Below are 243,793 nucleotides of genomic sequence, written 5' to 3'. Positions count from 1 at the left end.
TATTGGGAGCTCCAACATTAGGCGGGTGATGGAGCCCCTTAGGGAAATAGCGGAAAGGTCGGGGAAGAAGGCCAGTGTTCACTCTGTCTGCTTGCCGGGGGGTCTCATCCGAGATGTGGAGGAGGCCCTGCCGGCGGCGATAGAGAGCACTGGGTGCACCCGACTGCAAATTTTTGCTCATGTCAGCACCAATGACTCCTGCCGTCTGGGTTCAGAGGTCATCCTCACTTCGTACAGGCGGTTGGCGGAATTGGTGAAGGCGGAAAGCCTCGCTCGCGGGGTGGAGTCAGAGCCAACTATTTGTAGTAACGTTCCCAGAACCGATCACGGTCCTCTGGTTTGGCGCCGAGTGGAAGGCTTAATCCGGAGGCTCAGACGATTCTGCAGAGATCTGGGGTGCAAATTTCTCGACCTCCGCTATCGGGTGGAGAAATGTAGGGTCCCCCTGAATAGGTCAGGCGTGCACTATATGCGGGAAGCGGCTACAAGGGTAGCGGAGTACATGAGGAGTGCACATGGGGGTTTTTTAGGTTAGAGAATTCCCTCCCTAGGCCCGACAAGACGCCTCCTGAGATGTGGCAAGGTAGGAGTAGGCAAAATGCAACAGGGAATAACAATATTAATGTGCTAATAGTAAACTGCAGGGGCGTCTATAGAAAGGTCCCAGGACTGCTCTCATTAATAAACGGTCACATCGCCCATATAGTACTAGGGACAGAAAGTTGGCTGAAACCAGACGTAAACAGTAATGAAATCCTAAACTCAGATTGGAATGTATACCGCAGAGACAGACTGGACAGTGAAGGGGGAAGCGTGTTTATAGCGATAAGAAGTGCAATAGTATCGAAGGAAATTGACAGAGATCCGAAATGTGAAATAATTTGGGTGAAGTTCACTGTTAAAGCAGGCTCAGACATGGTAATTGGATGTCTCTATAGGCCCCCTGGCTCAGCAGCTGTTGTGGCTGAACACCTGAAGGATAATTTAGAAAATATTTCGAGTAGATTTCCCCACCAGTGGAAGACTCTGCAGGAGAGACGCTCAGTAGCTCAGTATGGGCTTTTGTTAAAGTTTCGAGAACATACCTTCACCGAAGAGTCAAGCAGTATATTGCTCCCTCCTACGTATATACCGCGAAGAGACCATGAGGATAAAATCAAGAGAGATTAGAGCCCACACAGAAGCATACCGACAATCCTTCTTTCCACAAACAATATGAGACTGGAATAGAAGGGAGAACCCATAGAGGTACTCAGGGTACCCTCCGCCACACACCGTCAGGTGGCTTGCGGAGTATGGATGTAGATGTAGACATGCAGAGCACAACGGATGCAGGCTGGTGGGAGCAGTGTTATGTTATGGGAGGCATTCACCTGAGATTCCATGGTAATAAACAAAGGCACTCTGACAGCTGTAGATTACAAGAATATTATTAGGGACTATCTGTTACTCCTTATATTTGATGTTCTCCCCAACAGTGATGGCATCTTCCAGCAGGATAGCTGTCCATGTCACAAGGCCAGAATTGTGCAGTAATGGTTTGAGGAGTGTGATAGTGAACTCGCATGATACCTTGGCCAGAAAATTCAGCTTATCTGAATCCGATTAAACCCATTTTGATCGGTATCAGGTGCCAGCTCTGCACCCACAAACCAACTGCCTGTAAATTACAGGAAGTGTGTGACCTGTGCATAGGCGTCTGGTGCTACATACCTCTGGAAACCTATAAAGAACTTGTCGAATTCATGACACTTAGAATCACTGCTGAACTGCGTTTGAGACGTGTACCAACATGCTTTTAAGTAAGGTGGTAATAATGTTTTAGCTGATCAGTGTATAGTCTTCGAGTTGCTTTCCTTTATATAGCCCTTCTACATTCTCCTTCTGCCTTATAGCCTTCCCTGATTGGATAACAGACTAGGCATCTAAGCTCATGGTGTTCATACAGCTGCTTCTCTTTTCTCCAACAGAGTCTTTAATATTTTAACATGCAGCATCTATGTTCCCTATAATCATTCATGCTTCTACAGATCTGTATTTCTTTTCTAGAAGTTCTTGCTTTGACATTTTATACCTTTTGTCAGCCTCATTTTCTATGTGTCTGCATGCCTTTCACCTTATTCAGTTGCTCTGTTTCTGTATTTTCTGCTTTCATCATTTTTAAATTTAGTATTTCATATGTTATCCATGGATTTCTACCCCAAGTCTTTACTTTTATTCAAAGAGTCCCTCTGCTGCCTTTACTATTTTATCTATCAAGCCTACCCATTCATCATCTAATGTATTCATTTCTTCCACTTCAGTGAGCTGTTGCTTAATGCTCTCTCCAAAACTTTCAATGATTTCTGCTTGTTTCCACTTATCCAGATTGCATCTCTTAACTGCTCTACTTTCTGCAATTTCCTCATCTTCTGTCTACACTTTACAACTGAAAATGTTTTGCAGTTTCAAATCTGTCTTCTGAATCTAAGTCTTACCAATATACAGGGCGAACCGAATCCACTGACAAACTTTCAGAAGTTGTTCTGGATACTACCAGAGTATTTTGATATTAGGTTTCCAGTGGCTTGTTACAGAGTTATTGCATCTTGTTTGGTTTCTTGCCCCCATTACCTTGTTATCTGTATTGCATCAAAAGCAGTGCACAACAATGAAAATGTCAATGATATGTGCTGTGTGCATTGTTTTCACTCACTCATGGTACTGGCTGTTGACAACCGTAGTACCCATTTTACTCTTCACCTTCATGCTTACATTCAGTACTGCTCGACTCTGTCTTGGGTTTGTTTTTACAACAGTGTTAGCTGTACATTAACAGTGATACAAAGTTGTATGGATAGCTGACGAAGCATTGGATAATATGGAGGATTTTGAGGAGAGAGCACTTGAATCAGCAGCCCTCAAACCAACTGTTTTTTGGAGGTACGTGGATGATACTTTCGTAGTGTGGCCTCATGGAGAAGACAAATTAATGGAGTTTTTACATCACCTCAACTCCATTCATGAGAACATTCGGTTTACCATGGAATTAGAGAAAAAGGGTTGCCTCCCTTTCTTGGATGTGCTCGTTGGACAGAAGAGTGATGGCTCTCTGGGGCATTCAGTTTATCAGAAGCCCACACATATTGATTTGTATTTAAATTCGTCCAGCTGCCATCACCCATTGCAAACAATGAGTGTACTTAAAACACTTGTACACAGAGCTCATGTAGTGTCAGAAGCAGATAGTTCGCCTGAAGAGCTTGCCCACCTGAAGAGGGTATTCAAAGAGAATGGATATTCTACATGGCAAACTAGCAAGACACTTGCAATTAAGCCTAAGATTCACGGAGCAGAGAAAGAAGAGAGCACGTCTACTAAATCTTTATGTTTTCTTACCTTTGTTGGCAACATTTCCTTCAAAATTGCAAGAATCCTCCATGGTTTCGAAGTGAAAGCGATTTTCTGTCCACCATCGAAGACTTCCGACTTGCTGGGATCAGTGAAAGACTATCTGGTATTGCGGAAGGCGGGAATTTATAAAATACCTTGTCAGTGTGGCATGTCATATATAGGACAAACATTGTGAACAGTGGAACAACATTGCGCTGAACATCAACGCTGTACTCACCTTTTGCAACCTAGCAAGTCTGCAATTGCTGAGCATTGCATTTCCACTGGACACTCAATGGAGTATGACAAGACAACAATTTTGGCCACAGCAACATCCTTTTGGGACTCTGCCATAAAAGAATCAGTGGAAATTCGCATGACAGACAATCTTATGAACCGTGACAATGGCTATCAGGTAGATAATGTGTGGAACCCTGTCATCTCTAAGATCTGCTCCAGACAAAGACGTCAGAGTACTCCAATGGCCACGGCAATTGACAACACCGAAGACAGCTGAGTTCTGCAGTTCCACCAGCGAGGGCGCTGCCGGCGGGTGGTGTGTCAATATGATTTTGATGCATGCGCTGATTACTCGCTGCACGCTATATATATTGCGGAACGGAGGGTGTCTTCGTCAGTCTTCGATGGCTCATCTGTGGATGGCTGGCAGTTGTCCAGTCGAAATATCGTGGATGGAAGCTAACGATGACCGGCTGCAAGCCCAAAATCTTTTTGAATACAAACATCATTTCCATCCTCCTTAATGCTCATGAAACCACACACCACACATTACATGTTGTACCACCATACAGTGAGACCTTCAGAGGTGGTGGCACTGTTAGTCCAGACTGTCCCATTCCTCAACAGTGATTAGGTGCTGATCCCTCAGAGCAGTTGGTAGGTCATGTTGTCCATAAACAGCCCTTTTCAATCTATGCCAGGCATGTTCAATAGGGTTCATGTCTGAAGAACATGCTAGCCACTCTAGTTGAGCGATGTTGTTATCCTGAAGGAAGTCATTCACATTATGTGCATGATGGGGGTGCGAATTTTCATGGATGAAAACAAATGCCTTGCGAATATGCTGCTGATATGATTGCACTATCGGTTGGAGGATGGCATTCACGCACCATACAGCCATTACGGCTCCTTCCATGACCACCAGCGGGATACGTCGGCCCCACATAATGCCACCCCAAAACAGCAGCGAACCTCCGCCTTGCTGCACACTCTGGACAGTATGTCTAAGGCGTTCAGCTTAGCTGGGTTGCCTACAAACACGTCTCCGACGATTGTCTGGCTGAAGGCATATGCGACACTCATCGGTGGAGAGAACGTGAGGCCAATCCTGAGCAGTCCATTCGGAATGTTGTTGAGCCCATCTGTAGTGCGCTGCATGGTGTCGTGGTTGCAAAGATGGACTTCGCCATGGACTTCAGGCGTTAAGTTGCGCACCATGCAACCTATTGCTCACAGTCTGAGTCGTAACATGATGTGCTGTGGCTGCACAAAAACCATTATTCAACATGGTAGCACTGCTGTCAGGGTTCCTCCGAGCCATAATCCGTAGGTAGCAGTCATCCACTGCAGTAGCAGCCCTTGGGTGGCCTGAGTGAGGCATGTCATCGACAGTTCCTGTCTCTCTATATCTTCTCCATGTTTGATCATCATCATCATCACTTTGGTTCACCCAGTGATGCCTGGACACTTCTCTAGTTGAGAGCCCTTCCTGGCACAAAGTAACAATGCGGACATGATTGAACCATGGTATTGACCGTATAGGCATAGTTGAACTACAGACAACATGAGCCGTGTATCTCCTTCCTGGTGGAATGACTGGAACTGATCAGCTGTTGGAGCCCTTCCGTCTAATAGTAGGCTCTGCTTGTGCATGGTTGTTTACATCTTTGCGCACGTTTAGTGACATCTCTGAACAGGTAACAGGTAACACAGGTAAGCTGGTCGAAGGCTTCCATCCAGTCATTCACTGATCAGTCTGGCCTGGCAACGGAAGACAGCAAAACGAAAGATGAAATTTTAAATTTAGCATTTGAGAAATCTATCACACAGGAGGATCGTACAAACAAACCGCCGTTTGAGTCTCGTACAGATTATCGTATGGAGGACATAGTGATAAGACATCCCTGGGGTTGTGAAGCAGCTGAATGGGTTGAAAATAAATAAATTGCCAGGTCCTGATGGGATTCCAATTCGGTTTTACAAAGAGTACTCTACTGCATTGGCTCCTTACTTAGCTTGCATTTATCGCGAATCTCTTGCCTAATGTAAAGTCCCGAGTGACTGGAAAAAAGCGCAGGTGATGCCTGTATATAAGAAGGGTATAAGCACGGATCCTCAAAATTACAGACCAATATCCTTAACATCGGTTCGTTGCAGGATTCTCGAACATATTCTCAGTTCGAATATAATGAATTTCCTTGAGAGAGAGAAGTTGCTGTCCATGCATCAGCACGGCTTTAGAAAGCATTGCTCCTGTGACACACAACTCACCCTTTTTTCACATGATATCTTGCCAACCATGGATGAAGGGTATTAGACAGATGCCATATTCCTTGACTTCCGGAAAGCGTTTGACTCGGTGCCCCACTGCAGACTCCTAACTGAGGTACGAGCATATGGGATTGGTTCCCAAATATGTGAGTGGCTCGAAGACTTCTTAAGTAATAGAACCCAGTACATTGTACTCGATGGTGAGTGTCCATCGGAGGTGAGGGTTTCATCTAGAGTGCCCCAGGGAAGTGTGGTAGGTCCGCTGTTGTTTTCTATCTACATAAATGATCTTTTGGATAGGGTGGATAGCAATGTGTGGCTGTTTGCTGATGATGCTGTGGTGTACAGGAAGGTGTCGTCGTTGAGTGACTGTAGGAGGATACAAGATGACTTGGACAGGATTTGTGATTGGTGTAAATAATGGCAGCTAACTAAATGTAGATAATGTAAATTAATGCAGATGAATAGGAAAAAGAATCCTGTAATGTTTGAATACTCCATTAGTAGTGTAGCGCTTGACACAGTCACGTCGATTAAATATTTGGGAGTAACACTGCAGAGTGATATGAAATGGGACAAGCATGTAATGGCAGTTGTGGGGAAGGCGGATAGTGGTCTTCGGTTCATTGGTAGAATTTTGGGAAGATGTGGTTCATCTGTAAAGGAGGCCGCTTATAAAACACTAATACGACTTATTCTTGAGTACTACTCGAGCACTTGGGATCCCTATCAGGTCCGATTGAGGGAGGAGGGCATAGAAGCAATTCGGAGGCGGGCTGCTAGATTTGCTACTGGTAGGTTTGATCATCACGCGAGTGTTACGGAAATGCTTCAGGAACTCGGGTGGGAGTCTCTAGAGGAAAGGAGGCGTTCTTTTCATGAATCGCTACTGAGGAAATTTAGAGAACCAGCATTTGGGGCTGACTGCAGTACAATTTTACTGCCACCAACTTATATTTTGCAGAAAGGCCACAAAGATAAGATAAGAAAGATTAGGGCTCGTACAGAGGCATATAGGCAGTCATTTTTCCCTCGTTCTGTTTGGGAGTGGAAAAGGGAGAGAAGATGCTAGTTGTGATACGAGGTACCCTCCGCCACGCACCGTATGGTGGATTGCGGAATATGTATGTAGTTGCAGATGTAATATATGTCTTGTAATTATGTTGTATACTTCATTATGTCAGGATGCAATATGTGCATGTCCTTGAGTCGCTGTGGTGTGCTACAATCTGTTATGCCCACAGTCCAGAAGGGTTACAGCCTATCGTCATAGCTGGCTGCCAGCCGATGCCCCTCAGCAACAATTTTTAAATTGTTAAAAGGTATAGTGGCACTGTACATTTATTAAAATTTAGTGGTTCCGACTCTTTTATATGTATTAGATATGCAGTACTGTTTTGAGCGAATCAGTATTCAGTTTGTGTCATGAAGGGAATAGTCTTGGGTTCGCTAGCTGTCGGGAGCGAACCAACATTGCTGTGAGTCATAAATACAACAGACCACTGGATATATGTGTTTTCAAGTTTCCTGCCATGATGAATTTCAGTAGTACCTGGTTCGCTGGTTTTGTGGTTGACAAGTTAAGATTTGCTTAACAGTCCATGTTATGCTGGGAGATCTTCCCCAGGATATTCCTAAAGACAGGCTCTGAATATTGAAGGAACCATTATGAAAAGACAATATGCTGCAAATCTATTGCTTATTACCAACTGTGCTGATTGACTATTTCACCCAGGGATTTTAGTGGGACACGTGATGCCATAACCTGAAGAAGTTGTGAACTTTGTTCAAAATGTTTAATTGTGTGTATTAAAGTGGTGGTAGTATCTAGGTTGTTGATTTCTTTTTTGTTATTGACGCCTGTTAATGGGAATTCAAGTTTTTGCTGGCACTTTTACACCTAAAGCAAATTGGCTGTACTGATTCTGAAATAAAAGAAAAAAAATAATAAAGCCATGGAAGTTAAAAAGGAAAAATTAGTTTCAGACCAATAAATTCACACAAATAACCCTTCTATGATCTGTATTTAAAACAAAGTCAAACAAAGTGCTAAGAAAATAACAACCTGATAAAGTCCTATCCAGTGAAACAAAGATATTGAAAACTTGCTAGCTGGAAAGATAATAATAATAATAATAATAATAATTATTATTATTAAATATATATAATTATTATTATTAAATAATAATAATAATTATTATTATTATTAAATAATAATAATAATTATTATTATTATTATGAAAAGAAATTAACCAAAAAGCACAGCTCAAACATCTTATTCAAATTATTAATATTACAAACAGTTTAAGGCAAAAATATAAAAAGCTGAGAAAATTAGATTTTATTTTCTGAAAAGCAAAATAAAATAAAGCCATTACAGGTAGCAAATAATATTGCTGACCTGGCTTGTAACTTAGCCTCTGTTACTGTTTCAAACTGACAAAAGAAAAGAGTAATTTTCACTGGATTTAATTTATGATAAGTAAAAGTTTCCGTAAGTAGTTTTGCTAATGAATTTAACATGCTACTACAGAGTGAATGGTTTTATTTTCAGTATACATTTGGCTTTATTTTCAATATGGGATTAGCCAGGATGCGACAGACAACTTGTGCAGTGTGATCAGCAGTCATTTAAGTTTTACAGTCACTGAAGTTTTATACTTCAATACAATAAATTATATCAAAGAAGAGACTATATTATCAAACTAATAAAGGCATTTTTTTGTAAAACACCAGCTGTGTAAGATTAGTTCTGTACACTAGTACCCTTAATCTTCAAATTCACGAATACGTATGAGCATTTCCTTAAGAACTAGGGAATCTTTTTGATAATGTAGTAAGGCAGACGTATTTTAACAATAGACAGTATTTATACATGCAACATCACATTTGTGCTGCAGAACCTATATTCAGGTATGTGGTTGCACAGGGTTATACAAGACACAATGTAAATTTTGCTTCATGAGTAAAGTGACACAGAGCACTTTCCCACAAATGACATTCATGACCAAAAACTGCCATCTGAAACATGCATATATAACTTCCGTAATAACAGCTTCATATAAGGTAGCACGGATTCACCAAACAGCCTGCTTGGCATTGACTGACCACACACACCATTTGGGTAAGGCTGATTGATGTCACCAGAATGATTTCAACATCTGATTCTTCAATTTCTCCTGGCACATTTGTTGATCGAATAGTCTCTGTTCGTAGTGGCCAACAGGCACAATATTTCAGCAATCAGACTTGTCAGTCACCGTTACCAGGTGTGCTGACGAACTCTGCTCTTGGGGGCACATAAACTAGTTATATCACTCCCACTGCAAGCCATTCCCTCCACCGTCCATGCCTGAAGGCACAAGTTGGAGCCACAGAGGCAACTGCATCAGCATCTGTCATAGCATTTTTGTAGTTGCTCTGTTTGCCTTGGCTGCCAGAGCAGTTTGTTTGTAGTATGACTTATGATCGTTTCTCTAACAACAAGGTCCCAGTTTTTCAAAGCTTGGGCTAAAATCCTGGTACATTCTTACTCCATCGCATGACTGTCTGAGAAACAGTGCTCTGCGACAGCCGATTTTTTGGGATTCATTAGTCGATTGAGCTGCTGGTATTCTCGGCATCAGTCTTCTACAGAGTGCACAGTTTGTCCAATACACATTTTGCTACACTGACACGGAATCTGATATACCCTGGCCTTCCACAAACCAAAGCCACCTTCGAGACTCCCCAATGATACCTGTGCTTTATTTGGCATACAAAAGACAGTTATTACTTGATGCTTTAACATATGTGCCCAACTTTCACAGAGAGCATGCAGGTGGACAGTATAAAGGCAGTGGCTACCTCTTCTTACATGACTTCAGGTTGTACTGTAGCTGTGGGGTGAGTAATGTACTTAATCTGCCTATCTGAGTAACCATTCTTTCATAACACAACTTTGAGGTGGTCCAGTCCCTGGGGCAGACACTCTGCGTCTGAGATGGTGCACATTCTGTGTACTAGTATTTTTAATACTTCATTCTTCTGCACAGGATGGTGGCAGCTGACTGTGTGCAAATACAGATAAGAGTGTATTTTCTTCTGATACACACTGTGGCCCGGCATGCCATCAGCTTCTCTCTTGCCCATTACATCTAGGATTGGTTGTCTACTTTCTTTTCAGGTCTTCATAATAAATTTTATGTTGGACTGTGTGGAGTTCAGATGTGCAAGGAAGACAAGGAATCAGTCTTTTCTGTGGGGACAGGTGATGACTGTGTCGTCATTGCTGCATACTAAACTCCTTTCCCAGACAATAACTGCTTTAAAAATTGGTAATGAAGGTCATTTTTACTCCTATGGTTGTAGGTATGGACATGACTAATATTCTCAAATTGTGACAGATTATTCATGACAAATTTTGTTACAGAATATATATACTGTGATGGAGCAGTTAAAACGCCTAACTCCTTGAAGACGTACCAACAAGATGGATGAACACTAAACACTGAACATGACATATTATTCTTACTGCTTGCTTTTCTGCAATAAATACAATAATCCAACTGAGGAGCTACTCCAGATAATTATTCCAGAAGACATTGTTGCATGGAAATACATAAAATATGTTAGGAGGTTGATTTGTTTGTTCCCAAGATTAGCAATTATACCAATATCAATAGTGGCTGAACTTAATTGTTTGTGCAGCTCAGCATCGCGCTTCTTCCAGTTCAGGTTCTCTTAAAAATGTATACCCAAAAGTCCAGAGAAATCTACCCTGTTTCCGTGACTCCTGTTCATGTGCTACATCAACTGCTCGTATAGCACTATCTGTTGTGCATAAGTGAACACAAAGCGTTTTCTCAAATTTTAGGGTAGTTCATTTTCAGATAACCATTTGCTAATTCTTTGAAAAACATCATTATCAATCTCTTCTGCTGCTTTCTCTCTAATGTGATTTATTGTAACACTGGTATCACCTGCAAAAAGTGCCTATTCTGCTAAATGAATGTTAAGTGAAGACGATTCACATATACAGAGTGAGCAAAATGAAACTGCCCTGAAAAATATTTACAAACATTCTTAATGAATATCACAGAAGATAATGGAAATGGCTACCACTGACATCGATGCAGCACTGTGCTCAACTTATCAAACTGTGAGACACGCATAGCAACTCTGCCTGAAGGATGGCGGCAATAGCATTTTCAATGTTCTGCTACAGCTCTTCCAGTGTGTAACAATTATTTGAGTACATATGACCCTACAATGTGCCCCAAAGATAAAAATCACAGGGAGAGAGATAAGGCAGTTGAGACAACCAAGAGATTGCACTACCTCTGCTGACTTTGATCTCCTCAGCAAATACCTTATGCACTCATGACAAGGTTGTCCCGAGAGTGTATCTGTTGCTCCACCTTGCTGAAAATATCCATACAGTTATTCTTCTGTGAGTTGATTCATGTAAGATTAAACAGTTTTTGGACATATCAGTTTGGTGAAAGAGTCACGTTATGATGTGGACACCAGACATTGCATACCAAGCACCAACCTTGAGATTTTGCAACAGTTTTCCAAAGGACTGAATTATTTAATCCTATTTTTGCTGCTACATTTCATAGGTAACTGTTAAAAATACTAGCAACTCGTGAATTATTGGTCACAACATTTGTCACTTACGATGGTTGCCCAGAAAGTATGCACAATTCTTTATTGAACATAATGAGAATTACACACAAAGAAGAATGGTGTTTTACTTACACATACTATTTTTTCATGTAATCTCTATACCATTCTATGGCCTTCCTCCAGTGTGAAACAAGGTGGCGGAGTCGTGAAACAAGGTGGCAGAGTCAGTGCTTCACTGTGTGAATCACCTCCTCATCATCCTCAAAATGTATTCCATGAATGGCATTTTTTAATCTGTCCTCGCAAATGACAACAGCAACTCGCTGCAACATGTCAGATGTGACAGCTGTGGATGGTCTCTGACTGCTGCAAATCGTGGATCTCTCCCAAACTGCCTTCTGATGACCTCACTCTCTGTGCCCAGCGACTAACTGTACTTCTGTTGACATCAGGTGCTCCATAGATTTCACACAATTTTGTGATTATTCCCCACAATTTCGTTCTCTGCAGTGAGAAATTCAATGAAACAAATTGCTTGTAATGGACATCACCTACAGACACCATTTTGAATCTGTCCTGCAGCTACGCTATCGTTTTGTCATGACATGCTCATTTCTCAACATTTTAATGACTTTCCTTAAAATAGATTTTTTTTGTAGAATGCCAACAATGTTGGATATTTAAATGTTACACATTTATAAAACTTTCCCATTTACAAGAGATTTTAATCCTATTAGTTAGCCAAGGCTTCTAGATTTTTGAATGGATTTTCTGAATAACTCTTTAGAGTGCTACTTTTGAATACTGAAAGAAATTTAGTATAGTATATATTTAATTTCACATTAGCATCTCTTTCTGTACGTACTACAATAATAAGGAAAGTATAAATTGCTATTCACTACATAAAGGACATGTTGAGTTGGAGACAGACACAACAAAAAAATACGATTACTGTTTTTCAATGTGCCTGCTACAGCTTAACACGTCCACATGGGGAGTAGCAAACTATTATTTCCATATTGCTGTTATTCCAACATGAACTTTCCACTGCTCAATTTTATCCCATGCAACATTTAACTTATTCTTGAAACACTGCATCTTGGCCTCATTAAAAAAAGCCTCATTGCTTTGTATGAATATGCCTCAGAGCTGTAAGTGTTAAATTCCTTCTTTCCATTATGTCTGCATCATCATAAGATGGTCCATAACAATTGCGTACACACTATTTCAGCCAGAAGACCGTGTATAAAAATGTTATCAGTTAGTGTCCTGCTATCTTGCTGTAAAAGAGTTAGAAAATTCATTACTGAAATCAGATTAAAATAGCCAAATAAAGATTACAGTTCATTTTTCCTGTCAGAATCTTTCAATAAATCTGCACTGAAAGCTCCATAAACTACAAATAGTTTCTTCTTGTCTGACAGGTCACTCAATAATGCATCTAGACTTCATAGCTGAAAGTTTCCTAGAGGGAACTGCAGATTGTTACGAGTACAAGGTAAGTATTCTGCAGTAACATTTCACAAGCTCATGTCTCTAGGTTCAGATCTATACAATAACTGCTTGTTTCAAAATTTTTCACTTTGTTTCCCTTCTCTTTTATGTTAACTATGCAGGAAAATAAAGCCAGTCTGTAATCCCTGACATCTGACTTTTCTATCTCTGTGTCACACGGTGACCAAAGAAGCACAGATCATGTATCACTTCAGACTTTTACACATTCCCAGCACATCCTCTAGAATCTTCTACGCCTAAAAGCAAGAAAGTTATAATTTTTCAAATGGAGTGGCTGCAGACTTTCACCCCTGAAAGTGAGGATTCAGGACTGTCTGTACCTTATAATAGTTCATGTCATAATTACAAAGAAGAAAATTTGTACAGCTGCATTATACAAGATGTGTGAGAAAAGTAACGACACTGATTTTTTTATCTACCAAAGTGGTTATTTGTTTTGAGACAACACTATTTTCCATTCAAAGTTAGTTCCCTTTAGCAGCAATACACTGGCAGAATGTTCCCAGTCTTGGCAGCAGTGCTGACAGGCTTCAATGTTCTACATCTACATCTACATCCATACTCTGCAAGCCACTTGACGTTGTGTGGCGGAGGGTACCTTGAGTACCTCTATCGGTTCTCCCTTCTATTCCAGTCTCGTATTGTTCGTGGAAAGAAGGATTGTCGGTATGCCTCTGTGTGGGCTCTAATCTCTCTGATTTTATCCTCATGGTCTCTTCGCGAGATATACGTAAGAGGGAGCAATATACTGCTTGACTCTTCGGTGAAGGTATGTTCTCGAAACTTCAACAAAAGCCCGTACCGAGCTACTGAGCGTCTCTCCTACAGAGTCTTCCACTGGAGTTTATCTATCATCTCCGTAACGCTTTCGCGATTACTAAATGATCCTGTAACGGAGCGCGCTGCTCTCCGTTGGATCTTCTCTATCTCTTCTATCTACCCTATCTGGTACAGATCCCACACTGTTGAGCAGTATTCAAGCAGCAGGCGAACAAGCGTACTGTAACCTACTTCCTTTGTTGATGACATTCTTTTAAGACCTTTTTTTTCGATTTCAAGAAAATAAAAAATTCACAAGGACTCAGATCAGGTCAATTAGGAGGGGAGGGAAGGGGGTGGAATGCACAAATGCCTTTTCAGATAAAAAAATTCCATGAAAGAAGTGGCCGTATGACATGGAGCATTATCGTGATGCAGCATCCACTTGTCTAAAATGTTCGGTCTCACTTGATTCACCCCTTTCCATAGCCTTTCAAGGACATCTTTGTAAAACAGTTTGTTTACAGTTTGTCCTGGAGGAACAATCTCACAAGTGCACACATGCATTTGACATTTTTGTTGGATTCTTAAGTCGAAGGTCTTCCTGAATGAGATTCTTCTTCAACATATTTTCGGCCTTCCAAAAATGATGTGTGCAAGTGAAAAACTTGTGATCTTGATAAGGAATGCCTATAGGCTTGTTTCAACTTTCCAAAGGTGACATTTGCAGATTACCCATGTATAGCACAAAACTTGATGATATAACATTACTACAAATTATGCTGTTTCACTATCGAAACACACAACAATAAATGCCCACTCTCTCATGTTACAAGTTGAATTATATGTTGCTAGCACATTACGATTCCTCGCAATCTGACAAATTCAGAAGTTTCCTAAGAAGTTGTAAAAGAAAGAGTGGTTTTTAGACAACTTGAAAGATCTCCCATCCCCATGTTGGGCACATCCTTTAACTTAAAGGCGTGATGTAGAATGTATGATAAACAAAAGACAACCATTTACAGTACTCTATAGCACACTACTTCAAGTGAAATATTTAAAGGAAAACAATGTGCTTTGAAAACTGATAACCAAGACATAACACTGAAGTATCCCATGTCATAATATCAGATATGTCAAATAGGAAGAAATAACAGCTGTACTGTATACTTGCCTTATGTTGATCCAAAGTTTTGCAAATGGTTGCTTCAGTAATGACTGGTATCTTTTTAACAATTGAGTCCTCCATATAACTTACATGTAAGGCTGTAAAGCAAATTTATGTCACATGCTTGTTGATACAATGAAAAAACAATTTCATAAAATTTGCTCATATAACTAGAAATAAATGAATGATGTTAAAAATGAGACATGAATGGACCATATTTCCCAATAAAAATAAATTGAGCACTTAAATAAAATTCACGTGTGTGTGTGTGTGTGTGTGTGTGTTTCACAGTGCAAAATACCTGAACAGTTTCTACCACTATTGGAGGTGGGTTTAAAGAGTGTCTATGACATAAATCTGAACTAGAGCCTGTAAAACTCATAACTACACTTTTTCTCTAGCCCTTAGTATCAACTAACAAGCCGACTTTTGTTGTGACTGAATAACGAGCAGGGTGTCTTGCAGATTCATTCATTTGCCACATTCTGTAAATACCATCTTGGAGGAGAGGCTCAGGGATGTGAAACGAGTCGAGTCATACATAAACTGGTAAAAACACTGTTCGCTATCTCTGTGAAGTATACTACAAATAAATTCTGACAAATGGTAATCTACTAACACTGCTAATTATGGGAATTACTTCTTGATTAAATATGTATATTAGGACAGCAACAGCTACTTTGGAAAAGTGATTGCTCCTTCTCTTATACAAACATCAAAAAAAAGTTTTGTGTCAACCCGGTTCAACTCCTGAATACAGATGTTGACTGTGGTATTCTATCGCAGACACAGCCCCAATGACTGTTCAGAGATGTCACTAAACCCACCCAAAGATGTAAACAACCATGCATGAGCAGCACCTATTAGACAGACAGGGTCCAACAGCCGATCAGTTCCAGTCATTCCACCAGGACGGAGGTACACGACTCGTGTTGTCTGTGGTTGAACCATGCCTAGACAGTCAATACCACGGTTCATTCGTGTCTGAATTGTTACCTTGTGCCAGGAAGGGCTCTCAATTAGAAAAGTGCCCAGAAGTCTCGGAATGAACCAAAGCGATGTATGGACATAGAGGAGATACAGAGAGACAGGAGCTGTCGATGACATGCCTCACAGGCTGCCCAAGGGCTTCTGCTGCAGTGGATGAGTGCTACCTATGGCTTATGGCTTGGAGGAACCCTGACAGCAATGCCACAATATTGAATAATGCTTTTCGTTCAACCACAGGACATTGTGTTATGACTCAAACTGTGCGCAATAGGTTGCATGATGCGCAACTTCAGTCCCAAAGTCCATCTTTGCGACCATGGCACCATGCTGCAAGGTACAGATAAACCCAACAACATGCCAAATGGACCGCTCAGGATTGGCATCACGTTCTCTTCACTGATGAGTGTCGCGTATGCCCTCAAACCAGACAATCGTCAGAGACGTGTTTGGAGGCAACACGTTCAGGCTGAACGCCTTAGACACACTGTCCAGCCGGTGCAGCAAGGTGGAGGTTCCCTGCTGTTTTGGGGCTGGCATTATGTGGGGTCGATGTATGCCGCTGGTGGTCATTGCAGGCACCGTATCGGCTGTAGGATGCGTGAATGCCACCCTCAGACCGATACTGCAACCATATTGGCAGCATACTGGCAAGGCATTCGTATTCATCGATGAAAAGTCACACACCCATTGTGCACATCTTGTGAATGACTTCCTTCAGGATAATGACATTGCTCGACTAGAGTGGTCAGTATGTTCTCCAAACATGAACCCTATTGAATTTGCCTGGGATAGATTGAAAAGGGCTGTTTATGGACAACGTGACCCATCAACCCCTCTGAGGGATCTACACCAAATCGCTGTTGAGGAATGGGACAATCTGGACCAACAGTGCCTTGATAAACTTGTGGATAGTATGCCACGATGAATACAGGCATGCATCAATGCAGGAGGACGTGCTACTGGATATTAGAGGCATCGGTGTGTACAGCATTCTGGACCACCACGTCTGCAGGTCTCGCTGTATGGTGGTACAACATGCAATGTGTGGTTTTCATGAGCAATAAGAGGGGTGTAAATGATGTTTATGTTGATCTGTATCCAATCTCCTGTACAGGTTCTGAAGCTCTCAGAACTGACATGATGCAAAACTTTTTTGGATGTGTGTATTATCATGTTGCTATTTTCATCTCCTTTACATAGACCATTATCAGCTATGTACGCACTGCCAAAGGTAAAATCTGTTTAATACAACATTAGAGTAACATGGAATTAATGTATCTGAATCCAAATATTCTAATAAACCGAAGAAAGAATGGCTAAATGAGATACTCTTACTTCATTACTGAATCCCATAGCTGAGGAATTTTCATTTTCTGTTATAAATTTTTGATTTCAGCCTGAGCCTGAATCAAAGAATGCCCACAATACAGTGTTAGAAAATAAGTGCAGAACAGGCAGAAATAAGTTTGTTAGTTGACTTTTATTCCATGTCCTGATACCATTTCAGTTTATTAACCATCTGGGTGTATATGCACGTTAATCTCTGATTCAGGTACCTGTAAGTCATTTCTATTTGTTTGTAAGTGCAAAGTATTAGTGGTTCTAAGATGAAGATTGTAAACATTTGCTGTGAACTAGATGAGGGTACAATCAATACCTCAGTCTTTACAGCCAATAATAAAATGTCCACTAGAAACTACAGAATTTTGAAGGCTGAACTCTTGGAATGCAATCTCCCCCCCCCCCCCCCCCAAACACACACAAAAATAAAGACTTGAGTCACTAAGTGATGGAGAAGTGACTAACACTATGACACATTACTAAACTAGACATCGATATGTCAGCCACTCTGCAGAACACAAAAATCTGCGACCTAAAATGCTAGAGTCTTAACAATTCATAACTTTTAAAATATATACCCACAGTACCTCGCCGTCAACTAAAACGGAGGATTGGTCACCATTCAAATCCACTACTGCCCTCTAATTCCAAAATAAAACACACACTTCTTTGAAATTACAATTATTGCACTGTTCTTGCGGTCTGTGGTATCACTGTTCTACAAGTGTTCTAAAAGTGGGACAAAAGTGTATGATTCTGCATAAATTTTTAATGATAAATTCACATCTGAAATCAGAATTTCACTATCACAGATAGTTGTCCACTAATTTGAACATTCATATAATACGAAAGCCATTATTTACAGAAGCAACATAGAGCAAAATTTTGTAAATAATAGCTGGCAATATTAATCTCTGTATTTATGGCAACTGCTCTAGTATTCAGATGTTGGTTAATTCCATCCCGAATCCATACCTCCCCATAGTCACTCTAAACAAATCAGCAAATCTCAAGTGTTAACGCATGCTGAAGTGATTTTTATTTTTTTACTGTATAAGAGATACAAATTATGTAAGTTGGTAGGGAGGAACAGAGTAAATGTGAATGTCTTTTTTTTAATACTCATTACAATCTTGTTACATTTGTAGGATATTCCATCTGCAAGAAATAGAAAGAGGTTTCACACTTTGTAGAAAGACTTATAAACATGATTTCGTAATGGATGTTTGAGACCAGCATAAAGAATGGCACCACATATATGTTGCGCAACTTGCTATTGTAGGTTAATTAAACATTGGAAAGAAATAAAAAAATTCTATGTTACTTGCTGGACTTGCGGCAAGGAGAGAATCAAAACACCACATCTCAGACTTTTATTTTTGTGTGAAGAATATTTGGGTATTTACGAAAAAGAAATCAAAGAATCACACTATTTACCCAGACCTACTTTCTGCATGAGACCCAGAGCCACACTCTGAAAGTCTTCCAGTTCCTTCAAGGCAAATAGATGCAGAAATCGACAGTTACTGTGAAATGGATGGCAATAAAGGTAGAATTCAACGCCACACTTATTAACACAGCTAGATTTAAATTATTTAGTATGTATGCAAGACTGAGTAAACATAAGGTAGAACTGCTTGGTTTGAAGTTACATGAATATAATTTATTCCACCAAAGTACTAACACCAACAAATTTAGAGACATATTTTTTTTCCTACTTCGCAAGAGAGGGTGCTTTGACATTGCTGGCTTAATGAAAGCCCTCGACTTCAAATACAATTCATGGAGTGGAGACCTTTTAATGATCCATCAAAAGTAGGTCTCAAGAAAGTTTTGCTCCACAATGGAAATAAAGTGCTCTGCCCCTATTGCATATGCCAGTATGGTTAAAGAAAGTTATAAAATTGTAGAAAAAATTCTCAAATGGTTTTTGGGCAAGCAACATGACTACCTTTATTGCCATCCATTTCACAGTCACTGTCAATTTCTTGTGCAACTGGGATACTTGTAATAGAAAATCCACCTACATAAAAGAGAAACCGGTCTGAAAGAAACTGGAAAGTGGATGCAAATAATGCCGAAGTCTGGTAGCTCATGAAGATATCCTTCTTCCACTTCTTCACTACAAACTTGTTTCAATTACACAATTTGTAAAAGTGATGGATCAAACCTATAGAGAATTTGCATATCTTGCTGAAAAATTTACTAGTCTATCAGCTGCAAAAATGAAAGGCATATTTTTATGGGCCCTCAGGTCTGTGAACTTCAGCTGGATCAAAATTACGAAACATGCTTGACTCTTGTAGAAGCACAAGCATGCCAATGTTTCAACAAAGTATCAGAAACCTTTTTTGGATGATGATGGAGGAGGAGGAGGAGGAAGAGAGATGCAAATTATGAGATGCATCCAGAAAGTAAGTTCTGATCATATTTAGAGATAGCAGAAGCAGTCGGACAGGAACATGCAAGCGCAGGAGTGCAGAGGAGGTATGTCGGAAAATGCGATGCAGCTTCATTCTTGTGATGGCTGTGATTACTGCATAATGTTACAATGAAATGGCTGGTGTGATATTGTCTCCTGCCAACTGCGAGGTTCCTGCAGTTATTCAATTTTTGCATGTTCAGAAGCAATCTCCAGCAGTGATACATTTCCAACTGTGCTAAATGTATGTAAATGATATCAGATGCTAGAACAGGTAATTCACTGACAAACGAACCAATGTTCATGATGAAGACCATAGTGGCCAACTGTCCCTGTTAACACCAGAACTAATGGAAAGAGTTTGACAAGCAACATTTCAGGACTGGCAGATCCAATTTCAGACCTCTCTAGTCAGTTCCCAGAGATGTCTTGCTTGCTGTTGCAGAACAGTCTCCCAGCAGCTTGGTTTTCATGAAGTATGTGCAAGATGGGTGCCATGGCAACTGACAGATGAATACAAAATCAAATGTCTGACTGCAGCACCGAAATTCCTACAGCAGTACACAGAGAAAGGTGATGAGTTTCTCAACCATGTTGTCAGTGGGGATGAAACAGGGATGTAATGTGTCACACCAGAAATAAAACAACTATCCGTGCACTGGCAGCACAGAGTTACACCTATGAAGATCGAAGTTAAGCAGACAGCCTCTGTCAAAAAATCATGGGCACTGTCTTCTGGGATCAATGCAGTGTCCTGATGAGTTTCTACCATGAAGGGAAACTGTGACCGCCAAACGGTATTGTCAGCCATTGACAAATCTAAGGAGGGCAATAAAGAGCAAAGACAAGGGATGTCGACAAGAGACATTATAATTGTGCACGACAATGCAGGATGCAATACAGCCAACACCACACAAAATATGTTGAATCAGCTTGAATGGGAGCATTCAAACATATTTTGTGTGGTGTTGGCTGTATCTTCAATCATCTGTCCCACAGCCGACCTCATCTCAAGTGACTTTCACCCCTTTCGTCCCATGAAGTTTCCTGGCAGAAAAACATTTCCACAACGATTCTGAGGTACACACTGCAGTGACTTTGTGACTCTGGACATTGGTGGCAGGCTCCTATGACATGGGTATACAATGATGACACACCGTTATGATAAATGGTGGTGAATTTGTTGATAAATAACTAATGAATCTATATAAATATTCCATTAAATATTTCTGACTTAGTGAAGCTTTTGTTTCTCTATTGGTCATTCGACCTTTCTGAATGCACCTGGTACAAGGAAACAGTGACTTAAAATGATCAAAAATTACGAAGATTTTGGCTGCAAAATGTCTTTGAAAGGCTCTCACATTGACTTCTTACCAGAGTGTTTCAGTGGAGGATTGGACTGACAGAGAGAAAGATTCCATAATACATATCTACCAAGGAAAAACAATAAGAAGGGAAGTTGAAACCTACAATGTTGGGTGACTATTATTGGAGCATCATTTCAGACAAGAAATCCAGCCATACCGTGGATACTCCAGCTACCCCTGCCATATACTTCCCTTTCCACACTGCTGTGTTCTGTGTTGCTGGCCATGTCTGCAATGCATTGAGCAAGTGGCAGTCTGACACATGCTCAACAGAGGTCACCCCCTGGCGGAGGAGATACTTTTGCCCAACTGCTGCATGGACCACTCTGAGACTACGATGACATGATTCGATCAGGAAAGCAAATACGTGACGGGCTCCCTATCTCCAATAGTGGTGGCCAATCATGTGACTCCGCTGTATTCATCCACACGGTATTACAACCTGTGACTGAGACCTGTAGAGAGAATCTCAGCAGCATCTTATCACAGAGTCAAAATCCTGGAACTGTATCATGGAATTGTGACCAGCAATTCTTTGATCATTGTAGATAATTCAGATGGCCCATACTGCAGTCTATTACAGTAGTGACAGACTTGTTATTGTAACCAGCACAGTCTACATGGATTTAACCTAAGGTAGATATTGTGCTACTGGAAGTATTATATACTTGTGTTCAGAGTTCTCATTGCAGTATTTGAGAGTTATAATAAATTGATGTTTATTTTGTAGTGGTTGTACCACACTACACTGACATAACAATATTATGAAAAGGAAAGTTGCTAATCACCATATTGCGGAGACACTGAGTCACAGATAGATACAACAAAAAGACTGTCACAAAGCTTTCAGTAAGGCCTTCATCAACAATAGATGACACACACACACACACACACACACACACACACACACACACACACACACATGGGCACAGGCAACTCACACACACAACCACAGTCTCAAGCAACTGAAACCACACTGCGAGCAGCAGCATCAGTGCATGACAGGAGTGGCGACAGGGTGGGGGTAAGGAGGAGGCTGGGAGGGGAGGAGGAAGTATAGTACAGTGGGGGTAGCGGACAGTGAAGTACTGCAGGTTAGACGGTGGGCAGGGGAGAAAGTAACAGAAAAGGAGAGAAGTAAAAAGACTAGTGTGATGGTGGGAAGACGGCTGTTTAGTGCAGGAATGGGAACAGGGAAGGGGCTGGACGGGTGAGGACAGTAACTAATGAAGACTGAGACCAGGAGGGTTATGGGAACATAGGATGTACTGCAGAGAAAGTTCCCACATGTGCAATTCAGAAAAGCTGGTGTTGGTGGGAGCGATCCATATGGCACAGGCTGTGAAGCAGTCATTGAAATAAAGGATGTCATGTTTGGCAGCGTGCTCAGCAAAAGGGTGGTTCACTTGTTTCTTGGCCGCAGTTTGTCGGTGGCCATTCATGCAGACAGACAGCTTGTTGGTTGTCATCCCCACATAGAATGCAGCACAGTGATTGCAGCTTAGCTTGTAGATCACATGACTGATTTCAAAGGTAGCCCTGCCTTCGATGTTTGTGACCAGACTGGAGTAGGTGGTGGTGGTGGTGGTGGTGGTGGTGGGAGGATGTATGGGACATGTATTGCATCTATGTCTATTATAGGGGTGTGGCTTCGAGCCACCGCCTGCATCATCCACACTTTCGAAACTCAGACGAAACATCTAGTGATTAACTTAAATTATGAGAAAGTCCCCTCATCTTTCTCTCTGCTTACGGAAGTTCCTTCCACCACAATCTGTCAGTAGTAGAAAACCAGCACGGGTGCCCGATGCAAACTCTCCAGACCCGGTCCACAGATCACCACCAGGACACAGCAGGACTTACTGACTTCAGGTATGGGAAACAGCAGCTCACCATCGGGGCCATGGCCATCAAGAGGGGGGGACTTTGCTCGGACATTACAACAAGACACACTGACCTCCTGTCACCATGCTCTGAATGCAGTACCCAGTTATGTCTGCTTGCCAGTCCTGTACGTCTTTTCCGATTGCAGGTTCCACACACTTCTTTTTGCATGTTGGAAGGGAGGGATTTCATAATGATGACCTACCATCACAGATGCCATCACATGACTGATGCTGCCAAGAGCAGATTCCTGCGGCATCAGCAGGGAGACCATGACACAGTTAGACATTGTTCACAACTACAGGTTGCGGCCGTCGAAGACGAGGCTTAGGCCCACCCTCCTGTATGGGAGAGGGGTGTTGGATACTCCCGTTACTCTTGCCGAATATATCCCTTTCCACATTGTTGTGTTCCCAGTTGCTGGCCATGCCTCCAATGCAGTGATCTATGCCAATCCGATGATTGCTCAGCAGAGGTCACCTTTGGCGGATAAACTACTTTTGCCACACCTCCCGTAGGCACCAATCCAGGATTATGATGACATCATCCAGTCAGGAAAGCAGCCCGCAAGAAGCTTGCTAACTCTGATAACAGCAGCCAATCACTTGACTCTCCTGTATTCATCCACATTCACCAACCTGTGACAGGGAGACTCTCATCAAAGAAACAAATCCTGGAATTGTATCACAAGATCCTGAGCAGTAGTTCTTTGGTCCTCATTGGTTAATTTGAATGCCGTATGGAATATGTTGTAACAGTGACTGATATGTAATTGTAACCAGCACAGTCAAATATTATACTGCTATCTGGAATTAGCCTCAAGCAGAGACTGTATTATTGGAAGTTTTGTATATTTGTGTTCAGAGTTCTCATCATCAAGATATTTGAGACTTCCAATAAAAAAGAGTTGGCCTAATTTATTGCGTTAGCAGTTTCGGAACACTACATTGGAGCAATCAAGCATAGTGACATATCCCACCAACACTTACAGCACTTCACACTAGTGGAAAAAAATGAGAAATGTATTTTTTTTTGCTGTCACAGATTTGCCATTTTCTATTATTCTGTATATCTTCCTTTAAAATACTTGCTACAAAGTGAATGCTTTTGTGAATACCGCTTGGACATCGTCTTCCCAGGCATTCATAGTATGGTTGACTTAAGTTACTTTACTGAAATATTTGATCTTATTATTTCTCGAATTCAAAAATATAAATTAACATATATACAGTAATATACACACATGAAAAAAAGTTTTGCATCACCCAGGTTCCTAGAACTCCTGCACAAAGACGTTGACTGTGAATATTGTATCACACAGTCCCTTTTACTGTTCAGAGATGTCACTAAACCCGCCCAAAGATGTAAACAACCATACATGAGCAGCGCCTATTAGACGGAGGGGATCTGATACCCGATCAGGAGGAACGAGGCTCGTGTTGTCTGTAGTTCAACCATGCCTAGATGGTCAATGCCGCAGTTTGATCACATCTGCATTGTTACTTTGTCCCAGGAAGGGCTCTCACCAAGGAAGTGTCCAGGCATCTCAGAGTGAACCAAAGCGACGTTGTTCGGACATAGAGGAGATACAGAGAGACAGGAACTGTCGATGATGCCTCGCTCAGGCCACCCAAAGGCTACTACTGCAGTGGATGACCGCTACCTATGGATTATGGATCGGAGGGACCCTGACAGCAACGCCACCATGTTGAATAATGTTTTTCGTGCAGCCACAGGACACTGTATTATGACTCAAACTGTGCACGATTGGCTGCATGATGTGCAATTTCACTCCCGATGTCCGTGGCGAGGTCCAACTTTGACACCATGCAGTGCGGTACAGATGGGCCCAACAACATGTTGAATGGACTACTCAGGATTGGCATCACATTCTCTTCACCAATGAGTGTAGCTTATGGCTTCAGCCAGACAACCGTCGCAGATGTGTTTGGAGCAGCCCGTTTAGGCTGAACACCTTAGACACACTGTCCAGCGAGTGCAGCGAGATAGAGGTTCCCTGCTGTTTCGGAGTGGCATTTTGTGGGGCCGATGTACACCGCCGGTGGTCCTTGAAGGTGCCTAACAGCTGTACGATACGTGAATGCCATCCTACGACTGACAGTGCAACCATATTGGCAGTCTTATGATATGTTGTGTCCTCAAGTAAGTTGTACACTTCCTCCATGTAGACATTTCTCAGCAGCTAAACTGTGGTATTACCCTTGTCTCCTGGAAGAATTACCATATGGGAATTGTTCTGGAGGTTGCGAGGTGCAGTTCTTTCAGACAAAGATATGTTGCTTCTTAACTCCTTATTCCTTCAGCTGCATAATCAGGTGTTTTTCTAATGGCTTCTTCAGTTCACAAAAGATATGGCAAGGGTTTTAGTGTACGAGCAAAAATCAAGCTCTTTCCTAAAGCAACCATCGCTGAATTGTCTACATATTTACTCATTACATCTTCTGAGATCTGTGAAGGATACTTTTATGAAAGGTGGTATACAGGGTCTCCCATTTATCTTGACCACCCTAAATAACTGTTTGACCAGATGCAAATAACAAAATGTTTCAAGCAAATGTTCTTTAGCCGTCAGAAGTTGTCTATCACGATATTCAACAACTCCAGAGGACATGCAGGAACATATCATGCTTGCTTGTAATTCTCTTTAGCAGGCAACACTGGAAGCAGTAAATAATTCTTTCATTCAACGAGTGCACCAGTGTATCGGTGTCCAGAGTCACCACTCTGAGCACCTTTGAATGTTCTACTCCTGGACAATGGTACAGGAGAGTCAAAGTTGATTTTGTGTTACGATTTTACTTGGTTTTCATTTGTTTTCTGACAACTCAGCAAGTGGATGAGTTTGTGATCCTGGGCTCAAAGTCAATATTGTGTTATGTAATTAATAGCATTGTGTTTCAGTGAATGATTCACTGTGATACATTTTTAATAGGTCTTTAGGAGAGGAAATGAATTACCAAATAAAAAATACAGGGTGCCATTTAATAAAGTCATAATGCTGTTCATATCTTTGTAAAAAACAAAGCTACAACAAAGGCGATCATGCTGATTGATGTACCCCTGACAGTTGAAGAACATTTGCTTGAAACATTTTGTAATTTGCATCTGGACAAACAGTTATTTGGGGTAGTCAATATAAATGTGACACCCTGTATACAAAACTCCTTATGAATTAAAAGATAAACAGGACAAGTTATATATCTTGTAAAAGAATGATGCATTTTACACCAGCAATACACTCACCTACGATGGACCAACAAGTTTCCAGTGGCCGAATATTGTATTTCCACTGGCCATATCATCGAGTACAGGAATGTCAAGATACTGGCCATAGCGTAATCCTACTGGGATTCAGGGGTCAAGGAAGCTGTGGAAATACAGTTAGCAGACAAACTGCTCAACCGAAACCCCCTCGTTTCATGTCTGTGCTCTCGTAGGAAATATTGTTCTAGGTCCAACATATGCCATCCATAACAATCAGCCAAACACTTCATAAGCACTGTGGATTCACTGACTCTGGCTCAATGTTGGATTGCTTGGGAATGATAGGGCAGACATCCTCATCAGTCACTCACTCCTCACCACCAAAAGGGAGGACTGCTGTATTGTGCACTATGCATATTGTAATCCCTTCACATCTGCCTCTGGTCCCCGTAAACAAGTGATGAACTCACTTCAGCATTCTATGTCGTCCCATCCCATTGGTCAGAGACTAGCAGTGGCCAGTTTAGGTGATCACTGTCCCGTGGGAAGGCTGCCATTAACATCACAATGCAAATGTCATTTTTGGAAGGGTGTTCTGACTATGAAGGACGGAATGCTGGTGAATGACATTGCATTGCGTTCAGTGAAAAATCTTGATTCTGTACTACCCAGGATGACTATTGTCGGTGAATACAGAGGCAACCTGAGGATAGATTCCATTCTTCTAGCACTTTTTGAAAGACAGAAGAGAGCCACTCCTGGTGTTGTGGTGTGGTGTGGGTATGAGTTCAGGTCACAAATGGTAGTGATTGAGGGAACTCTGATGGCAGGCTAATGGTATGTCACAGATATCCTACATCCTTATATGTTGCCTCCCATGTGGCAGTATCATGGTGCCATTGTTCAACAGGATAGTGCTCGTTCACACACAGCACATGCTTCCAAGTACTATGTGTGTGATGCTGAGGTACTGCTGTGGCCAGCAAGATCCTGAGATCTGAGACCGATACAACAAATGTGAGACCAGCTTGGACTGCAACTCTGTCCCAGGATATTAAGGACCAGTTACAACAACTGTGCACCAGCTAGCCTCACGAGAGGATACAAGGCTGGAATGCTAGTGAATGACATTGCATTGCGTTCAGTGAAAAATCGTGATTCTGTACTACCCAGGATGACCACTGTTGGCGAGTACAGAGGCAACATGAGGATAGATTCCATTCTTCTAGCACTTTTTGAGAGACAGAAGAGAGTCACTCTTGGCGTTGTGGTGTGGTGTGATATATAAAACATAATATTACATACTCTCTCATCCTGTGAAGTTTAATTTAGTATCCTCCTTGCTTCTGGCCACTTTACTTTTCTCGTCAGGCTGTGTCATTTTATCCCTGAAGAATGTTTATAATTGGTCATCATGAAATAAAGTTACATGATCACAAAGAAAACAAACAGTATGAATTATAGAGGAAATAAGTCTGTAAAATTAAATGGGGATGAAAATTTTGTAAGCTGTATAGCAATCACGAAACTTTTATGAATGGACTCCCACCTGAATTGTTATCAGCATTAATTCCTTAGTTAAGGAATCATTCTGTATGACCCATTTATAAAACATGAACATACTCTTCAAGCTACAGAATAAGGACATGAGAATAATAAATAAAAATACTAACTGAATTCCCTGTAAAGATCTGTTCCAACAACTGGGGTTTTAACAGCATTATCTGTGTACACACACCTTTCTATTCAGCACATGAAGAACAACATCAGCAATTCTCTCTCAAACAGCAGCATTCATGATCAAGGAATAAGACTCAGATCAAATTTACATCTAAAAAAATAGAAAACAGCATTCTAAACAAAGGAATAAAAATCACACAATAAACTGCCCTGAAACAAAAATATTTAAAACCTTGGTTAAAGCATGTTGTTGTGATTTTCAGTCCAGAACAGTAGTGAATATAGAAAAACTTCAAGGAGGGGATGTTACCTTTACTTTTACTGTAATAAAAAATAATCAAGTCACATGTAAAGCTTAAGAAAGTTTTATTTCAACAGAGTGAACACTTATACATGACAATGCCATCTTATGATACAAAAAAAGTTACAGTTGTGTTTCTCTTCCTTAAATTATGAATTCTATGTGCCTATTCTTCCTGGCAAATTGGTTAATTACATCGTCAATAGGACAATCAATGTCAGGGTGGGTGTCCAACAGAGCTAAGACATTAAGTCGATCCTCCTCCATTGTTGACTTCAGCCATGTCTTTGTATGCCGCAATGTTGAAACCTTCTTTCTACTGCAGCAACAGATGCAAGTAGACAAGCAAATATTTTGTACAGTGTGCAAAGTAGGATAGTAAGATCTAGGACAAACAGACAACGCTTGCACAACAGAATCATGATCATTAAGGGCGTTTATGCTCTTTTGCTTGTATTGAAGAATCTCTCCCATTAGTCCCTTTTTTAACAACAATACACTAGAATATTTGCGACTTTTCTCAAACAAATCCAAGACAGAATAATGTATCGAGACCACTAGAATGGCCACGGCTTTTCTCGTAGGTATGTGTTTGCTACCTATGTGCCAGACAGAAATGTATAAAATACAATGACGCGGACGCACATCTTACATAGGAAAGTACAACTACTTGATAACTCGATTCAGTCGAGCCAACTGATGAAAGAAACAAACAAATAGCATACAAGCTGACTGGTGGGGGTGGCAATGCGGGCGGCTCCACAGGGGGAGGGGGGTGGGGGAGTGCACCCCCATATGTGTCCGCCACTGGTACAAAAACTGGTTTTATGCAACTCTCCATGCTACTCTATACTGTGTACGCTTCTTCAGCTCCGAGTAACTATGGTAACCTTCATACTTCTGAATCTGTTTAGTGTATTCATGCCTTGGTCTCCCTCTATGATTTTTACCCTCTGTGCTTCCCTCCAATTCTAAATTGATGATCCCTTGAAGCCTCAAAACATGACCTACCAACTGATCTCTTCTTCTAGTCAAGTTGTGCCACAAATTCCTCTTCTCCCCAATTCTATTCAGTACCTCCTCATTACTTACATGATCAACCCATCCAATCTCCAGCATTATTCTGTAGCACACATTTCAAAAGCTTCTATTCTCTTCTTGTCTAAAGTACTTATCGTCCATGTTTCACTTCCATACATGGCTATACTCCATACAAATACTTGCAGAAAAGACTTACTCAATCTTTACTACTCAATGTTAACAAATTTCTCTTCTTCAGAAATGCTTGCCTTGCCATTGTCAGTCTACATTTTATATCCTCCCTACTTCGACAATCGTCAGTTATTTTGCCCCCCAAATGGCAAAATTCATCTACTACTTCACATGTCTCATTTCCTAATCTAATTCCCTCAGCGCCACCTGATTTAATTTGACTACATTCGATTATCCTTGTTTTGCTTTTGTTGATGTTCATATTATATCCTCCTTTCAAGACACTGTCCATTCTGTTCAACTGCTCTTCCAGGTCCTTTGCTGTCTTTCACAAAGTTACAAAGCCGCTGGCAAACCTCTATATTTTTATTTCTTCTCCATGGATTTTAATTCCTACTTCAAATTTTTCTTTTGTTTCCTTTATTGCTTACTCAATATACAGATTGAATACCATTGGAGATAGGTAACAACCCTGTCTCACTCCCTTCCCAACCACTGCTTCCCTTTCATGCCCTTCGATTCTTATAACTGCCATCTGGTTTTTGTACAAACTGCAAATAGCCGTTCGCTCCCTGCATTTGACCCCTGTCACGTTAAGAATTTTACAGACAATATTCCATCAACATTTTCAAAACTTTTCTCTAAGTCTACAAGTGCTAAAAATGTAGGTTTGCCTTTCCTTAATCTATCTTCTAAGATTGGGTCAGTATGCCTCACGAGTTCCAACATTTCTACGGAATCCAAACTGATCTTCCCCGAGGTTGGTTTCTACTAGTTTTTCCATTCGCCTGTACATAATTTGTGTTAGTATTTTGAAGCCGTGACTTATTAAACTGATAGTTTGGTAATTTTCACACCTGTCAACACTAGCTTCCAATGGTATTGGAATTATTATATTCTTCTTGAAGTCTGAGGGTATTTCACCTGTCTCATACATCTTGCTCACCAGATGGTAGATTTCTACATCTACATCTACATCCATACTCCTCTATCGGTTCTCCCTTCTATTATAGTCTTGTATTGTTCATGGAAAGAAGGATTGTCGGTATGCCTCTGTGTGGGCTCTAATCTCTCTGATTTTATCCTCATGGTCTCTTCGCGAGATATACGTAGGAGGGAGCAATATACTGCTTGACTCTTCAGTGAAGGTATGTTCTCGAAACTTTAACAAAAGCCCGTACCGAGCTACAGAGCGTCTCTCCTGCAGAGTCTTCCACTGGAGTTTATCTATCATCTCTGTAACGCTTTCGCGATTACTAAATGATCCTGTAACAAAGTGCGCTGCTCTCCGTTGGATCTTCTCTATCTCTTCTATCAACCCTATCTGGTACGGATCCCACGCTGCTGAGCAGTATTCAAGCAGTGGGCGAACAAGCGCACTGTAACCTACTTCCTTTGTTTTCGGATTGCATTTCCTTAGGATTCTTCCAATGAATCTCAGTCTGGCATCTGCTTTACCAACGATCAACTTTATATGATCATTCCATTTTAAATCACTCCTAATGCGTACTCCCAGATAATTTATGTAAGTAACTGCTTCCAGTTACTTTTACTACTGTGGTAGGCATGGGCTTCGTGTGTCTCTTTGTTACAATAATGCATTCACCATGCTGTTTGTAGTAGTTTACAGGGGCTCCTATTTTTTATTCATTATTAAACCTACTCCTACATTGCCCCTATTCGATTTTGTATTTATAACCCTGTATTCACCTGACCAGAAGTCTTGTTCCTCCTGCCACTGAACTTCACCAGTTCCTACTATATCTAGCTATAACCTATCCATTTCCTTTTTTAAATTTTCTAACCTACCTGCCTGATTAGGGGATCTGACATTCCATGCTCCGATCTGTAGAATCCCAGTTTTCTTTCTCCTGATAACGATGTCCTCCTGAGTAGTCTCACTCAGAGATCTGAATGGGGGACTATTTTACCTCAAAAATATTTTACCCAAGAGGACATCATCATCATTTAACCATACAGTAAAGCTGCATGCGTTTGAGAAAAATTATGGCTGTAGTTTCCCCTCGCTTTCAGCTGTTTGCAGTACCAGTACAGAAGGCCATTTTGGTTAATGTTACAAGGCCAGATCATATATATATATATATATATATATATATATATATATATAAAAAATAGAGGGAAACATTCCACGTTTGAAACTCTTTGCCTCTGTATATGTCTGCTTGTGTCTGTATATATGTGTGTGTGTGTGTGTGTGTGTGTGTGTGTGTGTGTGTGGTGGGCGCGCGCGAGTGTATACCCGTCCTTTTTTCCCCCTAAGGTAAGTCTTTCCGCTCCCGGGATTGGAATGACTCCTTACCCTCTCCCTTAAAACCCAAATCCTTTCGTCTTTCCCTCTCCTTCCCTCTTTCCTGACGAGGCAACCGTTGGTTGCAAAAGCTAGAATTTTGTGTGTATGTTTGTGTTTGTTTGTGTGTCTATCGACCTGCCAGTGCTTTTGTTTGGTAAGTCTCATCATCTTTGTTTTTAGATATATATATATAAACGGGGACAGGTGAAAATGTGTGCCCCGACTGGGACTCGAACCTGGGATCTCCTCATTATATGGCAGATGCTCTATCCATCTGAGCCACTGAGGGCACAGAGGATAGTGCGATTGCAGGGACTATCTCGCGCACGCCTCCCACGAGACCCACTTCTCACCTTTATGTCCACATACTACATTCGTAGTGTCCCACCCAACACACTCATTAATCATGGAAGACATTCTTACCAAGTCCCGTAAGAGTTCGGGAAATATGTCTGAAAGAACAGACACCATATCCATATAAGTATATTGTTCTGGCAATACCGGCCATGACCTCCTCCTGTACGGATGCACACACATTTCCCTGAAATCTTACGGGACTTGGTAACAATGTCTTCCACGAATAATGAGTGTGTTAGGGTGGGACACTACGAATGTAGTGTGTGGACATACAAGGTGAGAATGTGGGTATCGCGAGAGGCATGCGTGAGATAGTCCCTGCAGTCACGCTATCCTCTGTGCCCTTGGTGGCTCAGATGGATAGGACATCTGCCATGTAAACAGAAGATCCCAGGTTCGAGTCCTGGTTGCGGCACACATTTTCACCTGTCCCCGCTGATATATATCAATGCCCGTCAACAGCTGAAGGTATTAATATAATTCTAATTTCGATCCAGACTGTTGTCCCTGCAACTACTTAAAAGGCTGCTGCCCCTCTTCAGGAACAACACGTTTGTCTGGCTTCTCAACAGATACTCGACCATTGTACTTGCAGCTACTGTACGGCTATCTGTATCGCTGAGGCAAACAAGCCTCCGCACCAACATCAAGGTCCATGGTTCATGGGAGGAGGAGTTAAAGCGTATCTCTTTAATAATTTATACTATAAAATCAACGATTATTTAGGTAACATAGAGCAGGGAATGGTAAAAATTACCATAATTGAATAATTAACAACTGACATTGTACTGTAAACTGTCTTGATGCGGTCCCATACGCCGAGGAGTGTATGGAACCATGCAAGAGACCCGTACTGGCGACTAAGCATGGTCTTAGTGGCGCTGGTTTGCCATTGCCTTCCTCTGACTGTAACAGGGATTAATGATGATGATGAAGACAACAACAACAACACCCAGTCATCTCGAGGCAGGGAGAATCCGTGACCCCATCAGGAATTGAACCTAGGACCCCGTGCGCAAGAAGTGAGAATGCTACCGCAAGACCACGAGCTGTGTAGTATAACTGTAAAATTCCTATGCCCAGGATCTGCGATGATAATTATAACCACATGCAGTGCTGTGTAGTGTTTGTGTGTAATTTGGGCAGAGACCAACCATCTTATGCAAATTAAAAGTGTATAAGTATTTCTTTTAAAGTAAAAGCAAACTTGTTACTTTGGGGTGGCGGGTAAATAATCTTCGTCATTAACAAGAGCCAGAAAACTATTTCTGCGGTTAGCCAGAAAGCAATGGAGAACATACTGATCATAATTTCAAATCCCCAAGTCCACATTACTCATTGTGCTCTCTGAAAGAAAATGTTCCTACTGGCAATTTACTCACTGGGATCAGGAACAATGACTATAAGTAATAGTTTTGAGTTTAAACTGACTGATATATTCAGTGAAAGTTCATACACACACACACACACACACACACACACACACACACACACACACACACACATCATAACGTTCCTATCCATGGAGAAGACGTAAAAACTTTGAGGTTCGCCGATGACATTGTAATTCTGTCAGAAACAGTAAAGGACTTGGAAGAGCTGTTGAACGGAATGGACAGTGTCTTGAAAGGAGGGTATAAGATGAACATCAACACAAGCAAAATAAGGATAATAGAATGTAGTCGAATTAAGACAGGTGATGCTGAAGGAATTAGATTAGGAAATGAGACACTTAAAGTAGTAAATGAGTTTTGCTATTTGGGGAGCAAAATAACTCATGATGGTCGAAGTAGAGAGGATATAAAATGTAGACTGGCAATGGCAAGGAAAGTGTTTCTGAAGAAGAGAAATTTGTTAACATCGAGTATAGATTTAAGTGTCAGGAAGTCGTTTCTGAAAGTATTTGCATGGAGTGAAACATGCACAGTAAATAGTTTAGACAAGAAGAGAATAGAAGCTTTTGAAATGTGGTGCTACACAAGAATGCTGAAGATTAGATGGGTAGATCACATAACTAATGAGGAGGTATTGAATAGAATTGGGGAGAAGAGGAGTTTGTGGCACAACTTGGCTAGAAGAAGGGATTGGTTGGTAGGACATGTTCTGAGGCATCAAGGGATCACCAATTTAGTACTGGTGGGCAGCGTGGAGGGTAAAAATCGTAGGGGGAGACCAAGAGATGAGTACACTAGTCAGATTCAGAAGGATGTAAGCTGCAGTAGGTACTGGGAGATGAAGAAGCTTGCACAGGATAGAGTAGCATGGAGAGCTGCATCAAACCAGTCTCAGGACTGAAGACCACAACAACAAAAACAATGTTCCTATCTGAACAGCACTATTAACAATTTGCCGGTGACCTGTAAGGAAAGGTCCATGTAAAATGGTCTATCGCCCTGACTTCTAATCACCAAAATGTAATTGCTCACCTTAAATGTGGAAAATCATCTTGCCAATTACCATGCAGTTTTGTCAACATTACAGGTGTACAGTCCTCAGAGTTCACGTCCTATTTTTACCGAAAATGCTTTTGGTAGCTATCTGGCCATGATGTCATCAGAGGCAGCGCGTATGCAGCCTTTTGACTGACACAGATGTTGAACTTGGGTTCTGGAGAAATATAGGAAGGCACAAAGCAATATTGACCCTTTGACTTATCTTGGAAGATAGGCAGAAGTAAGGCAAACCTATATTTATATCATTTGTAGACGGAGAGAAAGTTTTCTGCACTGTGGGCTAGAACGCATTGTTTGTAATTTTTCATGTAGCAGGAATAAAATACAGGGAGTGAAAGGTTATTTAAAACTTGTACAGAACGCAGATGGAAGTTATAAGAGATGATAGAAATGAAACGGAAGTTATAGTTACGAAGCAGGTAAGACAGGGTTGTAGCCTTATCTTCAATGTTATTCAATATGTACACCTAGCAAGCACAGAAGAAAATCCAGGAGGAATTTGGTAAGGGAATTCAAGTTTAAGGAGAAGAAGAAAAAGAAACAGAATTACAGGTTTGCCAATGACACTGTAATTTTGTCACAGACAGCTAAGGGCAAAGTGCAGTTGAATGGAGTGGATAATGTCCTGAAAAAGAGGTTGTAAGATGAACATTAATAAAAGTGAAGCAAGGGTAATGCTAAGGTAATTAGACTAGATGAAGAGACAAAACGTTAAAAGAAATAAAAAATTTTGCTATAAGGGCAGCACAATAACTGACAATGGCTAAGGTATGGATGATATAAAGTGCAGGCTTGCCATAGAGAGAGAGAGAGGGGAAAAAAAAAAAAAAAAAAAAAAAAAAAAAAAAAAAAAAAAAAAAAAAAAAAGAAGAAGAAGAAGAAGAAGAAGAAGAAGAAGATTCCCAAAAAAGAGGAATTTGTTGAGATCTAACATATATTTAATCGTTAGGAAGTCTTTTATGAAGATATTTGTCTGGAGTGCAGCCTTGTATGAAAGTGAAATGTGCTGACAATAGGTAGGAAATCAATCTCTTAAAGAGGTGTCGGAAACCTAAATCTGAATGAATGGAAGGAGATTTGAAACGCAGTTTTCCCAAATACTAGGCCAATATTTTAACCACTGCTTCATCTCTCTTTGCAGATGTGTAACAACAACAAAAAGCTAAATAATAATGATTTAAGGACAGCATCATTCATAATATCACTGTTTTTCATAATTTTCTCAAACTGCTTGATCAGTTTAACAATTACATAATAAAGTGAAACTGTCTTTTCATAACATTATTGGTTAGTACAAAATCATAAAAATTCAACATAAATTATCAGTTTTGAATGTCATCAACCGTCTGTAAATTATACCAAAAAAGCAGATCATTTATGAAACAACACTGAGAAAACACACTGTTAAAGGAAGTGTTTGTGGAACATCATGGATATAAAGGTTAAATACCTGTGAAATGCTATTTCTAAGCATTATATCGAGTACTCTGCTATCCTTCACTTATAAAACTCCATTTTCTGATGTTGGTTCTAATTAGTGTAACATTTAAAATTAAAAACACTCTTCTTGTTTACCTGCACTGTTCAATGTGCTTTCGTGCTGAATTTTCTTTGCACAACGTAGGACAGACTGGGTGCTGCTGTTACACGTTGTCTCAAAACCTAGAAAAAGTTGTCATCTTTATTCATTTTTTTCATAATGGTTATTTAAACAAAAAATATTGTTCCTATAACACTCCATATAATTACCTGTGTTGTTCATTGTGCTCATCTGCCGGATTTTCTTTGTAAGATGTAGGACGGAATGGGCACTGCTGTTAAACGATGTTTCAAAACCTTGAAAAAATTGCCATGTTAATTGATTTTTTAATAATGGTTATTCTCCAGGAGAATCAATTTCTATAAACTTTTTATCATTATGTAAACAACAATTTTGTTGTAGATACTAAATTATTGCCCTTCAAAACTCTTTGAAACACATGGTGTACATTATTCTCAAACAAAATGGAAATTGCATAATATCCTCATATGGGATGGGGGATGACATTAACAAAAGTTTGACAGATAACGTCACAACCCATGACTATGCTTCCTAGAAACACAGCAACAATTGTGTCATTTATGAGCAATCAATAAAAGTTCAACTCACTTAAGTTATCAGTGTTTGAGTGCATACAGTACTAGAAGGTGAGCACTTCTATGCAACTACCCTGACCATGGGACAGTATTTCTGTCTTCCTTGAAATTTATCGTGAAGACACAGAGAAGAGTGCACATATGGCTAATTAGTAATGAAGGGAAGTGTAGCCACTGCAGAGAAAATGGTTTGAGAAAAAACAAGTACATCATTTGAGGATATCAAGGTGACATAACTGAGTTCTTTGTTATCTATATCTAAAACACTGCATTATTTGCTTTGTGAAGTCAAGAAAGTTTCATTCTCCTTCAACATTTAGAGACCCAAGCTTGAGCTCATCTTGGGTGCCAGTAAAGCTGTGAGCATCCCACACCTGAGCTATGCTCGTTTTCATACGTCAATCTTTCTCCATTGCAAACAAGGTTTTTACTTGTTTTCGACATCTTACAATTGGTCTCCGTATTGTAATGTGATCATGTGGATGTCTCTAAAACTATCTCAGCATTCTAGAACAACAACTCTGACTTCTTTGAAGTAACTACACCAACTAGTGCCACTGCAGATGTGAAGTGTTTCTAGTTATGCTTACAGTGGATTTTACAAAAAATATATCACAGTGATTATTTTTTGGCTGAGAAACAAGTTTGAAAACAGCATTACTCAGTATTATGTAATATAAGGGAAAAGGTTGGTGCATTGAGTAAAGAAACACATTGAGGAAAATATTTAATCCTAGCTTTCCAGCTCTTGTTCTCTTTCTAGTACAAGTACACACATTCACATATATGCAACCCACTCAGAACACAGTAACTGTAGGATTGATTACTGAACATTAATTATTGAAAGCAGTTTCCTGAGCAGATGGAGGTGGGAAGAATGTATAGAACGATGCACAAGACAGGGAAGCAGTAGCAGGGAAGTGTCAGGCAGATCCTTAACCAGACTGTTTAGGGGATGCACAACAAGATGAAAGGAATTTGGAGGGTAGAACATATAAGGGGTAGAGAGAGGTAGGGTTGGGGGAGGTGTGGTGGTGGTGAAGATGGAGATGGGGAGGGGAGCAAGTAATTCCCACCTGTGTTTTTCAGAGAAACTTGTGCTGTTTGAAGGGAGTATCTAAATGCCCATGTAGTGAAGCAGCTGTTGAGGTCATTAGTGTTTTGGTGTGGCCATTTATGTCAGTGGACAATTTGTTATTTGTCATGCTCACACAGAATGCTGTACACAATTGCAGCACACACGACATGTCACACACCTGTTTCTGTACATGGTGCTGTCTTTTATTGGATAGGAAATTCCTGTGACTGAACTGTGGTAAGAGATGGTTGGCGGATGTATGTGACAGACTCTGAGCACTATGGGACTTAACTTCTGAGACTATCAGTCCCCTAGAACTTAGAACTACTTAAACCTAACTAACCTAAGGACATCACACACACACATGCCCGAGGCAGGATTCGAACCTGCGACCGTAGCGGTCGCACGGTTCCAGACTAGTGCCTAGAACCGCTCGGCAACACCAGCCAGCTGTATGTGACAGGTCTTGCACTTGTGTTGACCTCAAGAGAATAACTCTTGGAGAGCACGATTGTGAGCAGGCTTGGAGTACGGATGGACAAAGATATTCTGTAGGATGGGTTGGTGGCTGAACAGTGGATTATGTGGATGGGATATTCCTCATCTCAGGGCGTGGCAATAGGTAGTCAAAGCCCTGGTAATACTGGGTTTACAGCAGTGCTGGTCAGTGACTGATTAACAGGGTTACTAGTGTTAGAGGAGAAGATGGCACGGGAAGTGTGTTTATCGATGAGCTGGATTGGATATTGTTTGTCAATAAAGGCTCTGGTAAGGTTATTGGTGTATTCTGACACCTCCTGTTTTCTACAGCAGATGCGGTGTCCACAGGTGGTGAGGCTGTATGGAAGAGACATTTTGACAAGGAACAGGTGACAGCATCAAAGTGGAGGTAGTGTAGGTGGTTGGTGCACTTGGTGTGAACAGGCGTATTTATGGAGCCTTCTGAGAGGTGGAGATAAACATCTAGGAAGGTGAAGTGGATTTGGGAATGGATGTTAAGGCTAAGGAGGAAGGAGTACAAGTTGTCCTTGTCCTGAGATCATGAAAAATGTCATTTAAGAATCTAAACCAGGCAATGGTTTTAGATGTTGACTGGAAAGGAAACATTTCTTCAGATGGCCCATCAATAAGTTGGCATAGCAAGGTGCCATAAGAGTACCCATAGCATTACCACAATTTCTTTATAGACTTGGCCTTTGAAAGAGAAATAATTGTGGGACAGAAAGACAACGAGAAAGTTTGTGTTCCATAGCTTCAAGGCCTTGGGCATGAGGAATGTTGGTGTATAAGGATGTAAAATCCACAGTGACCAACAAGAAGTTTGGCAATAATGGGACAGGAAATGGAAATATGGTGAAGGAAGTGAGCAGTATGGGCCATGGTTTGTAGGTGTTGGTCAACAAAAGCAGAGGTTTGTTCAGTGGGAGAATTGTATCCAACCACAATTGGACACCAATGGGGAGACCTGTGTAGTTGGGTTTGTGGAGTTTTGCGAGTAGTTAGAAGGTAGGAATGTGGTGGGGTGGGGGTTTGCTGCTGTGAGGAGGGAGATTATTTTTGGAATGGGCCAAGGGCCTTAAGAAGTTGCTGGAGATCCTTTTGAATTTCCGGGATGGGATCATGGTCACAAGGTTTATAAGCAGAGGTGTTGGAAATTTGGCAGCAGAGAGCCTTGACCACATAGTAACTGTGATTCATGACCACAGTGTTAGAGCCTTTGTCTGCGGGAAGATTGACAAGGTCTGGATTGGTTTTCAGGTTATGGATAGCTGTGTGTTCCATAAGAGTCATGTTGGCCTCACTAGGGAAAAATTTAAGAAAGGAAGGCGAGAGCACGTAAGAAATGAGGAATTCCTAAAAGACAACCTGGAGATAATTGGGTGGAAGAGGAGAAGGATCACGGTTGGAGGAAAGTTGGAACTGTTTTAAACAAGGCTCTATGTGAAGTTTTGGTTCTCTCTCATCAGTGGGATGAGTAGCAAGGAAAAGTTTCCACTGCAGAGGATGGGTAAAGGAAAGAAGGTCTTTTATCCAGCTTGGCTGAATTTGGATTTTGGAATAAAGGTGAGGCCTTTATAAAGTACTGAGACTTATGCTGGGGTACAAACTTTCGGCAGAAAGGTTGACAACGGTGATATATGATGGGTATTTAGGAACAGTCCATTTCATGGAAGGTGGAGGAAGTTTTTGGGGATATGGAAGGTGGAGTAAGTCAGCAAAACACCTCCTTCCTCATCGACCAAGCTAACCATACCTTGATCCACAATTATTTCACTTCCAAAGGCCAAACCTACACACAAATTGCAGTACTGCCATGGATACTCTCATGACACCTTGCTATGCCAACTTATTGACGGGCCATCTGGAGGTTGGTTGGATTAAAAGAGGGGGAAAGGGACAAACTACGGGGTCATCAGTCCTTTGTTCTTAATAAAACAATGCCACAAGTGTTAGAATAAAACAAATGAGATGACAACTCAAAACAGAACGAAAGGAAAAATCACAAGAATGATGAAGGGCAACAACCATGCAAATGGACAAAAGGGGACAAGAAAACTACAAAAATGCAAGAAACAGGATGAAGAGATTAAAACAACGACAGATTACCATGGCTGGCTGACCATGAGAATAAAATAGGAGAAGCCAGCCACTCTGCAACACATTAAAACCTCCAAACTAGAAGCACTAGGGTGGAGGGCACAGAGGCACAAAGAACGTGCACTAAAACTTAGATCAAGTGATAAAACTCATCCTCACGAACAAAACGTAAAACTAAAATCAGCCATGAGATGTTGTCGGATGAAATTAGCGGCAATGAGTCCGGTAACCCAAGATTTCATCGCTGGGTAGTCAAAGTCAACCAGGCGCCACACTGACACTCAGGCAAGTCCACATAGCGCAGGAGGTAAACGTGAATGCCCAAGCATGGCCAATGCGGAGCCGGCAGAGGACAACTGATTCCCTGTGAGAGGCCTGCATGAAAGTCTTCCACACACTCATAGTCTCCTTAATTACACTCAGCTTGTTGTATGTACTGTTATGCCATTCTGTCTCCCAAAGCTGAAAAACTCTACGGCATAAATAAGAACGCAGGTCAGGTTCAAAGGTGCCCATCTCCAGAAGCAGTTTCCACATAGCCTGTCGGCAAGATCGTTGCCTGGGATGCTGATGTGTCTTGGGATCCATACAAAAACCACTGAACGATGGGACCGGTCCAGGGCATAGGTGGAATCCTGGATGAATGCTACCAAAGGATTGCAAGGGTAGCACTGGTCGATAACTTTTAGGCTCAAGCCACTACGAAATGTGTGGCGGCCCCTGTATTTAAACGGCAGAGGTTGAGTTGTGACAGTAAATTTTCGACATCTCTGCCTCGACCAGTAAGCATGGTGCCACCTCACAAGGGGTTACGGGCGTTAAAATCTCCCAAAAGCAGGAAAGTTTTAGGGAGTTGACCAATCAGTGCAGCTAATACATTCAGGGGTACTGCACCATTTGGAGGAAAATATACATTGCAGACAGTTGTTTCCTGTGTCATCCATATTCTGACAGCCACAGCTTCAATTGGGGTTTGAAGGGCCACAGTTTCACTATAGACTGAGTTTAGGAGATAAACACAAACTCCACCTGATACTCGATTATAATCACTATGGTTCCTGTAATATCCCTTATAGCCGTGGAGGGCAGAGGTTCGCATTGCTGGGAACCAGATTTCCTGGAGGGCAATGCAGAAAGCAGGTGTAAAGCTTAACAGTTGCAGTGGTTCAGCCAGGCAGTAGAAAAAATTGCCACAATTCCACTGAGTGGAAGATTACATCATCGGGAGACTGGAAAAGCATGGAACATTCAGTGAGGCAGTTTACGCCTCAGGGTCACCTGCTGCCACCGACTTTTTGCCTGATCAGTCTATATCATTTGTGTCTGAGGGTCCGGCGAGATCTATGTCCTCGGGACGCCAGAATCTCCACCCCATCCACAGACACAAAGCTTGTAAGTGACGTGGGTGCCACCAGAAGTTACTTGTTCTTGGGGTCTCCTTTTTCGATTTCTCATGCTGTTCCTTGGGTTTCCCTGGCTAGGAGGACTCCACTGAATCAGTCTCTGACACTGAGGATGAGTGTGACCCCCTATGACCAGCTGCTTTTGGGCTCTTCAGCTGCTGGCAGGTGTCATCTGTCCCACTAGCAGAAACCTGAGAAGGGAGTGACCAAGGGACCCCTTTCTAGTGAGAGGAGCTGAAGAATACGTACGCTTCTCCACCTGAGAAGTGAGGGCTGACGTCCTCGATGGTTGAGGAGGTGTTGCTCCTTAAGTAGGTGGTGCAGGAGCAACAGCGAGGGAAGTGTTCCCCACCATCAAGGGGGCAGATGTAATCTTCCGGTTCTGCGAGGTGACAGTAATTCAAGGAACTGATGAGGTGACAACTGTTCTCGTAGCGGCGGCTTATGAGGTGGTCACAGCCACATGATATAGGCACTCAAATTTCCTCTTAGCCTCAGTGTAGGTCTGTTGGTTCAGGATCTTATATTCCATGATTTTCCTCTCTTTCTGTACAGTTGACACAGATGGGAAGCAGTGCACATGGAGTATTGGGATGCAATAGATGCCCACAATCTCGACAGGTGGGGCTGGAAGTACAGCAGGAAGACATATGGCCAAACTTCCAGCATTCAAAGCAGCGCATTGGGGAAGGGATATATGGCTTGACGTCACAGCGGTAGACCATCACCTTGACCTTCTTGGCCAATCTGGCACCCCGAAGGCACTGGTGGCTACCTGGTTATCCCTCGGACCCCAATGGACGCATCGGACAAAATGAACACCTCGCTGCTCTAAACTGGTGCATAGCTCGTCGTTAGACTGCAAAAGAAGGTCCCTGTGGAACATAATACCTTGGACTATTTTTAAGCTCTTATGAGCCGTGATGGTGACAGAAACATCCCCCAACTTGCCCAAAGTGAGTAATGACCATGACTGGACAGAGGATGCTGTTATTATCAAAAACACAAAGAGCGCATTTTGGACATGCCCTCTACCTCCCAAACTCCTCGTCCTAATGCTCCACAGAAAACTGAGGCTTCATAGACATGAAAGATTTCCCATCAAATCTCGTACATACGAGGTACTGGGGTGAATAAGCTTCACTGCCTCCTTAGCCTGGCCTTCCTGCCATGGTATGGCCAAGGAGGGAAACAACTTGGGGTCATATTTCTTGGCACTGATGCTAGACTTTGCCCGCTTAGAGACTGCTGGCGGCAGACCACCAGTAAGAGATGACGCACTATGCTTCATCTACGAGGGTTGTTTTTTAAGTAACGGCCGTTCGCGCGTATAGTTCCGTAGTTCACGCGGACGCCGCAACAGGCCACCGCGCCACTTGCCGGCATCCTTCCCGTTCACACTGATGCAAGTTGCAGCTCTGTAGCTGATGTGTACGCATCGCTGTGCTACTTTATAATGTTTACGATTATTGAATCGCCCGCCGCGTGTGAGATACGGTCAGTGATATGTTTTTTGACCGCGAGAAGCCTATCAGCTGCAGAAATTCATCGTCAGTTAACAGAAGTTTATGGCTTGAACTCAATGAGTGAAGGTAAAGTGCGTCAATGGGTTAGAGAGTTTAAAAATGGCCGTCAAAACGTCCATGACGAAGAATGCTCAGGCCGGCCCTCTGTGATCACTGATGATTTGGTGGCTGCAGTCGAAACAAAGATTCGTGAGGACAGAAGATTCACAATTTCCACTCTTTCTTTGGAATTTCCACAAGTTTCAAGATCGGTTTTGTACAAAATTGTGTCTGAAAACCGAAACTTTAAGAAACTGTGTTCTCGGTGGGTACCCAGACTCTTCACAGAGGACCGCAAAGGGAAGAGATTTGCCATTCATTGGACTTTTTGATTCGTTACAAGGAAGAAGGGGATGACATGTTGAGTCAAATTGTCACTGGAGATGAAACATGGGTATCCCATATCACTCCTGAAAGCAAGTGACAATCGATGGAATGGCGACACACAACCTCACTCGTCAAGGTCAAAGCCAAACAGACGCTGTCAAAGCGCAAGATTATGACAACTGTGTTCTGGGACCGGCGCCGTGTTTTGCTAGTGGACTTTATGCCACAAGGAACGACAATCAACTCAGATGCCTACTGTGCAGCTCTAAAGAAGCCCCACAGAGCGATTCAAAACAAAAGGCGCGGCATGCTGACAAAAGGAGTTTTGCTCCTGCACGATAATGCTAGGCCTCACACCTCTCAAAAGACTCGGGATTTGATTGATTCTTTTGGCTGGGAAGTTTTGGACCATGCACCATACAGCCCCGACCTTTCTCCTAGCGATTTTCACCTTTTCCGATACCTGAAACACCATCTTGGCGGGCAGCACTTCAATGACGACGATGAAGTGAAAGCGGCCGTGAACTCTGGGCTGTCGGAGCAGGCAGCCGAAGTCTTTGAAGAGGGAAATAAAAACTTAGTTGTACGGTATGACACGTGCTTAAATAAACAAGGCAACTATGTAGAAAAATAGGTAAAAGTGTGTAGAATCAGAAAATAAAAGTTTTTTTTACAAAAGTATTTGTATCTTTTTTTAAAAATAAAAACGGCCCTTACTTAAAAAACAACCCTCGTATGTGTCATCCGCTCTGATGCCACCCACTCCGACCAGGGGCTCTCCCCACAAGCGCAACCCAGCCGCAGCATAGGCCATTTCCAGGGAGTACCGATGCCCCAGGGTGATGGGCATCTACTACTTGTCATACGTGGGGAGTTAATGGCGCAGGCATCAGCATAGTGATCCCTGTGTTGTCAGGGTGGCTACAACCAACAGGGTACATGGCGGCCCCACCACAACAGACTGGCTACTGTACTGGATATGAGGTGCAAGGAAATCCATGGTCATCGTTGGCACAGAAAGTGACACTGCATAGGCAAGGTGGAATGCAATGACGAGAAAGTGCGCTAAAGATCTCAATGCATGATGGATACGATGCACCATGTAAGGCGTCCTTCCCCAATTAGCTCACTCTTCGGGAAAATTTTGGAAAATGGAGGTCAAACCCTACAGGGGACCATCAGATAAAGACTGAAACGTGTGAGACTCCTTTTAGTTGCCTCTTATGACAGGCAGTAATACCTCAGGCCTATTCTATCGATGATGATGATGATGATGTTTGGTTTGTGGGGCGCTCAACTGCGCGGTTATCAGCGCCCGTACAATTACCCAATCTTTGCTCAGTCCAAATTTGCCACTTTCCTGGATGATGATGAAATGATGAGGACAACACAAACACCCAGTCATCTCGAGGCAGGTGAAAATCCCTGACCCCGCCGGGAATCGAACCCGGGACCCCGTGCTCGGGAAGCGAGAACGCTACCGCGAGACCACGAGCGGCGGACGCCTATTCTATCCCCCGGGCCCGCAGGGTAGCCGTTTGGGGGAATCCTTCCTTCCCAGTCAACACCTGAAGCCCTTTGACTGGTTCAGATTCAATGACGACATTTTCATGATCTCGACTCATGGAAAGGACAACCTGTGCTCCTTCCTCCACATCTTAACACCCATTTCCAAATAAACTTCATCTGGTCCTTCTCAACTCAAAAGGTGGCTCACCTTTATAGACATTGATCTCCACCTCTCAGACGGCTCCACAAATATGTCCGTTCATACTAAGTGCACCAACCACCAATGCTAACTCCATTTTGTTGCTGTCACCTGTTCCGTGTTAAAAAGTTTGCTCCATACAGCCTCACCACCCATGGACACTGCATCTGCAGCAGAAAGCATGAGTTTTTGAAAAATACTGGTAACTGTGCCACAGTCTTTATTGACCGACAATATCCTACCCAGCTCATCCATAAACACACACACTGTGTCATCTCCTCCTCTGACAACAGAAACTCTATTAACTACTCTAATCACCCAGTGCCACCCTGGCCTTGAAAAGCTCGATTACTTCCTTCACTAGTGCTTTGACTACCTCTCATCATGCCTCAAGATGAGGGATATCGTATCTACATCACCCAAAGTAGTGTTCCACTGCTGACCCAACCTACAGAATATCCTTGTCCACACCTACTCCAACCACGCTAACAATTCTGCACTTCATGGCTCATTCTCTTGTGGTCAACACAGGGTCAAGAACTGTCTCATACATCCACCAACCACCTCTTACCACAATCCAGTCACTGAAATCTCTTACCAGTAAAAGGTAAGACCACACATGGAAACAGCCATGTAACAGATATGCTACAATTGCTGTACAGCATTCCATGTGGGCAAGACAAGTAACCAATTGTCCATTCACAAGAATGGCCATGCCAAACTGTGGTGAACAGCAAACTTGATCACTCAGTTGCTTAAAATGCTGCACACCACCAGACCAATGACTTAAAAGCTGTTTCACTACAATGGCCACTTGGATACTCCCTTCCAAAACATGTTTCTGAACTACGCAGGTGGGAATTCTCTCTTCTGCACATCCCACTCTCTCATAATTCCCTCAGCCTAAACCTCTGCTAACTTGTTTTCTGCTGCCTCATCAAATCTTTTCCCTTCTCTCCTATGTCCAAACCACTCCTTCCCCATCCAGATCATGTGTTGCCTTCTCTCACCACACTTATTCCATCTACATGCTGGCTCTCTCCCCATCCCCTCTTTTCCACCCCTCTCCCTTACTCTCTTTCCTCTCCTTTTCTTCCCACCCCCTCTCCCACTCTTGATCACTTATATGCTCTACCCTCTGAACACCTTCCATCTTAATGTGCAGTCACTGTGCCAGCTGACAAAAGAATGCCCTCACACCACTCTCCTATCCCCTCTCTACCTAATGCGTCTTTCCATAGCCCCACCCGCATCTACCCCGACAACTATTTTTGATATTTGATAATCAGTCTCACTGCTACCACATGAGTGGGTGTCCGAGTGGTTTGTGTGTGTGTGTGAGCGTGTGCAAGAGCTCAAAAGTTAGTGTTAACTGTTTTCTATAATGTGTTTCTGAACGCCACACACCAATCCTCTATAGAAGTGGTTCCCAATCTTGGGATGATTATCCCTGAGGGGTAAAAAGAAAAGGGTTCAATTCTGTTTTGTTCGTGAAACTAAATTATTTTTTAAAGATTGTTGGGGCCTCTCTCTCTCTCTCTCTCTCTCTCTCTCTGTGTGTGTGTGTGTGTGTGTGTGTGTGTGTGTGTGTGTGTGATCAACTTTCCGATTGCTTTGATGCAGCCTGCCACCAACTCCTCTTCTGTGGAAACCTTTCATCTCAAGAGTAACAGTTCCTACGTCCTTAATTATTTGCTAGATGTATCCCCATCTCTATCTTCCTCTAGAGTTTCTGTCCTCTACAGCTTCCTCTGGTAATATGAACATGACTCCTAGATGTCTTAACACATTTCCTATCATCCTGTCCCTTCTTCTTGTCAGTATTTTCCACACATCCCTTTCCTTGCCGATTCTGTGAAGAAACTCCTCATTCCTTACTTTATCACTGCACCTAATTTCAACATTCTTCTGCAATACCACATCTCAAATGTTCCTGTTTTCTCACAGCCTATGTTCCACTATCATACAATGCTGTGCTCCAAATGTACATTCTCATAAATTTCTTCCTCAAATTAAGGCCTATGTGTGATACTAGTAGACTTTTCTTGCCCAGGAACACCCTTTTTGCCAGTGCTATTATGTCTTTTATATTCTCCTTGCTCTGTCCATCATAGAGTTATTTTGCTGTCTAGGTAGCAGAATTCATTAACATCATCTACTTCGTGATTCCTAATTCTGATAAGTTTCTCACTGTTCTCATTTCTGCTGCTTCTCATTATTCTCATCTTTCTTCAATTTATTCTCAGTCCATATTCTGTACTCATTAGATTGTTCATTCCCTTCAACAAATCTTTTAAATCTTCTTCACTTTCACTGAGGATAGTAATGTCATCACTGATATCTTTCCACTTTGAAGTTTAATCCCACTCTTGAACTTTTCTTTTATTTCCATCATTGCTTCTTCTTTGTACAGATTGAAATCATGTGTGAAAGACTGTATCCCTCTCTTACGCCCTTTTAAATCTGAGCACTGCTTCTTGGTCTTCCAATATTTTTGTTCCTACTTGGCTCTTGTACATACTGTACTGTATGTTGCCCATCTTTCCCTGTAGCTTACCACTATATTTTTGTTAGAATTTCGAACCTCTTGCACAATTAGACATTGTTGAACACTATTTTCAGGTCGACAAATCCAATGAATGTCTCTTATTAATTCTTTAGTCTTGCTTCAATTGTCAACCACAACCTTAGAGCTGTTCTCTGGTGCATTTACCTTTCCTACAGCCAAACTGATATTCTTCTAACAGATCCTCAATTGTCTTTTTCATTCTTCTGTATATTATTTTTCTCTGAAACTTGGATGCATGAGCTGTTAAGCAGATCGTGCAATAATCCTCACACCTGTCAGTTCTTGCAATTTTGGCAGTTGTGTGGCTGATGTTTTTCTGAAATTCTGCTGGTACTTCGAAGTCTTCCAAAAATTCAGAATCTAATACTGCATCCACTAGCTCTTCACTATTAACTCCTGTTTCTTCTCCTATCTTGGCATCAGACAAGACCTTCCCCTCACAGATGCCTTCAAAGTACTTTTTCCACCTATCTGCTCTGTCCTCTGCATTCAACAGTGGAATTCCCTCTGCACTCTTTAATGTTCCACCCTTGATTTTAATTTCACTGAAGGCTGTTTTGACTTTTCTAAGTGCTACAAGTCTGTCCTAACAATCATTTCTTTTTTGATTTCTTCAGATTTCTCACATAGCCATTTTAGCCATGGATTCCCTGTATTTCCTTGAAGCATTAATATGTGCAAAATGTTGTTGGGGTTACAGCTTGTGAAACGTATGTATGAACATCTTATTCACATAATCCACCTACTTGAACCATACGTTGACATCTTCTTCACATAATCCACCTACTTGAACCATATGTTGTACATTTTGCATGCATCTATGACAGTAAAGTTGATACACGGTTAGAAAATTGGCAATTGATTGTAAATAATGAAAAGTGTGATTTCATCCACATGAGTGCTAAAAGGAATTCATTAAACTTCACTTATGCAATAAAATCAATCAAATCTAAAGACCATACATTTAACTAAAGACCATACATTTAACTAAAGACCATACATTTAACTAAAGACCATACATTTAACTAAAGACCATACATTTAACTAAAGACCATACATTTAACTAAAGACCATACATTTAACTAAAGACCATACATTTAACTAAATACCTAGGAATTACAATTACAAACAACTTAAATTGGAAAGAATGCACAGAAAATGTTGTGGGAAAGGTGAACCAAAGACTGTGATTTATTGGCAGAACACTTAGAAGTTGCAACGGATCCATTAAAGAGGCTACCTACAGAACACTTGTCCGTCCTCTTTTGGAGTACTGCTGCATGGTGTGGGATCCTCACCAAATAGGATTAATGGAGTACATCGAGGAAGTTCAAGGAAGAGAAGCACAGTTTGCATCATCGAGAAATAGGGGTGAGAGTGTCATGGGCATAATACAGGATTTGGGGTGGATATCATTAGAATGAAGTTGTTTCTCATTGCAGCAGGAACTTCTCACAAAATTTCAATGACAAACTTTCTCCTGAATGTGAAAATATTTTGTTTACACTGACCTAAATAGGGAGGAATGATCATGATAATAAAATGAGGGAAATCAGAGCTCCCAGGGAAAGATACAGGTCTTTGTTTTTTCCGTGTACTGTTTTGAGAGGGGAATAATGGAGGATTATCGTGAAGGTGTATCGATGAACCCTCTGCCAGGCACTTAAGTATCATTTGCAGGGTATCCATGTAGATGTAGACATTACATGTCCTTAATCATCTCACAAAAATGTATTCTCTGAGTTTCAGATTGTTGCCACAACAGACCAGAAATTGCTTCATAATTCACATTGCAACAATAAACGAACTAACTTACAGCACAACAGTATGTAACAGCTACTGCAGTGCTGTAAAACCTTTACTGTATAATAATAATAATAATAATAATAATAATAATAGCAAAAATAATACACCAACAACTTGCCATACAACATAAACTAATAAAACAACACGTTCCCACATACAAGTATGCACCACAAAATGTAGTGGAGAATGCCGAGTACAAATTATACTGGAACAGAACCATTATAACAGATAAAACACCACCACATTACAAACCAGACATCATACTCACCAATAAAAAGAAGAAATTAACACAACTAATCGAAATGTCCATACCCGATACAACAAATATACAGAAGAAAACAGGAGAAAAAAATTGAAAAATACATCCAACTGGCTGAGGAAGTCAAGGACACGTGGCATCAGGATAAAGTTGACATTATACCAATTATACTATCAACTACACGAGTCATACCACACAATATCCACCAGTACATCAACGCAATACAGCTACATCCAAATGTATATATACAACTACAGAAATCTGTAATTATTGATACATGTTGAATCACCCAAAAGTTCCTAAATGCAATGTAACACATACTGTACAGTTAAAAGGAAGTCACCAGACGTAACATCTGAGAAAGGAAAGAATAATAATAATAATATTTTGCCATCTTTCTATTGGAAGTGGAAACAAAAAACGAACTGTGTTTGCTGCGTAATATCGAAAAAATTTCATTTCTATGTATTGGTGAAAACACCTTTGAAATTATGAAACAGTCATAAAAAGTACTACCAGTAATGTACAAATGTGTAAGTACAGTATCTTGAACAGTTTCTGTATGCTGGGTGCAGATCCTATGAGAGTCTTAACGCGATTTTGTAAACATCTCTATGACAACACCTCATTGTAGCCCTATGGACAGCTATTGTTTTTGCCTACAGCTATTTGTGATATAAACTTGAAAGCTGTCAAATGCTCTGCCACGTGTCAGGAGTTTTGCTTAAGTTGACTTGACTATAGGAGTATTAGTAGCAAAAAAATGTGTGTTAAAACTTCATGCATTATGGGGCATTTCTTCATGCATCTCAGTGCTTATGATATCATTATCATACCTAATGAAATATGTGTCATACAATGACATTTTTGTGTAGGTCCATCCAGGAGAATATGTGGATACTGTCTGCAAAATGTGTTGCGAACAGAGTTAGTTGCACAGAACTAATGAATTTAAAACTCGTGGACAATGCAGCAGCTCTTCACACATGTAAGTGTTTATGACGTCATATCTCCTGAATTGTGTGTGATACCATGATATAGTTTTGCAGGTGCATTTAGCGGTGTATGTGGATACTGTCTGCGGAATATACTGCGAATGAGGTGGTAGCACAGAAGTAATAAATTTGAATGTCTTGCGTGACAAATCAGTTTTTCATCCATCTTTCTTACTTATGGCATCATAACGCATGAACTATGGTATGTAGGTGGTTCTTACCCCCATAGCAGTTGGTGCATGACAGTAAGGAATATGTGTACCAAGTTTTATTATTATTATTATTATTATTATTATTATTAGTCTTCCAATTCATGCCAGTTCAGAAGTAAGGAATCCAGAAATCACGTCCTTAACAAACAGTAGGCTAAATATAGTGCACACAATTTAATTTTGTTAATTTAAATTGTGATGCAGGGTGTAGGTGAAGGAAGTGTATTAGGGAGAGGCACAATGCAAAGGAAGTATGTTTTGTACTAAGTATACAGAAAGATTGCTTCGATATTTTTTTGTTTTTTATTTATTTAACAAAGACAATGTAGTTACATGAAAAACTTTATTGGCAACAGGTACAGCAATCTTCAAGCTATTTTTCAACATATACCCATCCTCTGACATGCTTTATATACCCTCCACTGCTAAGTGCTGACGTTTCTGTCTGTGAGTGACTACTCTGCACATTGACTTTGAACATAAGTGGTGGTCACATTAATGTAACTGGACTGTGCTTATTCAAAGGAAGCCATTGTCGATTAAATTGGACGGTAATTAATGTCAATGCCAGCAACAAAATGCACCATTCCATTTGTGCATGGCTTGAAAGGAAATATAATTGACCATATGCCTCTGAATACACACTATATCTCCTATGTTTTTCTCATGATTCATATTTGATACACACAATGGTTGTGGTAGAACTATTACTGTTAACCTCAGATATTACTACTTCAAATTTTCCCAACAGGGTTTCAAAAGAACAAGGCTTCCTTTCATCTGTTGTAACACAAATAATTTACTTGGCACCACTGGTTAAATCTGAGACACCGCCCACATCTAATGCAAGTGCCTTGTGGTAGCAGCTCACTTTGGGCTGGCTAGGTGACGTTACATCAGGGACTACCTGCTGATATGGCAACAAGTGGATCCAAGATGGCGAGACAGCTACCACATGCTACAGATAAGCAGAGGGACCAGAAATATAATAGCACTGACTCAGCAGAAAGACAAGAGTTGCTGTAGTGTGGATGACCTGGTTAGTGAATGACTGAGCCATGGCTCTGTTGTTGCTTACATGTTAGAAATTTATCTTTCAACAAGCGAAGTTTAAACAAACACTCCTCCCTCCTGCCAGTCCCCAGCTCCAAGGAGGGAGCTATGGCCTGTGAGTCTACATGGATCAACAAGTCAGACCCTCTGGACTCTGTTACTGTCAGCTGCAGTCTAGGTGTCTGTGCCGAGTTCAAAGCTCTGAACTTAGCACTGGTGGGCCACATGGTGGCCTACAGCTGGAGCCTGGAGCTATGAAACTGCTCAGCTGTCATCGCTTGTGGGGGCAAAATCCTTGCTGCCTTACTGCTGCTGTCAGCTGCCTCATTCAAAATAAGTCTACAGTGTGATTCTCCTTGCCTCACCACATCCCATCCTGTGCAACAAGGCATCCTCTAGTCTGGCTTCTCCGGGTAATGTCACAAACGTTGTAGATTTCTGAGCAATAAATGAATGTTTTAATAATGATGTTTTCATGAAAATATCAAATGACTACCAGGCAGTCCTCACCACACCACTGCAGCCTTGCCCAGACTGGGGAACTACTGGCCTCCTGACCTCTGCCAACCTCATTCCACCACCTACCATAGAGACTTACCATGCGGCCTCTACTGTAAGTGGTATCAGAAGTTGTCACTGTTGTCTGCAGCTGGATTAGGTTGCAATGTACAGTTCAGCAGGAAGTTTTAATGAGCGAAATTTTTATTTTTGTTGTCTTTTTGTTTTGTACATGGCTATGGTGGACAGACTGATGTGCGTAGGAACTTTGGGGTAAAATTTGTGAAACTGATGGACCTGTTGATTTTTCACAATTTACAATAAACTGTAGGGAGTACTATTTAGAGCCAGTGTGGTGCCAGTATTATAATTTGGCAGATCACAAATTAACATGTATGCCAGCAGCACCAGCTAAGTGTTGTACTTGCATACGTTATGGGCTTGAAGAACATCAATGCTCAGATTCTTCATGGGCTATGTTTGTGGTAGCTATTCTTGCTTAGTTAATGTGTGATGTGCTTTAGATATATTATATTTTGGTAGACATCGGTTGTACAGATGCCACGAACACGAGGAATTAAAACATAGGAAGCAGCTGAATCTCTGGTGAAGCGGATGTCCAGATTATTGGAGGGTAATATCACGTTACAAAGGCAGGTGGACATGTTAATGGCAGAAGTGGACATGTTAATGGCAGAACACATGCGTAGACAGGGTGAACCAGCTGCGATTAAACTGTAAACAAGACACATGTCATATATCATGACAAGTCAAGTAAGGTACACATGTTTGAACAACTCAAGCAAAGACTCCATCAGAACTACTGCAAGCAGTATAATGCTAGATTTTTTAGGGAGCATAATAACGGAATGTCTAAGAAGCGAAATGATTCAGTGGAGACATTCTCAGATTCAATTAGGAAAATCAGTGTTCAAAAGTGTGAGTTTATGTTGAATGAGAAGGCAGATAACATTACTTATGTAATTGTCTGTTCCTTCAGACATGTTCAAAAGAAAAGGAACCACGTTTGTCCTGCAACCACTATGAATCAAGACACAAAGGAATTAAAGACCTCAGTTGCCAGTGGGCATTGACATATATCAATGAGGCATGTTGAAAATTTGTGGTGGAATCAGTTTCGAACCCGGATCTCCTGTTTACTAGGCAGATGCCCTAATCACTGTGCAATATAGACACAGTGGTCACCACAACTGTACGGACTACCCTAGCACACCTCCTGTCAGACCCACATTCTCGACGTACACTATACACTACCGGTGTAATGCCCCTGCTCATTAGCCTCATTACTTGAAGCATCTTGTCGATTCCCATAAGAGTTTGAGCTTGGTGTGCATTTGCACCGAAGGGATCACTGGCCGCTATTGGCTTAATTATATATGTAGTGTCCATTCTTTCGCACTCTTATGGGAATGGCGAATGTTTGCAAGTAATGAGGCTAACAAGTAGGGACACTATGTCATTAGTGTGTGATATAAGTAGTGAATATGGGTCTGACGGGAGGTGTGCTAGGGCAGCCCGTGTGGTTGTGGTGACCACTGCAGCCAGATGGTGTAGTGGTGAGCACATCTGCCTAGTAAGCAGGAGACTCGAGTTTGAATCCTAGACCAGAGCATATTTTCAACTTGCTCCATTGATATACATCAATGCATACTGGCAGCTAATGTCTTTAATTACTTTGTAAGCAGATAAAATTAATCTGCAAGAGGCAGAAAACAGAGCAGTAGATATGTTTTATAGGACTTCCACTCTATATGTAGAAGAAGGTATGGATGAATAATCCAAAGGGTTTGGCTGCTGCCAGGTTGCCAAGTAACAAGAGGAAGTAGTCAAGAATACTTGGCTGCAATATGAATGGAGCACTTTTTCCTTATAAGTAAAGTGCTACAGATGAGGACATTTGGATCTTATTCAGAAACAATGCCAGCAATCCAAAGTTATGAGTGTGGAGCGGTGGGGATTCTGCGCAGGATTGTCAAAGTAGATCTACAACTACACTGATGCTCCGCAATCAACTTTATGGTGGGTGATAGGGGGTAACAGATACCACTATAAGTCATTGCCTTTCCTGTTCCACTCACAAATAGAATGAGGGAAAGGTGACTGTCTACATGCCTTATTATGAGCCCTAATTTCTCATATATTATCTTTGTGGTCCTTAAACGAAATGTATTTTGGCAGCAGTAGGATAGTTCTGCAGTCAGCTTCAAATGTTGATTCTCTAAGGTTTTCTCAATAGTGTTACTCAAAAAGAATGTTGACTTCCTTCCAGGGATTCCCATTTGAGTTCTCAAAGCACCTCCCTAACACTAGTGTTTTGTTTGAACTTAATAGTAACAAATCTAGCAGCCCGCTTCTGAATTGCTTACCAGTCTTCCTTTAACTGAACCTGGTACGGATGCCAAACACTCGAGCAGCACTCAAGAATAGGTCACGCTAGTGTCGTATGTGCAATTTTCTTTACACATGAACAACATTTTCCTATATTCTCCCAATAAACTCAATGTGAATGTTCACCTTTCCTACCACAATCCTCACATGCTCATTCCATTTCACGCTTTGCATTGTTATGCCCAGACATTTAAATGACTTGACTGTGTGAAGCTGGACACTGCTAATGCTGTATCCGGGCGTTAAGGGATTGTTTTTCCTACCTATCCGCATTAACTTAACGTTTTTCTACATTTAGAGCTAGCTGCCATTCGTCACACCAACTAGAAATTTTGTCTAAGTCATCTTATATTCTCCTACAGTCACTCAACTTTGATACCTTACCGTAAACCACAGCTTCATCAGCAATCAACTGCAAATTCTTGCCTACTCTGTCCACTAGATCATTCATGTATATACAGGATACCAGTGGTCCTATCACACTTTCTTGGGCACTCATGACAATACCTTTGTCTCTGATGAACATTTGCTGTTGAGGACGACATATTGGGTTCTATTACTTAAGAGGTCTTCAAGCCACTTGCATATCTGTAAACCTATTCTATACGCTTGTACCTACTTCAGCATCCTGCAGTGAGGCACCATGTCAAACACATTCCAGAAATCTGGAAATATGAAATCTGCCTGTTGGCCTTTATCCACAGTGCGCAGTCTACCATTTGAGGAACAGGCAAGCCCTGTTTCACATGGGTGATGCTTTCTAAAACAATTATGATCATAGACATAAGCTTCATAGTCCCAAGAAAATTTTAGGTTTGAACGGAGAATACGCTCAAGGATTCTGCACCAAACCAATTTTAGTCTGTAACTTTGTGGGTCTGTTCTTTTGTCTTTCTTATACATAGGAGTCACATGTGATTTTTTTCCAGTCGCTTGGGACTTCGCAGGGGGCTAGAAATTCACGATCAAAGCAAGGTAAGTAAGGGCCTAATGCTATGGAGTTCTCTTTGAAAAACCGAACTGGGATTCCATATTGACTGACTTCTTTTCAACTCCTTCAGTTGTTTCTCTAAGCCAGGGACATTTATTACCATGTCGTCCATACAAGTCTGTCTGCTGTTATGTGGTACGTTTGCATGATTCTCCAGCATGAACGATTTCTCGAACACGAAATTTAAAACTTTGGCTTTCATTCTGCTATCTTCAACTGCCACATGAGACAGGTCAACAAGTGACAGGATGGAATCCGCAGATCCACTCACTGATTTTACATAGGATCAGAATTTTCTTGGCTTTTCTGGCAGATATTTTGCTATGGTATGATGGTGGTAGTATCTGTAGGCATGGCCTGCCCGGTTGGCCGTGTGGTCTAACACACAGTTTTCCGGGCGGTTAGGAGCGCCGATCCCCGGCACGAATCTGCCTGGCGGATTTGTGTCGAGGTCTGGTGAGCCGGCCAGTCTGTGGATGGTATTTAGGCGGTTTTCCATCTGCTTTGGCAAATGCGGGCTGGTTCCCCTTATTCTGTCTCAGCTACACTATGTTGGCGATTGCTGTGCAAACAAGTTCTCCATGTACGCGTACGCCACCATTACTCTACCACGCAAACCTAGGGGTTACACTCGTCTGGTGCGAGACGTTCCCTGGGGGGAGGGGGGGGGGTCCAATGGAGCGCCGAACCACACAATAACCCTGGGTACAGTGTGGGGCGGCAGAGGGGTGAAGTGGACTGCGGTAGTCGTCATGGGGTTGTAGACCACTGCGGCTGCAGTGGGGACGGAGCCTCTCCGTCGTTTCTAGGTCCCTGGTTAACATAACATAACATCTGTGGGCATCACACTTAGATCTTTTCACAAATGCACGAATTTATAGCAACCTTTGTTTGTCATCATTTGCGCATTCTCTTTTCCACTGAGAGAGCAACAGCCTCCACTTACTCAGCAATTTCTGAATCTCGTTATTAAAACATGAAGGGTCTTTTGCCTTCTTAATCCACTTCCTAGGCACGTAATTCTCCAGATCATGACTTACAGTCTGCTATAACTTTGCCCATACTCCTTCTACGTCCATCTTACTGGAACTACTGCTTATCTGCTCTTTCTAGCACAAACACTCTCATAGCCTTCTCAGCCAATTTTGTAACCATAGTTGTTTAATAATATCATGATCGCTAATCCCTGATTTCATGCTGACGTTTCTGATAGGGTCCGGCCTATCTGCAGCTACAAGGTCTCAGGATATTTCCATTGCATGTCCAATGTTGAACTAGGTGCTCAAGACAAGTTTTCTGAAAACGGTATTCGAAATTACTCCGCCCAACTGTTTGTCTATATCCCTGCAATGAATTCATAGACATCCCAGTAGGTTAAAGTTGTCTCCAACTAATAATGCATGATCTGGGTTTCTACAAGCTACTGACCATAAACTTTGAATGACTAGAACTATCACAGCAGAATCGAGTGGGCAGTATAAACATTCAACCATTAGCTTGATTTCACCTAGACCTGTTATACGTGACTAGATAACTTCACTGTCACACTCAACTTTGACCTCAATAGAGACAATATTTATGTCAACTGCAATGAACACTTCCCATCCTATGGCCTCTAATCTGTCTTTCCGATATATGTTCCACAACTTGCTAAATATCTCGGAGCTTTCCACTCTGGGTTCCAGCCAGCTCTTGGTCCCGAGAATAATTTGAGTGTGAGAACCTCCATGGAGGACAGTAAATTTGCGATCTTTTTTTTACAGATACTTTGATTACTGATAAATTTTTGACAGTCAAAAGTATCTTAACTCTGAAGGCTGTCTGATATTCCTTGCTTTGTATCAACTGGCGAGTGTTCATCAGAGTACCTCAAACTACGGCCTAGCCCAAAAAAACCTCTTGTGCACTTCACAAGTACTCTGCAACCCGAGCAGCTGCCTCCTTTGCGTAGTGCACCCCTGACCTGTCAAGCGAAGTCTTACAAAACTACAACCTTTAACACAGGTCTAGAAATAAGCAGCCAATACCATCACAGAGTCGACAAAACTTTTGGTGGAGACCCTCCAAAAAAACTGGAACAATACTGCATATTGCAAGCTCTGCTTGCGCCCCTTGTGTAAGGCCAGAAGCTTTCATCAGTTCTGCCAGCCATCTGTGTGAACTAGGATAGCTTTAGAACCCATGTGACAGGTTCTGTTGGTGCTGACTTGAGCCACAACTTGCAAACAACTGTACCCTGCACACTCGATAGCCGCACGAAAGACCATTTACACATCCCTGATGAGACATCCTGGCAGACAATCTGAGTGCAAACACTGGAGGTCCTGATTACTAGTTCGGACACTGCTGAAGAAGCGGCCACCTGTCCACCCACAGGGTGAAGGGGCGATGCCAGATGACCAGTCTCCACACTGGCTGTCCGCCTTGAGTGACACAAACTTATTATCACCTGCCACTCACTCTGCTGTGAGAGCATATCCACTGCGTAGGGCACACAAGGAGGTGCCTAAGTAGCAGGGCCTGTGCACGAAACAAGTGGCACCTGAGGTGCCCCATACGATGTGCCAGATTCTCCACCACTGCTACCATCAGTGGCAGAGACCTGAACGTGACTGACTGAAGCCAAAAGTGCATTCAGCTGTTCATGAAATGCACCCAGCTCTTCCTTTGTCTGCACACAGCATGCACACTCTCCTATTCAGCCTAGCAAGACTAACTAAAGAAGTAAACTATAAAAGCAGACAGAATCTTAGACATGCAACTTGTACCCTTGTGATGTGTCACCTAAGGACTGTACGCTGATGCCTCAATGAGCTACGTACCTGGCTGTTAGAAGAAATGAAAACTGTGCTACACACTGCCCAAATTTAAATTTACAAAATGCGAGCTTATACCTCTTAAAGAGAGACATGCATGAAATTTAATAAATATACTATGAGGAAAAGGAAGGAAAAGATAAACACTTAACTTGCCACTCTGTAGATCTGTATCAGCTGGGAGCTGGAGCCTTACTGACCGAATCACTAAACAAGCAGATGCTTGTCTTCAAAACTAAACAAATGAGCAAATACTGCACTACAGACTGAATGAATTTACACTTAGAAAATTGTGAGATTAAACCTCTTAAACATAAAAACACCCATGAAAAAAAGAAAAGAGGATGCCTTCACGTTATGGGTTCGTTAAATGTCAGCAGGAATTCCTAGACCACCAGAAGGCACTCTCAGTAAAGCACAGTGATACAAAGATGTATGCGGAAGCAGACTGTTGCTTTGTGGATGTGGTAAATGGAACCCAAGTTTTTAGTGGACACAGGGGTCAATGTGTTGGTGACTAGTCTGGACCACTTGGGCAAAATAGACTGAATTCTTCAAGATATAGATTATGTGTAGGAGAGGACAATGATGTGGCTTCATTGGGGGTAACATACTGGAGCAATAAATTTTCAGGAATAAGTGGAAGTATTGCCCCATTTTGGTGAGTGGTGACGCGCAATTCTAGGGCTCAATTTTCTGAATAAGCAGCATGCAAAAACTGATCATCTGCAGCACACTATCGAACTCACTCGAACATTGTTTTGGCAGAGAACGACCACTCACAAATAAGGATACAGGGTTGTAAGGTTCAGCGATAATGAAGATGGAACTGAATAAGTTGCACACATGTTCAATGAGCAATTTGCATGGTAAGTTACCAACAGGCATGGGAAAATTACTTCATGTGAGTGTGTTACTGACCTACCAGACATTATGTTGTGTGTTATAGAGCTGTTGAAACCCAATGATGAACTGAATATTTCAGATTGTTTTGTATGTAGAGAGATAGCATTAGTGCAAAAAATAAATGGAGATTACACAGTTCTGGTAATAATTTTAGCTCTAGATCTGCTGAAAGTATTACTGACTGCTGATTTGGACATCTTAGATGAGGACAATTTAGACAGGCTGAGTGGAGAATGTCGCTGCAAGCAAACTATCAATGCATGCATTATGAAAAAAATTTACAGCATTTGGAAAAGGGAAAGATAGATCAGCTACAGAAACACTTTATTAATGCAATTCCACGGATCTGATCGATCCTAGTTGACCACTACCAGCAACACCCGTGACACAGAATAAAACCCCAACAGCATATAACTCTCCTGTATATAAGAAATCAGAGAGAACATCTCAACACTTGTAACAGATAATGGATGACTTTATCAATCAACAGCTGAAGGATGGCATTACTGAGGAGAGTGGTAGTGCATGGGGAGCATCAGTTGTCATCATGGTGGTGGTGGTGGTGGTGGTGGTGGTGGTGGTGGGGGGGGGGGAGGGGGTGGAAGTTGCATATCCTATACCAAATATGATGGAAAAGTTAGACACCCTGGCTCAAAGAAAATATTTCTTCATGGTGGATTTAAAGAGTGGGTATGATCACTTAAAACCGGTTCCAAAAGACTGGTCGAAGACCATATTTACCATTCCGTGGGGACACTACCAGTATCGGCAGACTCTGCTTGGGCTTAAGAATGTTCCTGCCACATTCCAGGGGTTATTAGATGGAGCACTAAGACGGATTAAAATCGCGTCAGTGTATGATCTATTTAGACAATATTATTGTGTTTCTAAAGATCCAGAGGACATATACAACAACTGGATGAATTGTTTATGGAGGTAGCATTTGGAATGTTTAACCTGAAGTACTGAAAAGTGTCACTTTGTGTACATGGAGGTAAACTATCTAATGTCATGCGATTAGCAAATATAGCGTGAAGACTGATCCAAGACTGATATGTGCTGCCTGTGATTTCTTACTGCCACAAAATGTGAATCAACTTCATTTTTAGGCTAAGGAAGTTATTACAGAAATTTCCTGAAATTGCTAGATCACTAACTCGTTTGTTAAAAAAAGGGTTCAAAATTCCAATGGATAACCAACTGCCAAGCCATATTTGAGAAACTGAAAGAGGTGCTAACAACCAGTCAGGTATCAGTATTCCTGAATTACAAGAAAGAATTATACTGTCCTGTGATGCAAGTAACCAGGTCATAAGGTGTACTCTAAGTCAGGATATGAATGGCAAAGGATATGAATGGCAAGGTACACCCAGTAGCCTGTCCATAAATGCAGGTGAATGAAGCCAAACAGAATTGCTCAACCACACAGAAGATGCTGAGTGTCATATACAGTATTACACATTTCTTCTGTCACCTGTATGGTAGGAAGTTCAAAGTTACAACAGATCATAAGACATTAAAATGGTTATTAAAGGTGAAAAATCCTTTGAGCAGATTAAACTCATCTGGCATTAAAGTTAAGTGAATTCGATTAATAGGTAGTCACAAACCTAGCAGGAAGCACAGCAATGCCAATGGCTCATGTAGAAAGATTGGGGCCGCACAACTGCTTGGCAGAGGTCTTTTAAAGTGGCAGACCGCTGATGCAGACCGCCAAATATTCAGGACACAGCCACAGTTCACTATGCACGATGGGCTGTTGTGTGGGATAATGGGGTATAGGCCTCAATTTGTGGTACCTGAAGTGTTGAGTGATGAAGTGTTGAAAGAATTACCCCATCATGTATCAGCAAAGAAGTTTTTGGAGAAACGTGTAACGAAAGGAAAGCGTTTGAGCAGCAAGAACAAATAGTATAACCCATTATTAAACTATCTGAGCATAAAATCAGTCAAGTGGCTTATAATGGCAAATCCTGACACACAAAAGAGTAAAACAAAAAAATTCCTTATGTGATACGATGGGCTAAACCAAATCAGAAATGACATCACCAATGATTTACAGTTACCGATAAGAACTTCCATTGTTCCTGCAGGACACATTAAGCCTTTTAAGTGTACTTTAGGCACTTTACTGTGAGTGTTAGTGTTGTTATCTGCAGGTAAAGTTAAAACTGAGAATGGACGGAAGGAACGGAAATTGATGAGCAGAACGTATGCGGAATGCCTTACAGTCATATCATGTCAACAGATATTGACTTATTAGGGAAATATAAATGGTTTTATGATGAAAAATGTAATTGTTACGTCAATGTCTTATTGTAGTGGGTTAGTTGTGATTTAGGGAGTTATGTTGCACTGTTGTTAAGTTTTGTTATAGATAGTTTGAAAGTGAATGGGAGTATGCTATGGTGACATGGAGCCTGATGTAGTAATTAACCATGTATGACCAGCCTTGCAATAGGGGAAGAAAGGTGATGTGAATTTCATTCCCAGGTGAAATTTCCGAGAACTCCAGAATGGGTGCAATAATTCTGACGACACTGCACCTCTTTAGTAAAGATGTAATGGTTGTACTACAGAACCAATGGACCAGAGTTTGTCATCATTTTATCATATGGCAACCACAAGATTAATACCAATAGAGCTTTGCTTTGTGCATTAGCTTGGTTCCCAGTGGCAAATTTGGATGTGCATTACCAGTGTCCATGATCCACATCTACATGGTGAAATGGGAGACCAGGGACAAATTTGTGAAGGTCAAAATGCAGGAGGCAATGCTAATCACCAAGGAGAGGGCTATCTATATACTGATGTCAATGAATAAGCTTCATTTCTCTCTCTCTCTCACACACACACATCTCTCTCTCTCTCTCTCTCTCTCTCTCTCTCTCTCTCACACACACACACACACACACACACACAGAGAGAGAGAGAGAGAGAGAGAGAGAAAGAGAGAGACAGCCATGGTGAACTGTTATGAACAGCTTATAACCAAGGTAATGACGAGGCTTGTATTACAAAATAGTGGAATATTAGTCAATGATCTGACCCTGCAATATAGTGTGTATGGCATTCTGTCTCCCAGTTACCATCACTGGAGAAACCATAGTGAAGCTGACACAATGCTCACGAAATTGACCAGAAAAACCATTAGATGTGTTGACAACCCAGAACCGGACCTATTTAATGTCGCCCTAAAACCAGACCTAATTCATTCACTGAATGAACTTATAACTTCACAGAAGGGCCAAATTACCACTGAGCGAGCATTACACAACATGTAAGGCAGTATTGTGATAAGCAGCAAAATAACATTATGATCAAGAGTATCTCAGCAGCTAATGGATTGGATTTAATTGTAATTTCATTCTTTGAGAGCTGCAAGATCACCAATGGCATTTGTTCTTTCGGACATGTCCAAACGAACAGATAACATATTCATATAGAAAGGCTTACCAGCCAATGACCTTCTTCAGTGCAGATACACCAACAGTGCTCAAGCTCTTACGGGAATCGGTAGACTGACTGCCGTGAATAATGAGTATAGTGGGCAGGGGCACCACATATGTAGTGTGTGGGCAGTATATGTAGTGTGTGGACAGTAAGTTGGCAATGTGTATCTCAAGGGGAGCGTGCGAGAGATAAGTCTCTGCAGTCGCACTATCATCTATGTCCTCGATAGCTCAGTCAGATAGAACTTCTGCTATGTAAGCAGGAGATCCTGGGTTTGAGAACCTGGTCAGGGCACACATTTTCATCTTTCCTAGTTGATATGAGTTTCAGAGAGAGCTTAAGGGAACAATTGACAGGAATGGGGGAAAGAAATACAGTAGAAGAAGAATGGATAGCTCTGATGGATGAAGTAGTGAAGGCAGCAGAGGATCAAGTAGGTAAAAAGACGAGGGCTAGTAGAAATCCTTGGGTAACAGAAGAAATATTGAATTTAATTGATGAAAGGAGAAAATATAAAAATGCAGTAAATGAAGCAGGCAAAAAGGAATACAAACGTCTCAAAAATGAGATTGACAGGAAGTGCAAAATGGCTAAGCAGGGATGGCTAGGGGAAAAATGTAAGGATGTAGAGGCCTATCTCATTAGGGGTAAGATAGATACTGCCTACAGAAAAATTAAAGAGACCTTTGGAGAAAAGAGAACCACTTGCAAGAATATCAAGAGCTCAGATGGAAACCCAGTTCTAAGCAAAGAAGGGAAAGCAGAAAGGTGGAAGGAGTATATAGAGGGTCTATACAGGGGCGATGTTCTTGAGGACAATATCATGGAAATGGAAGAGGATGAAGATGAAATGGGAGATATGATACTGTGTGAAGAGTTTGACAGAGCACTGAAAAACCCAAGTCAAAACAAGGCCCCGGGAGTAGACAACATTCCATTAGAACTACTGACGGCCTTGGGAGAGCCAGTCCTGACAAAACTCTACCATCTGGTGAGCAAGATGTATGAGACAGGTGAAATACCCTCAGACTTCAAGAAGAATATAATAATTCCAATGCCAAAGAAAGCAGGTGTTGACAGATGTGAAAATTACCGAACTATCAGTTTAATAAGACATCGCTGCAAAATACTAACGCTAATTCTTAACAGACGAATGGAAAAACTGGTAGAAGCCAACCTCGGGGAACATCAGTTTGGATTCCGTGGAAATGTTGGAACATGTGAGGCAATCCTGACCTTACGACCTATCTTAGAAGAAAGAATAAGGAAAGACAAACCTATGTTTCTAGCATTTGTAGACTTAGAGAAAGCTTTTGACAATGTTGACTGGAATACTCTCTTTCAAATTCTGAAGGTGGCAGGGATAAAATACACGGAGCGAAAGGCTATTTACAATTTGTACAGAAACCAGATTGCAGTTATAAGAGGCGAGGGACATGAAAGGGAAGCAGTGGTTGGGAAGGGAGTGAGACAGGGTTGTAGCCTCTGCCTGATGTTATTCTATCTGTATATTGAGCAAGCAGTAAAGGAAACAAAAGAAAAATTCGGAGTAGGTATTAAAATCCCTGGAGAAGAAATAAAAACTTTGAGGTTTGCCGATGACATTGTAATTCTGTCAGAGACAGCAAAGGACTTGGAGGAGCAGCTGAACGGAATGGATAGTGTCTTGAAAGAAGGATATAAGATAAACATCAACAAAAGCAAAACGAGGATAATGGAATGTACTCCAATTAAATCGGGTGATGCTCAGGGAATTAGATTAGGAAATGAGACACTTGAAGTAGTAAAGGAGGTTTGCTATTTAGGGAGTAAAATAACTGATGATGGTCGAAGTAGAGAGGATATAAAATGTAGACTGGCAATGGCAAGGAAAGTGTTTCTGAAGAAGAGAAATTTGTTAACATCGAGTATAGATTTAAGTGTCAGGAAGTCGTCTCTGAAAGTATTTGTATGGAATGTAGCCATGTATGGATGTGAAACATGGACGATAAATAGTTTGGACAAGAAGAGAATAGAAGCTTTCGATGGGTATATCACATAACTACTGAAGAGGTATTGAATTAAATTGGGGAGAGGAGGAGTTTGTGGCACAACTTGACAAGAAGAAGGGACCGGTTGGTAGGACATGTTCTGAGGCACCAAGAGATCACAAATTTAGCATTGGAGGGGAGCATGGAGGGTAAAAATCGTAGAGGGAGACCAAGAGATGAATACACTAAGCAGATTCAGAAGGATGTAGGTTGCAGTAAGTACTGGGAGATGAAGAAGCTTGCACAGGATAGAGTAGCATGGAGAGCTTCATCAAACCAGTCTCAGGACTGAAGACCACAACAACAACAACAACAACAACAACAACAACAACAGTTGATTTTTGTCAATGCCTGTAAGCAGCTAACGGTCTGGATTTCATTGTAATTTCATGAGTCTCATGTTGTGTACTTACCACCCTCCAACCAGCGGACCAAATGGTGGCGTTCAGTTCAAGCCTCAGGTTATGCAGCAGCTCACCTACCTTCATTTGTGTGGGACTTGCTGCCCACCTCTGCATTTGTGGGCAAACACCACTGCCCCCCATTGCTGCTACTGCTGCAATCCATCTCATCCCTGCTGGGTTCACAGTGTGACTCTGTGTCCCTTGGCACACCCCGTCCCAGTCAGCCAGGAATCATCTAGCCTGCATTGTGGTTCACCACCCATTGCTGTGGTCGGCATTTTTGCCAGTTTGCTGCCATCATCACTACAATGGCTATGTGATGCTGCAAGGTGCCGGGCCACCTGATGCCAGCCGCACCTCTTCAGAGGATGCCTTCAGCTTCTGTCCGGCCGTGTTGGCTTCTCCAAGTATCATCACGACTTTTGGAGTTTTGCGAGCAACAAATGTGTGTTTTAACAAAGATGTTTTCAAGACAGTATGTTGAACAATTACCACACATCCCCTCACTGCACCACTCTTACCCCACTCAGGGTGGTGAAGCACTGCCCTTCTGGCATCTGTCATCCGTTCCCTCTAACCACCACAGAGGTCTGTCAGCCTGGTCTCTATACTTCCAAATTAGTTCCTGTAGCATATCAGCCTGTCCCTAAGAAGCTTTAATTTCTTCTGTAATGATTAACTGATAAGAACCCCATACAATATAGCAATATTATACAACAGGCAACACCAATTTCCTAGACGGGTGCACTGGCTTTTCAAAATCTCGCACCAAACTAATATTTCATTTGTCTTTCATGTGTGGCTTGATAGACATGCGGATACGTGACTGGCTACAAATCCACTCAATCTTTTAATCTATGGCAATGCAGTGTATTTTGGAAAAATGCCAAACTGAAGAATAGTTCAGACTCAATGTTAAACTTTAGGTGCCTTCCACCCCGTCCCCATTACAAGTGGCCTCTTAAGTCTGGAGAAAAGATGAGGTCTTGTAACACACTTCAGTGTGAGCACTTGCCTTTTTGATTACCAATCTGATGCGCTCATTCTGTTTCGTGTCACTTTGGAATGTTATGCCTAGGTACTTAATGTGATTGTGTCAAGCAGCAGATTATTATTGTTGTAATTGAACACAACAGGATTGTTTTTCCTATCCATCCATGTTAATTTATATTCATCTACGTTTAAAGCTAGCTCCCATTCTTCTTTTGAAGTTATCGAGCATCCTCTGTCAGTCAATGACGAGACCTTTGCATACACCACAGTATCATCAGCAAAAAGCCGTAAATTGCTATTCACCTGGTCTGCCAGATCATTTATGTATTTAGAGGATAACAGTGGCCCCACCATACCTCCCTGGGGCACTCCTGATGATACCCTTGTCCCTGATGAACACTCACCATCGAGGACAATGTACTGTTTTCTATTAATTACAAAGTCTTCAAGCCACCGACATATCTGGAAAGCTAATCCGTATGCTCGAACCTTCATCAAGGCCTTTAGTGGGGCACCATGTTAACCATTCTCTGGAAATCTAGGTGTGGTGTCACCGCCAGACACCACACTTGCTAGGTGGTAGCTTTTAAATCGGCCGCGGTCCGCTAGTATACGACGGACCTGCGTGTCGCCACTGTCAGTGATGGCAGACCGAGCGCCGCCACACGGTAGGTCTAGAGGGACATACTAGCACTCGCCCCAGTTATTCAGCCGACTTTGCAAGGAACGGTTCACTGACAACTACGCTCTCATTTGTCGAGACGATAGTTAGCATAGCCTTCAGCTACTTTTGCTACGACCTAGCAAGGCGCCGTATTCAATTGATATTGAGATTCTATTAATGTATCATCAAGAGCGATGTTCTACAAATGTGGATTAAAGTTAAGTATTCCAGAAGCTACGTACTTTTCTTTATAGCATTCATTACGTATCCTGTTTCAGACCTCACGCCAGCCTGCGTGAGTTTAAGCGCGTGCCTTTCAGCTCCCTCTCACTGTGTCTAGGCTGTCTTGTCTAGACACAACACTAGGTATATAGAACGTGCCTGTTGTACTTCATCCGTGGCTTGTAGGATATCATGTGACAAAAGACCAAGCTTATTTTCGCAGGAGTGATGCTTTCTAAATGTGTGCTGATTTGTGAACAGAAACTTTTCTGTCTCAATGAAATTTATTACATTCAACCTCAGAATGTAGTCAAGAATTCTGCAGCAAACCGATGTTAAGGATATTGGTCTGCAAATTATGTGGGTCCGGTATTTTACCTTTCTTATATATGGCAATCGCCTGCACTTTTTCCAGTCGCTTGGGACTTTGTGCTGGGCAAGAGATTAATGACGAAAGCAAAATAAGTATGGGGCCAATGCCACAGGGTACACTGCATAAAACCTCTTTGGGGTTCCATCTGGACTTGGCGACTTATTTATTTTCAATTCTTTCAGTTGCTTCTCTATGCAAGCATGTCCAGCATGTGAAAGTATGTGCAACAGTCAAACAACCATATGTTTGGGCAATCCTGTGCTAATGATTTCTTAAATTCATAAATTAAAATTTCAGCTTTCCTTTTGCTGTTTCCTATTGCCACACACGACTAGCTAGTGAGTAACTAGAAAGAGGCCTTCAGTCCACTTAGTGATTTTACATATGACCAGATTTTTCTTAGGTTCTCAGCAAGATCTTTCGCTAAGGTATGATGATGGAAATTTTGATATGGTTTATGCATTGACCTTCTTATGGGTGAACAAATTCCTATTAACTTTTGCTAGTTGATGTTTGCGCATTCTTTTTTGCACTGAGAGCAGAACAAACTCTGTTTCCTCAGCATTTTCAGAATGTGATTATTAAACCTTGGAGAATCTTTCCCAATCTTAATTCACTTATCTTGCACACACATCTCCATAGTGTATTAACAATCTGTTTAAACGTCACCCATAATTCCTCAAAGTCCATTGTATTGGAACTAAATGATGTCCATTCACTGATAGTGTGAGCTTTTTTTTAGCATTAATGCTCTCCTGGCCTTGCAGATACTTTTATTAACTTCAGTAACTATCTCACTATGATCATTATCCCTTATCCCTGTCTCTGTACTGAAACAGTCAATACGGTCACGCCTGTTTGTAGCTTAAAGGTCTGAAATATTTCCTTATTGTGTGGGTTGTCTAACTAATTGTTCAAGGCAGTTTATGGAAAATGTGTTCAAGAATACATCACGGCACCGACTGACTGTACCATCTACAATGAATCCATATACACCCTAGTCTTTACTCAGTAAGTTAAAGTTGCCTCCAGCTAATACTGCATGACCTGGATATTTATGCAGTGAACTTTCTTTGAATAATTCTACAACTATTATGGCAGAATAAGGGGGATGATCAAAACAACAGATAATTAACGTGACTTCACCTAGGCCTACTAGTCGTGTCCAGATAAATTGATAGTTAGACTCAATTTCAACCTCAATAGCCATAATATTTTTTTTGACTGCAAGGAACGCTCTCCCTCCTATGGCATCTATTCTGTGTTTTCGATATATGTTCCATGCCATACAGAAAATTGGAATAGAGATCAACACAAACATCATTTCCGCAATTTTACTGCTCATGAAAACCACACATTGCATGTTGTACCACCTTCAGAGGTGGTGGTCCAGATTTTTGTACACACTGGTACCTCTAATACCAAGTAGCACATCCTCTTGAACTGATGCATGCCTGTACTCGTGGTGGCATACTATACACAAGTTCATCAAGGCACTGTTGGTCCAGATTGTCCCACTCTTCATCAGCGATTCAGCTTAAATCCCTCAGAGGGTCACATCGTCCATAAACAGCCCTTTTCAGTCTATCCCAGGCATGTTCAATTGGGTTCATATTTGGAGAACATGCTGGCCACTCTAGTCGAGTGATGTTACCCTGAAAGAAGTCATTCACAAAACGTGCACAATGGGGGCATGAACTGTTGTCCATGAGGTTGAATGCTTTGCCAATATGCTGCTGATATGGTTGCACTATCGGTCGGAGGATGGCATTCACATATTGTACAGCCATTACGGTGCCTTCGACGACCACCAGCGGCATACGTTGGCCCCACATAATGCCACCCCAAAACAGCAGAGAACCTCTAACTTGCTGCACTCGCTGGACACTGTGTCTAAGGCATTCAGCCTGACCGGGTTGCCTCCAAACACGTCCCGACGATTGTCTGCTTGAAGGCATATGCGACACTCATTGGTGATGAGAACGTGATGCAGTCCATTCGCAATGTTGCTGGGACCATCTGTACCGCACTGCATTGTGTTGTGTTTGCAAAGGTGGACCTCGCCATGGACGTCGGGAATGAAGTTGCACATCACGCAACCTATCACGCACAGTTTTAGTTGTAACACAACGTCCTGTGGCTGCACAAAAAGCATTATTCAACATGGTGGCATTGCTGTCAGGGTTCCTCCGAGCCATAATCCTTAGGTAGCGACCATCCACTGCAGTATTAGCCCTTGGGTGGCCTGAGCGATGCATGTCATTAACAGTTCCAGGAACTCCTCAATGTCCGAACAATGTTGCTTTGGTTCACTCCGAGACGCCTGGACACTTACCTTGTTGAGAGACCTAACTGGCACAAAGTAACAATGCAGACACAATCAAACTGTGGTATTGACTGTCTAGGCATGGTTGAACTACAGGCAACATGATCCGTATATCCCCTTCCTGGTGGAATGACTGGAACTGATCAGCTGTTGGACCCCCTCTGTCTAATAGGAGCTGCACATGCACGATTTTTTACATCTTTGGGCAAGTTTAGTGGCATCTCTGGACAGTCAAAGGGACTGTGTCTGTGATACAATATCCACAATCAACACCTGTCTTCAGGCGTTCTGGGAACCGGGGTGATGCAAAACTTTTTTTGACGTATTTTGAGCTTTCTACTTCATGTTTCAGCCAGCTCATGGTTCCAAGGATAATTTGAGAGTGACAACTTTCCTGGTGGCCACCAAGTTCAAGAACTTGGTTACAAATACTTTGACAATTTACTGTTAAAATTTTAACAGCCAAATTATGTCTACTTTGTATGTGATCTGATTTTGCTCTCTGTACATTGATTAGTGAGTGTTCATCAGAAGTCTTAAAACTACCGCTTAGCCTGTAGAACTCTCATGTGCACACAACGACCACTCTGCTACCCAAGTAGGTGCTTTCTTTGTGTAGTGCACCCCACACCTATCAACGGGAGTCCTATAATTCTTCATCCATAATGTAGGTCTACAAATTTGCAGCCAAGACTGACACAGAATTGACAAAGCCTTTGTTTGAGACCCTCCAATTGGCTCCACACCAAGAACCCCTATCAATTTTAGGAATGATGCAGCAAATTATGAGCTGTGCTTGCAGCCTGCACCAGCAGTCTTCACCACTTCCGCCACCCACCTGTAAGAACTGAGGATGACCTTAGAACCCAAGCAACAGACGTCACTGGTGCCCACATGAGCAACAACTTACAGATGACTGTATCTTGTAAGTTCAATAGCTGCAGGCAGGGCTGCCTCCTCACCTCAGATGAGGGCCCTCGGTAGACATACAAAGTCCATATTGAGTTTCTATTCAGTCCTGGACACTTTTTCTCTAAGGGACTATTTAACATATCTAGCATTGGAGCTCCCACTAACTAGTAAAATTCTCCCCCATGTGTTTGCTTGGACTCTGTTGAAGAGCAGCTACCTTTCTAGATGGCTCATCCTCAAACTGTTAAGTTTTGAATGAGAGTCAAATGATCTATGATTTAAGATATTCATTGCACATTCTCTCATGTAATGTAATTCATCCTCCGCAGCAGGAAATTTATTGTTGAAGTAAAGTTTCTAAAACCAGCATTCAGAATATTTTCCCGTGGTATGTTAAGAACCCACACATGAACAATGGATCACAGTGATCCGTCAAATGCTATACTGCTTGTAATCTGAAACGTTGACACCCCACACACAAGTGATTTGTCAAGCAGTTTCAATCAGTATTATAGATGCCACCCTATCAAGACGTTCTGCTAAGGAAAATGAATTACTACTTTTAGCAGCAGTTGTAGCTGATTTCTGTATCCCCAGGAATACATCCAAATCATAAATTTAAAATAAATGAAAATTATAATTTATTAAATTTGCTATGAAACATTTATCTTGGGAACTATAGGTTACTTCGCATAATATATTACATTTCCCACTGATGCCAAATGGGTTGTGGACATCTTTCCGGTGTGTCAACACAATTCATTTCATGTTTATTTGTCTTCAGTTCCTTTTTATTAATTTGTGTTATAATTTAACTGCAAGTATTTACATAATTTACTCAATGTTTCTATAGGGATGATGTCAATTGCAGCATTACTGGCACCCACAATCCTTGTTGTGAATTGTGTGAAGCAGAGTTACACTTCATGACAAGGGATTTGAGTATAACTGTATAATAGATATGCCCCAAACATTGAAATTAAAATGTTCTCTTAACATTACAGTACGTACGCATGTGATTCTGTTTAGAAGTTAAGAACCTTAATAACGTGTATAATTATTTCATAAACAAATCAAAATTTTAAGAGAGAACCCATTGGGCCATGACTATGAACATCCCATCATTTCTACTTCAACAGAGTGATTAAAAAAAAAAGTTTACAAACTGACATGGGACATCGAGCATACAAGGATCACTAATCACATATAAACACGGAAACCTGGGCCTAAAAATGCCCTGAGAGGGCATTACAGTCACGAGAGGGCTGGTATCATCAGAGATTGTTCAATTGGACCACACATACTCCCGGACCAACTTGATGGTCGCATGTATCTTGTATTTCTGTTAAGAGTTTCAGCCAGACATGCTGAATGATGTTGCCACACTTATTCGTTGCTGCATTCGATTTCAGCATGATGGAACCCCCGCACATTTCAGCATACAAGTTAGGGAACATCTGCACACAACCTTCCCTGGAAACGGGATTGGTTGCGGTGGACTAGTCGCATGACCACCATTATTATAAAGCCTGTCCAACTGATTTTTTCATGTCAGGGTCTCTGAAGGGCCTTGTGTAAGAAACACATTGCCGGAGGACCTAGCGAGCAGGATTGGTGCAGCAACAGGATGTCTTCAAGATACACCAGGCATCTTTGATGCAGTGCCAGTGACAGGTGGGTGTCGACGCATCTGGACAAAACAATGAGCATCTCCTGCAGTGGGTGTCCATTTGTAGCATGTGACTAAATAACTGCGCCTTTGGATAGTCTTTGACCCCCCGAGTAAAAGATTCATGTTCTCCGCAAGGATTTTACTTGCCTCCCATTGCGTACTGAAATGAGTAATATCCTCCCACAGTGATATTCTGCTGCCTACACAATATCCTTGTCTGTTCCTATTATAAACGTGCACCATGGCTTGTATCTCCATACAAGATCTACATGCAAAATTTGTCCCATATATACTGCCATTACCGCATATGCCACTCCTTGCATAAGCATTTTATGCCTTATCAAAGGCAGGACCAATTGCGAAATCAGTCGTATGGTGTACCAACTTAGCTGCAACCACTGAGCAACATTTTATGCGAGTGTGACTACAAACAAGCTATCTGTCTTCATGAATGGCCATGACCAAACAGTGGCCAAGAGACAGCCAGACCATCCAGTGGTAGAGCATGCCACACAATATAGTGTGCTTGACTTCAATGAGTGCTTCACAGCCCAGGCTATCAGGATTCTTCACAATAAAACCAGCTCTCCTGAATGGGGTAGGTGAGAACCCTCCCCATTACTCATTCAGTCCAAAACTGCTGCTCACCGATGCCTGGTATCAGTGCCCACAGATGACAAGGCCAAGTGTGTGTGAGATGAGCATGTGTTATCCTAAATCTGAAGGAGAACTTCGTCCAATAGCGTAGTCTGCTTTTAAATGTTCCTGCCTGTTGTTAAATGCATCATCCAGTTGGCGAGTAGCAATTTATTCTAATTTATAATGATGTCATCTGTCCTGGATATTCCACGGTTTGATTCATACTCAAAGACAGATTTGCGCGGGAGGGGGGGGGGGGGGGGGTTAAAAAAAGAAATTGTAGTTATAAGGTAGTGCTGTTTGTGTGAAGAATGACTCCAACATTGTCAGTGAACTTGACAAAAAGAAAATGCATAGAAATTAAGAAAAATCAAAAACACTCAGGATATGGCCCAAGGTAGAAACAGCAGAACAGGATAAAAAGTGAAATCAACATTGAAAAACCAGCAACATTTCAGTCTTGACCTCCTTTGTTGTATCTACCCTGCTATGCAATACTAGAAGATTGCCTTTCTCAGTTTCTGAGGAAATCCCTTTCTGCTTTTCTGCAAGTAAAAGGAAACGTCGGATATCAAACATAATCTTTTATATGTGTATTTCTTTGGCATCCTTTAAGAATACACTTTTCCAAATTAATGTATTGTGTTATCATTTTCAGATCTTTTACTTTACAAATACATTTGTAACTTTATTGCACAACACAATGCCTTGTTGGGACAGGCATTTAATGTAAACTTGTGATTTCTTTTGCTTAAATACTGGCTAATTTAGTTGCTGTAAACTTTCAAAATATGGAAAAAACACTAACCTGTTTTACTTAATTCTGACAGTAAAAATATTGATGAGTGCTCTTGAAGTTCTTTCTCCTGTAAAACAAAAAGTAAAAACATGTACAATTAAAACAATTAAATTTGTGAGGAAGAGAAAATATTTAACTTGTTGGACACTTGTCCCAAATAGAGAAAGCTGTGTGTGTGTGTGTGTGTGTGTGTGTGTGTGTGTGTGTGTGTGAGCGCGCGCGCGCCCAAATGCATGCGTGTGCACGTAAGCTTTCACCCACAAGGCACCTTCTTCTGAGGTAGAGAACACACACATTCATGCACACACAACTCACACACATTTGACCACCATCTCTGGCTGCTGAAGCCAGACCATTTTCAGCAAGAGCTGCTCGTTACTACACAAGTGACAGCCATGGGTGGCTAAACTGTATGGAACGGACATCTCAGTGAGAGCCTTGGTATATTTCAAGGGGGATTTCTCGTCACTACAGATGTGAGGGCCACAGGTGACTATGCTGTATGGAAGGGACTGCTTGATATGCAATGGTTAGTAGCTATCAAAGTGGAGGTATTGCTGGTGGTTGGTAGGTTTGATATGGACAAAGGTACTGATGTAGTCACCTTTGAGGTGGAGGTCAACATCGAGCAAGATGGCTTGTTGGATTCAGCAGGACCAGGTGAAGCGAATAGGGGAGGAGGTGTTGAGGTTTGAGAAATGTGGATAGGGTGCCCTCACCCTCGATCCAAATCATGAAGGTGTCATCAATGAATCCAAACCAGATCAGGGGTTTTGGATTGTGGGTGTCCAGGAAGAATTCTTCTAGATGGTCCACGAATAAGTTGGCTTGGGATGATGGCATGTAGGTATCCACTGTCATACCACAGACTATTTTGTAGGTGATTCTTTCATAGGCAAAGTAATTGTAGGTGAGGATATAGTTGATAATGGTGACCAGGAAGGAGGTTGTATATTTGAAATCAGTCAGGCGTTGGGAAAGGAAATGTCAATAGCTGCACAGCCACAAGCATTAGGGATGTTAATGTAAAAGGAAGTGGCATCAATTATGATGAGCAGGCCACAGTGTGGTAAAGGAAGAGGATACGTGAAGAGTCAATGGATGACATCAGCTGGTGTCTTTCATATAGGAAGGCAGGGTGTGGGTAATAGGCTTGTGAGTTTTCACTCTAATTTATATATGTGGCCCAAAGAGTCAGCCTACAGGAATTGTGAAACGAACCCTGTTGTTCAGGATCGTGTGCCACAAAGGGCACAGATTCACCGTGAGATGGGGAAACTCACAGGCATCTATTCTCTATTGAGGCCTAAGCACTGTAGTGTGCGAGTGAGACAGACGAGAACCTATGTCATAGGGAAACCCAGTAGAAAGTGTTTGTGGCCGAGGAGACATTGCAACGTTAAATATGGCGGACCTAAGATCGGCTATAAAGGGGAACATTTATGAAAACTATTTAATTCTGTAGTAATGCAGGGAATCAAGCCACAGTAATTTTAATCTGCCATCCTCCATAAATTTTCATGGTGATCCCAATAAAACTTGGATACTGATCATATCTACAACAGTTGAGTATTTACTGTTAAAGTGAAATTAACAAGTTTTGAAACCAAGAGCTGAATGCTAAAATCTGAACGCTTTGTAGAAGCGCATCACTAAAATGACAAACATTGTGCATATCAACTCTGTAACTTCACTTGCTTAAAAGATATAGTGAATTTAAATTATCAGTATTTTCAGTGAAGCATCAGATCATTTCCTCCACACAAAACACATTGAACAATGACAGCATGACAACCTATTGAATCATTAAGTAACAGAATATTTGTTGCAAAACTAGTGCATAATACTTTTGTTCTTTAGTTGTTTATTTAGCAGAAAGCACATGGGTGCAAGGCTACTGGCCGTGGCATTCGAAGCTAAGAAGGAAATTGTATTAGTTTTATGTAAAAGAATTTAACATTTATTATGTAATGGATATTATTGTTACTTTATTTAGAATGTGAAAGTTGTCAAGCTTTGATTATTTAAATATGTTAAAATGTAAAATAATGTAGAATAATCAGTAGCCAATCAGATGGACAGCTTCAGAAAGGGAACTGCGCTAGTCAGCTGAGTGAGGATGTTTGGCAGGCAGGAAACGCGGCCAGGGATGGGTAGAGAAACAGTGCGAATGAAGACACAAAAGCAGACGGTCGATCTTTAAGTAGCTAGGAAGTGAAACAACTTAGAAATTTTGCATTGTGTGGTATAGCAGGAATTAGTCACTGAGTGGTAAGCAGCTGCGCGCCTGATGTGAACTCTAACTTTCCATATAGATAACTTGTATTGCGCAATGAGATTCTGAATGATCGAACTGTGTCAAACTGAAATGTTCTCGGGTGTAACAGTAACTCTAAATACGACAACTTTTGCTATTAGTTTGCTTTCTGAATAAATATTCTAACCAAATCGCAACTGTGTGGCCTACATCATTTACGAGTCGTTGATTTAGTTCCCGATATTATTACTGTTATTATATGTTATGTTAACTTTGTATTTCGTAAACTTATCATCAGCCAGACAATTTAACCAAAGGGTCACAAGGGTCTAATTTCGGGTGTGTAATGCGACACATGCGGTCATCAACCCATAGTTGAGTTTGAGCCAAGACATTTCAATGAAGAGGAACCGCATGTGAGCCCAAACATGTTTGTCTACAAGAGCAGAGATTCTCTCACTGGGGATGCAGTGACTGGCCACAAGGAGTGTCCTGGGTGGTTGAGTTTTTGGACTTTAGGATGCATGTAGAAGGTAGAAGTGCGGGGAGTGGTAGAGTTGAGGAGGACAGAGAGAGATTCGGGAAAGGTTCTGGAATGGGCCTAAGGATTTGAGGAGAGACTGGAGACCCTGGAGACCCTGCTGGATTTCCAGAATGGGGTGTGGCAGGGTTTGTAGATGGATGAATCTGACAGCTGGTGGAGTCCTTCTGCCAGGTAATCCTTGTAATTGAAAACCATAGTGGTGGAGCATACGATTGTAAGGTTGGAATCAGTTTTTAAATAGTGGATTGTGGTTCTTTCTGTGGATGTAAGGTTAGCTTGCATGTTAAGGGATTTGGGGGATGATGGTGAGGCAAGGTTCCAGGTTAAGACTTTCTGAAAAGTTTACAGGGGATAATTAGGGGGCAGTGGGGCTGGATCATGACTGGTTGGAGAAATGAACCGAGTCAGGCAGGGTTGAAAACTGGTTTAGCCTGATTAGTGGAGCTGGTGATCAAAAAGTGTTTCCACTGTAGGGAAAGGGAAAAAGAGAGAAAGTCTCTAACAAGTGCAGCAGGACTGAATTTTGGAGTGGAACAAACTGTAAGGCCCTTGGAAAGGACTAATGCTTCTACGGAACTACGGCATTTGGAGGAAAGGTTTGGGTGGTAAATGTAGGTGGTCTGCAACGCAGGGTTTGTCAACTCTGAGAAGATGTGGGTGAGGTTTAGAGGCTGTTCTAGAGGTGGTGGATATGGTAGTCCAAGGTGGGAGTAGGAGGTGAACACATTGAAGAGTTTTTTGAGTTGGTGTCCTGTTCTAGTACCTGGAGGGCAAGAGTTTCAACGTGATAGATGGGATGCGGGAATCTGAAACTGCAGAGCAACCGAATTTTAAGGATGGAGAGGAGATATTGCATGCAAGGTCTGGCCGTGGCAGCCAGAGACTGTGGTCATGTGTGTGAGAGATGTGTTTATTTGAATGTGTGTTATCTACTTCAGAAAAAGACCTTTTGGCTGAAAACTCTCTTGTTTAGCAGTCTTTTTGTTGTGCTTGTCTGTGTCTCAGCATCTCCAGTATATGGTGAATAGCAATGTCATTAATCCATCCTGGATTTTCCATGCCCTTTAATGACAAGGCTAGTTTCTTTTTAAAATGCACATGATACCTATAATATTCTTGAGTGTCAGACTGTAAGCTATGAAAACTTTTAACATTTTCATTTTTAACTGTAAGGAATCTCAGTTCCATTTGAACTCCTACTGCTACTGCACTGGCCTATCATCTGGTCAATGTTTCTGTGGTTTGCATCTCAAGCCTTAGAAAATTATGCAACCACCATTTACCTGTGCAAGTAAATCAAAATGTTATATAAATACAAGTCAGTTTCATAATAGCATCCACTGAAAAATTAACCTCACGATAATAAACCAAACAAATATTATACTCTTGTAAGGATAATAGGTTTCAAAGTTCAGCGTGCACAACAATATAAAATAGCTATATGTGAAAATTTTGTTATTGTTTCCACATTTATAAACACATTCAACAATTTTTTTTATTTCCTCTAGGCCAAAATAGAACTTAAAGGTACGGTTATACCTCTTCATGCAAGTACAATCACATTACCCAGTAGGAGGAGGAGGAGGGAGAGGGAGATTAGTGTTCAATGTCCTGTCAACAATGAGGTATTAGAGATGGAGCACTAGCTCGGATTAAGGAACAATAGGGAACGGAATCAGTCATGCCCTTCTAAAGGAACCATCCCAGCATTTGCCCAAAGCGATTTAGGGAAATCGCAGAAAATCTACATCTCAACGGCTCTATGTGGGTTTGAACCGTTGTATTCCCGAATGCGATTTCAGTGTGCTAACAAATGCAGCACCTCACTCGGCCAAATTACTCAGTCTCTTCTAATCTTGAAATACAATTCATTGATTCTTCAGACAACAAAAAGCACTCGTCAACATTTCTTTCTACACTACTGGCCATTAAAATTGCTACTCCAAGAAGAAATGCAGATGATAAACGGGTATTCATTGACCAAATATATTACACTAGAACTGACATGTGATTACATTTTCACACAATTTGGGTGCATAGATCCTGAGAAGTCAGTACCCAGAACAACCACCTCTGGCCGTAATAACGGCCTTGATACGCCTGGGCATTGAGTGAAACAGAGCTTGGATGGAGTGTACAGGTACAGCTGCCCATGCAGCTTCAACACAATACCACAGTTCATCAAGAGTAGCGACTGGCATATTGTGACGAGCCAGTTGCTCGGCCACCACTGACCAAACATTTTCAATTGGTGAGAGATCGGGAGAATGTGCTGGCCAAGGCACCAGTCGAACGTTTTCTGTATCCAGAAAGGCCTGTACAGGACCTGCAACATGCGGTCATGCATTATCCTGCTGAAATGTAGGGTTTCGTAGGGATCGAATGAAGGGTAGAGCCACGGGTCGTAACACATCTCAAATCTAACGTCCACTGACGGCAGGTGATAAGCCAGTGTGGCGATGACGAATACATGCTTCCAATGTGCGTTCACCACGATGTCGCCAAACACGGATGCGACCAGCATGATGCTGTAAACAGAACCTGGATTCATCCAAAAAAATTACGTTTTGCCATTCGTACAGCCAGGTTCATACTGAGTACACCATCGCAGGCGCTCCTGTCTGTTATGCAGCATCAAGGGTAGCCGCAGCCATTGTCTCCGAGCTGATAGTCCATGCAGCTGCAAACATCGTCGAACTATTCGTGCAGATGGTTGTTGTCTTGCAAACGTCCCCATCTGTTGACTCAGGGATCGAGACATGGCTGCATGACCCATTACAGCCATGCAGATAAGATGCGTGTCATCTCGACTGCTAGCGATATGAGGCCATTGGGATCCAGCACGGCGTTCCGTATTACCCTCCTGAACCCACCGATTCCATATTCTGCTAACAGTCATTGGATCTTGACCAACACGAGCAGCAATGTCACGATACGATAAACCGCAATCGGGATAGGCTACAATCCAACCTTTATCAAAGTCGGAAACGTGATGGTACGCATTTCTCCTCCTAACATGAGGCATCACAACAATGTTTCACCAGGCAACGCCGGTCAACTGCTGTTTGTGTATGAGAAACTGGTTGGAAACTTTCCTCATGTCAGCACGCTGTAGGTGTTGCCACCGGTGCCAACCTCGTGTGAATGCTCTGAAAAGGTAATCATTTGCATATCACAGCATCTTCTTCCTGTTGGTTAAATTTCGCATCTGTAGAATGTCATCTTCGTGGTGTAGCAATTTTAAAGGCCAGTTGCTATGCACCATATTGCGGAGATGCTGAGTTGCACAACAAAAACACTGTCGGAAAGTTGAACATTCGGCCAACATTGCCTTTGTCAAAAATAACACACACACACACACACACACACACACACACACACACACAAACGTGACCAGTCTGGCAGCTGACGCCAGGCTCTGAGCAGGAGTGCATGATGGGAGAGGCGAACAGGTGGTGGGGGTGGGAGGAGGCTGGCGCAGAGAAGGGTAGGATAGCAGGGTACGGGTGGGCAGACGGTAAAGTGGAAGCTCCGACATGCAGCACCTTACCGTCCCCATCCCTACTCTGCTACCCCTCCCCCTCTCTGCACCAGCCTACTCCCACCTGCACCACCCGGTTGCCTCTCCCACCATGCACTGCGGCTCACAGTTTGGCTTTAGCTGCCAGAGACTGTGGTGGTGGTGGTTTTGTGTGTGTGTGTGTGTGTGTGTGTGTGTGTGTGTGTGTGTGTGTGTGTGTGTGCGCGCGCGCGCGTGTGTGTGTTATATTTTTGACGAAGCCCTTGTTGGCCAGAAACTGACTTTGCCTACCTGTGACGCAGCATCTCCGCTATACAATGAATAGTAACTACACTTTTCATAATATTGTTATGTTCCATCCTGGATTTTCCATTGTTTGAATTTTCTTTTATTACACTTTTCAAATTTTGAAGATTTTAAATGTTCACCAGTTTGGGTCTAGGCTGTTGTAACCATGTATAAATACTGGCGCACAATTTCATAGCTATTACAGATATTTCCAATTATTCCTGGATGATTGAACATCATTTGAAAAAGGTTACACTATTGGTAGGTAGTCAACTTCTTGCAGGTGTACTGAGATCAAGCTGGCGAATACAATGGTAAAAACAGCAGTACTGGTATCTAACACATCAAATGGTAATAAAAAGAAAGAAAAATTCAGAACTACTATCCAGATATATGACATGAGATATGAGCAGTCACATTACTAAGAGTGGCAATATATGCAAAAGCACATGTACTTACATATTTACCAAACAATACAAGCCATTTGATCATACAAAATATCTGATAAGGGTTTGAAAGAGTTCAACCACATGCCAAGCACAATGAATATTATCATTTTTATTGTTTATTGCCACATCTTAATCATCACCAAACATTACTGTGAAGACTGTAAAACTTACAGTACAAATAAATATGAAAGTTCTGGTAGAATGTAAACAATTTTGGAGTAATGGAGAGCACTCACCGAATAGTAGAATGTTGAGTCATTGACATTAACACACAAAAGAGAAAGAAAACTAATGAGCTTTCAGAATAAATCCTTTACGCGGGCAATTTCACCACCCTTGTAACACTGGAATGTATCTACGAGAATGGTGGGCAGATCCCCATCAAGACTGAGGGCTGCCCTAATATCAGTATACAGGACACATATTGCCATATTATCCTGAACTGAAAGTGGCATGCCACAACTTCACAGAGTGGCGGATCCTCCCCCAGAGGAGGAACCATGTGTTAAAGGGGTATGTCCAATGTGCAGTCTGGTAGGCACAACCTCCTTCCAGTGGTGAGGCTGACATGAAGTCCACCATATCTTTGTGGTCGATTTGAGTGACCACAGTTTGTTTTCTGCCACCTGCAACCATTCAGTCTTCCACCGGTCCATGATGAATCTGTCAGAAAATGAGGCTGATGGTGTGCAATAGGAGGGGACATTGATGGACGACACCCTCCTAACACGATACCTTGGCAACTTCGTCAGCCACATTGTAGCCCTGCATGCTGATGAGGCCAGGTACCCAGCAAACGATCACCTCCTTGCCACGGTGTTGGAACCGCTGTCAGGAAGCGAGTCTGAACGAACAATAAATCTTATACCGTAATATCTGTGAACCCTCTCCAGTGCCATCAAAATTCCGCATTGTAATTTGTAAACTGTTTCGGAAGATGCACTTTAAGAACCCTATTGGGGAAAACAACAGAACCACTGAGGACATTATTTTGCTGTGATCCTTCTGTATAAACAACAATAAAATTGTGGTAGGTAATTAAAATGGATGAAAACAACATTGTAAAAACATAATCTGGAGTACACAAGTTTTCGTGCACTGTGTCAAGCTTAAAATCACTTTGTGCCTCTGAAGACAGCAAGGAAGCAATGCGTTCCATGTCTGGCTGTGTATTTTGATGCCTGATGGATCCAGATTTTTGAGACAGTCTGTAGCATGTATCCCATATGACTTGCACGCATGGAGCTTATTCCTGAACAGCCGTTCATAGGTGGGTTGGACTACTAAACTAAATGTCAATGATGGAGGTGATGCTGATTTTTCTGCACCTGTTGAGCCAAAAAGATACTTTCTGAATGCAGGGAGGTGGTTCATTGGCCTCTGCACACACTCAACCAAGTTGTGTCCAAAATGCTCCTGCCGATGTCCGAATGCCCTCATCGTGTACAGCATCTAACATATTGAGGTAGGAAGGATGGGCTGATCAATTGACCATGTTGACATAATGTAAATGTGATTGAACAAATGCCCTATAAAACTACAGGAGGAAGCAACTGTCGACTCCCCATGTTTTTCACTATGGCATTTCAAAATATTCAGTGACTGGAAGCGCTTTGTTCCTAGGTCTTTCAAGTGTGAGAGCCAAGTTAATTTAAAGTCAAACCCAAAAAGCACACAGTTTCTTGAAAACACAAATCCCCCACCCCCCCCGCCCCAACTGTCTGCATTGGTTAGTTACAACTTTGACGAACTCAGTTAAAATTGACACATGTAGTCTTTTTGGGTGACAACTGAAAACCAGTTGTCCTGGCCACGGTTTCTAGCCTCCTAATGGTCAGCTATAGCTGCCTCGTCATCACTATAAGATCAGAGGAAGAGTAGAAGGTTGCAAAGTCATCCACAAACAAAGGGCATTTGATAGGGCTCCTGATTGTGGAGGAAATACCATTGATAGCGATGGCAAACAATGTGACACTGCCTTGGGGGACCCCATTCTCTTGAACATAGCAGTCAGACAAGGCATCACCAATGTGATATTGAAAACGCCAGTCCTTGAAAGATGATTGGATAAGTAGTGGCAGGCATCTATGTAGTCCCCATTCATGAACTTGGCAAAGGATGTTGTGCCTCCAAGTAGTGTCACATGATTTTTCGAGGTCAAAAAACACACAAACCAAATGGTTCTGGCATAAGGAGGACTCCTATATCTTCATCTCCAGCAGAATTATGTTGTCAAGGGTGGAATGGTAGAACCTGAAACCGCACTGGGAGTGGCTCAGGTGACCCCAGGATTAAAGCAGCCAGATGAGGCAGTGGTTGACTGTGCATTCAGGAGTCTTATCCATACAACTGGTAAGGGCTGCACTATGGTGATTGTTAGGGGTGCTATGGTACTTGCCTGGTTTCCAGAATGGAATTAATGTTGCCTCCTTTTAAGTTGCAGGGTACTGTTCATCGAACCAGATTTGACTGAAACAAGAGAGGAGCTGTCCTTTCAATTCATGGCACATATGATGAAGCATGGGGTAATGGATCTCATTAGGTACTGGAGCAGTGTCTCTGGCTGCAGACACAACTGATTCCAGATTCCACATGGAGAACGGAAGATTGTACACTTCCTCATTATGTGAGAAGAAATTGAGCTTCCTCATCTCTGCAATCCTATGAAACATCTGAAAAGCAGGAGCTTGTCTGGATGACATAGTAACAGTAAAGAAGTGTTCAGCTAAAACCTGAGCCATGTCTTCTGGCATGTCCACCATGACCCCATTACTTAACAAGGCCATAAGGGGAACGACCCTTGCTTGAAATCCGTCTTACTGATTCTGTAACTTGGGCAGTGGAAGTGGACTGTGTAATGGAAGTCACGAATTCCATCCAGGCTGCCCTCTTCCATTCTCTTATCACTTGTCTCACATGAGCTCTCATCCATCTGAAGGCATGAAGGTTTTCTGTAGTTTCACAGTGTTTGAAGTTTCGCAGAGCTGTTCATCTGACCATGACTGCCTATCCACAGTCGTCATTCCAACATGGTACAGACTGTCTTCTGAGGTGGTTACTAGACCGGGGAATAGACTCTGCGGCAACCCGTTGACTGTTTGAGTCAGGCGTCTCAGTACAGGGAAGCCTCTGAAAAAGGACTTTTACGTAAATGGTTCAATTAATTGCTCAGAGGTGCCATGAAGTAGAAACTTCTCTCTGAGTACAATTTTATCATTAAAAATGATATCTGAAGATAAGTGGAGAGAAGTCATGACAGAGGTTTACTTTACTATCCATTTATTGTTATGTTAATAGTTCCCCAGAGGCCATTTACAAGGCCGGCCGCAGTGGCCATGCGGTTCTAGGCGCTACAGTCTGTAACCGCGTGACCGCTACCGTCGCAGGATCGAATCCTGCCTCGGGCATGGATGTGTGTGATGTCCTTAGGTTAGTTAGGTTACTTAGTTCTAAGTTCTAGGGGACTGATGACCAAAGAAATTAAGTCCCATAGTGCTCAGAGCCATTTGAACCATTTTTTTAGCCTTTTACAAAAGGAACTACCAACTCTCAATCAAAACCAAAGTCGGTCACAGAATCAAGTATAGGTCTCATAGGTTCAGATTGAATGTTCCTTTGCCATAAGAAAGGCTGAGAATATGAAAATATCAGATCACATCATCGAATTTGTGAGCGACTTTGGTGGAGTCCTGAAATTCTTTGAAATAGTTCAAATACCTTCAACAACAGAACATTTTGTTTTATTTTATAAAGTACCATACTCAGAATACATTTCACATTGGCGTGGATTTGCAAAATGATATAAAGTTTTCGTATTTTTCCAATCAGGTAAAAAACATGGTGAAAGAGGAACATACAAGCCACTAAGAAGAAATTCTTTCACCAGATTCCAGAAAAACTCTACTGCCAATGAAAGTAAAGGAATTTGCTTTGCGGGCAGATGTCGATGATAGCCTTATTCCAATAGATGGGTTTGACAAATACTTAAACCAAACTGGGAAAATGTAACATAATGGGGCTTCTTACTGGAAAATGAGTGGGCAGAATTTTCTGACTCCTCAGAAGATAGTCAGAAAAATATCGTGTACGAGGGTGGTTTGAAAAGTTCTTGGGAGTCACCACGAGAGGTCAGCGCTAGCCCAACGAGTTGTTCATGTGATAATTCATTGGTCTGTTGCCTGTAAACACGTGCCTCCTCATTGCTCTTGGAAGACAGCTGTGGCAGTGATGTGGTTCTGTTCCCGCATAATGATTTGCGAAGATGAATTGGGGGGGGGGGGGGGGGGGGGGGGGAGATTCGCCTGATACGGCTCTGTCAGACTTCCATCTCCTCTTAAAACTGAAAATTTTTCTTGGTGGACGAAGGTTGACTCCAAATGAAGAATTGATAGCCGGAGTTGACAAGTATTTTGCGGGCCTGGAGGAAACTCATTTTTGAGACGCGATCAAGAAATTGGAACATCATTGGACCAAGTGCATTAATCTACAAGGAGACTACATTGAAAAATAAAAAAAAAGTTACAGTGATGTAAGTACTTTTTTTCTATTCCGTGTCTACAAGCATCTAGCTCTGCTTCCCAAATAACTTTCAGTTCTGGCGGTTTCATTTCCATCGCAAGATGGTCAGCTTTTTACACCAAGACAATGCTGATGCTCTTCTTTTTATTCATAATAACTCTTTTGGAGACAAATGAGTGAAAAGTATACTCAGACACTTTTTGGACATCAAGTTTCGTTTTCTGTTGTTAGTAGTGGTGGAAAAGTTCTCATTTATCACACATTTTGTTGTGTATGTTTGATTTATGTACACTGTTTTTCAAATTAATTTTCATTTTTTTAAATGAAGTAAAACTGAGTTTATTTCAAAATTATTATTTAGCAGCAAGGACAATAATGGCAGCTTTATTTCAGCCTCAGCTCATCAAATTTTCAAGTTACTATTTAGAAAGATATATAATTTGATTCACGATTGCCTTGATCCCAAATGATATACATACCAGGTCTGTCGAGAAAATTCCGGAACAATTGTAATTTCTCACCAATGGTGTATTGGAGCGAAATGCTGTTTGCATCCCTACACACACCTGAGTTTGACGTGTAACTGCTGGAAGTTTCATTTTTGAATGTGTGTTAGTCACTGTTCATTGCTGTATTGTGTAGAGCATGTGTCATATAGTTCGCAAATTTTGAGATGGTAAAGTTAGAGGAACAATGCGTCTGCATTAAATTTTGCGAGAATCTCAAGAAAAGCTTCACAGAGACACACCAAATGATGCATGAAGCCTATGGTGATGAGTGCTTTAAGTCGTACTCAGTGCTATGAACAGTTCATACAGTTTAAAAATGGTTGGACATACAGTTTAAAACTGGCTGGAGGAAGTTACAAATGACCCTTGTTCAGGATACCCTTCAATGTCTACCAATGATGCTCATATCAGGATTGTCAGCAAAATCGTATGTGTCAATCTAAGACTGACTGTCCATGAGATTGCAGAAGAATGTAATACTTCAGTTGAATGGTGTGATGAAATCCTGACACAGCATCTTGGAATGCATTACGTTGCCGCCAAGTTCTTCCCAAGGCTCATGAGTCAAGACCAGAAAGACCCTCATCTCAAAATCCGAGGAGAGCTTTTGGATCATGCAAATGAGAACAAGACCTTCCTTGAATAAATCAAAAGTGATGTTGAGACCGAGATTCAATCTTCACAATAGGTTGGGAAAGGTTGTGCATGACAAAAATAGGCTCATCGTGTCAGATCAAGTGTCAAAGCAATGCTGATAGTTTTCCTTGACCTCAAAGGACTAGTTCATCATTAATTACTGCAATTAGTGCCACAGGGACAAACTGTTAATCGATGGTATTATCGGGACATGTTGCGACACCTGCGAGAAAATGTGAGAAGGAAACAGGCTGAAATTTCGTGAGACAATTCATGGCTCTAGCATCACACATTCATCGCGGTTGGCGCATTAGTACCACACAAAAAATGAAATCATTGTGCTGCCTCATCCTCTATACTCCCCAGGCCTGGGCCCCTTTGGACTTTTATTTCCGAAGTTGAAAACCTCATTGAAAGGACAAAGATTTGCAGTGACAGATGAGATAAAAGAAAATTCGCAGATGGTGCTTCAAACGATCCAGGAAGTGGCGTACCAAGACTACTTCAGAAAGTAGAAATAGCGATGGTAGCAGTGTGTATCAATTATGGAGGAGAGTATTTCAAAACACACCATGCACAATAAATAAAAGGTAAGCATAAAAAAATTTTGTGGATAAAGCTCTGGAATTTTTTGGACAGACTTCATATATTACTGTTAACCATCATATATCACTGTTAACCAGTGTTGAGCATAATTAGTTATCATCTAAACTAAAAATCCAGTATCTTGTTATGAAAGTAACACCCAAAGTCATTATCAGGCACTCACTGTGGTCATTTAAAACATACCTAACAAATGCAAGAAAGACATCTGTGAATAAAAATTTCTTGCACTGAGAGCAGGTGATAGTAGTAGTGGTGGTGGTGGTGGTGGTGGTGATGGTGGTGGTGGTGGTGGTTTGATTTGGGGGAGGAGACCAAACTGTGAGGTCATCGGTCTCATCGGATTAGGGAAGGAAGTCGGCCATGCCCTTTCAAAGGAAACATCTTGGCATTTGCCTGAAGCGTTTTAGAGAAATCACGGAAAACCTAAATCAGGATGGCAGGAAGCAGGATTGAACTGCCGTCCTCCCAAATGCGAGTCCAGTGTGCTAACCACTGTGTCACCTTGCTCAGTGATGATAGTGGTTTGACAGGCAGCTGTATTGAATGCAGTGAGCCTGGCCAGAAAAATCCATGGGCTCAGAGTGCTACATGGTGCAATACTCTGCCCCCTCCCCCCATCACCCAATATCACACTGGACTGGAACCAACGAACCATATCTTTTACCAGGTCTCTGATCATCTATCATCACGTCCATAAGTGGTAGACATCCAACTCACGATTCTTCCCACCCCTCCTAAAGTGGTATCGCATCGTCCACAGAATCTATGAGGGTTGAATGAAAAGTACCACCTTTATCAATTGGATTTGGATGGGAATATTTTAATAAATCAATCACAAAAATAATCCTTAGAATGTGATCTTTAATTACCAATATTAACTTTCCACAAATCACCAGCCAATTGGATACATTTATGCCAATGATGAACAAGTTTTCTGGAGCTGTCACGAAAGAAGTCGACACTCTGTTTCCGCAACCACAGTCTCACAGTTCTCTCAATGTCTTCATCAAAACCATAATGATGTCCCCACAGATCGATTTTCATTATCAGGAACAGATGGAAGTCAGATGGTGTTAAATCTGAACTGTGAGGATGATTCAGTCTCTGAAGTTCTGTTGTGGTTGCATGTGAAATGTGTGGTTTGGCACTATCATGCTGCAGAAAACCTTTCCCTTTTCATTTCAGACCTTTATTGGCTGTTGTTTCAGAGTTCTCAGCATTGTGATGTAACATTCTGAATCTATTGTTGTTCCACGATCAAGGAAATCAACAAGGATAACACCATCTTCATCCCAGAACACTGTGGCCATGATTTTTCCAGCTGAGGCTGGGCCTTGAATTTCTTTTTCTGGGGTGAGTCTTTGTAGCGATATTCCATAGACTGACATTTCGTCTCTGGATTGTAACGGTCTACCCATGTTTCGTCTCCTGTCACAATTTAATGGAGAAAGGCATCACCTTCATTCTCGTAATGTGAGAGGAGTTCCTGGCAAATTTCAAGTATTTGCATTTTCGTTTCCGGAGTCAGCATCCGGGGTACCCATCGTGCACAGATCTTCCAATAGCCAAGAAAAGCAATAATGTGACCCTCGCGTTCTTGTGAAATGCTGACTGTGCTTGTAATTTCTCTCCGAGTGATATGACGATCGTCCTGAATGAAACTGTCAACATTTAGCTAGTGAAACTCGGTGGTTGCTGTGACAGGACATCCAACTCTTTGTGTGTCACGCAGGTCAGATGTTCCTGCCTCAACATCTTTAAACTTATTCGCTCAATGATGCACCTTTGGGGTGACACCTTCTGCTGTCAAGATTCAGTGACAGCACGTTGCTTAAATCGCATTGACCAACCGTCTGTGCAATGTTTCATACTCTACACTGTAGCATCACAACCGTTCAATGCTAAGGCTTCCCGCCAACTGGAGCTATAGAGAAGAGGCTACGGAACAAGCTAGTACCTGCCGCATACCAATGCTGCCAACTGTTGAATAGTTATGAAAGTGAGGCATTGCTTTTCAGTCAGCCCTCGTACACAACTTCCTCCTCCACCCCTATGCCACTCCCGATCCCAATTTCTCGCAAAGGAATTATATCCATGTGGAAGACGCAGCTGCACAACCTGTCCAATCCAACCACTCAGCATTTCCTACTCCAGTACTGTCACAGGATTATCCTACATCATCATAGATAGGGCCACCTGTGAAAGCAGCTATATCATAGACCAACTCTGCTGAAATCACTGCACAGCTTTTTATGCTGGCAAACTACGGCCAAGAGCAAAAATGGCCACCCACTGGCACAACATACAGCTGAACACAACATGCTCAATTGCAACGGCTGCTTCACAACCGAGTCCTTTCGGATTCTTCCCTCCTGCACCAGCTTTTCTGAACTATACAGATGAAAGTCATCCTTGCAACACATACTTCACTACCGTAACCCTCCTGTCTTGAGTATCTATTAACACAGCCTCCCCACACCTTCCACCCAACAGTTTCCACTTCCTCTGTCCTGTTGCTCCCTCTCAAACCAGCCCTGGTACCTGTGCATGATATGTCTTGGCTGTGAATCTGTAACCCCACCCTCCAGCATTCTTAGCCAGAAAACCTGTTGATTTGATCTGAGCCACTAGCTACACACCCCAACCCCTCCTCTTTCTGCCTCCCGTCTCTCTCCTCCTGTAGGCAGCCCATCCGACAACTCCCACCCTACCCTATGCACATGTACCCTATGCACCTGCTGAAGTGCAATTCCAGCCTTGGTATTTAGTACTTTTGCTGAAAGTGGTAGGTATTAACATTAAGAAATATTTCAGGAGTCATAATTTAACAGCATTATCTGGTTTGATTTATGTGCTATCTAATCCAAATTTCCATTCTGGAACTTCAGTTTAAAAACATTCATCAACTGAATGCAAAGGCTGTAGTTTCAGTGTACTATGAATTTTCCAGTGGTCATGACTGCAGGGTGATTCAGAATTAACAGGACAAAAAGAAAGTATTGCTGTGACTACAGTAATGACTTTATTTCAGAAACACACAGAGAGATTGAAAGGTTATCTCTCACAGTTTAGGCTGTCAATAATGAAGTAATGGAAAATTGCCACTGTTGTTCATCGCTGACAGCTACAACAGAAAATGTGTATTGCGTCAGAATATGCAAAAAAACATCCCAACTGTATTTCAAAGACATTTTCTTACCACATTTTAGTGGTACCACACCGTCACAACACTGCTAGATGCGCAAAGCAATTCTAGGAGACAGAATGCGGAAGCAAGAAGAAAAACAAATGACAGCCATCCATTAAGAATGAAGTGGTGGCAAATATTCGTACAAGCTACAAAACAAGCACCCTGCATTGTTCATTGTGCTAGAAAACACGTGATTGTGTCCCAGCCAACAGTGTGGTGTGTGCTGCACAAGTGTCTGCAGTTCAAAGCTTACAGAATTCAAATGTCGCAGGTGCTAAAACTAGATGATAAACTAAAACAGACAATTATGCATTGATTTTGAGGCACAGATGGAGGTGGATGGTTCCACAGGCAGACTTGTGTTCTCACATTTCACTTTTGCATGCCTCCTCGAGACATAATCATTACAGGCATAACCCATATTGATATGACTTCTCTCTGGTTGTTGCCTCAGTTGACAAAAGAGGTATCCGACTTAATTTTGCAGCAGGACAGAGCCCTGCCAAATAGGCATAACCTCGTACATAAGTCACCCGCCCTCATGGCTTTACTTTTCCAGTCCCTTATACCTTATGTTCCAAACTTCACAGAAGTTTTCCTGAATACTTTGAGCGACTAGCACTTCTAGAAGTAAAGATATTGTGGAGACATGGCTTAGCCACAGCTTGGAGGATTGTTTGCAGAGCGCATTTTCACCAGCATCTCTCTCCTGTGAGAGCAGTCAGTAGAGCACTTGCCAGAGAAAGGCAAAGGTCTCAGCTTCGAACCCCAGTCTGGCACACAGTTTTAATCTGTTGGACGTTTGAAATCATCCCACACTGCCTTACAGAGTGAAAATCCATTCTTAGAAACAATCCCCTAGCTGTGGCTAGGAGTACCTCCTCCATATCCTTTCTTCCAGGACTGGTAATTCCAAGAGGTATATTGAGGAACTACTCTGAAGTTTGGAGGGTAGGAGATGAGGTACTGGCTGTGAGGGCCAATTGTGAGTTTGTGCTTGGAGAACTCAGTTGATAGATAACTTACCATGAATGTCAAAGGCCCCACATTTGACTCCCAGTCCAGTACAAAGTTTTGGTTTGTTTTTTTCTTTTTTTGTCAGCTTTGTGCTCCCTGAACATACTTCACCTACTATAGATTTATCGTTACTTCTCCCCTTCATTACACCCATTTTCTGCCATACACCACGAGGCTTTAGCAAAAAATCATCATTCCAGGTCAGTCTGTTTGCTAGAAGTTTATTCCAGCCTCACGAGACTACTCTTCATTCCCAATGCAATCCCCCAATAATTACACTTCTACCCTTCCTTCCAACAGGTTCCCACTATCTGACAATGTTTCAACTCTAATGTCACTTCATTCCCCACTTCAAAACCTCTAAGTGCCTACTAAACCTAACTTTCCACCTCTGTAAGTGCTGAGATGTACCCCATTGACATTATCAAAGTAAGTATGTTGGCATGCATATGATGCATCCACTAAAATTAATACACTACACCCATAATCCCTCTGAATATGTGATAACCACTAAGAAAAACTTCCATGTTCCTGATATCCTGTTATCCAGAAATCTACACCTATTTTAAGACCATGCACAGTTTCTTCATTAATGTACTGAATTCTCTTTCTTTCCTGACAATAATCCTGCAGTTTACCATGAGACATCTCAGTACCCTCCTAGATAATCTTTCAATTATCTTATATTCTGACTCATCAAATTCTACTCCTGGTTGACAACACACATTTTAATTTTCACTCCCTCACTAAACATCATTTTTCCTTATTATTTTATAATTTACATACATCGGTAAAACTTTTTCTACAAGCTCTCAAAATTTCACAAATGTATGTAAATTTTATAGGTTTTTACACAGACATTGTACATGTCCAAGACATTCCTGAAATGACAGATGTCCTCTGAGTGGTGTTAAACAACAGTTATTTCAAGGAAAATATCTAAAGTCGAGAAACAGAGACAGCTAGATAATCTCAAAGATCTCCTGGCTAAAATGAATTTGTCACAAGACACCTCACAAGGTTCTTCTCAGGATCATCCAGCTATAAACCTTGGACCTGTTTTCAAGATCTATCAAATCAATATGGAAGGCATAAGTAAATCAAAGTGTCAAGTCTTACAGGAGATTTTATCAAAATATAACATCCGCACTGTCGCTGTTCAGGAAACTGATACCATCCTGAAAATGAAGATCATATAAATCAAGAAAGGAAAAATTCCTGGTTTTGACTTACTAGGAGTAATGTAACATCATGTTTATGGAGTGGCAACATACATATGAATGGCAATCATGAATGCACATCTATGCTCTGTATCTGACCTCAATGACATCCACAAAATTACAGTAAAAACTGGAGAACTAACAGTAATTAATATGTAGAAACCTCCAGCTATCTCTTGGCATCCCCCATATATCCCAGTATTGCCTTGCCATATATCTCAGAGATTTTAACTGTTGTCATACTCAACGGAAGAGTAAGGAAAATTATGAAATGGACTGGTAATTTTCTTATAAATTGGGCAGAAGACAAGAATTTATGTCTGGTGTTTGATACAGAGGATAAAGAAACATTTTATCAGCTGCATGGAGATAGGAGTATAATCCTAATCTATGTTTGTAACAACTAAAGAGAATAATTACTTCTCCAATGTTCCCAGTTTGTAGTAAAAAAACTTCCCATACAACCAACATCATCCAATCTTGACTAAAAGTGGGACAAGTATCCCACTCTAATCATCCTCACCATGACCTAGATGGAACTTAAGAAAAGTAAAGTGGGATGCATTTGTAAAAATTCTAACAAATGTGCTGGATAGATTCTCCTAAAAGCAAATAACTATGAGAAGCATGTAAGATCTACGATAACTGTAGCAAACGAGGAAAACCCTACTACTGCGATTAATATATTCCACGCTGGAATACTAACAAGAAACAGTATGATGAACTTCTAAAAAGTAGTGATCTGGAAATAATGGATAATCCATTTTATAGCCTAAATATAGACAGATGTAGCAGGTGGACAGAGATCGTTGAGTCACTTTATTTTCAAACATCAAGTAGAGAAGCATTGTCATTACTAAGGAAATTGGATGGAAACAACATAAAAGCACAGGAGAACACTCATATAACAGCTAACAGGACTGGGTGACATATACTGTCCAGTCTCCAGCAAGAAGGTGTGAGATTCGTGCATGATACATCAGGTGAAAACTTGCATAGCTCAAAAAGAAAACTAATGAACAATCTGATTTCTCAAGAACTTCCTCTGCATCCGAAATCTTTGCCGTTCTTAAAACTCTAAAACCAGGAATCCATCCCAAACTACTACTGCGCAGTGGGAAATTTGTTGAAAGATGGCTGGCAGATTTCTTCTCTGGTATTATGAAATCTGGTTCAGTCTCACAAAATATGAATCAATCAAATATCATAGCAATACTCAAACCAGCAAAAGAACTATCACACTGTAAGTTCCTTGAAAGACTTCTACAAAATCATATTAGTCCAGTGATCTTTCAGAACCTTCCTGCTGAGGAAGCTGGACTCCAACCAGGACGGAGCAGTGCTGACCAAGTCTTATCATTATCAACATTCACTGAAGCAGGATACCAAATGAAGCAAAAAACATCATCAGTTGCCTTGGTTGATCTAAGAGCAGCATATGACACAGTTTGCAGGCATGGGTTGCTTTATAAGTTATTACCACTTGCTCCATGCACCCAGACAACAAAACTAATTGACAATATGTTACCAAGGACATTTACTATAACTACAAGAAAAGACACTAGCTGTCCAAAAGTATTCAATAACACCTTACAACAGGAATCTGTCCTTGCTCCTCTCTCGTTTAATTTATGGGTTTAGTGTTGTAGGATTGCTGGATCGAATGATCTACACTATACCACATGTAATAAGCACTATTTTATTACTCCCAAGCACACATATACAGTTATATACATTCTTGATTCTCGGTGCACGTGTATAGTTGTGTACTGCTTCATGCATGGCCACAGACTGCTCGCAAAGAGCTTGCCACAACAAAGATATTATACGTGACTTTGTTAATAGTTGCCACAAATTTATATATATATCTGACATTCCTCCAACATTCCAGAAAGTTTGGTGATGGGGACAACTGGGCAATAGCTAGCGAACACAAAACCTTTGAAATAACTGAAGAAATCCTGATCTAGACAATTTAAGCCAATATTTCCATAAATGATGGTTACAACTCAAATCAAACAGATGTTCCACATTTTCATCTGTCCAACAGATTGACGCAGATAACACTTCATGTCTATTTTAAGGGAGACAAACTTCAATACTCACTGAGTATCAGCACTCTGATTGTTATACTCAACAACACAGCACTGTGCACCTGTCTAGCTTAATAGTCCATATGCAAAAATAAAATTCATAAAATCTAACTAAGCCACTCACATTGTTAATGGATCAATATGATCCACTCCCACATACTAGTTACCTATCTTGAGCCACATTCCAACTACTGATATCAGATGGAAGAGTGTGCTATTCTGTGAGTACCAGAAGATTGCTGATAACCCTGATCTTAAAATATTGAATAATTTATTCTGTACAGAGTAAAAAAAGATTAAGATCAAGGCACTCCACTCTTCACAGCTAGAACTCTTAAGAAAATTGAATACAATGTCATTGATGAATGGAAACACTGCTGGCAAGAAAATAGTTCTTCAAAATGTCTGAAACTGCCCTGCATCCAAGAGAAACCCTCTGGATTTGACCAGCCTACGACAATTTGGACTACCCTGAACTGCATCCAAATGGGTCATGCAAGATGTGCGGACACTCTCCCCAAGCAGGGCATATCTTCAACACCATCTCGTGACTGTGGTGCAGAGTGAAAGACAGTTGTTCATGTTGTATCAATATGTCCCGCATGTGCCTAGAAGGTTTCTTCTAAAGAATTCCTACTACACTAAAAACCTTGCCACTCATCTTTAGTTGTTGTCGTTTGGGTTATATTATGCTGGAGAGCTGTGTGAAATGTTGACACGTAGTAGTTTAGTAATCTTTTTATATACAAGAGTTGTAACTTAAATAGTGGCTTCACAACCGATACAAAAAAGTTACATGTTTGCATCTGTTATTGTCCTTCAAAGTAGTCACCAATGTTGTGTAGAACCCACTGCCCAGCAATGTGGAAGGCATAGTATACCATTAGCAGAGAATGTTCTGTTGACGGTGCAAATGGAGTAGTCTAAAGTTGTGGTGATTCTCGTGTACAACTGTGATGGTGTTATCCTAACGCATTACGTTCTTCCATGGCAGACCGTCAATGCGCAGTAGTACTGTTTGTTTTTGGAGCACCACTGTGACCAGCTTTACGAAAGAATTGGCGACACTTTCTGCATAACCCACTAATCATTTTGTATGACAATGTGTGGGCGCATACAGCGCAAGCTGTGGCTGCTCTGTTCGGTCGATGGGACTGGGAAGTACTGGACCATCCACCATATTCCCTGGACTTAAGTCCTTGTAATTTTGATTTGATTCTGAAGATGAAGGAGGCACTTAGTGGCATTCACTTCAGAACTGTTCCAGAGATTCAACAGGCAGTAGACCGCTCCATTCGCACCATCAACAGAACAGGCTCTGCTAACGGTATACTACACCTTTCAAATCGTTGGCAACGGGTTCTACACAATGCTAGTGACTACTCTGAAGGGCAGTAACAGGTGCAAACATGTAACTCTTTTGTATCAATTGTGAATAAATAGTTGCTACTGTTTAAGTTCCAACCCTTTCCTATTGAGCAATTCTTGTGATATGACAAGAAAATAAAATCAAGTTTTAAAGCCCAATCAGTTCAAGTGCAGACTATCCTCTGATATGCAGTTATCTACTTAACTTATTTAACTCTAAAAAAACTGCACCAAAGTGTCACAATGATCTTGAATGCAATCAACAAGCCACTGAGCAGGGACCATGGAGGTTGCTTTGTACCAATTTTATCAATTTTCCAGCCTCCTACATTTGGATACAAAACATGTTAAAGCATTCATCTATATATCTCAGTACACTGCCTATCCTTAAGATCCCTATGTGAAATGTAAATTGGATGTACCATAAGGTCATACAATCTTCCTACAAATTTCAATTACCTAAACTTATTCAAGATTGTTCCAGAAAAATAACATCACCCTTTTTTCAAGAATTCCTATTTAAGTGCCTTAACCATTTATGTTACTTCTTTGCCTCCCTTTCTCCTCATTTAAGATAGGTCTAACTTAACCTCATTTCTGAGTGACTATGCACTACAATTATTTTTCCTTCCCGCTTATGAAGAATGAACCTGCAATTCTGAAATTTAGACATACTGGCGAGTCCACTTGCGTCCTTGTGAATAAACTGTTTAATGTTTTAATAATTCAAGAAGCTATGCAACAAATTGGAACAGGAGAGAAATTTAATGAACAGACCCAAAGCTCAGTAATCTAATACTGTGGAATATATAAAATGATTTATACGTACCATAGTCTTTAAAACAAAATGTGAAATCAGCGTAATTTTTACTCAACAGTCTACATAACAAAGCAAGTGAGACATGTACTCACACAATGAGAAGTTGAAGTTGATTGTTCTTGAAGACCCTTTACCTTCCACTCTTGCTCAGTCACTACACACTGATATTGTTCTGTTGGTAGCCACTTAACTTCTTTTGTTACGGTGTCCTGAAATGTTTGCATTAGAATTTCTTGGCTAAGCTCTGCTGACAATCCTAGGGCTTGTTTTGTGAAAGACTGCTGAAATCTTTCCACTGGCAACTCTTGTGCTCGTTCCACAGCTGGTTGCTGACAATCCTCACTTTCAGCTAGCCCCTTGATTTCTTCGATTACTGACTGCTGGGGTTGTTCCCCTGTAGGATGTTGGCCTTGTTCCCCTTGTAGTTGCTCGTCTTGTTTCACTGTTTCCTGTTGCTGCCCTTGATTTAGTGTTGGTTGTCCTCGTTCATATCTCGGGATGAGTTCTGACATTTTCTTTACAGTGATTTGCTGTATATGCTCCCCAGCAAACGGCCTTGCTTGTTCTGTGTTAGGAACCAGCCCCTCTTGTTTGTTGAACTGTTTCCTTCTTTTTGCTTTCAGCTTTAGTTCTTTGTCACAACTAACTTGATTTATTTGTCTTGTCAATTTCTGATTTTTGTTTCCCACGTCTGGTTGCAGTTTATTAGATACAGAAGATTGTTGTTGACCAGACACAATCTGAGGCTGTTGATAATTTGCGGTGTACAGTCCTTGATTAACAATCGTTCCCTGCTCTTTACCAGTCCTTAACTTGTGATGTTGGTGTGCTGTAAATGGTTGGTCTATTTTTATCAATTGCTCCTTTTGTTCTGCACAGTGTGACTGCTCTTTTCCCAATACTACTTGTTGTTTTTTTATTGGTGTAAGAGAGGATACTTTCTCCATTGCAGATTGTCGAACAGCTTCACCGCTCAGTTGGTAACGAGTGAGATGCCACCCCTGTACTGTAATGAGCTGTTGATTTTGCTCAACAGTGGGCTGCTGCAGATCTTTCGCAGAACCAAAAGGATGTGGGTGATTATTTCGGTGTTGGGCTTCTATTGAAACAAGCTGTTGTCCTTTTACATTGTATTCCTGCCCTTGTTTTTCACTCAACTGCTTTATGATATGTTGCTCCCCACATCTGAGTCTATTTACCATAGGAGGTTCTTTGATTTCTGGAAAAAGCTGCAGTTCACTTTCTGCCGACTGTTTTTTTCCTTCATTCTGGTAGAGTTTTTCGCCTTTCCCAAATGACAGAGCTGCATGCAGTGTTGCAGGAAGCAAGTGGCATAATTTAACAGGAAGCTGCTGGCGTATTCCAACAGAAGTCTCTTGATTTATTGTATTTTGTCCTTCAACTCTTTCGACAGAATGCAGTTCATCATTTATTGAAGGGAGATATTCTCCTGACTTTCCCTTATCTCCTCGTTTTTCTTCTTCAATTGACTGTAGTGGCCTTTGGACATTAACTTGCAATCTATTTTCTATAGGGAATAGTTGTTCTCTATCAGATGAAAATGGACAATCTACATCATTAGTGAACTGCCGTTCATTAATGGTCACAGATTTGGGACTATTGTGTGTGCTCAAGTGGCCCCCATTATTCATTGGAAGGTGCTTCCTTTGCTCCATAGTGTGTGTCTGCTGCTCTGTCCCTCTGATGTGTTCTATGAAGAAATGATTCTCTTGTTTATTTCTTAGTGGCTCCTCTTTGTTTACAGTAGGCTTCATTCCTTGGTTCAGTGCATCTTGCCGGCCTTGATCCTCTGCTAGCTGTCTTGCTTGATCAGTTATGATTTTACCTTTAACATCTGTGAAACTTGGTTTTTGTGCTGTCAAGAATTTCTCTCTCTGTACAACTCTGTTTAGGTGCTCATGTTCTGTTTGCAGCTTTCCCCGTAGACCTGCACGCTGCTGCTTGGCACATTCACAGTATTGTGTTCTACTAGCTGACTCCAATGACTGGTGACCTTTATCTTCTGGTATTTGCTGTTCTAATACCTGTTGTTCAGTTTCCTTAACATTAATTGTTCTTTGATTGTGTGCTTTGCAATCCTTTTCTTGGCAGAAATGATCTGATACTGAGTCTTGTTGGACTTTGATCAATGGTTGTTGTGGTTCATTTTCTTTGTACAGCTGACTTGCTTTGAGAAGAAAATCACATTTTGGTGGATAACAGTTCTGTGAAACAGTTTTCTGAAGCTGAAGTAACTGATCTTCTGGAAGGTTCAGTTTTAAATCTTTTCCACAACTACAATACTTTAATCTATCATTTCCACCACTCAAATTGAGACAGATTCCTTGGTGCTCTTGTAATTCGTTTGATAATCTCGATTTCTGCATTGCTTCATTCACTAGCACTTCCTCTTTTTCTACATTTTGTAATTGTTTTTCTTCTGTCAATGAACATGCCTTATCCCGCTGTGAAAGATGACCAAAGCCTACCAGTTGATCATGTTGATGTACTTCTTTTGACTGGAATTCTGTATTGTCTTTTGGATGGTGAAGATGATGTTCCCCAATCTTTTCTGAAATATATTTTCGTGTCTGGTTATGCTTTGATGATAGCTGCAAAACAGGACTGACAGATGTATTTTGCAACTGACTCTGTTGTATATGTTGCTGCTGCTGTTCCTGCTCTTGCTGCTGCTGCTCTTCCTTCCTCACTAACTCATTGTTTTCATCCTTCAACAATCGCTCTGGTTCAGCTTCTGCAAGAGACGAAGATAAGTTAGGTACAGATAATAGGAAAAAAGTACTGTGTACCAGAATCGTAAACAATGTCTTCATCACTGTATTTAGAAAGAAATTATGGGATGGATGCTAGGGAGAAATTTATAAATCAGACAATACTGATGGAAAAGTTTACATTTTCTTAACCCAATTCCTGTACCACTTTAAGTGATGTTTACTGCCAAAATGAATATGATCAAAATTGAACAGAAGCAAGGATAAACGGTGGATAACTCCAGCAACTGAAGTATCTTGTGGTAGAAGAGAGAACTCGACATATTTCAAAGAAGAAGCAGCAATGAAGATCTGAAACTTAATTATCACCAGTACTGTCAAATCCTCCACACTGTCTTTAAGAAAAGAAAGTTCATGTTCCACCGTTCAAAAATTAAAACACTTCAAGAATAATACAAAAACTATTTTTGATTATATTAAACAAGAAACAAACATAACTATTGATGAAAATGAAACTGACCCCCAAAAATACCTCTTGCAGAAAACTGTGAATGCACCAGCAACATGTATTAGTTTCAAAAATAAACCATAAATACAGAAATCATCAGATCACTAACAAGGGAAACTCCCCATCGCAGGCCCCACAGATTTAGCGGTAAATTGGCCCATTGGATAGTCCATCAAAAACTGAACACAGATCAAGCATAAAAACAGGAAGAAGGTGTACTGAACTGTGGAAAAAGGAAGAAAATAGACAGTGTGAATGGTCTGAACTCTAAGTGTGCAGTATCGAGCAATGCCAATGGCTGTCATGTCGTGGTTATGTGGTCACGGTGTTGAACTGTGACGGAGAAGTTCTGGGTTCAAATCACACTCGGTTCCTTTTTCTTTTTTTTTCCTCCATAAAATTACAAACTTTCTGTCCAGGCATCAATGCGTCTGTTCGCTGTATTCAAATTTGTGTATGTGTTGTGGCGTAATGTTACTTGCAACAGTGACGTGTATTGAAGGGGCCTCCAGATGTAACTCATCTTTATTCTATACAGATACCACATCTTATGCCTCCTGCTTCCGTTTTGGAAGTTTTGACTCTTCAATTTCCTTCGTTTTAACATAGTTCACACCTGTTTATTTATTGTTTTCATTTCTGTGTGGCATCTTGCCTGCTCTCACTATTCATTACAAAATATTAGGCATGTGGTCAGAATATATTACTGTTGCATGTAAATGTGATGAATAGTGAAAGCAGGAATTGTAAAACTTACCAGAGTACAGTAATCTCATATTTTAATGTGTCTTACTGGATCATCTGTTTAATAAGTCTTTTTACAGAAAATGGAAAAACTGGTGGAGCCTGACCTTGGGTTTTGGAGCAATGTAGGAAGACACAAGCCAATACTAATCCTATGACTTATCTTGGAAGAAAGGTTGAAGTAAATCAAACTTACATTTATAGCATTTACAAATTTAGAGAAAGTTCTTGACAATGTGGACTGGAACCTGCTCTTTGAAAATTTGAAGATATCCGGTATAAAATACAGGGAGCAAAAGGTTATTTAAAACTTGTACTGAAAGCATACAGAAGTTGTAAGAGTCAACGGACATGAAAGGGAAGATACAGTTAAGAAATAAGTGAGACAGGGTTGTCACCTGTACACTATGTTATTCCATACATATATTGAGGAACACAGAAGGAAATCAAGGAGGAATTTACTAAAGGAATTAAAGCTCACGAAGAAGTAAAAAACTTAGACATTTGCCAATGACATTGTAATTTTTTTTTTAAATTTTTTTTTAATTTTTTATTTTTTTTACAGAGCGCGAAGAGCAGGGGAAACGAATGGACAGTGTCCTGTACAGAGTTTATAAGATAAACAACAACAAAACTAAAACAAGAGTCATGGAATAGAGTTATATTAAATCAAGCAATGCCGAGTTAATTACACTAGAGAAAGAGACACTAAAGAAGTAGACAAGGTTTGCTATTTGTGCAACACAATAATTGATTATGGCCAGGTACGGAAGGAATCAAATGCAAGCTTGCAATAGGCGGGGGGGGGGGGGGGGGGGGGGGGGGGGGGCGAAGACAGGCAGCAAGAGGATAAGGGAGGAATCTAAGACTCCCTGCTCCCTGGATAAGCGAGTCCAGAAAAAACCGAGGCAAGAAAAGTAGGGAAACAGACCTATAGTACTGCAGTCTCGGTTTTTAAGATGGCAGTTATCCAGGAAGGCTCTCCACTGGTGGTCATCAGCTCGCAGCAGGAGTAATCTGTAGAGATGGCATCTTTGAAAAGATTGGGGGAGGGGACGTTGATCCAGGACCCAACTTCAGGAGGATCTATCTAGATCATGGTGCCCTCATTTTTGTCTGTGAAGGGGTGCACATGGTGGAATGGCTTAAGGACAAGGTGCCCATGATATCCACGTGGAAAGAGCAAAGATGCTGGTCAAGATGGCAGTGGAACTTCTTAAGACCGCAAAGGTATCAGCATGGGTACCAAAGATCCTTAAGGATGCCTCTCCTTAGACTCTGTTCAAGAAAATAGAGGCCCAGAACCCAAAATCTCCACAGAAGACTGGAGAGTGATCAACCAGAAGGTTTTACCGGAAGGACGAACCCTGGTGGTGGAGGTCGCAGAGAAGTCCCTGAAGGTGATGCGAGAGCAGGACCTTTAATTGTTTTTAGGGTTCTCGGAGGTCACTGTCAGGGTTCTCAAAGACCTCAAAGGCAATGATGGCAGCAAGACAGAGACTGGAGCACAGTAAAGGGGCCTCTGCTGCTCTAAGCTGGTGAATTAAAGCCATATGCAGAAAATCAAACTTTGCAAGTAGCAACTTTGCCTCCATACAGAAAAGCTATTGACACCAAGTGGGTCTTTAAGACAAAAAGAGATATGGGCAAATAGTTCACCATAACACTCATATGGTAATCAAGAAATGAGCAAATTCAAGAGGTTTAGACTATGAAGAAACGTATACACATGTGCGAGATGTTACAGGTCACTCAGACATTTATTTAATCTAGCTGCTAAATGGATCATTGGACATTGATCACTGTGATTTACTGACAGCTCTTTGCAGCATGACTTTAAAGTCAGGTAATGAGGTACCTTGAACATGATGACCACCTCCATGCCTACAAGCATGGATTCCGATAATATTGACAATGTGAAACGCAACCCACACTTTTCTCACATGACGCACTGAAAGCTGTGGATCAAGGCAGTAGGGTGGATGCAGTATTACTTGATTTCCAAAAAGCGTTTGACTCAGTAGCATATCTACACTTATTGCCAAAAGTACTGTCGCATGGGGTATCAAGGGAAATTTGGTGAGGATTTTTTAGTAGGAAGGACACAGCATGTTATCTTGGATGGAGAGTTATCAGCAGATGTAAAAGTGGCTCTAAGTGTGCCCCGTGGGTGTGTATTGGAACCTTTGGTGTTCATGCTGTACATTAATGACCTTGCAGACAAAATTAATAGCAACCTCAGACTTTTCACAGATGATGCAGTAATCTATAATTAAGTATTACCTGAAAGAAGCTACACAAATATTCAGTTAAGTCTTTATTAAGATTTCAAAGTAGTGCAATGATTGGCAATTTGCTTTAAATCTTCAGAAATGTAATATCATGAATCCACAAAATGAACAAATTAGTTTCCTATTATGACTAATTTAAATGAGTCACAACTGGAATTAGTCAACTTTCACAAATACCTGGATGTAACACTATGTAGGGATATGAAATGGAATAATCACATACACTTAATAGTGAGTAAACCAAATTGCAGACTTGGATTTATTGGTAGAATACTATGGAAATGCGATCAATATACAAAGATGAGTTGTAAGCAATCACTCATGTGACCTATCCTACAGTACCACTCACTCAAGTGCATGGAACCCATACCAGAGAAGACTAATATGGGATACTGAGCAAACACAGAGAAAGGTGTCACAAGAGTCACAAGTTTGTCTGAGCCATGGGAAAGTGTCATGCAGATGATGCAGAAACTGAACTGGTAGACTCTAGAAGATCAACATAAAATAACCAAGTAAGTCTAGTTTCAAAATTTCAAGAAGCAGTTTTAAATGATGACTCTAGGAACATGCTACAAATTCCTATGTGTCACTCTCAATACAGATCATGCAGACAATATTATATTAATTACAGTGTGCACAGTGACATTTAAACAATTATTCTTCCTGTGCTGCAAATGTGAATGGAATATCAAAAACCACAATAACTGGTACAATATGATGTTCTCTTTGCTGTGCACATTACAGTGATTTGCAAAGTATAGATGTAGATACAGACATAGAAAGGAGAAATTTTTATTTAAAATACCCATGGTTTACTATATGATAAAAACATTAAAAGGCAAAGGCATTACAAGGCTTAAGAAAGCAGCCTACAGACAGGGAAATTTGCAGAGTGTAGATGTAGATACAGACATAGAAAGGAGAAATTTTTATTTAAAATACCCATTGTTTACTATATGATAAAAATATTAAAAGGCAAAGGCATTACAAGACTTAAGAAAGCAGCCTACAGACAGGGAATTCACTTTTGGGACATCAAACTGGATAAAGCTCAACTAAGTTTAAATTTCAGCTGGTCCACAGCTGACCCCTGCTTTTACCACAAAAATCTTGGAAGTGTTATTTTCATTTCATCGGTTTACGTGTATGATATCATGATGACTTTCACACACACTACATTCATGTAAGAGAAACTAAAGCAACAATTTAAACTAAAAGAACTTTGAGAAGTATCCAGTTGCTTAGGGATCATATAAGTTGTATATATGGACAAGGAAAAAAAAATTCCAGGATTTTCCTGTATTTCCTGGTTAAAAATAAACTTTTTCTCACATGAAAATAAACCTCTTCCATGGAGTAAAATACACTTTTTCCGTAACAAGTGATAGTATACTTTCCCTTGGGGCTGTAAAAATATCAATCCTTTGAATGGTAAAGGTTTTATACACCAGCGTAGAACTTCAGAGAACGAAATAACTCGGGGAAATAAGTTTTAAAGATCTATGATCTGCAGCATAATTTACACTGTATATTTTTGTATTATGATATGCTGCAAATTTTTGTATTCATATTATAAAAGAATAGATTCAAAATGACACTTTAGTTTCCACAACATTGAAATCGAGATTGAAATGCGCTTTTGTAGGCCAATCATAGCTGATGTCATGTGATCTCGCCAGCCAATGACAGCAGATATTCAGACCACACTGAACGTAATGTAGTCAGCTAATAGAAACATCTCTAAAAATAAAAATTAAGCCTTAGGAACACACAAAAATGGAAAGTTAATCATTTAAATTAATGTACATAGTGTAGCTACAAGAAAAGCTAAGCTTTCACATATAATATTGATCTTTTTTGAGTGTGTTACACTTTAACATGCATCACACAATAGCGTCAGTAAAATTTTACATAATGACATTAATGCCTGGTCTTCTGGGCTTAAAATTCTTCTAAGTGGCTAGTCCTCAATGTGTTAAGTTTTAAATGAGAGTCAAACGCTCTGGGATTTAAGAAATTCATTGGACATTTGCACACGGAACATACAAAAATGAATAATTCGGCTTAAAGTGCACATTCATATGTCCAGATTCACAATGAATTAGGCCCCAACCTGACACTAAGCTTTTCGGTGTGGTTTTCGAGATGCAAATTTTCTTCAAGTACCAGTACTGTATTATCTCATGTTTGATTCTTTATTATGGCATAATGCAATACGTGCCAGAAGCTGAAAATGTGCACTTGAAATTAGTGAACAGTTAAAACTAGCCAATAGTGCGGAATGAAACACTTCGTTCCTAATAAACTGACTGCCTCTGGGGAAAAGATTAATACGAGTCACATTTATTTAGCAAACCGACAAAAATAACTTCATTGACCTGCAAGGCAACTGACTGCCAAAAACATGTAAATAAAATAATATCAGAAAACTGAAACTAACAACAATGTTAGCCTTCCATTATTATGTGAATGTATTTTAATTCACTTGATAGTTCCCACCCACAGAAATCCATTATGTTTTCACTTGACCATGAACGAAGATGAAACAGCATGAGCCCGCGGGCACCTGCTCAAACGAACTTAATGTAAACAGCTGTGACGTCGCACTCATCATCAGAAGTTTATTGTTTTGAAGTATTCCATAGTATTCCTCTTAAAGCCTTGGATAAACTTATTTGTTTATCAGTTCTTACCAGTCAAAACTACAAAAATTTAATTGAAGACCAAAACAGTGAAAAATTCTCATAATTCTAAAAAATTCCCAGGTTTTTCCCGGAGTATATACACCCTGTCATAGGCATGGGCCTTTATGGATGGGCCAGCTCAATTACACAAATCAGATTTTACAAAAATGTAACATGATAGACTGCCATCTAGTATCCACACAGGTAAAAAACAACTAAGTATTAACTCATGAAATGAGCCCAAAGACAGTGGGAGAAAGAGAAAGAGCTGACATGAAGAATCTTCCATAGGGAGAAGCAATAGGTAGCCTAATGGATGCACATCTAGATACTAGACAGAATCTAGCATTTGCAATTGGAGTAGTATTTCTAATAAGAAACTAGGAATAACTCACTTTCAAGCTACAGAAAGAATCCTACACCACATAAAGGAAACTAAACATTTCAAACTACAACTTGCTTCGACAAGGACGATGACATCACAGTTTACACTGGCACTGACTGGTCTGTACACTCTGGAGATAGAAAATCGACAACCAGTTTCCTTTTATGTCACAAGTTCCACAAATTTCATGGAACAGCAAAAAACAACCAGCAATATATCTCAAGATGAGTGAAAATAAGTATATAGCATAAATTCTGCTTATCAGGAAACACTTGGCTGCAAAAGTGCCCCAAAACAAGGCATGGTTAAATTGTTGCGTGACAATAGTAAAATGACTTTTCAAAGACAAGTGGATACAAAGGTCACACTATACATACTGATACAACACAGTTACATTAGGGAGAAAACTAATTCAGGAGAAATAACAGTGGAGCAAATTTCACCAAATGGAATACTTGCAAATATGATAAGAAAGTCATTGCTAAAACTGAGACATCATCTACAAACATAAAAATTTGGACTACAAGGATGAACTACTGAGAGTAATTGCCTCTAGATAGGTTGCTGGAAGTTGTCATTTACAATCCATGCCTCTACTAAACAATGTGGTTGACTGGTTTAAAAGAGGGGGGAAGGGGCCAAACTATCAGATCATCGGTCCCTTGTTCCTAATAAAACAATGCCACAAGTGTGAGAATAAAACAGACGAGACATATAACACAAAACGGAAAGAAAGGAAAAACCATAAGAACGAAGGAAAGGCAACGAACACTAAAAGGAACAAAAGAGGACAATAAAACAACAGAGAGATGCTAGAAACAGAAGAGAGTCAAACAAGAAAGCAGATTACAGTGGTTGGCCGACCACGAGAATAGAAAAGAAAGCCAGCCACTCTGCAACACATTAAAACCTCCTCCTACAAGCACTAGGGTGGAGGACACAGAGGGAAAAAGGACATGCGCTAAAACTTAAAACAAATGATAAAACCACCCTCATGAATAAAACGTGAAACTAAATCAGCCAATAAGGCGTTGTCAGATAAAATGAGTGGCAACGAGTCCGGTAAGCCAAGATTTCGTCGTTGGGCAGTCAAAGTGGGACAGTGCACCAGAATATGGGTCAGTCAACCGGATGCCGCACCAACAAAGAGGCAGGTCTTCACAGCGCAAGAGGAAACCGTAGGTCACCCAAGCGTGGCCAATGGGGAGCCAGCAGAGGCCAACCGATTCCCTGCAAGAGGCCCGCATGGAAGACTTCCACACTTTCATAGTCTCTTTAATGACACACAGTTTGTTGCGCGTACTGTTATGCCATTCCATCTCCCAAAGCCGAAAAATCCTGCGGTATAAGCCAGAACACAGGTCAGGTTCAGAGATGCCCATCTCCAGAAGCGGTTTCCGCGTAGCCTGTTTGGCCAGCCTTTTGGCAAGTTCATTGCCTGAGATGCTGACATGACACCACTGAACGACGGGACCGGTCCAGGGCATAGGTGGACTCCTGGATGGACACCACCTAAGGATGACGAGGGTAGTACTGGTCAATAGCTTGTAGGCTGCTCAAGGAGTCAGTACACAGAAGAAAGGAGTCCTCGGGGCATGAACAGTTATACTGAAGCGCATGAGATATGGCCACCAGCTATGCAGTGAATACGCTGGAGCCATCGGGTACGAAATGCTGTTCAATACGGCCTCTAGTGGAAAAGGCGAAGCCAACATTACCAGCAGCCATCAAGCCGTCGGTGTAAACCACTCCAGAGCCCCAGAACACTTCAAGAATCGAGAAGTGACAGCGGAGAGCCACAGGGTTAATGGAGTCCTTAGAGCCATGCGAAAGTTCCAGGCGAAGCTTCGGCCTAAAGCTACATCACAGAGGTTTACATGAATGGACCTTTAGGAGAGGTGATGAAGGGAAGGATTACAGTTAAGACAGAAGCGATCGAACATGTCGTTAGCCCTGACCTGTGCCGCCTATGTGGGAGATGGACCGCCATGGTTGGGAAAAGAAGATGTTAATTACGATGTTCAGGAGAGCTATGAATGTCTGCAACATAACTGGCAAGCAGTTGTGCACGTCTGATCTTCAATGGAGTGACTCCAGCCTCCACCAGTACGCTTGTCACCGGACTCATCCTAAAAGCTCCTGTTGCTAGTCGAACTCCACAATTGTGCAATGGGTCGAGAAAATGCAATGCTGAGGGCACTGCCGAAGCATAAATCACACTCCCATAGTCAAGGCAGGGTTGAACAAGGACTCTTAAGAGTTGCAGCATCGTGGAGTGATCTGCACCCCTGATGGTGTTACTCAGGCAGCAGAGGGCGTTGAGGTGCTGCCAACACTTCCGTTTAAGCTGACAAAGATGAGGAAGCCAAGCCAAACAAGCGTCGAAAACCAGACCTAATAATCAATATGTCTCCCCTACAGTGAGTGGTTCGTCATTACAACAAAGTGCTGGTTATGGATGAATGGTACAACGCCGACAGAAACGCATGACACACGTCTTCATGGCAGAAAACGGGAAGCCATGGGCTAGAGCCTATGCCTGCACCCTGTGGATGGCTCCCTGTAGGCGACACTCAGCAACACCAGTACTGGAGCAGAGGTACGAAATGCAGAAGTCATCTGCATACAGAGAAGGTGAGACGAAAGGCCCGACAGCTGCTGCTAGAACGTTAACGGCCACTAAAAATAGAGACACTCAATACAGAGCCCAGCAGCACTTCATTCTCCTGGATATAAAAGAAACTATGGGAGACACCAACTTAGACAAAGGAAGTATAGCGCAACAGGAAGTTTTGGATAAAAATCGGGAGCGGGCTCCAGAGATCCCACTCATACAATGTGGCAAGGATATGATGTTGCCAGGTCGTGTCGCATGCTTTACGTCTGTCAAAAAAGACGTAAACAAGGTGTTGTCATCAAGAAAAGGCTGTTCGGATGGCAGACTCGAGGGACAGAAGATTATCATTGGTAGAGCGACCCTGGCAGAAGCTGCCCTGACATGGAGCCAGTAGGCTACGTGACTCCAGGATCCAACCCAATGCCGACACACCAAATGTTCCAGCAGCTTACAAAGAACATTGGTGAGGCTGATGGGCCGATAGCTATCCACATCAAGCAGGTTTGTAACGGGTTTGAGCATCGGAATGATGGTGCTCTCCCGCCATTGTGATGGAAAGACGCCATCACACCCGATCCCATTGAAGATGACGAGGAGATGGCGCTTGTAGTCAGATAAGAGGTGTTTAATCACTTGGCTTTGGATTCGATCAGCCCCAGGAGCTATGTCGGGGCAATGTGCAAGAGCACTGAGGAGCTCTCACTCTGTAAATGGGACATTGTAGGATTACTATGGCATGTACTGAATGAGAGGACCCTTCCTTCCAGCCGCCATTTCAGGGTGCGATAGGCTGGAGGGAAATTCTCAGACACAGAGGCTCGAGCGAAGTGCTCGGCAATCACAGTTGCGTCGGTAGATAACACACCATTTATGGTAACACCTGTTTGGGTCTGGTACCCGGAAAGACCTTCAGTCTTTGCCCAGACTTGTGAAGGTGATGTATGGCACCCAATGGTTGAGACGTATCACTCCCAACACTCCTGCTTCTGTCATTTGATAAGTTGGCAAACGCAAGCATGGAGCTGTTTAAAGGCTATGAGGTGCTCCAGGTAAGGGTGCCGCTTGTGCCGATGTAGAGCTCGCTGATACTCCTTAATTGCTTCAGCGACTTCCAGCAACCACCAACGGACTGCCCTATGCCAGGGGCACCCTAAAGAGCAAGGGATCGTGTTTCCTGCCGCAGAAACAATTGTTGTAGTCACCTGCTCAACCATCACATTGATGTTACCATGTGGGGGAGATTCAATGGTGACAGCAGAGGTGAAAGTTCACAGTCCATCTTGTTTAAAGCCCATCTGGGCAGGTGTCTGTGGGCCTGACACTAGGACAGTGACATGAAGATGGGGAAGTGGTCATTCCCACACAGGTTGTCATGGGAGAAGTCCTGGGCTGCAAATTGATAAACCAATGGCCGAGTAACTACCATGAGCCACATTGATACTGCCTCAGCCAGTAAGCACGGTGCCACCCCACAAGGGGTTATGGGCGTTAAAATCATCCAAAAGTAGGAAAGGTTTAAGGAATTGATCAATCAGTATATTTAATACATTCAGGAGTTCTGCACCATCTGGAGGAAGATATACATTGCAGACAGTTAATTCATGTGCCGTTCTTATTCTGACAGCCACAGCTCCTTGAGGGGTTTGTAGGGGCACAATGTCACTACAGTCTGAGTTTAGGAGATAAACGCAAACTCCACCTGACACCCTATTATAGTCACTACAATTGCTGTAATATCCCTTATAGCTGCGGAGGGCAGGGGTCCGCATTGCTGTAATATCCCTTATAGCTGCAGAGGGCAGGGGTCCGCACTGCTGGGAACCAGGTTTCCTGGAGGGCAATGCAGATAGCAGGTGTAAAGCTTAACAGTTGCTGTAGCTCAGCCAGGCGGCGGAAAAAGCAGCCTCAATTCCACTGGAGGATAAGGTCATCGTGAGACTGGGAAGGCATGGAACATTCAATGAGACAGTTTACGCTGCAAAGGCACCTGCTGCCACCGAGTTACTGCATGAGCAGTCAATATCCATTGTGTCTGAGGGTCTCGCGAGACCTAGGTCCTCAGTGGACGCCAGAATCTCCACTCCATCCTCAGACACAGAGCTTGTAGGTAGCGGTGGTATGGGTGCCACCGAAAGTTCCTTGGTCTTAGGGGTCTTTTTTTTTTTTTTTTTTTTTTTAATTTTCTCGCTGCTCCTTGGGTTTCCCTGGCTGGGAGGACTTCACTGGCTCAGTCTCTGGAACTGAGGATGAGTGTGAATCCCTACGACCAGCTGCTTTTGGGCTCTTCAGCCACTGGCGGTTGTCATCTTTCCCACTAGCAGAAACCTGGGAAGTGAGTGACCCGAGGGACCCCTTCCTAGCAAGAGAAGCCGAAGAAGACTTATGCTTCTCCAGCTTAGAAGTGGGGACAGACATCCCTGACGGTTGGGGGGGGGGGGGGGGGTGGTGTTGCTCCCGAAGTAGGTGGTGCGGGAGCAACAGGGAGGGAAATTCCCCCTACCATCAAGGGAGCAGGTGTAGTCTTTCGGCTCTGAGAGGTGACTGGGGTTGGCAGAGCTGATGGTCCCAGTAATGTTGTTGTGGCGGCGTAAAACGATGTCAAATGTACAGGATGCAGGTTGGTTGGTTGGTTGGTTGGTTTAAAGACTAAAGGAACTAAACTGCAAAGGTCATCGGTCCCTTGTTTCAGAAACACACAGAGCACAGTGAAACCATCCATTAGTCATTCGAAGAACTAAAAGAAAAATTACGGGGGAAGAAAAGCCCCAAGGTGAATAATAAAGCAACATGGAAAATGGAGCACAGCAACAAAAACAATATAAGAGAAGAAAGGCAGAAAGAATTAAAACTGTACAGCAGGGGATCGTGGCCGGCTGATCACGAAAATAAAAGGATGAGCCAGCCACTCTGCAACACGTTAAAACCTCCAGCCTAAAAGATTAGGGTGGAGTCGAATTACAACACAAAACTAATTAAAAGATGCAGCTCAAAAGAGGGTGATGTAATAAAATTAAATGGACCTATAAAAGCTGCTTGAGCGAATAAAACTTAAAACCCGATCTGCCATAGAGACATTATCACCTAAAAGAGATGATAAATCACCCCGGAGATTAAAAGTTCGCCCGAGAGCGGTTAAAAGAGGACATTCCAACAACATATGGGCACCGTCACGTTTGCATCACAGCGACAATGAGGGGTGTCCTCTCGACGCAGCAGATGACCATGCGTCAGCCAAGAGTGACCAATGCGGAGCCTACAGAGAACAACAGAATCCCTGCGAGAGGCCCGCATGGAAGAACCCCAAACAGTAGTGATCTCCTTTACTCGCCGCAGCTTGTTGGGTGCAGACAGAGTGCGCCAGTCATCTCCCCACATCCCAAAGACCCGACGGCACAACACCGATTGGAGATCAGTTGCCGGGAGGCCAATCTCCATCGTCAGTTTGCAGGTAGCTTCCTTGGCTAACTTGTCGGCGAGTTTGTTTCCCGCTATCCCAATGTGTCCTGGGGTCCATATGAACACCACTGAACGTCCACGCTGTTCAAGACCATGAATGGACTCCTGGATGGCAACAACAATGGGATGGCGTGGGTAGCACTGGTCAAGGGCCTGTAGACTACTGAGAGACTAACTGCAAATGACAAAGGACTCTCCAGTGCTGGTAGGAATATGCTCAAGGGAAAAATGGCTGTTAGTTATGCGGTGTAAACACTGCAGCATTCCGGCAAGGAGCGCTGGTCTACATAGTCCTCATGAGCATAAGCGTACCCCACACGGCCATCAACCATCGAGCCATCTGTATAGATAACCTCAGAGTCACGGGATGCGTCGAGGAGAGCAAGAAATTGGCGGCGCAAGACTGCAGGAGAAACTGAATCTTTCTGCCATCGTGAGGGCGAACAACAGACATGGGCAGCATAGTTGGTTAAGAGTTGCTGACGCCGAACGCGAAGTGGAGGAACCCCAGCCTCAGCAAGTAGGCTATTAACAGGGCTGGTGCAGAATGCTCCTGTCGCCTGTCGAACCCCACAGTGGTGAACGGGGTCCAGCAGTTGCAACACTGAGCCATACGCCACACTCCCATAATCCAGTCGGGACAGCACGAGGGCTTTGTAGAGCTGCAGCAGCGTATTACGATCTGCACCCCAAACTGTGTTGCTGAGGCAGCGGAGGGCACTCAGATGTTGCCAGCACTGACGCTTGAGCTGACGAATACATGGAAGCCAAGTAAGCCGGGCATCGAACAGCAATCCCAGAAAATGGTAAGTGTCAAGAACCCTGAGCATGGCATCCTGAAGATAGAGCTCAGGGTGGGGATGGACAGTTCGACACCGACAAAAGTGCATAACACAAGTCTTCGCAGGAGAAAAGTGAAACCCATGGGCTAGAGCCCACGCCTGCACCTTGCGTATGGCTCCCTGCAACCTACGCTCTGCAACACTAATGGTGGAGGAGCTGAAAAAGATGCAGAAATCATCAGCATATAATGTGGCTGAGACAGACATTAATGGCCACAAGGAAAAGTGGCATGCTCAATACAGTGCCCTGTGGAACAATGTTCTCTTGGACATGGAGTGAACTATGGGATGTTCCAAGTAAAACGCGAAATGTCCAAACAGATAAAAAATTCTTAATAAAAATGGGTAGAGAGCCCCGGAGACCCCACCCGTGCAACGTGGCGAGAATATGGTGCTGCCATGTCGTGTCATATGCTCAAGAGAGGTCGAAAAAGATGGAGATGAGGTGTTGGCGCCTGGAAAAAGCAGTGTGGATTGCAGACTCAAGGAAGACCAAAGTATCGGCGGTGGAACGGCCCTGACAGAAGCCACTCTGGCATGGAGCCAGAAGACCCCGAGACTCGAGCAGCCAACACAGCCGTCGACTCACCATACGTTCCAGTAGCTTGCACAGAGTGTTTGTTAAGCTGATGGGCCGATAGCTATCCAAATTAAGCGGGTCCTTACCAGGCTTCAGCACCAGAATGATGGTACTTTCCCGCCACTGCGACGGAAAGACACCATCGCCCCATATGCGGTTGAAGATGGCAAGAACACATTGCTGACAATCTGGGGACAGGTGTTTGAGCATCTGATTGTGGATGCCCTCTGGCCCAGAGGCCATCTTGGGGCACTGTGCCAGGGCGCGTTGGAGTTCCCACGAACTAAATGGGGCGTTATACGCCTCTGGGTGGCGAGAATCAAAAGAAAGTCGTTTGCCTTCCTCCCGACGTTTTAGCGCACGAAACGCAGGCGGGTAATTCCCTGACACAGAGGCCCAAACAAAGTGCTGAGCGAAATGCTCAGCAATCGAATCGGTATCAGTGCATAGCGCCCCGTTGATGGAAAGCCCTGGGACACCTTTAGAGTGCTGCAATCCAAAGATGCACCGAATCTTCATCCACACGTGGGAGGGTGAAGTACGGGAACCAATGGTGGAAACGTACCCTCTCTCCCCCAGCACTCCTGTTTCCGCCTTTTGATGAGCCGCCTGACCTGAGCACGGAGACGTTTGAATAAAATTAGGTTCTCCAAAGATGGGTGCCGCTTATGCCGCTGAAGAGCCCGCCGACACTCTTTAATGGCTTCAGCGACCTCCGGCGGCCACCAAGTCACGGACTTTCGCCGGGGGCACCCTAACCAACGAGGAACAGTACGTTCTGCAGCGGAAACAATCGCTGCAGTCAGTGTCTCAACCGCCACATCAATGGTACTGTGGGGGAGAGATTCAACAGTGGAAGCAGAGGAGAATACTTCCCAGTTGGTCTTGCTAAATACCCATCTGGGCAAGCGTTCAGGGGAGCGACGCTGGGGTAGTGAAATGAAGATGGGAAAATGGTCACTACCACACAAGTCATCACGAATTCTCCAGTGGACTGATACTACAAGCCCTGGGCTGCACAACGACAGATCTATGGCCGAGAACGTGCCATGCGCCACACTGAAATGTGTGGCAGCGCCAGTGTTTAAGAGGCAGAGGTCGAGTTGGGAGATGAGATTCTCAACAGCTCTGCCTCGGCCAGTAACCTTCGTTCCACCCCACAGGGGATTGTGGGCGTTAAAATCCCCCAGGAGAAGAAAAGGTGTGGGGAAATGAGTGACAAGTGCAGCCAATTCAGTCAGGGGGACTGTACCACCTGGAGGGAGATAGATACTGCAGACGGTTATGTCCTGGGTAGTCCTTACTCTGACAGCCACAGCTTCCAATGATGTTTGAAGGGGCACAGGAGCACTAATACAGAGGTAAGGACATACACGCAGGCTCCACCTGACACACTACTGTAAACACTATGGTTACAGCAATAGCCCCTGTAACCACGAAGGACAGGGGTCCGCATTGCCGGGAACCAGGTTCCCTGGAGGGCAATGCAGAAAGCAGGTGTCATGCTTAGAAGCTGTCGTACCTCAGGGAGATGGCTAAAATAACCGCCACAATTCCACTGGAGGATTGTACAAAGCGTGTCCTGTAGGGGCATGAACGCAGTGACAAAGCAAATTACTTCACAGAGTCACATGCTGCCACCAACTTAGTGACTGACGTCGCAACTTCCATCGTTTCTGAGGAGACGGCAAGATCCAGATCATCAGGGGACGCAAAGAGCTCGACCCCATCCTCAGAGGCTGAGCTGACAGGAAGTGGAGGCGTGGGAACCACTGGGTCCTTATTCTTCTTAGAGAGCTTCCTCTTCTCTCTCGTCTTTGGGAGGAGGGTTCGCATGCTGGGAGGGCTTTCCTGGCATATTGTCAGGAACAGAGGAAGAGCGTGAAGCCCTTCGACCAGCAGCTGGTGGCTTCTTCAGCCACCAGCAGTGTCTTGTGAGACACTGGTAAAGTCCTTGGAAGGGACTCCCCCAAGGGACCCCTTCCGAACGAGTGAGGCCGGAGGAGACTGTTGCTTCTCTGGCTGAGAGGTGGGGATGGATGTCCCCAGTTGTTCGGGGCCCACTGCTCCCAAACCAGGTGTTTTGGAAGTAGTGGAAGAGAGAGTGGCCCCTACCAGCGGTGGGGCAGGCGTAACTTGACTGTTCTGTGGGCCAACTGAGAAGGGAGTCTTTGCAGGAACTGGTGGCGGCAGAGTTACAGCAGCATAACTCCTCAACATAGGTGTGGGGTTGAGCCGTTCTAGCTTCTTCCTTGCCTCTTGGTAAGTTAAACGGTCCAGGGTCTTAATTTATTGTATCTTCCGCTCTCGTTGGTAGACTGCACAGTCTGACGAGCAGGGAGAATGATGCTCCCCACAGTTAACGCAGGTGGGAGGCAGAGCACATGGAGCACTAGGATGTGAAGGTCATCCACAATCACGACACGTGGGGCTGGCAGTGCATCTGGAGGACATATGTCCAAACTTCCAGCACTGGAAGCATCGCATAGGGGGCGGGACATAAGGCTTGACATCGCACCGGTAGATCATGACCTTGACCTTCTCGGGCAAGTAGTCACCCTCAAAGGCCAGGATGAAAGCACCGGTAGCGACCCTAAAGACACGACGGACAAAGTGTACACCTCGTCGCGCCAGGTTCTCCCTTAGCTCATCAGACTGTAGCAGAAGATCTTTATGAAAGATAATCCCCTGGACCAAATTTAAGGACTTATGGGGAGTGATGTTAACAGGAATGTCACCAAGCTTGTCACAGGCGAGTAATGCCCGTGACTGTGCAGATGAAGCTGCTTGTTATCAGAATGGCCTCGTTCCTCATTTTGGAAAGAGACACTTCCCCAAACGTATCTTCAAGATTGTGAACAAAGAAGAGAGGCTTACTCTTCAAAAACAAATCCCCATCGGTTCTGCTGCAGACAAGGTATCGCGGTGAATACGGCTCCTGTCTGTCCGCAGCCCTACGTTCCTCCCATGGTGTGGCTAGGGAAGGGAACGATTTGGGGTTATATGTCACAGCATTAAATTCTATCTTACCGCGCTTAGAGATGTTGGTGGTCGTGCGACCACTGGATTGAGACTTCACCAGCTTCATTGCGGGGCATCCGCCCCGATGCCACCCACTCCGACCAGGGGCTCTCGTCACGGGCGCCACCCAGCCACAGCAAAGGCCACCTGGCAGGATGGCCGTTGCCGGGAGTCCTGATGCCCCAGAGAGACAAGCATCTACTCCTTGGCTTACGTGGGGAGGTGTCAGCTCAGGCATCGGCAGTACGATCCCTGTGTTGTCAGGGGGCTACAACCTAGAGGGTACATGACGACCCCACCACAAAAGGCTGGCTACCGTGCTGGATTTTGGGTGCCATGGGAAGTCCATAGGTATCGTGGGTGCAGATGGTGACGCACTAATGGTGTAACTTACACAATCCATCAGGTATGTATGCCCAAAATGAGGGATGGAGGGTGCAGTTACGACACCAAGATGATAAAGAGTGCCAAGGTCTTAGGGCACAGACGACTGATGGGGCACCACGTAAGGTGTCCTGCCCCAAAAGGCTCGTACTTCTGTTGAGTTTGGAAAAATGGAGGTCAAACCCCAATGGGGACCATCACATTAAAGGCTGAAACAGTTGAGACTCCTTTTAGTAGCCTCTTACGACAGGCAGGAATACCGCGGGCCTATTCAAATTTCCTCTTACCCTCAGCATAGGTCAGTCAGTCCAGGGTCTTGTACACCATGATTTTCCCTTCTTTCTGGAGAAAACTGCAGTCTGGCGAGCAAGGCAAATGATGCTCTCTGCAGTTGACACAGATGGGAGGTAGGGCACATGGAGTATTAGGATGCGATGGGTGCCTGCAACCTCAACACATGTGGTGCTAGAAGTACAGTGGGAAGACATATGGTCGAACTTCCAGCACTTAAAGCACTACAACGGGGGAGGGATATAGGGCTTTACATCACAGCGGTAGACCATCACGATGACCTTCTCGGGCAATTTATCACCCTCGAAGGCCAAGATGAAGGCACCGGTGACACCCTGATTATCCTTGGTCCCCGATGGACACGCTGGATGAAATGAACACCTCACTACTCCAAATTGGCGCGCATCTGATCGTGAGACTGCAAAAGAATGTCCCTGTGAAATATGACATTCTGGACCATATTTAAACCCTTATGGGGCGTGATGATTACAGAAACATCCCCCAGCTTGTCACAACTGAGTAACTAGGCAGAGGATGCTGTTTTAATGAAGACTGACCAAGATCTCATTTTGGACATTCCTTTCACCTGCCCCAAACTTGTCCTCTAAAAGCTGAACAAAAAACTGAGGCTTCATAGTCATGAAAGATTCCTCATCAGCTCTCGAACATACTAGGTACCAGGGCACATAAGACCCTCTGCCATCCTTAGCATGATGTTGGTCCCATGGTGTGGCCAAGGAGGGGAATGATTTGGGGTCGTACTTCTGTGCATTGAATTGAGCGCATGAACACTTAGAGACTGCTGGTGTTTCACCACTGGCAAGAGATGATGGACTACACTTCATTGTGTGTCATCCGCCTTGATGCCACCCACTCCGACCAGGGGCCCTCCTCATGAGCACCTCCCAGCCACAGCAAATGCCAACTAGGAGGATGGCCATTGCCGGGAGTCCCAATGCCCCAGGGGCATGATCATCTACCCTTCTGGCATACATGGCGAGTCAACGGCACAGGCATCGGCAGAGCGATCCCTGTGTGGTCAGGGGGCTACCACCAACAGGGTATATGTAGGCCCCACCACAACGAACCGGCTACTCTGCTGGATATCATGTGCAAAGTGCTGGATATCAGGTGCAAAGAAGTCCACGGTCATCGCCGACGCAGAAAGCAATAATGCATAGTGTATGGTGGAAAACACACCCACGAAGGTGTCCTCACCCAAGAGATGGAGAATGAGCAGGACTGAATTGCGACGGCGAGAAAGTGGGCTAAAAATCTCAAAGCATGATGCACCATGTAAGGCACCCTTCCCCAATTGGCTCGCTCTTCGGGAAAATTTTGAAGAATGTAGGTCAAACCCTACAGGGGAACATCACATATAGGCCGAAATGTGTGAGATTCCTTTTAGTCGCCTCCTACAACAGGCAGGAATACCTTGGGCTTGTTCTTACCCCGGATCCGCAGGGGGGAGAAACAATGTGTTTGGTGCGGTTGCTATGGACACTATTTTGTATACGTTCTTTGGCATTTTGGTTTGTAATCTGTGCTGACTACTACATGTTTTCTGTGTGAAAATACAAGTGTTTTATTTAGTTTAAAACCATAACTGTACTTTAAAATAAGGATTAAAATGCACCACCATCTCCACTGCCCATCAGCCTATCCTTTCAATATACACTTACATTTAGGACAAAAACTCATTGCTGTCAATTTGGAGAGTGTTCATACCAGGTGCTATGTGACTGTTACTACTTTTTAGCTTTTCAAACTTGCAATTTTCTGCAAAATGCTTCAGAAGTTGCTCACTAAGGTTTCAATCATCTTGGCTGTTGGAGCATGGGGTGCTTCCTACAGTCATCATTATATGGACTGTATGGAGATTCACCTACCTAAAAACTTTAGTAGCAGCCGCAGGTATACAGAGCATACCTGACTCATTTATGGTGCCTTACAGTTAACAAGCAGAGTATCACATCACACACTGATGTGCAGTGCACCCCTGACACATTTACAGGGACCGTACAGTTCACAATCCTGTGCTACACATCAAAACAGTCACTTTCTTGCTTGTCACAAATCTTTGAAGCCTCTGGTTCAAGCCTTCCACTGAACTCAGAATCAGTGGGACATGATCAGTTCTGGGGACAATGATGAAGATTTGTTGAAAATTCCATATATGAGGCCGGTCTCTCAACATACTCTGCCAGTCACTGGAATGATTAAAGTATGATATGATCTTGGCACCAACAAAACACTGTATATTTCAATGTAGACCACAATCTGCAGTTGTTTGCACCCAGTTCCCTCAATGGTTACTGGAATAGACTATTCAATATGTTGAACGAAGCTATAAATTGACACACAAAAGGCACAAGGAGATCTTTTCCATCTTTTGCTGCTGTTTTACTAAGGGTGACCATTTTTTGTTGCATGTTCCAACTTCCAACAATTAACAAGGCCCTCCCTTCACACTTGCGTCATCCTGAAATGGGACACAGAACCAGCATGCTTTGCAACAGACAAAGTGTCTCTCACCAGCTCAGTTTCATTTTTAATGGAAAGTAGCACCTCGAACTTGTTGGTCGGGAGGATTGGTGTAATACCCCGAGTTCTGTCTGATCCCAGTTTTTCATTACTGGGCCATTAGATCTACCACTGAACATACCACTATCACATAAATGAGTGGCGACTGCTCCTCTACTCCCTGTAGAACAGACAGGATTTCAGCAGCTCCCCAAATGCACCCATTCGCCTCTCCATGCACTTGACAGAAATCGAAGCAATTTTCTGCTGCTTACGAGCAGCCACACACTCGTTCAGTTCTTCCTCTAACATTTCTGCAAGATATCAATTTCTAGTAAAAAATCAACCACTGGATTTTCCATGACTAATAATAATAATAATAATAATAATAAAGCATGTTAACGTATCTTGTCACTAATCTCAATTTCAATCTGAACATGTTCAGTTATCTACTGTAACTAAGATCTTCATGTTGCTCACTGGTAACGTCAGAATTTCTTTGTTCTTCTTCCGCCAATTATACAGGGTGTACACATAAAACCAGTATGCCTCATGCCCGAGATTCAAGTAATGATAAACTAACCAAAAAAGAATAGATAATAGTAATGTTAAAAAATATAGTTATCTGCTTATAAGAGAAGCTGGAAGCAGTGGCTATGGGCATCCAGGCATCTTTGACTTCACATGACAAAGTTACCAGCAACATGCTGTAATTCTGCAGACATGATGACAATGAAAATTTCTCTAGTAATGTTCTGTTTAAGATTGTCTATTGGGCAAGGATTGTCAGCATACACTTTGCTTTTCAGAGTGCCCCACAAATAAAAATCACACTCTGTTAAGTCTGGGATCCCTGGGGAGGGGGGCATAGGCCTCTATTGACAAGTCTCTTTTCAGGGAAAATGTTGGTGATGTGTGCCATACTTAGTTGGATGTGCGAGCAGTTGCTCCACCTTGTTGGGATGCTACATACAACTTCCCCGCATCTGTTAATTATGCATAAAAAGAGTCAAATATTACTGGATGTCTGTCACTGTTTAAGGTGTAATCGAAAAACATGGGGCTAGTAATGTGCATGCCATGCAAAATATGTGGGTTGTCCTGTGAACTCTGTCACATAATACAAGGGTAAGTCAATTATTATCTGCAAAAAAGTTATAAAATTTTATTGTAATCAAACAGGAAACTTACAAGAACATCATTTTTCGTCATAGTCTCTTGTGTTTCAATGCACTTGGTCCATCATTGTACAAGTTTCCTGATGCTCTCATAAAAGAAGGTTATTGGTTGAGCTGCAAGCCAGGAATGCACCGCTTCTTTCACTGCTTCGCCCAAGGCAAATCGACGGCCCCTAAATGCCTGTTTGAGTGGACCATACAAGTGAGAGAAGGGGCAAGATCGGGACTATATGGTTGATGATTCAGTACTTCAAATTTGAATTTCTGGAGCATTTCAACAGTACGGGCAGCAGTATGTGGACAGGCATTGTCGTGCAACAACACAACACCTTTTGACAGCAATCCTCGTCATTTGCTTCGAATTGCAGGCTTTAGCCTGGCAGTAGGCATCTCACTGTAACATACACTGTTTATTGTTATGCCTCTTTCCCCATAATGTTCCAGTACTGGACCTTGTGCCTCCCAAAAAACTGTAAGCATCAGTTTTCCTGTGAATGGTTGGTTCTTGAACTTTTTCTTGCATGATGAATTTGGATGTTTCCATTCTGTACTCTGCCGTTTACTCTCCGGCTCATAATGATGGATCCATGTTTCGTCACCAGTAACGGATCCTGTCTAAGAAGTTGTCCCCTTCATTACCATAGCAATCCAAATGGTTTTTGCAGATGTCCAAGTGTCTTTGTCTATGTAACTGTGAGAGTTGTTTTGGGACCCATCTTGCACAAACTTTATGAAACCCAAGTCTATTCTGGATGATTCTGTAGGCGGAACCGTGACTAATTTGTACACAATGTGCCACTTCATCAATAGCTAATCGTCTGTCTAAGAGAATCATTTCACGTGAACGCTCAATGGTTTCTTCATTTGTGGCGGTAAACGGTCATCTGATTCCTACATTGTGCGTAACACTTGTGTGACCACTTCGGAATTTTTCAATCCATTCTTAGACACTCCGTTGTGGCAAAACACTGTTCCCGTACTGTACTGAAAGTCTTTGATGAATTTCAGCCCCTGAAACGCCATTCGACCACAAAAAACAGATCACTGAGTGTTGCTCTTCTTTGGTGCAAATAGACAGCGGAGCAGCCATGATTGACAGCATGGCAGCGATAACGAAACTAAGCAGCTTGAAAACTGCAAATATATAACAACAAATAAACCAAGCATGTGTCATCAGTGCAAAATGACAGTACTACTAAAATAAACAAAAATATAACTAAATTGCGGGTAATAATTGACTTACCCTTGTAAATCAATCGTTTGATGAGGGCTGCTTTCTGAACAGGCTGAAGTATGCGGAACTTTGACCTATCCACAAAAAGGGCGGACAAGAGGAGATAGCAAATTTTCAGCCAGTATCAGTACTACCAATTATTTCTAAAATATTTGAGCGAGTAGAGTGTAACCAACTAGAAAAATATAGCAAAACATGTAACATTATTCTTAACAATCAGTATGGATTTAGGAAGGGCCATACTACTGTGTATGCTATTAATGAACTAATCACTAAAATAAGCAAATGCCTTGATAACAAGGAGACGTATCTTGTTTGTTCTGTGACCTCTGTAAGGCATTTGATATGGTAAAACATAAGCAGCTGCTCCTCAAATTAGCTTCTTATGGCTTCCATGGAAAATCTTTAAGTTGGTTCACATCTCAAAAATAGGAAACAGAGGGTAGTTATACAACATAACGGTGAGAAGGCTTGCTATAGTTGGAAGGAAATACAAGCAGGTGTACCCAGGGGTCCATACTAGACCCATTACTATTTCTGTATTATATAAATGACATGTCAGGTAAGGTAACTGCAGATATAATTCTGTATGCAGATGACTGAACAGCAGTAGTCTGCTGTAGAATCACTAAAGAATTTGCACAGAAAATGAAACACACTCTCCAAGAACTAGAAAACAGGATAAATAATAATGCTATGAAACTAAACCTTAAAACACAAATTGTACACTTCAGGACCAAACAAAGTGTTGAATACATAACACAGTTAAGTTATCAAGGCAGAGAACTGACAACTGCAGAATCTGTTAAATTTCTGGGAGTCCCATTAAAAAACAAACTTGTCATTGACTGATCATGTGGATTGATTACTGAAACAGTTCAAGGGTTTTGTTTATGCAATGAGAGTTCCAAATAAAGTAACTGACTGAGCTCTTAGTAAAATTGTGTATCATGCATTGTAACACATGGCATTATTTTCTGGGGAGTTGAAAAAGGAAGCCACCTCAGAGTGTTCAAGCTACAGAAAAAAATTGTCAGAGCTATGACTGGAACAAACAATAGACAATCATGCAAACCTTTATTTTCGAACCTTGACTTACTGACAACTCCTTCCATGTTTATATATGAAACACTTCTCTTTTGAGTTAAAAAATCCCCATCTTTTCTGGGAAATTCATTTACACGTGCTTATGAAACTAGGCACAAACAAGATTACATGTTACCTTGCCATAGACTAACATTATTTGAAAATACTCCATATCACATTGCTTTGAAGCTTGGCAATAAAATGCGTTCAAATTTGAAGGACTGCGAACTAGAACCCACAGGTGCAAACACTGAAAAATATTTAAAAAGCAAATGCTACCACAGTGTGGATGATTTTATACATGAGGAACACAAGTAGGAGATATTACACTTGGTTTTCTTTTTCTGTTTTTTTTCCTAAATTACGTTCTATGTGTATGCTTATGTTCCCTATTAATGGAGGTACATGTTCTTTTTATATGTGTACATACTTATGAACTATATATTGTGTAAAGTATGTATCTAATTATCTAGATGTATTCATATATACTACTTTTATGAAAATATGTGCTCTTTGAAGTATGTCCATATTTATAAACTAGAGAAACAAACATGAAAAACACTTAAAAAGAATGATTTTAAACCAGTGAAAATTTTAAGAAACAGGAAGAAATCTAACATGCAATTGTCTTTTTATGTTGTAATTTGCTTCTGGGAACATCCATATGCTTTATTTTGATGTATCTTGTTTTAAGGTATACTTAGGTAGGCATAGAATTATTCATTGGAGAGTCACCAATGTTTCAATCAAATGATTATATATGAGATGTCATGTGACAAAGATTCTGTTCTATTCTATTCTGCCAGCATCTGCAATTCTGTGAGTTTACATAACCTGACGAATGAAACCAGAACTCATCTGATATGAAGTAAAACAAGGGGCCCAAGCAACTGTTAGCAGCTGGTTTTAACAGCCAGTTACCAATGATGCACTCTTTTTTCCTGATTCTAAAATTTCAATTCTTGCACCATACTCACATGAGAGGCTTTTAATTTCATATCTTTTTTAGTATACAATGATGTTATGTATGAGATACACCAATCTGCTGCGATAACCTCCTTACTGACTTTTGGTGACTTCTCACAATGTCCATGCAAATTCTTTCTATAGTTTCAGGGGCCCTCGCTGTTGGTCACCTATTCCTTTCCACATTCTGAATGGATCCAACAATCCTCTGTTTCTTGTATAGATCTTGAATAGTGCTAGTTATGGGGAGTTTACTATCACGATAATCAGCTCAAAACGTTTCTTTACATTCCTTAATGAAGCCGTCTCTGTATAATGCTCCACCATATCAATTCACTGCTCTAATGCAAACTGTTCCATTGCTGTAATAACTCAGCAATAAAAGCTTCTCACAACAGCAGATGCATGAACACAGCGCTGCACTCAATTTTCTGATAAAATGCAGTGTAGCCAAATTTGAAGACAGTATAGCCACTTCACAAGTAATTTGACTAGAGATGATTAGCCAGTGAGGCATACCGGTTTTCTGTGGGATAACCTGTACCTTTCACAGAAAATTAAATTAATCCCTGATCCACTGTTTCCTATCATTTGTATGTTTTGTCCACTGTTGTTGATGGCAAATTGGTTCAAATGGTGTCACTTATCTTACATTGGTACCTAGGGAACTACACCTTTCTTTAGCCCACATGGTTACCTGCGACCAGACCAGCGGGGCATCCACGTCTGGTTGTTATGGGTTTCCCTTAGGTGTGATTGCTTGTTGTCATGGTTCAATTGAATCTGTCAGTCTTGGTTTCTTTCTGTCCAATTTCCTCTATCATACCCTCTTACAATTCTGTGTTCACATTTAATGTTCAATTGCCTTCTGTAACTTCTGGTTTGGTATGATGGGTCACCTCCCATTGAGCATAGCATCTTTCACGTAGCCCCTTTATCATGCGCAGCAGTTGTCACATCTGCTTTCTCCTGTACCATCTGTACCTTGAAAACTTATTCAGTTCCTGTTTCTGTAAAACTCATGCTGACTGTCTTCTAACACACCCAAAGAGTCTAAAAATGGAAGATATTTTCCAGTATCTTCAGACCGCATTAACAGCTTCTCTCTGAACTCTATGGGGACCTGGTTCTTAAAAATTTTCAAGATGTTGGTCTGCAGGGCCTCTTCTGTCCAATATTTGGCCTTATGCAAATATTTTTCAAAATACCATCACATACTGCCTGGTCACAGGTTAAATGATTCTGATTTCAGTACTTCCTTCCTTAATCTTTCCTGCATTCCACTGCACCAGTATTTCTGCAGAAAATACTCTAACACTATTTATGGCTTCAGCCCTCAACAACGTGGCATCTCCCTGCATTAAGTTGTCCTACAGATTTTGTGGTTGTCACTCCAGCTCTGTGGAAGTAAGTATTCCATGAAATGATTTCATAAGGATGTAAAAGACTGATATTCAATTACTGCAGTGTAAGATATATCTATATTATTATTATTATTATTATTATTATTATTATTATTATTATTATTATTATTATTATTATTTCACATCACTTTACATTTATTTTTCATTATTTAATGTTGCATAAAATAATTTTGAATTATATGCCTAATCAACAAATACCATGTGCCACTGCGAAAAGCATAAATTTTAACCACTCACATTAGTAATAACATATCTACAAGTTTGTAATTAGTTGAAACAACATTGTCAAAAGTATACTAATGTGACTGTCAAAAATATACTAATGTCATTTTTGCAGTGTAGTTAATTTTTATTAACCCCGTGAGGGGTTGCTGGTCCCCCATCGGAACAAAACCAGTGAAGAGGAAGTCAACGGCTTGGATGTTGGAAGAGAATGTTTTTTATAGCATTCCAACAGTAGAAGAGGTGGAAGGCTTCTCTACGGGGCAGGCAGAGCTCGGAGCCTGGGAAAGGCAATCTGCCTAGCAAATGGTAATCCAAAATATTACTCAGCAAGCTTGGAAGCTGTGAGGTGGCAGCCCGATCACCAAGCTTAACCTGCGCAGTGCTCTTAACGCGGCCAGGGGATTCTATACCTACTGGCTCATATCAACGATTTGCCTCGGATAATGGATTCAAAGGAAACGGACATAGGCTATGGAACAGGAATTCGCGAGATAGAAACAAGAAACACTACTACACATTTGGGACATGGAACGTTCGTAGTCTTAATAAACCAGCTGCAGCAGCGACTTTGATATCTGAACTAAAAACATACAAGACAGATATTGTAGCTCTACAGGAAGTTAGGTGGCTTGGAGAAGGGACACACACGGAGGATAATTGTGCCCTTTTTTATGGGGGAGATGAAAAACAGCATGAATTTGGTACAGGTTTTGCTTTTAAAAACAGGATTGTTAATTGGGTTAAGGAATTCCATCGCATTAACAAAAGAATGTCTTACATAACAATCAAACACCAGTGGTACGATGTAACATTCATAAATATGCATTCACCGATTCAACTGAGGATGAGAAAGACGAGTGCTATGAAGAATTAGAGAGAGTAGTCAAAAGTATTCCAATAAGAAATATGAGAATTATCTTAGGGGACTTTAATGGAAAAATAAGTAAAGAGGATATGTTCATCCCCACAATAGGAAAACATAGCAAGGACTCGACCACAAAGAAAAATGGATTAAGAATGATCAACTTCGCACTGTTGAAGAATATGAGAAATTGCTCGACGATGTTCCCTCACAAAGGTATACACAAAGGCACATGGTGCTCTCCAGATGGCAAAACAGTAAATCAGATTGACTATGTTATGACAGATCAGCATTTCACTTCATTTATAAGAGATGTCAGAACGTATAGAGGAGCTGAAATTGGCTCAAATCATTTCCTAGTGGTAGGAAAGATGAGAATCAAGATGATTTGGAATCAACAACCAAAAGCCACATCAAAACCTAATTTAGACATTGAATGACTGCAGGAACTGTCTGTTAAAGAAGCCTATGTGGTTGAAATAAATAACCGATTTACAGCATTGCAAGAAGCCGAGGAGGAAAATAGTGACTAGAAGACTTGGGAAAGAATAAAGACTGTGGTAACAGATGCAGCAGAAAAAACACTGGGCAAGAAAAAGAAAATGAAGAAACAGAAATGGGTCAACGAAAAGTGTCAGAGAGCAGTATAAAGGAGGAAAGAAGCCAGGATGCAATGGGTGCATAATAAGGAGAGTAAGGACAGGAGGGAGACGTTCAATGCAGTTAGAAGAGAAACAGCAAGAGTTCTGCGAACAGAGAAAAGGAAATATCTAACTGGAGTCCTAGAATCTATAGAAGTGGAATGCAGGAATAGAAACTCAAAGAAGTTGTTTCAGTATACAAAGAAAAGTAAGAGAGGTTATCAAAGTGAAAACCTATTCATAAAAGCTAAAAATCAAACGCAGCTGGAAGGTATCCTAGAAAGATGGAAAGAGTATTCCTCAGAAATGTTAAATTACACTGATCTGCACATAACCTGCAATTACGCAATGTCTGAGAGTGACAGCATTAATAATGATGAATGTATAATCACAAAACACGAAGTGATCCACTCCATCCAAAAGCTCAAAAACAACAAGGCAGCAGGTGAGGACTAGATATCAGCAGAGATGTTAAAAGAGGGAGGAAGCAAACTACACAAAGAAATTTATAACCTTATCACAATGATCTGGAAAACTGAAATGCTGCCTGAAGATTGGAAAACTGCAATAATTTGTCCCATACACAAGAAAGGAAACAGAATGGAAAGTGGAAATTACAGAGGAATCAGTTTGCTGAACATAACATACAAAATCCTGTCAATGACCATGTTGGAAAAAGTTAAACTTTACGCGAAAAACATTATTTAAGATTACCAGGCTGGATTTTGAACAAACTGCTCCACAACTGATAATTTGTTTACTATATGACAGATCTTCGAGAAATACTGGGAATTTAACAAAAACATAGACTGTCTCTTCATTGACTTCCAGTGAGCCTACAACAGCATCCACAGAAGTAGCCTGTATAACACTTTACGAAAATTTAGTATACCCAGTAAAATCATTAGGATGATACAACTGTGCATGGATGGCTCTCAGGCAGCAGTGAAGTTCAGAAGATCCATATCCCTCACCTTTCCAATTAAAACAGGCTTACAACAGGGAGATGCTCTTTCATGAGTCCTCTTCAACCTTGCATTAGAGAAAGTGGTTTGGGAGAGTAATTTACATCTAAACAATGGTCTCCGATTCGAACACAGTGAAGTAAAACTCCTGGCTTATGCAGATGATATAGTGTTGCTGAATGAAACTGAAGAACTGAGACATGTACAGATCTCTCAGGCACAGTGCCAGCAAAATCGGGCTTTTGATTAACCAAGAGAAAACTGAATATATGGAAATAGGTCGAGTCATAAACCCAAATCCTTACTTTGAAATTGACCAACATTCTAAATTCAGAAAAGTTCTCCAGTTTAAATACCTTGGATCACGTTTCAACAGTAAAAATATCATAACAATGGATATAAACAAAAAATAGCCTCAGGGTCAAGATGTCTGTACTCACTAATCAACCCACTCAAAAGTAAAGCTTTGTCAATCACCACAAAGATAAAAATATACAACACCATTATCTGCCCTATAGTACTGTACAGTTCAGAAAGCTGGACACTTACAAATAATGAAAGAGAAAAACTGAATGTTTTTGAAAGAAAAGTAATGAGAAAAATCTGGGGCCCTGTGTTGGAGAATGGTGTATGGAGAATTCAAAAGAACAATGAAATTTATCAGTTAATGAAGCAACCCACTATCATCCAGAAATTAAAAAGTAGGAGACTGCAATGGGCTGGACATGTGGCCAGAATGGAAAACAACAGAATCACCAAGAAAACATTTGAAGGAACTCTCCAGGCAACAAGACCATTGGGCCGACCTCGTGCAAGGTGGAAAGATGACACAGAGAAGGACATTGCAGCATTAGGAATTTCCGCAGGGTGGAGAGAGGCTGCGAGAGATGGAAGGCGATGGAAGGAGATCGTTGATGCAGCGCGTGGTCTACAGGGCCTGTGATCGCTGAGAAGAGAGAGAGAGAGAGAGAGAGAGAGAGAGAGAGAGAGAGAGAGTGTTAATTTTTATATGAAACTAATGGATGGAAAGTGCTAGACAAACATGGTGTAATGTCGTGATTAATTCATTACCGAAAATGTAAACAAGACATAACATAGTTATCTTTAACATGGTTCATAAAATAATTGAATGTTCCAAATAACATAATTTTAGCATCAGTTTGCAAATATAAAAATTAATATCCAAAATTTACATTTTATGAAATTTTGCATAGAAAATCAAGTTACATTAAAAATCTGACTGTGTCAAACATTTAACTTATTGTTTGTTGCTTGTAAAAAAATCTGTTGCATCTGGAAACAATAAATTGGGAGATACATATGAATGTTGTTAAGGTTATTATTTTATGATGAAGAACCCTGGACCTGTTATTTATATACGCAAGCATAAATGTTATTTTTATTCTAATGACATCCGATTAACCAATGGTATGTGGTTACATGTTGCTGTACCAACTACATCGCCTGAAAATTCTCTTGAAACAATTGGATGGCTACATTAGAAATGGCAGCCCATTCACCAGGATAACTCTGTTTAATGTCAAAATCAAGTAATGCAGTTAGTTTGAGTCTTTACGTAATCCAGCCCATACCCGTCATATTAGCGTGGCATATCCACTCACATGCCTCACAGTCAGCTGTTATTGTGTTGGACCAAATTGCTGAGCCAACAGTTTTCTGCTCTACATTCATACGTCATACACATGGTGGCTATACCATGATGAGTCTGCTTCAGTACATATAAGGTAACTAATTGGAAAGACATTTTACCTATTTTAGATTCCCATTGCTTCCGCCACCTACCATTAATCTTGGTTAATTCTTCTTTTCTGCTTTTACTTCCCATTTAGGTATTTTATGTATCTGATAAAACATCTGAGAACTGGATGTTATACCCAGATGCCTTATTCTTATTTAAGCCTTTCGGTGGCAATTGACAGATGAAGCTTATTCTATTACATTTTTACATGAGTTTATGCACATATTTTATTGTCCCTTGTATACATGGCTATAATGCTTAGAACCATGCCTCATTCTATACCAGTCATTAATTTCTTTTTCTATTTTCTCATGATGATGCCTTACAAGAGTGAAACACATAATTGCTACAAATAAAAATATGGCACTGAGACTGTTTTCATTCAAAAAAACTGCAACCTGACTAGTGGGAGAAGTATCTCAACAAAATTTTTAGTGCGTTAAACAATATATTACATTATGAGACTAAAGACAATCCTGTGTGTGATTATATTGTTTATTATTATAGGCCTATGTCGCTGTGATTGCCACCTTCAGGTTATCAGTAAAAAGTACATAGTTTAGTAAAATATTTCAAATTTTTAAGCAGATAATTTAATGTGTTATAGAATTATTGTTGTTGTGATATTCAGTCCAAAGACTGGTTCGACGCAGCTCTCCACGCTAATCTATCCTGTGCAAGCCTGATCATCTCTGAGTAACTACTGCAGCCTACATCCTTCTGAATCAGCTCAATGTATTCATCTCTTGGTCTCTCTCTACAAGTTTTAATCTCCCTGCTTCCCTCTAATACTAAATTGGTGATCCCTTGATGTCACAGGACGCATCTTACCAGTCAATCCCTTCTTCTAGTCAAGCTGTGCCACAAATTCCTCTTCTTTCCAAGTCTATTCAGTACCTCTTCATTAATTACATGATCTAGCCATCTAATTTTCAGCATTCTTCTGTAGTACCACATTTCACATGCTTCTATTCTCTTCATGTCTAAACTGTTTACCGTCCATGTTTTGCTTCCAAATGTGACTACACTCTAAACAAATACTTTTAGAAAAGACTAGCTTATTCTATTACATTTTAACAAATTTCTCTTTTTCAGAAACACTTTCCTTGCCACTGTCAGTCACCACTTTATATCCTCTCTACTTCAACCATCATCCGTTATTTTGCTGCCCAAACATCAAAACTCATCTACTACTTTAAGTGTGTCATTTCATGATTTGATTCCCTCAGTGTCACCTGATTTAATATGACTACATTCCATTATCCTCATTTTGCTTTTGTAACCTATTTTTAATACTTTATACATAAAAATAGGCTAAGTAAGATATTATAGTGGGACAACGAGGGCACACTCTATGCTTCCTAGTACAGTCGTTGGACAGCAATGGCGCTCCACACAGAGCAAAACAGTATCTGTAATCTGTTTACGTGCCAAAATGGCTACCAGCATCCTGTAAATAGTAATCTGCCGCTGCAGTTTAGTGCATATGTGACTAGTGATGGGCTAACGAATATGAGTGTCTACAGACTATGATGTTTTATTACATATGGATGTGTGTGCTCGCACTATGTAACAGCTTCACCAATGAATTTAATAGTAATGACAATGACATAAATGCTCATTTTAGGTTGATACGGCCTAATAGCCACAACATGTAAGTAACATGCTTACGCAATTCTGTTTTTCATTCTGTATAATTGGCCTAATATCAAGATACATTAACAATTTTGTTAAATAATTTAAAAACATTCTGTATTTTTCAGCTTCACTTGATAATGGCCTAAAGCCGAAATTTCAATCGTGAATTAAAGAAAGTGTTACAGTCACTGGCGTAAATATGATTTCTTTTTTATAAAGTTCTACATGACTATGAATCCCTGGTATAAAAAGTTAATAAACTGATAAATGCTTGCAATATGTCAATTTAATTTTTCCACAATTGTAAAATTACTCACTTGATTTTGCTTTTGTATTATGATGTTCCACTTCTTCATACTCTGCTTCCTGTTGCAACATATGATCAAGCATATCTCGGACCACAAGAAAATTCTGAACATAAAAGAACATCCTTTGTAGAAAATGTTTTACATCCTTCCTGTATTTCTGCGAAGGAGAAAGGAACATTTTTCATGTAACAAAAAAAAGAAACACACACACACACATAAACAGAGAGAGAGAGAGAGAGAGAGAGAGAGAGAGAGAGGTCTTATACATAACAGGTGCTTTACAGAAATAGTGATTTATCATTATTCAGATGCTATGATAAAATGACATGCCTTCTGGCATGAACAAACTACTTTGGTGTTTGTTAACCAAGGACATAACACACATACACAGTGCTCCCAAAAGTGTTTTAAGATTTTCAAGCAAGCTTTATTTTTTACAGTAATCAAGTCATATGCATCAATTAAGCTAAGTATAATGCCCTCATTTAAAGTACTAATATAAGTGCAACAATGTTTTCAATCAACCCAATAAATAAAGGATGAAATAGAGGACTACATCAAAAAACAAACTGGTACATACAGAACAAAGCAAATATTCAATTTCAGAGTTTGTTTTTACTAGGTACTAATCAAAATGGACAATAAAGATCACTGACTGCAACATTATTGAAGAAAAAATTTCATAGTTCATGTTGACTGATTCGGACAAACCACATCAACCTAAAGATGGAAAATGTGGCAAAAGTAATTATAATAAGAAGATAAAAACAGAATGAAAATGACTTAGAAAGACAACAGACTTAAAATTGTCATATTGTCCTTTGTTTGTCTGAATTAGATACATCACATTTCTGTTGTTCCAGTGAGGTCTGAGTAAATTACCTTTCATCTGAATACTGAAGTAACCATATACAGGCTGGAATATTCCAATCAAAGATTCAGGTATTAAGATAGAAGGTTCAAATGGCTCTGAGCACTATGCGACTTAACTTCTGAGGTCATCAGTCGCCTGGAACTTAGAACTAATTAAACCTAACTAACCTAAGGACATCACACACACATCCATGCCCGAGGCAGGATTCGAACCTGCGACCATAGCAGTTGCCCAGTTCCAGACTGTAGCGCCTAGAACCGCACGGCCACTCTGGCCGGCTAAGATAGAAGGTATGTTGTAATAAAATAATTTACTTACTAGTTCACACAAATCTTTTCTGATACACATGATATGTACAATACTAGGGCACAAAATATATCTACACACTGATTTTGCACATATACAGTATATCATTAAAATCTTTCTAAAAACAAGTGGCTAACACAATAAACTTACTAACTTATTTAAGCCATTATGTGGTCAATATAAAGAATTACAACAGAGATACTGTGAGACTGTATGGAAAAAGTACTGCAGCATATATGAGACAGTTCAGAAACAGATTTTGTTTAACTAATCAAACTATGTCACAGTTTTGTTCCTGCACAATAAAAACTTTCTTGAAAAGGGTGGTATTACAATGACTAAGATGTATGAGATCTGTTCAAAAACTTCTGGAGCTTTGTCCAAAATATTTTTCTATGCTTCCCTTTTACTTACTGAGCACGGTCTCCTTCAAAATAGTGCCCTCCACAAATGGTACACCACTCCCAAAGCCACTTCCACTTCTGGAAGCAGCCCTGGTACGCCTCTTGCTTGATTGCGTGAAGCACCCGCTGCGACTTTTCATTTACTGCGTCTACTGTCACAAATCTTTGTCCTTTCAATGGGGTTTTCAACTTTTGAAGTAAAAACAAGTCCACAGGCCAGGTCTGGAGAGTATGGAAGATGAGGCACCACAGTGATTTTTTTTCCTGTGCAACAGTCAATGCACCAACAGAGACGAATGTGTGGGTGCAAATTGTGATGCAAGAGCCTTGAATTGTCTCGCCACAGTTCAGGCTGTTTCCTTCTCACATTTTCTCGCAGGCGTCGCAACACATCCTGATAGAACCATCGATTAACAGTTTTTCCCTGTGACACAAATTCATGATTAACTAATCCTTGAAAGTAAAAGAAAAAGTAAAAATTTGAAATTTGACCTGACCTGACAAGCTCTTTTGGTCTTAGCGAACCTTTCCCAACTCATTGTGAAGATTGAACCTCGGTCTGAACATCATAAGCGTATATCCTCATCTCATCACCAGTTATGATTTTTGTAAGGAGCATCTCATTCTCATCTGCACGATCCAAAAGCTCTTCACAGGTTTTGAGGCAAAGGTATCTCTGGTCTTGACTCATGACCCGTGGGATGAGCTTGGTGGCAACACGGTGCGTTTCAAGATGCTGTACCAGGCTTTCATGAGATGGTCCAACTGAGATGTTACATTCTTCTAAAATCAGTCTTCGTTTTTCTCAGATAATTTTGCTGACACTCCTGACATGAGCGCTGTCGCTAGACATTTAAGGGCGTACTGAAGGAGGGTCATCTTTAACTTCTGACGATTTTTCAACCATGTGAACCACTCATACCTGCAAGTATGGCTTGAGCACTAATCACTGTAGGCTTCCTGTATAATTTGGTGCGTCTCTGTACAGGTTTTCTAGAGTTTCAAGCAAAATTTAATGAGATGCACTGCTGCTCTATACCTCTGCCATCTCAAAATTTGCAGACTGTTCGACACAACATTCTACTCAATACAGCACTGAACAATAACTAACAGACACAGAACAATGAAATTTGCGGAATTACACATAGGCATGTGCAGGGATGCTGCCTTTGCTCCAACACACCAATGGCGTGAAATTATGAATGTTCTGGAATTTTCTGAACAGACTTTGTATATTAGAAGTGATCATACAGAATTTTATTCTAACCAAGACAAAATTCTGTACTCATTTTCCTTTTTTGACATCAATTCCGAATATATAAATGCAAAGAAGATGTATAAGTTTTGTTCTTTTTACTGATATAAAAATATATGGCTTGTAGTGCTGGTATAAAATGAAGAGTATTTCTACAGCATACAATTTGCTGTACAGAGGAGAGGGACTGAGAAGGTGTGTGTGTGTGTATGAGAGAGAGAGAGAGAGAGAGAGAGAGAGAGAGAGAGAGAGAGAGAGAGGATTTAAAAAGGGAAATACTATCATACATTTATATGCCATGAGTTTGGAACAAAATAAATTCATGATTGTTATACTACTGAAGTTACTATATTCTTTAGCCGGAAGAAAAAGTTATGTCTGTCTTGATGAAAATACATTGACAAGGGAAAAAACTTAAACAATAAAGAATGTTACAATGAGACCAATTACAAAACAATGGCATATAACTTGACATTAGGTTTCATGAAATATTATGAAACAACGAGTTCTATTTAGGGTGGATAGACTCTCTGACAATGTCATCACACTTTGCACTGTCCATTGGAGTGATAATGCAGCACACGATTGTCTACATCCACCATATCGACACATTTGATTGCAACCATATTGCGAGTGCTAATGTATCAGACACTACATCTATGACATCAGATCCTACTGTGTAAAGGTTGAACTGAATTTTGTTTAATAGAAAACCATAATAGGTACAGCCAAATCCCATGAGCAACAACATTTGTTGAAAAGGGATGGATACTGTAGACTGTCAAACTGTAACAAAAGGCTAAAGAATGGTAAATCACTCAGTTTTTATTCTGGATAGGAAAAATCAGTGAGCAGCCAACCACTCAAAATCTCATCGTCAGTGCAGAATACAGAAGCCACCAATTCTCTCATGTGTACCTCCAGTTACAACTGCAGAGAACAAGAACTAGCATGAGCAAAGGATCAAATACAGGTAAATTCAAAACCAAATGAGGCAATACACTCACTTATCAACAGAGTATCTTTCAGACAGGTGGTGGAGGTATTCTAAGTGTGTGATGAAATGAGTGCCTGATACCTTTATCATTCTCTTCTCACCAGCAAATGCTGCAGGAAGCAATTTTCCAATCATGTGCTTTTGTTTGAATTACATCATCCTGTAGGTGACCTGTACCTTCAGCTAGACAATAGTAATTTTATTTTGCCCTTGCTACCTAGAAAGCTGTGAGACATTCAGCTGTTGGTTGGCATTTTAAACTGATGTAGATGCACATACCTGCTCCTAGTTGTAGAACAGGATTCTTCATTCCAACAAAGAAAAGGTGATCATGACAGTTGGTTGTACAGTATTCAGCTCATTCTGGTGAGCATCCACTTTAGATGTGACTGCTGAATCCATTTATGCCCCTCTGTATAAATGGAATAATTTCATTGGCATTCCATTGTGGTTCATTCTTTGCGGTGGTGGAAGGATATGAGGTGTGAGGGGAAATTGGGTGGGCCATCTGTTTGCAGACTTGAACCTGACAGTGAAGGCCTTGGTAAGACTGTCAGCATACTTGTCAAGAGAGTGCTTGTCACTGCAGATGTGCCATCCCCGGATGGTCAGGCTGTATGGGAGGGATTTTTTGGTGTGAAAGGATGACAGCTGTTGACATGCAGGTGTTGTTGGTCATTGGGGGCTTTAACATGGACAGAGGAGCAGATGGAGAGAAGTCAGCGTCTAGGAAGGTGGCACACACTGTTAAGGAGGACCAGGTGAAGTGGATGGGAGAAAAGGTGTTGAGGTTGTGAAGGAATGAAGATAAGGCCTTGAGTCCTGATCTTTGAGATATCATCAGTGAACCTGAACTAGACTATGGGTTTGGCGTTATGGGAGGCTAGGAAGGTCTCCTCTAGATGGCCCATTAAAGTTGGCATAGGAGGGTGCGATGCGGGTGACCATTGCTGCGCCATGAATTTATTTGTGTGCCTTACCCTTCAAAGCAGAAGTTGTGGGTTATGACACAGTAAAGCGTATGACAAATGAGGTAGGGGGTTTACTGTCTGAAGGTTGTTGGTAAAGATAATGTTCAGTAGCAGTAAGACTATGGGCATCAGAGATGATGGGGTACAGGGTGGTGGCATCAGCAGTAACAGGAGGTAAATGGATGGGGATGATTGAGAGTCAGTGAAGCAAGTGGTTGGTATCTTCAACTGGGAAGGCTAGATTATAGGCATCTGGTTCGAAGTGTTGGTCAATGAAGGCTGAAATTTTTCCATCGGGGCACAATAACCAGCCACAATGGGGTGTCCAGGATTGATGGGCTTATGGATTTTTGGGAGCATGGATGTGCACGGTGTCATAGGGAGGGAAATGGATTTAGGAGAAAGCTTCTGGGAAGGGCTTAAGGCTTTAAGCATGGATTGGAAATTATGACGGACTTCTAGGATGGGTTCACTATGGCCGAGTTGATAGGTGGAGGAGTCAGATAACTGGTGGAGGCCTTCTGCCAGGTAATCATTGTGACTCATAACAACAATGATGGAAGCTTTGTCTGCAAGTAGGATGATTAGGACTAGATTGGTTTGAGATTGTGTATGGCTATTCTTTCTTCTGCTACTGAAAGGTTGATTTTCTGAGGAACGGATGTGGGGAAGGATGGTGAGGCTAAGCTGGAGGTTAGGAATTCCTCGAATCTGACCAGTGTGTAGTCAGGTGGGAGTGGGGGAGAATCATGGTTGGATGATGGTATGAATTGTGATAGGCAGGGTTCAATGTTGGAATTAGGTTGGTTTTGGTTATAGAGATTGTGCTCCCACTGAAAGAATTTTCCTCCTCATTGACAAACAACTCGAACCCAAAGCCCATAATCTAGCCTCCCTCATCAAAGACACCAACTACTTCCTTCAGCAACTTTCCACCATCCCGATCCATTTACCACCTGGATCTCGACTTGTTGCTGTTGATTCCACCTCCCTTTACACTAACATCCTTCATGCTCATGGACTTACTGCTATTGAACACTACCTTTCCCAATGTCCTTCAGACTCTAAGCCCACTACCTCATTTGTCATACAACTACTCCTTTGAAGGGAAGGTATACATGCAAATCTGTGGCACAGCCATGCACTTCCAGCTATGCCAATCAATTTATGGGTCATCTAGGGAAGACCTTCCTAGCCTTACATAACGCCAAACCCCTATTCTGGTTCAGGTTCACTGATGATATCTTCATGATCTGGGTTCAGAGCCAAGACACCTTATCTTCATTCCTTCACAACCTCAACATCTCTCCCACCCACTTCACCTGGTTCTCCTCAACGGAGCATGCCACTTTCCTAGATGTTCACCTCCTCCTCTCTGATGGTCCCATCCACATGTCTGTCCACATTAAACCCACTAACCACCAACAGTACCTTCATTTCAACAGCTGTCATCCCTTTGACAGCAAAAAATCCCTTCTATACAGCCTGGCCACCTGGGGACAGTATCTGCAGTGACAAAAACTCCCTTGCCTAATATGCTGAGGGTCTCACCAAGGCCTTCACATATAGTCACTATCCCACAGAACAAACAGATCTCCCATGCAATTTCCCCTCGCACCTCAAATTCTCCCCCCGCCCCCCCAAGAATGAACCACAAACGAATGCCCCCTTCATCACCCAGTACCGCCGTGGACTGGAACAACTGAATCGCAACATCTGCTATGGCTTTGATTACCTATCGTGATGCCCCTAAATGAGGGACGTCCTACCCAAGATCCTTCGCACTCTTCCTCCACTACATCCTAGTAGTACATGGCACTCCTAATTGCAAACCCTTGCCACAAGGATCATATACGTGAGGAAGACCCAGATGCAACGGCCTGTCCAATCCATCCACCCAGCACTCTATGTTCCAGGCCTGTCACAGGTTTATCCTACTCCATCGGGAGTGGCCACCTGTGAAAGCAGCCTTGTCATTTACCAGCTCTACTGCAACCATTGCACAGCTTTTTATACTGGTAGGACTGCCAAACAGGTGTCAACCAGGATGAACGGCCACTACCAAATTGTGGCCAAGAGGAAAGTAAACAACCCTGTAGCACATCATGCAGCTGAGCATGATGACTGCTAAATTCCCCAGGCCATCTCGGTCCTCCCCTCCACCTCCGGCTTTTGTGAACTGCGCAGACGGGGAGTTATCCTTACAATACATTTTGCTCTCCCGTAAGGAAGGGTCCTCAACCTATGGTAACATACTGTACCCACATACTCCACCTAACAGTTTCCAACACTGATCCTATCGTCTCGCCCCCAATCTCACCTCCTGCACTCTGTTTGCTGCCCTCTGCCAATGTACCCACCCACCTTTCCCCACTCCACTCCTTTCTGCCCCAAAGCCTCCCAACACTCCACCTGTTGGAACACTTCACCAGACAGCGCTCCTCTTCCCCCCCCCCCCCCCCCCCCCGCCACTCATATACTGCTATAGCTTCCTCTTCCCTGCTCCCTCTAGACTGCTGCTTCCATCCCATGGGAAAGATGCATTCTAGTCCAAACTGCCAGAGTTGACTGTCAGTGTGTGTGAGGTGTGCTTTTCTGTGTGTATGAACGGTGTGTGTTTCTTTTGCTGATGAAGGCTGTGGCTGAAATCTTTGTGTAAGTGTCTTTTATTTGTGCCTGTCTGCAACTTAATGGCATCTTTACAGTACGTAGCATTCTATCTTTTCAGACATTGTTAATATTCCTGTCTTGAGTTTCCATTGTTTGAATATACAGATTCACTTAACAACACACAAAACTTGCCTTGATATCTTCATCTTCTTCTCCCTTGGTGGATTAGTTGGTTTCTCCTGGTCATCAAGGCATAGCCATCTGTTCAACTGTGTACCCCCCCTCTCCCCCCCCCCCCACCATCTTGTCCCTTGTTATTTGTGGTCAAGAATTATTTTTGGAAGTCTTCTTCCAGGCACTCCATCTACACATTCCCACTATCTGTTTCTCTTAAGATATATTTTCTTGTGCATTCAGTCAACTTGTAATTCATTCCTAATGTCATTATTTCTGAAGCAATCTTCTCTGGTACACAATTAACACCACAGAGAAATCTTGTTTCTGCAGCCTGGATCCTGCTCGTACCCCTTTGTGTGGGAACCCATGTTTCAAATCCATAGAGCATAGTACATACTGCCATGACTTTGTAAAACTTCATCTGTGTGTCTTTCTTTTTTCTTGCCAAGAACCTGCTGTTTTCAAAACTGAATTTGGATTTTTAATGGTTAGCCATTCTTCCTCAAATGGTTTGCCATTCTTCCTCAAAGTTTACTGTCATCCATTTATAAACTAAAGTCTTCTCTGATATTTAATACTTCCCATTTGTAGGAGGTGAATTGCATATTTTTCTACATGTTTTGGTTAGTTTTCCATTTTGTTTTCCTCCATCTAGTTCAAATTTGAATGTTTGAGCATACATGAAGTGATCTGAGCCAATATCAAATCCTCTAAAACGTGTGCCATTCAGTTGTGAGGCTATCCTGTGTTTAATAATTACATAATTAATAACAGATGTAGCTCCCCTTTTGCTCTATGTATATTTATTAACATCTTTCTTTCAAAAGAGGGTACTGGTTATCTTCAGGGCATCCAGTAAAAAGGGTGACTGAAATGTTACAATAAATCAGGGCATTTTGTCACTAATACTTTTCAAAATGTTCCTCACCTATGTAAGATGCTCTTCAAATTTCCTTTTGAAGTTATCATCAACTGATATCACAGTATGAAATGACATCTTTTCTGCATATAAGCATACTGTGTTTTTCAATTATGACAGTACACTGCCACATATAACATGATGTTCTGCATGCCTGGATGCTAATTTTCCAGTAAGATGAAAGCAATTTCTAAGATATTTGCATACTTCAGGCCTTTGGTCACTGCCTCTAATGACTGTAAAAAGGGGACATCTCCTCAAATGTACCTTCTCTTTTTATTACTAAATACACATTTGGGTACAAATATGATCTGTTGCTATTCATGTTTTTCATCTCACATTTATATGCTTTCATGAGCTAGTCACCAAATCTCTATTTGTTGGTTGGTATTGGATGCTCACCAGGAAGTATTTACAGTAAAATTGGTAGGGTCTGTTGATGTCCCATGAACAGTCAAGAAAATAAGAATCCTCACGTATAGAATCCTGCCTGCATAGGTAAACACAAACAACTGAGGTGTATCAGGTGCCCCAGAGAGTGTCCGCTAATGAATTTTGATTCAGCATCTATCCATCCCAAGGAGCAGAGGATGCCTTGAGGACGGGGATTTTTTTTAACTGTTCTTATGATCTAGATGATTATGCCAAGACTCCACTCTCTTGACAAACAAAATTCCACCTCTACATTGCATGGTCATCACTGAAGCTTTTGCAGAGCATGTGGTTAAAGAGGACTGGTCATGTTCTCCAGTCCACAGCTTCTGAGCCCCTGATTCACCAAACCTGTACTCCACCAACTAAGAGTGAGCTCTCTGAGGTATCGATCATTTGGCACAAAGCAGGAGGCACATAAAGGTTAGCATATGTCACAGATGCAGCAAGCATTGCCCTGTTCCACATACACACTGTAATTCCTGGGTCCTGATTAGAGCACAATTTTGTAAATAACGTATAAAAGCATGGAAAACACGCATAGCTGTTATGATTTACAGAGCTGGCAGTTTGACAAAGCACAAAATAACACTACCAAAGAATGTCAAGACAGAATTATCCTGTTCATCATTAAGTTGTCATAAGACACACAATGAAAAGATAACACAATAACGCCCTGTGATAGGCATGCACCATGGCTCTGTTCATGGTTGCAAGATTCAGAGATAGATCATGTAACTATAATGTTTGTAGTCACTTTCATATCATCTCCAGATGAACAAACTATGATGCCATCATCAAGAGATCTATGTTTAGGCAGGGCTACAGATATCAGGTATTTTTTTCCTTCCAACATTGAAATTTTTCAGCTTAAAAGGAAAAAAAAGTATGAAAATACGTAAGATTTTTGTTGGGGCCACTTTATTATTTTGTGTTACAAATTTTTCATGCTAAACATTTATGACTATATTTCTTCAGAACAACGAAGCACTTCAGCACTTTGGCATGGCTGAGTCAGTGAATTTCACAATGATATGGGTAAATCTCAATTAATTAACGATATTGCTAAAAAATGTCTTGAACTGCAAATGATTCAATCCTTTCACTTGTATAGCTACAGTAATTTTCAAAACCAAGTTTATTGCATACTTAGTTTCACAGTTTACAAACACAAATTTTGATGATGATTCGTGCAATATATAGGAATGATATACAAGTCAAAACCCTGCATTTTTTATATGCTCTACTAAATGAATGATTTGACCAGTACTCTATGTTATCAAAATGGTTAATAATTCCGAAGGTGGACTTTTAATTCACTATCCAAGTAATAGTTGTGCCGAGTCTTTCAAGTCCAGCAACACAGTCAAGGACAAAGAAAATGTATCACCATCTTTTACAATAATTATTAGTTGCGGCTGAGTATCATCCGTAAAATCTTCAATTTGACACATTACAATTGTTCAAGAAAGGCAATTACAGAACCAGGTGTGGGCACAATTCTTTGGCCAGTGTTAAAATACAGTTGTTAATTAAGTTGCTTCAGAAAATTGTTTCAATTCAACAGCTACGAGAAGTACTACTACTTATTTATTTATTTATTTATTTATTGTCCTCTGAATCCAATAAGTCTCTTACTAGCTAATCTTATAACACAACCAACTAGCAGTGCTACAATAAAAATGATAGTTCATAATCTTTTTTGTTGCTACTTTACAATAATGAGAATGAAACATATCACAAGTTTGCTTCAAAATGGTAGTTGTATGATACTAAAACAAAGAATAACACTCATTCTGCATGTTCATTATAATATCAAAAACTGGAGTTATAATCTCCTTGCTATAGCTGCCATTCATGTGGGGTTTAAGTTACTGGAAAATAAATGAGATGCTCTAAATAACTGACAAACACACAACTTTTAATTTTTATAGAAGTTTATTGAAATAACATTGTATTGTCCTGCATAAAACTGAACACCTCTGTGCTGTCATGAACTGGTCTGATAGTGCGGCAATCAAAACTTGTACAGTTATTGTTGATATTACAATTTTTGTGAAGTTAGAATTACTGAAATTAACTACAAATCAATTAGGAGTCACCATGGCATACAGAACAAAATTCTGAAACAGTTTGGTTTACAGGTGAATACAAAGTGTGAGATGATAGTTTCAATTTTACAATATTAATACTATTAACATCATGCAGTTATAAAATCTTAATTAAACATATAGCTTGTTCCCTTAAATTCTCTGCTCAATACAGGATTACATATTTTCTGTAGTGTGCATGTTTTTGTATCAGTTTGTGTGTAGTCTGCTAATACGATATGTTTTTAGCTAACAACAGATACAACTTTTGTGTAAATGACTAATAATAGTAGTGTCTGCATTCAAGCATAACATACTGATCAGCGTAAATAAATAAATAAAGTAAATGCCTAGTGACAGTATTAACAAACTTTATGTGCTCCATATGTGAATGGAACGGGGGAAAATCCTAACAATTAGTAGTTCATAGGAGTAGTTGAAGTTCGCACTAAATTTAAAGCTTCTGTAAAATTTCGCCAATCCACAAGACTGGTGGAATTTTACAGAAATTCAAAATCTAGTACAAACTTCAATGATAGGTGCTATTACTAGTTTCCACAATGAAACACTGTCTTTAAACCTGGCAGACAACCCGAAGAGGTTCTGGTCATGTATAAAGCACACCAGCACCAAGATAAAATCAATACCTTCACTGTATCATAACAATGGAGGACAAAGTCAATATCCCAGAATTCAAATCTCGAACAACTGCCAACATAAGGAACTTAGAAGTAGATATCGTTGGTGTGGTGAAGCAGCTTAAATCCCCTAAAAAAGGCAATGCATACGGTCCCAGTAACATACCAATCAGTTTCCTTATGAGAGTATGCTGATAAATAGCTCCATATCTAACAATGATGTACAACTACTCACTCATCGAAAGACTGGAAATCTGCACAGGTCACACCAATAACCAAGAAAGGAAACAGGAGTAATTTGCTGTATTACAGACCCATAACACTAATGTCGGTTTGCAGTAGGGTTTTTGAACATATTTTGTGTTCAAACAAAATGAATTATCTTGGGAAATCTACTAACAGTCAGTATGGATTCAAAAAAAATTATTCCTATGAAACAATTAACTCTCTATTCGCTCAAAATAATGAGTGCTATCAACTGGGGTTGTCAAATTGATTCCGTATCTTTAGATTTCCGGAAGGTTTTTGACACTGTTCCTCACAACTGTCTTCTAATCAAATTGGGTGCTTATGAATTATCACAGTTGTGCAACTGGATTTGTGAGTTCTTGTCACACAGGTCATAGTTCATAGTAACTGATGTAAAGTCGTCAAGTAAAACAGAAGTAATATCTGGCGTTGCTCAAGGAAGTATGTTATTGGCCTGCTGCTGTTCCTGGTCTACATAAACATAGGAGACAATCTCAGACGTCTGAGATTGTTTGCAGATGATACTGTCATTGCCTTGTAAAATCATCAGATCATAAAAACCAACTGCAAAATGATTTAGACAATATATCTGTATGGTGCAAAAGGTGGCAATTGACTGTAAATAATGAAAAATGTGAAATTATCCATGAGTTCTAAAAGAAAGCCACTAAAATTTTGGTTATGTGATATATCACACAAATCTAAAGACTGTAAATTCAACTAAAAATTTAGAGATTCAATTACAAACAACTTCAATTGGAATGATCACAGAGACAATGTTGTGGGTAAAGCAAACCAAACTCTGCAATTTACTGGTAGAACACTTAAGAAATGGATCACATAGACTAAAGAGACTGCATACACCACACTTGTCCGCCCTCTTCTGGAGTATTGCTGCGCGGTGTGGAATCTGTATCAGATCGGACTGACAGAGAACATCAAAAACGTTCAAAGAAGGGCAGCTCGTTTTGTATTATTTTCAAACAGGTGAGAGAGAGTGCAGCATACTTGATGCGTGAATTAGAGTGGCAGTCGTCAAAACAAAATCATTTTTCGTTGCAGCAGAATCTTCTCATGAAATTTCAATCACCAAGTTTCTCCTCAGAGTGTGAAAATATTTTACTGGCAGCCATTTACATAGGGAGGAATGATCATCATAAAAATACAAAAATCAATGCTCACACAGGAAGGTTTAAGTGCCCTTTTCCCAGCACGCTGCAAGGGAGTGGAACCATAGAGAAATAGCTGGCAGATGGTTCAGTGAACCCTCTGCCACACACTTAATTGTGAACTGCAGGGTAGTCACGTAAATGTAGAGTAGTCATGTAGATGTAGACAATGGAAATAGCCTATGCCATGCACTTCCCATTGGTTTGCAAAGTGTAGATGTAGAACAAAATGTGGCTCAAGTGGCATACTTTATGCAGTATCAAATATTTCGAAATGGGCTTCTCAGTCTGTTCCATTACAATCTGCATCATGCAAATAATGGGACGTCTTTAATCAAAGTATACCAGTAATACGAGCTCATCAAGTTGAAATTTGTGGCTGCTGTTGTATCAAACATCAATTTATTTGATGCTATTTCCATATCACAAAAATTATCTTTTTTTAAAATAAGTGAGAACTGTATCTTTTTAACAGTTGACTTCTCTGTCACGAATTACTCCCTTGCACTGAACAGGGATATATTTTTCATGCTCTGCCTTGTGATTTATGGCATAGTTGCTTCTGTTAATTGAATTGCTTAATATGATTTAGTATTTTATAGCTCCTTACACATTTCACATAACCACCACACTCAGAAATCAGAAATAAGAAACAGACACCCCCCCCCCCCCCAAAGTAGCATTAAAAATAGTTGATATTGATGGTCTCTCGTTACAGCGATTCGCTTGCACGAACTGGAGTCGGCTGGTGAGATGACATTCCTCTTCCTGTTGCTCTAGTCTGTCACTTTGTATACCTCGTGCTACTAGGCACTCTTGATCAGTTTGCAAAACAGCCCTGGTTTTGGTGAAAAAAACATTTATATTGCTAGATGTGGAATAACACCCTCTACTCTATTTGGGAAAAGTTTTGCTAAGCTGGTGTGAGAGTCTTTTGAGGTGAAGGCAGTTGTGTGTTCTGTACTGTCCGGTTTTGGGTGATGGGCTGCCTCTGTTGTCATAATGGGAAGCTGCTGTTGCTGCTAATATTAAAAGCTTCCCCAGTGAAGAAATTCCTAGTGTGCCAAAAATAAGTGATTTCTTAACTTCACTGTAAATCAGAATGGGTTGATTTCCACACTAGTAAGTGACGCTGTCTATACCACAATGGTGGAAATCCTAATGTTGTAGATCCAGATTAATCATGATTCCTTGCACCTCAGGGCTGACACTAAAATGAATTTGTAAATTCATAATTTAACTTTGTCACTGTTGAGCACGTACATAAGTACTACATTGTAGCAACAGGGAATTGTCATTCAATGACACACTTATTAACAGCCACATGGGTCTGGCCTAGCTGCAACAGTAAATTGAGGTGAGGTGACCTTGTTTTGTTTTATACTAAACTATGTACATAGAGATAATGGCATTTACACCTTTGATATTGGTGGAAACAAGGTTCAGTGTTCTGTCAATGCTGAAGTCACTGGAGACGGAGCACAAGCTTGAATTTGGGAATGAAATTGGCCACATCATTTTCAGACGGACCATTCCAGAATTTGCCTTCAATAATTTAGAAAAACTATAGACAATCTTAATGCAAGCAGTACTATACCAGTACATGTCTTAAGTTATTTTTCTTCTTCTTGTGCAGACTAAGAAAGCATCATTATCTCGAAATGAAGTGTATTATTTTTTAAGTACTTACAGGTGTCTAAGAGAAAATGACAATATGGAAAACCTGAATGAAACTGAGTTGCTTCTTTTCATAAGGATTTTTGATGACAAGGTGATATGTTGACTTATGCCAAGATGAATTAAATCTTTTGATCAGCAAATGGCATAATTTCAAATATATGCTATTGCACTACATCCAGCAAAATCTGTACCGTTTCCTTTCGAGCATTCTTGTCAGGACAAATTTGAATATTACATCTTCAATTAATCCAAGTCAGTGTAAGACTACTTGCATTCTAGTTTTGTGTACCTAAATGTGAATATTTGTTAGCCACGTCGGATGCCTGTGCCTGAAACGACTACAAGGGCTGTTTACAATGTTGAGGGAACTGCAACCTTAATGATACTACATGACCTTCCTACATGTAACAGCTTTATAAAAACTGAAAAACTTTATGAATAACAACAGTGTAGAATATAACTCAGGAGGAGGAAGATTTTTGGATTCATCCAGGTTAAGATAAAGCCATATTGTGAATGGTCACTTGAAATCTGCAAAATGTTGCCTGATATTTTGTATCTACGAATCTCAGTTATTGTATGCCTTGTGAAAGGGGGTGTGGCAGGGCCAATAGGTTCAGTAGCGCAGTATCTGATCCTGTTTCTATTGGAACAGCAAGTGTCAGATCCACTCTTGCTGTCACACTACTTATTTTTGACTCACCAATTATTACTGATCCAATTATCCTTGTAGCAGCTGGCGTTGATTGTAGATCATCATCTCTTGCTGCTTAACAAACTTCCTGATGGTTAGGTCTATTCACTACCACAGGGTACACACATAAAAAATCAATATCCTCACTGGCAAAAACAGTTGTTTCCAAATATAACACAATTTATCACAGTTTTAGTCACTCATCCAAAACCTTTCCAGGCTGTGGGATACACGATTGGTTTGGAATTACAGTAGAGCGTCGATTATCCGAAGTAATTGGGGAACATGGGTGTTCGGAAAACTGGTTTGTTCGGATAATTGAACTGTACATGTTTATTTGCCAAAAAGAAGTACTGTACAGTAAATTTATTCTCCCTGTATTGTAAGCTCGCAAATGCTGTGTCTTGACTTGAAGCGTTTTAACCAGCCCGTGCTGTTCGAAGGCGTGCTGTTCGAAGGCCCTCCAAGTTTTTCGTTGAACTGAATTGCCTTCTCACACAGAATGGGACCTGAGATAGGTTCTCCTCCCCAATCTCTTTTGTGTAAACCACTTGTAAACAGCATAATTTAGATCTGTGTTAGTGCCGAGCTTCATAGTTTTACGGCTTGTTGATCCATCAGTAGAATCAAGCATAGCTATAAAATTTGCTATGCTCTTTTGTTTTTTTTATATCCGTAACTGTTGACTTCCCCACCTTGTACTCTTTGGATAAAGTGGTTGCAGATTCACCTTCTTCTAACCTTTTAATAATCTCGTACTTGTCCCTCATAGAAAGGACAACATGTTTACGTTTAAGCATTTTATATCGTCAAATTCACTTCTTCACGCAGCAGCACACAAGTGGTTGTAACAGAGAACAGAAGGTGACTGTTTGCACTGTGAGAAGCTCTTCTTGAGGGCACGCAATCCTTCAAACTGCGCGGAGCGGCATGCCTCAACTCTAAGCTGGCGCAGCTGTTGCTGTGAACAGCTTTGGTACTGCCACTACTTCTACTGCCAGTGCCAAGCCGACAGAAGTGTGCTGATTGTTGAAACACAGCGACTGGTGGCTTGGCCAGTCAGCAGCGCCTTGTGAAGGCCCCATTAGAAGCAATGTTCCACCAGTGGTGACCCAGTGCGGCGACTACTGTGGGAAACTTGGTTTGGGAGTGAGGGGGATGATGGACGGTAGGGTGGGAGAGTAACAGGTGCGAGCGAGTACACAGTTCGGTTAAGCAATCATTCGGTTGACCGACGTTTGGATAATCGACACTCTACTACATTGTGTATGAATGTGTGGAGAAAACACACACACACGCACGCACGCACGCACGCACACACACACACACACACACACACACACACATATTCACTTCCTTATTGCTGTGCAATCAGAGAATAAATAATTTGTGACTTATGTATTTTCAGTTCATAACAACATATTTATAAGTTACCAGTACATGTATACAAGTGAGGTGGGAGAACTCATGACTTTGAAAGAGAGGCTTGCAAGAATCTGATGGCTGAGTATGTTGCATTATTCTTACAGTTCTTTTCTGAGTTACAAATATGATGACTATGTGGTGTATTACCTCAGAACATAATACTTTACCGAATGATGCTTTATAAGGAAAGGAATTAGCATTGCTAGCACTTAGTATGGATCACTACTACTTAGCATGTAAATGTATCACTAGCACTTAGCATGTAACAGAGAAAAGTAACAACAATATGAATAAAAGCTACTCACCACATACAGGAGGCACTGAATCGCAGATGGGCATAGTGGAAAAAGACTGCTTAACATTTAAGCTTAATGACAAAAAAATCATTCTTCCAAAACAGAAAACACACACAGACATGCAACTACATATATATGACTACTATCTCTGGGCACTGTAAAGTTCACAGCACCAGCTCGTTGGTGTGCAAGAAACAGACAGTATCAATGAAAGTACAAAGAATATGAGTGAGCTCTCTGTGCGGTTGTCATAAAAGATTATGTATAAATAACAACATGGAACTTCTCAACTTTTATTTGGATTTATCACAAATTGTAATTCCGATTACTCAGTTTTCAGTATAGAAAATTCTGACTTTCATTAATATACAATACATACAGAATATAGAAAAAATAAAAGCAAACAGAACACAAAAATTCTTAATTACATCAGGTGGTGCATCCCAACCAATAAATACACTTGCTATGCCATTATACCTCCTGTATAAGCTCTCTACACTATCATTAGAAGTTGGCTATCACCCATCAACTACAGGATGCAATGGCAAGCACAATTAAATGTTGGAGTTCACAGTGTAATAAATTTACGCTTGCTGCCAGAAAAGTAAAACACTAAATGAAGGTGAAGAAAGGAATCAACATCTATACAAATGAAACGCAAGAGCATCAACAAAAATGGACAACATACAAGGTACTCTAAAGGACCGACATGACAAATCTGTCTGACATACAAACCACCACACAGTTAAAGGTGTAAAAAGATAAACAACATAAACATATACTTGACAGTGACACATCATCAACAGAGAATGGCAATGGGATATAAGAGCAGGCCTGATGAACCTGGTCATAAAGGTCCCAAGTAATGTACACAGGATATATTAGCATTATTCCATTTATTTTAAGGAACTGTCATAAAAACTTTATTGTAAACAACTCTGGATGCTGTTACAGACAAAAGAAGAGTATCTGCATTTTTCTTGTTGTTTTATATCCACACAACACTTGCACAGAGAGCACTGTCCATGTTTCTCCCCACTTTGCAGTTGCACTGAAGGGATGAGGACAAAGAGGAGGAACTCTGTTGCACCAACTCCTGTTTTTCTGTACTACGCATGTTCCCTGTTCAAGAAGTAGTTCTCTTCATTTGCAGTGGATATCTTCATTCCAGCCAAATTATACAAGCACTGAAGGCAATAATATCCAAAACATTATAAAAAATAGCCATAGGCCATCATCTTCTCATACATCTTGTATCATAGGTCCTGACTGACTTGTCCACTATGTCTACATCTGATTTGTTAAAAGTCTAGAATCATAATATGTTTTGCTGCATCACTTTCAACAATTTCCTCTTTTAAATACACAGTACAGCAGTGTCGCTACCTTATCCAGTTCTGGGCAACAGGAGACTACTGCAGCTGATTCCTGGAATTTGAAGAAACATGAAGCTGCAATTCTTCCCCTTGTTATCATAAATTCTGCGAGTAATTTATGACAATTTTTTTATTGTTCCAAGCATAGTCATCTGTTTTGTTCTCATTAATTTGGCAACTCCAAACTTGTAAATAAATTATCTGTTGTGATGTATATAACACACCTTCATAAACTTTCTGCCAATTCCAACACTACGCACCCCCTCCCCTCTCCCCCCAATTTGTTTTTATAGGCTGGTCTTCACCATTTTCTGTGTACACTTGCAGGTTTGCAGCATTATAATCAATGCTGTCACATGCAACACATATTTTGATATACTTTCTGGGTTTTGAATGGATGTACTGGTGAAAAAGACACCTGCCTCTAAAAGTTACCAGTTGTTCATCAACTGTAATATTCTCATATGCTTCACGTACATCATGTAATACTCATACCCACTGTTCAAATATATCCCCTATGTGAGCTAGTACTCTTTATAACCTTTGTACGCTTCTGCAAGTATAAGCAGCCCAGCAAAGAACGTAAATTCTTCTATATTGAGATCTATCCATTTCATCCAAAAACAAATGTTACCTTGTTTGTTCACCCTCTACAAAACATTCTGGAAAATGCTTGGCTTCATAAATAATTCAATGCTGAGTGCATAGTATTTACATTCCTTACACCAAGCTGCATTGGACTTTAACTGTCTTCAGTATGTTCCTTGCTGGCTGCCTTCCCTGTACCTACGAAGATTTTATTTGCATTTTTTTTTTTCCATTTCTGGAGCTGAAAACAACAGGATGGAATGTTACAGTATTATAAAAAGGGTAGTTGCTACTCACCATATGGCTGATATGCTGAGTTTCAGACAGGCAAAACATAAAGACTGTAAGAAAATGAGCTTTCAGCTAACGAGGCCTGGCTCTGCAAGCAGTCAGAGACAGTGGTGTGTGTGCAGTTACAGACAGTGGTGTGTGTGTGTGTGTGTGTGTGTGTGTGTGTGTGTGTGTGAGGTAGCAAGCTTTTGTAGTCTACTTCCAAAGAAAGCCCTGCTGACTGAAAGTTCAGTTTCTGACAGTCTTTTATTATTATTATATTATTATTATTATTATTATTATTATTATTACAGACATTGTAATCAAATGGTAGTTGAAGTATACTTACTCAAAAACATTCTGATTTTATATATCAACTTCAGGAACAATAGTTTCCAAATCTCCAAAATCATCACAAGAATCTTCAGTTGATTCATCATTTTTGGAAATAATTATATCAGACTCTCAGTCATCACCAGATGATATTTCACATAATTCCTCTTCTTCATTCAAAATTGCTTGTGTTTTAGGGCGACTCAAACGTTTTATACTTGTAATGAAATTCTATGAGACACTGAGGCAAAGCACTTACAACTGAGGCAATGCAAAACGACAGCTGAGGTAATAAATCCCAACAGCAGAAAATGTTATTTTCATTTTTACAAGTGTACTGTGGTACTTGGTGCAAAAACAGTGAATAAATTTTAATGTGTTGTAAACACAACAACTGTACAATTAATGGAAATAATAGACTCAAAGGGAGACAATCATATATTTTGAAAACAATAGTTTTAAAAACAAGGGAGGTATTTATTTCAAATGAGCTTATACGGTCATATTGACCCTAGTGGTACTAGGAATCCTCGTGGCTGCAAGTGAACCTGTTGCCACATGCTGCAATACCAACAGATTGTGTTGATTTATTTTGCATCTTGTGTTTTGTTTAACTATGGTTGCACTCCGTTAAATGTCTAATGTGGAAATCATCTCTGGCTACAAAATTCGTGACACATACCATGGTGCCATATGTGCAGTGTGGTGCCCTCTGAAATTGCATGTTCCATTGTGTAGTTTGAGATCTTTCTGTCCAGCTAGGACACCAGACCAAATACATGAAAAGAACACAACGGAAGGTTTACAAAGTCTATAACACTGCCACATTACATAATGCAATAAAAGAAAAATTATGATTTGCTATTCATTCTTCCTAATATCAGGCACTGTATCTTACAAACTGCATCGTATATTATGGCAGTCTCAAAATGACAACTTCCAATTCTACGTTGCCTTGTCTTTTCGTATGATTTTCTGAACAGTTCATTTATTTCACTTGTTTGTTCCCACACTGATTCGGACGAATCAGACTATATTACACAGCATTTCTGGACAACTTATTCCTGTGAAACTTGTGTTTTGGTATCTCAGCACACAAAGTTCATTTTATTACAATATAATTTAACGATGTTGTCCTATGCTAACTGTAGAGCAAGTCTGACGTACTTTTTTTACTCTCCTTGGTTGTTCAATTCTCTTCCTCTGTCACAAGATGGAGACAATACCAGAAAGCAGTGCTCGTTCTACAGCCAATTGTTCCAAACGCTTTTGTGTAGCACATCAACATCTTGCGAACAGCCAACATTACTAACGGCACAATTATCTGACTAGTGCTCAAATAATAAAAGCAGGAAGACAATCATTTTAACTTTTTTTCTGTTAATCATTTATACGAGCTAAACACCTAGAATCCTTTGTTCTCAGGGCAAACTGGTAGGGATAAACAGAAGTAAAGAGTTATATTCCAGTGTTCTCCCATATTTAATAGTCTACACAGTAATCAATGAGCAATATAAATCAGCTTGTCACACAAAATATACAAATAATTTTTTTGTCAGTGTTTCTCATGGAGAAACATTACAGAATCTCTGTAATAACTTCCATAACCATGTGCTTATGTGGAGTGTCTTCTCAGTTTATTGCTTCCAGCCTTCAGTATAAGACTAAATAAATGTACTATGATGATTAAAGATCTTGAAATTAAACAGTTCATGAATAACACTGGGTTTACTATATCTTGAGTTAGCAAAAATATCCCTCGCCAATCTAAAGCCCATTCAGATTACAGAAAAACTTACACTATTTACATTTTCATTGGAATTAGCCATTTTCATGTACAATGCCAGCTGGCCACCATAAAGCATAATAAATTGCTTCATACTGCACAATATTATCCATAAAATAAATACTTCATGCCCGTATTCGTACATGTTCACACCATGAGTTGATCCACAGACTGGGTACCTGTATGTCTTTTCTGCACCTATTCGTACATGTTCACACCATGAGTTGATCCACAGACTGGCTACCTATATGTCTTTTCTGCAAGTACCAAAAGCTCACTCCATTTGCTAGTTCACAGGGGATCCCTAGGCCACCTTTGACTTTGGGTCCAGCAGAGACAAGTAAGATCTGATACATCACGACAGTATTGATAATGTACTTTACTAGTCCCTTGTCAATATATTTTTAGCAAATAATTGTAATTCTTAACAAAAACATTACAAACAGCGCAATGTTTCCAGTGCTGTTATAATGTGTACATTTGATCATTACAGGATTTTAACTGCTGTAAAAAATAAGGTTGTACCCATGAGACAGAATTTCAATGTAAACTAAAATTGAATCAATCTTTCAAATGCAGTTAATGGTGCACTGGACTCACAAAATAATATGCAAAGAAATGAATTTTACTTTTAGTATAAGGATGTATGGTTTTATGGCTCAAATGACTCTGAGCACTATGGGACTTAACATGTGTGGTCATCAGTCCCCTAGAACTTAGAACTACTTAAATCTAACTAACCTAAGGACATCACACACATCCATGCCCGAGGCAGGATCCGAACCTGCGACCATAGCAGTCCCGCGGTTCCGGACTGAGCGCGTAGAACTGCTAGACCACTATGGTTTTATGTATCATTAATTACTTACAAATATCATGAATCTTTATAAAAGTGCAGAATCACAAATTCAGACTCAGAAGCAGAAAATGTGACCTTCATGCCAGTTATTTTATTATGTATGCAGAGGTATAACATTTAAATAAATATAAATTCGTAAAATGTATTTCAAACACACACACACACACACACACACACACACACACACACACCTGTGTGGCCACATTTTGATGCTTAATGTAGTGGTGTGTGTGTGTGTGTGTGTGTGTGTGTGTGTGTGTTTCAATGTGTTGTTACCTTTATTCCAAAATTTGTTTTAGATTCTAACAGGACTTCAGAAATTACCATAAAAATACAAATCAGTTTAAAAGTTAATTTTATTCATGTTCTGAATACAGTACACATACAATGACACTTTCTAATCTACAAATAATACTTTAGTACACATACAGTGACACTTTCTAATCTGCAAATAATTCTTTCCTTATTAATCAAACATTCAAGGATTTGTGCAGCATTATTCAGTTCCATGAATGTGTAATGCCAAATATAGTTCCAGAAACATAATAGCAATATAAATATTCTTTGAAGTGTAGATATCACATAGTACAAAAAAATAGCTCTTAATTATTTCTTTACTGATCAAAATGTAACTGGCCTCAAAAATATATTCGGTTTCCAACTTAAAGTACTAATTCACCTACTCATTTGAGTGTCTCGTTGCGTTTTGTACTATCATGAAGTGTGTCTTGGATTATCGTGAAGGAAAGCCTTCAGCAATGTGGAAAAAAGTGTGGTGTGTGGTGCTGTGTTGGGGCTTATGGGCGCTCGACATCGAGGTCATCAGCGCCCTGACACACATTAAAAGGAACAAATTTGGACAGACCTAAGAAAACTAAAGCACACACTCAAAGAAAGCAGGAAAAGAAGGAAAATGCTACATAAGAAAGTAAAACCTAAGGAAAGGGGAAACATAGCAACAAGAATGTCACAGGAAATTGTTATTGGCTGGCCACTTACATAAAATATGGGCGAGCTTGTCACACAGTGAGCAAATTAAAATCCTCTCCCTATAATCTTTGTAAAAACATTTGACAGGGCACAGAACTTTAAAACTTTAGTCACATTCTTCCGAGTGTTGCCTAAAAAAGATGGCAGGTCCGGTGGCAAGTCAGCCGCGACCCGCTGGTCAGAAAATAAAACGCAATCCAATAAAACATGGCGCACAGTGACCTGGACGCCGCAAGCACCACACATTGGAGGGTCCTCCCGCCGGAGCAGGAAGCCATGCGTCATAGGGCTGTGGCCTATTCGAAGCCGAGTGAGGAGAACCTCGTCCCGTCGATGGGGCTGAAAGGAAGTACACCACACACGCATTGTGGGCTTGACTATACGGAGCTTATTGTCAGTCACTTCCAGCCACTCATCCTCCCACCGACGCATGACCCGTGAGCTCAACAGCGAGGTCAGTGCGTGCAAGGGGATAGCACACTGAGATACTTGTGGGGCGAGACACGCCTCCTTGGCTACGAGATCTGCCCTTTCATTCCCAGCAATGCCGACATGCCCCGGAACCCAGCAGAAAGCTACAACCTTCCCCAGTCGCTGTAGTCGGAGGAGGGCATCCTGGATGGTCTGGATAATTTTGTCTGCCGGATACAAACGTTACAATGAGTGAAGGGCACTGAGTGAATCGGAACAGACAAGAAATTTAGGAGAGGAAGAATGTCTCATGTGCTCCAGTGCCCGCAAGATCGCAGACAATTCTGCATCAAAGACAGTAAAAGTCTGAGGCAGTCAGACCTTGAGGACACGATCCAGAAAAGCAACTGAGCAACCAACAGAATCCCCTTGTTTCGACCCATCTGTAAAAACAGCTACATAGTCGTGGTGCTCAGATAAAACGGCAGAAAATGCTGCATTAAAAACGGTGGCAAGAGTGCAATCTCTCTTGTACTGCAATAAATCTAAAATCACTCCAGGCCTCTTCAGTAACCAGGGTGGCAGGCGGTTAAAACCTTGGATTTGGGGTTGTACAGACTCCACACCGAGGGACTCTAGTACACATTGCACACAGATCCCAAACGGCAACGTAGCCCGGGGACGGCGGGAAAAAAGGGGGTCCAGAGGTGGATGAGCAACAAGACGGTGGGCAGGTGAGCTGGGAGCTGCAAGAAACTTACAAGCCTGGCGCACCAGCAGGAGCTGCTGCCGGATGGTAAGTGGCGGTTCGCCAGACTCAGCACAGAGGCTGGGTACGGGACTGGTCCGATAAGGACCCGTGGCCAGTCGAATCCCAGCATGGTGAACAGCGTCAAGGAACCGCAAATAAGATGGCCTCACTGACCCATATACTGTGCACCCATAGTCCAGCCGTGATTGCACAAAAGTTCCATAAAACGGAAGGAGACGCGCCCTGTCTGCGCCCCAAGACCTGTGGCTGAGGCACTTGAGGATGTTCAGTGCCTTCAGTGTTCTGGCTTTCAAGTCATGTAGGTGTGGCAGCCATGACAACCTGGAGTCAAAAATTAGGCCCAGCAACCGCACTGTGTCTCTAAAATGTAGGACAGTATCCCCCATATGCAAGGCAGGCAAAGTAAAAAGACGACGAGAACGATTAAAATGAACACAAACACACTTATTGGCAGAAAACCGAAAACCCGTCTTTGCAGCCCACTCCTCTAACCGCCGCACTGTTAGCTGCAACTGACGGCTCACGGTTGCAACACTGGAGGAGGAACAGAAAACAGTAAAGTCATCCACAAATAAGGAGCACTGTACTGGACTCCTCACTGTAGACGTTATACTGTTGATGGCTATGGCAAAGAGGGTAACACTTTAAACACTGCCCTGGGGGACATCGTTCTCTTGCTCAAAGCGATCAGACAGTGTGTTACCAACGCGGGTGCGAAAAAACCGCTGAAACAGGAAAGACCGAATGAAAATCGGGAGGCGGCCACGAAAGCCCCATTGATGCAGTTGTGCAAGAATACAGTGTCTCCAAGTAGTATCATATGCCTTACTGATATCAAAGAAGATACCGATACAGTGATGCTCACAGAGAAAAGCCTGTTGAATAGCCGCCTCTAGGAGGGTCAGGTTGTCGACCGTGGACTGAAATTTTCGGAATCCAAACTGAAAGCGGCTAAGGAGCTGTCTGGTCTCTAACAGCCAGACCAGACGCCAGTTAACCATCCGTTCCAGGATGACACAGCTTGTCAAGGCGATACTACGATAACTACCGGGAAATGTGCGGTCCTTTCCTGGTTTGAGGAGAGGGATGAGGATTGCCTCCCCCCACGAGGTGGGGAACACTCCTGTCTGCCATATGAGATTAAAACATTCGAGGAGGATTTCCTTTGACGCCGCTGGCAGATGTCGAAGCATGGTGTACCGGAAGCGGTCGTAACCTGGTGCAGTGTCAGAAGTCTCAGTAAGTGCCGATTCAAGTTCCCACATGGAGAAAGGGGAATTGTAGGCCTCAGAACTGTTCGACCGGAAGTCCAAGGTCGCTCTATCGACAGTCGCACGGTAGTGACGAAACGCTGGATCCTGATTTGCAGTGACAGTACTTTGTGCAAAATGCTCTGCCAGCGTCTGAGCAATGGCTCTGGATGTCGTTTGGAGGCATCCCTGGTTCAGGACAGCAGCTATTGGTAAACGGCTATGTTTACCGGAAATCCTCCGGATGGCTTCCCATACTTTTGTGGAACAAGTGGAACAGTTGATGGAGTTCAGGAACTCCTGCCATGACCTTTTCTTGCTCTCTTTAAAGACACGGTGTGCCCTGGCTCTCGCGATTCAAAAGGCGGTAAGATTGACCGCTGTTGGGTGGCACTTAAATCGGCGAAGAGCCGCACGCCTGTCCCGGATGGCTGAACAGCACTCTTCTGTCCACCAAGGCACAAGGCGCCGCTTAAGAGTGCCAGAAGACTGGTATGGACAGGTCAGCAGCATGATGGACAACAAGCGTGATGTGATCCACCCATTCCTGTACGCTACTGTGGCGGTCAAAGACAGCCAACCAAGTGAACAGTGGCCAGTTAGCCCTGCCAATCATCCACGATGGTGGCCGCTGCTCCAGCAATACACCATCCAGGAGATGAATGCGGATAGGGAAGTGATCGCTGGAATGTAGGTCGTCAATGACCTCCCAGTGAACAGAGTCGGTGAGTGTTTGAGAGCAGAAAGATAGGTCAATGGCTGAGAATGACCCTGTAGCAGTAGAGAAATGAGTCGGAGTACCTGTGTTGAGGATGCACAACACTTGAGATGTTAGGAGGCTCTCCAAAATTCAACCTCGAGCACAAAGAGAAGTGGAGCCCCACAGGACATGATGGGCATTGAAGTCTCCCAGGAGGAGAAATGGGCGGGGGAGTTGGTCGATAAGATCTGTGAGAGCGTCTAAGGTCATTGCATCCAGAGGGGGTAAATAAAGGGAGCAAACGGTAAGCCTCCGAGGTGAATGAATTTCAACTGCAACTGCTTGCAGGTCAGTATCCAAGGGGAGAGCAGAGGAGTGTTGGTCATTATTGACAAACACAGCAACTCCGCCTTTGGCCCTTTCTCCAGTCAGGTCATCTTTGCGATATGACGTATAGCCCCTTAGTACAGGAGCATCAAGTGGTTTTAAATGTGTTTCCTGTAAACACAAGCACAGGGGGCGTTGCCGTGCTAGGAGGTTCAGTTCCTCCACATGTGCCCGGAATCCATTCATGTTCCACTGTATAATGGGAGCCATCTATCAGGGTGGGAGTACCTTCATTCTCACTTTCTGTCAGGCAGGAGAGCCCACAACAGGTGGAGGCTCAGTTTTGGGGCGAGATGATTGCCCCAGTCTGACATCAACCTCCATCGCCTCAGAAGAGGAGTCGAGAGAGATGTCAGAGAGAATGACATCCACATCAGGAGACTGTATAACTGCAGTCTCCTTTAGTGGGCGAGTCTTCACCTTTGTCTTTGGCTTCGATGTTCTGGCCTGAGGTGCCATTGGAGCCAAAACCTCAGAAGCAGTAGGGGGTGTAGCAGCGCTGGGCAGTGCACAAGACTGGACCCGGGAAGGGGCAGGAAGTTCCATGATGTCAGCTACCACGGCCTGGTCAGAAGGCCGGGGGGGAGCAGCAGCCTTCACAGGAACGGCAGCAGGACACGTACATTGACAAGCGCAGGTGCTAGTGCTGACAGTAGCAACCTCCGTTTGTGTAGCAGCATCAGTTTTCAAGACTGGTTGTTTGAGAACGGAAGAAAAGGAAGCAGCGAACGTGGGCGGCTGCATGGACTTGTAAATTTTCTTCGCCTCACCATACAGGATGCGTTTTGTAGTTTTTAGTTCCTGGATCTTCCGTTCCTCAAGGAAAACTCTGCATTCCCTACTCCACACAGGGTGATCCCCAGAGCAGTTGACACACTTGGGAGGAGAGGAGCAACCAACTCCCTCATGGGCGGCTTTACCACAATTCCCGCAAGTGGCTTCCCTTCTACAGCCGAGAGTAGTGTGTCCAAAGTGTTGGCAGTTAAAACAACGCATGGAGTTGGGGTAATAAGGCCGTACACTGAGATGTAGGAAACCTGCCTGTGAATGCTCTGGCAATTTGGTGCTGTTAAATGTAAGGATAAATGAGTCAGTCTTTATGAGAGCACCATCCACCCGTTTCATAATGTGCTGCACGTCGACAATTCCTTCCCGGGACCATTCAGCCTTCAGTTCGTCTTGGGGAATGTCAACGAGATCTCTGCAAGTCACAACACTCTTGCTGTAGTTCAAGGTGTTGTGAAATTCAGTCTCTATCGCAAACTCCCCAAGAAATTGTGACTTCTGAAGGTTCTGGACTTGCTGGAAGCTAGATGTTTCAACCAACAAGGTGCCATTTCGCAAGTGCTTTACAGACTTTAATGTGCCAGCAATACCTTCTAGGCCCTTCTGGATATAAAATGGTGAAACTTTTTCGAAACTCCCATCTTTTCTTTTAATTATGAGAAACACATTCTGCGAAGCAGTTTGCATTCTGTTACAAGTAACTGAATCAGGAGGACTGGCTACACGAGCCCTCTTGTTGGATTGGGTGTTAGAACCCACCAGCGGTCCACCCTTTCCGCTGGCAGGAGAAGAATAAAAGTTTGAGGGTTCCATCTCTGTCCCACGAGCAGCTAGAGAACTAAATGTCCGCTCAGACAGAGCCCCGCGTGCCTGAGTAAGCCTTATACAACTGGGGTGCAGCAGGTGCCCCAGAGGTTGCCCGCTTGCGACTGCTCCACCCCAACAGCCATGCATCTTATAGGCGTGCAGCACACCGTAAGATTGAGGGGTTTTTATAGAGGTTTACCTTCCTCGCAAACCAGGCGGTCAAGCCAAGATTACCACTCCCTGCAGCACACAACATTCCATCGCCACACCATGCAGTGGTCGCTGAAGCATGTCCGAGGGTCACGGTGACAGGAGACTGGCGGTGCTGACCAGTCCCCAGCTCAGGACCCCGGGTTCGCCAAGCCCGTACTCAGCAAATGAATGCTGAGCCCCTGGGGGCGTGGAAAAAGTCTAGTTATACATTAACCAGCAGAAGCTGTCACTGCTGGCAACTTTTGTAAAACATTCAAATAACAAATTATAAATACTGCTAATCTACTCACACAGATAATTACAGAAATCTTTAAACTAACATTACTAAGCTGAGGTTGTTAACTACTGCTTCAAACTAAGCACTTTTATACTGACTGTAGTCCCCACCATCAGCTGTATAGACAAGGTCGGTTAAAAAATTTCTGGGACGTTCGTAATTTCGCGCCAATGATGCATTGGAGCCAAATGTGGTTGGCACCTCTGCACATGCCTGTGTTTAATGTGTAACTTCCAGAAGTTTCACTGTCGTATGTCTGTTAGTTATTGTTCAGTGCTCCACTGAGTAGAATGGTGTGTCCCACAGTTTGTGAATTTCAAGATGGCATAGTTAGAGTAGGAATGTGGCTGCATTAAATTTTGCATGAAACTCAAGAAAACCTTAACTTGAGAGCGACCAAATACTGCAGGAAGCCTACGGTGATGAGTGCATAAGCAATACTCTATGTAACGAATGTTTCACACAGTTTAAAATGGTCGAATGGAAGTTAAAGATCATCCTCATTCAGGATGCTCTTCAAAGTCTACCAATGACGTTCGTGTCAGGAACTTCAACAAAATTGTGCATGCCAATCAAAGACAGACTGTCCGAGAGATTACAGAAGAATGTAACATCTCAATCAGATCATTTCATGAAATCCTGGCACAGCATCTTGGAACGCAACCATGCTGCCACCAAGTTTGTCTCACAGCTATGAGTCAAGACCATAATAAACTACGCCTCGCAATCTGTGAAGAGCTTTTGTATTACCAAATGAGGGTGAGATGTTCCTCAAGAGAATCATAACTGGTGGCGAGAATGTCGGTTCACGGTTATGATGTCGAAACCAAGGTTCAATCTTCACAATGGGTTGGGGAAGGTTCTCCAAGACCAAAGAAAGGTTGTCAGATCAGGTCAAATGGCAAAGCTATGCTGATAGTCTTCTTTGCCATTGAAGGCTTAGTTCGTAATGAATTTGTGTCACAGGCACAAACTGTTAATCAACGGTACTATAGGGGGGTGTTGCGACATCTGTGAGAAAATGTGAGAGAGAATGGCCGGAAGTGTGAAGAGACAATTCATTGCTTTTTCATCAGGATAACACACCCGCACATTCATCTCTATTGATGCGTGACTATTGCACAAAAAAAGATATCAGTGCGCTGCCTCATCCTCCGTACTCTCCAGGCCTAGTCCATGCGAACTTTTTCTTTATTTCTGAAGTTGAAAGAATGAAGATTTGCAACAATAGACGAAATAAAAGAAAATTTTCATATGGCACTTCAAGCGCTGCAACAAGAGGCATACCACGATAGCTTCCGGAAGTGGAAACTGTCTTGGGAGCTGTGTATCAATCATGGAGGAGATTATTTCAATGGAGACCATGCACAACGAGTAAAAGTTAAGCATAGAAAAATTTTGTGCACATAGTTCCAGAATTTCCTAAAAATATCTAGTACACTTGGTAAGTTAGAAATACTAATGCTCATATTAACTGATATTTACATACCTGAGCCCATTAATTACAACAAATTGCAGAAAGAGTGGCTAATAAAACGAATAGCAACCTGTTATATACTTCCACATCAGAATGTGAAGCTCTATTCTGAACCCTAGATAGGGACACACATTCTACATGAAAATTATCTTTACTTCGAATTAAACTTTTACTATTCTTCAAAAGCAGCAATCATTTCCATGATTTTACTGTAGTATTATAAAAATGACCATCTTATTTGTTTAGGAAATTTGCTGTGTTATACTCACTGTATAATCTGAAACTTTCATATGGAGGTTGCAATATTTAATCTCCCACTTTTCTTTCTCATCCATTAACTGTGCTACTTTGGCTCGCAGTTTAGCATTTTCATCTGCCAGAGCTTTGTTTTTGCATGGCAACTGAGACAGCTGGAAACCTGTAGCTGACAGACTTGCTTTGCATAAAGATGAACCTGAAAATGTATGAGTGTGGGTACTATGAATCTTATTAGTTCGATAATCAGATTTGGTAATGTGACAACAGCAAACTAGTAAACTAAACTAGTAAACTATAAAATACTGAATTCTCAATGTAATGATCTTCTTATATTGTGGCTCTGTGTGAACGTCCATGCAAAGTAGTGCGTATCTACAGAAACACTCAAAACTCAGGTGTTTATGAAGCTTTTTATTTCGAATGCAATTATTTAAGCAGTAAAGTTACAAAGAAAATAACAAAAAAATATTAATGTGTATAATTGTTGAATACTGGAAAAAACAAGGGTGTTGAAAAACACTCATATCACATTTCTCTAACACACTGCGAAACTAATTTCGGTCTTAAATGATTTCCAAGGTTGTAGGCTTTCTAATAAGATAAAAGGGTGTTCTGTGACTGGATGCACAAATAAATTTGAAATCAAGGAACTTTTTACTGTAGTTAAAAAAGGATCATTCCAAGTTAGTTCATCTAGGCCTGAAACCCACTGCCCCAGATTATTCACAAATTTGTTTTTACGTTTTACTTTTGCCATGGAAATAGCCAGTGTAAAACTTCTTCCATTTCTTGGATGTAAATAAGTCATATAGGTTTTGAGGGGAAAACATGCTAAAGTTTGCAAAAAGCACACATAAACCCCATGGCCGAAGCTCCCCACTTGGATTGCATAACTTAAGGGGGAAAAAAATCAGAACTTGGCTAGCTTTTCACACCTTACCATCACATTTATCCAGATTCTTGAAAAAAGATGTATCTTTACAGGAAAAAATATTTAATAATTCTGCTCGACTCCTGGTAATACAAAAAAATCAACTTATTATTTTGGACCAAACAATGATTTTGTTGAATATTCAAAACACTTTTAGATGGAGCAGTTATCAGGCCATTTTTATTTACTTATTTGAGACTCAACTACAGTGTGATTACAAACAATAAAACAGCATAGGTTTTGACAGACATGGGCTTTTCATTTATACGTAGGATGTAAAATATGTAATGCACCAAATTTTTTCCTCCTTAAAGTAGGTTAGTTTTATTCAGGATTCCAATACACTATATCATTTCCCACTCTTTTGTCTACAAAATCATATTTTTCAACAAAATCTCTGTTCAATAAGATGACCTTACACCACCTTACTGGGACGGGGGTGGGGGGCATTACGCCCACATGGTACCACTCTACTGGTCGACATCAGAAATCAGAACCAACGTCTTGCTACATCCATCACTGGTCCAAACAGACGGGGGAAGGTGCAAGATCTGGGCTGTAGGGAGGAAGAGGGAAAACAGTTCAATGAAGTTTTGTGAGCTCCTCTCGGGTGTGTAGACATGCGTGAGACCTTGCGTCATCATGAAGTTCATTTGCATTTTTGTAGTAACAAATATATTGTAGCCATTTCTCCAATTTCTTGATGGTAGCACAAATACTTCACAGTTAATCATTGCACCATGAGGGAAGTCTACCTCAGAATACCTGAACTGGTGCACGAGTGTGTCAGCACTAGGGAAAAAAAGAAAAAAAGTTCAAATGTGTGTGAAATCTTATGGGACTTAACTGTTAAGGTCATCAGTCCCTAAGCTTACACATTACTTAACCTAACTTACCCTAAGGACAAAAACACACACCCATGCCCGAGGGAGGACTTGAACCTCCGCCGGGACCAACCACGCAGTCCATGACTGCAGCGGCGCCTTAGACCGCTCGGCTAAGGCCCGTGCGGCAGCACTAGCAACAAAGACATCCAGTTGAGGAGCAACATGTTCGATTGTGATGTGTCGATCACCTCAAATGAATGTGTCTGAATGTTCCAACATTGCACGAGTCACAGCTGTGTGCACCAGATGGCATCTGGGAGACCAAACAGATTTGCGCAACCTTGATGCAATGAGGACCGATGCCTCGCCCAAGAACTGATTATGCTTTTGTTCAATGCCACGTCTCTGTAGACTTTCTATAAGTGTTTATGAATATCTGTGATGTTGTTGTTTTCCACCAAAAGAAACTCAATGACTGCTCCACCTGGAATGCACCTCCAACACAAATGTCATTTTGGAGACTACATATAGTGCCGCCACCTATGGGAGCTTCATGAAAGTATAGGGGTTGAAGTGGGAATATTCTACATGTCCCACAAAAGATTCCGCATTTTTTCAATTCAACTTGGCTGAGAAAATGAAAAACGTTGCATTACTTATTAAATGCCCATTTTACATTAAAGTATTGTAATTTTAAACACATTACATAAACTGATAAGCTTTAGTACACGTCTCATGTTTTGTTAAAACAATAAAGGTACAGAGCAAAAAGTTATAATTTTAATTGAAATATTTTCATTACTAATATTAACTAAATATTTAGGGGTATCAAATGCTCAAGATTAAGCTTTAACCCACTGTAACAAATTAGATTTTGGTAACTTCCAGACAAAAGGAATTAAAATCACACAGAGTGTGACAGTGGTTGGCCGACCAGAGAGACAAAAAAGGAAAAGCCAACCACCGAGAAACACACTAAAAACTCAGTCTAAAACCGTAGGCCAAAGGCCAGACTCGACACAAAAAAAGACAAACACTTAGTTTAAGTGATAAAAGCCCCCTGCCTGAATAAAACGCAAAACTAAGCCTGCCATGGCAGTGTCATCTGTTAAAAGGGCAGGGAGCATACCAGGCAGCGCAAATGTCTGCCTGAGCACAGCTAAAAGGTGACAGACCAACAAAACGTGGACCACCGTCAAAGCCGCCCCACAGCGACATAAGAGGCGGGTCCTTACAGTGCAGTAAATATCTGTGCGTCAGCCGGGTGTGGCCAATGCGGAGCCGACAAAGGACAACTGAGCACCTGCGAGTGGCTCACATGGATGACCGGCACACAGTCGTAGGCTCCTTGATAGCACGGAGTTTATTTGGTGTGGTCAGATCAGTGAAAACTTTGCGGCGTAAGACGGCTCACCAATCAGTCTCCGGGAGGCCAATGAAAAAAAAGTAGTTCAGCAGCATCTCCATCACATACATAATCAATAAAGGCAAAGTACCACCTGTCATCATACACAGTTGCTACAAAGAGTGTTTTGTTGGGTGTGTGTGTGTGTGTGTGTGTGTGTGTGTGTGTGTGTGTGTGTGTGAATTATGGGGCATTTTCACTGAATGCAAAAATCTAGAAAGGCTTTTCAGAACATGCTGCTCTTCTAATTTCTAATGAATCACAAGAAAGTAGTTTGTAATTGTGAAAACTCCTAGTACCAGGTACTGTGCAGGTTGTCAAAAATCTTATCTCGAGGTTCTTGCATCGGTGAGCTATATTGATTTTCTCTATGAAGTGGAAAAAACATTTGTCAATATTAGCCATGCATACTGCAAACAAGAGATGCACTTGCTATTTGTACATCAGCCTCTAGTTGAAGACTGGCTTTTTCTCCAATCCATTACATACAGATTTACAATGGCTAGTAGCAAAAAAGGAACATTTCGTTTCAATGGAAATTTCATGTTCGTTTTCACACAAGTTTTTACAGATTCTTCTGATTTTATATTGATGGGGAATCCATCAGAGAAATAATGGGGTTTCTTGACTTGTGGGCAGTGTTCAGACACCCACTTAAGCATTTCTTTCTGATCAACATTTAAAGATCCTACACTGTGATCCATATCATCACTTACAAAGCACTGGTTTACTATTATCAATTTATTTCCTCATTTATTACATAAACACAAACAACATGGATTTTACAGCTTGGTTCTTGTTCAGTGGTAACTCTGGATTTCATTCTGAGTTACAAAACTGTATTTCTCAGCTAAGACCACTAACAAAATTGCTTTTTCCAAGGTTAGATTCGTTTTTAAATTTTTCAGTGACTTTGCCTGACAAAGAAGGTTTAATGAGAGTGGTTTATTAACAGGTGTATACATGGAAAAGGGAAAAAATTCCCGGATTTCCCGGTTAAAAATACACTTTCTCCCAGATGAAAACACTTTTTCCGTGCTAAGTGACCGTATACTTTCCCTCAAAACTGTAAAACTTATCAATCCTTTGAATGGTTATGGTTTTAACACCAGCGTAGAATTTCCCGGCACTTAAGAAAACGAAGCTGAAGGGAAAGAAACACTTTTTGGAAAGATCTTTGATGTGCAGCAACATGTATGCTGCTTACTTTCGTAACACGAAAGTATAAATTCAAGTTTCACCAAACACCGGATGTTACTTTCTGAAGCATTGAAATCGAGATTGCGATGCACTTTTGTAAGCCAGTCATAGCTCATGTCATGTGATCTCACCAGCCGATGATGGGGGATATTTAGCGCATAGGACACGTGATGTAGTCACCCAATAGCAACATCACTGTTAAATGGCATGAAAACACAAACAGGAAAAGTTACTGGTTTAAATTAATATACATAGTGTTGCTACAAGAAAAGCAAAGCTTTCGCATATAATGTTGGTCTCAAAAATTAGTAAGGTGCAGGTGAAGCTAAGTTTTCACATATAATGTTGATTTTTTTTTTGCACGTGTTACACAAATGTGCCAGTAAAATTTTTAATAACGACATAAATGGGTGATCTTCTGGGTTCAAAATCCTTCTGAATGGCTCTTCATCAAAGAGTTGGATTTTTAAATGAGAGTCAAACACTCTGTGGTTTAAAAATTCATCGTACACTCTCGCACATAGTTCATCTTGCGTAAAAGGAAATTTACTTTGAAAGTAACGCTTTTCAAACCACCATTCACAATATTTTCTCATGATCTCTTAGAAATAGGTTCGTTTCAGCAGTTGCCAGACAGCGCCTGATAACATGTGTCACCGCAGTTGCTCAGCTACAATGACATAGGAAGCACGTATTTTTGTACGTGTAAAACATTAAAAGCTCTTACATTATGTCATAAAAGAAACAAGACATCAGAGGATACTCCAAGAGCATCGGATTTTCGTGTACCATACTAAAATATATAATTCGGCTTAAAGTGCACATTCATATGTCCAGATTCCCAATGAAGGAGGCCTCAACCTGACATTAAGCTCTTCAGTGTGATTTTTGGGATGTAAATATTCTTGGAGTACCAGTACTGTATTATCTAATGTTTGGTTCTTGATTATGGCATAATGCCATACGTGCTAGAACATGGAAACGTGCACTTGAAATGCTGCGAACAGTTGAAACTAGCCAATCGTGTGGAATTAAACATTTCATTTCACACAAATTGACTGTCTCAGTGGAAAAGATTAATAAAAGCCATATTTCTTTAACAAACTGACAAAAATAGCTTCATTGTTCAACAAGGTGATTAATGCTTGACTATTACAAAGGTAGAAATAAAATAAAATCTGAAACTTTTAGCCTTCTGTTGGCTGGTTGGTTGGTTAGTTGTTTGGTTTGTGGGGGGTTTAAGGGCCCAGTCTACAAAGGCCATCGGTCCCTTTTTCCACAATCATGATAACCCACAAGGAATAAAAGCAAGCAACAGAGGTAACAAGGAACAACACAGAACAAGAAAGACACAGACGAAGGCCAGAAAACAAGGAATTAAAAGCACACATAGTTGTACAGTGGTTGGCCGACAATGGAAACAAAATAGGAAAAGCCAACCACCAAGAAACACACTAAAAACTCCAATCTAAAATCGCAGGCCAAAGGCCAGACCCAACACACGAAGGGGACAAACCCTTAGATTGAGCAATAAAAGCCCCCTGCTTGAATAAAACTCAAAACTAAGCCTGCCATTGCAGCATCATCCATTAAGAGAGCAGGGAGCTTATCAGGCAGCGCAAACATCTGTCCGAGCGCAGTTAAAAGCGGACAGTCCAACAAGATGTGGACCACTATCAACGCTGACCTGCAGCAACAGAGAGCGTTGTTCAGAATGATCCCCAGAGTAATAGCATAACCAACTTCACCAGCAACCATCGAACCATTGGTATAGACCCCATGAGAGCTGTGAAACATGACAAGGATGGAAAGAAAGTGGTGGCACAGGGCCTTAGGAGGGACTGAGTCCTTCGGACCCTGTGCCACATCCAGCCGAAGGCATGGGCGGGGCACAAACCATGAGGGTATATGTAAATGGGCCTGGAAAAGAGGTAGGAGAGGGAAAAACTCAGGCCCAGAGAGAAGAGCCCAGATGCGAACCGCGATCGTACACCCTGACCGGGGCCGCCATCCAGGAAGACGACCGAGTTGGCGAACAGGAGACTGTAATTGGGATGCCTGGGCAAGCTACAAACACGTGCAGCATAAGCGGCCAGCAGTCGATGGTGCCAGATCTGCAATGGAGGGACACCAGCCTCCACAAGTACACTGTTTACAGGGCTTGTGCGGAAAGCTCCAGTTGTGAGTCAGATCCAGCAGTGAAGTATGAAGCGAAGCAACCGAAATGCGGAATGCCGAACTGGAAGTCAGGCTCCCATAATCGAGACGGGACTGAATCAACGCCTGATACGGTCGTAGAAAGGTAGACCAATCGGTGCCCCGGGTGGTGTGACTCAAGCAACGAAGAGTATTAAGATGGTGCCAGCATGCTTGTTTAAGCCGCGAATACGAGGGAGCCAAGTCAACCGGACATCAAAAAGCAAGTCCAAAAACCGATGCGTCTCCACCATGGCAAGAGGTTCGTCGTCAAGATAAAGCCATGGCTCAAGGTGAACAGTGCAATGCCGGCAGGAACAAATAACACAGGTCTTGGTGGCCAAGAACTGGAAGCTGTGCATGATGGCCCAAGACTGCACCCTGCAGATGGCGCCCTGTAGCTGCCGTTTAGCAACCATAATGCCAGTGGAGCTATAGTACAGGCAAAAGTCATCAGCATACAAAGAAGCCAATACGAAAGTTCCCACAGCTGCAGCTAGCCCATTGATAGCAACTAAAAAGAGGCAGACACTCAAGACAGAACCTTGCGAGACCCCATTCTCCTGGACTTGGGAGGAACTGTGGGAGGGACCAACTTGCACTCGGAAGGAATGAAACAACAGAAAATTTTGGATAAAAATCAGCAGCCGGCCCCACAAGACCCCACCCATCAAGTGTGGTGAGGATGTGATGTCGCCATGTTGTATCATACGCCTTCAGCATGTCAAAAAGATGGCAACCAGATGCTGATGGCTGGCAAATGCAATACGGATGGCAGACTCAAGGCAAACCAGATTATCGGTGGCAGAGTGGTTCTTACAGAACCCACCATGAGACGGAGCCAGAGAGCCCCGAGATACAGAGCCAACTCAACTTCCGGTTCATCATGCGTTCAAGCAACTTGCACAGAACACTGGTGAGGCTAATGGGGCGGTAGCTGGCCACCTCCAATGAGTTCTTGCCAGGCTTCAACACTGGGATGATAATGGTTTACCGCCATTTGGACGGGAACTCGCCCTCCCCAGATGGGGTTGAAAAGGTCAAAGAGGTGTCACTAGAAGTTCACTGAGGAGTGTTTGAGCACCTGACAGTGGATGTGATCTGACCCGGGAGGCAAGCGGCTACGTTCCCACTCACTGAATGTAGAATTGTGTGATTCAGGGTGGCGTGTATGGAATGAAAGGCTCCGACTTTCCAACTGCTCTTTCAGGGAGCAGAAGGCCAGCGGGTAATTCATAGAAGCGGAACACTGAGCAAAATTCTCTGCTAAGAGTTCAGCAAACATGTCTGATTCAGTACAGACTGCTCCCATTCAGAGAAAGCCCAGAGACACTGACAGGGGTGTGATAGCCATACAGCCACCGAATCTTGGTCCAAACCTACAATGGATAGGTGCGGATGCCAATGATGAAGACATACCTTTCCCAGCACTCCTGCTTCCGACGGTGAATGTAGTGGCGGGCTTGGGCACAGAGCCATTTAAAGGCGATGAGGTGTTCTAATGATGGGTGCCGCTTATGATGCTGGAGGGCCCGCCTGCAATCTCTAATCGCCGCAGCAATCTCGGGTGATCACCAAGGCACAGTCCTCCACTGGGGGGGCCCAGAAGAACAGGTAATTGCAGATTACCCTGCAGAAACATTGAGGGTGGTTATTGTGTGAACCAGCACATCAATGGTGTCATGAGAAAGCCCAGAGATGCTGACAGGGGTTGATAGCCAACACAGGTAAGATGGCGCCGGGTAAAAGTGTACAAATTGCCGATCCCGCAGTTCCAACGAATTTCGACAGTAATAAGTGCAAAATATGTTCGAAAAGAGTTATACGAGGTATTCTGTGTAATAACTGTAATTACTGGTACCACGAAAAATGCATCAAAGTTAACCTGAAATACTTTAACAGTGAAGAACAGTGGACATGCCGCCAGTGCATCATACAAGCAATTGAATCCAAAGTAAACAATACTCTAAAAACGCAGGATCACATAATTACGTCGTTGAAACAAGAAATAATGGACCTCAACCTGAAGCTTGAAAGCCTACTGGTGAAGTATCATGAACTATTAGTGAAGTGTAATGAACTTGAAGTGGCAGTAGTCCATAAAACCACGAACAATGAACTCGTTATCCGCACACCAAACGTAAATATCGGTAACAAAAACTGGCGTTTGACGGAACAACGTACTACGAGAAATAGTCAGGCCGTATATCGTGCTCAGAATGCAATGCTCAGAAATCGTGTGTTGTCTAGCACCACGTGTGATCGTAGCCCTGTAAAATCTGCATTTAAACAAACCGCAATGGAAAACAAAGCTAATGTGGGGGTACACCTACGTGAAATGGATCCAGAAAGTGATTTTAAAAGTGTAACTGCTGATAACCGCCGGGTGCAAGATGCTAGCAAGGTCAATTTACAGTCCAACTTTGCACAATATCTTACGCAAAAATTAACCCAAAGTGAACAATCCGCCGCAAAGTGTATGAGTAATCCGCTGACAAACATAATCTAACAAGCACCAATATATGTGCAGGACAAAAATGAAAGAAATTCCAGAACGTTACATAGCAAGAAAATCTCGGAAAAAATGAAAGTACTAATATTAAGTGACACTCATGGAAGAGACTGTGCTCAAATACTGCAAGACAAATTAGGGCACTCATGCCAGGTAAAAAGCATAGTAAAACCTGGCACCCCACTAAAAGAAGTGGTAAAAAACGCAGAAAATTTGACAAGAAGCTTCAGTACACGTGATACGTTGATTATAATAGGGGGTTCTAACGACATAGACAAACCTCTCAATCTAATGTTGAAGCATGTGGTAGAACCATTCGAACCAATACTCGCTCTAAGTCACAAAATGAATATCATTATCCATCCTATACCCAGGAGATACGATGTTCAAAATTTAAATAGTAAAATTAATACTGCAAACCTCCACCTGATACAGGCTCTGAATTTAGCTAAACATGCATACAAAAAAAGAATTGCTGTGAACTTTGAAATAGAGAGACTAGCCAGAAACCACTTCACAACACATGGCTTGCACCTAAACAAATATGGCAAGGAGATTATCTACAATAGACTGGCCTTCCTGACAGCTATGGGGGACAATAAGAAAGCAAAAGTGAGAAACCAAAAACAGACACTAATAAGCAATTGGATAAAGACAAATAAGATGGGAAATAAAAAGAGTAATAGTGGCCATACTGTGCAAACTACACTAGACAAATGGGTCACGAAGTCAGAGACAAAACACAAACCCCCTGACCCCTCAAAAAGGTCAGGAACCTGAAAGGATCAATAATGTGATGGTGAACATTATCGAGACATTCCTCCAAAACGTCAATGTGATGCCTCAACAGTGTGAAGTGCATGTGGATACTTTTCAGGCCCATCTGGAAGATGAAATGGCTGCCAAGAACGACCAACAGAACCAGCACAACTGCTCAGAAGTCAACATACCTGGAATACAGCACAATTTAAACTAAAGGTCAGTGACACAGTAAATATGACTTCGAGCCCCCTGAGTAAACCCCACTCAGACCTGAAAATCTATTATCACAATGTCCAATCCTTGAGCAACAAAACTGATGACTTAAGCATTTTGCTGACCAGTGAACTCTGTGATATCTCAGTAGTATGCCTAGCAGAGCACTGGCCCTGCACTGATGTGGTTAAGCTAATCTCACTACCCAACTTCAATTTGTGTGAACACTACTCCAGATCAAATGATGGACATGGTGGGGTGGCCATCTTCATCAAACAACACATTGAATATAGCCCACTTCCTACCCTAAAGGAAATAGGAACAGATAAGATCTTTGAATGTGCAGCCATAAAGCTTACAGATCTAAATCTAATTGTAGCTACAATTTACCGTCCCCCCTCCAGTAGTATTAATGATTTTCTGTTACAAATGGACTTGTTTCTATCCAAAATAAGTCAGTGGAAACAGGATGTGATTATATGTGGTGACATTAATATAGACTTTCTCGCCCACAACAGAAACAGGGAAACATTGATTAACATTGCAAAAACTTATAATCTGAACGGCCTTGTAAACGAGCCCACTAGAATAACACTCACATCCAAGACAGCTCTACATCAAATTTTTGCAAATAGAAATAAACTTAACCCAACTCTAGAAGCATACAATGCAGGATTCAGCGACCACCAAGCTGTCATTCTAAAGGTCAGTGTTAGCAAAGATACCTAAAACCCAGTTCCACCTAAAACTTTACGAAGGTTTTTCACCCAAGAGAACTTGAACAAGCTAAATGCCCTCCTTAGTAAAGAAAAGTGGACAGAGATGTACACAGCCAATGATGTCAACATGAAATTCAACATATTTCTTGACAAAATGGTCCACCACTTTGAAGAGGCCTTTCCACAAAAACCAGTAAGAATAAATAATAATAATAATAACAATAATAATAATAATAATAACAATAATAATAATAGAAACAAGAGTTGGATTACACCAGCTATAAAAATCTCTTGCAAACATAAAAGAATACTCCACGTGTTATGTAAACAAAGTAGTGACTCCCCCCAAAAACCACACATGTATCCTAAGAAGAGTGATAAGACAAGCAAAAAGGATGCAGAATGATGAGTACATTGACAAATCCAACAATAAAGTAAAAGCAATGTGGAATATCATAAAAAGGGAAAGAGGGGAAATGAAAGCTTCACACACGAACATAGAAATCAAACTCAACAATGAATCTTGCAGTAGCCACCAGAAAGATCGCGGGAGGCGCACATTGGCACGGCGCGTCACGGACGGTAGTTGCCGCAAGTAGAGACCCGTCAACCAGAGGGCACGCGAAAATTCGGACGCGACCTCTGCCGGCATAACAACAACAACAACTCCGGCAGCACGGGCCGTGCCCAGTCAGTTAACATCGGGCATGCCTAGGACACAGCCCCCGTCTACGCTAAGTGAAGTGCGACGTAAACGTGAACAATGTTATTACAAATCTATATCTAATCCTGAAGTTGTGGTGAACTCTTTCAACAATTTCTTTACATGCATAGCTGAAAAACTGGTCCAAAATAATCATAACACAAATTACCAACCAGCAAACCAAAAATATCACACATGTGCAGAGTCAATTTTCATTACCAAAATCACTGAAACTGATGGTATCCCAGCAGCTGTAATAAAAAATTGTGAACACACAATTGCTGAACCATTAACTCACCTCTGTGACTGTTCTTTCCAGGCAGGTATCTTCCCTGAAGCTCTGAAACTTTCTAAAGTAATCCCTGTCTTCAAAAAAAGGTGATAATAAAGATATGAATAACTACAGGCCTATCTCAATCTCATCCTGCTTTTCTCAAGTTTTTGAAAAAATAATGTACAAAAAAATGATGGACTTCATCGGAAAAGAGATTTACTAAGTTAAGCTCAACATGGGTTCAGAAGCAACAAATCTACTGAAACTGCAGTATATGATTGCATAAATACGCTATTAGAACTGTTAGATAGAAAACAACCCATAACAGGCATATTTATGGATCTGTCAAAGGCTTTTGACACTGTTGACCACAAAATATTACTGGAAAAATTAGAACACTCTGGGATCAGAGGAATTGCAAACAACTGGATTGCTACATTCCTAACCTATCGGATGCAGAGAGTCAGCATGAAATATACTACTAGACAAAGCAACTCGATAACCGAAATACTATCAAGTAATAAAACTGTAAAGCAAGGTGTTCCACAGGGCTCAGTATTGGGACCCCTACTTTTCCTCCTGTATATTAATGACTTGAGCCTGAATGCTGATGCACACAAAACAATAATATTTGCTGATGACAAAACTGTACTCCTCAAAGGGGAGAAAACAGAAGCTGTGCAAAAAGCTGTGAACTTGGCTACTGATCAACTTAGCAACTGGGCAAAAATCAACAGATTAACTATCAACACCAAAAAGACAGCTTCCATGAACTTTCACACAAAACAAAATGCAAATTCCTCTCAGCCATTTGTCACTATAAATAACCAGTCAATAGAGACCGACACTGTTTTCAAATTCCTAGGTCTGTGGGTTCAAGATAACCTGAAATGGAATACACATATAGGAAAGGTAAATGCCAGGATTTGTACTGGCTGTTATGCATTGAGTGTACTGAAAACATGTGCTAGCCTGAAAACATTAACCAGTGCGTACTACGCTTACATACAAGCCCACCTAAAATATGGTGTGATATTCTGGGGAAATTCTCCAACTGCTTTGAGCACATTCTGAATCCAGAAGAGAGCAATGAGGATTATTACTGGAAGCAAACCCAGAGACGCCTGCAAACCCATCTTCATAAAGTTGGAAATCCTTACACTGCCTTGCCTCTACATTTTTGAGGCTCTAAAATTTTTCAGAAACCACATAGTGCCAACTGACCCCAGAATCATAAAAAATAATGAAATACGTGAACACAACACCAGGAAAAACGCAAACCTGCATGTTATACGTACAAACACTCAACTGTGTAAAAAGGGAGTTTTCCAATGGGCCTCCAACTGTTCAACAATGTTCCCACTGGTATTAAGTCCATTGAAGACAACATAAAATTTAGCAAAGCTGTGAAGTCATATTTGTTGTGTCACTGTTTTTACTCTGTAAATGAATACTTAGAACAGTAATCTTGCTGTTTGTGTTAAATTGAAAACATAGAGCAATATAATACATTAGGATACTATAGGCCTACGTTAATATATGTTAACAATGTTAAATGATATTTTTCCGACATCTGCAACACACTGTGTACCATCAGATCACATGGAATAAATAAATAAACAAAGAGGCTCAAGAGTGGCAATGTAGGTGAATGAGGCTCAGTCAGCCTTACTCAAAGCCCATCTGGGGAAGTACCCAGGTGAGTAACACTGGGGCAGTGACAGAAGATCAGAAAGTGGTCACTACCGCACAAGTTGTCATGCACACTCCATTGGACAGAGGGTAGAAGGCCACGGATGCAGACCAAAACATCGATGGCTCAGTACATGCCATGCGCCACACGGAAATGTTTGGAGGCATCCTTATATAAAAGAGAAAGGTCAAGCTGTGCCAACACTCAATCGACGACAGTGCCTCTGCTTGTTGCCACTAATCCACCCCACAAAGGGTTATGGGCGTTAAAGTCACCCAATAACAGAAAAGGTGGTGGCAACTGGGCTATCAGCGCAGCCAATACATGCTGTGGGACATCAACATCCGCCATCCGTTGAAAGATAGAGACTGCGAACAGTAACAGCCTGAGGCATCCACACCCGAACAGTGACAGCCTCTAAAGGTGTTTGAAGAGGGGCACACTCGCTGTAAAGAGAGATGAGGACATAGACACAGACTCCACCAGATACCCTCTCATAAGTTGCCCAATTCTTATAATAACCCCAATAGCCAAGGAGGGCGGGGGTTCACATCGCCGGAAACCAAGTTGCCTGGAGAACAATGCAGAAGAAAGGGTGAAGGCTGAGAAATTCTCGGAGCTCAGCATGGTGGTGGAAAAAATCATCGCAATTCCACTGGAGGATAACAGCATCATGAGGCGGGGAAGGCACTGAAACTTCCATGAGGTGGTTTACGCCTCAGGGTCACCTGCTGCCACCAACTTACTGCCTGAGCAGTGTGTACCTATTGGGTCTGAGGGTCCGTCAAGATCTAGGTCCTCAGCAGATGCCAGAATCTCCACCACATCCTCAGACACAGAGCTTTTAGGTAGCGGTGGTGTGGGTACCACTGCAGTTCCTCGAGTCTTGGGGGTCTTTTGGTTTTTAGCTTTCTCTCTAAGCCCCTTAGGTCTGTCCCACTGGGAGGGCTTCACTGATTCAGGTTGGTTGTTCTGTTGCGGTTGAAGGGACCAGACTACAAAGGCCATTGGTCCCTTTTTCCATGATCATGAAATACACACAAGGAACAAAAACAAGCAACGGAGATGACAAGGAATCACACAGAACATGAAAGACATAGACAAAGAACAGAAAAGAGGAATTAAAAACACACAGAGTGTTACAGTGGTTGGTTAACCATGGAGACAAAAACAAGAAAAGCCCACCACCAAGAGACACACTAAAAAGCCCAATCTAAAAACGTACGCCAAAGGCCAGACTCAACACAAAAGGAGGAGGCAAACTCTCAGATCGAGTGATAAAGGCCCCCTGCACGAATAAAACTCAAAACTAAGCCATCCATGGCAGCGTCATCTGTTAAAAGTGCTGGGAGTATATCAGGCAGCGCAAACGTCTGCCTGAGCACAGTTAAAAGCAGGCAGTCCAACAAAATGTAGACCACTGTCAATGCTGAACCACAGTGACAGAGAGGTGGCTACTCACGGTGCAATAATAACGGTGCATCATCCAGGTGTGGCCAATGCGCAGCTGGCAGAGTACAACAGATTCTTTGTGAGAGGCCCGCAAGGAGGAGATTCCAGTCGTCTCCTTGATGATCCGAAGACTGTTGGGTGAAGGCAGGGTGCGTCATTCATCACCTAAGGTACCAAGGACCTTCTGCCACAAAACTGAATGGAGACCACATTACGAAAGGCCAATCTCCAAAGAAGGTGCACCAACAGACTGTTTGGCCAGCATATCAACACGTTCATTACCCAGGATGCTGACATGACCTGGGGTCCACATAAAAACTACGGAGTGGCAGCAACAGACAAGAGTATGGATGGACTCCTGGATAGCCATCACCAGACAAGAGCGAGGAAAACACTGGTCGACAGCTCCTAAACCAATCAGGGAGTCACTACAGATGACTAAGGACACACCTGAGCAGGAGCAGATATACTCAAGGGCGCGAGAGAAGGCTACCAGCTCTGCAGTGAAAACACTGCAGCCAGCTGGCAATGAGTGTTGTTCAGAATGATCCCCAAGAGTAATAGCATAACCAACTTCACCAGCAACCATCAAACCATCGGTATAGACCCCATGAGAGCTGTGAAACACGGCAAAGATGGAAAGAAAGTGGCGGCGCAGGGCCTTAGGAGAAACTGAGTCCTTCGGGCCCTGTGCCACAGCCAGCCTAAGGCATGGTCGGGGCACACACCATGGGGGTAGATGTATATGAGCCCGGAAAAAGAGGTAGGAGAGGGAAAACTCGAGCCCAGAGAGAAGAGCCCAGACGCGAACCGCGATCATACACCCTGACCAGGGTCACCGTTCTGGAAGATGGACGACCGAGCTGGGGAACAGGAGACGGTAATTTGGATCCCCAGGCAAGCTACAAACATGTGCAGCATAAGTGGTCAGTAGTTGTTAGTGCTGAATTTGCAAAGGAGAGACAGTAGCCTCCACAAGTAGGCTGTTTACAGGAATTGTGTGGAAAGCTCCAGTTGTGAGTCAGATCCCGCAGTGAAGTAAGGGGTCAAGGAATCACAACGTGGAAGGCAATGCCGAACCGTAAGCCAGGCTCCAATAATTGAGATGGGACTGAATCAACGCCTGATACAGTCATACAAGGGTAGACCGATCGGTGCCTCAGCTGGTGTGACTCAAGCAACAAAGAGCGTTAAGATGGTGACACCACGTTTGTTTAAGCCGCGAATACGAGGGAGCGAAGTCAACCAGGCATCAAAAACAATCCTAAAAACCGATGCGTCTCCAACACGGCAAGAGGTTCACTGTCAAGATAAAGCCGTGGCTCAGGGTGAACAGTGCGACGCCAGCAGAAATGCATGACACAGGTCTCGGCAGCCGAGAACTGGAAGCCGTGCGCGACTGCCCAAGACTGCGCACAGCACATGGCGCCCTGTACCAGCTGTTCAGCAACCGCAATACCAGTGGAGCCATAGTACAGACAAAAGTCATCAGCATACAAAGAAGCCAATACGAACGTTCCCACAACTGCAGCTAGCCCGTTGATAGCAGCTAAAAAGAGGCAGACACTCAAGACAGAGCCTTGCGGGACCTCATTCTCCTGGACTCGGGAGGAACTATGGGAGGGACCAACCTGCACGCAGCCTCTAAAGGTGTTTGAAGAGGGACACACTTGCTGTAAGGACATAGCCACAGACTCCACCAGATACCCTCTCATAAGCTGCCTGATTCTTATAATAAACCCAATAGCCAAGGAGGGCGGGGGTTCGCATCGCCAGAAACCAAGTTTCCTGGAGAGAAATGCACAAGAAAGAGTGAAGGCTGAGAAGTTGTCGGAGCTCAGCAAAGTGGTGGAAAGAAACTATTGCAATTCCACTGGAGGATGACATTGTCCGCAGCCGAAAAAAGCGTGAAGGGACCGAGGAGGCAGACTACGTCACGGGAACACCGCTGCCACCGACTGAGTGCCTGTGCAATCTACTTCCATGGTGTCTAAGGGTCCGGCGAGCTCTAGGTCCTCAGCAGACGCCAGAATTTCCACCCCATCCTCAGATGCAGAGCTTGTAGGTTGCGATGGGGTGGGCGCCACCGCAAGTTCCATGGTCTTAGAGGTCTTCTTCTTGGACTTTTCTCGCTGCTCCTTGGGTCTCACTGGCTGGGAGGACTTGACTGATTCAGTCTCCGAGACTGAGGAGGATCGTGAAGCCCTACGAAGAGGCTGCTTGTTGGCACTTACATCACTGGCGGGCATCATCCTTCCCACTGGTGGAAACCTGGGAAGGGAGGGACCCAAGGGACCCCTCTCGAGTGAGAGGAGCCGAAGAAGTTGGATGCTTCTCCGGCTTAGAAGTGGGGATTGACATCCCTGATGGTTGGGGGGGGCGGGGGGGGGGGGGGTTGTTACCCAATTATCTTCAGGGTGGATGACATGCAATGAAGTGTGGTACACCTTCTCTTGCTGGTGGCCAGCAACCAGAAGTCTCTAAGCGTTCTCAGTCTCAATTCAACGCACATGAGTACGACCCCAACAAGCATGGTCATGGGGGCAGGTGTAGTCTTACTGAACAGATGGGGCTATCACTGTTGTCATAGCGGCAGCATAAGAGGAATTCATTAGCACAGGATGGAGTCATTCACATTTCCTCTTAGCCTCAGTATAGGGCAGTCACACCAGGGTCTTGTACTCCATGGTTTTTCTTTCTTTTTGTAAAATCCTGCAGTCTGGTGAGCAAGGTGAATGATGCTCTCCGCAGTTGACACAGATGGAAGGCAGGTCACATGGAGTTTTTGGATGTGATGGGCGTCCGCAATCTCGACATGTTAGGCTGTAAGTACAGGGGGAAGACATATGGCTGAACTTCCAGCACTTAAAGCACCGCATCGGGGGAGGGATATAGGGCTTGACATCACAGTGGTAGACCATCACCTTGATCTTCCCAGGCAATGTACCACCCTCGAAGGCCAAGATGAAGGCACCAGTGGCAACCTGACTATCCCTCAGACCCCGATGAACGCACCAGATGAAATGAACACCTCGCCGCTCCAAATTGGCGCGCAGCTCGTCATCAGTCAGCAAAAGAAGGTCCCTGTGGAATACAATGCCCTGGAAAATATTTAAGCTCTTATGGTGCATAATGGTAACAGAAACATCCCCCAACCTGTCACAAGCAAGTAATGCCCTTGACTGGGCAGAGGATGCTGTTTATATCAAAACTGCCCCAGAGTGCATTTTGGACAAGCCCTCCACCTCCCCAAACTTGTCCTCTAAATTATCTACATAGAACTGAGGCTTCACTGTCGTGGAAGACTCGCCATCAGCTCTCGTACAAATCAGGTACCCAGGGAATAAGTCTCGCTGCCACCCTTAGGCTTTCGCTCCTCCCATGGTGTGGCCAAGGAGGGGAACAATTTGGGGTCGTACTCATGTGCGTTGAATTGAGACTGAGAACGCTTAGAGACTTCTGGTTGCTGGCCACCAGCAAGAGATGGTGTACCACACTTCATTGCATGTCATCCACCCTGATGCCACCCACTCCGACCAAGGGTCCTCCAAATGGGCGTCACCCAGCCTCAACAAGGGCCACCTGGCAGGATGGCCTTGCCGGGAGTCCCAATGCCCCAGGATGACGGACATCTACTCCTTGGCATATGTGGGGAGTTAATGGCGCAGGTATCAGCAGAGCGATCCCTGTGTTGTCAGGGGGCTACAATCAACAGGGTATCTGGTGGCCCCACCACAACGGACTGGCTACCGTGCTGGATATCAGGTGCAAAGAAATCCATGGTCATTATCGGTGCAGAAAGCGACACTGCATACTGCATGGCAGAAATTGTACCCAGGAATGTATCCTCGCCCAAGAGATGGAGAACAGGTGGGACTGCAATGCGATGACAAGAAAGGGGGCTAAAGACCTCAACGCACGATGGACACGATGCACCATGGAAGGTGGGGACCATCACATAAAGGCTGAAATGTTTGAGACTTTTTAGTCGCCTCTTACGACAGGCAGGAATGCCGTGGGCATATTCTAACCCCTGAACCCACAGGGCGGTTAGTCTTCTGTAATTATGTGAATGTATTTTAATTCACTTGATAGCTACCGGTCAACAGAAATCCGTTTTGTTTTCATTTAACATGAGAGCAGTAAGCCAAGAAGAAACAGCAAATTCACTAAATGTAATCACGGGTCACATGAAGACTACCCACCTCTCCACTGAAACTCAGACTGCTCTGTGCATCAGCCCCAAATCTATGATATTTTCAAACCGTGGCAATACTAGATAGTGCCCCCCCCCCCTCCTCCCTCGAGCATTTGAGATAGGACTAAAAAAAAAATCAATTTTTCAAAAATATATTCATTTTGCGGTTAACATCTTTCTAAAGAGTCTAATACATAAAACATACACGTTCGAGGAAATGTAAGACATATTATTTGGTCTTAAGTGTGCTAAAGTACAGTGCCACGCCCCTTCACACAGCGTTGTTCTATCACACATCACTCCGTGGAATTCAAATGTGTATATTTTGTAATGAATACCATCAAACTATATTCAGGACAATGGAAATTAAAATGTCCTGAGGTGCCCCTCCTGCTCCCAGTCAGCCCGTTTGACATCCTGCCCCTCTTAAAAATAAATAAATAAAATAAAAATAAATAAATAAAATCGCAATTAATATTGGATGGGATTATTTGTAATCGGGAGAACAAGAATTCTTCAGAAAATTTGCACTCTTTATTGCCTATTAGCTAATAACTTGCTGTTTTGTGTGACATTAAATTAAATGTAGGATACATAAAACAAGTGAAGACAGTGACAAGCAAGACAGTACATATTTCTTCAATCCTTAGGTTCTGGCATTTTGCTTTTCTTTCTAATCTTGCTACAGCTTTACATAGCATGCTTTCCTTTCTGCAAAAGAGTATATTACCTCATTGAAGTTCATCAAACATTTTGCTACATCAATAATTGAAATTTTATTGTCTAATGCCACAAAAAGCTGTTAATACAAATAGTACCCAAGACTGGTGTGGTTTCTCAATCTGATTATGTCTATTTTGTTACTGTCTGCTAGATTAAAGAAAACAGGCCTTTCTAATATTGCAGCAGTTGTAACACGCACCAAATACCAATGAGACTGTTTTGTCATCAATGGTAATTTTTATAACACGACAAAATAAAATCAAAGACATACCAAATGCTTTTTAGGCCTACTACAAGCAAAAAGCTTTATCTTAGGAAATAATTTCGAGTTTCATTCGTACGCTCCAGTTTCTCAAGCACGAGATCGAAAAGCAGTAGTACAAAATTTTTACATAAGTTTGGAACCGTCATATTTTCCCTAATTTGTGTGATGTCCTCATTTCTTCTCCTTCCTCATTCTAACAAACAAACTTGCCATCACTAATTCTGTAACTATTCGTGACATAGTCAAAACTTATTCTTCGGCTAATTTCATTAACCCTGCCAGAATCACCGGTTTAGTTATCCCGCGATTATTCTCCGGTTAGGCGTTATTACATGCTTGTACAACACGTTTTCCACGCCAGTCCCAGAACAGAACTGTAGTGGCTGCTAGCTGTGGACTGTACAACTGGTCCTTGCTAGTGTAGCGATCTGGCCAAAAATTTTCTGTCAAAATTTCATTTTCTTGGATGCACCGAGAAGATAACACATAATCTTTCTTAACTGTTATTCCTGGTAGTGATTTCTTTCCACTTTCGTAGTCCAAATCTACGGATTTCGCTAGTAATTATAACAACACTTATCATTCGCAAACCCAGTCAACCACGTAGAACAAACAGCGATTGGAATCGTATAACCTCATCCCTTTTGCCTGCAGCAAAGTTTATTTCTATGTACAACGAGGACTCCCCTGGCAGAGACATCACGTACACTATGCACGCATTCAAAAATCAAGATTCATTCATAAAACAACTTAGAATGCGTTGAAAAACCAACTGGGATGAGTTTTAAAATCATATGAATAATCAAAAGATCAACGTGCAAAGGATGCTAGGCCCTTTGTGAAAAGTGGTTTTTTCCCCCCATGAATATAAATTTGCCCCCCCTCCCCCCCCCCTCCGAAAATGCCACCCAGATCAGATACTCCGGTTTGCAGCCCTCCCACCTTTCCCCCAGATCCGGGCTGCTGCGCATGTGTGAATCTGGCAGCTTCAGCATGCCAGTAATATTTTTCCGAGTAGCATCTAGCTGCTTGCTATGAGTACTTACACAGCCAACATCCTCATCTCTGTCGGCAGAACCAGGAGATGGTACAACTCTTATGTGACTCAACTGTGTATGAGCCCGCTAGTAACTACTCATACAAATCTAACGTAAACAGTTGTGATGCCACGCTCATCAGAGGCAATTTGTTGTTATGAAGCATTGCATAGCTTCCTAAAGCCTTTGACACATTTTGCTGTTGGCAGACGTTTGTACAAGCACTGTGTTCTTTGTTGTATATGGCGCATTTCCTTTCCAATTCAAGTTTTATTTTCATTTTTTCTCTCGTTCATGTTTCATTGCTGCAGTATTATTCAGCAGTAGCAGGATAAGTAATATCCTTTGTTAGAGTATCGGTTCTTACCAGTCACAATTACAAAAATTTAACTGAAAACTGAAACAATAAAAAATACCCAGAATTCTACAATTTCCAGATTTTTCCCGGATCTCCCGAGTAATATATACCCTGATTAAGTGCCTATAATTTTGTTACCAACAAGTCAGTTTATTCACAACACACAAAATATAAATGAGAGTGGTTTATTAAGTGCTTATAATTTTGTTATCAACAAGTCAGTTTATTCATAAACTGTTGCATACCATTTTACCGATTCAGTCCCATAATCTGGGTTCCTCCCACAGGCTATACACAATTTCATCATAAGCATCTATGGAAGCTAATTTTTTCTTTCAAAAATTTTAACAATTTCTCATTACAGGGACAATTAACACAGTGATTAAGCATTCAGTTATAGTATTCTGAGTCACATACATAATTTTTGTACATGTGTTTGTGCATGCAATGTGTTCTGCACCCAAAAACAGTTTTACATTTTGGTGGATACCACAGACACACAAACTGGATGACTGCCTCCATACACAACTCTGGTCTTAATGAACCTCCCATTTAAGCAAGTATAAAGTTCCCTTAGGTTGCAAAGGATAAGCCTTTTTTGCATATATGCCTTCCTCTGAATGCTCAATTTGTCTTATGCTTCAGGTAACACTCGAGTAAACGAAGTGAGCTAAAAAGTAATGGGAATTTTTTAATTTTGCGGGATTTAAACATACATCAAAAAAGTTTTGCATCTTCCTGGTTGCCAGAACTCCTGAAGATAGACGTTGACTGTGGATATTTTATCACAGACAAAATCCCTCTGACTGTTCAGAGATGTCACTAAACCCGCCCAAAGACGTAAACAACCATGCATGAGCAGTGCCTATTAGACAGAGGGACTCCGATAGCTGATCATTTCCAGTCTTTCTATCATTCCACCAGGAAGGAGGTACATAGCTCGTGTCATCTATAGTGCAACCGTCTCTAGATGGTCAATACCGCAGTTCAATCACATCTGCATTGTTACTTTGTGCCCGCAAGGGCTCTCAACAAGGGAGGTGTCCAGGCAGTTCTGAGTAAACCAAAGCGATGTTGTTTAGACATGGAGGAGGTACAGAGAGATACAGGAACTGTCAATGACATGCCTCATTCAGGCCGCCTAAGGGCTATTACTGCAATAGATGACCGCTACCTACGGATTACGGCTTGGAGGAATCCTGACAGCAATACCACCATGTTGAATAATGCTGTTCATGCAGCCAAAGGACACCATGTTACACCTCAAACTGTGCTCAGTAAGCTGCATGATGTGCATCTTGACTCCTGACATCCACAGCGAGGTCCATCGTTGCGACCATGACACCATGCAGTATGGTACAGATGCACCCAACAAAATGCCGAATGGACCGCTCAGGATTGGCATCACGTTCTTTTCACTGATAAGTGTCTCCTATGCCATCATCCAGACGATCGTCGGAGACGTGTTTGGGGGCAACCCAGTCAGGCTGAACGCCGTAGACACTTTGACCAGCAAGTGCAGCAAGGTGGAGGTTTCCTGATGTTTTGGAATGGCATTATGTGGGGCTGACTTACGCTACTGGTGGTCATGGAAGACGCCGTATCAGCTGTACAATACATGAATGCAATCCTCCGACCGATAGTGCAACCACATCAGCAGCATATTGGTGAGGTATTCGTACTGATGGATGACTATTCGCGCCCCCATCATGCACATCTTGTGAACGACTTCCTTCAGGATAACGGCATCACTCAAGTAGAGTGGCCAGCATGTTCTCCAGACTTGAACCCTACCGAACATGCATGGGATGGATTGATAAGGGCTGTTTATGAATGACGTGATCCACCAACCACTCTGAGGGATATATACCTAATCGCTGTTGAAGAGTGGGACAATATGGACCAACAGTGCCTTGATGAACTTGTGGATAGTATGCCACGATGAATACAGGCGTGCATCAATGCAAGAGGGTATGCTACTGGGTATTAGAGGACCGGTGTGTACAGCAATGGACCACCACCTCTGAAGGTCTTGCCGTATGGTGGTACAACATGTAATGTGTGGATTTCATGAGCAGTAAAAAGGGTGGAAATGATATTTATGTTGATCTACATTCCAATTTACTGTACAGGTTCCAGAACTCGCACAGCCAAGGCACGCAGAATTTCTTTTGATGTGTGTACATCCGATTTTCAAATTTCTTTTTTTTAATCTTGTTGGTACACATTTTTCTGACTTATCTTTGAATATTCAGCTCCTCTGAATATTTAGTATATTGTTCACAGTCGAAATGGTTACATGTGTATTTGTGTGCTCAGCAAATTTTTACATTCAAAAAGGATGGATAAATGAACTTGCATTAAATTTTGCTTGTAAAATGGAAAAAGTGCGGCACCACATTCAAAATGATGACTGGGGTTTTTACAAAATCTACAAGGAATAAGACAAGAGTTTGAATGGTATAAACAGTTCAAAGAGGGTCGAGAATATGGCGACCACCATGGATGCCCTAGCACATCAATTATTACTGATGACATTGTGGAAGACATAAAGGAAATAGTTCTGGAAAATCACTGAATCACCACCAGAGAGATACCTGATGATGTTGACATATTCTTTGGCTCATGCCAAGGTTTTTTTCGGGCGTTTTGTGCATGAAATGTGTAGAAGCAAAGTTTGTTCCAAATTTGTTGAATTTCAACCAAAAACAACATTTCGCAGACATCACTCAGGAATTGCTAAATGAAGTTGACAACAACCCAAAACTTCTAACAAAGGTTGTAATTGATGACAAAACACAAGTATACATGCATGACATCAACATCAAAGCCCAACCATCCCACTATAAACTGATAAAAGAGTTGAGACCACAAAATAATTCGACTAGTTCGATTATGTGCAAAGGTTCTTCTCATTGTTTTCTTCAATCTCTAAGGCACAGAGTATCACGAGTTCTGGCCTTAGAGGCATAGGGGCAATAAGAAATACAACCTGGAACTTATGTGCCATTTGCAAGAAGCAATATCAATTTTTTTCCCTCCATAGAATCACGAACAGTATATACGTATCTACATCCACATATATACTCCACTAGCCACCAAATGGTGTGTGGTGGAGGGCACAATTTGTGCCAAAGTCATATATCCCCCGTTCCACTCGTGGATCGCGCGAGGCAAAAATGACTCCCTGAATGCCTCAGTACGAGCTCTAATTTCCCTTATATTTGAATGGTGATCATTGCGCGATTTCAAAGTTGGTGGTATTAATATATGCTCTACATCCTCGGCGAAGATTGGATTTTGGAATTTAGTGATTAGCCCCTTCCGTTTAGAGTGTCGTCTATCTGCAAGTGTGTCCCACTTCAAACTTTCTATGAGATTTGTAACGCTCTTGTGATGGCTAAATGTACCAGTCGCGAATCTTGCTGCTCTTCTTTGGACCTTCTCAATCTCTTGAATCAGACCCAACTGGTAAGGGTCCCATACAGACCAACAATATTCTAAGACAGGACGAACTAACATATTTTAAGCAATTTCCTTTGCTGAAGGACTGCATTGCTTCAGGATTCTACTAATAAATCACAATCTAGAGATTGCCTTGCCCGTTACTTGTGTAATCTGATCAATCCATTTGAGATCATTTTGAACAGTTACATACGGATACTTGACGGATGTTACCGCTTCCAACGACTCGGCATTTATTTGGTACCCTTACATTAATGGGGATTTTCGCCTTGTTATACACAGTAGGTTTCACTTACTAATATTGAGAGATAACTGCCAGTCATTACACTAAGCATTTATTTTATGCAAATTTTCATAGATTTGTTCACAACTTTCGTGTGATACAACTTTCCTGTAGACTAAAGCATCATCAGCAAACAATCTAATGCCGGTGCAATACCATCAACCAGATCGTTTATGTAAACCGTTAAAAGCAGTGGACCTATCATGCTGCCCTGGGGCACACCTGAAGTTACTCTTGTTTCTGTTGAAGTCACCCCGTTCAGGACGAGATACTGTTCTCTGTCTGTCAGAAAACTTTAAATTCAACTGCGTATGTCATCAGATAGACCATAATCACGCACTTTTTGGAGCAAGCAACAGTGCGGAACTGAGTCTAACGCCTTTCAAAAGTTGAGAAATATGGCATCAACCAGGGAGCTGATATCTAGAGCCTGTTGTATATCATGCACAAAGAGTGTCAGCTGTGTCTTGCATGACCACTGTTTCCTAAAACTGTGCTGGTTTCTGCAGATGAGCTTCTCAGAATCTAGAAAGGTCATTATATGTCTGAACACAAAATATGTTCCATGATTCTACAACAAATCGACGTCAGTGAAATTGGCTGGTAATTATGTGCATCCGATTTTCTACCCTTTTTATAGATTGCTATGACCTGGGCCTTCTTCCAGTCGTGTGGAACTTTCCGCTGTTCCAATGATCTCTGATAGATGATGGATAAGAATAGTGCTATATTAGTAGCATAGTCAACATATGATCTTATGGGGATACCGTCTGGGCCAGATGCCTTCCTGGCATCTAAGGATCTTAACTGTTTTACAATCCCAGATACACTAACTACTATGTCAGCCATCCTTGCATTTGTTCGATAATTGAATGGGGGAATGGTGGTGCAGTCCTCTACAGTAAACGAGTTTTTGAAAGCTGGGTTTAGAATTTCGGTCTTCTGTTTATCGTCATCCGTTACATTACCCGTACTGTCAGCAAGAGAAAGTATTAAATTATGTGCAGCATTCATAGATTTTAAGTACGACCAAAATTTTTTGGTGTTATTTTTAGAATCTGCAGATAAAATATTGCTTTCAAATTCGTTAAAAGAATCTCTCATTGACCTTTTGACAACTGCTTTCATTTTGCATACAAAGCTGAAAAAGAAAAAGAAGAAGAAGAAGAAGAAGAAGAAGATGATGATCATCATCATCATCAATTCTTATTAATTTCTTATCACCCGTCATATTTATCATTTTGGTAAAGATCAGTGACCAACTTCATCAATGATCATTTTACCTCCTTTTGGTTTATGAATTGATTAAATATCTGTTGTGTCTGTTCAGTTTCCTTGCCTGTAGAGCTACATACTCACTAACATTGAATTCTGACATCATTTTTCTCTTTGACCAAGAAGGAGCAGCTATAGTTAAAAATTGATTTTTGTTCAGCTTTACTTACAACAGCCACTTTTTCTTTCAGTAACATTATCATGGCATCAAAATCTTGGGCTTTGTTAAACATGCTAGCTTTCGTTTGCCATATGAGGCCCCGCTCTGATTTAGAATGGAATGAAGTTCTAAGGGAGAGCACACAAAATCATCCAAAGTTTTTTGCACCCTTGATTCTTTATATTTTTAGCAATGACTCATGAAATTTCACCTGCATCACTTTCATTTCCATCACTGATTTCAGTTTTTTGTTCACAGACCTTATGAAGTCTTGAATAAAGGTTTTTGCCTGGCTTCACATAGGTTCTCCTCGTATGGATGATTTAGGTGCAGCCAAGCTTACTGACCGCAAGGATTTTTTAACTGACTAAGTGTGATTTTGAAAGAATAACAAGTTCTTTGATGGCTTCCAAAAAAATTTGAGCAATAGTATCTGTGATGTCTACATATAGAAGTTCTTTGTTGATCTTCTGAAAAATTTATATAGAACAGCAGTAATATCAAATCTTGAATGAGATTTTCACTCTGCAGCGGAGTGTGCGCTGATATGAAACTTCCTGGCAGATTAAAACTGTGTGCCGGACCGACACTCGAACTCGGGACCTTTGCCTTTCGCAGGCAAGTACTCTACCAACTAAGCTACCCAAGCAAGACTCATGCCCCATCTTCACAGCTTTACTTTCGCCAGTACCTCGTCTCCTACCTTCCAAACTTTACAGAAGCTCTCCTACAAACCTTGCCCGCGAAAGGCAAAGGTCCCGAGTTCGAGTCTCAGTCCGGCACACAGTTTTAATCTGCCAGGAAGTTTCAATATCAGATCTTATTGGTCTTCATCCAGCTCTGAAAGTTTTTAATAATTTTTACTGAGGAGTAGGTCATCAGTTGACATGGTGTTTTAAATAACTTATTTATTTATTGTCCTATGAATCAATACTGTACATGACATGCACATGGTGCGTAGTACGCACTGATTAATGTTTTCAGGCTAGCACATGTTTTCAGTACACTCAATGCATAACAGCCAGTACAAATCCTGGCATTTACCTTTTCCTGTATATGTATTCCATTTCAGGTTATCTTGAACCCACAGACCTAGGAATTTGAAAACAGTGTCGGTATCTATTGACTGGTTATTTATAGTGACAAATGGCTGAGAGGAATTTGCATTTTGTTTTGTGTGAAAGTTCATGGAAGCTGTCTTTTTGGTGTTGATAGTTAATCTGTTGATTTTTGCCCAGTTGCTAAGTTGATCAGTAGCCAAGTTCACAGCTTTTTGCACAGCTTCTGTTTTCTCCCCTTTGAGGAGTACAGTTTTGTCATCAGCAAATATTATTGTTTTGTGTGCATCAACATTCAGGCTCAAGTCATTAATATACAGGAGGAAAAGTAGGGGTCCCAATACTGAGCCCTGTGGAACACCTTGCTTTACAGTTTTATTACTTGATAGTATTTCGGTTATCGAGTTGCTTTGTCTAGTAGTATATTTCATGCTGACTCTCTGCATCCGATAGGTTAGGAATGTAGCAATCCAGTTGTTTGCAATTCCTCTGATCCCAGAGTGTTCTAATTTTTCCAGTAATATTTTGTGGTCAACAGTGTCAAAAGCCTTTGACAGATCCATAAATATGCCTGTTATGGGTTGTTTTCTATCTAACAGTTCTAATAGCGTATTTATGCAATCATATACTGCAGTTTCAGTAGATTTGTTGCTTCTGAACCCATGTTGAGCTTAACTTAGGAAATCTCTTTCCGATAAAGTCCATCATTTTTTTGTACATTATTTTTTCAAAAACTTTAGAAAAGCAGGATGAGATTGAGATAGGCCTGTAGTTATTCATATCTTTACTATCATCTTTTTTGAAGACATGAACTACTTTGGAAAGTTTCAGAGCTTCGGGGAGAATACCTGCCTGCAAAGAACAGTCACAGAGGTGAGTTAATGGTTCAGCAATTGTGTGTTCACTATTTTTTATTACAGCTGCTGGGATACTATCAATTCCAGCTGAATATGAATTTTTTAACTCCCTGAGGGCTTTTGCAACATCAATTTCAGTGATTTTGGTAATGAAAATTGACTCGGCACATGTGTGATATTTTTGGTTTGCTGGTTGGTAATTTGTGTTAGGATTATTTTTGACCAATTTTTCAGCTATGCTCACAAAGAAATTGTTGAAAGAGTTCACCACAACTTCGGGATTAGATATAGATTCTTTGTTGAGTTCGATTTCTATATTCATGAGTGAAGCTTTCATTTCCCCTCTTTCCCTTTTTATGATCACTTTATTGTTGGATTTGTTAATGTACTAATCATTTTGCATCCTTTTTGCTTGTCTTATCTCTCTTCTTACGATACATGTGTAGTTTTTATAGTATTCTGTTAGATTGGGGGGGGGGGGGGGGGGGGGAGGAGTCACTACTTCGTTTACATAACATGTGGAGTATTCTTTTATGTTTGCATTTCAGTTTAAGAGGAAAGGCAATATTGAAGTGATATAGAAATATGTTTAGAAATGATTCCATTTTGTTGTCTGTATCGTCTGCTTCATATACTTTGTTCCATGTTTCTGCAGCTAAGGAATCATTGAAGATTTTCATGTTTCCATTGCTGTAGTTTCTTACTTTAGTTGTGTATTTGTTGTTGCAGTCTAAGGGAGAACATTTGTACGGTATAGAACTCGGCCACAGTGATCACTATAGCCTGTGTCCTCAGTTCGACTCTGTGGTAGGGACAGTTTACAAATATCTGGTCAAGTGTGATTTTGGTGTTGTTTTTGCACCTTGTGGGGAATGTTACTGTGGGATTCAGACTGAATGAGTTAGTGAGATTCAGTAGGGATCCTTTCACACACCCTGTAGGCTGAAAATCAACATTGAAATCACCACATAAAATTAGTACCTTTTTGCTTCGGTGAAATTTGTTTAGGAGTATTTCAAGGTTTTTTTAGGAAGACACATACACTGACTGTTGGAGAAAGACAGATATATGTTATGATTATATTTGCTTCTAGAATTTCGATTACAGCTGTCTCAAAATCATTTTCTTTATTTAAGTGGTCAAACTGGTCAAAACTTCAATAGTTTATGGAATTTTTTTATAAATATGGCAGCACCTCAACCTTTCTGGCTTTTCCTGCAGTAGTGGGAAGCTAATGTGTAACCAGGTATGCTGGCTGAACTAATTTGGTCTGGTTTCAGCCAATGTTCTGTAATGCAAATGACATTTACATATTGTAGGCCTGTTGTGAATAGGAGTTCGATTTCTGCAAGCTTGTTTGTTACTGACTGCACATTTTGGTGGTATATGGAGAAGTTGTATGTATGTGGGCAGTGACGGCTCTTTTTTATCGCCACTGTGGAGGTAGGGGGCTTGGCCATAAAATTTTTTCTAGATTTAACAGCCTACCCCCTTTGGCATAACCTGTATAGGTTTACACTGGTTTTGTCTTTGGGTGCAAGGTTTTAACTGTCTGACACTACATGAATTCATACTTCACATTGCAATTATGTGAGCACTACTTCATTTAAAACATATTTCATTACAAACAGAATGATAAATGATTGCAGTAAAAATGAATATGACCTGTCTCACAAACAAAGAGGAACAGAGGGCAAGTGGACCAATTGTCACATGTCAGAAATATTCAATAATGCATGTCAGTGAGTGTTGCATTGTCTTCATTGCTGGCTACAAGCAAACTACTGCAAGCATAGAGAACACTTTCTTATCACTGTGAGCAGGTGATTAGCTACACAGATAAATACAATATAATATAGCATTTCAAAAATTACTGAATTAGTAGAATGCAATAAATTTTTCACACTTACAGTTAATTTGTCTGCCTAGAATAATTGACATTCAAATATGGTATTTGATACCCCTGCACCTGAGGCAGTGGGTGAACTTTGAATGACCCTTTTTTCATTACAGTAAAAAGTTATTTGATTTCAGATTTCTTTGTGTGTCAATTTGTAGAAAACCCATTAATATTTTTAATTTATTAGAGAATCTATAAACTTGGGAATTACTTAAGACAAAATAGGTTCCCAGGGGGTTGGAGAAATGTAATATAAGGGTCATTCCATGTCAAGTGGCCTAAGGGTCCCCACTCAACCATCTCCAATTTCGATGAAATGTTTACGGGGAAGTACATATAGACCTTACACGAAGCACTGCCAAGTTACAGTAGTACAGGCTCATTTTTTGACATTGCAACTAAAATGAAAAAATGATCAACTTTGTTTTACCATTGTTCATGATCTAAGGGACCTGTCATGCTGAAACTTTGTGATCCTGTTCCCCTTTTTGAGTAAAATATCTTAGCTGTAAAACAAAAGGTCAAACTATGGTAAATTCATCATAGTGTGCTATCAAAGTGGCCCATAAATCTTGTTGTACCAAATTTTGGCTATACTTTATTGCCTTGTATCTACTGAAACCCCCCCATGAACCATGGACCTTGCCGTTGGTGGGGAGGCTTGCGTGCCTCAGCGATACAGATGGCCGTACCGTAGGTACAACAACAACGGAGGGGTATCTGTTGAGAGGCCAGACAAACGTGTGGTTCCTGAAGAGGGGCAGCAGCCTTTTCAGTAGTTGCAAGGGCAACAGTCTGGATGATTGACTGATCTGGCCTTGTAACAATAACCAAAACGGCATTGCTGTGCTGGTACTGCGAACGGCTGAAAGCAAGGGGAAACTACGGCCGTAATTTTTCCCGAAGGCATGCAGCTTTACTGTATGATTAAATGATGATGGCGTCCTCTTGGGTAAAATATTCCGTAGGTAAAATAGTCCCCCATTCGGATCTCCGGGCGGGGACTACTCAAGAGGATGTCGTTATCAGGAGAAAGAAAACTGGCGTCCTACGGATCGGAGTGTGGAATGTCAGATCCCTTAATTGGGCAGGTAGGTTAGAAAATTTAAAAAGGGAAATGGATAGGTTAAAGTTAGATATAGTAGGAATTAGTGAAGTTCGGTGGCAGGAGGAACAAGACTTCTTGGTCAGGTGACTACAGGGTTATAAACACAAAGTCAAATAGGGGTAATGCAGGAGTAGGTTTAATAATGAATAGGAAAATAGGAATGCGGGTAAGCTACTACAAACAGCATAGTGAACGCATTATTGTGGCCAAGATAGACACGAAGCCCACGCCTACTACAGTAGTACAAGTTTATATGCCAACTAGCTCTGCAGATGACGAAGAAATTGAAGAAATGTATGATGATATAAAAGAAATTATTCAGATAGTGAAGGGAGATGAAAATTTAATAGTCAGGGGTGACTGGAATTCGAGTGTAGGAAAAGGGAGAGAAGGAGACGTAGTAGGTGAATATGGATTGGGGCTAAGAAATGAAAGAGGAAGCCGCCTGGTAGAATTTTGCACAGAGCTCAACTTAATTATAGCTAACACTTGGTTTAAGAATCATGATAGAAGGTTGTATACATGGAAGAACCCTAGAGATACTAAAAGGTATCAGATAGATTATATAATGGTAAGACAGAGATTTAGGAACCAGGTTTTAAATTGTAAGACATTTCCAGGGGCAGATGTGGACTCTGACCACAATCTATCGGTTATGACCTGTAGATTAAAACTGAAGAAACTGCAAAAAGGTGCTAATTTAAGGAGATGGGACCTGGATAAACTGAAAGAACCAGAGGTTGTACAGAGTTTTAGGGAGAGCATAAGGGAACAATTGACAGGAATGGGGGAAAGAAATACAGTAGAAGAAGAATGGGTAGCTTTGAGGGATGAAGTAGTGAAGGCAGCAGAGGATCAAGTAGGTAAAAAGACCAGTGCTCTTAGAAATCCTTGGGTAACAGAAGAAATATTGAATTTAATTGATGAAAGGAGAAAATATAAAAATGCAGTTAATGAAGCAGGCAAAAAGGAATACAAACATCTCAAAAATGAGATCGACAGGAAGTGCAAAATAGCTAAGCAGGGATGGTTAGAGGACAAATGTAAGGATGTAGAGGCTTATCTCACTAGGGGTAAGATAGATACTGCCTACAGGAAAATTAAAGAGACCTTTGGAGATAAGAGAACCACTTGTATGAACATCAAGAGCTCAGATGGAAACCCACTTCTAAGCAAGGAAGGGAAAGCAAAAAGGTGGAAGGAGTATATAGAGCGTCTATACAAGGGCGATGTACTTGAGGACAATATTATGGAAATGGAAGAGGATGTAGATGTAGATGAAATGGGAGATACGATACTGCGTGAAGAGTTTGACAGAGCACTGAAAGACCTGAGCCGAAACAAGGCCCCCAGAGAAGACAACATTCCATTGGAACTACTGACGGCCTTGGGAGAGCCAGTCCTGACTAAACTCTACCATCTGGTGAGCAAGATGTATGAAACAGGTGAAATACCCTCAGACTTCTAGAAGAATATAATAATTCCAATCCCAAAGAAAGCAGGTGTTGACAGATGTGAAAATTACCGAACAATCAGTTTAATAAGCCACAGCTGCAAAATACTAACACGAATTCTTTACAGACAAATGGAAAAACTAGTAGAAGCCGACCTCGGGGAAGATCAGTTTGGATTCCGTAGAAATACTGGAACACGTGAGGCAATACTGACCTTACGACTTATCTTAGAAGAAAGATTAAGGAAAGGCAAACCTACGTTTCTAGCATTTGTAGACTTAGAGAAAGCTTTTGACAATGTTGACTGGAATACTCTCTTTCAAATACTAAAGGTGGCAGGGGTAAAATACAGGGAGCGAAAGGCTATTTACAATTCGTACAGAAACCAGATGGCAGTTATAAGAGTCGAGGGACATGAAAGGGAAGCAGTGGTTGGGAAGGGAGTAAGACAGGGTTGTAGCCTCTCCCCGATGCTATTCAATCTGTATATTGAGCAAGCAGTAAAGGAAACAAAAGAAAATTTCGGAGTAGGTATTAAAATCCATGGAGAAGAAATAAGAACCTTGAGGTTTGCCGATGACATTGTAATTCTGTCAGAGACAGCAAAGGACCTGGAAGAGCAGTTGAACGGAATGGACAGTGTCTTGAAGGGAAGATATAAGATGAACATCAACAAAAGCAAAACGAGGATAATGGAATGTAGTCGAATTAAGTCAGGTGATGCTGAGGGAATTAGATTAGGAAATGAGACACTTAAAGTAGTAAAGGAGTTTCGCTATTTAGGGAGTAAAATAACTGATGATGGTCTACGTAGAGAGGATATAAAATGTAGACTGGCAATAGCAAGGAAATCGTTTCTGAAGAAGAGAAATTTGTTAACATAGAGTATAGATTTAAGTGTAAGAAGTCATTTCTGAAAGTATTTGTATGGAGTGTAGCCATGTATGGAAGTGAAACATGGACGGTAAATAGTTTGGACAAGAAGAGAATAGAAGCTTTCGCAATGTGGTGCTTCAGAAGAATGCTGAAGATTAGATGGGTAGATCACATAACTAATGAGGAAGTATTGAATAGGATTGGGGAGAAGAGAAGTTTGTGGCACAACTTGACCGGAAGAAGGGATCGGTTGGTAGGACATGTTCTGAGGCATCAAGGGATCACCAATTTAGTATTGGAGGTCAGCGTGGATGGTAAATATCGTAGGGGGAGACCAAGAGATAAATACACTAAGCAGATTCAGAAGGATGTAGGTTGCAGTAGGTACTGGGAGATGAAGAAGCTTGCACAGGATAGAGTAGCATGGAGAGCTGCATCAAACCAGTCTCAGGACTGAAGACCACAACAACAACAACAACAACAACAACATCTACTGAAAGAATAACTTCCTGAAGCTGGTACTTTAGTTATCTGCAACCTGTCAGCATGTAAAAGTTCTGCAAGTGACATCCAGATTGCTCAAATAATAACTGAGTTATCTGAACTCACCTTGTCTGATCAGAAAAAGTTGTTTTTATTTTGGAGACCAGTTTAGTGTCAACAATGGAGTTTGGTAACATGATCCAACAATCAGTCTGAAGCACACTGTTGTGTAGTGAAGAGTGTTCAGATGTTGTGTGTGCCTTTTTAAATGATGTAAAGTGTGTTGTCATTACTGGATAAACATCTTTTTTCGGTAAGTAAAATTTGTTTCAAGATATGGGGTGACTCTTTTGAAATGTTTATCTTTTTCTGCTGTATTCAAGGAAGTTCCCAGTATCTATGACTGTTTAATATTTTTCAGTTGGAAATATACATCACTTCTACTTTATCTAATATTGAAACAAATGGCAATTGGAAGCATAACTTTAATTGTAGTGTAATGGATATCAACGAGATTCCAGTACCATGTGTCATTGGTCTTGCAGATAATTCTGCATGTCATCTGAAAACACACACACATCAACAAGGCTTCATTCCAATCCAAGAATTTTCAGTAGAGCAACAGGAATTAATAAACCAAAAAAGTGAGATATGTCTTACTGAAAATGCACTACTATGCTTCCATCACAAAGCAATACTTGTGGACAAATATGACCTTCTACAAAAATCTTGTTGTAATCCTTTTTGTGCAAAGAACCATTCTGTTAAAAAGGGTTTACAGATTGTCATTGTGGAAACAGCAAAACAATTGCAAGCCATGACTAAGAGCAATGTGAAACCTGGTCAGAAGATCTGTCCAACTTGCAGGAAACAATTTTTAGCATAGAAAGCAGAAAAATCACAGTCAACTTCAAACCAGTCATAAGATGAAGCATATCCAAAAGTGTCAATAAATTCAAGTCTAACTGCATTTTGGGTATCCCCTCTAAAATTTAAGAGAGTATCAAAAAGAGATGTGAAAGGTTACGCAAAATGAAAAATAAGCAAAGCTCAAGAGGCAATTGCGAATAACATTGCTCCTGCTGGAGGATTCACCCCAAAAGATCTTCAAACACCTAGTACAAGCAAGACATGTCCTGATTGTGAAGATTACAAGCAGCTCATTAAAGAATTGAAAGAGAAATTTTAATTGTCAAGGCAGCCTGAAAAATAGCAAATACTGACATTAGTACCACAAAGCTGTACTATAAAAGAGACAATGCAAGAATTTGGTGTTTCAGAGAGGATGGTAAAAGCAGCTAGGAAGTTACAGGCAGAAAATGGTGTATTAGCACTGCCAAAGAACAAGTGTGGCAAGAAGATTCTAGATAGCGTAAAAGAAAGAGTGGTAACATTTTTTCAGAATGAAGAATTTAGCTGAATTTGTCCAGGTAAAAAAGACTGTATATCAATTAGAATAGAAGGAAAGAAAGTTTTGATGGAAAAATACCTTTTTCTGAATAATTTGAAAGAAATGTTTGCTGCATATCGACTTCAGCATGGGCCTGAAATTGGATTTTCCAAATTTCGCAATTTGAGGCCAAAATGGTGCATCACTGTGGGTGCTGCAGGAACCCACCCAGTCTGTGTTTGCACTTAACACCAAAATATGAAACTGATGCTTGCAAGCACTCCAATTAAAGAAGATTATAAGATTCTGATCGTTAAAATAGTGTGTGATTTGGAATCCAAAGACTGCATGCTTCATCGCTGTGAAATCTGTCCTGAAAAGAACTACTGGAACAGTTTTTAGAAAGTAATTTTGAAGACAGTGATCCAGATGATACCACTGAGTTCAAACAGTGAGTGCACACTGATAGAGATACATTAGAAACCACGCTGATGACCAACAAGGATTTTATTGAAGATCCGATTCCAAAAATTGACAAACTTTCCACTCACCATTATGTTGTAAAGCACCAGAGCAAGCACCTAAAATGCATAAAAGAAAGCTGTAATAATGATGATGATGATAATAATAATCTGAGTCTCTGCCACCATCAAAACGACTTTTGCTACAAGCCATGGAAGATCTCCATGTGATGGAATTGGAGGAACTGTAAAGCACCTGGCAGCAAGAGCAAGCCTTCAAATACCATCTGAGGGCCAGATTTTGACACCAACTGATTTGTTTAAATACTTTACAGAGAATATCAGAGGAATTCAATTAATTTTTCTTTCAAAAGAAGAAATTGAAACATTAAAAACTGAGCAGTAAGCAAAAGTAATAAATGGCTGCACTGTATGAGGAACAAGAGAGAATCACCATTTTGTGCCATTAAATGAAAAGCAAGTTTGTATTAGAAGAGTATCCAATGAAACAAATTTTTATGTGGCAAATATTGACAAAAGTCAAACAACAGTTTCATTCAGAAATATTACAGCCTTACAACTGGGCCAATACATTGCCTGTATATATGATGGAAAATGGTGGATTGGTAACATGTCTGAAGTTTCAGAAGAAGAAAATGATGTTTTAGTCAGTTTCAAGCACCCCAATGGACCTGCACATTCATTATATTGGCCAGCTAGGCAAAATGCTTGTTGGATTCCAAACCAACACATTATTTCTGTCATTCCAGCTTCATAAGCAACAAGAATGGGCCAACATGATAGCTTGCTAGAATCAACTGCAATTGCTATTAGTAACAAATTTCAGAAAATGAATTAATAAGAACTGAAATATTTGGCTTGGGAACCATAAAGAGTACGACTGGTACATATATTTTTTAACGTAATATAAATGTAAGTTTATTTGGTATGACAAGATTTGTGGGACACTCTGATAGCACACTATGGTGAATTTACCATAGCTTGACTTTTTGTTTTACAGCTAAGATATTGTACCCAAAAAGTTTAACAGGATCACAAAGTTTCAGCATGAGGCGTCTCTTAGATCCTGAGTAATAGTAAATCAAAGTTGATCATTTATTCATTTAAGTTGCAATGTCAAGAAATGTAATGTTATGAAAATATAAGTTTATTTGTTCTTAAATGCAAAGTCTCCAAAATAAAAACAACTTGTTCTGATCAAACAAAGTGAGCTATTTTCAATGGTGCCGAGAAAAATCAAATTTGAGTGATACCTTTTGAGATATGACCTTATGAAAGTGAGCCAAAATTGAATGATTAAATTTTTTAGCACACACTGATAAGTCCCTAACTCAGTTATTATTTGAGCAATCTGGGTGCCACTTGCAGAGCTTTATGACATGCTGGCAGGCTGCAAATAACTGAAGTATTAGCTTCAGAAAGTTACTCTTTCAGTAGATACAAGGCAATAAAGTACAACCAAAATTTGGTATGACAAGATTTATGAGTCACTCTGATAGTGCACTATGATGAATTTACCATAGTTTGACCATTTGTACTACAACTAAGCTATTGTACCTAAAAAGTTGAACAGTATCACAAAGTTTCAGCACGACAGGTCTCTCAGATCCTGAACAACGGTAAAACAAATTTGATCATTTATTCAATTCAGTCACAATGTCAAAAAATGAGCCTTTACGAAAACGTGGCTAGTGTACTTATGAAGCTGTAATTTGGCAGTGCTTCATGTAAAGTCTATATGTACATCCTGTAAATATTTAATCAAAATTGGAGATGGTCGAGTGGGGAGCTTGTCTAAATTTAGGCCACTTGACATGGAATGACCTGTAAGTATTTTTCAACAACCTTGTTTTCCCTCAGGAACAGGAAAGGGATATACAGTAATATTTTCAAGGTACTGGCATTCTGATAATTTGGCTTTGTGAAAATGTTGATACAAAGTGGTACTTATCTGCAGATGCTGCTACCAAAGCCATGTTGACAACTGTAGCTCTGGGAATTGCAAGGTTCAGTGTACAATACATCATTTTGAATCTTGGAGCACACTGTGTAATGATTTCTGGTTACGGAAAAGTTTTTCAGGCTAGACCAGTATCAGAGACAATTTCACACTGTGAATCATCCACATGCGGATGGTCTCAGAGTGCTTCAATAAAATGTTGGCAGATATGCTCTCACTGTATATTTGTCAGACAGACACTGGGACACTACACTGCCCAATGTTACATTCGCATACAACACACTGATGGATGACACTACAGGCTTCACACAATTCCATCTGCTCCATGGTCGTTACGCTGATACGACAATGATTTAACTGTTCCCATTTCAACTGGACAATACACAGGGTGACTACATAGAACATTTTATCACCAGAACGTAAGAAAGAGGACAGTTGGCTCACATGCAGAGCCTTGGCACACCAGAGAAACAATGAAAGTGCTACAATGCCCAGGAGACTTGGTGAGGATTTTTATGCATGGAGCTTATGAAAAGTTATTAATGGTCTACTTTGGGTCATATCGTATCCTTTGTCGTGTGTCAGACATCACATATGAAGTCCAAAATCATTTCCTTCATTAAGAAGACAAAATCATATGCAGAGAGGTCGTCCACGTTATCTGTATGAAGCATTACTACATTTCTGAGACACAGGTTGACGATGAGGGCTTCTCATTCAAGAAAACTGGATATGCACTTGACGATTGTGAAGCTTGAATGGAAGGGGCTACTTTTGATGCTCATCATAGGAAAACGATGTCACAACACAACCAGAACGTAAGCATCTGCTATTGGTGCCATACAAATGGCAACTGACAAGAGCTATAACTAGATCTGTATTCGGTTCCAATGGGAACTTCTGAAACAGCAAGACACTGTTCTTCCAGAAGGAGCAATGCCGCCAGCTATGCTGATGCACTGTGGCTTAGCATTTAGCGTAGCCGGCTGGTGTGCTGCATGTCGCCAGTTGTAGCCTACCAACCCAATATTATTTGTCATTTAGGAGTTATCAGTTCTGGAAGGTTCTCAAAATTTCTTATGTTTGAATATTCTGAAATATTTTATGTTTGTATAAATACGCGCACTCTCAACCCAGAAGTTTAATTCTGTTCTGTCTGTTGCCAGAATCTAATCTAATCTCTGTGTCCTGGTGTTTATAATAAACATGCTGAAAGTCACTGACAACCCACCTTTCAAATTTGGAATTGATTCTGGTTACAACGTGACTACATACATTTGCTATCAGGTATCACATACGTACTTGCTATCAGAGAGGGAATATAAGAGATAAGTTTGGGAGGTTTAGCAACATATAAGTTCTCTAAAAACAAATGAAAGATTTGGTTTGATTTATGTGAAAAGGACTAGATATGTATTATTTCCTGTCACAGTGCTCTCCAAGAGTGCACCCAAGTCATTGACTTGAGGGGAAGATTAGAAATGCACGATGGTTTTGCAGTGAATGACTAAATAGTTTTGAGACTTCATGACAAATGGCTTGAGATACATCTATATTTATACTCTGCACCCTGCAAACCACTCTTAAGCGAATGGCAGAGGGTATTTCCCTTTCTACCATTTATTAAGGCTTCACATTCCATTCATGTATGGAGCGCAGAAAGGATGATTACTTAAGTGCCTTTTTGGGAACTGAAATTACATCTACGTACATACTCTGCAAACGACTATGAAGTGCGTGACAGAGTAATTAGACTAACAAAGAGATAGAGGGGCTGGTCAGTACTTACCTCAGCTCAGTACAGCCCTGACGAAGGAACAAAGTTCCGAAAGCTAGGAATGTAAATTTTCTGTTCTGTTTTGTGTATCTATCGGCTGTACTGGCCAGACCCTCTATCACTTTGTTAGTATTTGTTTCACATCTCTATGGGTCAATCCATTTAAAATCACCCAATATGAATAAAATTTGTTGCTCAACATTTTTGATTTTCTTGATTTTTTTATCATGACTTCCCTATAGGCAGGCATTCACAAAACACTGTTTTAAAATTTTTTATAAGTCATAATTTTTTTCTGGCAGCAATTTTTACAATGGCGGTTGGGCAAATTTTAGTGGAAATCGACATTTGCTGAAAGTTTAATTGTCAAGTTATTTTAAAAGATATCAGAATAATTCAAAAACCAGTGTGCTCAGCATGAAATGAACTTCAGGCATAATTTTTTTTTAATTTTTCTATCATGCAAGAGAGTCACTCAAACTCTTTCTGTAAAGTCACTGAAAAAATTTATCAATCTTCACTTTTTAAGGCCTTCAATTTTCATGAAGGATGAGAGACTCACTAATAATATGTTATCTCCGTGTTGTGTACTTACATAACTACCTGCAGTGAAAGTTGCAGTCCTGAGAATTCACTCCTGTTTTTTTCTAGAGCTTTTCAAAAATGGCCAAAACCCTTCTAATGTCAATTTTCGCAGGTCAATATCTAAAACGGGACTGAATGAAAACAAGTGAAAATTTACAGAATGTTCTTTATTCTCATGGGAATATCTCACAAAAAAATTATGACCGAGACTCAACTACATTGAGAGTAATAGAGCATCAAATTTTAGTAAAAACGCAACCCCTCTACATGCTCGTGCAGTGCCAAGTTAGCAAACAAGGACTTGAAATTATTACAGTTGACATTGGTCAAATGATGTTTAAATCATTACATACAATAAATGATCAAATATTTCTACTTTTAAATAACAATGGCCAGAGATAACAATTGGTAAGAGTTTTAATTCTTAAAATTAACGGTACATTTGTTGTACTACACTTGCGTACAGTATACACAAAATAATGTTTCTCCATGTATACAGATTTAAAACTTCATTTGTAACTACTTGCCAGATGTAATTTTTATTAGGGAGTTAAAAAAACACAATATTTCATTGCATAGTTTATCAGTTATGTTGTGTGTTCTACCAGACACTGTTGTGAGTTCCAGTGGAGTCAGCTTTCGTACCATTTTATTTGCAGGCACCCAAGCAGTGTCATTTTTTGGAAAGTTGAAAGGCAGTTCTTGGACCAGAAGGTTGAAAGAAATGCACTAAAACATCACTGTTATCTTCACTTTTCTCTTCAATTTTTCCAAGCCACCACTTCTCATCATACATACAAACAACAAAATCGTTATTTGTAAAAGATGACACAATTGTAAAAAGTATTGTTTGAAGTTTGATGATCATCAAAGTTGGAGCCTTTGGAAGTAACAAAACATCTTATTTGATTGTCACTTATGGGAATATATCTGTGATAGCTTCTTGTTCCTTTCTCTGGTAAACAACAATCACATCTCTCAGCCAGCTTTGTTTTGATTTGTTCAATTTCAGTTGAAGAAACAAATATATATCTAATTCAAGTAATATTATGTTGACAGTATTTGAACAAATCGTGTGGAGTCAGGATCTGTTCTGTGTAAGGTCTTTGAAGGGAAGCTCGTGTAACTTCTCTTTTTGTTGTTCCGCCTATCCCATCGCAAGAATTCTTTCCGTGTGATAAGGCAAAGAAATTCCACTCTGCTGGTAAACCAAAATCATTTTTGTGTTGGCAGATATTAATGAAGTTTTTCTTATTTTTGTACTGGCTGCTTGCACCATCACTAAAGTAGATTATCTTTTCAACAATACTTATGATATTCTTAATTTCTCTAATGAGGTGATGTTGAAATGCATACACAGTCGTGGTATTATGTTCTAGGTGGTCACTAATTACACAAATAGATTTGCAACACATATTGTCTTCTTTTTTAAAGTAGATGACAAACAGATGCAGTGTCACTTGTGCATTAGTCCACTGAAAACTTTGAATTTCATCCTGTACTATAAATGTATAGTTTTCTGCAAAATCACCAATCACTAAACAGAGGGTTTCTTTCAGGTTTTCTTTCGTTTCCTTAAAATATTGAGCTTGAGCTTTTGAGATAAAGTGATGGGATTTTAAAAGCACCTGCTTATCGAAAATAAGACTGTAAAAATTCCTCACTGGGCATTAACTGTGCAATAAGCTCAACTCTATCAGTTTGTACCCATTGTTTGAAAACTACTTCATCAGCCAAGATGTCAAGTTCTTTTTTTTAAGATATCAAGTAGGGTATCTGGTCCAGGACATCCTGCACATATGTCAAGCATACATTTTTCAATATCAATATCACATACCATGAAAGCTATCAGGTCTTTATAATTTGCATTAAGCTTTGCTCCTTCCACCATAAGCTTTGTGTTTTGATGATGCTTGCAAACGCATACAGTATGAGTTCCTGATGAACCCGGAAGAACACACCACTTTGGTCGTAGAACACAAAACATAGAGCGGCCAATTTTGCTATCTGGGTATTTTTGTTTATAGAGGCTGTAGAGCTCATTCAGCGAGAGAAGAATTAACCTTTTCTGCTTCTACACCTTAACATTGTCAATCACAGTTGAAACACATTCCTTTTTACCAGGACACAAGCGACTATTGTCATCATCCTCATAAAATTCTTTAACACTATTAATAACAACTTCACTTATTTTGTTGGTACCTTGTCTTTTCGAAAGATGTGGTAAGATACCTTGATCCATAACTAGCTGCCTAGTTAACTTCACCATGTATTCAGATGCACCAAATTCCTCGATTATTCATAAAGTGATGAAAAGAAGTCCATTGCCATGGGGTGGTACAACCCACCTCAACAAAATCTGCCACAACACCAGCCACCGCTGGCAAGCCAGGGAAACTTGTAAAGCCTGCTGGCCTCATTGCTTGTCCAAAATTATCCTCTAAGGTCCAGCAGGTAAAACTCAGCCTTAAAATCATACTGCAGAATCTTGGTAGTCTTAGAAATAAACATAATGATCTAGAAGTAATTTCACGGATTGATAAACCCGATATATTAGTTGTAACTGAACATTGGTACAATGAAGCTCTGATTAGCATTAGTCAACCACTGTGTATGAAATTCTGCACAGCCTTCAGTAGAAAAGACAAGACTGGGGGGAGGTGTAGTAATTTTCACTGTAAATGAAAGTAATTTTAATGTTATTGATGTGAGTGCCTTCTGCTTGGAAGGAGTCTCAGAATTTGCTGCAATAAACCTAAAATGGGGTAGAGATAACATAACAGTTATCGGTGTTTACAGGCCACCTGCAGCAAATACATATACCTATATTGTAAATCTTTCTGACTTGCTTGTATATATAGACACAACATTTTCTGGGCCAAATGGTCATATAAATATTATAGTTACAGGGGATATAAATATAGATTTATTAACAAATGATGTCAGCACCAAAAAGTTAGATCGTCTGTGTGATGAATTTAACCTGGCCCCACTCATTCGGGAACCCACTAGAGAAATTGGCAATAGTAAAACATGTCTTGACAACATAATAACAAACATGATCCACCTATCCCACAGTGTATCAGTTTTAAAACTAGCCATCTCAGATCACCATGCAGGAAAGCTTACATTAGAGCTCCATGAGGCCCCCCACTGTCACCACAAAGCAACAGTTTGTAACTAAAAGAATAATGTATAATGACAACATAAATAGACTAACCTGCATGTTAGTACAAATAAAATGGTTTGAAAATAATACCTTTTCATATGATACCTTTGCTGCTGATTTCTATTACTGCTTTGATACCACATGTCACAAAAATGAAACAAACAAAAAATATAAACAAAAATATTTGGGTAAACAGTAATGTCACTGAAGCGAGGGAAAAATTAAAACTACTCCACAGTGCAATGCTGAATAATAGAGATATTCCTGAGCTAAAGGAAGCCTTCAAAATATTTCAAGCACACTATAAGGACTTACTCTCACAGACCAGGAGCAACTATGTTGCAAATAAGCTTCAAAACTCACACAACGTAACTGCTGCCATCTGGGCAGTCATAAACAGTTTCAGAACCTGTTGTTGTGGTCTTCAGTCCTGAGACTGGTTTGATGCAGCTCTCCATGCTACTCTATCCTGTGCAAGATTCTTCATCTCCCAGTACCTACTGCAACCTACATCCTTCTGAATCTACTTAGTGTATTCATCTCTTGGTCTCCCTCTATGATTTTTACCCTCCACGCTGCCCTCCAGTGCTAAATTTGTGATCCCTTGATGCCTCAGAACATGTCCTACCAACCGATCCCTTCTTCTCGTCAAGTTGTGTCACAAACTCCTCTTCTCCCCAATTCTATCCAATACCTCCTCATTAGTTATGTGATCTACCAACCTTATCTTCAACAGTCTTCTGTAGCACCACATTTCGAAAGCTTCTATTCTCTTCTTGTCCAAACTAGTTATCGTCCATGTTTCACTTCCATACATGGCTACACTCCATACAAATACTTCCAGAAACGACTTCCTGACACTTAAATCCATACTCTATGTTAACAAATTTCTCTTCTTCAGAAACGCTTTCCTTGCTATTGCCAGTCTACATTTTATATCCTCTCTACGTAGACCATCATCAGTTATTTTACTCCCTAAATAGCGAAACTCCTTTACTACTTTAAGTGTCTCATTTCCTAATCTAATTCCCTCAGCATCACCCGATTTAATTCGACTACATTCCATTATCCTCGTTTTGCTTTTGTTGATGTTCATCTTGTATCCTCCTTTCAAGACACTATCCATTCCGTTCAACTGCTCTTCCAAGTCCTTTGCTGTCTCTGACAGAATTACAATGTCATCGGTGAACCTCAAAGTTTTTATTTCTTCTTCACGGATTTAAGTACCTACTCTGAATTTTTCTTTTGTTTCCTTTACTGCTTGCTCAATATACAGATTGAATAACATCAGGGAGAGGCTACAACTGTGTCTCATTCCCTTCCCAACCACTGCTTCCCTTTCATGCCCCTCGACTCTTATAACTGCCATCAGGTTTCTGTACAAATTGTAAATAGCCTTTCGCTCCCTGTATTTTACCCCTGCCACCTTCAGAATTTGAAAGAGAGTATTCTAGTTAACATTGTCAAAAGCTTTCTCTATGTCTACAAATGCTAGAAACGTAGGTTTGCCTTTTCTTAATCTTTCTTCTAAGATAAGTTGTAAGGTTAGTATTGCCTCACGTGTTCCAACATTTCTACGGAATCCAAACTGATCTTCCCCAAGGTTCACTTCTACCAGTTTTTCCATTCGTCTGTAAAGAATTCACGTTAGTATTTTGCATCCATGACTTATTAAACTGATAGTTAGGTAATTTTCACATCTGTCAACACCTGCTTTCTTTGGGATTGGAATTATTATACCCTTCTTGAAGTCTGAGGGTATTTCGCCTGTTTCATACATCTTGCTCACCAGATGGTGGAGTTTTGTCATGACTGGCTCTCCCAAGGCCGTCAGTAGTTCTAATGGAATGTTGTCTACTCCTGGGGCCTTGTTTCGACTCAGGTCTTTCAGTGCTCTGTCAAACTCTTCACGCAGTATCTTATCTCCCGTTTCGTCTTAATCTACATCCTCTTCCATTTCCATAATATTGTCCTCAAGTACATCGCCCTTGTATAAACCCTCCATATACTCCTTCCACCTTTCTGCCTTCCCTTCTTTGCTTAGAACTGGGTTTCCATCTGAGTTCTTGATATTCATACAATTGGTTCTCTTATCTCCAAAGGTCTCTTTAATTTTCCTGTAGGCAGTATCTATCTTACCCCTAGTGAGATAAGCCTCTACATCCTCACATTTGTCCTTTAGCCATCCACGCTTGACTTCCTGTCAATCTCATTTTTGAGACGTTTGTATTCCTTTTTGCCTGCTTCATTTACTGCATTTTTATATTTTCTGCTTTCATCAATTAAATTCAATATTTCTTCTGTTACCCAAGGATTTCTGTTAGCCCTCGTCTTTTTACCTACTTGATCGTCTGCTGCCTTCACTACTTCATCCCTCAGAGCTACCCATTCTTCTTCTACTGTATTTCTTTCCCCCATTCCTGTCAATTGTTCCCTTATGCTCTCCCTGAAACTCTCTACAACCTCTGGTTTAGTCAGTTTATCCAGGTCCCATCTCCTTAAATTAGCACCTTTTTGTAGTTTCTTCAGTTTTAATCTACAGTTCATAACCAATAGATTGTGGTCATAGTTTACATCTGCCCCTGGAAATGTCTTACAATTTAAAACCTGGTTCCTTAATCTCTGTCTGACCATTATATAATCTATCTGATACCTTTTAGTATCTCCAGGATTCTTCCATGTATACAACCTTCTTTTTTAGAAGCTGCAATGACAAATCCTGTATGGACTTTACTATTAACCACAATGCTATGCTCATAAAAGACCCACTGGAAATTGCAAATATTTTTAATGAATATTTTTCTTCCGTAGGGGAAGCCATAAATGACCAACATAAAAACATGCACTACAGTTTTAAAGGTAATACATGTGACCATAGTATATATCTAGCCCCCACAAACTGTGCAGAAATAATGGGCATCATTAGCTCTCTAAAACCCTCTAATTCAGCTGGGCATGATGGCCTACATACTAATGTTTTAAAAGCCTGTAGCCAAAATGTCTCTGTACCTCTGTCTGCAGCAGTCAACAATAAAATAGAATCAGGCACCTTTCCAGACAGACTAAAAATAGCACAGGTAACACCCACTTTTAAGAAAGGTAACAACAACAAAATAGAAAACTACAGACCAGTATCAATCCTTCCCATCTTTTCCAAAATAGTTGAGAAAGTTATATACAACAGGATTATAAACTTTCTTAACAAACACAACCTGACGTTCGAAAATCAAAATGGATTCCTAAAAGGTAAATCAACTAGCACTGCAGCTGCTCAACTAATTGAAGAGGTGATAGGGGGTATCGAAAGCAAGGAACATGTGGCAGGTGTATACCTAGACCTGGAAAAAGCCTTCGATTGTGTGAACGTTGACATCCTATTAGACAAGCTATGGAAAATGGGCATTAGAGGCGCTGCTTATGACCTAATAAAGTGCTATATGAGCAATAGAAAACAGTTTGTTCTACTTAAAACGGAAAGTGGTGTCTACAAATCAGAGATCACGTGCATAAAATATGGTGTGCCCCAGGGCTCGGTGTTGGGCCCCCTTCTGTTCTTGCTCTATGTAAATGATATTAAATACTGTACTATAAATTCCAAAATTGTTCTGTATGCCGATGACACGTCCACTGTACGTAAAAAGGAATCATGTAAGGAACTAGAGGCTGAGTGCAATAATGTGACAAAAGGAATTGTTCAGTTTTTTAATGAAAGCCACTTAAATGTAAGCACCAATAAAACATGTTTGATTGAGTTTAACAAAATTAGTTTGAATAATGAAATTAAATTATACATGGGCAACGAATTGGTAAAGAAAGAGTCTAGTGTAAAATTCCTTGGCATAACAATCCAAAGCAACCTGAAATGGGACACACATACTGACTCCCTGGCAACTAAGTTGTCAAAAAATATATTTGCAATCAGTACTATTAGCAAGTTCTGTAGAGACACCGTAGTCCTAAAGACTGCATACCATGCTCTTTTCTCCTCTCACTTGAACTACGGTATTGAAATTTGGGGGGGCAACAACCAAAGCTAATCTAGATAAGCTACTCATTCTTCAAAAAAGGGGTTTGAGAATAATCTGTGGAGCAAAATATAGGGAATCTTGTCGCAACTTGTTTCCAAAAACAGAGGTGTTAACTGTTATAAACACATACATTCTAAAAGCCATATTGCTTGTGAAAAGACTGCACCCAAACACTTATTCAGATTTCCACCAGTACAATACTAGAAATAAAGAAAGATTTTACATTGGCAGCCACAGAACAGCACTTTACAAAAGGGGGGCCTCAGTACGCAGGTATAAAATTAGCTAATGCACTGCCTAGTGCAGTCATGGCTCTTCCTACAATTAAACTGAAACATCAACTTAAGAAATTATTAATAAAACACCCTTTCTACTCATTAGAAGAGTACCATACTTATATGTTGTTGTTGTGGTCTTCAGTTCTGAGACTGGTTTGATGCAGCTCTCCGCGCTACTCTATCCTGTGCAAGCTTCTTCATCTCCCAGTACCTACTGCAACCTACATCCTTCTGAATCTGCTTAAGTGTATTCATCTCTTGGTCTCCCTCTACGATTTTTACCCTCCACGCTGCCCTCCAATGCTAAATTTGTGATCCCTTGATGCCTCAAAACATGTCCTACCAACCGATCCCTTCTTCTAGTCAAGTTGTGCCACAAACTTCTCTTCTCCCCAATCCTATTCAATACCGCCTCATTAGTTACGTGATCTACCCACCGTATCTTCAGCATTCTTCTGAAGCACCACATTTCGAAAGCTTCTATTCTCTTCTTGTCCAAACTAGTTATCGTCCATGTTTCACTTCCATACATGGCTACACTCCATACAAATACTTTCAGAAACGACTTCCTGACACCTAAGTCTATACTCGATGTTAACAAATTTCTCTTCTTGAGAAACGCTTTCCTTGCCATTGTCAGTCTACATTTTATATCCTCTCTACTTCGACCATCGTCAGTTATTTTACTCCCTAAATAGCAAAATTCCTTTACTACTTTAAGTGTCTCATTTCCTAATCTAATTCCCTCAGCCTCACCCGACTTAACTTGACTACATTCCATTATCCTCATTTTGCTTTTGTTGATGTTCATCTTATATCCTCCTTTCAAGACACTGTCCATTCGGTTCAACTGCTTTTCCAAGTCCTTTGCTGTCTCTGACAGAATTACAATGTCATCGGCGAACCTCAAAGTTTTTACTTCTTGAACAACGAATGCTTTGTGAAATTATGTGAATAGAAATCAGTAAACATCTTATTGTAATTTTGTTGTAAATTTATGACATATTCAGAAGAATGTGGCCTGTGTATTGTACAAATAACTTTAATCATTACTATTTCTTTGTACATGTGCATTGTACCATTCGATGTTTAATAAAGCTATTATTATTATTATTATTATTATTATTATTATTATTATATTCTTTGACCATGAACTTGGCAAGAGGCTAATTGTCTTAATTTTGTCATCTTTACTGGAAACTTTGAATTTTTCTTTCATTTTGGTAATAAGTATATCATACTCACTTTGCACATTTTCTGTACTATTTCCATTCTGAGCATCAAAGTCATTATGGAAAGATTCTTCCAATTTTCGCTTGACAGCACTTGTAATTTTATCAGTTATTCTTTGTAAAGCTGATAGTCGCTCATCTTTGTTGAGCTTTGTTATTTTATGTAAAGGAGATAATTCCAAAGTTTCACAGATTGATTCTACTTGATGCAAAGGATCATCCTCAACCAATTCAAAAGGCCCAGGAAGAAATTCAGGATCATTCTCAATACTAATTGCCACTTTTTCAGCTGGTTTATTTAGAAATATACTTGATGCGCAAGTTGGGCATAGCGCTTGTCCAGGAATTAGGTTAACAACCACATTTTTTTTGTTTAGGTGTTAAACTAGTATTTTACGCAAACCATTTTTAACTGGCTTTTTGTGAGTACCAAATGGGTCACAACACTTTTTACCAAAAATGTGGTTGTACTTGTCTAAATATGTATCTTTGTGGTAATAACAAATATTAGAAATTTCTTTTGGAATTCTTAATTTTAACAAACATTGTTCTTCAGCTGGCAAGTCACTCACTCTTATTAATTCTTGATGCACTTTTTCTTGTAGTGTTGTTTATGGCACTGTTCACTTATTAGGTCACCCACAAAACAACTAATTTCAATACTTGAAAAATCTACTATTCTTGAAAACAATTGAAGATGGGAGACTTCAGATCTACACTTACAAAACTCTTATTCACTTGTTTATTGTCTTGGGTCCCTCAAAGAAAGTAATATGAGAAGTAACTCCAATGGAATTAACAAAGTGTCTGGTAGAACACACAACATAACTGATAAACTATGCAATGAAATATTGTGTTTGTTTAACTCCCTAATGAAAATTGCAGCTGGCAAGTAGTTACAACTGAAGTTTTAAATCTGTATACATGGAGAAACATTATTATGTGTATACTGTACGCAAGTTTAGTACAACAAATTTACTGTTAATTTTAAGAATTAAAACTCTTACCAATTGTTATCTCTGCCCATTGTTATTTAAAAGTAGAAATATTTGATCATTTATTGTATGTAATGATTTAAACATCATTTGACCAATGTCAACTGTAATAATTTCAAGCCCTTGTTTGCTAACTTGGCACTGCACGAGCATGTAGAGGGGTGGCGTTTTTACTGGAATTTGCTGCTCTACTACTCTCAATGTAGTTGAGTCTCGGTCATAATTTTTTTTGTGAGATATTCCCATGAGAATAAAGAACATTCTGTAAAATTTTCACTTGTTTTCATTCAGTCCCGTTTTAGATATTGACCTGCGAAAATTGACATTAGAAGGGTTTTGGCCATTTTTGAAAAGCTCTAGAAAAAACAGGAGTGAATTCTCAGGACTGCAACTTTCACTGCAGGTAGTTATGTAAGTACACAACACGGAGATAACATATTATTAGTGAGTCTCTCTTCCTTCATGAAAATTGAAGGCCTTAAAACGTGAAGATTGATAAATTTTTTCAGAGTCTTTACAGAAAGAGTTTGAGTGACTCTCTTGCATGATAGAAAAATTATAAAAAAATTATGCCTTGAGTTCATTTCATGCTGAGCACACTGGTTTTTGAATTATTCTGATTTCTTTTAAAATAACATAGCAATTAAACTTTCAGCAAATGTCGATTTCCACTAAAATTTGCCCAACCGCCACTGTAAAAATTGCTGCCAGAAAAACCTATGACTTATAAAAATTTTTAAAGCAGTGTTTTGTGAATGCCTGCCTATAGGGAAATCATGATAAAAAATAAAAAAATCAATAAAATAAAAAATGTTGAGCAACATCGCCTGGGTGATTTGAAATGGATTGACCCCTATATGAGATATTCCATTAATCATTTAGAGTAATTAGACTAATCTTTACTTCATGGTCCCTAAACTACACTTGCTACTAGCCAATAATTATAACTTTTTCTGCCCTGCTTTGAACCGAGACTAAATTAGTGCATTGTTCTCCCTAGTGGTTCAGGATGAGAGTTTCGTTTGAGAAGGCTTTTCTGTGGAAGGCAATTAGCTTCCCCGCCCCTCCCTGTCTATACCCTTTGTGTTCTTCAAAACTTGACTACTGGTACATCTTCAATTTTATACTTCAGTTGCAGCTTCTGGGTCTGTCCATGCAAAATCAACCAATGTAAAGTAATTTATTAACATAATATATCTGAAAAATTTTACAAGTACCTTAGATCAGCCCATTTCGGCAGCTTATATTGATTTTATTTAATTAGTAAAGTCTCAAGGCTTATTTATTTTTTATTTGCTATTTCCTGTTATTCCGTTACCGAAAAAAGTATGAAATGTATTTTTTAGGGTCAATGCAATTTTATAGAATCCTGAGAATAGGTATGCAAATACAGATTTACGAGATGGATAAAAGTCTCACTGCAGAGATAAAAATATTCACTGCAAACAATATTTTGTAGTGGTAACGGGCTGACAAACATTCGGTAACGGAATGATATAAATGGAGTAATGGAATGACAATCATTTATAATTGAATTTGACTGACATTCCTTAAGATGATGTAGGTCAAATACATTTATATGTTGGCTATACTGTTGGTAAAAATTGGAAGGAAAATGGGAAATCCCACAAACCAAGAATGTACTTTTCCAAGAGAAGAAACTTACATTCAGTGAGTCTGAAGAGTAAATGCTGAAAGGTGAGTTAATAAGCTTCTTTAGTGAAGATTACAATTGAATGACTAAATGGCTGCATACTACGAGGGTAAGTCAATGATTATCTGCAATTTAGTTATATTTTTGTTTATTTTGGCGTTGAAAACGCATGCTTTGTTTTTATTATATCTTTGCAATTTTCAAGCTGCTACATTAGTTTCATTATCGCTGCCGTGCTGTTTATTATGGCTGCTCTGCTGTCTATTTGCACCTAAGAAGAGCCATGTTCAGTGACCCGTTTTTTTGAATCTGGGGCCGAAATTCATCGAAGACTTTCAGTACAGTACGGGAACAGTGTCTTGCCACAACGGAGTGTCTACGAATGGATTGAGAAATTCCAAAATGGTCACACAAGTGTTACGCGCGACGAAGGAGCCAGTAGACTGTTTACCGCCACAAATGAAGAAACCATTGAGAGTTCACGTGAAATGATTCTCTTAGACAGACGATTAGCTATTGACAAAGTGGCACATTGTCTGCAATTTAGTCACTGTTCTGCCTACGAAATCATCCACAACAGACTTTGGTTTCGTAAAGTTTGTGCAAGATGGGTCTCAAAACAACTCACACAGTTGCATAAACAAAGGTGCTTGGACATCTGCAAAAAACATTTAGATCACTATGGTAACAAAGGGGGCAAATTCTTAGGCAGGATCATTACTGGTGACGAGACATGGATCCATCATAATGAGCCGGAGACTAAATGGCAGAGCGTGGAATGGAAACACGCAAATTCGCCCTGCAAGGTAAAGTTCAAGACCCAACCGTCCACAGGAAAACTTATGCTGACAGTTTTTTGGGACGCACAAGGTCCAGTACTGGAACATTATGGGGAAAGGGGCACAACAAACTGTGTACGTTACAGTGAGATGCTTACTGCCAAAAGGTGTTGTGTTGTTGCACGACAATGCTCGTCCATATACTGCTGCCCACACTGCTGAAACGGTCCACAATCTCAAATTTGAAATGCTGGATCATCCTCCATATAGTACTGATCTTGTCCCTTCTGACTATCACTTGTTTGGTCCACTCAAACAGGCATTATGGGGCCATCGATTTGCCTCGGACGAAGCAGTGAAAGAAGCGGTGCATTGCTGGCTTGCAGCTCAACCAAGAACCTTCTTTTATGAAGGGATCAGGAAGCTTATACAACAATGGACTTAGAGCATTGAAACGCAAGGAGACTGTGCCGAAAAATGATGTTCTTGTAAGTTTCCTATTTGATTACAATAAAATTTTGTAACTACTTTGCGGATAATAATTGGTTTATCCTCGTACCTGTAGAATGGAGTTAATTAATTTGATAAACAGTATTTCTTCTTCCATAGCCTATGCTGTCTGTGGGAAGCAACAGCAATGCCAAATTATAAGAAAACCTCAACATTGCCTATAGAAAAACAAGTTACTGGTTTCCTATGTACTGCAACAGAATGTTGATCATCTTTGAAGGTCGCTATGTATTATACTTAAATAATAGAGACTTTTTATGTTTTGTGTTGTTAGAAGATCACTATATTGCATAGAATTTTTTATTTAAAATATATATGGGCTTATTTCTAACAATTACAGTGTTTTCACAATTATTCTCAAACAAGGTATTTCATTTTTACAATTGTTATCATGCCTCTCACATCAGCTGAGAAAAAGAGAGAATACTGGAAACGACTCAAGGAGAATGGGTTACATGATGATATTAAGGAGAAGGACAGGGAAAAGAAAAGGCTGAAACGGCAAAGTTTAGTTCCTGCTCAACTTCAGAAGGAAAGATAAACTTAATCAAAGAAAATTCAGAAATGAAGTTGGAGCCAGCAGTGAAGGCAATGGTGGTGATCCTTGCATCACCTACACCAATAGTCCATATAAATCTCCCGCTACATTAAGGAAAGCAGTTAAACGTGTGGAAACTTTTTTTACCTAGAAGTCCAAGAAAGTGCAATGAAGTTGTCTTGGAATTAGCTGCTGCTCATGGAGTTTTAGTAAGCGAACAACAGGTGAAAAATCAGATTCAATGTCTACATCCAGGCACAGAAGAAGCTGCTGCAACTTTTTATGTTCGAGATGACATTTCATGGAAAACTCCTGGATTGAAAGATTATGTGATAATGAAGGATAAGGAAGGTGGAAAAACCAAAAGTCCAGAAGAGAGACATGAACATGACCTTGAATGAAGCCTGTGCTATATATCAAGAGGAATTCCCTGGCATGCCAATAAAATTGGCCAAGTTATGAGCACTGAGATCAAAGTTTGTGTGCATCTTAAAGGATACACCGCACAATGTGTGTCTCTGCTGCTACAACAAGAACCTAAAGATACTTTTGAAATTTATACGCGATATTGTTCCACAAGCGAAAGCCACATTTTCTGACTTCATTAGCACAACAGTCTGCAATCAAGAGAAAGAGGTTTGCATGATGACAAAATGTGGAAAGTGTGCAAATCTACCTTTGAAAGATAAGTAGTATTTGGATGAGAACTTAATGAAGAAGCTGATCAAATGGACCCAATGGCAAACAGTGAACCAGCAAATCACTCTGGAAGATATTCATGGCACTGTTGGTCAGAGTCTTGATGATCTTTCAAACATGCTACCCTAATTCTTACAAGATACATTTATTAAAAGACAACAATCAAAATTTTTTGAAAAAAAAAAAGGAATTCAGCAAACAAGAAGAACATCTTGGTGCAAGTAGATTTTGCAGAAAATTATACTGTTCAACTGCGGAATGAAATCCAATGTGCCCATTGGTCAAAACAACAAATCACTTTTGTTTACAGCATATGTTTGGGACTCACAAAATGATAGATATTCTTGTGCTGTTGTAGTGATAAATTTGATCATAATTAATATTTAGTGCATGCTTTCATAAGTAAAATTGTAGAGCACATTATATTCACGAACCCAGAGGTAGGATCTGCCACATTCATGAGCAGCCAGTCAATTCAAGCAGAGTTTCCTGTTTGCCAACTTGACATTTTTCAGAGAACACTGTAGAATAAATATTTCATGGAATTTTTTTGCCATGACAAAGCTGTTGTGGACAGGATTGGTGGAATGTAAAGTGCAGTCTGGAATATCTGCGAAGCCGGGAAACACATACTATCTGGTGCTCAGGACTTTGCAAAAGTCGCACGTGAAAGATGTTGTAGCACAAACATTTTTAATATCTATGCCTTGCAAACTGCAGAGAATACAGAGGAATTTGATCAAATGTGGATGGGAATAGTTGCAATAGAGCAGACAAAAACCATCCATGCTGTTACACCTATTGCTCCATATATTATTGAGTACCAGCATTACTCGCTCTCTCCCCAGAGGTTCGTGCACAATTTCAAAAGGCGATCTTCAGCCAAAGAAAATTTACAAGAACTGATCAATCATACAGCTTTGCATCAAGGGGATTTTGCTCTGGTTTCCTATGCTGTAAGAAACAGATCAAGATTTTTTGTGGGGCAGGTGATTTATGTTGAAGATGGTTACGAAATTTCATTTCTTAGAAAGAATTATGCAAATGGAAAGATATTTACATTTCCCTCAAAGGAAGATAAATGTTGGGTAGAAAAAGGCCAAATTGTAGAGAAACTAGCAGATCAGAGGAATAAATACTACTTTCTCTACCCAGTCAGCAGTGCAGAATAAAACGTAATTTTCAAGTGAAAGTGTCATTCCGTTACTACTAAGTGTCATTGCATCACCATAGATTTATTTATTTTGTTAGTAAAATATTGGTTTCATGCAATTATCTTCTACGTTATTTTGTTATCCATTTATTCCTCTTCACAATATAATTTTTGTGACTTTTTATAGGAAATGGACGAGCTGAACTATTGTTGCATTATAAATGAGAACAATATGCATGTCTGAATTGAGCCATTCTGTTACCAAAAAGTTTTTTTTTAAGTCAGTGAGACTGTATGAATGGAACTTAAACTATTAAATTGCATAACTTGTGTTCCTTTGCTTATGTACATACACAAATCCTTGTTCCATAGATAATGAATATGACATTTCATTTCATAAGGATGTGGAACGTGTCACTTTAACAAATGCATAAAACACAATACTAATTTTTTTGTCTTTTAACATGATTTTTGGTCTTTTCTATCCTTAATGTGCAAAAACAATCACTGAGTTTCATTTCATTAGTCATGGAACTACCCTGAAGATATTTTAACATACACCAGAACAAGACTACAAATAATTTACTTAATTATACCTCCTTTTCACAGATACATTAATGTTAATCAGTATTATTAATTAAACAATGATGCAGCTGTTATTATTTAACAATGTGTTATCTGAGGGCCTTAAAAGAGAAATTTTTTTACTCATCTTTAACAACAAAGATGTTATGGTGATCCACAATCAATCTTACTCTAGCCTGAGATTATGCATTGCACATTTCTTGTAAATGAAATAACCTAGTTCTCCCAAGCAATAATGACATAATTGATGTAACATGTTCTTTTCCAATACAATCTGAGGCTACTAATAGCTCTTCACCTGATCGTCTGTATGTTCTTTCAGTGGTTGCCGAAGGATTTAATTTACAAAGAATGAAGCTGTTTTTAGTACAATCAATTTATCTGGCCTTCTCAGTTATGAAAAAGAAAGAGCTGCTCTACAATGATGTATATATAAAAGGTTTACTTCTCTTTTTTCATCTCTGGATTGCATAGCACCAAAGTCACCCACCATGTATTGTCATAGGCACAAGCAGCACCAAACTCAGTACTTGTTGTACTACACCATGTGGCTTTCAACACTTATTTGGGCGATTAAGCTATTTAAATCATGGCACAGCAGTTTTCTGCCACTTTATCCCCTAAACATATGTGCTTAATGAGCATATACATGCACAGAGCCAATTGGTCCCCCCCCCCCCCTCAGACAGAGGGTGTGTGTGTGTGTGTGTGTGTGTGTGTGTGTGTGTGTGTGTGTGTTATATGGCATAGTGTAGTACAATGTTTTTGGATACAATGAAGAGTGCTCAATTCATACTGAATAATTTCATTTTAACAATAGTTTAATGAACCAGCTTGCAAACCAAGTGCAGTTGAGATATAGTCATACGAATAGCAGTAAAATAAAATCTTATGTTCCCTGAAATTCGGCGAACACATTAACAAATCGTGTACGACTAACAGTTTTTCAAAGTAAAAAAAGTAACCAATTTTGAAATTCTTAAAATTTAAAAAAAGTTCTGGTATGGGAACATTTGGCATATTATGGAATTTAATAATAATAATAATAATAATAATAATAATTTTACTGTCGTTCAGCTGATTACAGCAATAGAGAAAGTCAAGAGTATATATTTCTACATAAACTACTATATTGATGTAAATTGGTTTACATGAAATAGTTAGAATACAGTATTTTCATCTTCAAAGAATTCATCAATGGTGTAAAATGAATTGTTCACTAGTAGCTTGTATAATTTAGCTTTAAAGATATTTACAGGCAGTTCTTTAAAGTCAGCACTTAGTCTATTAAACATCCTTAGTCCAAGAACTAGGTAAGAGTTACGCGATTTTGATAATCTATGATATGGTATGTCTACAGATGTTCTGTTTCTAGTATTATGGCTATGAATATCACTTCTCAGCACTAAATACACACATTGTTTCTAATGCACATTAAAACATTGTAGATGACTAAGTTTACTACTGTAAGACATTGCAATTTAATAAACAGAGGTTTACAATGTTCTGTTTTATCAGAATCCATTGTTATTCTTATTACTTTCTTCTGTAAAAGTAAAATGTCAGCTACTACCGCACAGCAAAATTCCATAAGAGATGATGCTTTGGAAGATTTCAAATTTCTAATTAGATAAATAACTCTTGAAAGCCTAGCCAATATATTTTCAATGTGTGGTTCCCACGTCAATTTATTGTCAATAGTAACACCTAAAAATTTAACAGTTTCTAATTCCTGGTACTTAGGAATCTCTTTGAGGCTAAAGTAAAGTGTCTGGGTTTTGTTTTCATTTAGCAAGAAGCCATTAGCTTTGAACCATAATGAGGACTGAGCAAGAGTATTTTTGGTCAGTGTTTTCAGTGTACCTAGATCAGAGCTTTTATGTAGAAAAGTTGTGTCATCAGCATACAATATTGTATGAGAATTTATGAATAAGGGCAGGTCATTAATTATTAGTATAGACAGTAAAGGTCCAAGCACTAACCCTTGAGGCACTCCGTACCTAACATTAACCAAATTTGATTTCTCCCTACCAATGCACTCAACTTGTTGACGGTTATCTAGAAAAGACCTGAACATATTTATACTGTTGTCATCAAAACCATAGTAAACTAGCTTATTCAGCACAGTGTCATGCTCTACACAGTCAAAGGCTCTGCTCAGGTCACAAAATGTAGCCTGGGCATAGTCCCTAGCCTCGAACACATCTAGGACTAATTTTACGAGGGAGTCCATTGCATCCATTGTGGATTTACCGTTCCTAAATCCAAACTGTTTATCACTAATTATATTTAGTTTACCCAAGTAGGCACTAACTTGCTCATACATAATCGTTTCTAAAATTTTTTGAAAAAACTGGGGTTATGGATATAGGTCTGTAACTAGCGGGACAGTTCTTTTCCCCTTTTTTGTATATGGGTACAACTCTAGAAATTTTTAGTATGTCGGGGAACTTACTTTCAACTAGGCATTTGTTAACACAAAAGTTTAAAGGATAAATAATACAATCAATAACATCGTTCAACAAATTACATGACATATCATAGTAATCAACACTAACTGAAGGTTTGAAAATTTTCACTATTTTTAGGATATTATTTGGGCTCACTTCTGTGAAAGTGCTTGGGGGAAGCTTTTCAAAGCAACTGTCCATAATACTAAGTGCATTTTCAGGTGGTTTGATTATTGAACAACTAATTTCTTCAATGGACTGAATGCAATATTTATGAAATTCTTCTGGGGTAATGGCAATTTCCTCTTTGTGTTTAGTGTGTGCAATGGAATTTATTACACTCCAGGCCTTCTTGCATTTATCGTTAGATTTTTCAATGTTTACTATGTTATGCAGTTTATTTGCTTCATTTATTGCCTTCGTATACTTGCATTCAGCTTTAGCATACAGGTCTTTATACAGTTCTGATTTACTGGTTTTGTACAGACTAGAATACAGCATAACAGTATTTTTCAGCTGCCCTAACTGTGGAGTATACCATTCCTTCGTTTTCCTTTTCTTGTAATTACTACTAATATTCACTGTACATTTTTTCAGAGGGATGTTATTTTCAAATACATTTAAAAAGACGGAGAAAAACTTTGTGAATACAATATCAGCTGAACAGTGTTGAAGCCTAATAAAACATATGTCCCAACTGAATTAAGTGAGGGCATGTCGAAACCTATCCATCCTCTCTCTGCTCACTGGTCTAGTAATCACAGTTTTAGATTCTGGTTTGGTGCAGTCTGAAGTACATTATTAAGACTAAGATATACTGCATCATGGTCTGAGAAAGGGAAACTAATTACATCAGTGAACATACAAGTTCTCTTAATATTTGTAAATATATTGTCTAGACAGGATGAGCCTCTGGTAGGTTTGCAGTTAACATAGTACAGGTTAAATTGTCGAAGCACATTTTTGAGCTCTGTCACAGTTTTTCTGTCCTGAAGGACATCAAAACTTGAATTGATTCCCCTCCAATGACAACATAGTATTTTTTCCATTTCGGTATACATATGTACATTAAGAGTTCCTCAAGTTTCTCCAGAAAGATACGGGGGTCACCACTAGGTGGCCTGTACACAAATTGCATTTCATCACAATGGGCATTGTAGTAGGCCTACATTCCAAAGCCTATCATAAACTGAATAAAACAGTATAAATTTGGGGACAGTACGTCAAATATGCCTACTTTTTGAGATATGGTCATTTTATGGTACCAAACGTGGCAAAAATCGCACAATTTCATGAACTTTAAAAATCAGAAACTCAAAAACGAAGTATTCAAAACATTTTTAATTTTGGATTTTATGTTAGGCCTACTTTGATGAATAGAATAAGATGACAAAAATTACAAAATTCTAAATCATCAAGGTTCAAATTTATTTTTATTGGCTTATTTCACGCGCATTAATACTTCTGTGCCACCATACAGATATGGCGCAAAATTTTAATTATCTCAAAATGTAGACTTTATCTACCGGCAGCAGTTAATATTTTAACATCTAAATTACCGGTATCTGACTGCTAATCTCCACACAGCATCTGTAAATTTCTGCATTTTGCACATTACAATCTTGAATGGGTCCATGATTTTTATTGCTAACTCAACCCATGCGCGCTCAAGCATCCCACTATGAGCAATACTTGCACTCAAACATAAGAGTATATAGACCTATTTTAACTGTGACTATAGCGAATTTGTTCTGCGAAATTATACTAAAATTTGCACTCGTCTCTGAAAAATTCTGCTACACTGACCCGCTGCACCACGCAGCCACAGGAGCAACAAATACTGAACACTCCGTGAGCAGAAAGGTTTCGCAATTCTCTTCTAGAATTTTTCATTCTAATGACTATTACGGTTATAATTTTATTTAAAACATCAATCTCCGGACATACTGACGACTATATGAAACACGCGTATTTTCGTGAGATTCGTTTAATATACATACAGGTATGCCTAAAAATTATATAACACACTATGTGTCCTCTATGTTTAAGTACACCTGCGATCTACCAAATCACAGAGGAATTCTTTCTACCGTTACCGACAACCAAATGTAATGAAATAAAACTACAAATATGCAGTCCCATCTTGCCCTTTCAACAATGGGCAAACATGACATGTTATTTCATATCGTATTAAGAAACTAACCAGAAATAGTAGCATTCGAACGTAAAATAATAATAATAATAATAATAATAATAATAATAATAAAGGTCTATTGTTGCTGCACACTCACTTTTCATGGTGCTGTGGGTTAAACAACGATGTTTGGGTAGCGCAACGCAATCCACTTTACCACCACAGTATGTAAACAATCTTCTTCTTCTTTCAACACTGAAGTGCTGACAAAGATGCTTATTAGTAATTCAACTGCAGCACTTATTCACAGATATACATAAACCCTAAAAAATCTATTTGCGGTTGCTTCAAAAGTTAAAAGAATGCTACTGACATTTTGAAACAAATGTCTTTTTCGACGTACACCAAATTGATGTTAGTATGTATATTCTCAAGTGAAACTAATACATAGAATACTGATTGTTGGCGCATTCATTTCATTGATTAGAATGACGAATAAATGTAACGCAAGAAGTGTGTCGATTGCTGTTAACTTAAATCTCGATAACATTTATTACATCATTTCAAATTTCCGTTGACGTTACAGAGGATTAATCGTTTTAAACGTTTCTGTAAATTAAAAAGAAAAGATGCCTTTTATTTCACTGCTTTCAGTTTTTTGCTGTATACTCACATTGACAATGAAATAGTGTTACCGGTACGGTATGTATTATTGGGAGACACATGACCCAACAGGGGGTTCTTTGACATTTTTAATGTAGACGCATGTGTCACATCTGATGTGCGAAACCATCCAACTCAAAAAAGGGAAAGAAATTTCTGCAAGCCTAATAGCTAGAATCTCGTCATCCCCGTAATGTACAGAAGCAAGCATAGAACCATGAAGCTCACTATACAAGATGCAAGTTAAGACTAGGAGAGAAACTGTTCACATGACTAGCAAGAGCTCATCACCAGATAGTAGTTATGACAAGAAAATGTCGGAAATGATACACAACTTGATATTCACTTTTGACTCAAAACACTTTGAGGAAATTTCTAGTAAAATTAAACGTGTAAACTTTATGCTATCTTTTACCAAAAGCCTTTTTTGCAGATTATTAAGTTTAATCCTGAGGACTTTTTAGATATTTTAATGCAACTGCTAATGTACCGCAGTGCATTAAAATTATGTGCAGAATTGTAGGCATACATTGTAAACACAAAGCAAATACTGTGTTGTTAGTTTAGTCAGTGGATGATTTTCAAACCTAGGGAACTAGGTGAACGACTGTAGATACAAAATTTTTTTTCTACTTAATATTACTACAAAGGTACAACAGCTCATCAAAGCACTGACTTTGTAGTGAATCCAAACCATAACTGAACTATACTGAGAGTTACTGCACCTGATACATACAAAGAAACATATCAGGTAGGCCCTAATATGAGGTGCAGGAAACAGTTTGCTCTGCAATCTTAATACACATATTTTATCTTGTGCATAGAGTTGAGAGTATGTTAAATCCAAGTTTTTGACCACCAAAACCCTCAGAAAAAACTTTTTGTGGCCAAAGGACCAAGAAAGTTATCAAAAGTGGTAGAGCATGAAATTTCATGTTATGATGGCATCTAGTTTTTCTCTTTTAGGCACTATTAGGCGTTCATATCCCTGAAAACTAAAGTAATTCCATTCGGTGTTTTTTTTTTTTTTAACTCAAAGCTATTCAATGAAATGAAATAAAATATCCAGTGGGTAGACAGCTCTCTAATGGAAACATGTGTTTACCTTTTTAATCTTCTTCTTTCATGTTTATTTTTATTCATTTTTATCCATGCCTTAATGGTAAGAGTGGGTTCCTAAAATAAAAACCAAGTACTTAGTAATGACCAGTGTGTATTTATGTATGAGTAATACAAAAATTTGTACAAATGAACAAATAAAAGGTGCATGACAATATTAAAAAACACATTTTAAATATCAGGGATTCACATTTATCAAATTTCAATTCCATCAATGACATTTGGGAGATGGTAACAGGTCCCAGTCCAGTATCTGACCTAGAGGGTCCATTGCGGCATCTTCACCAAATTCCTCATCCTGGAACACATCTTTAATTTCTTCCTCATCCTCGTATAGTTTAATTTCTGGGGCGTTGTCACAAGATATGACACAATGGTGTTTGCATGTCAAGGAGCAGTTCAGTCCTGATTTGCGACATCCACATACTACTGTGCACCCTGTTCTGCAAACGTATAAAATCATCTTCAGTTGTGTGTAGTGCCACAACTTTTGTCACGTCATGGGAAACAAGCGAGATAAATTCTTTTTTTTTCCAACCCGCTGCCATGGATCAGTTTTATACCTCAATCAAGATTGCACTTGATGGTAGGATCACAATGAGTGCCACCTAGTACACTTTGTGAGCATACAATCTGAAAACCTACGTCCATGAGTTAAACTGCCTTTCACTTTCATTGTCTTCATTAAACTTTGCTTTATTGTCATATCAGACCATATGCCACACCAAGATCTATCACTTCACCTAATGGTGAAATAGCCTTCAGTTGTAAATTTGTTGAATTCAGCAGCATCCGTTTGGTCCTCCGAAGTGAGCATCTCTTGTAAGTAACAATCAGCACTTATAGCATACAAGAAATGACCAGCAACATGAAAGTATGGTAGCATTTTCTTAATGGTATTTAAATGCAGATTCCAGTTTCCAGTACACTCAGCCTCAATTAACTGTTTTGTGAATGTAACCTGATAATATTGCAATCATAATTTAGCTGTTTTTCCTTTTGCTTCAATGCTGCAAATCGCATTTTCTAACTTGACTATCTCACATATGTAATCTCCATTTTCATGGCATTTGAATACTGATGATCTGTTATGAGGAAGCCACAATTCCTCAATTATTTTCATTTAACATTCTTTGAACTCAGTCTCTTGAAAGATATAATACGAAAATACCACGTGAACCAGTGTATGAGCTCTTACTGCTTGAGCATATGCATGCCCAGTCAAAACCTTATTCAAACTGTTTTCAGCAAGTCTCTCAAGCCGCTTCCTATCATTGTTATACCAATGCACCCCAAGAAGGACATTAAAAGGTGAAACCCATCTAGTTATACAATGGCGTGTAATAAATCAACGCCTTCGCTTCTTACAATATCCATCACCTTCATATAAAGTGGATGATCGAAATTGACAAAATCCCACCTTTGACCATGTTTTATGCATCTTTTCAATGCTGTTAGAAGACATGTATATATCAAATCATACGAAGGTGGAGGATAATTTAAGAATGGGAGGCACATTATTTTTTAACAAACTGACTGTGAGTGATTTGTGGCTTCTTCCATGAATCCATTCCATTCTGGCACTTTAGTGTATTTCTTCCACTTCCCATAAAGCCACAGGTTAACAGTATACCACCTGAGAAAGACAAAAGGAGCTTCATGAAAATCCATGATCTGATATCAGTCATTCTGCAGGTTATCCCTATGTAATTTCCAAAATGTTTTGTGTTGTATAAGTTATTGATGTGCAAGTCTTGTTCTGTTATTGTAATCCTTTCATTCCTACAGTTGTTTCTGTGTTCGTTTATCTACTGGTCATTCCTAAATCTAAAAATTAACTGAACTTAAAAGTCTCCTTAAGTACTGTTTTGTAAAAGAGTTCTTGAGATTTTCCACATATACAGAGTGTTACAAAAAGGTATGGCCAAACTTTCAGGAAACATTCCTCACACACAAATAAAGAAAAGATGTTATGTGGACATGTGTCCAGAAATGCTTAATTTCCATGTTAGAGCTCATTTTAGTTTCATCAGTATGTACTGTACTTCCTCGATTCACCGCCAGTTGGCCCAATTGAAGGAAGGTAATGTTGACTTCGGTGCTTGTGTTGACATGCGACTCATTGCTCTACAGTACTAGCATCAAGCACATCAGTATGTAGCATCACCAGGTTAGTGTTCATCACGAACGTGGTTTTGCAGTCAGTGCAATGTTTACAAATGCGGAGTTAACAGATGCCCATTTGATGTATGGATTAGCACGGGGCAATAGCCATGGCGCGGTACGTTTGTATTGAGACAGATTTCCAGAACGAAGGTGTCCTGACAGGAAGACGTTCGAAGCAATTGATCGGCGTCTTAGGGAGCACGGAATATTCCAGCCTATCACTCGCGACTGGGGAAGACCTAGAACGACAAGGACACCTGCAATGGACGAGGCAAATCTTCGTGCAGTTGACGATAACCCTAATGTCAGCATCAAAGAAGTTGCTGCTGTACAAGGTAACGTTGACCACGTCACTGTATGGAGAGTGCTACAGGAGAACCAGTAGTTTCTGTACCAAGTACAGTGTGTGCAGGCACTATCAGCAGGTGATTGGCCTCCACGGGTACACTTCTGCGAATGGTTCATCCAACAACGTGTCAATCCTCATTTCAGTGAAAATGTTCTCTTTACAGATGAGGCTTCATTCCAACATGATCAAATTGTAAATTTCCACAATCAACATGTGTGGGCCGACGAGAATCCGCACGCAATTATGCAATCACATCATCAACACAGATTTTCTGTGAACGTTTGGGCAGGCATTGTTGGTGATGTCTTGATTGGGCCTCATGTTTTTCCACCTATGCTCAATGGAGCACGTTATCATGATTTCATACAGGATACTCTACATGTGCTGCTAGAACATGTGCCTTTACAAGTACAACACAACATGTGGTTCATGCACGATGGAGCTCCTGCACATTTCAGTCAAAGTGTTCATACGCTTCTCAGCAACAGATTCGGTGACTGATGGATTGGTAGAGACGGACTAATTCCATGGCCTCCACACTCTCCTGACCTCAACCCTCTTGACTTTCATTTATGGGGGCATTTGAAAGCTCTTGTCTACGCAACCCCGGTACCAAATGTAGAGACTCTTCGTGCTCGTATTGTGGACGGCTGTGATACAATACCCCATTCTCCAGGGCTGCATCAGGGATTCCATGTGACGGAGGGTGGATGCATGTATCCTCGCTAACGGAGGACATTTTGAACATTTCCTGTTACAAAGTGTTTGAAGTCACGCTGGTACGTTCTGTTGCTGTGTGTTTCCATTCCATGATTAACGTGATTTGAAGAGAACTAATAAAATGAGCTCTAACATGGAAAGTAAGTGTTTCCGGACACATGTCCACACAACATATTTTCTTTCTTTGTGTGTGAGGAATGTTTCCTGAAAGTTTGGGCATACCTTTTTGTAACACCCTGTATATTAAAAAATAAAAAAAGTTTCACTGATGTAAGTATTTTTCTTCTATACCATTCTGAGAACTTTTCAAACCACCTTCTTATTTATTAAAACTACTTATGGACAAGTGGTGTGGAACTGACAGTTAACACATGCTTTAGTGTGTTCTAGTTTTACTGGCATGAGGGCCAGACCTTGTAGAAGACGACACTGATCTGACAGGACATGCGACAATTGAGGGATGATGGTTTTGCAAATGGCTCACTGAATCAAGTGTTACATAAAGCTCTCATGTACTTTTTTTCCTTAAATGGTTAATAGTTTAAGAATTTTCCAGTTGTTTGTTTAACTGAAAGAAATCATAAGATTTTATTAAGTATGGTGGACCCACCAAGACTTTTATATTTTAAAAGCGAATTACACGTACTTGAAAAGGTGGGTCGTAAGCATGTTCTGGGAGTCTCTCTTAAATCTTTGTCTTTTTAAATGGTTAATACATATTTTTTTTAAAATTCCTGTTGCTTGTTTAACGGAGAGAAAAATGTAAGATTGTGCTAAACATTGTGCACTCATTGGCAGGTCAATATCTTAATGAATATTTTCAAGAATTTCAATGTTGTTGTTGTTGTGGTCTTCAGTCCTGAGACTGGTTTGATGCAGCTCTCCATGCTAATCTATCCTGTGCAAGCTTCTTCATCTCCCAGTACCTACTGCAACCTACATCCTTCTGAATCTGCTTAGTGTATTCATCTCTTGGTCTCCCTCTACAATTTTTACCCTCCACGCTGCCCTCCAATATTAAATTGGTGATACCTTGATGCCTCAAAACATGTCCTACCAACCGATCCCTTCTTCTAGTCAAGTTGTGCCACAAACTTCTCTTCTCCCCAATCCTATTCAATACTTCCTCATTAGTTATATGGTCTACCCATCTAATCTTCAGCATTCTTCTGTAGCAACACATTTCGAAAGCTTCTATTCTCTTCTTGTCCAAACTAGTTATTGTCCATGTTTCACTTCCATACATGGCTACACTCCATACAAGTACTTTCAGAAACGACTCCCTGACACTTAAATCTATACTCGATGTTAACAAATTTCTCTTCTTCAGAAACGCTTTCATTGCCATTGCCAGTCTACATTTTATATCCTCTCTACTTCAACCATCATCAGTTATTTTGCTCCCCAAATAGCAAAACTCCTTTACTACTTTAAGTGTCTCATTTCCTAATCTAATTCCCTCAGCATCGCCCGATTTAATTAGACTACATTCCATTATCCTCATTTTGCTTTTGTTGATGTTCATTTTATATCCTCCTTTCGAGACACTATCCATTCCGTTCAACTGCTCTTCCAAGTCCTTTGCTGTCTCTGACAGAATTACAATGTCATCGGTGAACCTCAGAGTTTTTATTTCTTCTCCATGGATTTTAATACCTACTCCGAATTTTTCTTTTGTTTCCTTCACTGCTTGCTAAATATACAGATTGAATAACATGGTGTCTCACTCCCTTCCCAACCACTGCTTCCCTTTCTTATAACTGCCATCTGGTTTCTGTACAAATTGTAAATAGCCTTTCGCTCCCTGTATTTTACCCCTGCCACCTTCAGAATTTGAAAGAGAGTATTCCAGTCAACATTGTCAAAAGCTTTCTCTAAGTCTACAAATGCTAGAAACGTAGGTTTGCCTTTTCTTAATCTTTCCTCTAAGATAAGTCGTAAGGTTAGTATTGCTTCACGTGTTCCAACATTTCTACGGAATCCAAACTGATCTTCCCCGAGGTTCGCTTCTACCAGTTTTTCCATTCGTCTGTAAAGAATTCGCGCTAGTAATTTGCATCCATGACTTATTAAACTGATTGTTCAGTAATTTCCACATCTGTCAGCACCTGCTTTGAAACTTCCTGGCAGATTAAAACTGTGTGCCCGACAGAGACTCGAACTCGGGATCTTTGCCTTTCGCGGGCAAGTGCTCTACCATCTGAGCTACCGAAGCACGACTCACGCCCGGTACTCACAGCTTTACTTCTGCCAGTATCTCGTCTCCTACCTTCCAAACTTTACAGGTTCGCAGGAGAGCTTCTGTAAAGTTTGGAAGGTAGGAGATGAGATACTGGCAGAAGTAAAGCTGTGAGTACCGGGCGTGAGTCATGCTTCGGTAGCTCAGATGGTAGAGCACTTGCCCGCGAAAGGCAAAGGTCCCGAGTTCGAGTCTCGGTCGGGCACACAGTTTTAATCTGCCAGGAAGTTTCATATCAGCGCACACTCCGCTGCAGAGTGAAAATCTCATTCTGGAAACCTCCCCCAGGCTGTGGCTAAGCCATGACTCTGCAATATCCTTTCTTTCAGGAGTGCTACTTCTGCTAGGTTCGCAGGAGAGCTTCTGTAAAGTTTGGAAGGTAGGAGACGAGATACTGGCAGAAGTAAAGCTGTGAGTACCGGGCATGAGTCATGCTTCGGTAGCTCAGATGGTAGAGCACTTGCCCGCGAAAGGCAAAGGTCCCGAGTTCGAGTCTCGGTCGGGCACACAGTTTAAATCTGCCAGGAAGTTTCATATCAGCGCACACTCCGCTGCAGAGTGAAAATCTCATTCTAGCACCTGCTTTCTTTGGGATTGGAGTTATTATATTCTTCTTGAAGTCTGAGGGTATTTCGCCTGTTTCATACATCTTGCTCACCAGATGGTGGAGTTTTGTCATGACTGGCTCTCCCAAGGCCGTCAGTAGTTCTAATGGAATGTTGTCTACTCCTGGGGCCTTGTTTCGACTCAGGTCTTTCAGTGCTCTGTCAAACTCTTCACGCAGTATCTTATCTCCCGTTTCGTCTTAATCTACATCCTCTTCCATTTTCATAATATTGTCCTCAAGTACATCACCCTTGTATAAACCCTCCATATACTCCTTCCACCTTTCTGCCTTCCCTTCTTTGCTTAGAACTGGGTTTCCATCTGAGTTCTTGATATTCATACAATTGGTTCTCTTATCTCCAAAGGTCTCTTTAATTTTCCTGTAGGCAGTATCTATCTTACCCCTAGTGAGATAAGCCTCTACATCCTCACATTTGTCCTCTAGCCATCCACGCTTGACTTCCTGTCAATCTCATTTTTGAGACGTTTGTATTCCTTTTTGCCTGCTTCATTTACTGCATTTTTATATTTTCTGCTTTCATCAATTAAATTCAATATTTCTTCTGTTACCCAAGGATTTCTGTTAGCCCTCGTCTTTTTACCTACTTGATCGTCTGCTGCCATCACTACTTCATCCCTCAGAGCTACCCATTCTTCTTCTACTGTATTTCTTTCCCCCATTCCTGTCAATTGTTCCCTTATGCTCTCCCTGAAACTCTCTACAACCTCTGGTTTAGTCAGTTTATCCAGGTCCCATCTCCTTAAATTAGCACCTTTTTGTAGTTTCTTCAGTTTTAATCTACAGTTCATAACCAATAGATTGTGGTCAGAGTCCACATCTGCCCCTGGAAATGTCTTACAATTTAAAACCTGGTTCCTAAATCTCTGTCATACCATTATATAATCTAACCGAAACCTGTCAGTATCTCCAGGCTTCTTCCATGTATACAACCTTCTTTTATGATTCTTGAATCAAGTGTTAGCTATGATTAAGTTATGCTCTGTGCAAAACTCTACCAGGCGGCTTCCCCTAACATTTCTTAGCCCCAATCCATATTCACCTACTATGTTTCCTTCTCTCCCTTTTCCTACCACCGAGTTCCAGTCACCCATGACTATTAAATTTTTGTCTCCCTTCACTATCTGAATAATTTCTTTTATTTCATCATATATTTCTTCAATTTCTTCGTCATCTGCAGAGCTGTTTGGCATGTAAACTTGTACTATTGTAGTAGGCGTGGGCTTTGTGTCTATCTTGGCCACAATAATGCGTTCACTATGCTGTTTGTAGTAGCTTACCTGCACTCCTATTTTTTTATTCATTATTAAACCAACTCCTGCATTACCCCTTTTTGATTTTGTATTTATAACCCTGTATTCACCTGACCAAAAGTCTTGTTCCTCCTGCCAGCGAACTTCACTAATTCCTACTATATCTAACTTTAACCTATCCATTTCCCTTTTTAAATTTTCTAACCTACCTGCTCGATTAAGGGATCTGACATTCCACACTCCGATCCATAGAACGCCAGTTTTCTTTCTCCTGATAACGACATCCTCCTGAGTAGTCCCCGCCCGGAGATCCGAATGGGGGACTATTTTACCTCTGGAATATTTTACCCAAGAGGATGCCATCATCATTTAATCATGCAGTAGAACTGCATGCCCTCGGGAAAAATTACAGCTGTAGTTTCCCCTTGCTTTCAGCCGTTCGCAGTACCAGCGCAGCAAGGCCATTTTGGCTAGTGTTACAAGGCCAGATCAGTCAATCATCCAGACTGTTGCCCCTGCAACTACTGAAAAGGCTGCTGCCCCTCTTCAGGAACCACACGTTTGTCTGGCCTCGCAACAGATACCCCTCCGTTGAGGTTGCACCTACGGTACGGCTATCTGTATCGCTGAGGCATGCAAGCCTCCCCACCAACGGCAAGGTCTATGGTTCTTGGGAGACTTTCAACATCTTAAAGAATTTGATATACATTTTCAAAATAGAGATGAAAGCACCTTTTCGGGTTGTCTCTTAAATTGCTTTCTTTTCTTAAATGGTTAACACTCCTTTTAAGAATTGGGCAATTGTAAATCTTCCTCAAGCACTTGAGTAGGCACGTACCGGAGATGTTTTCTTATTAAAAAAATTTAGTTGTTGTGCATTAAAGTGTGTAACCTAAAGGGGTGAAAGATGTTTTCCCTGCACCCTATCTCGCCGTTCCTTGGCTTGTTTCTAAAACTGTTTTTACATTTTTATTGGCCATGTCAGATGCTTACTCAGGGTCTGATTATTATCACTGGGTGGCAACTTCTAAGCACCTTTCACCTTGGTTGTTTACTCAGTGGTACAATATTTAAGGTAAATTATTGTTACATATAAATTATTGGACTTTGCCTAGTTGGCGGTGTGGGTCTCGTGCATCGTCCCCCTACGTTCCTCGGAGTATGGGACCTTATCATCACAAATTTACGATTTGCAAGCCACGGTTCACTATGGAGGCATGGCGTTGCCCAGTGTTAAAGAAAGAGCAGATCACAGATGAAGCTAAGATTCACTCTCAAATTGGCAACGGAAGCGTAGCCTTTCTCACTGCACAGGTTAGGGTGGTATTGGATAGACCCCTCATCATCATCGTGGAAAGTGTTGGTGAGATAGGTCATGCACTGCCACATTATACTGCTGCATTGGCCAGTTTAGGGCAGAACACTGATTTTCTTGACGGCGCTCCTTGCACTCGTAAACATCTTTTCATCTTTAGGCACAAGTATTCCACTGGGAAAATAAGGTTAGTGACCTTGGCCATCATAAGCCCGATAGTGACCAAGTGCAATTTATTCAACAACTGCAGGGTCAGTGTTCTTTTACAAAGTGTTGTAAATCAGCTTGCTTTAGAGGATGTAGCAAGTTCGAATGGGGACCAGGTTTCTGACACCAAAATTGTTTTGACCAATCCTGGGCAGGTTTTACTTCACCTGAGTGTTTTGCTGTGAGTAATTTTAGCAACCTACCTCATCTTGTGGGATTTTCATTAATCAAATAATGAGTCTCTGAATAAATGTAATGAGTGGATCCAAACCAGTGTTTTGGCTTTAGAATTGTAAGTTACCGAGGACCAAATTGTTGATAACATATTGGAAGGAATGAGACCTGAAGATCAATCTTGCATCACCTTTGCTAGTAAAACGTCCACCTGTGATTAGTTAACTGATTTGATTTCCAGCACTGAGGGACTTAGTTACACTGATAATTAGCAGGTTCAATCATCTTTTGGTTGTCTGGGAATTAGTGGCTGTTTGGAGCAACCTAAATTCAATAGTGTCCTGCAGCATTGATCTAAAGTCCATTTTCTTTGCTGGCATGTGGGACATTTTGTTCTTGAATGTCAGGTTCAGTAAAAAGAGGAGGTAGACATTTCACAGAGTTGGAAGTTAAGAAAGGAGTTCATGCCTTCCTTTCCTAGATTCATCAAATTGGGGGCGTAGCAGATGAGCCCTTTGTGTGAGCTCAGTTGAATCATGAGCCACTTGCATGCTTGTTGATTCTGGGAGCTCAGTATCATTGCTGGACTATCATTGGTACCTGGAGTATCGATCTTTACGTTAATGTTAGGTTGCTCCCTAACAAACTTCTTTTTGGAAGTGTTGATCTGTTAGTGGCCATCAGCTGCTTTTAGTCAGTGAGCTTGTGGTTAGTTTGAGTATTTGGAAGTTTTCCTGGCGCGTTAATTTGTTAGTGTTTAAGAATTTGTCCGTTAGTTTGATCCTAGGATATGATTTTATATCCCACATGGGATTAATGTTGGATGTACAACAATGCACAATTTATTTTAAATTCTGTCCTGGGGGGCCAATTAGTTTATGTTCGTGTAATATTTCATGTCCTGTGTGTTCTGTTTTACCTGTTACTGGGTGTTATGAACAAAGTCATTTGGAGCCATGACAAAGGGATCAATTGTTGTGGGTGCTCAATAAGTTTCCTGAAGTTCTCACACGTAGGTTTGGCATGACGAACAAGATCCAATACAAAATCCGCTTGACTGACAATGGTACAGTTCATCAGTTGCCTATGGGTTACCCCCCCCCCCCCCCCTCTCAAGATGAAGAACCCGCATACTCTGATAAACACTGTTTCTTGAAGGGGTTAGAAGATCTTCTACCTCCCCCCTCCCCCTATGCATCAGCAATGTTCTTGGGTTCTAGGGGTAGTAAAGGGGAATTCTGGTCAGTAGCTGACTGCAGGTTCATGAACGAAAAGTTTATCTTGGGATCTGTGCCTTTACATGATATTCATCATGGTTTCACCTGGTTCTCTGGAGAAAATTATTTTACCATTTTGGATTTGAACCAAGTCTATTACCAGATTCCACTGTCAGAGGATTCCAAGCACATTACTGCCTTCTGTACTGATTGAAATCTATTCAAATGTAACAGAGTCTGTCACAAGGGTGCCTGTTTCGTCTAGGTTACTGGTTTGGGTGCCCAGCGGCTTAAAATTTAAGTGTGTATACAATGATTTGGACAACGTTATTATCTATAGCCCCAACTCTGAGAAACACTTGTGGAATTTTTAAGCAGTGTTAGGCAGGCTTTATGGCTAATTTCGCACAATTGGTCACCCCACATAATGAATTATACAGGAAAGATGTTAATTTCTATTGAGATCAAACTCACCAGGCATCCATCAAAGCTATTAAGCTTGCTCTTAGTAACCCACCTGTCCTGGCTATCCCAAACTTCATGTTGCCCTTTGCGGCCCAAACTGATGCCTCTACTTGTGGAGTAGCAGCAGTCCTTCTCTAAGAGCAGAAACAAAAACACATAGACCAGTAACTTATGTGCTGAGAAGGTTGTTCTTGGCAGAGCTTAAGTATTCTGTCTGTCTACAAATGAGAGGTACTTGTGGTGCTTTCTGCTTTAGAAAAGCTTGGGTTTTAACTTGAGCAATCCAAATTTTATTTTAAGTTGATAATCAAGCCCTCAGTTGGGTGTTTGCGTGTCCACATAAGATGGGACATTCAGCTCGCTGAACTGTTTGAATTTTGGCTTTTCAATTCAAGGTTAAGCATATCCATGGCACCAACAAACAGGTGGGTGATGCCTTGAGTCAGATGTTTGATCAGCAGTCAGAGAAGTATTCTGATCCGGAGGATTGTGTAAGTGGAATACTATCTGATGTCCCATAACTTTTCTGGGACCTCAGGCAAAGATGGGATAGTGATCTCTGGATTAAAGCCATTGACAGTAAACTACTGAACGGGGAACATGTGGCTGGTCATCTCATGCATAAAGGCCTGGTTTGTTGTCATGGTATGCGCTCATGTGGTTTCTGGATCTGTTTGATCTGTCAGCTCATCCAGTCTGTGTACCTGTGCTTCCATCATATGGTTGTAGGAGGGCATCTAGGTACCCACAAAACTGTTGCTAAAATTAAGTGCCATGTGTCTTGGCCTTCCTTATACACGTGGGTGTGATGGATGGTGAGTGAGTGTGGAGTTTGGCAAATGGGCCTAACCAAATTCTAGCCATGGTACAGGTCTTATGCAATCCATTAGAGAACCTTATCCCATGGATAAGAGGTTCATCAATTGTATTGTTCATTTACCATGCACTCGTGATGGTAATGAGTACGTACTCGTGGTGATGGATGCCTTCACACACTTCTCTTGGCTAATACCTAGTCAAGGGGTTACGGCTTTTTACTTTTCGATATCTGTTGGGGTTAATTTCCATCTGTGGCCCACTGAGGTATTTGGTCAGCAATAATCCCCTGGTTTTTAAATCCAAGGGCTTTATGAGATTTTGTTTTGAGCAGACTATCTGTCACGTGACGACTACCCCATTATCCAGACTCGTCTGTTGCGGAACGTGTTAAACAAAATCTGAATGGGACTTTTATTGCCTTCCATAATAATTTGCAGAGTAAGAGAGACCACTCTATGGGGTGGCTTAATTTGGCTTTTAATATGGCCCAACATGAGTTATTGAAAATGGCCCCTGCTTCCCTCATGTTGGACTATCAAGTTAATTCACCTTTGGGCAACTTGTGGTCAGTGAACAATTTGCACCCAGAGCGCTCTGGAGGAGAATTGGAGAAAGGTGCATCAAGATATTAAGTGGGCTCATCAGACGATGGGCGATCATTACAATCAGGAGCTTAGAGAATTTGGGGGTAAGGTAGGTGATTGGTCGTTTGTGCGCAGTCCCAGTGTTAATCAGAAAGAGGAGAAGGGCTATTCTATTAACTTAGTACCCCAGCCTTAGAGTCCCTTTGAGATCATCCAAGTATTGGATCCAGTCAACTTGCTTGGGCACAATCTTGAATCGGATAAGCTACCCAGGGTTCATGTCTTCCAGGTTAAGGAGAACTAGCATACTCCCGGAACACTCAACACATCACAAAGGGGAGGGGGTTCCTGTGGGTTTGGCAGGGGATGTTGAGCCATGGGTCTCAGCTTCCTTTGAATCCCCTGGGTCTCCCTGTCCTTTGTTTGTTCACTTCTGAGAAGTTCTTGTTCTGGTGGAGGTGCTGATCTTACAGTAGTAGCTCAATTTCAGTGACGGTGGCTGAGTGAGGGTTACTAAAAAAATTCCTGTTAGTTGTTTAACTGAGGGAAAAATGTGTACACATTGTGCATTTCAATATCATAAAGAATTTGATATGCATTTCCAAAATTGAGATGGAAAGCACATTTTCGAATTGTCTCTCAAATTGCTTTTTTTTTTCTTAAATGGTTGACACTCCTTTTCAGAACTGGCAATTGTAAGTCTTCCTCAAGCACGTGTGTAGGCGTGTAATTTATGCTACATTTTTTCTGTTTAAATTCTGTAAGTTTTTGTATTATATTTCTTAAAACACTGGGGATTTTTCTTATTACAAAAAATTAGGATGTTGTTCAAATAAAGTGTGTAAACTAAAGGGTGTAAGATTGAATCTTGCCTAGTCATTCCACATTCCCTTAGCCTTGTTTCTGAAACTGTTTTTACATTTTGAAAGAAAGACTTAAGTAATGAGGAGCAGCAGAAATGAGAATAGTGACAGATGTAAAATTAGGGCCCAGGAAGTAGACGAAGTTGATAAATACTGCAACACTGGAAGCAAAAAAGAACATAAAAAACAGACTAGAATAGATAAACAGGACATATCTAGCCAAACAAAATCTACTTAGATCAAACTTCAATTTGAGGAAGAAATTTTTGTGAATGGGCGCTTGGAGCACAGCACTGTATGATAGTTAATCATGCACTATGGGGAAAATTAGAAAAGAAGAGAATCAGAGCGTTTGGGATATAGTGCTACAGGAGGAGGTTAAAATTAGGTGAACTGATAAGATAAGGTTTTTGGTTGTCTCAGCCTTCTGATCAGAAATTGGTGGAAATTTGGTCGTTCACTTATGTAATAAAATGGAACACCAACAGCCATCCTGATGATGTTAATTTACTACATGGCTACCAGTTTTGGTGCCTCAGTACACCATCTCCAGGCCTTAACTGACATTGAGGGAGTTAACTCTAATTGTATACATGATACATCAGTGGCCAACATCTATGAAGTGGTTTTCGCAGACTACCTGTAACATGGATATTTTGTCTCTAACCATCAACCACCAACTGACTGGAGAAACATTCCGAACAGAACATCCAAAGATATGAGACAGCAAAGGTAAGGAGTGAGGAGTTTCTCCATAGAACTGGTGAAGAGAGAGGAACGTATGGAAAACACTGACAAGAAGAAGGGATAGAAGGATAGGCCTTGGGTTAAGACATCAGGGAATAGCTTTTGTAGTAGCAGAGGTAGTTGTAGATAATAAAAACTGTAGGGGCGGACAGATAATGGAATAGATCCAACAAATAATTGAGAGTATATGTTGCAAATGCTACTCTGAGATGGAGAGGTTAGCACAGGAGGGGAATTTGGGCATGGCATAAACTAGTGAGAAAACTAATAACTGAAATATAAAATAAAAATAGACGGGCAGTGTGTGTGTGAGAAGAACATCTTTTGTGGTGACTTATCTTCACCACAACAGAGGGCATTTAAACAACACATTAAAAACAAGTCAAGTCACAATGTGCACCCAAAAGTAATCAAATTAGAAGTATGAAAATTGTCAGAATCATATTCCTAAAGAAAGAGTCCTGGCTTTCCATTAACATATTGGAAGCATACAGACATACCAGAGACATTATTTCTAAAGGCAAAATGCATGTAAAGTATATTTTAATAATGATTTCAATATAACTGCTTCATATCATGATTACTTTGAAAGTACTGCATGAAAGGAAACGTTCAGTCTGCCAGTGAAGACAAACATGGTATGTTTTGTCAGTTGTATAATAACGGATTTCAATTACCAGAGTCAGATGGTTGCAGGACTTATGACAGGCTGTGTTTCATTCTTTTCCAAGTGAAAAACTGTACTTCAAAAGCGCTGTAGTCTTGAGGGCAATACTTTAAGGACTGAGTGTTGAAGCTAACAAAAACATGCAAAACACTTTCTATCGTCCTTCAGCAAACCCCAGACTGAAACTTCCTTGTAGACCTGCTTTTTATTTGCACAAGATGTGTAAAGAGAGCACTCATGACTACACTACAAATGATGGGCCAGTGTTCATGAGGGACAAGAGGGTTAGGGGCAGCAACAAAGTAGGGTGCATGTTAATAAAGAAAATTAATTTACAGTATGAGTCCATGATCATCAAGAATATTTTGTGAATAAAACTGTCAACATTGCTAAATAAAATGTATTTATTTAGTACAAAATTTCAGAATCTGCTATCGTCAGGTACCCGCAATTTAGATGAAAGGAACAGAAAAGAGTGGCACATTTATTACACAATTTCGAGCTCTAAAAATTTAAAAAAGTATAAAATATTTAAAAAGATTCACTTACCAAATGCTTTGAACTTTTAAAGCTATATTCATTGTCAGTTTTATTATCTATACTTAACTGAGGTATCAACTAATAATTTGTTTAAAGTTGTACGAAGATATAAATCCTAGTCATCAGGTGGTACTAGTTTGGGGGAAGCTGCCTGTGAATTTTACTTTTATTATTTATTTTTATTATTATTATTCCATTCCTCCCCTTTCATTTATAATTCTAAAAAGAAAGGCATATGTTAAATTACTAATATACACAGACATATTATAAAACACAATTAAAATGAGTATAATGGCATTAACTTTTCAAATGGAGACATTTAGTCCATGTGGTGTTTACTTAAACTTGACAACAAGTATTCATGGAATCTGTTAATAATATCTATCCAAGAGCCACATGAAATTTTAGTGTTAAATGCCATTTATTGCACAAAATAAAACAATTTGATTATTAAATTCAAATATCTTGGAAGGCTCCTTCATTTTGCAGAAGAACCAGCAACTTGCTTCCCAAGACAGGCCATTTACCAAGAAAGCAGAGGCAGCTCCGTCAGCCCAACAGGTAGGAGTTAAAGTGTGGCCAACTCAACACTGAGAGAGCACACCACAGTCAGCAAATGTCACACTAGCAATTCTCAAAAAACGTCAAAAAACCAGTGATGGCTACATTCACTCTGTTCATCTGAGATTGTAAACATTTTGAGGTCCTCCAGTATATTTAAGGAGCATTCCCTTGTGCCCCTATGCAACACTTCCATGCTGTCACTTATCGGACCTAATTTATGCCTCTCTGTTTTTATGTGCATTGTCAGTGCACTACCACTCCCATCATAGGAGTGCTCCCTAAATGTTGCCACAAATTTCCTTCCTGTTTGTCCTATATAAAACTTGTCACAAGCATTGTGGTTTATTTTGTACACTCCTGAGTCACAGCTTTCCTCGCAAACAGCTATGACTTTGTGGCATTTGTAAACTAAACTGAAATCCCAGACGGAGCAATGCTAGCATTGTTTCATATCATAAACCTTTATACAAATATACCTGATAATGATTCTAGAGAAAATTTATTGAAGTATCAGACGAGTTGCAGAGGGTAACTTGTGGAACTAATAGAACTTCTGGAATCAATGTTTTCTTTTAATTGTTTTAAGTTTAATGGCCATATGTATCAGCATACAGACAGGTTAGTAATGGGCAACAGTTTACCTGGGACAGTAACAGAGATTTTTGTAAATGATGTAGAGAACAGATTCTTTCAAGTGAATGAGAACAAAGACAAGAAGATCATATAGTATAGGAGATATGTCAATGACATTATTTTTATTGTACAGAGGTAATGTGCTGATGAAATACAAGAAGTTGCTAAGAAGATGAGCACCAAGCACTCTAAAATTAACTTCACAGTTGAGCTAGAAAAAGAGAAAAGCAAAACTTTTCTGGAACTTTAAATTACTAACAATGGTGGAAAGCATAAAGCGGGTATACATAGGAAACAAACAAATATGGATCTAATCATAAATGCAAAAATCATGTCATCAAATGGTTCAAATGGCTCTGAGCACTATGGGACTTAACTGCTGAGGTCATCAGTCCCCTAGAACTTAGAACTACTTAAGCCTAACTAACCTAAGGACATCACACACATCCATGCCTGAGGCAGGATTTGAACCTGCGACCGTAGCGATCGCGCGGTTCCAGTTTGTAGCGCCTGGAACCGCTCGGCCACCCCGGCCGGCAATCATGTCATCTCTGAGGGCATAAGTATATCTTCTTCAGGGCTATGATACACAGAATCTTGAAACCTTTGGATTATGACAAAATTGAGAAAGAGCTTCAAGCAGTGGTGTAACTGCATCATACAAATAGATACAGAAATGGTGATGTCATCAGATGTACAAGAAAATTAAACACAGGAAAAGTACTTGAGCAACGATGCACCAGAATAACAAAAGATATGCAATGTTAACATTTATTGGCTTGCATTCTGAAAGCAGTACTAAAATCAACAAGAAAACTAATGTCACCATAGGATTTCAAACTACAGGTAGCCTAGGAAACAGGTTACACCACAGAAACGGAAATAAATCTGATGAATACTGTGACTCCAGAGGGTGCAAAATAAACTGCTGTGGTTGTGACAAGTTTTATACAGGGTGTCCCCAGAGGAATGGTCAATATTCAAGGGTATGAGTGGAATGCTCATTTGGAGCAAAAAAATATGGTAAACATCAGCTCTAAAATGCATGCCTTCAGAGGTATCTATATGCACTACTACTTCTTCTTCTTCTTCTCCTTCAATACTGTGGAACAAATCTCTTCTCTGCAAGTTCTTCGCTTTCCATATTTTGAGAGGTGGTAGTACAGACCAAAATAATAAAAAAATCTTCAGTAAACATGGTCTCTAAAGTGCATGCCTTAACTTAAGAGCTATGAGCACCTGTTCATCTTTGCTACTGATAAACACATTTCTTCTATGAACAAGTTCCCATAGCTTTTAAAGTATGCATTTTTGGATCAATGTTTACTGCAAAAAGTTTTGTTGTTTTATTCCATACTACATCTTTACAAAATATGCAAAGCAAAGAGCATGCAGTGGAAGAGATTTGTTTCACAGTATCAAATTTGAAGAAGTGTTCATAGCTCTTAAGGTATATATTTTAGAGCCCATGTTTACTGAACTTTTTTGCTTCAATTGATCATTCCTGTCATATCCATGAAAATTGATCATTCCTCCTGGGTCCGCCTGTATAGGACAAACAAAAAGTAAATTTATGACAAGGTTTAAGAAGCACTGCTATGATATGAGAGGTAGTGCATTCATGACACACTTAAAATAGAGAAGCATAAGTTAGGTCATGTATGTGAAAGCATG

At 40.8% G+C, this 243,793-nt stretch overlaps 1 protein-coding gene across 1 annotated transcript; it reads right to left on the bottom strand.

Annotated features, from left to right (window-relative positions):
• Positions 1 to 7,757: 7,757 nt before the first annotated feature.
• On the bottom strand, positions 7,758 to 132,761 carry LOC126171884 (trichohyalin-like). The gene is made up of 7 exons (XM_049920837.1): positions 132,689 to 132,761; positions 97,425 to 100,087; positions 74,307 to 74,364; positions 36,231 to 36,317; positions 36,057 to 36,143; positions 14,942 to 15,033; positions 7,758 to 7,808 (listed from the first exon to the last, which is right to left on the bottom strand). The coding sequence occupies exons 1-7, from the start codon at positions 132,759 to 132,761 to the stop codon at positions 7,758 to 7,760; spliced, it is 3,111 nt and encodes a 1,036-aa protein (XP_049776794.1).
• Between the last annotated feature and the right edge of the window lie 111,032 nt (positions 132,762 to 243,793).

The sequence above is a fragment of the Schistocerca cancellata genome, chromosome 1 (assembly GCF_023864275.1).
Source record: "Schistocerca cancellata isolate TAMUIC-IGC-003103 chromosome 1, iqSchCanc2.1, whole genome shotgun sequence".
NCBI classification, from domain to species: domain Eukaryota; kingdom Metazoa; phylum Arthropoda; class Insecta; order Orthoptera; family Acrididae; genus Schistocerca; species Schistocerca cancellata.
Note: the sequence above shows the minus strand (reverse complement) of the source record. Positions and strands in the feature narration are given on the sequence as shown.

Excerpts from the sequence above, each read along its gene's own strand:
- LOC126171884 (XM_049920837.1), bottom strand. The coding sequence starts at position 132,761 with ATGCTTGATCATATGTTGCAACAGGAAGCAGAGTATGAAGAAGTGGAA. Across the intron at positions 100,088-132,688 it reads TAATACAAAAGCAAAATCAA|AAGCTGAACCAGAGCGATTG; the intron begins GTGAGTAATTTT and ends CGTCTCTTGCAG. Across the intron at positions 36,144-36,230 it reads GAGCACAATGAACAACACAG|GTTTTGAGACAACGTGTAAC; the intron begins GTAATTATATGG and ends AACTTTTTCTAG.